The following is a 288,358-nucleotide window of genomic DNA, read 5'->3' as shown; positions in this document are numbered from 1 at the left end:
GAACCTACTTGATCATTATTAATTCCTATATTTATTTTGTTGTTCATCAGTTCCAAGATCCAAGAATCACCTATGTTTAAAATTTCAAATTGTGTCCTTATTTCATAGATGTCTTGATTTTCATCCAAGGAGATTTTGGGTCAACACTCAAGGCTAGAGAAAGTTTGTGGGAGAGTCAAAACAGCATTCCTGTTCCTGACCCAGTGGTTTTCCTCCTCTGTTACATTTCCTCCAAGAATGACCTGAAAGTGGCGGCTAGAATTTTTGAATTAGTTTTATTCCAAAGGAAGTACCTCTAGTAATCTATTCAGCAAAGATAAATTGAGATACTCCTTTGTCTCATGTGTTCTACTTAGGACTCAAAAACAAAGAAAATTAGTTTTAACATCAAGGGCAAACAAAATATAGTTTTGACATCAAAAAATTCACAATCCACTAGAAGACATATGATATATATCATGTCATATATATCACATATATGATACATACGAATAGCTAGGAAAAATATAATAATGGCATAGATGGGTGTAAAATTGACCCAAGAAATAAAAAGATCCACTCTGCTTAAACAACTTAAGGAAAGTTTTAACAGAAGGAGACTCTTAAACCAGGTCTTGAACGCAGATTTTACCAAGAATTTGTAAAAGATGTAGACTTTCTATAAAAGACATTATAGATACCAGTAACTACTTATTGGCGTTTATTATTCCTGCAGTTGGGAAGTAGTTGTGGAGCAGACATGGAGCAGGCTCATGTCCCAGAGGCTTCACATATAGCAAGAAGTTAGGAGTTTATCATGTAGACATCAAGGAACCATTTTCTTCATTAAAACACTGAACCTGTAAAATTTTGTATTCTCTACCTCTGTAATAGTCTCTTTTCCATCATTAACAAGCTTGGAGATTAAAGATTAATATAAGCATGCTTCTGTGTCTATTCATGAAAATAAGATCAAAGATAAGTATATACAGATCCTGCTCCATATGAAAGAGTTTGTGTATGTAGTATAATTTTCCAAGCACTGCTTTGTAAACTCAACACATGCTACTCATCAGGGTTCCTCTGTAAATCTGACTCCTCTAAAAGATTGTGGTTTAGGGGGAAAAAAAACGACACACATGGTTTTATTTTTTTATATATTAAATGAAGCCAATATGTATAAATCAATTTGTTGCCTGGCTCATGATGAAACCAGTTTCTCAAAACTTTTAATCAAATTAATAATCATGAACAATGGTCATTTTATTTTTTCTTAAAGACTAAATTAACCTTTTAAGTTAAAAGTGTGTTGTGATTAGTGCCCAAGGCCAGCACTGTTTAGAACAATACATTTTTGTATATTATATTTCAGTTTGTCCGATGTTAAGTTTTTAAATAACCATTCTCTGTGGAAGTGCTTCTGAAAATTAACTTCTATTGAATGGTAATTGCAAATGATGAAATCCTGGATTGCAAATATAATTACGTTAAATACATAGAAATGCCACCTATGAATTTTTTTCAAGTTTTTGAATTGAACTATTACAAATATATTCTAGTCCTTTTTAAAGTAAGAGTAATTCTTATGTTATTTAAAAAATCTAGATAATGGACTATGTTTATATTTGTGAGAGATAACAGTGTTGGTTGGGTTTCACATGACTTGCTATATATGTGAGTTACTCAACACTATTTCAGTTTTTTTATCCATAAAATGATGAAAAAAATAGGGCCTCCCTCTCCAGTTGTTGTGAGTGTGAAATTAATTACTACATGAAAAGATCTTAGAATCCTGCCATAAAATAAATGTCAGTTACTATTATTAGTCACATCTGACAGTCAAATTCTTATTTGAAAGGGTGCAGTACATTTCTTACAAGTATTCCAAATATATTTATTACATTATTTGCAATTATGTTCATCATAATCTACTAACAAGTGCTAATCACTTATATCATCATTTAAATTTAGAACTAGTAACTTTACAGTGGAAAAGTATTATCTTCACAATTGGCATTAAAGCTGTCATATTATGAAAACTATAGTCTACCATGTCATTAAATGAAACATGTCTCTCTCTGGTAGTGCTCCCTCCCCCAGAAATATGAACATATTTCATATATGCTACTGATGGTCAACACGATGAGAAGAAAACTTCCAAAAACATTATTTTTTACAATGTATATTGCAGAAAATTTAATAACGACTATTCACCGTGGCCTAAGTTTAAGCAGTAATGAAAATTATTACCTTCTTTTTCTCCTCCTCCTTTTCCTCTTCTTCTTCTATTTCTCCTTCTTCTTCAAAAGCGTCATCATCATCTTCAACATGATTATCATCTTACCTTAATTCACTGTGAAGTTTGAATTTTCTAATTCCCTGAAACAATACAATAGCCTGAATTTTCTAAGTTTGTCCTTAATTTACTATTTTAGCATCTTTTCCAGCAATGCAGAGTTATTTATTTTACTTTTATGTAGCATGATAAGTAATGAAACTAAATTATTAATTTAGAATGAAACCCACATAGGTGTGGAACGATAAATTATGTAACCTTTGAGATAATTCTATGTCACAAAATTTTATGAGTATTTTATTTATGCAATAATGACTACAGGATCTCCTAGCACTGACTTGATCAGGGTAGACGCTCAAAATGTTGAAATTGCTATGATTGAGGGTTTTTTATTTGTTTGTTTAATATGTAGCCATTTTAATGGTTTGCAAGGTAATCACCATAGATGCGCACTGTGATTTATTTAAGAACACACAACTTTTATTAAAGCAAACAAAATGGCAACTACTTAAATATCCAACAACTTTAGACCCAATAAAAAACTTTAAAAGAAAATTTAAGAGATTCTATTTACAATCTAGAGATTGAAAAGAGCTTCCCAAACCAAGAAAAGAAATACAGATGTTATAAAAATGTTTTATGCAAAAATTTGTTAAGATTGATATACAAATACCAGTTTAGAAAAAATTGCAATGCAGATGACAGATAAGAACAAAATCACTCTGCATAAATAAATTTTGCAAAATGGTTATCAAAAGCTTAAGAACATGACATACACAGATGAAAATGATATGAGTAGACAATGCACGGAAGAGCAAATCCAAGTGGCTGGTGAATATATGAAAACATGCTCAGTCTTCATAGATGTTAGGAAAACATGAATCAAGTAAAAAAGATAACACCTAATGCTGAAGGGAACCAGAATGAAAGAGGTAATATGATACATTATTGCAGCAATTTTAGAAAATAATTCTGCAACATCTGCTAAAATAAAAAATGTACACACCATTCATTCCAATAATCCAATTCTGGGATTTGTTTCATCGGAATAAAAGTGCCCATAGGTAAGGATATACACTCAAAGAAGATCATCAGACTACAGTTTTATGGGCTATAAATTTAGAAATTAACACACACACACACACACACACACACACGCCCATTAGCAGTGGCATAGAGCATGGTGTGCTGGTAAGCTGGTTCTCTGAAAAACAAACAAACAAACAAACAAACAAAAAAAGCCCTGATTTGTTGCATTTGATGTTTTTTCATATTCCCACCATATCAACTTGGGTAGTTTATCTTATGGTTTCCTGAAGCATGAACAAGAAATGAACCTGGTCGGGTTGGTCTCACAAAATAAGATGAATTGAGCTTTCTTTGTATGTCTGGACTGGTTTTGGCTGCTTGAGGAATTTTAAAAGCTGGTCTCCGTTTGCTTTCTCTTTTAAAGGACTCTAACTGAACTTGCTTCTTTCCGTTCCCTGCCCAAGAATACAGCCTACTCCAAACCCTCAACAGGCTCACCTGTAGCTTGCTATAATTTGCATGTCCCAAATTGCAATTCCTCTGCTATTCCTGAATAAAGTCATCTTTTTGAGCTTGCCTCAGTTTACCTCTCTATTTAGATTGACATCAGCAATAAAGTTGCTAAAGAAAGACGATATTGTAATGCAAACTGAAGAGAACAAGCCCAGAGGAAGGAACATTTGGAGCTGTATCAGCACTATTTATTCTCTGAGCACTACTTGGCAATGGTTTATCAGTTCCTTTGAAAGTAGGAATTGGAAACTAGTATGAGAACTCACTTTATATGTTTTATCCTTGAACCTTAAGGAATTGTGTTTTTATTTTTATTTTTGTAGACTCAAAACAATTTGAATATTGGCAATTTCACACGGTTCATGTAATATTTAATAATATATATATGTGTATATAGTAAACAGTAATCTCATTAAATTTCCTTAAGTTAAAACATTCTAAAAACTCTACATTACAAAGCACAGATATGTGAGAAGAGTTAAAAATCAATAAGTAGGATGAATGGATAGATAGATAGATATAAAAACCCAGAGATTTTTGGTATATTGTGCTAAGCATTTAATAATCACTTTCAAATGTTCCTGCCACAACCAGAAAATAAATAAAACAGTTTCCATAGAAGTGTTACCTGGTTCTATGCTGCAGTTATCTTGCTCAAAGAAACCAAGATGTCAGAACACAGGTGGTATTTTTGTGAGTTTGCTTACAGGAAAGGTAGTGGGGGAGATGGCTCTTTAGATCCATGCTTTGATCAGTACACAAATGCACTTTGTTTATCTTTTGCTGTGGCAACACACTCAGCAAACTTCTGAAGATGACTATATCGTGCCATTGAAGAGGTAACATCTATTTTATCCTAAGTACTGATAGTTTTATAATGCTTCACGACTTGGCAGAAGCCTCCTTCCATTTGTTCAGGCTAATGCCTGTGTGCCTTCTCAGAGCTTCCCTTGAACTATCTTGAATGCTGTGGGACTTTGCCTCTTCCCTCCCACAGCCCCTTCCCTCCCTGCATCAGTGAATACCATTCTTTCACTTTCCTCTTACAGTTAAATGAGCAATATCAGGTTTTGTGCAAATGTATGCAGAGTTTTCCTGCAAAAAACAAACAAACAAACAAACAAAAAACCCACAACCAAACAAACAAAAAAACCTTCTCTGTTTCATTTATATTCCAAAGTCTTCCATTTAGCTTTTCTGTACACTAACATTGTTTCTTCTTACATGTGTTCCAGCTTCCTCTTCCCTCTTGCTTGTTGCTGAAAGGACAGTCACCAAAGGAATGGTATGGCCTCAGACTTCTCTGGATTCCAATGTCTCTTCATGCGATGAGTGGTGGGCAGCCGCACACAGCCCTATGTGTCAGTCTAAAGTGGTAGCCTGGGCAGACATGTTGCATCTGTATGCATTTCCTCTGTCCCTCCTGAGTATCTCACACCTGAAGGTGTTCCTGTGAAATCTTCCCCAGTCCTCTGCTTCACCATGAAGCCCTCTCGCAACAGGATTTGAGAGATGGAAACAATGAGATCAAGCAGTTAGAGCAGTTCAGAAAGGAAAGGCCTTTCTACTCCATAAAATGAAATGAGGAGGGTGCTTAACGAACTGGGAGTAGAGGAAACTGGTGCAGGGACTTTCATCCAGGCTGTTCCAACCTAGGACGGAGGAGTGGTTAGGATCTTTAGGTTCTGCTTCCTCTTGAGCAACTTGTTCCTAAGGAAATAGTGAGAGTTCCCTCGATAGTTTTTTTGACCTTCTCTTTCACTGTGATATTATTTAAATCCCTTATGATGTATCTAACTGTGCTGTTCAGTATGCCATCCAGTACTTTCGAATATTGCTGCTCCCTGTCTCTCTTCTTCGGGAGCTCATATGAGACACATACTTGCGCTTCTCATTCTGTCCTCTGCCTCTTTCATTTTTGTGCTTCCCATCTCCTTATATGTTTGCAATTTCATCTGAATCAACCTCAACTTTCTCTTCCAGTTCAGTAATTCTCATCAGCGGTTCTAACCCGTGCCTGAATCTGTTAACTGATAATAGTAATAATAATAACATTAATTTCAATAGTTTGGTTTAATTCTTGTTTTCTAGGTAACTTTTTAAAGTATTTCCATTATTACTTTGGGAGTGCTAGTCCTTCCTCTATTTCTTGGAAGAAATTAAATATATTTATTTTAAAGTCCCTTTCAGATTTCTCTCTTTGTCTTATCTGTGGACTCATGGGATCATGCTTCTTCATATGTTTTCTAATTGTTATCTGTGAGTTCATTTCAGAGAGAGTTATGTTCTATCAGATGTTTTTGTATGGGTCTTAAAGACCCCCCCCGTGGGATCCCTTCAAAGCTGCCTTTGCCAGAAGCTTACAGAGATTACCAGTAACGAGCAAGATTTGAAATTAGGTTAGGCTTTTCACCTGTATGCAATATAGGTTCTGGGTTACCATCTCTCTTGAATGACTTTTTGCACGCTTTGGGACAGAAACCGTTGGGCCAGGGGATAATTCTTCTGTCCTCATTTACAATTAGAAAAGCCCATTACCAATTCTTGACTTTCTCTATGCAGAAAGCCCCATTCTCATGTCATGGCATACCCTAGCCCAGGGATTAAAAGCCAAATCCCCAGGCTGCTGGAGGAACCACCTGCATCATGATTTCTGAGAAAAGGCAAATAGAACACATCTTCCTTTCTTTGCCGCTCCCCATTTCCGCAAAGATTCCACGACCTATCAGGAAGTCATGTGGAGGTTGCCCTGGCTTCAAGAACTAGTAATAACAAGGCAAGACCTCTGTCTTAGAGAAACTGAGACAGGTTATCAAAGCAGGATCTCAGAGATGAGAACTACAACACAGGGCCTCTGTTACTGGCTTTGGGGCACAGGATGGCCACTTGTTGAACTTCTGATCTTAAATGCCCTTCTCCCCACCACCCCACCTCTGAATATGGTTCAGATCTGGAGCAACCTCACCACTGAGTATAGGGTGAGAGCCTAGGATTGTGACATAAGATTAAATGAAGAGGCAGCGAGCCAAGAAGGACATTCATTACAGTGTTGACTGTCTTTGGATTAGTGCATAATTATATTCTTTCACTTAACGAATAAAAGGAAGTATCATGAGTACTTGTATCATGTTTTTCACATATTTCTGTGATAATATTTTATGAAATGCAACTTTACTATTTATCGTATTTTGAAAAGATCCAGACATAAAATTCCCGATTTTAGGAATGAGAGAATGAGACCAGGAACAATATCTTATGAATCTTATCTATCATTTAAAAATAAAAATAAGGTATTGCATTATTTTTGAGAGGGAAGTCTCAATTCCTAAGGATTATGGTACTAAGAGGATATCAGGAGTACCCTGCTTAAGGAGTGTTTTCTTTGGAATAATGAAAATATTTCAGAACTAGATAAGGGTGGTAGTTATACAACATTGTGAATGTACCAAATGACACTGAATTGTTCACTTTAAAATAGTTAATTGTATATTATGTGAATTTTACCTAAATAACGAAAAGTATACCAGGAAATATTTTTGATTTGTACATTTTTTGCTTCATGCCCTTATTTCCTGTTGTAGCCCAACTATATTCGATGTCAGTGGTTATATGCTCAACAAAACAATATGAAAATGGAAAATATTGCCATCATATTGAACTCAACATCTGCCAATTTTCTTTTCCCAAGAGATTTTCATTAGGATTTTTGTCAGTATTAATAGCTGTATCAATCTTCTCTAGTCCTAGTTTTCATATTGACCTTTCATGTCACTGTTCTTTCCAGAGTTATTGGTAGAGTCATAGAATTTAAACACCTGGTTTCCCAACACAGACCATGGAACACAGAGGTAAAAGGGAAAGGGAGAGGCAATAAGTTTTGAGTGAAGGAGAAGAAGCAAAAGGATTTCACATGGCATTCCCAATTCAAAATAGGCAGGTACTTAAGCACATAGAGCATGTCTTCCAGATTGGGAGGAAAAGAGAGAGAAAGCTGTATGTGTCAGAACACTTTGGGATGTAAATACCAGGAAACCCATGCTATCCAGCTCATGAAACGAAGAAAGGCAGAGGGGAAGCTGTCCAGGAGTAAAATCAGAATCAGATTCAAACACCCTCTGGACTCTCTCTTGATACTTCCTGCCTTAGTGTTGACCTTGATTTTGTGTACTGCTGACATGAGAAGAAAAGATATTTCCCTACAAACTTTAGCTGGTAAGTGCTGGAAAAGAACTCTGATTGGTCTTCCCAGAATAGTCATTATTCCAGGGAAGTGAAACACTATGATTGGCCTAGCTCAGATCATGAGGTGCTGGGTCTGTGATTGACGCCTCCCACAAGGTTGTAATGCAGGAGAAGCAATTCTACAAGGGAAGATGGTACTGCTCAGGATATACTATAATACCTGCGTTTTCTGTAAAGTAAACAAGTGTTGCGGTCCTCTTCTGCATCAAGCACTTTATAACTGTGTCACACACTGCCTCAATACTTTGCATTCCTTATGTCAGTTAGTCCTCAAAACCTCGCAGGAGATAAGTGGTATTATTCCTGAATTATAGTCATTGAAACTCAAGTTCAGAGAGGTTGAGACTTGTCCAAATTTAGTACATGTAACAAGGATTGGAGGTGAATTTGAATTCATATGTTATTTCAAAGTTTCTATTTTTTGGCTGCATTGATGAACTGCGGAACAGGGAAGACTGGGAGAATAATAGCTTCTTTGCTAGTTCACATGCTAAAATTTCTCGTTGTTGTGCTTCCAAATAGCTACTTTTGAAAGGGACATGCTGGCTGCAACACTGACCATACACCCTTCTGAAGTTCAAGCAGCAGAAGTAGCAGATCTTGGAGGGCCTAGAACTCTGTGAGGTTCTACCTGTGTAATAAAAAAAAAAAAAAAACAGAATAAAATCTTCCTGCCACCCCCTCTCTGGAAATCAAAATCTAGAGCAACCTTCTCTCAATGAAACAGATCTGAAAAGAGGAAAATACAAGTTTCCCCTTGTGTAAGTGCCCGCTCTCGCCTGGCTCAACCAACAATAGGTTCTCAGGCTCTGCGGCTCCCATCTCTCCGATTGTCCCCCCCCTTTTCTAGTATGTGATAACCTGGTGGCCAAGAACACTAATTGGACACTTGAGCCACTTTCTTGGTGTCTGTGACACTTTATTTCACTTTCAGGGGAGGAAATAGATGTCTTTGAAATGGAAGAGGTTATGAGAAGTGGAGGCTGGAAACATCAAAAGCCAATTTCACCCATCTCATGATTTTGCCCAAGGCTACCCTGTTTAAACTATGACCTTTCGATGGTTATAATTTATTCCTACACCCCTCATACATTTATTTTGTATATGCATCATTCCAGGCCCAAATGCTGAGCCCATGGAGCTAAAGTCCCTACCCTCTTTCCAATATATAAGCAGACAAATAAACGTTATAGGTGAACGTTTTTGTAGATTTTCTTTCTTTCTGATTCGAATCTGCCTGAAGTATAAGAGGGAAATCACACCTAGGGGGTCAAATAATTACCTTCAAGGAATTCATCTATCAGATGAGGAGTGAAGAAATGAGCCAAAGAAGATTAATGAATAATACAAGACAATAGATGCTAATTAATAAATGGCCTGGAGTATCAATGGGTTAATTTCAAGAAGTAGAGATTCTTGTTTATTACTCATTATAGAATTGCAGTAGAGTTTGATCAGGTAAATAAAACAGTGCTTTTTTTAATAGCTTTAAGTTACAGATCCAAATTTTAAGAATTTTATTTACTACTTAAAAATATAAATAGCTATACTACCAAGAGTTGACAGTAGGAATACCAGTAATCTAGTCTCAAATGTAAAGCGTGGGCTAGATCTGACATTTACTATAGGACCATGCATTTCCTATTACATTTTTTTAATGAAAACTCTATCAATGTAAATATAATTAATAGTCACTGAATCAAATATTCTTTATAAAACAAGACTTATAGTGTAATAAACGATTAAGGTTTCTGTTAATGTCTTTCTCAATAATCTTTTTTGTTTTTCCATATCAGCTTCTGACCCTCATAATGTACAAACTATTATGAGCCATCTATTAATTGAAATCATCTTTCTAATTCACTTCACCCTGAAGTCATTTGTTGAATTAAATTTTACATGGGACCATTCAACAGCCATCTTATTTCCAGAGCATCTGCCATCAAAAACGCTTGAAGGTTTACTCATCTGCTAGCTTTGAGCACGTCAATGTAGGGAAAAAATCTAATAAGTTTCTATTTCACAGACTCTTTGTGAAGTAAAATGACATATATTTAAACTATCTGACTTCCTTTTTTTCCTTAAGTCAAAGTAGTAATGGTGAACATTTATTGAGGACTTGCTATATATTATCAACATCATCTCCTTTAATCCTTGTGATAACTCTGTGAGTTTGATGCTATTATCATCACCCTCATGTTATAGATGAGGAAATGCAGGTACAGAGAGGCTAAATAACTTGCTTAGAAGCACATAGCTCATAAATGGAAGAGCCAGGATTTAAACCCAAGCAGACTGACTCCAGACCCCCATCTTTCACTATTCTATGATAACACAGACTTGAAAATAAAGACAGATAGACTTTCTTTTTAAGAGTCGAACAGCATTTCTCTTCATCTACTACTTTATTCCTTGGATAACTGCCAACATAGGATAACAACTTTTGGATATCATACTGCTGTTCCTACTAATATCTTAGCAATTATTTAAAAACAAGGAAAATACATATTCATTTAGTATTAGATTTTCAGCTCCCCTACATTTCCTCTGACTTCTCTGGAATTCATTAAGATGAATTTTAGTGACAGGGGAGGCTGAGAGCTTCCTGTAGAGAACTGAAGGCGAGTAGGGAAGGAAGAAAAAGGTAGTACCATGATAGTGTGATTTTGGGGGACAGTTTTGTTTTTGTTTTGTTTTGTTTTGTTTTTGTTTTGTTTTGTTTTTAAGTTTGGAGAAGGGGAAAAGAGAGATAAAGGAGCACTTGCAAGATTTTAAAATAGAGAGAGGCAGAGAATTATAGGATGTTTGGTCTGTGACATATAAAAGAAATCCTGAAGTGTACTTCAACTCTATTGTGTTATATTTTGATCGAATTTGTTAGACATTCAACTTCCCTCTCTCTGTCTCTGTCTCCATCTCTGTCTCTCTGTGTGTCTCTATCTCTTTCTTCCTAACATCGGGCTAGTGCTGGTACTCCTTTGGAATGCCTCACTAAGCAGAACATCGACATCTTTATCTGTGCTACTCTTTCAAACTTCCTTAGTTAAATATAGAGCTCTACAGCAATATTTTGTGAGGGGGGAAAAAAATCTGTATTGCTTAAACAAGGAAGAAAAAAATTGTAAGACTTTATTCAAGTGTTTGAGTGACACCTTTAACTTACTTTCCCAACAAATACCCTGACGTGTCTTTCCTTCTTCACTAACTCCCTATTATCTCTGTTAAACTTCTAAAGAGCACATACTACCTCAGTCTTATTTGTAAAGTAACACTTCTTCTGTTTTTGGTTTTCACTTTAGTAGAACAGAAATGAAGAAGTAACTAATGAGAACAAAGCACTCTATAGACACAAAGATTATTATAAATGCTAGATAATATTAAGGTCTGGCCAAATAACCCGTTAGTCATAGTCTGTTGAATAATTTCCCTTTAGTTCCCTGCTCAAAATCCAATTTTTTTTTATTTTATTTTTTTAGGCCCCTCTCGTCTTTATTTCCAGCTATCCTTAACAATTTTATTTAACAATATAGAAACCCCTATAACAAGCTTCTTATTTTCCTCTATTTTCTCTCAAGCTATCAGGCCTCTCCTACAATCTGACTTCTTTACCTATCTCCAACTCTGTATCTGATTATTTAAATGATTCTTAGATTGCCCTTTTTTTTTTCACATTCTTCTTCCTCTAATGCCTTCGTTCAAAAAAACCCCCAAACTTATATTAATGCTAAAATGTGCTTTCTGTGCTCCCATACCCTAGGCACTGAGCACCTGTACGGAAAACTACCAAACCAAACAGACTGTGATTACCTCTAGTACACAGTTTTAAAACTCAGCTGGCTCCTCTACACCAATAGTTAATGTGTTTATTTGTCTTTGGCCAATTCCTGCTTCCATTTCCATTAATGATTATCCCAGATCCCAATCTCTCTTCTTAAGTTTTCTGATCAACTCCCTCCACCTTTCTCAGCAGAAGACTTTGTCTCCAATTGCACAGATACCATTGAAGACTTCAGATATGATCTCTCTACTTTCAGGTTCCAAATCTACAAAGCTGTCTATAAACAAAGCCAAGCTCATTTTCTTCTCCCCGGTATCTAAGAATTCAATGGCTTCTCACCTACTTTAAACCAGTAAGCCTGTGCCCTCCTGACTTCTCTGGAAACTTGTGCTGTTAGTTAAGGATTATCTTACCTTTTACCCTGTATTTTTAACCTCTGCCTCCAATGCTCTTATCTCTGAGCCTACAAATATACTCAGGTGTTCCCATTACAAACAAACTTCCTCTTCATGAAATATTTTCCTCTAAGAATCACCTAATCTTTCTCAGTCTCTCATCCAAACTTCTCAAAAGATTAGTTTATATTTCTGTCTATACTTTGTCAGCCATGCAATCATTCCTAATGCGTAGAAATAGGGATTCTTCCCTATAACGACCCTGTATGATCCCTCACTACGATACTAAAGATACTAATGACTTCCTTATCATGGTATCCAGAAGTAAATGTTATTTCTTACTGTTTTGGATTTTTCTGTTGCAACCAAAATCGATAATTGTCTGTCCATCTTTCTAGAAACAAATAGAAACACATATGTGGAAGGCTTCATTGATACTTTATTCTCCAGTTTAAATTTCCTAATATCGCATAGCAAATTCTATTCCGTCTCTTTATTGGACTTTTCCTTTTCTAATCACTTAAATCCTTCTAAAGACTGTGGTGTTGGGCCACCGGCTGTATTCTGTACTCTTTCTCTCAGAGATCTCAGTACACACTTATTATTTTAACTATCAGCTATATATAAATGATTCCTGAATTGATATTTCCAGTTAAAAGTCTCCTTTGAGTTTTCATGTTGTATATACCAATGTCTGCCAGATTCCACCACTTGAATGGCCTAAAGCCCTCACTAAATGTCTTAAAATGTCTCAATATCAGCCATTCTCTCCCTCTCTAAATCTATGTTAGGTGAAATGACTCTCAATATACCATGTTATGAAGCAAGCTGACAGCCTGTTCACCCAGGGAGGGGTGGGCTCCTAGCACTTGAAAGGACTGTTCTTGCATTGATAAGTGGGCCCATTATGTTGTTTACTGCTTTGGATTACACAGCTCTTAACAAGCATGTGCCATGTGGCTCCAAGCCACCTGTGTTAGCCCTTGGCAATAGCCACCTGTGTTAGCCCTTGGCTACAAGCCACCTGTGACAGGCCTTGGCTACAAGCCACCTGTGTTAGCACATGCCACTTGGCTATGTATAATAAGGCCCATCCCCTTTTGGGAGTGGAGATCCATATCTTGCTGTCGCCCAAGACACTGCTTCTCTCTGCAAGTACCCTTAATAAACTCTTAGTGTAATTATGGACTTGTTAGCCTTTCTTTGGTCTCTAGGCCCCAGGAAATTTTTACAACAACCTAATTCTCTAGGATCTTTCTACAAGTTAGTTTCTTCACCATCTACCTAGCAACCCACACTATATTTACTCTTAATTATGCCTGCACCTTTGTCTTTTCCCATTCAATAAATATCCTGCTGATCTTACCACCAAAATATTTCTCAAATATATCTAGTCCTCTTCTTTCCTACTATTACTGCATTATTTTTAAAATGAATTATTTTAGGAGCATCCCAACTGGCTCCAAGCCAAACCCTCAGATTCATTCTCCATAGGTCTATACGTGCTTGTAATCTTTATATATCTCTCCATTGCTTATAAAAGAAAGAACCAAGACCCCAAACATGACATAGAAGGTCCTCCACAACCTGGTTTTCTACCCATCTCTCTAGCCATCCATTGGCTTTTGATCTTCTATTTTACACGTTAGCAACATTAGTGGATTCCCTAGATACCATCTGTTTTAAGCTTCTCTATCTTTGCTGACTCTATTCCTGGTCTCAAATGACTCTCTCACCTTTATTGACCAATTCCTGCTCATCAATTAAGCAACAGCCTCTTGGAGGAGGGAGATTCCCCTCCTCTATTCCCCATCATCCTGAATCCAGGTTAAAGTCTCCTCACAAGTATTCAATGACTGTACTTACTTTGCTGTAGCTCATTCCTCGTTGGATGATGCTCTATTTGAGAACAAGGGCCATAACTTTCCACTACCTAGCATGATGCATAATAGTCCCTTAATAAATATTTGAACAAAAACGAACAAATGAGGAAATGTATTCTGCCACGAATAATGTTGATGTGCCACATTTAACTTAAAAAACTCCTCCATCAATATCTTACCCTAAGTCCAGCTACCTCCATGTATTTTTGAGAGAGCTGTCATCCTTTGACTTTCTCCTACTAATGACCATAAAGGTTAATTTTAATAAAATAGTGTTGAGCCTTTATGTTCTTTCCCCCCCAGGAAAGCTCCTTGTCACAACATCTGGAAATATAAAATGATGTTACAAAATTGTTAAAATTATTAAATTTTTATGATAAAAATTCATCAGAGTGATAAAATTATGTTTTGAGTGAAATAATGCATGATAAGATACACAGATAAACTAAAAGTTTATCATTAGCCTACTGTAGATTTTTTTCTCTACCCAGCTTCTTATCCAGGATACATTTTTATTTTTATTTTTAATTTTCTTAAGTTTCCTGCCTTACGATATGCTGGCATATAGACTTATAATGAGAATAAGGAGAAGAAAAGAATCAGGAACATTGAAAACTATTTATGAATAATCTCTCCAAGATTGTGTGTGTGAGTGTGTGTGTGTATCTATCATGTGCAATAGGAAAATACCCTGCTACTGAGTAGAAACTGGGAAGTTTATTTCAATGGCAAAACCATGGGTATCTCTTATCCTGTAAAACAAAGGCCCTTAGCCAAGAAAGGCCCCTTATATAATGATTGGTAGGGGCAGGACCTGAATTCAAAGACAAATTATGTACTTTGAGTGATGTCAAGTAAGAGATATCAAATCAACAAAACTCTATTACTTGAATTTAACAGCTGAAGTGAGGTCATCCAACCTTTCTATTCCAATTCCACAAATTGTAAGATTCTCTCTAGCAGCACCAGCAAAAGAGCACCATTCAATAACTACAGACTCATATTATTTTAAACAGTTAAAATACAGTATTATCTAAAGAAACAGAAATTAGCTTTTGCATTAACAAACTCCAAAATGAAACTCAGATTCTTTTTTAATTTTTGGCTTTAAAATAGAAAACCACCCATAAATTTATTAACATATGTCAAATATAATAAAATTTTAAAAAGTAAGGAGGGTGAGTTAAATTTTGTCAAAATTCAATCATTAAGCTCAAACTGTATTTGTCAGGATGAAATCAGTATCTACGGTTTTATAATATCACTTTCTGTAACCTGTACAGAAAGAAACGAAGTTTAAGAAATGAGTTTAAGATGACAAGCATATTAAGACTTAAGGATTATTTTATCAATCTAACCAGCTAACATTTAAAACATCCTGGATCCTTATTCCAGGAGTGGGGATCTTTACTACCTTGAACTTTCAGTGGCATTTGGAATCTCTTTCAGAAGGAAGTGGGGTAGTGACTTTTATGTTTTAATGTTTCCAAAGACTTTCATGACATTATATGATAAGACCTCAACAAATCCTTCCAACAACTAGCTTTCCAGCAGCTTGCCTCTGCTTTGTAACATTTAAGGACATGAAACTTAAGTCATTAGAGACCTTTCAATATTTATCAACCACTAATTTGCTTTCTGTATTTGTCTTTCCCAGTAAATGCCAACATCTTTAGGATGTATATTTTCCTTTTCTGTTCCACAGTGACTTTCTTCTGCTATCAAGAGGTACCAGTGAGCCTTTGGCTTTTATTATGAAAGAATTAGGTGGGCAGAGTTACTAGGAACCATCCTAAAGGCACACTCAAGGCAGATTACTGGATAGGGTTTCCTGATGGATTTCCAAAAGAATGTGAGCAAATAACAGTTTACCTGTGAGATGAATGTAACGTATTACTCTAAAATTTACCCTGAATTATGTTTTGAAGTTTGTACTTTTCTTCTGCATTTTTACCAATTAAGCTAAAAAAACAATTATGTCATTGAGTTACCTTACTATACTTAGGATAAAACAATATTAAAAGGATTAAAAAGATGATATTTTACATAAAACACAAAGAGTTATACTCTCCTGATAATTATTTTATAAACTGGAGCAAATTACAATGAACTAAATTTAGTTTAAAAAAAATACAAGAACCATACTCTCGTGATAATTATTTTAAATTGGAGCAAATTACAATGAATTGGTTTTAGTAGCTTTTAATATGTCAAATTATAGAATCAAAGTCTCTTTTTTAAAAAATTAAAGTTTATTGGGAAGACAGTTGTTAGTAAAGTTACATAGGTTTCAGGTGTACAATTCTGTATTACTTCATCTATATATCACATTGTGTGTTCACCACCCAGAGTCAGTTCTCCTTCCATCACCATATATTTGATCCCTTTTACCCTCATCTACCACCCCCCTCCCCGCTTACCCTCTGGTAACCATTAAACTGTTCCTTTGTTGTTTTCAGTTGTATATACCACGTAGACCAAAGTGTCTTTACTGAATTGTTTTGTAGAACTGAAACCTCTCTGGAAAAGATTGTGATACCTTTACATTGGGCAAAGGAAAATCAGTGTTTTTCAGCAAACACTCCTGACCTTATAAGGCTTCGGGAAGTGTGTAGAGGTAAGCTCTTTCCTGAAGTGTCATCATCTCTGAGGATATAAAAAGGGATCCAGTTGCCAAGAGACGTAATTCTCATGATTGGGCCTGCTGTCTGGAAAATAAGTCATGCTCCATTTAATAATTCCAGTGTTTCTTCCGCTTCCTGTAAATGAAGGGAGCAGAAGTGAGGAATACATTCATTCACAAAAAAGGGAATAGAAATATGTATCCCGTGGGAAGGAGCCATTTATAGAACTATCTAAAAATATGTACTTGGGCAGGACAGATGATATTTTGCAATATTATTGCAATGACCACTAGGTTTGTACACTGACTTTGCACATTTGTTCATTCCTGAAGCAGGAGTCGTTTTGAAGAATTAAGAAAATGAGTTTGCCAAAGAGATACTTTGTTATATAGCTAATTTCTTTATATCTAGTTCAGATCAGCTTCCCTAAGCAGAACTTACGGATATCTGTGAAATTTAAAAAGTAATAGTATACTTAGGATTTCTTACCAATGACATTGTCCTCATAATATAGTCTCACAAATTATAGTCTTTTTAATTTCATATGTAATTTTATGGTATTAAATAGATCATAAAAATAACTGGGCAATGGGAAACAGACATTGTAAGAGAAATTAGGTCATAAAGCTCATCAGGCACAGTAGACTAGAAAACTGATCATTCTTGGACTCTGCTGATTTGAGACATGAATTGGTTTTCATCACAGCTAAAAGGGGCCATTTGAGAATAGGTGCACAACAGGTGCACAATATACTCTGGTTCCAGAACACAGATTATAGACAGGCGTCTTGGTTTCCAGGCATCACTACATCCCTACTTCTCATCACACAGTGTGATGTGGGACAAGATTTTAACATCTTTAAACTTCAGGTTCAAAACGAGGAGTGAGGACTGAATAATTTCTAAGGCTTTTTCTGACTGTAAATTCGGATTCCTTGTTGTATTATCTTTAGTTCTCTCTCAATTGTGAAAGAAGACCATGTTTTGCTTGTGTTTCTATATTCATTCAAGTCCGTATTTCGAGTGAAAATGAACCACAGTTTGAAATTCATCATTAGACTTTCTGACTCACATAGATTTTAACCATGATGCAAACAGGACATGCATCATGCCCTGTCCTTCAGAGAAAAGTGGCATCTAGCCAGCCTAAGGATTGAAATGGGAAGGACTGAGGTTCCACTCTTCCTGACGTGATGGCCACGGTGTGCATGGGATGCTGCCCTCTCTTAGGAGGGTAAATCAGGTCATCCTACAGCTTTACCACCTCATTTCTTTACTTCCTCAAGACCATCACACTACATATACATCTACATATGGTTTGCTTTACTGAAGGATTGGTGTCATTTAAGATGATAACTAAATAAAAGAGAAAAACTAAAGATTTATGGCCAGTAGTATATTCTCAGTTTCCAAAATGAAAATACAAGAGGTGACTTCTTCTCCAAGGAGACTATTCAGAGGCAACTCCCCCCTGCGTCCTAGCGTACCCACCCCCACTTCCCACACACATCTAACATAATTAGCAATCTCTTCTAGTGCTTCCTTTTCCAAAACTTCTCTTGGCTAATCTTCACCTCTCCCCCCTCCCACCCAGGAAACTTTAGCACTACTTAATCCCTGGATATAGCCATCAACAGTGCATTTTTCCATATCTGAGTTATACAGTCTGGATTCTTGAATGGGGAAGTAGTTTGACCATATAATAAAGAGGCAGGGACCAACTAATTGTCTGAAGGACTCTTCCTTATGATGGAGGAGAAAAACAAATGATCCCATCTATAAGTCCTTATGCATGTCCTAAATCAGAAAAGCGAGGGGAAGATCATGTTCAGATCAAGAGATATTATCATGCCTTTTTCCACTGTCCTGGTCATTTGGAGGTGTCTGGTCTATGTGGAGGAAGGAGATGCTACATGAAAGGTGGTCAGGAAAGATCTCATTAAAATCCAGCTTTAGCAGTAAAATGCAGGAGCCCATCGAACCATCCCATAAGCAAGATCCAAGTCTTGATTGCAATGTCAACCACAGGAGAGGTTCCAGACTGCTGGAATGTCTAAGGGGTTTCCGGTGGTCTGGTGGTGAGGAGAAAGGGGTGTGCCTCAATTTCACAAGCTTTGATTTCTGTTTTTCGAATAGGTTTCTTAGGAATAGAATCTAACTACCCTATTTCCATGGAATATCTCCTACCAGTTCATCAAAGTAACCCCTAGTTATACTCTGGTTCCAATATTTAGTGGCTCTGCCATATGAAGCACCAAAAGAGTGCTTTACTACATATAAATATGTGCATTTATGAAGTTTATTAAGTGGTGTTTGGTTTTGAGAGTAGTACCCTCACCCCACAAAAATTCTGTACCAACTAAGAAATGAACAGAAGAGCCAGTTATAGATGAAAATGTATTGCTGAGTTATATCTGATTAAGCCGGATTGGAAAACCTCTCTTGATCTTGAAGCCAAAATGGGTTTCTTCACATCTCTGGGCATTGGAACTTACGTTTGGAGCGAGGTGGGTCTGCAAAGTAGCACACATTCTATTAGCTGCCCCATATCGAGCTGCACGCAGAGAGCTCAAGAGGAAAACTCACACAGGCTCAGCACACTTGAACCCACTGACATTGAGCATGAGCAGAAAGAGATGTAGATCAATGTAAGTCAGACTCTCACCATTGCACCCATCATATAAATCATTCCTTCTTCCAAGGAAAGGAACAAGTGAGAGGTCAGAGAAACGTAAATGTTTCATTGTAATGTTCTTGAAAGAGTGGGAGTTCCTTACTTATGAAAAAAGTAGAACATAGGGAGAGAAAGTGGATGGTTTCACTTACAATGTTAATGAAACTGAAAACTTTTAGCAGATTACCTGAGTTAATACTATGAACTGAATGTAATTTTTTCAAATTAATGATTATGAAATCTGGGCCCTATCTAATAATTTGAATAGTGCTGCTATTTATTTATTTCTTTAGTGCGTGTTGTAGATTCATTCCTTTATTTACTCAACATGGGTAGAGTGCTTACTTTGTGTCAGATACTAGAGATACAATAGTGCCTTTGAAGAAAATACGATATTTTTGAGGAGATAAACAAGTGAGGAAACAGCTTCAACATACAGTGGAAGGTGTTACAGCAGAAGAGTGATGGGGAAAGCTTCACAGAGGTGGTGATAGAAACAGACATTTAAAAGGCGAGTAGGAGTAAACTAAGTGAGGGTCAAGTAAGGGGAAAGCATTCTAGAAAGAGAGAGAGCAACATGACTCAAAGTGGGAGAAAGCTATGTTACTTCAGGGAGCTTTGGGTAATGAATGTGTTTTGCCTGAAATTAAGGGACAGGGAAAAGGTGATTTCTTCATTTACCTCAACTACCATTATACCACTTCCTTCCTAGGACATCACTTCATACGTTTAAGCAAATGACTTATTGGGCCCTTTTTACCCTTCAAGGTTAAGACAACAAAAATGGAGCCATGTTACTCATTAATGGTTTTTCCCTATTTTCACAAAAAGAGAAGCATTGTAGCAAGGAGGGGGTTTATTTCTTGGCAGTGCTTTCCTTAATATCTATCTGTGGGAGGAAAATAAATTGGAAAATATTTATGTTTTGTTTAGAGAGTAAACCCAATTTTTCATATATATATACACGTATATATATACGTATATATATTTAAATTATTTACTGTTGTGTCTATTCCTGGGGGTATTTGCAGAAGTTCTTTCTTAGGACTCTTGTTTGCCCAACTATGCTTTAAATTCCATGAACTCATAAAATAAATTGTCTTGTTTGGAATAGCAGAGGTCATAAGTGTACTATGCCTGAGAATTTAGAACACATATGAAAAAACAGGACAAAATGTGATCATGGAAAATTAGACATGGAGCAGCTGATTAAGAGCCTTTAATTCTTCATAAAGAAGTCATTTGAAGGAAGCAACATGCTCATATCTGTGTCTTAAAAATTTTTGTGAGAAATGGACTTTAATTGGAAAGACTTAAGACCTGAAGGGAAACTAGTTGTTAAACTGCTGCAGTATTCATGGGAATAACCTATGATTGGAACTTGAGGATGAGGTTAAAAGAAGAGAAGAAAGGGGTGGAACTAAAAGATGTTTAAAAGGACAGTTTGACAGGATGAGGTGGGGAGGTGGGGTCATCAAGGGTAGAGAGCGTCCTTTGCTGCCATCAGAAATAGCAGGAAAAGAAGTCGATTGGGCGGTGAGTGGGGAAAAATATTGAATTAAGTTTTGAATATTTTTAGCGTGAGACTTCTATGGGAATCAGATCACAATTCTTTCGGAATATTTTCAAAGCTAGTAAAAGGTCCTATAGGAATCGATAAGATTTTTCAAAAACTGACAAATTTACCTCAGAAGTAGAACTGCTATGTAAAGTGTATTTGGTGTGAAACACTCTTTTGATTCTGTTTCCAAGGAGTGTGATTATAAATCCCTTATGTATGTGGTTTTCTACAACGTTACTATAATGTAACTTACTTCTTAACCCAACATGAGGCAACGTGGCGTAGAATACAGACACATAAAAATGGGTATGCTTAGGCAATCAAAAATAAGATTTAAAAAGTATAAAATCAGAAAATAAAGGCAAAAATTCTTAGCAGAAAGATAGATTATTCAGTCAAATCTCCTCTATTTCCCTCTCATCTGCCAACTCAGGGCCAGGACATATTTTTATTCTGTCAAAGTCTCAGGTAATGTTTCCAGTGACACACTGTTTCTTGACCCTTCAACATATCTGCCACAATGAGATAAAATGTCCTTAACTAAGATCCATCTACTTTTGACAGACTCTAAGAAGACTTTAAATAATACAAGAGAAATGTATTCTTAAATATGTAAATCCAGAAAATGGCTCTTCTCTTAAGATTTTATGAATAGCCTACTTTTGTGGGCTATCATCAAGAATTATCTGAGAATTACTCAGAATACTAAATTGAAATTATCTATGTGACTAATGATGAGGTCTGAAAATGCTATATTTTTCTTCAGGGGCTTGAAAATAAGCAAATGAATGTGCTCTACATCTCTCTTGATTCACGTAGTCAAGGTCATCAATTGCTATAGAGAAGCTATTCGCATCCTGTAAATACTGCATTTCCGAAAGGAATAAAATTCTGTCTTACAGTTTTTTTCAGATTAGGCAATGAATGATATTCCCAGGAGAACTCTGTTTTCACAACACAAGTGAGGGATAAATTGAAGTTTATCTAAATGCCCAGTAGTCTAAGAAATGGAAAATAAATAGAGGATGGCTATACAATATAAAATTCTGGCAAGGTTTGAAATTCCTAAGTAATAATTTTTAAGACTATAGAAACTTATGTCCTGAAGGAAAAAACAGAATTTACTATATTTTCTCCTAAGACTGCATTATGGTCTCCTATAGATTCAATTCCTATAAATGTGTAATGTGTTGGAAATGAGCAAATAACATAGTCCTATTTTTTAGGTTCAATGTCAAATAATTATTTAGACATCTCATAACAATTATATGTGAAAGGGGTAAATTTTAGATTATAATCTATACCAGTCCATAAGGCATGTGGAGTGATATTTATTTAACTTCTTTTTAATAAAAATAACACTACATTTATATAGTAAAAAAAAAAAAAATCCAACAGATGAAAGGCAATTAAATAAGAATTAAGTGTTCCTCCTACCCCAGCCACCCAGTACTCATCTTGTTCAGCCTCCCCAAACTTCCTCTCTCCCACCCACCCATAGGGATCTAATGTTACAAGTTTCATGGGGGATTGTTTGTTTTGTATATCCTACCTGAAAAATCCTCTAGATATACAAGTATGTGTTATTTATCTATAGATCTATCTATCTGCTTTTAAACACACAAATGAACAATTTAATTTTATTTTCAGTTAATATATCTTGAATGTTGCTTCATATTAATAAATGAAAAACTATTTTTTTTTCTTTTTTGTAGTATATGCTTGGTGTTCCATTGTATGAATGAGCCATAATTTTAGAAATAGCGTTTTCTAAACCTTATATAGGTTTGGTTAGAAACTGGCCATTGAAGGCTCAAAAGTAGAAAATCCACTTGTTGTTCAGGTCAGTCTCAATGCCATTTTGCTTCTCTCTGAATAATTTTATAAGTAAAGGAAGAGCCCTCCTTCCCCCAAAACGTAGGGATCTTACGTGGAGAGTTAGTTTTCATCTTAAGAATACAGATTCTCAAAACACTTAGATCCTTGATATGTTTAATTGAAAGTGAGTGTAATTACAGATAGTTATTTCCTCCCTCTTTGCATTTAAACTGACCCTTCAAAATGTTTTATACTGAACACATATTAATTGGAAAATTCATTTTTATAAACTTAATAATACAATGAAGAACTTTAAGAGGATTGCAAGGTCAGGGAAAATTCTTAGTCAGAGGAAAGTTGGGCATCTGACTGCTCTCAGGAGTCACAGATACCATCTGCAGGCTCTGCCTGTTGCTTAACAGTTTGGGATTCTTGAGTCAGGAAGTGAATTCCTGAGATAAGTCGTCTGTGGGAATTTCATGTGTCCTTCTCAGATTCTTTTTTGACAACCATCAGCAGAAATCATTTACCATAATGGAAATTAAGGAGGGGATTGATCTCAAAAGTTTACTCAGTTCCTAAGCTTGTATGTCATGAATTCGCTAACTCAGCTCCTACTATCAGAGTTCACCAACCAGTGTAAACAGCAGAGTCGAGAATACTGCTCTTCCCCAGCCCCCTTCTCAGAAGCTGCTTCCCAATGATTCCAACTCCTACAGAACAGTTTGGAGTAGAACCCAGCCCGCTCCTCTAATAAAACTGAGAAGATTTGTGAGACTGTATGTTCCTCTAACAATACCTTTTTACTTGTTTCCTTCTTTGCTATCAGCGAGTTAATCACCTAACAGCATTTTACTGAAAATATTACAAAAACTTAATAGTGTCAAATTCTATTTTGAAAGATTACAGAGGGAGAACAAAGAGCTTACTGCGTCTGCAAGCACATTTTATTTTGGGAGGAAAGAAGGTCCCTAACCATCACGGATTCAGTATAGCTAGGGCCTGAAATATGTTCCCTTCCCAATAATACCGCCTTCCATATACTCCATGTTGATCCAGGCTATTAGACAGGATTCCGTCAGGGTTTCCTCCCCTAAAATTTTACTGTATGTTTATTCTTTTAGACTCCAATGCCTTTCTACCTGGCAATGAAGTCTGCTGAATTCAAAACCCAAGTCTGTGTCCCTCCCCCAAATCTGGATCCTGTCTCCATACTTCCAGTCCACAGCTCTCCTACGTATAGAAAGTTGTCTTAATGCCCAGCACTTCATTCAGAATTCTCTGGTGTATTATTCCATTCACTAGGCTAAACCTTAGCCTGATATCAATGAACAGATTATGTTCATGGGAGTTTGCTATGCCCAATAGGCACTATGCATTGGACAGCCTCTGCATGGAATAGTTTTCTGAGGCAGTATCTGTAGCTAAATGAGTTTGCCTGTTTCTTCTCTGTCTTAATCTTTGACTGAAGCTTGGTTATTCCGTTCTTAACATCTTGCATTATCCCAGTTGAGGAATGTTTCATTCCTGAATCTACATGATTACTAAATATATATATTTGAGGAAAATCTTCATAACAACTAAATCTTCTTTTATGGCCAGTAGTCATATCTAGGCCTGGCAGTATTCCAGTTCATAAAGACATGTTCTCAAGAAAACCCATTCTTGACCCTCTAAGACAGGACTGACTGCCTTTACTATTTTTGCCATAGTAACTTCTATTTTTGCCCATCTTCACTTATCACATTACATTGTAATTGACTGTGAAAAATTGTGTCCTATTCACCATTATTATTAGCCCAGTGTCTCAAGCATTGCCTGGCATATAAAAGTGCTCCATAAATACTCACCAAATGAGTAAAGGAATGAAAGTTGGAGCTAAAGGAGAAAGAACAATCGTAGAGAAGGATATGTGAAAAGAGAGGAATAGAGATGTGGCATAACCACCACAGATTATTTCTCCAAAAGTATGTTTGTGTTAGAAGTTAGTCTGACACATAACCATGAGTAAACCTGCCCATATACAATGAGTGGTGATGTAGTGAGATGGATTCTGAACCAGAGAATAGGGTAACTTTTTAGGGAAAATGTGTTATAAAGAACAATTGGAGAAGTAATATAAATGCACTTTATCACAGATTGTTTAAAAGGCATTGACATGCAGGATCGCAAAATGACATTTAAAGAATGTATAATCCTATGTGCCTTATCTGTGTATTTCCTTTTGAAGTATGAACTTTAATGAAAAATGTATTATGTAATATAAACTGGAAAACAATGATCAAAAATTTGTTAATGATTCAAATACCACTACTTCAACAGAAAAAATGTGTGAAGTGAAATAAACACATAAAAAATATTAACAGATTTGGTTATAAAAAATATTTGGTGAAAGAATTAAGGGTAACATTTTTAATACCATTGAGTATTTTCCAAAATTTAATTTAATAAGCATATATTGCCTTAATCATTTACAAGTTTCTGTTTTTTTCTTGCAAAGATCAATTTAGTAAACAAAAGAATGTGGTTCCCATAGCAACTGGACAGGTTGTAAATTTCATTCCTTGAGTAAACATAACTGAATCATTGATTCTTTTCAACACAATAGGGCAGTGAAATTCTTTATTAAAAGAATTGTTAATGCCAAAGTGAAACATATCATTATACCCTTATAATGATATGAGCACTAATTATTATTACAAAAATAAATTTAATGCTTTAAGATACCTGCAGGCAGAGAGCTGCATTTTTTTCACTTCTCCATAACTAGTGTCTCCAAGGTTTGGTACCCAAACATATTGAATTAGAGTCTTCATCTATCCTTTTCCATCTATGAATGCACAATCTTGCATGCAGAGACATAAATGTATAATACAGACATACTGCTAGCATCATATACAAGTACAGAACTCATTTTGAAAAAAAAGAGAAAGTATATAAATAAGATTTAGCCAAGCAAATAAACTTTAGAAGCTCCATACCCATACTCAGAGTAGGGGTCAGATGGAAGACCAAACACAGTATCTGTGAATATTTTTTAATAGATAGATAGATAGATAGATAGATAGATAGATAGATAGATAGATAGATAGATAATTAGATAGATAAGACATATCCCTGCCTTTGAGAATCTAAATATATCTTAAAATATATAAGAATGAATATTTCTCTACTTTTATTAAAAGTAGTAAGGTCACTGAGAATTGTGGTAATACCACAACTTTTACATTGTGTCCATTTTACTTTTTAGAATTGAGTTATAGAAACTTTGAAAATTCTAATTATTTATATAAAAGAAATAGCTATTGGCTCTGGTCATAATATCATAACTAAAATCACAGAGAATATTATTTCAGGAAATTGTGAACTGAAAGATGCCCTGACTTTTATTAACAGAATTTTGCTCACCATCAAAATTATGAGAACATCAATTACTAGAACGTTCTTCCTTTTAATTAATTTTTAAATTGTAAATTTCTGCTATGACCATTCATTTGCAAAAAAAAAAAAAAAAAAAAAAAAAATCTTAAACTATACAAGCTCCTGCAATGCATCTCTGGCTTCAATAATTAAATTTCAAACCCACAAAAATTAATTGGGATTTACAAGGGAACATCATAGAAGTTAATGTTTTTAAAATGTATAGAAGAAATAATGTAAGTAGTGCTTCATTTCTGGTTTATACATTGAGATTTCTTTCTTTCTTGAAAATATGCAAAATGCTATTAAGTAGCTCCAGGCAAAGTGTCAGGAAAAACCACTGTAATTATCTTTGATTTATGTTTGATTATACTTAAACAGTAGAAAAATGTGTTTTCAGCAATTAACAGCCAGTCTTCAGGTTTAATTCTTTATAGATGCTCTCAAAAATGTTTCTTTACAATTAATACTTAAAATTCTTTACTAGCTTGGGTGAGAACTTAATCCTACAGCTATGAGAAAATTTCAAACTTGGTAATTTTTGTCAACTTCGATTCTCCCTGGTTTCTACTGAATATTCATTCTGTGCATTGCTCTACCTAAAAATAGACTAAAATGTGTACTTATTAGTTGTCATTAGTTTTCCTACATGTATTTACATGGATAACAATAGAAAGATCATAATACCATTGATTAAGTGTTTTCAATATGTCAAGCCCTGTGTTAAGAACATCCCATTATCTCATTTAATCCTCAAAGCAGCTCTCTGAGTAAGTACCATCATTACATCCATTTTCCACATAAAGAAACCAAGACAGAGAGAAAAACAACTTGTCCATCCTCATAGCTTCCAAGAGTCAGAATCAGGATTTAAACACAAGCAGAAACCAATCAAGTTCACATCTAATGAATCTAATTTAAGAATAAAATTCACATGAGGTCAGGAGAGGTGAGTGATGAGAAATGGTTTGAAATTATCTCCATCCTGTTGATACATGAACTATATTATGAAAGTTTTGCTTAATCTTAAACTGGAGTTGTTTTATTTTTAATGACCGAAAGGAAATGATTATGACAGTGACAAGGGTGCTTGGTTTTTGGATCATGAAGACAAGTCCAATAACACTCTCTCCAATGATTTCAGATTTTAGTTAAAGTTTACACTAAGGTGCCTGGATTCTAAGAAAAATCTGGGAAGTATCTGTGTTAGAAACTGTTCAGTAGGTATGAATGTGTGTTTATATAGATTAATACCTTTTCCTAATCGGGTGACTTTGGGAGGACTCTCTGGTTTCTGGAGCAGGGGAGAAGGAAGTAGCATAGGAAGGATCTGTAGCAATGCTACAAGCTTAAGAGAAATTGTGTTATTTGCTGATTCTCAGAAGTCCAGATATAATCCTACCAGAGTCCAAGACTAGTTCTAAGACATAAATAACATCTTTATTTGCCCTCAAGTCTTCTAATGTTTGCAAGAACAGTAAGGGCACAAGGGGCTGCTTCAGAGTCCTCCCTCTTAGGTAGGCAGCTTACGCTGGTACTGAGGTAGCTTGTCTACCAATAACTTTTGTCACAGACCTTACCCTAGGAAACTATTTAATTTTGTAAGGTTTTGGGTTGTTTTCCCATGTTACTGAAAAAGTGCAGAACAAAAAGCTTCTTGCGTTGGGTTTTTTTGTCCAGACCAGGAACTGTGACATTAAACTCAGCCCCCTTTTGACTTAACTGCCTCATCTCTGACTCCTATTCCTCTAAACTGGGATTTACCGATCTGTCAATGTCACAACATGACCAGTGAAATACAGAACAGATTGACTGCAGAAAGATTTGAGACTGAGTTTACATTTACTAGATGTAAAGAAATAAAAGGGGAGACTATGAAGGATGCATGGTAAAATATTTTTCCCAACATGATTTAAGATGTGTAATTTTTTTTAAGTTTAAGCAATTAGAAAGGAAGTTAAAGTAAATATAAATGAAGTAACTAAGGATAATAGTCTCCTTAGAGCAAGAATTGAGGAAGAAAAAAGTTTGAAATTGTAGTTTATATTGAGTTAAAGGATTATCTAATGAGGAATAATTGAATCTATTTAAAATTGAGTTCATTTAATAATTAAGTTCATTTAAAATTTTTTCCTGAGTTTCTCTTTATATTGCTTAGGAGGTCAAGATAATAGAGGTCATTCATAGTTGCCCTGTGCAGTATGGAGGTCATTAGCCACATATGGCATTGAAATTTGAATTTTAATTAATTTTTAAAATTAATGAGCAATTTAAAATCAATGAAAAGATGCTCACAATTATTAATCATCAGGAAAATGCAAATCAAAACCATAATGAGACGTCACCTCACACTTGTTAGAATGACTTATCAAAAAAGACACGAAGTTAGTGTTGGCGAGGAGGTAGAGAGAAGGGAACCCTTGTGCGCTGTTGGTGGGAATATAATTGGTGCAGTTGCTATAGAAAACAATATGGAGTTTCCTCACAAAACTGAAAACAGATCTACCATTCCACCCAACAGTTCCATTTCTGGGTATTTATCGAAAGAAAACAACACTAACTTGAAAAGATGTATGCACCTCAATGTTCATTGCAGCATTACTTATAATAGCCAAAGTACGGAAACAACCTAAATGTCCATTGATAGACGAATGGATACAGAAATTGTGGGTTATATATGCAATGGAATATTATTCATCCATAAACAAATAATAATGAAATCTTGTCATTTGCAACAACATGGATGGACCAGGAGGGCATTATGCTAAGTGAAATAAGTCAGACAGAGAAAGACAAATACCATACGATCTCTCTTATTTGTGGAAACTCCAAACAAAATCTTATATCATAGATACAGAGAACAAATTGGTGGCTGCCAGAGGCAGAGCATAGGAGAAAGGGATGAAAGGGGTCAAGAAATATTAAATTAAGTAAAATTTAAAACATAGTTCCTCAGTACCATTAGCCACCTTACAAGTGTTCAATAGCCACCTTAGGCTACTTTATTGAACCGCCAAGAGAGACCATTTCTATCTTTGCTGAAAGCCCAATTGGACTGGTATAGTGAAAACAGCATGGACTCTAAATTTAAACAAACCTTAGTTAATATCTTCAGCTACAGTACTTACTTGCAAACTAATTTATCTGAGCCACAATTTTGATTTTTAATATATAGTTTTTTCCCCCACTTTTTTCCATTGTTGTTCATATTAAATATTGTGATTCGGTCAGGAAAGCGCAGTTTAGGAGAAACAGTATTGTGAGCGTTTGAAGAATGGGCTCTGGAATCAGAAAGACCAGGGGTTGAATCCAAGTTCTGCTGCCTAGCTTTGTGATTTGCACAAACTACTCGATTTTCTAAACATCTGCACCTATCTCATAGGGGTGTTGTAAGACTTGAAGAATTATCTGAGAAAAGACCAGTACATGGTACCCACTATATATATACATATATATTTTAAATGCAAGCTAATAGGTGCTAATTACCTATCGTACCCAAGGCAAATTTGTACGCTACAAAATAACTTTCATAAATTGCATAAACCAAAATTTAAAAAAACTACAAAATGCTGCTAAATACATAAGTGACAATAACAGTAATAATTGTCGCTGTTGTTGTTAAGGTGTGAGATATTCCATTAATTCAATTCAGCTGTTACTAAAACATGGTCTTTTTCTCAACATTTTACTGATCGCCAATGGATTAAATGATGTTCGTATTTTCTAAATGAGCTTCATCTAAGTGAAAAGAAATTAATAAAAAACTGTTAAATTAATGTTAAAATAAACTCAACTTAGTAAGATTTCTTTGCTGTAATTTCACTTTTAAATAAATACATTTTCTTCTCCCCATCTACTAAGGCACGTTAATAGATGATGGGCCGATTCCCTACCTACATTTCAATTTTGAAAGATGACATTCACTCTTCTGACATTCACTTTTATGACCACAGAGTTAAATTTTGAAATGGTGAAAAGAATGAATTATTTTATCTTTAGACACTTCCACACATGCTCATTAAGTTTACTCTACAGAAAGACTTTAAATGGCTTTAAATTCTATTTGGAAAAGCCTTAAAAAAAACCAGCAAGGATTTTCATGCATTGATTGATTTGTGGTTTTACCTTCATATGTGAGGGTTTTTTTAAAAGATGATATTTAAACCGTATACTATATATTTTCATATTTTAATCTATAAATATTTTATACTGTATGCACTTTATTAGTCATACTGAGGTATATGTTTGTATAACTATGGCTTGGAACTACAGACAGTCCGTGACTTAGGATGGTTGGATTAATTTTGACTTTATGATGGTGCGAAAGTTATGCATATTCAGTAGAAACTGGCTAGGCTCAGCCATGATTTTCAGTAGCTTAGGTGTATGAAATGCATTTACAACTTAATGATATTTTCAGCTTATGATGGAGTTATCAGGACATAACCCCATCGTAAGTCAAGGAGAATTTTTAAATAAAAGACCTTAAACATAAAAAAAAAAATAGTGACTATATGCTTAGTAAAAAATCTTAATACTTAGACCTGGTTTATGTAGAAGTAATACTTAAAATGAAAGATAAAATCTGCTTTAAAATACAGAAGAGTCTTACTAGAAAATATGTGCAAATCATTTGGTAAAGTATATGTATAATTATCAAATATACTATTTAAAAAGCTTAGGTTTAGTGTTTTTGCAGGAAAGAAGATCAGATTGTGCTGTTAGCAATCAAAACCATGATTTCCAGATTGACTACTATGGAAATAAATACAATCAATACTATGATAAATTGTCCTGGCTTAAAGAGTCAACAACACCTGTGTTTAACCTCCCCAAAGAAAGAATTGAGTTGAAAGAAACTATTGCCGTAAAAGCCAACTTAAAGTTTTCCAGGACTACTATTTTTTGCACTTACAGTATCTAATATTAATTTAGATAAACTTTATATCTTTCTCCAGTCTTTAAACAGTTCATAAATTGCATGTCATCTTCGAGTACAGAAAAGCACAAATCTTTAACAAGTGTTTGTGCTCGTTGTTCCTAGATCATAATTTTAAAATCCTGCTCTTATCATTTTGTCATTTTTTAAAAGAGCTATTCTTAAACAGCAAAGCAGGAAGATTTTGTAAAATCTTATTTTGGGTTGCCTTCTCAAAAAAGATATGACAAAACTCTGAAAGAAAAAAAAATACATATGAAAATATTACCCTTCATAGACTGAAGCTGCATAGAAAAATGAAAGAGAAAGGAATGAAGGAATTCATTAAATATATCGATTGCAGCGCATTTGGGTCCAAAGTCCCAGTGTTAATCACTGTAGTCTCTACAATGATAATTATTTAAAAAGTCCCTGAATGTAAGAAGGTAATCTAGAAAAGGAAAGTAGAATTTGTGTTTGAAGTACAAGGAGCTATCTGGGAGAAAGTATTACAGATAAAGTTCCAGAAGTTATAGACACACCCCATGTACTGGGTACTCAAAATACTTCAGTTTGGTTGGAACATAAGAGCTGAAAAAGAGGATGTTTAGAGTTACTTGCATGCTGGATACTGTATTGAATAGATAGTTGGGAATCCTAAAATCATTTTTATCATAGTCGCCACATGAACAGTGTTGGAAGACTAGAAGACAGATTGAGGCAAGAAGAGATTAGATGTGGAATCCAATTGGGTGATTTTGCTGTAGCCCAGACACAGGATGTGTGGAGCTGACCCAGGAAAGCAGTAATGGCATTTAGAAGGTTTATGCAAAGTGTGCTCTGGAGGTAGAGTCAGTGATACATGGCAAACAGTTAGATATAGATAGCAAGCAAGAAAGAGAAGCCAAAGAAGTCTGAAAATTTGGGCCTGGGGTATAGGAGATCATGGTTACACAAACAATTAGAGAGATCAGAAGGGTAAGCATTTGGGGGTGAATAGATGTGTTGAAATGATGAGTTTAATTTTTATTCACACTTTTAACAAATATTTATTGATATCCTATTATGTGTCAGAAACCAAGTTATGTGCTGGGCACAAACAGATTATAGTCTATTGAGGAAGACAGCTGGGCTGTTTGATAATATAAACATATATAAACTTAAAAGTGTAGCAAATGTGAAGGGGAGAGGCCAAGTTACACTTGAGGTGTGTAACTACAATTAAAGGTGTGATTTGGGGGCTTCTAGAGAAGTACTTCTCCCACTACAATGACTCTGAATATGAAACCTGAAGGGTACATGGTGGGAACCAAATAGAAGAGGAGGGCAGCAAAGAGCCTTCCAAATCTGTGTGTGTGTGTGTGTGTGTGTGTGTGTGTGTGTGTGTGTGTGTGAAAAACAACTGCCACCACTGCTACAGCACCTGTGGAGAGAAGGAGAATGGCATGCGTGAGAAATAGAAAGATGGCCATGTCACTAAAGTAGAGACAGTGAGAGAAGGAGAGTCCTGATTTTGGACAAGAGGGAAGAGAAAGAGCTGAACCATGCAGATCCTTGTAGATTATGTTAAAGCGTCTTTTAGCCTAACAGCAACAGGATGACATTGAAAATGTTTAAGCCCAAAAGTGCCGTAATCACCATATAAGATAGTAACACAGGCTAGTGTGGCGATAGCTAGATGGGGAGAAGTGAACATGTTTAAGAAATATTTCAGAGGTAAAAATAATAGAATTTTATCATGAATTGGAAATTGTGCATTAGGGAGAAGGAAGGGTCAGGGTGACTTTTATATTTTTATACTCTCCAACGAGATAGATGAGATGGGGATCAATGGAAAAGGTCCACATAAGAGAAGGAAACTATGAGGTGAGTTTTGGACATAAGCAATTTAAGACACCAAGAGGATTTCCAAATAGATGTATCTGTAGCTATTAAAATTGCATAGATGTTCCTGAGGCAGGTAAAAAATGGAGGTAAAGACTTGAAAGTCACTGGCAAGGAAGTGGTAGTTGAAGCCATTAGAGTAGATGAAATCCTAAAATGAAATGCAGAATGAGATGAGGGAAACCAAAGACAGAACTTTAATAAATATCCACATGAGGAAACAGAAGGAAGACATCCCTGGGAAGGTAGCAGGGAAGGAATAATCATAGAGTTAGGAGTCAAATCTGAATAATGAAATACCGTAGAGTTTCATGAATATGCAATTACCCACATTGTTCATATATAATCCCTGTCATTTATTTAATTATATAAACGGCATCAAAATGCGCAAACATTGCCTTTGGTTGTTTTCTGGATACCCTTTCCCCACGACTGAGACACACACACACACACACACACACACACACACACACACACACAATCTTTTAGGTAAGTATGAGTAAATGGTTACGAAAGTTACTTTTTATATTCCTCAATAACCGGTTTGAATTTAGACCAACAGATTCTTGCTATATTCTATTGAGATCTGAAAAAAAAAATATCAGAAGTAAGTGAAAAATTATCTCTAGCACTAAATATCAAGAAACTACAGGTATTGTTTGTCAGAGCTTAACTTGTTGAGATGTGGCATGGGGCCAGTTTAACTTAACAATGGACGGTATCAGCCTGTAACAACAAAGTCACCGGCTTACATGAAAACTGTAAAAGGATACTTGCCGTATTGTTTTGCCCTTGGAATGCTCCTTCCTTCCTTTCCTGTTTTGTTGCTGTCATAGGATGTCAGCTCAAATTTACTGTCATTGTTGTCATTTGGCCAGTGAATATCATGAAATGTGGTAGGCGCTTCACTTTGTGTGATTCCACAAGCAGGCCGTCTGAAGTCTGACTCCTCTAAGGAGGTTATCAGATGGGCTGAATGTTCGTGGAATACAAATGTGACAGTGAGGTTTGTCTTATTTTTCCCCAAGTGAAATGTACAGAATTTCAGAACTGCATCTCATACAAAAGTTACGGTTTTTCAGAAATACAATCTGCCTTCTCACAAGTTTTCAAAACTGGCCTACAGATGTAGGTAGCATCCTGAAATTCCATAAGCAATTTTCTAAAAACAAAGGCCTATTTTCATGGGAAATAAGCCTAAGGCAGGGTTTCTTAACCTCAGCACTATTGCATTTTGGACTAGACCATTCTTTGTTGTGGGGTTTGTCCTGTGCGTTGTAAGATATTGAGCAACATCCATGGCTTCTATCGTCTAAATGTCAGTGGTACCCTTTCCCCCAAGTTGTAATAATCAAAAATATCTCCAGACATTGCGAGAGGTCCCCTGGTGGGCAAAATCTCCCCAGGCTGAGAGCCATTGACCTAAGAGAAGGGCCTCAGCGTAAAGTAAAAACGAATAGAATTTGTAAAATTTGTAAAATGTGCGTCTGTGGAAACATAATTGAAATTTCCCTTTGTGTTTTTGTCATGTGGGGTAAGTGTACCTAAAAAATAAATAGAAATTTTAAATAGTAAAATCATCTATTTATAGTAATAATATCCTAATCTTTCTTGTATTCATGAAAAATTAGGTAAACACTCTGAGGTGATTGTTTCTGTAGTGTTTTGAATTTTATACACCAGTTTCATTCATTCATTCATTCATTCAATAAGTGTTTAACAAGCTCCCTCTATGCTCCAGTCATTAGGTGTTAGGAAAAAAAGTAATGAGTGAGATAAGCAAGGTTGCTGCTGTTCTTATACACTTTAATTCAAATGAGGAAAAAGGCAGTGTACACATAAGGTGTTGTGAAGCAGAGAATCAAAACAGTTTGATGTAATTAAGCACTCATTGGCAAACTATGTTTGCCTGTTTTTGCAAATAAAGTTTTATTAAAACACAGCCACACTCATTTATTTACAAATTTTCTATGGCTGATTTCGTGCTGCAACATCAGTCAATTAGTTGTAACAGAGAACATATGGCCAGCAAAGTCTAAAATATTGCTATCTGGGCTTTACAGAAAAAAATTTGCAGATGCCTGTAATAGAGTGAGATTGGGTGGCCATATTTTACTACATAATTGGAAAACAACTGTGATACTAAGATTTATGATAAATACATGTCTGGTCTTGGCCCCCTCCTGGCACATAACTCCTAAAACTCTTTGAATTGCCTAAGAGATAATAGCAATAAAGGTGTCTTTGGTTATTCATAACAGGCATTTTCCACACCATATTTATTAACCACACCATTTATTAACCACACCATATTTATGTTAATGAGAAGACTTTTGGAAAGCCCCTAAGGATGGGAGGCTGATTGCTGGGGTACCAAACAAAAAATTAGAGGGTTTGAACTTTCAGCCCTACCCCCGGCCCCTCTTACTTCCAAGATGGGGTGTATTAGTGAGTGGCTTAATCACCAATGGCCAATGATTTAATCAACCATGTCTATATTTTTTGAAACCTCCATTAAAAACCCCAAAAGGATGGAGTTCAGAGAGCGCCAAGTTGGTGAACAAATTCGGTACACTCAAAACTTCACAGCGACAGAAGCGCCTGTGCTTGGGGTCCTTTCAGACTTTGCTCTATGTATCTCTTCATCTGACCATTTGTATCCTTTAATACTTTTTTGTAATGATAAATAGGTAAATCTAGACAATAAACTATTTTCCTAAGTTCTGTGAGCTGCTCTAGCAATTGAATCAGACTAGAGGAGGGGGTTGTGGGAACTTCTGATTTCTAACCAGTCAGTCAGAAGCACAAGTAGCAACCTAGACATGTGATCGGTGTCTGAAGTGGGGGTGGGGTGCGGTAGGCTTCTGGGACTGAGCCTCTAGCCTGTGGGCTCTGATGCTAACTCCAGGTATATAGTGTCAGAACTGAATGGAATTGTAGGACACCCAGTTGGTGTCCATCATTTGGAGAATTTTTTGATGTGAGAGAAAAACTCCCACATACTTGGAGTACAGAAGTATTAAGTGAGTAGTAGAGAAATAACAGGAGAGTTTTTCCTAGACAACAACATTCTGCAGAGATAAAATTTAAACTGATAGCTGACTAGAAGGAATCAGTCCTGAAAAGATGAAGAGGAAGAGTCGTCAAAAAGAGAGGCTAGAAAACTCCTAAAGCAAGAGTGAGCAGTGTGGGTGAGGGATACGAATGATCAAAGATGAAATCTGAAAGCTAATGAGGGCCAGACCATGTAGGGCCTTGTAGGCAATACTGGAGATGAGGGCTTTTACTCGAAGCGAGATAGAAGCTAAGTGAAATATGAGAGTTTTGTGTGATACGAGCTAAATTACGTTTTAACAGGATACTCTGACTGTTCTGCTGAGAATAGGATATAGGAAGGCAAGGGAGGTCAATTAGGATGCTCCCAGTCAAACAAACAGACAATGGTTTCTTGGGCTGAGCTGTTAATAGTAGAGATAGAGGATAAATTGGGGATAAATTTTGAAAATAGAATTTATATGACTTGCCAATAATGTGGATTTGAAGAATGAAGGGAAAAAAAGTATTAAGAATAATGTGTAGATTTTTGTCTTAAGTATTTGCATGAGTTACAATGCTGTTTACGAATCTGTGGCTCACAAGGGAGGAAATGGGCTTGGGAGTATATGATATCAAAATTTCTGTTTTGAGTCTATTAAACATTCACATGGAAATATCAAATAGGTATTTGGATCTATGAGTCTGATGTAAACAGGGAGAGGTCAAAGTTGGAGAATAGGTATGTAGAGCGGATATGTAGATCATATTTAAGGCCACGAGAGTGAGTGAGTTCATTTAAAGAGATGCAGATGGTGGTGAACAGGAGGTGGATACAGGGTAGATCCCTAGTCAGTCCCACATTTAGAGATCACTACAGGAGGAGGATGCAACAGAAGACATGGGTATCTGGTATAGTAGAAATAGAACTAGGATATTTGTTGTTTTCGAATTGTCATACGGAAAACAGAATACTCCATTATTTTGTGAGACCAACCATTGATGTTTCCACTTTAGAAAAAACTGAAGATTAGTGAGACTGGCTGACTAGTTAGGAGACAGTAACCAGTAGAGTGAGGACTAAACACAGATCTTATTCATCTTATATAGAGAGCTCTTTAACCACAAGGTATCTGAGGGTACAGTTGGTTTGTGTCTAGTTAGCATCTAGCCCTCCCCACTCCACTCTCACTCTGTGTGCCTGGAATGAGGCCCCCTATTCAGCCCTTCAATTTCCTGGCTACCATAACTGTGTGACTGTTTGGAGGATAGATTAATGATGTAAGCCAAGCTAATCAGAGCCTTCCCTGGGAGTTTCCTCAAATGATTGGGAAAGAGAGACTCTTTCCACAAGATAATAATCGGTGAGAATGAGGAAATGTTAGAACTACCAGGGGAGAACTTGCTATCACATGGGGGACAGCTGGTTTACAAATAGGACCAACACAAAGGCAACACATGGATGTTTGAACCGTGGCAATCCAGGGGAGCCAGAGCGAAAGGCACCACTCCCAGCAGCTCTTTACTCATTATTCTACTTAAACCTGTTTGAGTTGGATTTTTACCACTGAAAAACAAAAACAAAAAATTTATTTTTTGCTTTTTTTACTTTGTATATCAGTATACCTTCATTTATACATTAAATAAAACTGAAATGCCAGTATTTAATGATAATAACATACCTTGATTTTAAACCAAGAAATCAGTTTAGCTATTTAATACATACAAATTTAAGGATTGTAAAAGCTTTTCTTCCCATTACTACTCAAAAATATTCAGTTATGTGAGAAAAATAGTTTCAACCAAATTGTTGGCCTCTTCAAAATGTCAACATTTTGAGAAAGGAATAATTTAGATTTTTGTTTGTTTGTCTGTTTTTTAACTTAAGACCACTTTTTCTTTTTCTCCTCCCCTTTATTTTCATAGTTTATGGATGGACAAATAAATTTTTCAAGGCACTGTTATGCTGATGGTTTCATTTGACCTTTTAACTAATCTTTAAAGTATACTATCATATTTACCTTCTTTCTTACTCTTGCTTCCCTTTGAGGTCTGATTTAATAAATTGATTCTCACTGTGTTTAGTGTAATGCTTTTTGTATCCCTAAATTGAAAATAAACTTTTAAACTTATGAAAAATATGTAAGTTAATGTTATTTGTCTATTGATATAATCAGTGTCACCATTATTACTATACCGTTGTTTTCTTGAAAATTCTGCTTCTGTAAACCTGTGTTGATATATTTTGAGTAACAGTAATCAGATATATGGCCCTCCATTGTGTGGGGAGTGGAATAGGATTTTCAATGATTCCTCATTTCACTGGGATCAGAATGAAAAATCTGCCTTCTGTATCCAACTACGAATATTGTGGTCATCATTTTGGTGCCTTTTTCCCCCTTCTGAAATTAGACAGTTTCATTTTTTAGTTACCAGAGAGAAAGTAATATACTATTTTCTAGGACTATCTTAAAGACAGAGGTAGTAAAATTTTAGCACCCTGTGGCGTCTTTATTTGTAAATGCCCTCCTTAGAGCCTATGAATATTCTGATTGTACATACCACAGTCACTGGGCTTCTAATCAGAAACTGGTCTTTACATCAGAAACTAAATGATTCTGGGTTTTGGTTATGAACAGGGTGGGTTCCACTGAAGTCCAAGAACAGCCAACCTCTACAGTTAACTTTAGTCACTGCAGAACTCATTCCCTCCACTATGTGTTTTTTGTTACATCAGAAGTTATTAATTCAAGTTCTATTTGCCCTTTTTATGGCCTAATCTGGTCCAGGTTTTTTTGTTGTTGTTTAACACATCAGGTTATTAATTAAATTTACACTGATATAAAACAATTTCCTTCACTATCAATACACCTTACGAATTTTTTCACTATTTGGACAAGCTAGCATTTATTAAATGCTTATATTCACACATTGTGCTTTAATGACTATGCTTAACTCTTTTTCTGTTTTCAATGTGGATTTTATGAGATAAGCGTTATTAAGGCCTCTTTGGAATGAATCCCACCCATTTCATTTCAAACTCCAAGTAAACGTTTTTGTGTCCACAGTGATAAGCTTCCTTCACTAGTTAAGTATTACATACTAGAAGCTGCTATATATGAAAAAACACAAACCTAAAGTATATAGAACAAAAATATTCTCCTCAAATCCTGTTTCAGCACATCTCTTTATTTGTGTTATACATGAAGTTATAGTAATTTTTGTTCTTCTCTTGAATTCCTTTTTAAAGTTTAACCTTTGATGACACATTGAGGAAAATATTGAAGCATTTCTAAATGGCTTACCCATTTCAGGTATTAGCTAAATGTTATCTGGTGTCTTTGTTACATAAATTTGAATTTAATCAATAAGAAAAATTATCTGAAGTGGATTTGAAGCCTCTGCCTTTGATCCTGGTAAGAGGTCCTTTACGGTCTACTTAAAAACTTTCTTGCATTTTGCCCTGCTGTAGGGTAAATGGGTCCTACCCATCCAGAGAGTTTGGGAGGGTGTGTATCTGTGTGTCCATGTTTTAACTGATGGATGGTGAGAAAGTTTATTTATGCAATCAATAAGATAGGCAAAAACATAGCTGAGTAGCATTTTGAATGAAATACACTTGAACTGAAACAAATAAATGAGCACATAGCCCACAACCAATGGTAAAATGACCAAGTCCAACTATATCTGTAATGAGATCATTTCTGATCATCACATTTTTTTAAGGCTTTATTTTTTAGAGAAATTTTAGGTTCACTGCAAAACTGAGAAAAAGGTACAAAGATTTCCCATATACCTCTGCCCCCACACGCATAGCCTCCTTGCTCCATGATCAACATCCTTCACCAGAGGGTACATTTGTTAGAACTGACGAAACTGCACTGACACCTCATAATCACCTAAAGTTTATGGTTTATCTTAGGTGATTATCATATTTTAAGAGATACAAACTGGAGTATGGCCAGAGAAGAAACACCAAAGAGGTGATAGAAACCAAATAACTTGAGGGTTAGTTTAAGAAATTAATTTATCCTAAAGTACAGAAGGTTCATGGGATACATGTTGTCATATTAATATACTGTGAAGAGCTTTCAACCAAAAGGAAGATTGCATTTTTCTTTATGGTCCCAAGTGGCAGAACTGAGGTCACTGAAGTAGCTCTGAATACACAGACTTTGGCTGTTTGTAAGGAAGAGCTGTTTTCACAATCAGAAGTGCTTAAGGAAGAATGGAATCTCCTCTTAGTATGTTTAACCAAAGGCTATTATCTCACTAAATAGGGTTGTATAGTTAGAATTGAAGCATTGGATAGTCTTAATCCAAAGGTTTCCTCTATCCTAAGATGTTTCCCCATCTATCAAACTGATGATCACCTAGCCAGATATTCTTAGATATTATTATATTGAAGAAGGCAGTGAACATCCATGAAAAAGACCTCTTTATCACCTAAAATGGCATCAAGCCCACGTGTATAAAAATGAACTCATTCTAACCTCAAGCCAAGTCTGTTCCCCTTCTTGACTTCTCTATTTTTATCAAATACAAATATGAGCAGATGTTATTTTTCACTTCTTTTTAAAATCATATTTGGTTAGAGTAAAAGTCATGATTCTTCTTCTTTAAAGTGTGTCTCGTGTCCATCCTTTTAATTTTTTTCTCACTGCTAGAGCTACCACATCATTCCAGATCCTAAACTGCTCAAACCAAACCATGTCAATAGCCTCCTAATAAGAGCTTTTGCTACTAATCGCTCCACTTCCATATTTTCTTATAGTCCACCACACGAATAATGTCTTTCAACTATTGTATTTTGCCTTTACCCTCTTCAGCAACCCTTGAAATTCCCTTTTAACTACAGAATTCTGTACAAATTCCCAATTATATAATTTGAAACTTCCCATAATTTAGTTTTTATTATCATTTGAATTTTATAATTTTCAGTATGAACTGTCTGGCATAGGTGTTGATACTTTTCCTTCCCTTGGACAAATAGACTTGATTATTTATTATGAGTCTTATGTGCACTCCCTTCTTCAACCTTTAACCTGCATCTCTGAACTTATATTTTCTTCCTTACACACCTTTGAAGGTCTATCTTACTTCCTCCCTCACCTCTTTTGCCCAAGTTAAACACCTACTTCTTTCTTACCTTTATAGTAGGCACTGTAATTATATGTTTATATCAAGTACTTGTTGAATAAACTAGTAGCAGCCAGTTTACAGTGTGTAAGAGAGAAATTCCAGATACGTAAAGTAGTCCTGTTCACTTTCTACCAATAATATTGCTTAACTGTGCTTTTGTCATCTCAATTCCACAGTAACATTTATTTCCTACATTAGACCCTGAAAAAACATGTGGCAATTCTATGTCAATATCCACAAGTAGAAGGAAAGGCTTCTATCTGATGCATTACAGCTAAAAGGCAGACGGTACGCCGATACGTCAGAATTTAGAAAAAAAAAATGGCTTGCTTGAAAGCTGGGTGGTAGCATCTCAGTTTATTTTTTGCTCTGCCAAGGAACAGCTAATTTCATGCAAGAGTTACCTTGCACCTAACCCAGGGCAAAGCCTCTCTGGCTATTCTTTACATACATTGATGCAGCAGTAGAATTGTTTAATGCTTTAAATACCAAGTAAGGAAGAATATGAGAAAAAGAAGAGACTTGTAGGGTATGAATCGGTTTTCTTTCTTTCTGCCTCTTCACCTTCCACCCTCCCTTCCTTTTTCCTTCCTTCCTTCCTTCCTTCCACAGACTTATTTGTAACTGAAGGGGGAAAAAGACTCAAGAGATTTAGCAACTGGGAAGGTGGTATTTTCCCCAAGAATTTTTTTAAAACTTTTTTTTTTTTGTTTCCTAATGCTTCTTTAGAAAATAGACTAACTTTAACAGGCAGTATCTCTCTCTCTCTCTCTCTCTCTCTCTCTCTCTCTCTCTCTCTCTCCCTCTCTCTCTCTCTCTCTCTCTCTCTCTCTCTCTCTCTCTCTGCTGTTCACATTCAACTCAAACAATTTCCTCATTTATCCTTTTATGTACATTAAAAAAAATCAATGTTCATAATTTTGATTGCCTTCTCAGCAATCTTCTGGTGACTTCTGAGAGTAAGATTGAAAATTGAAAAGAGGTCGTTTAGAGAGCAGGCATAGGGGGAAGAAGAGTAAGAAATCAATTGTATTCACCATCTCAGTCCCTTCCCAGAGAATGCCTTCCAAAATGACGCCTTATACTTTCAAATTCATGTTTCTTTATATTTAGATGCAACTGTAGCTGTGTAAGAAAGCCTTTGATCTATATTTCCTAGGTAAGTATTATTCATGTGATTATTCCTTTTCATTACTATAGAAAATACAAGCAGCACACATATCCTGACTGAAGTCTCTGCCTCTCGTCCTGGCTTGCTGGTCATGAAATTACATTTAAAAACTATGTCTGCTTTTTTATTAACACCAGAGATTAAATAGCAACATGAAGCCTTCTTGATCTTCCTTTTTAATATTGGAAATTGACACTTTCTTCTAGTCAACAGGCAAAACAAAAACAAGACATGACGAAGGGTGGGGGGGAAGAATGTATATAATTGGACCAAGTGACTTCCTGCTAGAGAGGTGTTTGATGTGGTGGTGGGGTGCAGATAACCAAAATCATCAACCCTCCCCCAAGCCTGACACTTCATAAAACACTACCCAATGAAGACATCTGTTATCCTGGAATAAATGTAACTATTTGGAAAAAGGTAACATATTGAGCTCATATACCTACCATGTGAGAAAATCTGTGACAATTTTTCAACCAGGCATGTACAATGTGGGTAAACTTAGTATTAAAGGGCAGACAGCTGAGTCCTAGAAACTTGAGAATGTTTAAGTAAAGCAGGCTGGGTCAGATGGCCCACATCATGTGTGTGTGCACATGCGCACAAAAAAATGTATAGGGGCAACACTGTGAAGTGAGAAAGGGGTGCTAAGTGGGGAAACTACTGAAAATGATCAGATGATATTCATCATACCCAGGTCCAGCAGTGATTGAAAACATTGGAAATCTAGTTCATAAATGGTACAGTCTGATAAAATGTCTATTGAGAGATATTGACAGTTGACAGAGACAAGAGTTTTGGTGATGGACTTAATAATGTTGATCTTTTAGATGATGCCTGGGGGAGCTGGGGCTTAATTAGTCCATTTTCTGATGCTTTGACATGCAGAACCCAGTTATTGGAAATTAATCCCACAAATGAATTTATAGCCTTTCCTCACAGATAGAGATTAACATGACATGTAGTAGTCCAGAAAGTCGTCCTTGGTGTGTCCTATGTTTCTGTATGTCACCTTATAAAGCCACTTTCTTTTCTAGATGATTACTGTTTCACTTAGTGTGAAAGGACACATTACCAAGTTAGTTAGTGGTTAGAATAAACAAATGGATAAAAAGCAAATAACCCTCTTGGGTTTTTTGACTTACTTTGTAATCTGGGGCAACCCATTCATTTACAAATAGTAAAATGAATTTAATAGGTTGTTTTTTAATGTTTCATTGTTTTGTGAAAAATATATTACCACAAACATTTTAAATCAATATTTTATTAATGTGAGAAAATATATTATTTCCTAGTTCACTCTGGTTACTAGAAAATTTGCTATAAATGAAACATAGTATTTAAATATATTTAACTACATAGACTATACATAAGGGTGTATCTAATGATATAAAATGCTATACATAACCATGTAAAATTTTATACAAGCACATGCACACATGTATGACCAAGTGGAATCATTTCTTTTGGGGTTGGATTATTATTACATGGCTTTCCTGGTAGGCTGAGGCATGTCAACACACCACATTAAAAAGATAACCCTCTTTTCGATGTACTATCTCTTCCTTCCTGACTCATCTTGAACTAGTCAATCATCTGAACTACTCTCTCATGAAAAGCCTTGATTTCTTTTATTTTTGTATTTCTGCAACACCTGCTCATAAAAACACAAACCTGTTTTCAAGCTACAGTCTTTCTTTCCCAGTACCTTGCTAGAGAAATTTACAAATTCTTCCAGCTTGGCATCAACCATCCAATTCAGGGTCTCCACAAATGCCACTGTGCCCCTGGAATAGATTCTCAGTCTTTCTCCTACTTGTCCTTTTCTCGTTTTTCAACTCCAAACTTTCACTACTCTCCTCAAGTTCCCTTCAGTTTGAGAACACAATTTTGCCTACTACTTCATTTAGTAGAGAGGGAGACTTATCAAGCATGATCTCTCTCAAGTTCTTATCACCTCTAGAAATGTATTTGTAATTAAAGTATACATTTTTTTATATATTATTTATGTATTTCCAAAATTATGTATTTCCATAAAAGTTTCCAATAAAAAATTTTATTTTCAGAGATCTCCTTTCTTTCTATTCTCATAGGATGAGATGCCCTTTAATCTTTTTTTAAAAATATATCTCTCAACACATACACTCACTCTTAAATTTCTCTCAACCCCTCCTTAAATGTTGCCCTCCCTAACTCCACCAGATTCTGCATTCATCTATAGATACTGTCTAAATTCTCTTTGCTGTCATTATACAGATTTCTTAAAAGACTAATTTCTACTTTTCAGTTCTTCACCCCACATTCTTTTCAATTGACATTGTTCCCACTAAGGTCACTAATGATCTCTCAATTGTTAACTCCAATGGATGCTTTGCAATTCTTTTGTGGGTTTTTTTTTGTTTGTTTTGTTGTTGTTGTTTTAATTGGACCCCTCTCCTGCATTTGAAATCGTAGTTTGCTCCATGGAAATACTGTACACCCTTGGTTTCCACTATACCACACTCAACTGGTTTCTTTTGTGATCTCTCTCTCTCTCTCTTCCTTCTGCTTTTCTCTGAATTTTGATCCTCAGCGTTCAACTCTCAACTCAATGCTCTTCTTTCCCTATATAATCTCCCTTTATGACTTTATAACTCTCAGGAATCATTCACCTGTCAATATTGTCAAAATTATTATCATAAATATCTAATCATCTAACTAAAATTTCCTTCTGTTTACTGAATATTCTTTACTTTTTTATTTTTAAAAATAAAATGAATTCTCCCCTTCCCCTAAATAGACTGTTGTTTGATATTCTCCATGCTAGCTGTTGAGGCTATCTTTGGCCATGTCATTTGTCATGCCGGGCGGCTTGCAGGGTCTCTGGTCCCACTCCCCACATAGGAACACAGGATATGGTGAGGCCAAAAAGGAACACCTGTGGTGCCATAGATAGGGGAGTCATATCACTGTAGTCTCGCTGGTGGCTAGGTTGGAGACACAGGAAGCAGGAGCCAGACAATCCACAACCCGCCGTCCACTTGTCGCTGCCAACCAACCTCACTTGCTAGCTGTAATCTGCCTCTCTGCAATCCGTAATCCACACTCCACCACGCCACACCACTACACCACCCTTTGCTAGCTTAGCCAGGGCAGTTATATTAGTGGCTAATGGCTAACCCGTAACAGCCGATGGCCAACTAGTCACAGCTGATGACCATCTACCACCTGAGCCAGCACCTTTCTATGTGAGGCCGAGAGCCTAGAAACTGCTCTCTGAGGCTCTGTCCCCACATCAGTAAAGCTAGAATATTGACTATGATTCTTGACTCCTCCATTTTCTGCACTTTTCATATTCCTGTAATTATCAGTGACTACTAAATTAACTAAACTGGTTCTCAGCCTCAGTTGCTAATTAGGATCACATGAAGAGCTTCAAAACAATCCTAGATCAATGAAAGCAGACTCTCTGGGAGTCCTAGAAATTTGTTATTCTAAGGGCAGAGAGGATTGGACACCAATATTTCTCCAATATGTCATGTGTGTTTTACCTCTAGTACCATGGCTCCATTTTCAGGTCCTCATCATTACTTACTGCATATGTCCTCACTGGCCACCTGCCTTCAGTCTTATCCTTCTCCAATGTATTATCAATCTGAGGTGTCCTCTGACTAGAATGACCCTTTCGGGATTAACTGTTGATCTTACTTATGTCTTGGCTTTGTAATCACTTTTTCCAAGCTGGGTTAGACACCTTTCCTCAGTTTCTCATAATGATCTCTGCTAAAGAAATTGCTGCTTTTACCACTTGAGTTTATCATGATGTCTTCTTATGACTGCTTTCTTTATGAAAACACTGACTGGCACTTAGTCATCTTTGTATCCCCTGGTGTCTAATCATAGCTGATAAAATAAAGTTGGATGCTGAGTAGATGCTGGGTCCTGAAACAATCAAGATATTTAAAACAGAAAGTAGTAGTTTTTGTGCGTGGAGACTGAGGAACTTGGAAAACAATAGAGAAGACTTTCTGTAGATTTAGAATATATCAGATCTCTACTGACATTATTAGACCTACTCCTGTAGGTAATTTGCTTCTGATTTATACATTTATTTTGAAACTTTGTGGCCTCTTCTGTAGAAAAATGAATATATAACTGGTCTATATTAATAATGCTCTGATTAACAGTTATATATCTCATATAATTACATATTTTTATGTTACCTATTAATCTCCTGTTAATTTGGGTTTATTATCTATATTTTTTGGGGTTCAATCACCCTGGATAAACTTGCGAATATCCAGATCTGCCAAACTGAGTGATGTGATCAGTACCAAGATCAGCCTGCAACCTTGAAATTCTGAATTCATACATTAATTGAAAAATAAAAAATTAAATGTTTTATTAATATGTGTACATCAAAATGCACTAGGACTATAGATAACTTTTATTGTGACAAATTATATCAAATTTTACATTTTTCACACAAACTCTTGAGGGGAAATAAAATTATCCATATTTTTCTGAACCAAGGCATGTTAGATGATCATGGAAATGTACTACGGAACATGAAGACTCCAATGGAGGTGTGAAGGAATACAGAACTGAGAGTAGTAGGTTTATTCAAATTTTGTTTTTATCTTTTTTTAACCCTTTGGTATAAATCCTTTTTTTACTACAAAGAACAATTGCCAAATAAATAATTATCTGGAAAATAATTATCTGGGAATCAATTAGGGAAAAAATCACAAAGAGTGATTTTGAAGATATTATTTTTTTCAGATATGTAACTGTTTAATCTGATATAAACTTCAGAATGGAATATATTAAGGCAATTGCTTACTTAATTTTAACCACTCTGCATTCTGTGATATTGCATTCTGTGATATATTTCCTTTTATAAAATGTATATACATTTCTCTCTCTCTCTCTCTCTCTCTATATATATATATATATGTATATATATCTCCATATTCCATAAAACTTGTAATTTAATGATATGTTTATACCATAGGCAGTGCCAATTTCTTTTTAAGTCATCTCTTTCAGTTGCAAAACTTACATAAAAGAAATGCCACATGCTATCACATGTATTTTACTTATTCTACATTTATCTAGATATGAATATGAGTAATGCACTTAGTTATAATATTCCCTTAAGCCACTGTTTTCCGACATGCTGAAATACCTTGTATACATAGTTTATATATTGTTTGGATTTGTTTAATAGTTGAATGCAATAAGTTTTTCCTATTTTCAGTCTTCCCTCAGTAAATGTAGTGATTGTTACTATGAGGAAAGGAGATCTGTATGGGTGGAGAAGATATGGAGAGACCAGCACTTTTGTAGATAAACACAATGTGAAAACAACGAACTACTCTTTCATTATTGGCATAGAAATAATGGCAAAGAAACAAAATTACTTCACGAACCACATTTTATCACCTTACTAGTTGCAAAGAACACGTTCTGCCTGTTTTAATCAAATGAAAATTTTAACCATCTGAATTTAGGACTGGAAAGTATGTTTATAAGAACTCAGGATCCTTGACAGTAATAATTACAGTACTAAAATGGTTATTTAGGTGGAAAGTGGTGAGAACCATTGAGAAACATTTTATCAGGTTCACTGGTTAGAAAAAGAATAGAAATAAATATATATATATGTGTATATATATATTTATATATACACATATATATATATAAACATATATATATATATATATATTTTTTTTTTTTTTTTTAAGGCACAAAATATCACAACATCTGAGAAGCCCATGGTGTAAAGTTTATTTAACACTACCAACTGTAGTGGAAAGAAAATTTCAAAGCATGACAATCCAGAGCAATTGTTAGTAGCATCTGTGGTAGGATTGAAGTTAAATAGAAAATAATAGAAGGCATTTGCTTAATCTATGATCTTGTTGAAAGAAAGGTCCCAGCACAATAGCTTTTTCCGTGTAAGACTAGCCAGATGTAGGCCTTTCTAAGGATATAGGAATGGAGCCACAAAAGAAGAGATTACAAATGCTGGGAGAGAATGGCGGATAAAATAAGGTTTGTTACAATCAAAAGCAAATGGAGACCAGCCTTGAAGGTCATCGCCTGAGTAGACAAAACCAGTTTAGTCATTAATTTAGCTTATAATTACCAATAACTGTGAAGACATTGCTTTCTCCCTATATAAGCTGCTTTGTGACGTATATTCTGAGCTTCATTCCATGTTTTGGTTTGAGTGCTCCCGGTTTGTAAACTGTCTTTTTGAAATGTGCACAATACATTTTTACCAATTAGTACTTCAGTGATTCATTGGCTTTACTTTGGCTATTTCTAAATCTTTGACAGGTTGTTTTTGAGACGGAGAGAAATCTATATAAAGGTGACTCAAACAAAGAATACAAAAGCTGTTTGCTCTTCAGTTATTTATCCAGAAACTTGTACAAAATAAAAGGGGGCAATGTATATATTAGCAATTCCCATCATGGTTTTTAACTGCCCTGCCATGATTAGTGGAGACTATTTGGACAGTATTGTCAACTATTTGCTTTCTCATCAGCTTGATATTTGATCTGCAATCCCTCGAGAACTAACTGTAAAAGGAAAAAAACTCAGAAATTTAGAAAGTTTTGGTTGGCAATCAGGCGTTAATACTAGTCTATTCTATGTGAGGTTTACACTTCATCTTAGAAGCTGGGTGACTGTTGCTTTTTTTTTTTGATAGTCAACAAGAAGCAGTGCCTTAGACCTGTTTGGCTGCTGTCCTGGGTAGAAGAGTTTGGCAGCCCTAGGGAGATGAAATTCTTCAGCCTGGGACACGCCCCAAGTAGAGAAGCAACACCCTCTCAGCCACTACTCTGTTGCTATGAAACAAAAGACTAGGAAGGTGAGCAAAGCAGGAAGTCCCGCCTTTTAAGCCCCAGTTAGCTTTGGCTCCAGCCCCAATGCTCACACCCACCCGCCCACTCCTTATTGGTCAGCTTCCTAGTGCCTTGCATCCTATCTTCCATTTCGTTTCCCTTTTCCACGTTCGTTCTAGGGTTTGTCCAGAACCCCCTATCCCTCGGAGACCCTTTCCATTTGGGACTGCTGCGAGCGGGCCTTCCTTAAGGGCCATTGTGTACGGTGGAAGACGTGGACCGGGTGGCAGTGCGAAGTGGACGGGCGTCTCCCGCCCATTGGCGCCACTCGCTGTCTGGCAGTGCATGGATGTGCCGGATTGGTCCAGCCTCGTGTGTCCCCGCCCCTGGCCCCGCCCCTCGCCTGGGTTCTCGCTGTGTGTAGCCTACAGGGGTGGGGTGTCCAGCGAGTGGTCTCCTCCTCCGGCTAGTGCTGCTGCGGCGTCCCGCGGCCTCCCCGAGAGTCGGGCGGGAGGGGAGAGCGGGTGTGGATTGGTCTTTACGGTAATTGTTGCGTCTCCCCGTCTCGGTGGCCTGCGCTCTGGGTTGCTCCTTCCTCGGGAACGTGGTTTTACGGCGATTACACGCTCCCTACCCTGACTACCCACGCACTCTGGGCTCGTGCGTGTAGAGTGAGATTCGCGCACACGCGTGTCTGTGGACAGATACGGCGCCGAGAGGCCAGGAGGGAAGGGGGCACCAGGGAGGCTCGACGTTTCTTTCCGGCCAGGGGGCCCCGGGGCAGCCAGGCGCGGGCAACGGAGGAAGAGGGGATAGCCCCGGCTTCCAGCTGCTGTCGCCGCCGCCGTCACAGTTTAAAGAGGGGTATTTAAAGACCGGAACCCAGGCCCGGCCCGGGGAGGAGGAAGAGTGGGTAAAGCCAGACGGGCGGTTGTGATTCTGTGATTGCAGACAACCCGGGGAGGTGCGTCCACTCGGGAGATGAATGCGGAGCGCCCTAGACGGATGGGGCTGCGGGCGCTGGAGATGCGAGGGGATACTTTGTCCTTTTCTGTTCACCTTCTCCTCCCCAGCTGAAGTCCGAAAGTGGCAGGGGAGGGGCCTGAGCTGGGAGGGGGGCCACAGACGTCCAGAAACAAAGCTTTGAACTGACTCCTCCGCCCCCCACCCCCTTTGGGTGGGATGAGAGGCGAGGAGCGAAAGAAGTGAACTCTCCTTTTTGTGCCCGCTCTTGTCAGTTTCTCTCTCACTCTCTTAAAATGTTTTTTTCGTTTGTTGGTTGATTTGCCTCTTCACTTGGGGGTAACTCCTCACCGCATTGGTTTAAAGAACTATGTTCTAGTGTCCATATTCATGTGGGTGTACTTGGTGGTTTTAGTGGGGGGAAATACAAGTCCTGAGCCTTTGTTGACAAGAGACATGCTTATGCTCCTGTAGAAAAATCTTTACGTTTATATAACTTGGTGAAATCGGAGTGAAAGTGTGGTTTTTGAGTGAGGCTCCCAAAAATGTTTCTGGGGGCTTCAGTTCTAGAATTTTGAATTGGGGTTAAGGCAGGGAGGGGGAGAACATTGTGGTCTTCTCTAGTTGGAAGAAGCCTATGTAAGTTGTTTGTTGTTGTTGTTGTTGTTGGTGTGAGTTGGGTAATAAGCCTTACCTACTTGAAATGTGAGAAGGATGCATCCTTAACTCTCAGTGTTCCAAAAGCAAATCTAAGGCCATTGCTACTAAACCTGTTGTGTGTAAAGATTGAGAGGGCAAATTCTCATGCTATTGAAGTTGAATCTGGATTTTGTTCTGATGGAGGAGAATGTAGGGGGTACAAGTTAACCAGTTAAGTTTTCTGTTGTGTAAATATTTTGATGACCTACTAACTTTTATAAAAATTTACCTCTCAAAGAACTAAGATTCCAGATGGCAAATTCTATGAATGGCAGAAACCCTGGTGGTCGAGGAGGAAACCCCCGAAAAGGACGGATTTTGGGTATTATTGATGCTATTCAAGATGTAGTTGGACCTCCAAAGCAAGCAGCGGCAGATCGCAGGACTGTGGAGAAAACTTGGAAACTCATGGACAAAGTGGTAAGTTCTGTCTGTGCCTGTATGTAGCCCTTTTCACCCTGGATATGGTTTCTCCACTTTCATTTATACTGCTAATTAATAATACTTACTCTTATGGCAACAATCTTCTGATTTGGATTGAACATTTTTCTTACATCCGCTTTGTGTGTTTTGAAAAGTTGGATTCAGAGCAAAGACTTTTTTTTAACCTTTTGTCCTACTCTTCAAGGTTCAAAGTTCCTCTATATGACTCAGATATGCAAAGATTTTACTGTTGGCTGGCTGCTCTTTGTTGGTGTATGGCCATAGAATAGTTTGGAAGTGTTTGTTCTATCTTATGTGAAGTTATGTTTTTGTTGGATAACAAAGGAGTGCAAACAAGTAATTTAAGAGGTCTCTGATGGACCACTCTTGACAACCACAATGTATGATGCTGAGAATATTTACAGGGGAAAAAAACAGATTAGTCCTTAAGTGAGGAAGTAGTATTTGAGAGTTTCCATTTTCGTCTTTGAGAATTCATCTTCATTAAGAAACTTTTTTTTTGCTGTTGTTAATGGTAGAGTCACAGTTTCTTTCATCTATTCCATTTTGAAACAGGAAACCTTTTTGATTGCATATTGTTTATTGTGAAAGGAAAATTTATGATGGAGTTGGTGGGGCTGAGAGTATCAGAAACCTCTGTGGTTTCTACATGTTGCTTTCAGATGAACTATAATTTCACAAGAAGAAATCAAGCTGGATGTCAGAACCAGAATTAATAGTTCTTGCTTTTGAAGCGGTAGTACTGTCCTCTATATATTGGTAAATGTTTTAGCACCTTATGGTTTTCTATAATAGACATTTGGGGCTAATTGTAAATTTATTTGATTCAAGTCTCTTGATATCTTTATAATTGTGGAAGTGGAGGTTTAAAAAAAAAATACTCCTTTGTAGGGATATGTTAAAACCCCCATGAAATCATATGGTAACAGTCATCTTTGGTTTGTAACTGTGTGCAAATATTTGCCACAAAAGCCCACTGTCAGAGGTATTTGCAAATACAGGAAGGTGATAAGATTTACTTTATTTTCATTTATCCTTATGGAAAGTACAGATGGATAGATGAATGATAGGCCTGTCATTCTGTGGTTGGTGGTGCTAAATGCAGAGCCAGAATAATTTTTGCCAGATAAGTATCCTTAGTTTTGGGCTTCATTGTGACCTATTTAAGCTTCTGCCAATTTATTCAAATTGTGATATTAAAGCTCCAGACAGAATGATGTCATAGTGTCAGAATTGCAACTTGCTGCTTGAGGTCAGTCAGGTTTTGATTTTAGCATTGGATATTTAAGAATGAGGAGTATGCATTTGGAAAAATTGCATATATTTGGCAGGCACAATACTAGCTGTCTTTGCTTTTCTAAAGAGTATGTAATTGAAGGTCACTCTCATTGCCTAAATCATTATTTGGGCGTAAGAGAAGGAATCCAAGGTTTTTCTCTAATTTATCTGTTATTGACTGGGCAAAAAAAGGGTCAGAGTCTACCAGAGAGCTTCTCCTCTTTCTTCACCCCTTTCTTTGAGTGGTCAGAATTTGTACATTTGTGAGTGAATGTTAGAACATGAAATGAAAAAGATTTATGTAAGGAAGTGGTGAACTATAGTTAATATAAAGTCGTTATTTTTGAAATATTAAAAAATGTGTGCATAATTTTGACCTATGACTGTTAACATAAGTTTTACCCATTTTTAATTATTTCTCCATTACTTATGGTAAAATAGGTGGTTATTTGACAGTTAAGCTTCAATAAACTATTGTTTATTTTATTAACCCTTTTGTGGGTTTGGGTTTAGCCTCTCCAATTGAGAAACTTGCTTACAAGGAAATCTACTATCTCGAGTCAGTACTTAGTGGAAAGCGGGTGTGGGTGTTGGCAAAGGTGCCGTGTATGGCTTTTCCCCATTTGTCTTCGTTATATGTCCATGATGAAAACTGTGTTTACTTATGAGTGAATTCGTGGGCTTTGTGGAGGGACATTACATAAATGTTGTAAAAGAATTCAGTATATTTATTGCTACTCAAGCACACAATAACAAAAAGGCATTGATTATTACTAATTGGAAATATATTTAATTGTGTAACGTCGAAGCATTCCCCACATGTGTTTATATTTTCTTCTTTGTCAGTGGTGAAGGAAGTGGTTCATAATATCAACATTGTCCTAGCGATTACATCAGGAACTTTATTATTAGTCCAAAAGTTAATCCCTTGACACATTACCTAACTGTTTTGTAAAATAACTGCAATAGCATGAGTTTAGCTTGTGAATAACAGAAAATCATAACTTTTAAGTGTAACCGGAAGTTATATAAAAGGCAGGGTTAAGTGTTTAGTTAGCATTTTTTTTTTTTTTTTTTTTTTTTTTTATGAAGCCTCTCCGGTCGTAGAAGTATAAATAAGAAAACAAGCTTTAAGTTCTTTCTGTCTCAACTACATATAAAGTAAAATAACTTATTTTACAGGGGATATGAAGCAGTCTTAGATTGTAGGGGACAGTCTAGTGTGTAGTTTCACCATTCCCGGGCCTCTAGAATTTAAAATGGTCAACTGAGATTTCAGTTCCAACTAATTGTTATGTTTTCAGAGAGCAGGCTTTCTATACAAGGTCGCTGAGAGTAGGAAGGAGAAATTGCTCAGTTGTGTTCCTTACCAGATGTAAATTGTTGTGTAACAAAGCTTTAGTTGCATAGGGTTAGCATAGTACATTCACTGAGAAAAAGAATAGTAGAAAAGGAATGTTCCAAAGCATCCCCTGTAGACATATTTTCTGGCCTTAGCTGCATGTGTCAGTGTAAGTCAGTAGGTGACCCCAGACTCTTCAAGTCAGTGGATGTCTGTTTGATATAGTGACAGAACTACTACTCATGAATACACATCTGGGTTCAAATACGCCCGAAATGTGGAGTCTGTTCTAAAGCTATTGCAGAGATGGGGTTTCTGAAACACATAATAAACATTTGTTGAGGCCCTACTATGTTCCTACTAAGTACTTGTTCCTGGGGATGCAAAGCTATTATAGATAAGGTAGAACTGTGCACTTGACCTGTTGAGGAATTCAGAAACCAGCACGGAGCCAGGCATATAAATGGACCATTGCCATGTCGCACGGAAAGGGCTGTAATACAGACTATACAAAGGGCAGTGGGGGCAAAGTGGAGAACAGCTGCCTTGCTTTTTTGGCCCCTGTTCAGACACTTGTCTGTCTGGATTCTGCCGGCCACTGCCTTCAGAACAGCATTATTGTACTCTTGTTGGAAATGCTGAGGTGAGGAGGGTGAGGAAATGATTGCTAATCAGTATGGTAGGAATGATGATTTATTCATGTGAGGTTCCTGAGCATGGTTTTCACGAGCGTCTTAGCCAGGTGATGGAAAGTGGAAGAAACAATTTTCTGTCTAATAGATACCAAATGTACTGAGCATATGTGGCTGTTCAGGAAATTAAAAAATAATTAATTGATGCCAAAGAGCAAAGCAAGTCGAGTACCTGTCTACATTTTTGTCTTGCTGTCCTTGTCGTTTATTTGAAATTGCATTACTGAAAGAGTTTTAAAAGCCTTTAAAAAGTGATGACAAACAGTCTTTTGCTGCCTTTTCCCCTCAGTACATTTAGTACATTTGTCAGGCTTGGAATATAATTCATTCTCTATCTTTATAATTTTACTGTGACCATAATATATTTTAAAGTTTGTCAACCAAAGTTGCTTGGATTATATGCAACTATTTAAAAGAAATAAAGAGTAAGTGTTCTTTTCTAAGTTGAATTCCTCATACTTCTGGGAAGAACATTGCATGTGGAGTAAAATTTAGGTTTTGGATGCCTATTGTTTGTATTTGTTGGGTTTGAGAATATCATCTTCCTTGGGCACTTGGAACAGGGAATATCATTTATTTGAATTACTCTTCACGTATTTCCTTTTCCTCAGTGAAGTTGTTATGTGTTAGCAGAATCATGGGTCCTGGTAGACTTGGATAGATGATAACACATTAAGTGTCTGGGCAATTTTGTTTAGTACTGAGTTAAGTTCTGAATTTGCGCTTAACTAAATGATGTGATCCCACAGTTTGCTAGTACTTATGACTTCTAGGAAAAGCTTTTGATAAAAGATTTAAAGGAATCCTCCCAAGAGTTACCTTGGTTTATCCTTAAAGGAATCCTCCCAAGGGTTACCTTGGTTTATCCTTATGATATAGGGCATACATTTAGCAGAAGTAATCAGTTAGTAATCTTTTAACTCGTATAAAATTTTAACCATTCAGATTTTGAATCAACATCTTAACTTTCTTTCAGAGTTGCTTTATATGCTGTCTATTGAGTTCATCATTCACTTATCATATTCCAACTATAGAGAGAGATTTATAAATAACCATAGCATCTTGTAGAAGATAGTAAGTGCTGTGATATGGTATAAGGGCTGTGACATGGTGTGAGGTGGAGGTGAATCTTGCTGAGGGTGAAAAGTTGGTGTAGAGTGCAACATGTGGGAGGTACTATCCAGCTATTAACTTGAATGTTTTAGGTTCCAGTGAGATGGAGGACATATCAGGCTGAAGGAATGATGAGGTAAAAAGGGAGATTGAGGAGTGAAAGAAGGTAAAGTTAGAGGAAGATGAAGAGGCTTTGACCACTGTGTTAAGGAATTTGGGCTTTATTTATTTTGTAGACGTAGAACCATTGAAATCTTTGAGCAGAATGGCAAAAAGTCAAGGCTATGGTGTGATAGATTATTCTATTGACTCTATAAAAGCGGGTTAAGAGAAAAGAAACTTAAAAGTGGGAATAATGATCAAGAGGAATTAAAATGGACTAGGCAAGAAATAATGAAGGGCTAAGCTAGGGAACTGAGAGTAGGTAGGCAAGCGTTGGTTCAAATGTGGGAGGCATTTTGAAGGTAAAATCTACAGGTCCTTGGTGACCCTTCAGAGACAAAGGATGAAAGAGAAAGTGAAGTGAAAGTGACTCTTGAGGTTTTCAGCCTAGTTAACTCTGAAGGCAGTGGTGCCCTTAATGATATAAGGAACACAGGAAGAAAAAGAGGAAGCTTGGGAGTTGGTGCATGATAAGTTTATTTTTGGCCATGTTGGGTTCAACATGCCAGAGAGAAATCCATTTTGAAGTCAGAAAATTGAATGTACACTTCAAGAGAGAAGTTGTAACTAGAGACATATGTTTGGTAGATATGCCCATAGAGGTAGCATTTCAAGCTATGGAACAGCAAGAGATTTGCAAGGCAGAGTGGAAGGTGAAAGTCAGAAAAAAAGTCATAGAGATTGGAAGTTTTGATTGTGTGTCATGTTGTATCTGCAGTTCGATGGCAGTGAAGGAAAAGGAATCCCTCAAAGAGGAGCGATAAGAGAGGTAGGAAAAGAATTGGAGCATTTTGATGTTTTTGGGTAGAGACAACTTCCATAAGGAGATAGTTTCACATTCTGAGAAAATTGAATTCAAGTGGAGAAAACACAGTAGGATGAAAATTTAAGAAGTCATTGAATTTCATGGGTAGAGACCACTGCTGATCTTTCAGAGTAGTTTCACTTACAGGATGGGTCTAGATTGAAAAGAGAGTGTGGATTATCTAAAGATTGTTCTAAAACTGCTGCAAGTAGTGAAGGAAGAAAGTTACGATAGGCAGCTTGAGGGTTTGAGCAGAGTGTAGCTTTGTGGTGGGTGCTATAGGAGAGGTTTGTAGATTGAGGGGAAGGGATGTTGGTAGGAAATGATTTAAGGTGTACGGGAAGTTGAAATAGTTGATAAAGTGGCATCCAAGGGTGGGAGGGAAAGGCTAAGAACAAGTAAAGAGTAAATCCTTGGTAGATAAGTAACTTCCCCTTAGACAAAAGGGAAAGAAGGAAATATACAGTGTTATTTTGAGGGAATTTGTAAATTTTACATTGGGTTGTCAGGAAGTGATACAAGGTAAAACATTTGTAATGCTTAACCCATGTTTTAAAATTGTATGTTATAGAATAAACAATATATATTTTAACTGGTCTTCTACCAATTAAAGTGGGTAAATAAATAAAACATTGTTCTGTTCTCATCCTGTACATCAAGGTCATTTTAGGAACTACGCTGTGACTTAAATGATGCAACGATGCTCTTTGTATCTAGTCTCTTGGGCATATATTTAAGTTTTTCATTTTTTAAGGGTTTTAAATTTTTTTTTATGTATTTGTAATTGCTGATGTTATTCCTAGTAATGAAAGAAGCGTTTTGAAAATATCTGACTAAGCTTATAGCTCTTTAACCTATTAATATTTCAATAATTGTTACACTCGTATTATCTTCCAATAGCCATACCAAAAATAATTATAAAATGTTCTGCCTGTTAAAAAATTCACATCAGTGAGTATGGATGGACTATATTCCACATCAGGAAGAAGGCCCTGGGCTTCTCAGCCTTGTTTGCTGCTTTCCTGCACAAAACATTACAGACTTTTGTAAAAAAGGTTTAGGGCACTATAAAGAACTTTAGGAGCTAAAAACAAAATGGTCAGTACCCTTAGTTCTAATTCTCATGATTTTGTCATGTTGTGGTAAAATATAAAATATGGAAGGAAAAGAAACAGGATAGAGTAGTGAGTGCTAACTATGTGTCAGGTCCTGTGCAGAGCACTTTACGTTTTCTCTTCTAAGAATTAGAACATCCTAAGGGGTTTCCAGAAGAAGAAACTGGCGCATAGTTTTAAAGCTAGTAAATGGCCTCATCGTAGATTTGATTGATTCTAATGTCTGTTCATAGTGGGAAGATTCAAGCACACTTCTCCAATGGAGTAAAAGGACTCTATCTCTTTCCATGAGAAGTAAATCAAAAGGATCTTTACCTTCTATATTTGATAGCATCAAATTCTTTCCCAAACTTTGTACTCATTTTTTTAGGCCGGTTTCTTCAATATATTATAGATATCCTGTTTGTAACATTATCTTACTTCTTCTGAGAGGTTCTTCTTTTGTTCCTTTCCTCTTGTTCCTCCTTCCCTTCATTAAATATACATTGCACATCTATATGCAAGATTCTACATTAAGTGATGGAGGTAGACCAGTGAGATTAGATAGGTTCTCCACCCTTAAGGAAGTTTCATTCTCATTTGGAAGAGAGATCCTGAACAAACGAATACACAATTGCCATTTTAATTACAGATAGTCAATTATTTAATGGTGCTTCTTATATCAGTCTTCTAAAGAAACTTTCATTGAAAACCATAAAGGAGTTGTTAGTTCCCTCCAAATCCTACTTTAATTGATACACTATACTCATAACCAATTTTATATGTTCACTTTGTTTTGTAGAAACTTTTGTGTTAATTTTATACTTTTTACATTTCATGCTGCGTATATTTTTGTACTTTTGTATACTAGTGATGATTTGCTAAATCAAAATGGAAAGAACCTAAAGAACTCATAGATGCTTTTTATCATGGTGATGTACTATTATGTAACTGCAATGAGGGATCTTTTACAACATTTACATGAGGAACATAGACAAGGGATTCTTTCAGGTTTTCTGTACCGTCTTTAAAAAAGTAGGATATTTCACTTTGCCCGTATATTACTTGGTTTAATATAACTGAATGCTCCATGAAGTGAGGTGTGTTTCATAATGCAAGTTGGCTATTATATAGACACAGTTCCTTACTGTTGAAGCTTCCATGGGCTTCAGTAGAATTTCTTCCTACGTTTTAGGTGCTGGTTTGAACTTTGTTTGCAAGAAATATATTAGGTGACCTAATACCTCTGTTACCTTTTGGCTGGAAATTTTAATTAGGGCACAGTCAGGAAACTCTTTAAAATGCAAGAGTGTTCCAAAAATAATTAATGGCTTTGAAAATTCTTGTAGCACTAGTAAATCCTGTTTATATGTGTGCCTTTGCTTTGATTTGATTGAAAATATATTTATGGTGAATACATATTCATGTATTTATCGAAATACATATATAGTATGTATGGATTAGGCATATTTTTATGTATGTCAAACAATGAAGACATATACAGAAAGACCTGCTTAAAAAATCTTTAAATACATTTAAACAAATACAGGCAGTTGTATACTGTTATGGCGAGAGTATCTGACTCTTAAGTCCAGACATCATGGTTCTGAGCAGTAAACTCAGGTAGGTTCCATTTCTTTGTTGTAGTATTGTCATGTCAGAAGGAGGGAATTGGTCTTGGTGATGTCCAAGGTCTTCTTTAGCTAGCTCTAAAATCCTTTTGAGTCAATGACTATAATGACATTTGTAGCCTAATTCCAATACTAACTGTTGTGTTTTAGTTCAAAAGCAAAGAGTAACATTGCTAATGAACCAATCCTTTCATGCACCAGTCGATTCTCAAGTGCAAATTTAGACTACTGTGACCTATAAGTGCCTTGATGAACTGACTCTAGCCTGTTTTAGATCTACTCACCCATGGGTTTTTTGGTCCCCGTTCCCTCCCACCCCCCACACACACCTCTTTGAATGACTGCCTTGCCTGCTCTCTTTCCACACCCTACTTTTCTTGTTCCTCTCAAGCCTTTGTACACCCCTTTGCCCGGAATATTCCTTTTATAAATTTAGGTGTGCCTTTGTTGACCCTCACATGTAGACCTGAGTGAACGGCGTCATCTCTCCTCTAGCCCTCCATACTCTCCTTTACAGTACTCACATTCTCCTGTAATGCTTTGCTAAGCCACTGGTGTTTTTCACTAGAAAACTTCGGGAGGACATGTCTGTGATTTATTTCTTCCTGTATTCCTTAGGGCCTGAAACAATGCCTGACACAAACGTTTGTAGAATTAAAAAATGGTTACTAAAGTTCATGTAAATTTGCAAATGGAATAAAATAAAAATGTAAATGAGTTTAGCCAGGGATCATTAATTACATGCTTGATTCTAATTAAATTGTGATGTAGCTAGAAAGATCAGCCTAAGATTCAGAAGATGCAGCCTCTTGTGTTGGATTAATGACTTTTTAATAGTTTCTTAATCTTTGTAGTTCTTAGTGTTTTTTTTTTTCAATCTGAAAATGAATGGATTGGACAGGATCTTTACTAAGATCCCTTAGAGCAAGAATTACATTGCTCCTGAGTTAATTATAGAGAGCTTGGTCTCTTCTGCCAGACTCCTTGAGGAAGGAAGTATGTTCCAGTCATCTATAATTTCCTGGCACAGAGCTCGGTACCTGGTATATCGTGGTTATTCAAACAATGTTACTGGATAAAGCAATACATTCCCGGATAGAATTACGATTTAAATAAAGAAAATGAGGAAACGATCAAGTAGAGAATAGAAAATTAAAAATGTGTGAACATATTAAAGAAGAGTGATTTGGAATGTCTGAAGAAAGTACTGAGGAGGAATTTTTTATTTATCAGTTAAATTAGTCACCAGTGGAAGAAATGAATTTGGAACTGCCTAGTGCCCCGCCACAAGTTAATAACTTATCAGTCTGTGACGTGTTGTACCACGTTTTATGTTGCTGAATTACACTGTGCCTGCTGCAGGATGTTGGTAGTGATATTTTTGAAATTTGTGCATGCTTATGACGCTATTTTTTAGTTTTAAGAATTGAAAAACTATATTGTATATTAACTAGGATTTGTTAAATCATTGACGTCTTTGTGACTTCATCTGTCTTTAGGGGAGAATGAGCTTTTTTGACTATATCAGAGTGACACCAAAATAGTGTAAACAAAGCTTCCTCAGCCCTTTTAACTATACTTTTGTAAAAATAAGTTATTTGCTGTCTGAACCTTTCTGTTTCTTTAGGAGATCAAAACAATGTTTTTATATTTAAACTATGCCTATACTTTCGGGTTATTGACTTGAATAATAGTATAGTTCCATCATGAAAATGCGAAAGTAATATAATCATACTATTTATGTATAATATATATATAAAGTATTCTGGAACCAGTCAACCAAGCCTTCTGTACATCCATTTGTTAGTTCTGTACTATATGCTACACAATTCTGTTTTAGGAACTGTATACAAAGAGGAGGAAGATATAAAATTGTCATCAGCTAGTATGAGAAATGATCGATAGCAAGATTTTTCTCCCCATAAAACCATGATATGGCTATTTCTTAAAGACAGCAAGTGAGCTAGCATGTTTAAGAGTATTTTTCATTTGTTGACTTTTTGTTTGTGCTTCTTGAATTATTATTGTTCAACCGCTTTCTATTTGGCCCAGGCACTTTTATGAGTACTCAGCAGTGTAGCCATGTTTTGTGGAACCTGAAAAATGGAGGGGTCCTTTTAATAACCAAGAATACACATATAAAAGTACACATACAAAATTGGGTATGAAAGTTAAATTTTTTAGAACAATAAAGTCACAACAAGTAATTTTTTAAAAAATTGATAAATTCATAAACATCAGAGAATCTTGACTCTGTACATTTCATACTTTGATTCTCTTCCATTGTACACATATACCTCCCATTCTGGGTATCACTGGACACATTCAAATGACCAGATTTGACCTGGACCTTCCTGCTGTCTGGGCTAGTCAGCACCATGGGCACTTGAACTGTTCCTGAAGCCATTCTTTCATCACAATTGCTGACAACAATTTAACTAGTTCCAGAAGTGACTGTGTACTTCACACATACTTTCCACTAAAACAAAACTAAATGTGTTTCCAACTCAAATTCCAATTAGCCAGATTCCAAAAATGCCCATGGCTAGTCCAATGCCACTCAACAGGAGGTTCAGTGTGATGGAAGGAGAGTCAGACTGGAAAAAGAGAAATCTTCACCAGTTGTGTTTAAAATAGCTTGCTCTAGACAATTTGAAAAAAAAAAGAAGATGAAGGCCTTAGAAGACAGCAAGTATCTCTGGGACCCTCACATTAATACGTCACTAACTTCTCACTAAATATGCCTGCATGAGTACATTTTGCCTTTGGTAAGATTGTGCACCTTACGTACTCGTATGGTTTTGTGCAATTACCTATGATTTCATTAAAAAAATTAATTGGTTGGTTCCTTATGGCCTGGTTTGAAGGGTAAGAAGGACTAAGTCACATGAATGTGTGGAAGTGAATATAGGAGTTGAATTACCACCTTGTCTTGCAAGCGGAAGGTCTTTTCAGGTCTGCAGGCAGCCATAAACCCTCCAGTGGTTGGGTGGCACCTGATGGAATGACAGAACTGTTATGTACCACATGTTCATAGGCCTGGGAGATAATAGTGGAGTGGAAAAGACTCATTCTGACCGAACACCCTTTTATTACTTAATAATTCAGTTATTAAAATTGCACCTCTTTGTTTTTTCTCCTCGGGGTTAAGAACAATATACCCAAACATTAACTAAAATCTATGAAAGCATTTTAGCTGGAAGTTCAATGTAGTAAAATAATCCATACATATGAGACATTGGGTTACCAGCAGAAGAGGCTCATTTCCTCATTTTTTATTTAAAAAAGAGACTGTTGATAGTATATAATAGTTGGCACCTTGAAGTTTTCTTAACTCATGAACAGTGGGACATTGTAGAAGGGAGAATGAAAACTTCAAGGGTTGAGTGTAAAGGTATGACAAAGAAAAAAGAAAACAAACAAAAACAAAACTGAATGGGAGGAGAAAATAGGATTCTAATTGTGAAAATAGGATTCTAATTGTATTAAGATAGATGCAAATATTTGTCAGTCCTGTGTTGATGTTAGTAATTTTAAGATCCAAATTTATATTAGGCAAAGTGAAGAAATAGTACTGTTTCTCTGTTTTTCTATGAAAGTATTGTCATTCATATTAAATGTTTTATTTTTGTCTTTGTTTTTAGGTCAGACTGTGCCAAAATCCCAAACTTCAGTTGAAAAATAGCCCACCATATATACTTGATATTTTACCTGATACATATCAGCATTTGAGACTTATATTGAGTAAATATGATGACAACCAGAAACTTGCCCAACTCAGTGAGAATGAATATTTTAAAATCTACATTGATAGTCTAATGAAAAAGTCAAAACGGGCAATAAGACTCTTTAAAGAAGGCAAGGAGAGGATGTATGAAGAGCAGTCACAGGACAGGTAAGAATATTGGAGACTTTATTTTTCTTAGGGTCATTTTGCTTTTTGCTTCATGGGCAGCATAAATGTCACCATGTGTTTGGGGGGAAATGTCATTTCATATGTGTATTCACTTTTCACATTATTTAAACCTTACAGTTTTACATAAATTTATGATAATATCGACCTCATGAGATCGTGTTCCTATTTTTTTAATAGACATTATGTTTTAGAGCAGTTTTGGATTTACAGAAAAATAACTCAGGAAGCACAGAGTTCCCATATTCAGTTATTTCTGTTATTAATATCTTGTATAGTGCAGTGCACTTGTTACAACTGATGAACCAATGTTGATACAGAATTATTAACTAAAGTTCATAGTTTATATTAGGGTTCACTCTGTTGCCCAGTTCCACGGGCTTTGACATTGTATAATGTCATGTATCTACTATTACAGTATCATATAAAATAGTTTCATTGCTCAAAAATGCCCTGTGCTCCTCTCTATGGTTTTGCCTTCTTCTGAAAGTCGTAGTTGAAATCATACCATATGTAACATTTTCAGACTGGCTTCCCTCAATAATATGCATTTAAGTTTCTCCCGTGTCTTTTCATAGTTTGATGGCGCATTTATTTTTATCACTGAATGATACTGAACTACATGGGTGTGCCATAGTTTGTTCAGCCATTCACCTATTGACGGACATCTTGGTTGCTTCCAGTTTTTGGCAATTATTGATAAAGCTGTTGTAAATATTCACATGCAAATGTTTGTGTGGGCATAAGCTTTTAGTAGCTTGTTGGAGTAAATACTTGGGAGCATGATTGCTTGATCTTTTGGTGAGCCTATGTTTAGCTTTGTAAGAAACCACCAAACTGTCTTCCAAAGTAGCTGTACTGTTGTACATTCCCACTGGCGATGAATGAGAGTTCCTGGTACTCCGTATCCATGAGCATTTGATATCGGAGACAGAGTCTTTAACACACAGTCTCAATTGGATGTGTGGGTATGATAGATGTGGGTGGGAGATCTAGCTTCGATTCCCGTACTTCATTAAGTAAGAAACTAGACGGGGTGGCAAAGACTGAAGTGACCTCAACTGACTGACTCCTTATTTTATAGCCAGAATTCTTGACTTAGAATCTTTTCATTAAAGTTTGTTGTTTGGCTATTCCAGTGTTAATTTTTATGATCTATCTTAAACCCAATAAAGAAAATAATAGCGTTTGTCATTTCTGAGATGTTTTAAATATATCTAGAATATTCACTGACAAGTGATAACCTATTTAGATTTCCAAACTGAAAAACAAATGCAGTATTAATTTAAATATATATCTTAACATAGTTAAGTTGACTTTCAGTTTAAGTCACTGAACCTGTCTGGATTTTAGTTTCCTTACATATAGGAGAACCTCTATGAAACCTCTAATACTTCTTTCAGATTGGGAAATATTAGCCTAATGAAATACAGGATTATATAAAACAAAATTCAGTTAATCTAGGTGTGTAGATTATGAAGTTGTAAATACCAGCCAGATAACTCAGAGTAAGTAAAACCATCAGATTCAAACATAGAAAAACCCTCTGCCAAATGTAAAATGGCATAAATATTTACTTATTTATAATTTGCTCTCTAAATTAGTGATGAACCCAAACATAATCATAGGAGTCTAACTACTTATGTAACTGTGGGCTCATCACTTAATATTCTTGGACCACAGTTTACACATCTTGTAGGTGGCGAATCTTCCAATTGCCTTTTACCTGTAAAACACTAAGACTCTCCAGGACTACTAAGGGGGGATTGCCACAAAGAGCTAGAAGTAAAGTAGAAACATATAGTGATTGTTTCTTTTTATAGACCTTTCAGGAATAGCCAGTGTTTCTGTTGTTTCTCCGAAAATAAGACCTAGCTGGACAATCAGCTCTACTGTGTCTTGAGCAAAAATTAATATAAGACCCGGTATAATATAATATAATAAAGTCTTATATAAGTCTTATATAATATAATATATTATATTATATAAGACTTATATAAGACCGGGTTTTGTATTAATTTTTGCTCCAAAAGATGCATTTGAGCTGAATGTCTGGCTAGGTCTCATTTTCGGGGAAACGGGGTATGGGAAGTCAGATGTTTATGTTTAAAACCATATTTTCACTTTGTAGTTCTTCCATCGATCTAATAAAACTAAGTTGTTTTAGAAATACCTTTATAATTCTTATTTAAGTTTAGTAGCCCTGAAATTCTTCCTGATCCAGCAAAGTAATCCATTATACTTTACATTTTAGGGTATCAGGGCAGTGAGAAGGTGTGTAACTTCTAGGTTTAGGAATTGGAGTTGGTACAATGTTTTAATTGGATGTAGTAATATATGATGTGGTAAACTTGTATCCCCCTTTTTCATCATTGGTAACTTCAAACATTTTCTAATTCATTAGATGTCTTATAACAACCATTTCATTTATAAATTTTGATATTTTGGGCTTTTCTGTGGGAGCATATCATGGGGGAATCTCTGTAAATTTTGGTTGTGTGTAGATTTCCATAGACGATGATAGATTTCATGATCACATTGAGCAACTCTAAATTCTGTGTTTTAAGTTGTCCAAGAAAATTTTGTCACTCTCCGAAATTCAACCCTAAGACAAAGTTTATTAGTTTCTCTGCTGGTATAGCATATTCCTAATTGGATTTTACTGTTATCTGTGTCCCATTTTCTGATACTGTTCTGTGACCAGCTGTGTTTATGCAAAACTGACATTTGATAAATATCTAATCATAATCATAATGTACCATTATTGGTACGCTGTAACAAGGACATAGATTTTTGGTTTATGTTTCTTTTGGTAGTAATAATTTTTTACACATTCACTTCCAGCTTCCCTTAAGATTCCAAATGCAAACTGAGGCTAAAGTGTGCTATTGTACGTGGAGCTCTTGGGCATTTTGTTCTGTAAAATAGAAAAGAAATTTCTTAGAATGTTCTTATGGTTGTTAGGCAGCAGAGTATTCTGTTTAGTAGAATGACTTATCTAACATGAAAGACAAACTAATTACTGGGAATATTATAAATTGAACAATCTTTTTTTATTCTGCAAATAATGTCACTAAGGACATTGGTATTCAGCTAAAAATGAAGGACAGTAGTAGTAAAAATAGTAATTTGGAGTTAATTGACTAAACCAGTGAGTAGCGCCTCTAGTGAGTTGGTGCTTTATTGAAGAACATTGTGCTGGATGAGTACTTGAATCAAAATGTTTATTTTAGTGCTCCTGGTATTCAAAAATAAACTTCTTTGTGGATTTGCTTTACATGTAAGGGCAAATAGGAAATCCATTTTGAACTAGCTGTGTTTTAATTGCTAACATAGAAGTAGCTTGAGTTTTTAAAGCAGTTTCACATAGTGATAACTATAAAAACATAGAAATATAAATATAGCAAGTGGCACGCAATGTATTTCTTGTGTAGAAGGCAAGAGGTAAAAATTATAGATGAATTTATTTACTATTGAAATAGATAATGAGGGCACATGATGCTAGCCTCTTGCTCTGAGAATGGGTAGAATGATTTCTGGTAGAGGCAGGCTGCATGCCTTCTTGACTTTTACAGTAAACCTCTTCCTTCTCTAGTATCACTTTTCCTAAGTTGTTTTTTTTTTTTTTTTCAATTTTTTCTTTTTTTTTCCTCTTACAAACAATTGAACCTCACACTGAGTTGGTGCTTCTCCAGCTGAGTGTCCAAACCATTCTGTGGTGGTATTTCTGGGAAGAGTAATTCAGTGATTTTTTTTGGCACACACACGGGTTTTGTGCGTATGTGTGGATTGGGGGTTGGGAATGTTGTAGAGAAGGTAGAATTTATAGTAGTTTCAGGCACAAAGAGGAGAAACTTTATATCATGTTGCTTAAAGTTTTAGTGGCAAAAACAAAGTGGGTGTGAGGGCAGTTATAGCTGACAAATGTTCACACCGAAGGAGGTGCCTTTCTTCAGTGGTTTGCTGGCAGTTTCATCCGTTAACCATTTTAATAGTAACATTTACTCTTTCATATAACACATTATGTATTAATCACCGGCTCTGCAAATCCTGGTGTTGGACAATGATTTTAAGAACACACTGAGGAGATGGCCTAATGATACTCGGATTTTCCGTATTTTAGAACTGCTTCAGTGAACCAGAGTGCTACAACCCATTTTTTTTCCCCTCCCACACTATGGTTTACAACCACTGAAACAAAACCAAAAGTCAACTGAGGTGGAAAATAGTTCTGCATTTGATAACCTACTGTGAAGAAAATAAAGGCTTTTAAAATATTTGTGCCAGAGAGTAATACATAAATGTTGTGTTATTATTAATGTCATTTCAAAGACCTGGACCATTTCTTATGCACGTGTGTTGTAGAAACAAATCATAGTTTGCATAGCTTGTATAATAATATTCATTCCAATTAAGTTTTTTTTTTTTTTGAAAAAAGGTATTTTGGCATTAAATTAGTTCTAGGAGATGCTAGCCTCTATTTAAAATCTTTCAGGAAAAAAATCTTTTTTTCTCCGTTGACCATTTGGCTGAAAAAAGAAAAATGTATATAACTTGTTACATTAATGAAGTGCCTTCCCCCCCACCCCCAAAGAACTACAAATCACTGTGCTTGCTGTTTGTACCTGCTGTAATTCATGAGATAAGTGTATCAAGAACATTTTGGAACTGATACATTAAAGATACATGGTTAAGTTAAAAAGTGAATCGAAGACATTAGCTACAACAATAACAATAAAAGCAACAACAAAACACAAAAGCTGCAGACAAACCCACTTTTTTTCTTTTTACCACTGTATGACAGCATTACTTTGGCCAAAGAATAATGTTGCATTAATGTAAATGTTTAAATTGGTATAAACACAGAGTGTTGATTACACGGTCATTGAAGTAGTTTTGAAATTCCTCATGGGTTTTCAGTTTAGCCACATAAAGAGGTTCGCCTGTTTGCACAATTTGGGCTTTCTGTAATGGTTTTAATTGTTACTGGACCTCACAGGTTAATGGCCTTGTTTATAATGTTACTTAATTCCACATTTTCTCATAGGCAGCTCTGTGCACTGTGAGAAGGAAATGAGGAAGAGTGCTGTTGAACTGAAGGCAGGAATCTCAGGGTCTGATCCCATTTCTGTTCCAAGTGTTTTTTGTAAGCTTGGTTGATTTCCTGACTCCGATCTATGTTTTTTCAGCCTTTAAATTATTTTCTGGATAGTCACAATATTTTTTGGCTCAGATATTTCAACATCATAGAAGATGTAGTTTGTTTCAGACTAAGGCTGCTGTTAATACATTAGTTTATTAAATTTTCAAATTCAGTAGTAGTTTATAGTAGAAATTTTGTATTTATTACGGTAATCATTTACAGGAGAATTAATCTTAGGGTTATGTCTTTTATAAATAATTTGTGCACTATTGAATGAATTCCATTTATTCTATGAAATATCTATTATTTAATGGTGCATGAGAGGAAATGCTTTATATTCATTTTAAGAATAATGTACATTTTAAAAAATTAACCCAGTCTATTTCTCTTTTTTATTTACAAATGGTGAAAATTGCAGTTCTTTTGCATTTCATGAGGACAAGAGACAAGTTACAAGTAGAAAAATATGATTTCTAAATAAATCAAAATAGGTTACTGATCTTTTTTGAATCTAAGTATTTTAATATAAACACGTACAGTTGCTTAATTTTTTTTCTATATTTGTGTGTATTCTAGGTATATATTTTCCTTTTCAGTGGAAGTCTAAAGGAATTAAAAGATTAATTTTTGATATTTTAAAATGATAATGTATAACTTGAGTTCAGAGGATAAATAGTAGTCAGTCCTTTTAAAGTAGAAGTATGTCAGCCATGTACGAAATGGAATTTTCTTTAGAAAACTTGAACATCTTCCTGAAATTGACTATAAATGAATAAAAAGTTTATGAAGTCTTGATAAGAATGCTTTCATTCATATTTCAAGCATCTGGGAGATGTGAAAGTACTTTTTTAAAGTTTGGAAATGAAGGGGCTTAGTTCTGTAACACTATGAAAATAGAGGCCACAAGAAAGTTATTTAGACAAATGTTTTCAAGTTAAACAAAGAGAGTCTGTTAGAGTGGGCAGGTGAGAACTTGCAGAATCTTTGACTGTTAAGGACTTTATGGCTAACTACGTCCATGCTGCCTTGCTAACCAGATACAGAATGATTTTCTTGTTGATTTTCATGCAAGTGAAAAGTGAATGGGGTTTTCCCCAGCAGTTTCCTTTTGGGGCATAGTGTCAAAATACAAAAGAGTACAAATTATTCACATATAACTTAAAACTAAAGCCACTGTTTTTAAATAAAATGTTCACATTTAACCTATTTGTTATTTATTTCACTTACTTTTCTTTCAGCCCTGTCTTCATACCATTCAGCCCCAAATTCTTTGTTTATTAGTTGTTAAAAGTTTTATTGCAATCTATTTAATTTCCTTCCAAGTCAAATAATATATTATAAACACATGATATTGGATTTTATTTTAAAATTGGAGAATTTTTTTTCTTGCAGTTTAGTTTATCAAATGTTTATAAATTCCTGAGAGTGATCACCACTGTATTATAAGACAGTAAGCCAACTCACACGACTCAAGTGAACTTGGCGTTATGGTTGAATACCTTTTATGTTTTCAGTCTTAAGGCAGCTTATTAAAATTGATGTTTTCCTTTCAGTAAATATCTGATGACATTCAAATTTGATAATTAAAATCCAGAAGCACTTAAGAAAGAATTCCTGTTTTTAGTTTCATAATAACAATACTCCCACAAAGAAGGTTGATGAATGATGTCTTTCAAGTGGCAGATTTGTTATTTAGTTAAAGAAAGCTCCTTTGGCAGTTTTTTACAAAACCAAATTAAAGTCTGTTTATAAAACAGACAGGCTGCAGTGATAATCCTATAGCCTGAGGAATGCTTGGAAATCTAGCCCTAGAAGCATCTTTTTCTTTTTAGCCATTTAACAAAGAAGTGGAGTTTCCAGGAATCCAAACAGATTAGCATCCTGCAGGAATTGGGTAGGTCATAAAAATGTATTCGCATCTGTTTTGAAATAATTGCTTCAGAAATACTGTTTTCTAAGCCCATTTTTAATATTAATCTTTGGTCTCTTTCAACTCATTGCTAGAGCATGTGTTCTTGTTTGAGTTTGCATTTATACACATATAGTTTGCAGGATACATGTAGGAGATCATTACAAAAGATTCACACTTATAGATTCAAATAATAAAGAGAGATTGAGGTTGCCTATCTTGTTTGGTTGAACCATTCAGGCACAGATTAAACTGAAAGATAATTTAGATTTATTATTGAACTGTGTTACTTTGAATATTTGATCATGTGAACATGTACTCACAGAATTGTGGCTGCATTAGTTTCCTAGGTCTGTTTTAACAAAGTATGTACCACAAACTGAGTGGCTTAAACAACAGTAAGTTGATTCTCTCACAGTTCTGGATTCTAGAAATCTGAAATCAAGGTGTCCGCATGGCTCTGCTTCCTCCAAACCTTTTGGGGCAGGATGCTTCCAAGACTCTTTTAGCTTCTGGTAGCCCCAGGCATTCCTTGGCTTGTGGAAGCATAACTTCAATCTCTGTCTTTCTCTGGTGTTCTCCTCTATGTGGGTGAGTCAAAATTTCTCCCTTCTTACAAGAAGAGCAGCCATATTGGATCAGGGCCTGGGCTAATGACCCTATCTTAACTTTCTTATATCTACTGAGACACTATTTCTAAATAAGTTCATATTCACAGGTAGGGTTGAGATTAGAATTTCAACATATCTTTTTAGGGATCACAATTCAACCTCTAACAGTGACAAATAAGGCAGTGTAAAATTTAAACTAAGGAGGAGAAGAAAATTGAAACTCCCTGGAGTATGTTTATGACAGTGTGAAAACTTTGTTAGATAATGCCAAACAAAATTGCTTAAAATTATTTTTTTGAATGACTTGTAGCTCAATATGTTTGTAGTTTTGTTTTCAGGTTTATAATAAAAAGCATGGTGAATTAATTTATTGATTAATTTTTAAGCATATATTGAAAAGCCTGGTGAATTTAACTTTCATCAATAATAAAACTTTTATATACATTGACATGAGAATTTATAATTACCTTGTTATAATGTAACATTCTTACTGATTTTAATTTATAAAATGCCACCTCTCTTTAGAAATTATTAATACTATAACTATGTATATTTAATTGAAAGTTGTATTAATAGACCTGATTATCCTTGATTAAGAATTCCTGTTTTATTCTTTTATTTTGTGATAAACTCTGGAAGTTTAAAATAGTAAATTATGACTTACATTATTAAATCTGTTTACAAAATTTTCTGTGTTGCAAATAAAAAAAGGAGGTGGGAGGTGTTTTCTGTGTTGGTGGCATGGAGAAGGGTACATTTCACATTCACTTTGAGTCTCTAATACTAAGATAAAAAGTATTATAAGTATGATTTTAAATTAAGATTTCAGTGAATCAATTCAAGGATTTTAGCTTAAACAAAAGTAAATAATTGTTTCTCAAAATGGAATGTTAATTGGGTTAAACCAGGGGTCAGCAAACTGTACAGAACTAGATAGTAAATTTTTTAGACTCTGTCAGATGGTCTCTGGCAACTACTCAACTTTGCTTTTATAGTAGGAAAGCAGGCATAGACAATATGTAAATGAATTGGAATGGCTGTGTTTTAATAAAACTTTATTTACAAAAACATGGTAGACTAAATTTGGCATCTGGGCCGTAGTTTGCCAACTCTTGGCTTAAAGTATTAATACGAATTTTGGATGGTAAAATTTTAAAAGTGTTTTATCAACATAGACTGAGTAAATAAGTTGCATCAATTAGGAATGTGTTTGGCTAAAAGTAACAATTCCCGACCCATAGTAGTTTACCTATATCGCTCAACATGCTGTCAAGACACCCACGTTTTTTCTGGCTTTGTAATCTTGCTTAGTATTAGGATTTGCCTTTATTCTAGTCACCTTGTGGTTGTGGAATTCCTGCTAGAGCACCATAGTTTTTAAGGCTACAAGACTTGAGGAAAGAAGGGCAGCACCACCTATGGCGGTCCTCTTTCTATCATTGATCAAAAGAATGTCCTGTATGTAACCTTTCCACTCGACTTGCTCTCTCTAGCACATTTCTCTTAGGTCTTCTTAGGCCTGAAAAAAATGTGACATCTAGAACGATAGTGAAAACTTTTCGTGTACATTTTTTTCTGTTCTTGATGCCTTTCGAGGAAAAAAAATATATATATATAAAAGAAGGAACAAATATACTAGGACAGTGTCATCTCAAACTCATTATCTTTTAAAAGAGAAAACAATTGTTTCCTTTCTTCTTGAGTATTACCTCATTCTCTTTAAAACATTTGAGTACTGTTAACTTCTGTTTAGAACCAAATAAATGAAAGCAAATAATGAGTTCGTGAGGAATATTGAAATTACCTTGTTTCCCCCCAAATAAGACCTAACTGGACATCACCTCTAATGCGTCTTTTGGAGCAAAAATCAATATAAGACTGGATATTATATTATATAAGACCCGGTCTTATAGTAAAGTGAGGTAATTTCAATCTTTCTCACGAACTTATAATAAAATAAGACCGGGTCTTATATTAATTTTTGCTCCAAAAGACGCATTAGAGCTGATTATCCGATTAGGTCTTATTTTGGGGGAAACACGGTATGTTTCATAAGAATTATATCATTATCTTTGTTATCAATGTCTATACCTCAGATGCGAGGTAAATATTCCAACTCCATTTTCTATCTAGAGAAGCTAAATTGAGTGGAGCTTACATGACTTGACAGGAATTGTATATATGTGTGGTGTATTTCTAAATGAGGTCTCATTACCAGTTGGCATGTGGGAGCTGCAGCTGTTGGCATCTGAAGGATATCAGTATTGTAAACCTTTTTTCAGCTTTGTTTCACAATTAGTACGTTTTATACTTGTGAAAATGAGGTGTTGTCTCATCTTTATTAAACCAGTGTTAATATTGTATGTCAAATGGTCAGTAAGTGCAACTTTTTTTTAAACAAGATAGCTAATATTCATTAAATTCAACACTGTTTATTTAAAGCTTCATCTCTGGAGCATGCCTTTTTGTGTGTGTGTGTCTCTGTGTATGTGTGTGGGGGGAAAATGTTGCCTGTGATTTTTTAAGCTTTTAATTTCTTTAGATGAACATTGTTGTTTTCTTTCTTTGAGGAAATAGGAAAGATTACGTAAGTATTTTTTTTCTGAAATATATTAACAAAAATAAAATGTTAGCTTATTTTGCATATGCTACAAACATTCAGTTTTTGTTCTAAAAGATTTTTATGGGACATATTGATTTTTCTATGATTGTAACAACATGTGGGAACTATCAAGTTTATTTTATTCCAGAAATTTCAGAAAACTTTAATTTGACCAAAGATCTCCATTTTGGTCAGCCAGATCTCTTTTGTCTGATTCAAATAAGTTTGCATAGATTCAGGTCCTAAGAAACAGCAAATTCTCCTTACCAATTTTTTTGTGAATGTTTTTTACTGTACAATTCTGATTTTAGTTTTGTTCTTCCCACAGTTGGATATGTAAAAATTGTGTTTTTGTAAAGCAACCAAAGTCTTGAAGTTGCTAGTTTATCACAATACTTTTTGTCCACTCTATTAATATTTGGTAAACTACAGCCTGTGGGCCAGACCCAGCCTGCGCTTCTTTCTGTAAATAAAATGTCAGTGGCACATGTACATTCTAACTACAGTGACAGAAGTGAGCTGTTGCCATAAGACTGTATGGTCGCAAAACTGAAAATATTTACTCTCTGGGCCTTTATTGACCACTTACTGACCACTGCACTATTGATATACTCTTCTACAGCAGACGTGGAAAGTTGGAATTTATAAACTCCAACATTGTCTTGATTTTTTTTTCTCCCCTATTTCTACCACTACTGTTTTATGAGTGACTGACCATTGTGATATTCTAAGGACAATAAAATGTTAATGGCAGGTAGTCAGTGATTGAGAACCAAAGCCCTGTTAGACCCCCATTTCCTATTTTATGTAAGTATTCTTATGTATATAATTTTAAAATGCAATAAACTTAAACTTTTTTGTAGGTTTTTTTTTGTGTGTGCTTTTTTGTTGTTGTTTTAACACAAGATAGGTCACTAGTATCTTTGGCAGTCGTGTATTCTAGTGGCTTCCCTACACAGTCCATGCACAGCTGATGCATTCTAATCCTCTGGAATGATTGAGTCCAGATCCCTGACTTCCTCTAATACCTCTGTCTTGACCAGTTGGGCTCTGAGTATCCACATTTGTTAAAAGTGCTCTAGGTATTTCTAATGACCTGCCTGCTCTTAGAATCCCCAAGTCAGATCTTTTTGTATATATACATTTATCAGGGATTATTGAGATGGGACAGATGGGATTAGAATCCTGGATCTGTTCAGAACTCTTTTCACTTTACTAAGCTTCCTTTATTATCATTGTGGGGATCCATTCCCAGTTGTAAGTTAAAGGATCCCCATAAAGATAAATTTCTGTAAGCCGGTTGGAGGAATGTTGTTGGCACAAGAAGGATTGAAATCCTTTTTATATTTTCAGATTGGCCTAATCACTACCTTAGATTTTAATTTTGCGCGTTAGCCTTTTATGCTGCCATTTTCCCTTCCTCTTCCTATGCTCCTTCTGTTTATGTAGATCCTTGCTGAGCTAAAGATCCTACTATGCCCCCGACCCCATCTTTTTTCAGCATTTTCTGATCACTCTTTCCAAAACGGCTGTTTTTCCTCTGAGCATAGCATTTATCAAGGCCTTTCATGTGGCACTTAACTATATACTGTCAACTATTGCTCTCTTTTTAAACTGGTGGAGAGATAGGTCATCTTAAATGTCTGTCTCATCATGACTTCTTTAAAGGCAAAAATCACTTTTTCTCCTTTGCAACTAACTCCCAAAGTGTCCAGAACAGTGCTCCATAGTTGGCAAACATTCATAAAATATATGATTATTTCTCTAGAGTTACTGTAGGATTATTCCAAAATCCTGATTTATGCATGGATTATGTTATTCTGGGGTCTGGAAACAGGAGACAGGAAAGTGTCCGGTGAAGTGTCCAAAGAGACTACCTTTTAAGAATTTGTGGATAAACTCTGAATATCAGCTTCTTCAGATTTGGCAATGAGTGCCATTGAGTTTAGGAGGAAAACATACCTATACGCGTAGTAGCACCATTATTTATTATAGAGTAATTATACTTTAAAGTAGTTCTTAATTCTGCGTGTATACAAAATGTCCTTAACCGTAGTGACACGTTTGGATAAAGCTGGTGAGGTTACTGCGCTGTGGAAGCACTTCTTTAATGGAATGTCCTTGTAATTACCCTCAGCATCTGTAAAACAACCCCCTGAATAACTTAGAGCTTCACCATTCTGCCTGCTCCCACAAACTACACGTGGCCATGAGCATGTTTCACGGCTTTCCTACTGACTTAGTTCTCCTTCTGAGCTCTTAACGAGTGTTCTCACTTCCTCTTCTTCTTATTTTAACATTTCTTCAAAGACTGTTTTTGTTTCTGTGCTATGTTGTATTGATGACTCTGAATACACAGGACTTTTCAGCAACTGGGGAATCCTCCAAAACTGTATGCTTTCGACATGAATAGTGCAGTTTCATTTGGCATATATTATTGACAGAAGTGCTTCATCCTTTTTATAGCTTGCTGTGCAGCAGATGGTCGTTATATCATTTGCAACTCTTCAGGGAGTGCATAAATACAGGGGCACAAATAAAAAATGGCTTATTGCAATTCTCTTGTGTTCTTACTGATGGGGGTTCCCTGATACAGATGAGGATTTTCAAACTTGCAAATTAGTTTCCAGATTTTAACTAAGATGTTTTTGTATTTATGTATTTACTCAACTGCCATCTCTTTTTCTTAAAAGAAAGTTGGACCGTTGGATCTGGTATTCTTGCCATATATGCTGCTTTATTTATTTATTTATTTATGTATTTATTTATTTATTTATGTATTTATTTATGTATTTATTTTGGCAGGCGCATACCAGCTCTAAGGGACATCAGACATTCAGAATATGTAGACAGGGCTTTTAAAGAAAGGAATTGCTGTTCTCTTGTATCAACCATGCAGACTTAGAAACAGACTTGAAAGGAAAACAGAGGCCTGCGTGTTCTCACTGTGTATTCTTGTTGCGCCCCCTCACGTAGCTGTAAGGGTTTGTCAGCAGTTTGCTTTGACTCGCTACACCAAGGTGGGGTGGGTTTCTGCGTTTGTGTAAGTTAACCGGTGTGGGATGTCGGTCATCTCAGCTCTACCATTTTGATTGGCCACCCTCTTCCCAGGCTATACTGTAGATCTCAAACTTGCCCTAAAATATTCGCCAAATCATTTTGCTCTTCCTAGAACCCTGGAGTCAAAACCTGATCCTTAAGACGTATACTCTTTTGTTTCACGTTGCCTCTGTGGTGTGTGCGTGGTATTTGTACCAACTAATTTGGGAACCTCCTTCAGTTGTTTTTAATTTATCTTGATAGTTCTTATTACATAATAAAATTTAGTTTTATTTAATATGACAAGTTTGGGGACACTCCCAAGTCCACATTTTATTTCTTGGGAGGTGGTTTTAGACACAGATAACCACCATTGTTTTGATTAGGGATGAGGAAGTCCTCAGTAGCATATGAAAGAGAAGAATGGGTTCCTGGGCTTGGTTGAATGGGTCTTCAGAAACCATTAACAAAGAGAAGGTGGCCTAGGCAGATCTGTCTTGGTCCATTTGCTGTTTCCTAAGAGAAATGGCATTCCAGGGAGTTGTACAATGTGGTGTTCCTTGTACATCTTTGGCATGACTTTAAGGTTGGGAAGTTAAGCTTTACAGGTGAGACACAAAAGGCAAACAGTGTTTTCCTTTAGTCACCCAAGGTAACCAGTACGTTTGAAGATCCTCTGTGTCTTATGTTCCTGATAACTTTCCATTATATAACAGCTCTTTATTTACTTTCTCTACTGTATGTGTGGCATCGTTCCAGCAGCAAGTTCAATTCTTCTTTGCATGCATTTATTGTAAACTGTCATTTAGGTGGGATTAAAATAACTAGAATTCTTTTAGCATTTTTCAGTACTTGAGATTTAAGAGAGAGGCAGATGGCAAGTAAACAAGGTGAGAGAAGGACTTTATTTGCTGTATTACAATTTCAAACTACTGTAAAGTATTTTAATTAGATGTTATTTTAGGAAGTTTCCAATTCGCTGCAGGTCATTGAAGCTTGGACAGAAGCAGAATGTACACCAAGTATTTTAATATGTCAACAATCTGCTGCATGTGGTTGAAAGTTCATTTGGAACTAGTAGGTTATATTTTTAAGAGTGTAAAAAATTTTCTGAGTCCCCGTGTGCCTTAGAGTAAAACTAATTTTCTAATTAATTTTAAATACTATTTTAAATTTTTAGTGGGAATCAAGTTGATTCGTTTTAAACACTTGAGAATTTCTTTTGTATCTTATCTCTTCTTTTGGTAAGCTCATGTCCATTTTTCTCCATGGTCATTACGTTTAATTTCCCACAGCTCTACTGGAGATTTTCTTCACTGTGAGATAATAGTTGTTACATAATTCAAAACTCAGTTCTTCAGTTTTCACAAAGAACTTTTGTGAACTATGACTTCAAAGTTATTTTTTCCAGATTGAAGGTAGTATTTGAGGCTATTCATTGTATAAGACAATAAATTCACATATGAAGCCTTCTCATGTTATTCTTCATAGAATTATGCATTTCTTTTCATCTGTGCAAATAATATAAAGACCTTAGAAAAACATTTGCTTCTCACCATTAAAATAAAAATAAAGAGCCTCGAAAAAGGTCTGGTACTGGTAGTTCATGGACGTTAACAAGTGATACGCTAAAGGCAGACTCCTTCAGTTGCAAAATATTACATACTTTGTACAACTCACCAGCTCAGGGGGCAGCATGCATTCACAGTTTAATTGGTGCATAAGAAAAGCTTCCAGTGAAATGTCCAGTAGATGATTTTTTGCCCCTTAAGATTACAGCATTTCTGAAGAATATAGAGTCTCTCGTGATGTGGTAGTAGTAAAGTTAAAGTTGAAGGCGACTTTCTTTTACTGGTATAAACTTTAGAGCAGATAACATTAGAATTTTGAAAGACCCACACACGTTATGTGTTTTGTTTTGTTTTTTTTTTAACACGAATGAGTCCTTTTTTGTTTCCTTTTCATTTTGGGTTTGTAATCAACTTATGTAGTGAATTTTGTGTTAAAATTTGTTTTAAATATAACATGATAACATTATTATGTAGCTCACTCCCTCCTCCATTTAGATATATTCATCTTATGGTTTCCCTTCAATTGGTAGAGATACTACTATATTTGTGTTTCCTTCAGCTCTTTTGTTAGTTTAAGTAGCACTTAGCATTGTTTTATTGGACCAATACCAACTACTGTGTATAGCTATGCACAAAATAGTTGCTTGGATTCTGAGTGAAAGCCCTAGAAATTTACCATCAGGAAGTCTGCTGTACTCTTGTGTGATGGAGTTTCAAGAACTGTTTCTCCAGATGAAGTCAATACCGTAGAAGAAGTGCCGAGTTCTGACAGTCTTATTAGGCTAGATTTTCCCTGTGTCATGTGTTGTTATATCACCAGAGTTTAACCCAGTCCTTAAATATTGTGTTTTCAAATTTTTGAGCTCATTTTAATGTACAACGGGGACATTTTGATAAAAGTTTTTAAGGATGTGGAGTTAAAGAGATCTTTTGCAGTAAGAAAAAAAATTACCAGCAAAACAGAAAGGCTATTTAGTGGATAATTTGAGACGGCCACTTTATTCTGGACCTACCAATCTTAAGATCTAGGAAAATAGTAACTTTCATTTTTTTTTTTTTAAAGAAACATTAAAGGTTTTACTTAATTATGAAGTTCTAAATCCTTTGGGATACTTTTTTAAAGTGATTGTTTAACTGTTTCAGAGGTTACTGTTACATAAAACTTAGAATTTTCATTTTAAAATTTATACTCCTTTAAGATGTTTAAAAAAGCCTGATCTCTAATTAATTCACTATCGATGACAGTGGATTTAAAAGGAAACATCATATTTTTTAAATTTCCATGAATAAAATTATTTGAATTCTAAGGAAAATGTCTAGGAATCTGAGACTTAACTTTTTTTCAAATCAGGATTAAACACACACATTTATACTTAAAATACCCCTGGACACTGAAAACAAATCTTTACACCATTTCTTATTCAGAAAATGAAACTGATTACAGCCAGAAAGAGAATATCCTACCAAGTAAGTGTCTGTATGCCAAATTGGGTTGTAAAAAAGTAAAAATCATTCATTTTGATCTCACATTAAAAGTCTTTAATTTTGTCTTTAGTTTTCACTGGTCATGGGAATCAATAAGCCTGTTTGTCCCAGAGAAAGAATCTTGGTCTGCTTTCACTGTTCGGCTTGAAGCAAAATCCTGGCATGCTCTTTAGAACCAGCCTGCCGAAATGAGTTGTAGTTTTTATTTGCTGACCTCAAAATCTATTCTCGTTATATGAGACCATATGGTTGAAATGAATGGAAATTATGATGGCAATAACCTTGAGAAAAAACAAAAAGCACTATTCATATGAATGGTTTATCATATTTCTCCATTATCTGCCTGTCTAGCCCCATCTCAAGCCAGTTTCCCTCAGGTCTTTTTGCTTCAGCCACTTAAGCCATTTTTCAGTTCTTCAGGCTTTCAGGACCTCCACATACCCACAGCTTCATCTGCCTAAAAATATTTTCAGCTATCTAACTCTTGCTCATCCTTCAGATCATAACTTAAATGTCAGTTCCTCAGCGAGGCCTTCCTTGACTGATCACTCTAAATTATTCTGCACATTATTTTCTCTCATGGTACTTCATTCTCCTTTTCCAAACCTGTCATAATTTATATGAGTCTGTCTTTTCTTCACCACTCTCTCCCTAGTGCCTACTCCAGTTCCTACACATAGTAGGTATTGAATAACTATGTATTAAAAGAAGAGGGATGAATACACACTAATCTCAAGACACATGCTATTTAAGGAGCATCTTAAAACTTGGCAGGCATGGTTAAACCTCTGTGGACAGGGGCTATTGTTTTGTTCAGTTTTGTTTTCTTTCTGGGGATTGAAGGGAAAATTTAATAGTTATTAGGGCAGAGAAATTTAATTAAATTGGGCTTGTTAATCTTGTGTGATATTTCTTTTAATCAGTTGAAGATTATTTTCATGTGCCATTTTAGAAAGGATGAAAAAGACCTTGCAGCCACATGCATCACTCTTTTGCTTGATGATCCATAATTAGAACCGTTGTCTGGAATGTGTTTTAGCATAGAACAACATAGCATAGAAACATCACAATTACAAGGGAAATCACTTTCCAAACATTTAATTATTGGGTGTACTTTACTGCTTAAAGTTAGCATATTTAAGAGTTTTACTGGGAAGTACTAAATTGGAACCCAATGCATCCATATTATAGTTCTTCTTAATGCCAATTACAGTACAATTTCAAAGTCCCTATAATAAAGTGCTGTTGAGTATTTTCTTGGTGGTCACTTTTAAGTTAAGGAGCGTAATATTTTGAATATATTATCTACGGGTCTTTGATACACATCTGTCTTCATGAAACAGGTGAACAGCATTCAGGCATTACTTTATTCTGTCTCGAAAGAATTGCCATCCTTAATAATTGTATCATGTCAGATTATTTTTATAACATTTTTTAATGGTTCCTTATTTGCAGTTGTATCAACCCGAAACTGCTTTGACTACCTTGTTAGCTTTACCCTACTTTTCTGAACCATGTTCTCTACCTCCTTCCATTAGTCAGTATCCCATACTACATTATTCCTTCCTTATAGCTTTGTTTATTTGGTTCCCTTTATTTGAAATAATTAAAAAAAAAATATCAGGCTACTCTCTTGCATACTCTTGAATAACATTTAAAGTTTAGCCTCACTTGTCTAATTTCATTTCCCGGATTGAGCCAAGATCTTTTCCACCTTGTTGTCTCTTCGAATTGCTTCCCCTTCCTGAAAAGCTCTTTCCAGGACACTTCACATTTTTAGGGCAAGAAAAAAGATCTGAGTGTCCCTATTGGCTCCTTTAATGAGTCTTCTTTGACCACTCTATCTGAAATAGGTGTTCCAATTAGTATTGTCAATGTTTGTTAAGATTTCTTCCTTTTCCCACTTATGTCACCTGTCTTTCAGGGTATAGTTGAAGTTCTTATTCTTGATGCATGTTTTGAACAGTTGAGGGCTGTCACTTGAATTTTTTTTTAGCTTCTACTCTTTGTCAAAACACTGTAGTTGGTAGTGTAGAAACAGAGTTCTGTTTTGGTTCTTCGAATGTCCTATATCTAGTTGAGGGACACGCAGGGTCCTCAGGATTCACAGAGAGGGGGCACCTGAGCCCACTTGGGGATCAGGGAAGACTTCCAGTGGAAATAATATATGAGCTGATACTCGAGGGTTGAGTAGCAGTAACATAGGCAGGGCCAAAGGTGTCATGTAAGACATTTTAAAGGAGTAGAACGTACGCACCTACATCGTGAAAGTGTATTGTGTTGGGGTCCTGTGGTTTTGGGTATCTCAGCAGAATGGGAATGTGGGGATTTGGGTTTCCTTTTTATACTTTCTTTTTCTCTTATGCTCTCTGACTGTTCGACTATGAGCATGATTATGTTTCTGATGGGGGGAGGTGTAAGTATAGATCGGAAAAAAATAACCAGAAAGGAAGTTACTCTGGATAGCATACCACAGCATTTCATATTTAAATGACAGAAGTTTTGTATTTTGGGTATTTCATGTGTTAGTTGTTTATTTTGCAGTTTGGTGCTACTGATTTGTATTGGCAGTGCTTCCCTGCTTTTAGTTTTATACTAGTGCCCGTGCCATATGCACAGTGGGCACTCAGTACCTGAAAGAATCGACCAACTTTTTAGAACAGAGTTTGATTTTTAAGTTTGGGCATTTTTCTTCATTGTACCCTAACTGAAGTTACTTCACTTTAGGCTCATTAGATAAGCATTGGATTTCATGCAGGTGTGTGCCTTACTTTGATACCCTAAAATGGCTTTATCTCTGAAAAATATGTGATCAGATATTTTCCTCTCTTATAACTTAAAGATTAAAATTTAATCTTAGACTGCAGGTTTGTTCAAATAAACTTTTAGGGACAGAGATTTTTTTTTTAAAAGAAAAAAAAATGTAGGTCTCCTCTGTTTCCTATCTCTCACAACAAAATCTGATTGATCTTTCTTGTTATATGACGCTTCATAAGGTTGATCCTATATCAATGTTGCCAACACTTCCCCTAACAGAAGAAAAACATTCAGATCCTTGTATTGCTGACTTGGGAAAGTACTACATACAGAGGAAAAGGCTTTGATAGGACATGTTGCTTCCTCTAGGAAATGAAGTACAAGGATTTAAGTGTCTGTCACATAAACAAGGGACAACCTTATTAGGCAATTTTGGAACACCAATTCAATGACTTTTTTAGTACTGTTTTCCCGTCGTGACTTGAGGATTTATAAGGTGATTTTACCACAGACAGTCATGCAAGTTGTTTTGATGTTGACTGCAGTGCATTATGGAGGAGGAGTAGAAAGAATAGAGTATGACTCTACATTATAACTCTCTTATTTGTGTCTTAACGTCTAATGAAGTAGAATTCCCAAGTAAATGTTTAGTGAAAATGGAGTCAGTCAGGTCAAATATACTGGATCGTTAGTTGGGATTCTTGGGTTTACAGGTGTGCTGACTAATTATATAAAGTACTTGAGTTAAAACAGTGTTTAAGATAGCACTTTGAATACTGTTATTAGGGCTGTATTAAATTAAATTTTCAGCAATAATAAGTGATTTGCACTTCTCGTAGTGGCTTTCAATAGCAGGAGTTTCTCCTTCAGAGGGATAATCATTTAGAAATGATTATCAGAAAATGTTTCCAAAATTGTGATAATGTATTTTTAAAAACTTTTTTTGCAGTATGCTAGACTCAGTGATAGGAAAGTTTAAATTAAAGTGAATGCTAATTAACTTGAGAGGTTTTTCTTTTTAGAATTTAGGTTCGTCCTAAAGATAATTGGGAGAATTGTGAAGTGACACGGGGCTAGGAATTAACTGATATCAGATCTTATTCTAATAGAAGTGGAGAAGAAAAAAAAATTTATTTTAAGAGAGGTTCTTCCATATCATAAAGACAGCTGCAGTTTTGTGTGTAGGAGCTGATATTGTACCGTCACTGTGAGAAAACAACTGTATAGATAAACAGTATTCATTACATTTATTTTAAGTATTTATTTTGTCACAAACAACAAAACCAGATTGGAAAAGTAACCTGTATTTCCTGAAGTAGGCATATTTCATGACTTTTATAAAAATGGTATTTTAAAGTATTTTGTTACACTAGAGGATATTATAGTGTCTCCTTAGCACTATACTCCTTACTACATAGGGTGATAGAAGATTAAAAAAAAAAGATTGTTACTTAAATTATTTTTTATTTTTAGTAAGATTGTAACTTAAAAAGAATTGTAGCAAGTTGTATATGTAAAATTTTCTGGTCTAGAAATGTGGCCTAGAAGTTCCCTAGAAGCTTGTGTTCCATTGTGGTTGAGATGTTTTCTCACCTTTTTGAACTACCTCCTTACTGCTGATGTAGGTGGTATCTTGAAATGTGCCTGGAGAAAGTTGTGTAAAACTTCCTATGACCTTTTCCGGACTGAGGGCTGAGGTACCTTAGACCCACTGATTATTTTAAAAATCAAGTAGGTTGTATTCAGATAAGTCTATTGATTAGAATATTTCAATTTATATTTTATATATAATCATCTCTCTCTTGTAAGTTTATCACTCAAAGATAGGTAGAGTATTTTGCTCCAGGGTCAAAAGTAATATTATTTAAACTTAGAGATGTGTATTTATTTATTTTCTATACTATGCTGTAAAAAAGTTTGAGGCTGAAATGGGAAAAAAAATATTTACTTTGGTATTTTTAAAAATGTTCAGTGTTTCATATACCTTTAATGTTTGTTGGCATCTAAATATTTTCTCCTTTAAGGAAAGATGATCTAATTTGGCTTTATTCACTAAATGAAACTTCATTTAACATGTAATGAAAATAATTTTGTAGTTTCCATTGTCATCTGTATTAGAGGTTGCTAAATGCCCTCAAAATTCATTTTGCACCTTTCTTATCCTAATATAGTCCCCTAGTTTTATCTACCCAGAGTAAAGACTATTTCCTGGGCTTACATGGAGCTGATGTGGCCCTGTGAGTAAGTTCTGACTAATTGAATGTGACTAGAAGTGAGGTGTACAGCTTCTAGATAACGTCCTTAAGGGGAGGCCACGTGTCCTCCTTTCCCCTTTCCTGCTCCCTGCTGGCGAGTGTGTGAGGATGGTTATGAGTCATCTTGGGCCACATATGGAGAAGAGTGATGGCACAGGAACGGTGGAACTTCAAGGGAGAAGCAGCCTTGTTCATTGACCATCTCATAGACTACAGCTGCTTTTCCTATTTATTTTAGGAAATAAACATCAGTGTGAACCACTCTTTCTATGTCTCTGTCACGCACACCCACAACTGCATACAGTATTCTGAAGGTATTCACCAATTCTGCATTTTTTTGAGATTTAAGTTTGAAATTTGTTTAATAGTAATAAGACATGGCCATGTAAATAAAGCTTTATTAACTATTCCATGCTTTGCTAAAAGCAAGCATTGAATTCATGCTAATGAGGCTCCTTAGTATTATACTGTGATTTATATAACATGGTTATTATCTGTGTTAAACCATTTGTGACTATCCCTAAGTCTGTTGGATTTTATGACCCATCAACGGTTAAACAGGATATTATCTGTTAATAGGCCAGATTTCCTTTGTTTGCAGTCCTTGTGTCTGCCTTACTGTACTTTCCTTATTTTATCTTGTCCCTCAGGTCCTTCTCTTCCCTTTCTATCTTTGGCTAGTGTCTGGGGAAGGAAGCGCTGGTGCTGCTCTCCTGGCCAGGACCTTAACAGAGACCAGGTGCCTGGCATTATTCCTGAACACACACACTGGTGAAATCCAGTTACTTGCTTGGGAAGTTAGTGGGCTTATGTTCCGACGGGTGGAAAAACGCTCTGTACTTTGCAACCTTTTAGACTAAGTAATACCACTTACAAGAAATTGTGAATGTTATAGGAACCAAATTTTGCGTGGGAGATAGGAAAAAAAGAGTTTCAAAATGATGACTGAGAAATTTTCAGAAAGCATTGTTTGGTTTGTCATTTTCAGTCCAAAAGGCAACTTACATCATTGCCCTGGGGATGGGATATAGCTTCACTGAATGAGAAGGTTTGCTACCCAGGTTATTTAGTTACGTTTCACTCGATTGAAATACTCTGCCCTGGCAAAATCATTGTAAATTATGTGTGAAGCTCTAGGTAGGGAAGTTGAAAGAAGGGCTGTATTATGTTACAAGAACAATGCATGTCCTTCTAGGGGTGTCCTTTCCAAGCTCCCTATTTGTGGCTGTGCCAAATTTCATCACATTATGTATGCACACATATGACCGCATTCAAACACCACACCTCTTGCATGTTGAAGAAAACTAGGGAATGGCCATATGTAATCGTCCTTGCCTGTGATTCATTCACATTTTAAAATTCATTTTATATCTGAATAGAAAAGTGGAGGGAACATTTCCTTCCCAATTAATACAGAAAACCTTCCAGTAACCACAGTCTATATCCTCATCTGTGCAGCAATATTGGAAATCTCTTGTTTCACTGGAGCCACTTAATTTACCATTGCTTTTCGATTTGCTTTTTTATCCAGTGCTCAGACTATTTTATGAAAAAAATTTAGTGGACTGCGTTAATAAATGTTAACAAAACTCCTTTGTCCCTAATACCATGGGTAGCATTTAATGCCCTCCAATGAATATTAGCTCAATGGATGAATGAAAGAAACACAGCAGTGAGCAAAATTAATCACAGGATCCCTTTTAAGAACATAGTAAAAGATAAAGAAAACTGCCATGATTGTATGCTAGGTAAATTCTTGACATTTTCTTCTGTATTTTGACAAATTAATACGTAAGAGCAAATCATCACAAGTTCAAATAAATGGTTTTGTTACTTTACCTAGAAAATCATTTTGAATTTTAAATGAGTCAAGTGAATCATCATTTTTATTATTTTGTAATTTTGGTCAACCATCACTGCAAAACATTTTGTGTATGTGTGTTTCTCAAGGTACAGTTTTTTGGTTATCTGAATTCCAGCTCAGGGCTAATGAATGACGAGAGTGTTTCCTTTGGCTGAGACTTAGGACTGACTACTTTCTGCTAGAGTGACAGGCAAGAACTCCTGCGTTTTTATCGACTGCTTATTGAATTACAACATATGCCTAAGTAGGAGGCTAGAAGTCAAGAAAGAGCCACCTGAATTGTCGAAGCCTTTATCTTTAATATTATTTGAGATAATGATGAAAGATGATAGAAAGGGTGAATGAAGTTGGGGACAAAATAATAAAGACTTAGGAATATAGATGTGATCTTACAGAAGCTGTGGAAACCATTGTAGCTTCTTCAGCAGTAAAGTGACCATTAAAATGCATGTGAAAGTTGACTCTAATATAGTCTATGTGGGAGTGTGAAAGGCTGGAGAACAGGGTAGGAAGTAGGAAATTTGTTGGATTCATACACTGAAGCTATGGAATTCTCAGGTTAGTGTGTCTTGTTTAATATTTTATCTCTTTTTAATGTAGATCATGTTTTATACTGCAGGGTTACATTTTGTACCACATGGTTTTATTACTTCTTTGTGAATGACTTAATACATAAAGAGAACATTTTATGTATGTAGTATATGTGAGTTCATTTTTCTGGTCAAGGAGATAATGTATTTCTTTTGAAGTACCTACTATCTTGTTGTCCTAATTGAGTTGTACAATGAACTTGAGTATCCATAAACACAATTGAGGACGTGTCACACTGGAGTCATTTAGAAGCCCAAAGTGCTTGGCTTTAAATTTCATAAGCATTTAAATTTGTTGTTTTGGTGCTTAATTAAAGCAATCTTCTCAAGAATTTAAATCTCATTAAATTGATTTTATCTAATTTCCATGACTTTATGTTATCAAAATACTCTCAAAGATGCCATTCAGGTTTGAAATGAAACATGAGTGGAAAGATTCAGGTTCCTTTGATGATGTGGTGGTGCATTATTTATTATCCTGGGAAGTCAATGTGTAACATCGGCCTAGGATGGTGACATAATGCCTTCTTACATTATTAGCTTCACACCTTTTCATCAGGAACAGTCAGTCAGAAGCAGATAAGAATGCCAACTAATGGCAAGTCACTTTGCACCTTTAAGACAATTGAATGAGGAGTTGTTTTTAATCTGAAAACTGAGACGAGATACATGGCAGTGAGATCTGTTATTAATGCACTCTCAAATTTTTATTCGTTTATTTCTTCATTGATTCCTTCCACATGATTTGTTGAGCACACACTTGTCCTGGCTCTGATTTAGTCACACAGGGTAATTGTGAACTATTGAGCCTGATTCCTCTTCTGTATAGATTAGAGAGTAGACCGAAAATATCAGGAAAACTAAACCATGCCTACATTTTGTTCTGAATGTTTTTTCCTTCTCCTCTTCTTCTTTTTCCCCTTTCCATCCTAGCTCCTCCTTTCTGTCCCATCTCAGGGCTTAAGGAGGTGAGGAGATAGGACTTTGGACTGTTTTCCCACCATGGGGTTGAATCTTGGCACAGACATTAGCTGCAAAGCTGTGAAGGGCGACGTTGACTAGATTGATCCCTTCATCCCACTGTTATCTGTTGAGGGCTCTCGGTGCCTGCTGTATTCCAGGCGCGAGGCATTCAGTGGTGAACAAACTCCATGTGCTCCAGTCCTGGAGTGTGTACAGGACTTAGTGTCGCCAGTGCGTTCTGTGACTTGAAGCTAAACAACGTATAATGAAACCAATTTTTACCACAGGTTAATTGACATAAACAAGACTTAAGTTCCCATGGCATCTCATCAATGTTATCGAACGCAATGGCGTTGAATGAAAGGACGTTATTCTAGGACCTGCTGTACATTGTAGTGGGGGAGGCAGACCATGAAATCAACATATACAAAATGCTATAATTTCAGTTGGTGAGAAGTTCTGTGACGAGGAGTAATCTAGTGTAAGAGGACAGAAAAAGAAGATGCTTCATAGTAATGTTCTTAGGTATTATTCTGATGGCACTCCAGTATTATGTGCATGGTTCTGTCATTCCCTGACACATTCTCCAGGAGCGGAGATAGTTCTTCTTCCTGGAGGTCTAAGTCTGAAACGGAGAAGGTAGAAGAACTTGCCCTCTCCGTGGCTGGTATGAAGTGGAGGGATGTAGGACACTGCCCTCCCTGCTCTCAGTGCGCTTTTTACCTCATCAGATACCAGGCTGAGTTGTCAGCTTCCTCCTCCATTTCCACCACCCGAAATTCCACAGTTGGTATCAAACTCCTCTTTTCAATTGTTGCTACCTTATGCCAGCTGTGACTAGGAATGGGCTAGGTGATGGGCACCAGGGAAGAATACAAAGAAAGAAGAAAGGGGCCCCGAGAAGGGAGGGCGGAATTCACTGAAGACAGCCTTTGCTTACTTCACAGGTTCCCTGAGCCAAGGCTGTGTTTGTGGTGTTCAGCCCTTAAGGTGACAGAAACATGTGGCGTTTGGTTTAGGCTCTATGTATGTGTTTGTTAACTAAAGTAACCTTGCTTGGACAGAGGAAAACCAGTCTGTAGTCCATTTTACATGCGTAAGCAGGTTGGTGTTTGACATTTGAGTCTCCGGCTGTGGTAACAGTCACCACAATAGTATGCTTTACAAAGCCCCTTATGCATAAAATTACCCTTTAAAGAAAGAAGACTGCTCTCTCACATTCATCCCTGAGGAGTGAGCAGGGCTGCAGAGGGAGTTCTGATGGATTTGGCAACCTGTAGATCTGGAGTTTTGAGAATTCTGAGGCTCCAGGAAGAAAATACCAGTAGGCTTAAATTTAAGATTCCCAATTAACTGCCTACTCCTCAAGAGGATGGATGATGGGCAAAAAAGGGTTATGAAAGAAGGGGAGTTTAGAGAACCCCTTGAATTCAACAGGTAATGTAGGAATGGTGACAGTGTGGGGAGAAATGGGGAGAGAGAAGCTTATTTGAATTTTTTTAAAGAAGTAAAGGAAGCATAGTGGGGGAGAGCAAAAGTCAGCTATTTAGAATTAGTAGTAGGGCTAGAGTTTGGGGCCGGGGGGCATTGAGGAAGGAGAGTAATGGAGAAATGATAAACATGGAAATTCAAGGGAAAATCTATAGGGTGCTTTTTACGCTGGGCAGGGGAGTATTTCTCGGTGCAGAGTTTAGGGGACCTTGGCAAGTTAGAGCTCAGCAGAAAAGAAGATTAGTTGCAACGTGAAACAAAGAGGGTAATTGTGACCAAGATAGAAAAGCGTCCTCCTTTTCAAAGGTCAAGATTGCTGAGGTGCAGGCCTTGGTCCATGTTCTGCAGGCAGCAGGAAGCGGAATCCGGTAGGAAAGGCGGTAGCCTGTTTATCAAACCATGCAGGTGATTGAATGCAGGGGAACTTGGATTAGATTGATTGATTTGGAAGTAGGATCTAAGCTAACCAAGTAACACGCAACCTATGTGTTTCTTAAAATGACTACTCTGAACTCAAGATTTTCTTGTAATGTCAGAATAGTTTGCGGATCTGACCATGTCTATGCTGATGTGCTGTGGCATGGATGGTCTGGTGCAGCCAGCAAAATGCAAAACTGAGTGTTTAAGTTTGGAGGCGAGCGGGGGTCCTTCTCCCCCTTTCCCCTTAATGGCGTGGATGGAAGGTCTCCAAGAGAAGCAGAGATGAGAGCAGGCCAGGCAGCCTTCTGTTCTGTGTGGTTTTCTTTGTCAGTGACACATATTGTAGCCAGAAACAGCTGTTTCAGTGAAGTTCAAACTTGCCATCTATTTTCAGTAGAGGCAGGAAGAATGTCAGAGGTGATGTTTAAATTTTAGGGCCTTTTATAAGGGCCTGAGATAAAGCTGTTTAGACCTTCTGTCTTCTGTCATTTTACTTATCAATCTCAAGTACAGCCTTTTAATTTCAACCCACTTAACTCCTGGGGATGAATAGGGCATTGAACGGATTCTATAAACAAGTATGTTTCTGAGCCATAAACAGGAACACAAGTGGCACATAGATAGCATGTCAACAAGACAGGGAATGTGCTGAGAGGGACACGGCTGGAGAGCTTTCTCTGCCCCAATCTGGGGAAGCAACTCTCTTGTTGTGTTTGATTTAAGGAGCAGTGCAGTTGTAAATCACAAAATGCTGATGTACCTAACCGCCATTATTCAGTTCTCTAGGCAGTGCTACTGAGTGATACGTGAATAATATATGTTGATTAATCACGTTGCTTTTTATAGAAACCACAGATGAAAAAGACAAAAAAGCAAGCTGGATAGAATTGTTTGGGTACTAAGAATAGCAGAGGAGACACTGAAGAAAATTTTAAGTCCTATCACATGGGAGATTTATTTTCCCATCCCATTTATTTTCCCATCTGAAAGGGTCCTACTGTTCTCCCCTTCACTCTATTTTAGATTTAATTGGTTTGTTTACTTTGGCTCTGAGTGTGCCTGAAGAGATACTAACCTCCCAGCACATGTAACTGACTGAGAGCATTATTTCGGTTCACTCTGAAGGAGGAGATCCCATTCACCTCCCTTCAGATCCCAAAATAGAGAGTAGCAGTTTGTTCCAGAATTAACCAGCTGTGGAAAGATTTAAAATCTTTGCCTGTTAGCATGCTCATCCTAAGAATGGAACCCGGGCTGTTGGAGGTTGGAGTTGTTCAAGAATTCGCTGGCCTGAGAAGTGTGAAGGCGTTGAATTTCTTCCACATCTGTCAGCTGTTCTTGAGCAGCTTTTTCCTGTCCTGTGCCTCTCGCATTTAGAGAGATGTAACACGTTATCCCATTCAAAAGCGTAATGTGTTATGAAATAAGTTAAACATCGTCACTATATGTGTGTGCGTATGCGCATGACTGTGTATATTCATGTATAAGTGCATATGAATAAATGTCATTATAAATGAAAATTGGAATCTATAGTAGCAAATGACAGAATCAAAGAAATTCTACATCTATACAATGGAACATTTTTGTTTGTAAAAATAGTGATTTGTATCTGCATGTCCTGGTATGAAACAAGTTTCAAGATTTTACACTAAAAGAAAAGAAATACAAGATGTAGACATGTGTTTGGTATGGTAACATGATGTCAACAGGGACATACACAAACACACACGTTCACATCGATGCTTGTTTATATTTGGATAATGAGGTGAGAAAGGATGGAGTTGTGACCTTGAAAATGAGAAGCTCTGTTTCTTCCTCTGAAATAGGAGGGAAGAAGAAGATGGGCAAAGATGTACAGAGATATTGAAGTGATGAAAAAAGTAAGGGAAGTTAGTGAGCACAAATCCTCCATGTTTTTTAAAATGCACACTTTAGTACCTGAGAATCTTGAGAAAGCAGGGTCACTGGTTGGATGATTGCACACGTTCAGGGAGAAGAGTACAAATGCATATTTGGCACCAGCATACTGAAGTACCCCTGACCTTTGTAATCAGGTCCTTTTTCTACCTACATTGCATAATTTCTCTTCCCGTCCTCTCTCCCTCCCTCCTTCCCTCCCTCCCCCCTTCACCCTCGCCCTCACGCTCTCCTTCCCCCTCTCTTTTTTTCTTTCCTTCCCAGTAACATTTATATGAATGTGTACTTTTATTGTGAAATTTTAACATCTTGCCTATAGACTTGTTTCTGTGATAGTGTACTACCTATTGGTAGAACTAGAAAGGACTAGTTATATCGTTTGCTCAGGCACTTGACTTTTAGAAGGTGAATGTGTAAACCTTTGAACTGTTTGTCATTGAAATCTTGATGGTTCTTTTAGGCAGACTTTTACCATTTGAGTAGTAGGTTATGTGTCTAATCTTTTAGGGCCTAGGATTGTTGAATAATATTAGCCAAGCACCTAAATAAATTATTTTAGGTGTTTGGGTGTGAGAGACAGAAGGAGTACCTACAACACTTTTCTGAATCCTATAAAATTAGGTAAATAAAAACAATGGAATATTTAATTCTTACTTGACATTTGTATAAAAATTTAAGTGTTGGAGATCATAGCATCATATGGTACCTCACAACTATCACTTCATATCTTACCTTTAAGAATATAGGTTAAATATTTTCTTTAAACCAGATCTGATGAAACGTCATTAAAATTATTGAATTAGTTTTTAAAAAATTAAAATTTGACTTTCCCTAGTAAAGAACAAAATGCAGTGGGGAGAGTAGCAAAGAGGGAAAACAAATTTTCTAGAACTTTTTAAGCCAAATGAATTTTTAGGTATTCTGTTGATTTCCTTGCAGTGGGACAAAGTCCAGTTTATCTGTATGCATTTTTGTGGTTTTATGGTATAAAAAATTTAAAAATTATCCTAAAGAATTTCTTTCTGTACTTGTTGAGGTTTTACATTGTTAATTTTGTGTGTATGTGAAATTCATACAACTTAACTATGGTGATGGGTTTAAAACAAAGTAGTTGCAATCTCTAAGCTGGAATGGGTTATTTTCCTTAGTCACTATAAGAACAAAAAAAAAGGGATTGGGGTGGGGGAAGAGAACTAACTGTTAATTGATGAGCATGAACTTTTGTATGTGGCAGTTTTTTCTCTAGAACCAAATTAAATGTACCCCCTCCAGCCCCCCAATCTTTCTTCTACTACTTTGAACTCATTCTGCTACCTTCTTTTTCCCAAATACTAATATAGTTAGGATAAGTGGACTTCATATATAAAGATAACATTTTCATTTTAGGAATTTTTTTTCTATGCAATAGGAAAATAGTGTATCAACAGAATTTTGGAATTGTTTGATGTTTTATATGCAAAGGGAGGAAAACTGAAAGGAAGTGTAGCGCCCTTCAGAGAATTTTGCTAGATAGCAGTTAGTGCAAGGTTCTGATGTTACTGTGTTTCTAGAAATGAGAGTTGAAACTTTTCAGGAGCAAGAAAGCCAAAGACACAAGAAACACGACAACAAAGAACCTATACTTATTATTTTTGACCAGAAGTTGAGTTGTAGAACAATTCAGTTGAGTGTAGAAACTAAGTTATATTACCTCCTCTTACCTCATTATATACTTTGACAGAATCTTTTCATTTGACTTTCAGAGAAACTTCATGCTCCAACTTAAATATTTATATTTATACTTTTCAAATGGTTTTCACAATGGTTGACTATATTTAGCTGATATATGAGTCTAGACTTACTCAAGTTATATATAACATTTTGCCAAGTGTGTTTGAAGCATAATGGAGTTATTGTCTGCATGTAAGTAGAAGAATTTCTGTTTTGCAGATTGACAGGTGCAGTTGTGAAGTTAAGTCGGACAGAATTGAGTTGAAACACTTTTTTTCAGTTTCCTTTTGCTCACCGATGTAACCAGTTTCTCTGAGGATTTTTTTGAAATTATTTTCAAAATAATTTGAAGTCAGTAGTACAGGCAAGTCCTCACTTTTCTAAGTCTAAATCTCTAGATTTTAGTTTTTCTATACTCTATACTTTATAAACTACTAAAGGTCTTGAAGTGATGGAGTAGTTTAAAATAGCTGTATACTCTATTGTTTGTAATTGTTTAATAAAACTAACCTTCATGATTACCCATTTTTCTAAATTTCTATAAGTTTTTCATAATTTATTGGTTGAAGAATTCTTACAGTTTCTGTTATGTTTAGAATTATTTAAATAGTATTTGAATTAAATTCAGTGGTGATGCACAGTCGCATTTATGGTGTATTATCAAAAGTAATCGAAAGCATACATGATTTTTTTTCTTTTAACTTAATTTTGAGATTTAGTTTGTTGCCTTAAAAATGTCAGTGCTGTTTCTCAACATTTTTATTGATGTGAAAAAACTGTGTAGTTATTATGCTTTGTTTTTAAATTGCTCTCTTTCAATACGGAATGTTATTAACGTGAACCCCATTTCATTACCTTTTTAATGTCATTCCAGTTTCTGTGACTGCACTGTAAATACCTGGAGATTTTATGTCTCAGGCCTTCCTAGTATCAGTACAAGAATATAATCTCAGTCCATGTTGATTGTTGATGACGATGAACCATTAAAATTAATGGCTTATTTACTAAATTGAATTATTATGGAATAAATAAAAGGTTTTTGTGTTTAAGTCTAGAGCTAATTTTTACAAGATTATGCCCATAAATACATTTGGTTATTACCAGTGTATTAGTTTCCATTCTTTGGAATAGGTATTGTCAAGTTTTTTTCAGGACAAGATTTCACTAATTCTGAGGAAGTGTGTGGTATTTTTTAAAAAGCCACCTTAGTAGTATTGTGACATTTAAATGAAAGCACATGGACTTCTGGAAACCAGAATACTTAAACAAGAGATAATATAATTAAGCCTTTTGAAATAATAATTGTTTATTTTCACAAGTGTATTTTCATTCCTGGAAACAAGTTTTGGCATAATGATTTAATATGATAAATTGATAAGCATAAAACTTAATGCAAACTGGATTTTATTGGTTGTTTTAATGTACCTTCCTTTATGTATATATGTATATAGTACATTGGACATTTAAAATGCTTATTAAATACCAGCTGCTTTTTCACATCAATCTGAAAACTTACATAAGTCACTTTTCTGCCTGCTTTTATTGCCGAACTAGTGGTGTACACAACTCTTTAATTTTTCCTAAACAGTACATTCTGTTATTTCCTGGATTCGGGCTTCAGCATATTCCAGTTTTCAGAATTTGCTCTAAGATTTCCTTTGACTTTATTGTTTAACTCAGTGGCTTGGCTTCTGCTGCTCCTCCCACTGGTTTTTGAAATATTCACTTCTCTGGTTTTCAGTAACATTATCTGCCTCCATTCGTTTCTTACCTCTAAACTATTCCATCTGCATTCCTCTTGTTGGGTTCTCTTCCTCCTAAATGCCAGGAATTCCCCAAGGTTTAGTCTTTGACCCAAGTCTAATCTTTCCTTGGTGATTTCATTTAACTGTCAATTATCGTTGTCAAGTTTGTGGTTCTCTTGTGTTTAATTCTTTCTGTTCAACTGAACGCTCGTTCCATATTGTCTATGAACGTGTATGCTTGGAACTCATAACATTATCTCCCTGTTATTCCCCAACATCCTTGCTTCTATTAGTGTCAGCAAGTTTCAAGTCATTTATGACTATTCATCCTTTTCATCTGGTTCCCCTCTTCATTGAGTCCATGAGTCCAGAGTTCTACTGAATCGCCTCTCCCTTAAAAATAATCTTTGCTGCTGCTGCTTGTTCCCTGTTCTTGCAGCTGTGTTATTTTAGCCTTTCCTCACTCGTGGCTAGATTACTGTTAATGGAGGGCCTCCCAGTATCTCGTTCCTCTGTTGTGCTAAAGCTTGAGAAGTCCCCTTTAACACTTTAAACCCCATTGTGGGCATGTGCCTTTGTTGCAAAAGATTAAAAGTCTTTGTAATCTGGTTTCCTTTATATAGCCTGTCTCATCTGTCACTACTGTAGACTTGTCTCCATCTCTTTTCCATTCCTTCCTAATCCTAGAAACCTGTCAAGCTAATTCTTGTCTCTATGCCTTTGGTCACAATTTCCTTTTCCATCTATCTGAAATCTCTTCGGTTTACCCACCCAGGTCCTCTCCCAGCTCTTCCACGAGTCTTGGCGTTGCTGATTTCTCTACTTCCTGAACTTGTTTTAGCTCTTAAGAGCTTGGTACCAATGTATGCCAAAATATACTTTGTTTTACATTGGTTGAAATTGTGGTAGACTTGTCCTCTGTTAAAATTTAGATTCCTTGGCAGAGATCATTTATTTTTTGGTATTCACTTCGATATTTGCTGGACTAATCAACCTGATAGTGGTTGACTTGATTAAGGAGATGATAATTCAACTTTCAACTTTGTTTCTTAAAAGTATTTAGCTTGACATTGGATGAACACATAAAGTAGAATTCAGTTTATGCACCATCTACTCCTGTGGGTATTTCTAAAAGATACTTTTTGTTTCTCTCACTCTTTTTCTTATTTTGTAGACTACTTTGTGGCGTTCTCTTATTTCTTTAAAAAAAAATGTACTTTTCAGCATAGGGATTAATGAATAGTATTTGTAAGAGTTCCATTAATACACCTGTAACTTACATATACCCAAGAGAATTAACAGAGCAAATTTAAGAAAGAGAAGCTTAAGTGCTAAATATGAATATTGTTCAAACCTGCTTAGTAGTTGTTTAAATGACATTGACTAACATGTTCGTTTCAAGTGGCTTTGGGGCAGTCAGTGTGCTCTTATTAATTATAGTTAAGTGGAAAAGAAGAGTAAATCAGATAACACCACACAATCTTTGTATGTTTCAGTGGAACTGGTAAAAGTTATTATGGACATTCCATTGTAATAGGAAGCCATTACCAGCCTTTCTTGTGTTTTTTTTTTTGCTTATCCTTTGACTCTCTCGTTTTACTACTACACTCAGAGCCTTGAACAAAGGTATTTTTTACCATACATTCAACAAACACATAGGTATCTGTAGATGTATAAGGCATTCTCCCTAGATTTAAAGCTGTCTGCCCTAAAGGAATTCTCAAATTAGGGAAATAATGTAGGTATACAAAAGACATTAGGATTTTACAGAAGAGGATTGCTGGGATATGCTTTGAACGAAGTATAAAAAAGAACCCCTGAAGATGGATTTCGTATGCGAGGCTGGACTAATCATGGAGTTTTGTGGAGAACATTTGATTCCATCTTCCTGAATAGATGTGGGGTGGGGGGTGTCAGTGGGCAGACGGTGGGAGATGGAGAAACCGTACTGGGCAAGGTACAGAACAGCAGATACAAGGTATGTGCTGCTGGTGGGGGAAGCGTAGAAAATACAGGTCTGGAGATGGGTGATGCCAGATTTTGAATCTTAGACTAAGGAATATGTCTCATATTCATTAGGATACGAGGAATAATTGAAGAGCAGTGACATGACCGGAGGGATGTTTATGAAGATTTGACATCACTGTGCAGGAAAAATTGGAGTTTGATGAAATTAGTAATGAGGACACTTCTATCGAGACTGTTGTTATAGTATAAGTGAAAAGTAATTGAAGCCTAAATTTACGATAGTGGTAGTGAGCATGGCATAGAAGGAATGAACACGAGAGTGATTTCAGAAAAATCAGCAAAACTTGGTGCTGCATCCCTTTATGATTCCATGAGTACATTTAGTCATTCCTTAAGCATATACTATACTTTTATATTATTTTCAAATGTGGTCAGTGGTGGAAGGACTTTACTTATTAAAAGATTTTTAATGTAGCATCAAAGTCGCTTTACTCTTATGACAAATAAGTTAGATCAGATTTGTTACAGAATTTAAATAAAATATACTATTTTGCATAAAGCAAAACAAAAATGAAAGCAACAGTTACTTAGCCTCAGTGATGCTTGTTAATTGATTTAGGTATTTTGATAAATCCTCATATCTGAGTTCTATCATCAAATTACAGTTTTCTTATTATTGATGCCATTGATGAGGAGTAGAAAAGCAGATTTCCTGGGAGGGAAAACAAACAGCCACAATTTTCTAAGAGGAGTTGAGTGATACCAGGCTTGGAGTTCTTGTTATTAAAGTTTTTTGTTTTTGTTTTTGGTGTTTTGTTTTTGTTTGTTTGTTTTTTAGGTATAGGTCTAACAATTATGTCCTAGTATTGGTTCTGTATGCATAGCTGCTTACTTATGCCTTAGATGTGAGTCTTTCTCCACAAAATTATATATTCTCTGATATTTCTGTGATAAATTATAAATGCAATATTGGTTTGGATCTTTGGGGGCATAACCTGATAAATCTTAGAAGACAAATGTGTGATTGTATTTTGGACTCATATGTTCATAGTAAAAAATACTAACGTTGAAGAGGAAGAGAAATGATGGCTTTTCGTAACTTTACTAAAAAAACCCTCTGTGTAAAAATAATGTAAGTATAATAAAGTGATTAAGGAGCATCCACTTTGTATTTAGTAATAACAGAATAATTCTGTCAATAGCTATTGTCTGCAAAGTGGCTTTTCTTTTGTTCTCATATCTGTCATCACTAATTTTTAAAAATATTTTCCTCCATAGAACAAGCCAACAGAGATAAGCTCCAAGACACCTATGTTGGAGATGTTGTTTAATCTACTGAATTTGACTTCTTCCTGTTTTATGTTTGTATTTGTCATTTAGAAAGAATGTGTTATTATAATAGTGAAGTATTCTCTAGAGTTTTTTCTTAATCATTTTATCGCTGTTCTTCCTTCCAGAGAAAATGACCTACCATTGTTTCCTTCTGTGTTTGCTGAGTTAGCTGAATTTTACCCATTTGAAAATATTTTTTAAGAACAATTCGAACAAATGAAGGAACAAACACTCATAGACACAGACAATAGTTTAGGGGTTACTAGAGGGTAAGGGAGGAGGGGGGTGGGAGATGAGGGTAAACGGGGTCTAATATAGGGTAATGGAAAACTGCCTGGGTGGTGAACACACAATGCGAGATATAGATGATGTAATACAGAATTGTACACCTGAAATCTATGTAACTTTACTAACAATTGTCACCCCAATAAACTTGAAAAAAAATTTTTTTTTGGTAGGTCAGTTTTAATAGTATTTGAAATATTTTTGAATCCATGTGCTATTTCATGCTTTATCCTGTAAAATGCAATTTGCCATTTAATTGGGCTTATTGATTTTATTTATATTTTATAGGTGAGAAAATTGGTAGACTCAGTTTAAGTAACCTGCCTAAGATGACTAAGTTGAAATAAGAAATTAAGATTCTGAAATTAAGATATTTTATTTTATTTAAAGCAATCATCAAGGAGGAGCTTAGCAGTTACCCTACATAAAACTTTTATAGTAGTAGAAACAAAAAAGAATAAAAATCTCACATCTTTGGTAGGTCTTAAATCTTAAACATAACCTACAAGGTCCTCTCCAGTCCATCTCTTACTGCCCCTCTTGCTTCATCTCACACCAGATTTCTTGTGTTTCTTTGCTGCATCCACATTGACCCTTTTTTCCCCAGTCCCTTGGAATTGCTCTATTCCCTTTACCACAGAGCTTTAGCCCATGCTCATTTTTCCTGGACATGTCATTTCTTCCTTTCAATATCACTAACTCCAATTTATTCCCTAAGTTTCCTTCCTCAGGAAAGTTGTTCCTGACTTCACTGGGTAAAATTTCTTTGAATAGCCCACTGCACAGTTGCAATATTACTTTCATTTGCATTATTTGATTCCTGCCTTTGTCACACTGACCTGTAAATTCTCTGATGACTGTGATAGGTCTGGGTCTGTTTTTATTCACTGTCGTATCCCTCAGTAACCAGCATAGACATTGAGATGTATGGATGCTTAGTAAACATTTGTTGGGTGAGTGGATAGGTTTATAAAACTATCTTTGTAGTAAACTATATTTGTAATCAGCCTGTCTGTCATCTTTGTCAGTTTCTGCATTTTTATCTATTGTCTTTTTTTTCACTCTGTGTGCCAATAGCAGCAAAGCAGTAATGTGGATATTACCGGTAGGCTTAAGGCATTGGAAGGTAAGTTAAAACAACAAACAAATTTTAGAAGGGGGAATGTAAGACAGGGAGGGAAACCAAGTAGGAAAAAAGGAAGTGATTTTCACAAGGTTACTGAATTTCGGAGCCGGATGGAATATTGGAATTTATATAGGCAAATCTTTTTTTTTTTTTTTCCAACTTTTTATTTTGAAACGTCACCCAGTCTCCCTCAAAGTTAACATCTTCCAGAACTGGAGCACAACATCAATAGCAGGAAGTTTATGTGGCATGATCCACAGAGCTCATTCAGATTTCTCCAGTTATATGCATGCATTCGTTTGAATGAGTGAGAGAGAAAGAGGCCAATCATTTTTAACGTGAGAAGATAGAAGTTTCTAGACTTGCTTCACTGACTAGCTCAAGGTCACCAATCCATGAGACAAAATAATTGCTTCTTAAACTCCATGTTGCTGTCTGTCCACCAGCCATGAGTTCTACCATAGAATTCTACAAGTATCAGGATTGTTCATTATTAGCATTATTGCTAGAATTTGATTAATCTTCTTATATTGAAAGATATTAAGTATGCCTCTTAGCCAGCTATGTTCATACTCACGACATTTAGTTTTATCAACTTGGATCTATGTCAAAAATTGGAATTAAAGCCCTACTTTTGTTTTTGCCCATCGGGAGCCCTCTGATATTCAGGGAAGGCCTAATTAAGGTTTCCTGAAACTACTGTTTAATCACTTGGATTAGAATTTAAAAAATGTTTTTAATCACATACATGCCTGCTAATGCTTTTCTTCTGGTAACTAATTGCTTTGATAATAAAAAGTAGTATTAAAGTGGAGACTTAATGGATTTTAAACATGTGATTTCTGAACTGTATATGTATAGTATATAGTATATACTTAATGTATTAAGCAGTGTTTTAAACTTACACCTATGACGTACTTAAGGTTTAAAATTATCAGTGGGCAACCACAGTATTTTCTGGAAGTAGCAGGCCTTTATTCTTAAATATAAAGACATAAATATAAGAGTTTGATTTGGTGTTGGAATTGAACAAAAGTCTAATTATTCTTCTTGCGTTGAAAGCAATTCTACTGAAAATCCTTTCTACATTTTCTGATTGTAGAAAAATGACTTATAAATATGGATTACTTTCTCAAACTATGGAATATCTTTGATTGGGATGGTTAAGTTTTCTAGCATTTGACATGACCAAATCTTCCTCTAAATTTTAGTTTGGAGGTTTAGAACTAAAATTTTACCAGAATTGGTATTTCTCTCCAAAATTCAAGTTATACCAGTTGAGTAGCTTCTAATTTGTTTTTGTAATTTCAGGAGGATAAACTAATTAGTGGACTATGGAATAAGCTTGCCTTTTTAAATACGTGATTCTTATGAATTTAAAATAAAAATATACTGCTTTAAATGAATCTGATTCATGAAAGAAAATTCTGGGTATTTTAATTGAATGCTTTAATTTTTCATAAGAAAAACTTTTTTAAGGTTTTGAGCCAAGAAATTTTATTTTAATAATAAAATAGTGAATGGTGTAATGAATGTAATTATAATGTAAACTGTATCATTAATTTCATTGATTAAAAATGAGGAAAAAACATTTCCCAATAGAAAATTTCTTTGTTTTGGCACTATTTCCAGGCAATCATCGATTTTAAATGGGCAGATATCCATAACAAAACCAGTTTCACTTAATTTGTAGAGCTCCTAGCAAGGATGAAAGCCTATTTCTGGGCGTATGTTTTCTGTACTTGGTGAAGCATTAGCTTATATTTCTTCTTGAAATCAGTGGAGAATTTTAAAGTTTCTTTTTTCTTCTAATGTCTATAAACAAGTTTCTTTAGGAGTTGCTATTTTTGCTATCCTAGCTTATACTTAGCTATTAGGGAGTGCTGGTTCCATGTTTCTAAATATCTCATCTTCATTTTTTCACTGAATCTCTACATTTCAGATCATGATAATGGAACATTAAGACCATGTGTATAGTTTGCTATTGCTTTGTTGTTTTGCTACATACCTTTAAACAGTGTGTGACCTTTGCTCCATCTGAACACTCATCTGTTTGAGAAAGCAGTTAATCAACCAGGATTTGCAAAGGAAAACAATAAGAACAGTGTTTGGCAGTTTGCTGGGTCTGTCTGAGATTTGTACACATTCCTATCTCCCAGTCCTTGGTTTTATGACTCTAATAACCATAAACAAGAGTGAGCATAAAGCAGACCTTTTATTAAATACATTGGAATTAAAAAAAAAAAAAAACAACGGTGGTGAGGTTATTATTTTCTTGTTATCGACTGCACATTTTTAGGAAAGTTTTAGGTTCACAGCAAAATGGAGAGAATCGTACAGAGATTTCCCATGTATCCTCCCCTGTTATCAACATCTCCCACCATAGTGGCACATTTGTTATCGTTGATGAACCTACATCAACACACCATAATCACCCAAAGTCCATAGTTTACATCCTGGGTTACTCTTGTGTTGTACATTCTGTGGGTTTGGCCAAATGTATGACATGTATCTATCACCATAGTATCATACAGGGTGTTTCACAACCCTAAAAATCCTCTACCCCTCAACCCCCAGAAACGCTGATCTTTTTCCTGTCTCCATAGTTTTACCTTAGATTATTCTTTTGCTTTTTGTTCTTCACAGATTGTATGTATGCTTAACAATAAGAAAAAGCCTGAAGTAGCTGTTGGTAGGCTTACGAGTGGCTCTGTGACAGAAGCATCATATTGAGCTGGTTGTATGGTCTCCTGCTAACCTTCTGTCAGTTTTTAGGCTTCCACATAGAAGTCAAATGATTATTGCCACAATTTTCAAGTAATGATATTCCATCCATGTCATTCACTATATTAATAATCTCCTACGATTAAATTCAAATGTTGGATATATTGATTCCTGAGCAATTTGTACACAGGATATGTGTTGCTTATATACTTAAAAAACAAAACAAAAAAAATACTTCTGACTTTTTTGTATTAAAAGAGTATACTGAAACCAAATTAATTTTTAAACAATTTGTTTCGCTTATATATTTGTTTGTTTTTATCGGACTCTTCATTTATTCCTTTATCTAAGTATCTATACATTCATAGGGGTTTTTCTTAATTTACTTTCTGTGCTTCTGGTGTTTGGATATAATTTAGTCTTGGATTTGTCCTAAAATGATCTTTTAAATTTCCACATGAACGCATTGCATTACTAGTTATTAGTTTCAGTAAAGGGAATAAAAGCAGCCTAATCAACAACAACAAATAACTTAATTTTTGGAAATATTGGCAGTAAATGATATCTACTAATGCTCTTCTCATCTTTAAAGTGCTCTAATCTGAATATATGTTACGATTGGTGGCTCAAAGAGTGAGAAATAGTTATAGGTCCTGTTATTTATGTCAACTAAGAACAGTTATGACACATTTACTATGTACAGAGTATGTGGGGCAAAACAAACGAAATAGAAATTTATGATTCTTGCCTTCAGGAAACCTAAAAAGAGTATAGTTAGATAAATACAGTACAATGACTTAGAAAGTCTGTGATACAGCATGAAACTGATGTAAAGTTTATATTATGAAAACACAGAGTGTGCGCTAAAGGGATCTCTGGTGAATGAATGATTACTTAACAGCTTACCACTAAACCAGACTGCAAAACAAGTTCACCTACGTAGGGATCCTTAGAGAAACAAATCGTATTAAAGCATATGGGACAGTGATTGGGCATGACGTAAGGTCGAGGAAGGGAGAACAAGATTAATAATTTAGCTTTGTCTTTTATAGTTTTAATGTTAAGCTAAGGATGTTAAAATAAAATTTATTTTTTAGGGTTTTTAAGTTTTTAACAAAAAGCATTTTAGATAAAAAATCGAATAATTTTTGTAGAAGGATGGAAAATTGATTTTTTTTTTAGTTGTTATATGCAAAATCCTTTTCCTATCGATTTTAGAAGGTTCAATAGAACAAAAATGTTAGTACTGAAACCTAAATAGCTAAGCTGGCGAAACAGACAAAGGACCAACAATATCTTTTGGGGGAAATTCTATAAACATAGATTCCTTCTTTGTGGCTTGATTTCTGATTTTATTATATAAAGCAGTGACATATTTATTATATACAAAGTGAGAGTATAATGAGTGAGTGCTGATTAAGGTATCAAGATCCAATTCTTGTCCTGCTTGTGTTTCCAACTAGTTGTATGATGTCATGCAAACTTTCTGGGCCTTTTAACTTTATCTTTAAATTTATGGAGTTGCATTACGTGATCTCTAGTCCTTTCCAGCTCTATATTGATATATTAGATTCTACCTCAAAAGCAGTAATTCTTTTTCAAATAATCTTTGCACTAACAGCATAATCTTGAGAAGGATTTCAGTTGATTTTTTTATTTTTAAAGCAAAGAAGATTTTGTTTTGGTTGTTAAATTTTTATTATGCTACGTGTGTGTACAGACAATGAAGTTTTGTTTTCCCTTAATTGTATGTGTTTCTCTGAACATTGTGATGTTATTTCACAAATAAAACTATGTATTGAACTATTAAAAATGCTTACAGGACACATTCCAAATTCTCAGAATTTGTTCCAAGATTATGTGGCTAGTTAGTATAATAACTGAATTGCTGACAATGAAAGATATCTCTTCCTACCATGATCTTTTTGATGAGAAGTAGAATCTTTAGGGAAAGTGATTAATCCTCCTGTAAAATTTTATCTGGTAAAATTTACTTCAGTGAAATTTGGATGTATCGGTAGAAATTTACTTAAAAAGTTAGTTCCCCTTTGTATAAAGGTATTCTATCAGATATATGTGTGACGAGCTGTTCTAACTACTGATTGATGTTAATATTTAGTTCGGTAGTTTTGTTAATGAAAACTTAACTCATTGCCATAGTTAGACAGTGAATAAGCCTAAATGAATCTTGATTTGTGTCTCTGAATAGCTCAGTAACAGTAGCTTAGTAAATCATACGGCTCCAGTTTTAGATTTGTAATAAAAATGAACTCCTTAATATTTCTTTTCTTAATTTTTGGAAGTAACAGTGAATGTTTTACACAAACCCATGGTCAGAATTGGTCTCTTTTAAGTTTCTTTAATTCTGGTAGATTAAGATTTCATTTCTAAATATTTCTATATTATTGATCTAAGTTTTAACAGTTTTCAGATTTTTTTTTTCACTGAATCTTTTTTGGAAATTTCTACCCATTAATTTTTAACTTAAAAATAAAAATAACCTGGTGTAACACGTGCTGTTTCCTGTGGCATATCTATTTTCTTTGAGTTTCTTTTCAGCCAGCTATTTGCAAAGCTTACTGTGAGGGTTTAAGGCTCATCATATCTTTGTGACCTTTAAAAAGAGTATCCGCTTGCTGATAACAGATAGGGATCTCCTATTTACTGTCTCTGCCTTTTTTGAGCAGTTCTAATCAGTCAGTTTATTGGACCACATAAATAAAATAACAAGTTATACTTTTGTTTGGATGTGGAGTTTAGTGAATATTTGAGAATACAGGCAGCTTCCCTTGGAGGACCTTGTTCATTGTCCTGAAATTTCGCTTGTGAGGTAAAGATTGGTTATGTTTGTTGAGATCTTTCCAGGCACAAGGCATCTGTGTACCTGAGGGTATGTAGTTAATTTATTTATCATTAACTCAACCCATGCTATATATACTATGTAGTAAGGCCACATTAAAGTAAGAACTAAAAATCTCTGAATTACTGAGTTTTTAAAACCAGAATGAATTTCATTCACATTGGTTCTTCACTTAGCAAACATTTATCCTATTCAGTCCCTGCTATGTGCAGGTCACGAAAGTTTCCCCGAAAATAAGACCTAGCCAGACCATCAGCTCTAATGCGTCTTTTGGAACAAAAATTAACATAAGACCCGGTATTATATATATATTATATTATACCCAGTCTCATGTTATATAAGACCTGGTATTAAGTTATATTATACCCGGTCTTATAGTAAAATAAGACCGGTCTTATATTAATTTTTGCTCCAAAAGATGCATTAGAGCTGATGGTCTGGCTAGCTCTTATTTTCGGGGAAACAAGGTAAGAAGTCTGGATTGATCAGAGTGCTGTGAGGTAGGCTCCTTTTTACTGAGCTTTGAGAATCCTTAGGAGGCGGTTCACTCATGAAAATAAACTGAATGATACTTCGAAAGGCGCTGTATTTAATAGCATGTAGCATTATGGTGGGGAATTGGAGACATACAAACTGCCATACACAGGTAATTCAGGAGGAGGCTTGAAAAGTTAAACCTCAGGCCTCATAAATTCAGTCCCTCTCCTCTAATACTGAGACTAAAGAAATAAATAGAGGTTCCGTAATTATTCTACAAAATGTGCATTCTAAATCTTTTGGGTAATTATCACAACTAAAAATTACACATTACAGTAATCATAGCTAGCAAATTACCTGGAATTGCTTTCTCTGTGAATATCAGTAACCAAAATTTGTACATAAAATGATTATGCATGAATGCTATTTATAATGGAATGCTTGTTAGCCCTAGCTGGTGTGAAGACTTCGCTGATTTTTCTAATTTAATTTTCATCAACACTACAGGTTTAAATGTTACCTGCCTCAGTGTCTAAGCCAAAGAGTAGTCTTATTTAGCTAGAGCATTTAAATTAAACTGGTGAACTCCAACAATACGTTGAAATATCTACATATACTTATAAATGCCAAGAAAATATTAACTTCTTCATTCACACGTTAATCCCCTTTCTCATTTCATTAACATTTTTTCCATTATTAAATGAAAAATTTCAGTGTCTCCTAAATGTTTTAGGAAGCAGTTCATTTTATAGTAGAGTCCACTGATCCTATAAAATGTTTGAGCTGCTTTGAAAATAGTAGTTGCATCCTGAAGTGTAGATAGAAGGCGTATCTAGATGGAACCAACTAAACTTATCTTCCTCCTCCCTTCTTCTGACTTGCTCTTCCCAAACGTGGGGACGAGTGAATAATTTTTATGGATAGACTTGTTTAGGATTGGAACATTATTTTCATCTTTTGGTCCTGGCTGTGAGTCCCTTGAAGGCTGAGTGGGGCCTGCATTGGTAGCGAGCGTTTGTGTCTGTGACTTAGATTTGGTATTTGGCACCTATGCATTACAGAACTTGCACTTAGCTTTTAGTTGGCAACTCTGGAGAGCACTGGTTCCTAATCTCTTTTGGCTCAGACACCTTTAAGAATCTAGTCGAGATCTATGGAGTCTTTTTTACAGATGTACATAAGTAAGCACAGGAACAATTTTGCATAAGGCCAAGGAGGAATCAGTGAGACTGAGAAGTAAACTGGGAGCTGCTCCAGCTGGAGGGGACTGGGAGTGAGAAGGGCCAGGGGTGCCTGAAACAGCACCACCTGTTCAGGTAACTACAAATCCTGTGTGTGAAGGTTCCAGTAAGGAATGAGGCTAGAGGCAGGGCCAAGGAATGATGAAGGGCAGGAAGCCGACATCCAGTAGGATGTGGGTCTGTGTGGGGGTGTGAGTTTTTCCTTGAGGTGTTGTAGGTTTATGTCACATTACTGACGAGCTTACAGGGTTATCTGGAAAGTTATTAGCATGATTCAGCTTCCTATATTTGGCAAGTTGGATACCCTCTATCATCCCTGGTTCAAATACATTTCCCTTTACATATTTGAAGAAAGTGGTTTCTGTTCCCTCTTACCATCCACGCAACCTCCTCATCCTCCCCGACACATCCCTGGGGTCGCTCGGGACTCCGTCCCAGGTTGCAGCTCCAAGTGTCCTGCTCACAGAGCTGGAGTCCTCAGCTTGTCACCATTTCCGAAGCCTGGTTTTGAGGAAATCCTATCATTCTTAATTCTTACTCTTAGGACTTTTGTCAAACTTGTTAGCAGTAGGTTAGCTTAGAGTTGTGTCTCGCCCATGCCGAAACAACAGTAGCAGCAGCAGCAGCAGCAGCAGCAGCAACAACAACAACAACAGATTGCAAAGGTGCCTTCAAGATAGGCAATAGGCAAGGCCAAGCCTGTTTGGGAAGTCCCCTAACTGTTCACTGCCCCACAGGGAGTGAAGAAGAAAAGAGACCATTTCATGTAAATGGATTCAGTGATGTGGTTAAGCACAACGGAGTTCTTTATAAAATGAAAATTTTAATTGTTCAGACTCATCTTAAGGCTTAATGCTTACTTAGAGGCTGAATGACTAATTGGACTAGCCATTTGTTAAGACGATTACTCATGTTAACCTTGAGTTCATTGTCTTTTATGTAGCTAAACATATTTTAAATCGTGTATAATACATTGAGATATTAAAAATATAATTTCTCATTAAAAAGTACTTTCTTTCCTCACTTTTATAAGCACTGCATTTAACAGTGATTATGTATCATTTTAGCCTCCTATACCTGGGTATTGCAAACTGTTGAACTTACATGTTAAACCATTTGTGTGTTAATAATGACTGCTGCTTTTTATGTTATTTTTCTGAGTGCTTTAAGGATTATTTTTATTAATAGGCTGATATTTCAGATCCAGAGATAGAGTAAATCCTCTCTAAATTTTGGCTTTCAACTTTCTCAAGTTATGAGCGATTAAAATTTTTTTTCCATGAAAATTCATTAGTCAAACATTCAAGAAATGTGTTTTAAAACTCTTCCCAGGGAAAAACAAAATTTTTAACCCGCCAAGGTAGCATTTCTCTCTCTCTCCTTTCTCTTCAAGTGGTTGAATAAGCCAAATGGGTCAACATTCTTTTTTAATAAAGCATGCATTTGACTGTCTTTCACAATTTATTTTTATGTTTACTTACTAAATATGATTTGTGCAGTTTGTTAAAATCCAAATGTCTTTACACATTTTTTTTTCCTATGCCAATATACTATAGTTGCACTTTCCCAATAGTCAGATAATACCAGGGATTTATTCTAGAATTATCAGTAGGTGTCTTTGGAATATTGCTTGGCTCACAGTGTTGGATTAGGGTTAGTGATTTTAATGTATGTTTTGTTGTCCTAGAATTGGTATGTAATTCCAGGTTTTGTCAACAAACCTGTAACCAGATAAGAGCTTGCCTTTGAAAGAATTCTAAAGTTACTTTTTCTGTAGATTAAGCATGTCCATCTTGACAGTGATTCCCAATCACAGCAATTCATCAGAATCATCTGGTGATCTTTGAAAGCAACAGCAGTGCCCCCAGACCCTCGGAGGCGCTGACTGACTTGGGCTGGGGTGGCCGCACAGGGATAGGCTCTACAGGCTCCTCCCACCTTGGGAGCAACGGGGCGTTACAAGGCACCTCATCCTCTTCTCAGTGCTTTTCAGTATTCGCTGCATGTTGGGATCACTTGGGGAGCTACAGCAATTCTGATATATGGGTCCTACCCTTGGAAGTTTGGATTTCATTGTTCTAGGATATTGCCTGTGCATTGGGATTTTATAAAATAGCCGGGTGAATGTACACAAAGGCAAAGTTGAGAACCACTGGTCAACAACTTCTTTTTTTCAGAGGAGGAGTCTGAAGCCCAAACCAAAGAGATTAAGTGACTTGTCCAAGATCCACAGAACAGAACCAGAAATCAGATTTTTGGACTTGTAGTCAAATGTTTTTCCCAGAACATCACATATTTTTATGAAAGTGTAGGTTTTGGCATGTCAGAAGAACCCACAAATTATGTTCCTTAGCTGCGTAGTCCAGAAAATGACAAATATTTTCTCAACTTTAACACTGGAAATGTGAACGTTATCCAAGGTTTAATCATTACCTCAGTTATGACATAAGAGAGATTAGGAGCTAGGAGTTAGACACTTTCATTTTAGAACTTGCACACATTATCTGGAAGCAAATTAGGCAAAGAAGATACCTCAACTAAAATGCGTTAGTCCAGATTAACTCCATGTTACTGTTTCTGTAGCATTAGTTATAAATGCTTGTGTTTATAAATGGGTCATTCTCTAGGAGAAGGTTGCACAGGCCTATATGGGGAGTTCTAACTACAACCTACATTACAAAGTGTACTTTACAAATAACATTAATAGGAAAGGTAGACATTAGAGCAGTGGTTTAGAAATACAATTTTTAGAATATCAGCAAAGGGGAAATACTGCAAAAATATTATAGGCTAATGATATAGTTATATATTTACGGAACAAATGTGTATTTGGTACTCTTAGGGCAGAGGGAGGATGTCGTTATCCTTCAGCCCACATCTAATTACCTCCCTAAACACACACAGAAGCCTTTCTCTAGATCCACCTCTAGCCCCCTTATATAACACCTGTACCTTCCTTTACTTACTTCACTTGTGTTTCTGTAGTTTGTAGCTTAGCATCTCCATGGGCATAGGGTGTGTTTAAGAAATATTTGTTGAATGAATGAAGTAGACTGCAAACTCTTAGGGTGGTGGTTTACAAAATGTGATCTGCAGACCAGTAGAATCATCAGCAGTAACAACTCCTGGGAAACGTGTCGGAAAAGCAAATTCTTAGTCTCCACCCCAGTTACTGAATGAGAAACTCGGGAGGTAGAGTTCAGTCATCTGTGTTTTAATAGCCTCCAGATATTCTGCTGCTCACTTCACAGGTGAGGATGACCACACCTTTTTGTATTCTCTGAAGGAACCTAGAATAAAGAATAAGATGGTAGCATTTATAGATCAATCATGGATGCCAGGTACTATGCTGAGTGCTTTACAGAAATTACAGCAGTGTTAGCACTTAGTATCCCTATCAGTTTGCTTTTGCTGCGGCGTGAACCTAGTGGCTTAAGAGAAGAATAATTTCATCTCATGAATCTGTGGGTTGGCTGGGTTGTTCCTGTGGTCTGGGCTGCTCAGCTGTGGCTGAACGGCCTAGAATGGCCTTACTCTGTGTGTCTGGAGCCTCAGCTGGATGGCTGGAGTTCTCTCCATATGTCTTTCATCCTCAAGGAGGATAGTCTGGGCACATTCACATGGTTGCATAATGGTTTCCAGCAGCAAGGAAAGGGACGCACCAATGCACAGGAGATGTATAAGCCTCTGCTTCTGTTGCATTTACTGATGACTCATTGGCCTAAGCAAGTCACATGACCCAGCCTTGATGAAAGGGGTGGGGCCAAAGATTCCACCTCTTGATGGACACAGCAGTCCTACTGCAAAGGTACATGCATACAGAGATGGGAGGAATTTGTAGCTGCTTTGTAATTTATTCAGTAAATATTTGTTGATAGATTACAACTTGTTTATTCTTCATAGAATATTAATGGCCTAAAGGTGCAAGACAGATATCCTTTGAAAACGAAAAGGACATTTAAAGAAAATCACCTTTGTGATTATTTAACATCTTGTTCTTTTTATAATGGAATATTGTTTTATTCCTGCCTTCTATAGATGTTAAGGTCTTTAGGTACATTTTTTGTCTGTGTGTGGATCCGTAACAAAAATGGGTACAATAATAGGTTCAAGTTTTGAGATATTTCAATGCAGCGTATCTTTTATTTTCTTTAAAAAATATGATTATATAGATGTTTATTTTGGAGTCGTGGTGGGTTCTTCCTTGGAATAGGTTTATCAGTCATAACAATAGCCTTAAGACTGTATACACCCAATTCAAGTTGGGTGTGTGTGTGTGTGTGTGTGTGTGTGTGTGTGTGTGAGAGTGTGTGTGATGATTGGCATAGACACCGATTCAAGGTATGTAGTAAAATACCAGTTGCTAGGAGAATATTCTTTTATGCTGTGTTCACCTCACACCTCAAAACTGAATCTTTAAAATGTGTTTTATTCTTTCTGGATTACAGGGTGAATACATACTCATTATAGAAAATTTGGAAATATGTAGGTATATACAAAACAATAAAATTTAAAAAATCACATGTATATAATCTTACCACCCAGAGATAACAGCACAAATGGTGTTTCTGAATCAAATATTAAAATGCCTTTTTTTCTTATATGTAAGTATTTTAATTTTGTATGGGAGTAGTCTATTTATGAGGTACTAAAACTTCATGATGCAGCCATTGCCTAATCTATTTAACAAATGTGTGCTAATTATGCCTGTTTTATGTAGTTAATAAAAATGTAGACTGCCGTAAGGTAGCTTTTCCATGCTTAAATGTCCTGTTTCACAACTTCTATATTAAATGCTCTGTTTTTTCCTACTCTTTATTTTGTTAATTTGTTTATTCTGTTAATTCCCTCTTGGTGTTTTTCCTTTTTTCTTCATTTTCTCAGTTGAAGGGACTTTTCTTTCTTATTATCATGTATTCTTTTCTCCCATTGTTATTCTTTCCTACATTTCCATCTTTATTACTCCGGTTATTTTTATACTTTTCATTTTTCCATCAAGACATGTTGTTTATTCGATTTTGAGAGATTAGCAACAAATTGTCCCCCTGGAGATCTCATTTTATCTTTTACCATTTCTTCTTTTAAAAGTATTGATACTTCTTCAGAAAGGAAGTGGGTCCTTCCTTAATGTTTAACCCTACCACTATTTGTGCTCTTTTAAGGAGTCTAACTTTATCAACGTTTGGCTTTCTTTCTTTGTGATGCCCTGCCATCCCCAAACAAAACAAAACAAAAATTTAACTGCCTGTCTAAATTCCTGATCGCCTCTCTCACACACATATATTCACTAACATGAAATTTTGACTTCTAGGCTACAACTTTTTATTTGAAACCTTGTATGTTTGCATAAACTCTTGTCACTCAAAATAAGCAATTAGGGTGAAGAAAAGGGGTAGTTCTTGAGTTTTAAAAGAGGAAGTTTCTTTTTCAATCTGTAACATCTGGTTCTGACCACAGGGGAAAAAAATGACTTAAATCCCTATTCATCTTGCTCTTGCCCCAAAACAGTTCGATTTCTGATAACATTTTTATTTTATTGTAGCCTGTAGGGTCAGATGTTATGGTTAATGACTTGTAACAGATCTGAAGGTTGTGCCTAACCCTTCCTTTTCTCTGAGTACTTACAATGTAACATGCAACATTTCAAACCATTGGATAGGGTTAAATTTAATCATTGGTTAATGAAACTTGGAAGGAAAGAAATTATTGTTGAATCCCCTATGTTTCTGTCTTGTTTTAGAGACAAAAAAAAAAACCCAGACACATTAAATTCATCTACTGATGATGTTTTATTTTTATATTTTATTTTAACTTTGGAATAGGTAGTAAATTCACATGGGCAGAATTCAAAAGGTACTATGGAATGGATATCTATTTATTTTTAAAACTCCACCTTTTTAAACTAGCGTTTTACATCTCTATTCAATATAACAAGTTCAAAGTATCATTTTTGAAAAAGAAATATTTTAAAAAATTATTTTCTGGGATTTCTCTGTATGTTAGCTTATCGCTTACAAAAACTAAATGTGTAGCTGCTTCTGGTAATGGGTGTCACCTTAAAATTTGGAATGACCAAAATCAGGTGATCTGGATCTGCTCTTCAGCTGGCACTTGAGATGCAGCTGAGTAATTAGCCCTCATCTTGCTTTTATCATTGTAAGGAAAATAACCAGTGGGAACTGCCTTACTCCACCTTAAATAGGTTAATGAAAAGGATAGTGCTTCCATTTTCCATTATTGTTCTTTCTGCTTCAATGTGTGGAATTAGGGAATGCCTGAGGGAGAGGAATTCATACCCAAGAAAATCAAATAATCTTGATATCTGAATCTAAAAATTGCAACCTTAAATTAGGCCTAATTTTACCTACATTGACTTGCATATTTACATCAGACATTTGAAAGTATTCTGGATTTTTTTGAAATCCTGAGTTTGTTATGTGAAGTTGGTTTTACAATGGAAGGAAGATGAATTTAAAAAAAACCCACATAGTATGATATACACAATGACAGGTTGAAAAAATGACGAGCAGCTTTCCTTCTGATATTAGCCTCAATTCCTGGACTTTGGCAATTTCACGTTCATTCACATAGAATTTGGCAATTTCAGGGTGTTAAAAGATAACCTGAGGCATATTAAAATTTTTAAGATTTTATTTGAGCAAAAATCAGTTCAAATCTGACAGCATTCAACCTAGAGGAAAGGAGAGAGCTCTGAGCTGTACAAAAGGCAAGACTTACCCGCAGAAGGGTGTGCAAACGAGGAAGTTATACTAGGCAAAAAAAGTGGGTTGGTTTTTGCAAGGTTACTTCCCTCTAAGGGGATGACAGGGGTCTATTAGCTATTAGGCAGATTTCCAACTAGTGCTGATCAAGTGATTCTTGACTGACTGGTTTAAGATTCCAGACCCATGTCTGGGCGAGCTGAAACCAGTTCAGTCTGCGGATGTGAGGCTTAGCATAAGCAACTCCATTTTGAATGTGATATTTTGTTTTTGTCTTTTTTTTTTTTTAAATTGGGGAACAGTGTGTTTCTCCAGGGCCCGTCAGCTCCAAGTCGTTGTCCTTCAATCTGGTTGTGGAGGGCGCAGCTCAGCTCCAAGTCCAGTCACTATTTTCAATCTTAGTTGCTGGGGTGGGAGGGGAACACAGCCCACCATCCCATGTGGGAATTGAACTGGCAACCTTGTTGTTGAGAGCTCACACTCTAACCAACTGAGCCATCTGGCTGCCCTGCTGATGTCTTTTTTTTTTTTTTTTTTTTTTTTTAATTGGAGAAGGGGAACAGGACTTTATTGGGGAACATTTCCAGGACGTTTTTTCCAAGTCAAGTTGTCCCTTCAATCTTAGATGTGGAGGGTGACATTCAGCTTCAAGTTGTTGTCCCTTCAGTCTCAGTTGTGGAGGGCGCAGCTCAGCTCCAGGTCCAGTTGCCATTGCTAGTTGCAGGAGGCACAGCCCACCATCCCTTGTGGCATTCGAGGAGTTGAACCGGCAACCTTGTGGTTGAGAGCCCACTGGCCCATGTGGGAATCGAACTGGCAGCCTTTGGAGTCAGAAGCATGGAGCTCTAACTGCCTGAGCCACCGGGCCGGCCCAATGTCTTATTTTTAACAGGGGATAAACTTGGACTGAAAAGTAGCCAGTGGGGAGGTCAGTCTCTCAAAGTCATAAGCTTGGTTTCAAGGACTGAATGTGCAGAAAAGAGCATAAGTCTTCTTCCTCCTTCTTTACCTAGAGAACCAGAGAAGGGGATAGGCATGGATATTCTATGTATATAGGAAAAAAAAATATATATATATATAATATATATAATAAATATATGTATTTTCTATATATTTTTATTTATTTTTTTATTGGGGAATATTGGGGAACAGTGTGTTTTTCCAGGGCCCATCAGCCCCGAGTCAAGTCGTTGTTTTCAATCTAGTTGTGGAGGGCTCAGCTCACGGGCCCATATGGGAATCGAACCAGCGACCTTGGTGTTAAGAGCCACTGCACTCCAATCACGGAGCCAACGGGCTGCCCTATTCTCTATATTTATACACACACACACACACACACACAGACACACATATACTAGTAGTATATATATACATATAGTGACACACACATACACATGCACACGTATATATATTACACACTGAAAAATCGCCACATATTTATTATTATCTATATCCGTTAATAGGTAATACATCCATATATTTAAATAAGTAAGTGTTACTTAAGAACTGAAATCATGTACACTTTGAGCCTGGTTTCTTTTGCTCAGTTGTGATTGTCCGTATCATCCTATTTGCTGCATGTTGTTGCAGTTTGTTCATTTTCATTAATGTTTATTATTTGATTTTGTGAATATTTCACAATTCATTCTGTTACTGATGGACATTTGACTAGTTTTGAATAATGGTACTGTGAAGGGTCTAGAACATGTCTTTGGTGTATGCATGCATGCATTTCTGATGGATATATATACCTAAGAGTGAAATTGCTGTGTCATAGGGTATGCATGTATTCTGTTTTAGTAGAATTTGTGTATATGTTTTTAACATTTTAATATGTTTTCATAATATTGTTAATTTTTTGGTCATTTAAAAATGAGTTATGGCTGATTAATTGGTTAGCCTAGCTCACAAGAAAATGTTGCCTATTTATATTAGGACAGTATGTGTCTGTATTTGGTCTGTGACATTGGGCCTGTCACAACCTTTTCGAGTTTGTGTTTCCTCTTCTATAAATAAGAAGGTCCAAATAGTTACATGATTTCCAAGATGCCTTCATCTCTATTTATGTGATGAATTTGAAATGTCGTAAAAGAATGTTAGTGTGCTTTTGTGGAATGTGCTAACTCAGGGAGAACAAAGCTACCTGATAAGGTGAATGATGATCATATCATTTTCACAATAATAAATAATATTGGGATATGCAGAAATCTTTCTGGACTTTTTAGTAAGCAGGCATGACTTTTAGTAAGAGGCTAATTCACATAAGACTCATGTTACAATAATGAATTTTTCTTTCTTTACATGGTAACAGTTGTCAAGGAATTTAACAGAGAATATTTGAAATTACAGCACTAAATTTTACTATCCAAATCATTTGATAACCTGGAATTTTATGTCCAAAGCAATCTTTGTATTTTGTGTTAAACTTTCCATTGAATTAAATGGATTAAATGGGAAATGTTGTGTTCAGTCTTATTTTTAATATTGGCTGACGATATTTTAAAAGTCATTCTTTTCCCTCCTGGCCTTTTTTCCATATATAATCTGCATTCACACGTCAGTTTCAGAGTTGGAAAAAATGAGCTAATATTTCATAGGTGAATAATAACTAATTATTAGAAAGCCATATTTAATTCATTTTTGTGAGAACCTTCTTTGACACTTCCAAGTTCATTTCTTTTTCAAAGCTTGTAGTGTGTCCCTAGATCAAATTCTTCAGCTGTGATTAGAGGATATTGGAGTTACTGCAGGGTAAAACTGCTATGCTCCCTGTGATTTTTCTGAACTTTCCTTCCGACCTGTCCATGGCTGGGAACTGGAAGTTATAGCAGGCATTGTAGCGAGTCCTTCATGAAGTAAAATTTATTCAATTTAATATAGTACCTTTTTTCCCCCTGAAATTTTATGTCCTTCTCGTTCTTGTGGTGTGAAAACATTTCTTAATGTCAAATAGATGATTGGTTTTGTGTTAATGCCCTTTTGCAATTCTATGTTAGTTTTCCCTGTTTTTGTTGTTCCCCATTTCAAGGTCTTTTAAATAAAAGCATTTGGAAACCAGTGGTTTATAGAACACCTACCTCCATCAGTCCTTTTATATAGCAAAGCTTGCTTCTCTGCATCAGTTTTTCAGAGCCTCTTAGTTTTACCCTTGATTTATGACTCTGAGCTGCCTCTTGTGTTGGGCATGCCTGTATGCATTGCCAAGAGCCTCTCTTCCTGCCTTTCACTTTCCTTCTCTCAGGTGCCAGAATGGAGCAGCATTGCCCTTAGGGTTCTGCAGTTGCCCCTTTCAAGTTTCCACTCTCTCTGGCCCAGCTCCAGCTTGTGGTGGTGGTATGTTCTCACTCCAGCACAAGCTGCACCAAGATCTTTCTCTTTGATTAGATAGAGTTTCTTGTGATAAAATTAGTTGGGCCTCATTGACATTTTTCAAGGATATTTATGCTGGTGGGTAAGCAGGGAGGCCCTGATAGTTCTTTGATTATTAAGTTACAGAGAGAGATACAGCAGTGGGAAAAATCAGTTTTAGGTGGAAAAAGTACCTTTGCAGCATTTGGAGAAGATATTTTTTTTATATCTCAGCAGGCAGGTCTTACTCTCCCCCAGTCCCATCCCTCTGCTGTTCTTAAGGATAGAACCAAATGTAGTAGAAGGATGGCTTGCATTTAGGAATCTGAAAGGATATTGATGAGTGAGGGAGATTATTGAAGGGAAACTAACGTGCTCCTTGCTCAAATTAGACATGGGTGAGCCGCACTTAACTGGGGATGTGTGTGGTCGTCTTCTATTTCCTGTAGTACCAGGAACCAGCCCTCGCTCTGACCTCTGGCAATGCATTAACCAACCAGCAGAAATTAGCTCTTCTCCAGGAGAGAGATGTAGGGCTGAACTGGGGTGTGGTGATGAGGTGATTTTCAGTCTAATGTTGATACTTTACCAATATGGAAAGTACAGACTGTCCCAGGACTGGGCCATCAAGGACTACTTGTTAGTTCTGTAGGGTTGTTAAGCAAGACGGTTGACAAATGGAAGCCCCGTCACTAGTTGCCTTTGAGGTCTGTCCTGAAAGAGAAGTTAAATTGTTCTAAAACAGTGATGTTTCAACCCCGTGTGATGTTAGCTGACTCCCAGCACATTGGTGAGGTCATGAGAGGGACGGAAAGATGGGTGGTTTCGGACAACAGAGTGGAATCTTCCACAAATCTTTAACTAGGTGCTTAGATCTTGGGGCTGCTTTACACGCAGTTTTACCTAGAGGCAGAACAGTGTAAAGTAAAAGATCTTTTGAGGTTCCTGCTAAACCAGTGGTTTTCAGCTGTTTAAACATGCATATGAATCACCTAAATCTGTTAGTCTGCATTAAAGTGCAGATTATGATTCAGTAGTTCTGGGGTAGGGCCTGGGATTTTGCATTTTTAACAACCATGAAGTGATGTTTATGCTGCTGGTTCATGGATCGAATTTTCGGTTTAATTATTAAACATTTATTGTTGTTCTTGCCCTAGATCTTGAATGCCAAATTGAAATCTAAGGCCCACAAAATAAATATTGTCACTCACTCTCATTCATGTTTAGTCTTTCTTTCTTTACACTTGACTATGAAAATACTATTGACAATGAAAAAGATATACTTAACTATTCTGTGTTTCGTGTGTGTGTGTGTGTGTGTGTGTGTGTACTATGGGAAGAACAATAATAAATAATAGATATCAATAGAGTCCAAATTAAATCCACCAATCAACATACTGGAAATTCTTTCTGATCAGAAAACAAATGCTAGGGTACGCACTGCTATTTGCAGACATATCATGCAGTACCATATTCATATGTGCGTTACACCGAACAGATGTCTGAGAAACAGATTTTTGTGGCAGATTTTGACACAGGAAATACATCAGGCTCCATAAAATTTAATGGAAAAATGTATTGCTTAACTACGGTCCATTTTTAAAGAGCAGATTACAGTGCACTCAGTGGAATCAAACGGGTTTTATTCTTGAGAGCTTTGGCACTCTCCTATCCAGGGAATTATGTACAAGAATGTCACTTGGGGGCATGGTGTTTGATTGGTTATTGATAATGTGGTGTTTGGGGTTGACCATATTGTCTATTCTATTTTAGACCGTGGAAAAATGGTATATTTCTTTACTACACTAAATATTTATCTGGTGAATCATTTCTGGAAGTGAGGGAATTACTGTGGTATTTTGAAATGGAAACTCATCTTTTCAGATGTGCATCACAATGTGATCTCTGTGTCTGTTTCAAATGGTAATACACCAGGGGCTGAGAGTCTGCCAAAGTACAACATCTGCTTCTAAGACATAGGCTTCTGGTGCATTTCTCTCTGTGTGCTATTATTTTCTCAATTTGTTAAATCTAGATTATAGTCCATCAAGGGTATAGGGAAGGAACCCTCAAAATTCAATTATTATCTTACAACAGAGAAAACTTCAACAAAAGCTTTTAAATTTGGATGAAGCTCTAAGAATTCCTGGTTATTAAATTATACCTTGTGATACATTTGATTGAAATTGGTTTTCTTTTTCAAACTGCCCCTACATGCAGTCCTCCCTGGGGGGATCAGGTTTGGCCACGTCGGCCTCTGCATCCTTGAGCTGCCGGGTAAGGTGGTGAGCCTGTGCTGGGGACATGGGCAGGCCTGCTGCACACGGAGGCAGTTTCATATCTACCGTGTGGTCTTGCTGCCCTATCTGTCTCTTCCCTGAGTACAAATCACTTCTGACCCTGCAGTCTGCCATATTTCCAGACTGATCTACAGCTACATGTCTTTGTCAAACAGGCTTGCTGCTTTTGCTCTGGCATGTTCTTCTGCCTTTCCACTGCCTCGCTGAACTTTATTTAGGAGTCCCAGAGTTGAGCACTTTTTTTTAGCTCCTGCATTCCTGAAGCACATTGAATGTACCTTAGTTATACAGTTACACTGTGTTATAATTGTGTTTTTATATGTAATTACCCACTTAGATTATAAATCCCAAAGGGCAGGGATGTAACTGGTTTGCATCTTACTGTCCCCATTACTTACCGTAGTGGCAGATCATAGCAGAGCCTCAGAAGATATTTGTTGAGTGAATAAATTTTATTTAAAGTCACTGGCATTCTATATATGTAGATCACTATTTCTGTGCATATAAAATCATTCTGAAAAACAGGGAGAACTGACATTTGTGCAAGCAAGTTAGAGTTTTAGACAGTGAGCTGCATCATGCGGTAAGGTATGTCAGGAAATGAAAAGATTAATGTAATTGCTTTTATAGCCTGATCTTTGTGGATTATTTGTAGCTTTTCTTTTTCTCATATTTAATTCCTTTACTTGATTAAGCAGGAAATAAAATTTATATGTTATTACACGATCCTTCTCCCCTTATTCTGGTGTTCACCTGAATATTAAAAATGGCTTTTAAAAAAAAGTTTGGATTTTCTTATTACTATTAAGTTTTAAATGGTACATATCTCCAGCAGAGGCATAAAGATTGATTCTTTGCTTATTGTATAAATTAAATCCTACAAGTATAGGTATAGCAATACAGCTATTGAACAACCATTTCACTTAAAAGAATTTACATGGGTAGACAGGTACAATGATCTCTTCAGCAATATTTTAAAATGTCTTCTCAAAATTATTATGATGGTTTAGGTGCAGCTGGGCGCTAGAAGAATTATGCTAAAAAATCAGTATGTATACTTCAGCGTTGATAAGTATGGGATTATTAATAGTGTTTGGCTTTTAAACAGAGACTGGGTGAATAGAACTAGACAAGCCAACATCCAGAATGATTTCTTATCTAGATATGTGTCAACTGTAGTTATGTTAAATTGTCTTCAGAAAACATGTGGTCTAAATGGCGGCTCAATTAAAAGACTTCCACTAAGTCTATACACATTACAGGTTTTTGCTTATATTTTACATACGATGTTAAGGGGATTCTCTCCCTTTGAGCATTTAAGACTTGTAGAAATTAAGTCTGTTGTCAGCAGCAATCAGTGATTAGCCTAATGGTATTTTCGCAGCTCAGTTAGTTGTGTGGTTATCTAAGTAAATATGTTCGGGGAATTCATTGTAGTAGTAGGCTGCTTTATAATTAGTGCAGTCCAGATTTCTTGTTAAAACCTCTCTTGGTTGAGAGCAGATTCTACTTTATGTGTTGTTGGCTGGGGTACTGAGCTGGAGAGTCTAGTGGCCTCACTCAACATCTGCTGCTGTCTTGCAGTTGGGGAATCACTAGAGGCTTTCTTGCATGACTGCTTGGGCTTCCTCACAGCATGGCGACTAAATTCCAAGGGTGTTTTCTAAGATGTAAAAGCAGAAACTGCAGATCGCATCAGGCCTAGCCTCAGAATTGACACCATGTCATTTCTACCACATCCTATTGATCAAAGCAAGGCACAGCCTGGCCCAGATAAAAGGGGAGAGGAAATAGACTCCACTCCATGATGGGAAGAGCTGCACACATTTTGGGGCCATCTGTCATCCTCCACGTATCCTCTGAGATAAGTACTGTTGTAATACATACTTTAGAGAGGAGGAAACTAAAGTTTAGGTTAATTTAGTATCCAAGATTATCCAGTTCCTAAGTGGCTTAAGCTCCAGTTTGACTCTGGAGCTGGGGCTTTTTACTATAGTAATATGTTGCCTTCAGGGTATATGTAGGCAGATTAGATGTATTTGTCTTTCTACTTTAAAGCCAGTATCTGATGGGTGGTTTTATTGATGTGGGTTATTCCCACAGACTGAAATAGTTAAGGGATTTGTTTCATATTATTGATTAGCCATCATGTGGTAAACATAACAGTCTCCCTAAATTTGGATATTTCTAAACTCTTGATTGAGATGAAAGTTAAAAATTCTTCAACCTGATAGTATCCTATGCCTACTACACATATTAGCACATTTCCTTACCAAGAACAAATAAATAAAACCTACTTTCTAAACCTTAAGTTTCCCAACGGGGATACTCTCTTCTAGTAGTCTGCATTTTTCATATGGTTTTAATATTCTAGTGTTTACTATCCATTAACATTAAACACAGAGCTTTTAAATTGCCTTTTATTATGATTTTTAAAAATTTCTGCTGCTTTGTGGTTTTCTTTGTTTTGAGAGCTGATGTTATTCAAGGATTTTTCTTTGTTGGAAAAAGAAAAATAAATGTAAGAGATGCCTATTATGGTAAAGAGCACAATAAAAATCAAAGCTTCCAAATATGCTAATGAGTTTTTATACTTACTATAATTTCAGTTTTCTATGTTAGCTTTTTGTACCCTGACTTCAGGATTTCTGCAGTCTCAGACTGAGGCATATTGAGGAATGTCTGGAAATTGAAGATGCTACATAGCATGTTATACTTACATGTTAGTTGCAGATTGTGAAATGGATTCACAATTTTTTGCCTAAAGCATGTGGACTTTTAGTGCCAGACCCATCTAATCACCTCATACTGGCCGGAGTAAAAGTTATGATAGCGCCGTAGAGTGTTATGGGACCTCAGAACATAGGTACACAATCAAGTCGTGTTATAGAAGACAAACTTCTGATAAGAGAAACTTTCAGTTCATGCTCACATCAGGGAGTAATCAGACAGGTAGAGTTGGGTCTAGAACTCTGTGCTACCAGTGCCATGTTCTCTTCCACTATATACCCGTGTTTCTTTCATGAGGCTTTTTGTTGGAAATGTAGAAACCACTCATCTAGAAAGGCCCTATAACCACCACTCAGCTGCAGAATAAGTTACATCCAGTTAAACTTTTGCCAGTTTAAGAAAATCTTAGATCTATTTTTAAAAAATATGTTTATTGTTGTTGCTGTATTCAGAGAGTTTAAGAATTTTGTAGTGTTCCTGGGAAAATTTTACTGCTAACAACTGGTAAATTATTACAGCCATGTTTTTCTATGATTGCTTTACCTTTCTGTTTTTCATTGTGAAAGGAAAAAAGTCTCAATATAATCTTACTGCTTAAAAACAAACAAACAACCCCCTCTCCCCCCGCAAAACAGCATTTCTCTATGGGGCCATAGACATCTAAATTACTCCTTTCTCTTGAACCATTATCATACATATATGTCATATACCTGGTAACCTGAAGAAAAATGTGGGTAATTGAATCCTCTGCTCATGTGTGACTATAAATTTCTTTTATGCTGTTGTATGACAAAGGATATATGTGATGTGCTGATTTATCTATATAACTATCAGGGACGTTCTTGCTCCTAAAAATAATTCAACTTGAGTTGCATTTTTTAGGAGACTATTATAAAGATAGGAGATAAAGTCGCCCATTAGAATTAGACTCTTCATTTTATTTAAGTAGTTCCTGGACTGTTTAATCTTCGTATTCCCTGCTTTATTTTATTCTAAAAATGTGAAATTATAATTGAGTCCTTCTTTTACGGAAGGATTTGGAAGAATACTCGTGTGCCACTGGTGAATGTACAATGGAGGAAGGGCTAATCCTTTGGAGAAAATTGGGAATTAATAGTTAAGTAAATGGTGTGGGGTGACTGCTCCAGAGATGCCTTCTCAACTTAGCCCAAGCAGCCTGCCTGAATATCGGGGGGGGGCTGTCAGAGGATGTGGGGGCGCGGTGTCTGGAAATCTATTCACTGTTCCACAGACGCACCAGAAGTTTGCCTGAGAAAATCAATACAATGGCTTTTCAATGACATTTTTGTTTCTTGTTGAAAATAAGAAAATTTCAAGAAAAAAATGAAGAGATAAATTATAAACCATCCAGAGGTTATTGTTTGTTTTTTTGTATATAGCCAATATTTGTTTCTATTTATCTAGAATGTGATATTTAGCTTTTTAATAGAAGTGATGCTGTACTGGCATACTATTCGTTATCCTGCTTGTCTCACTTCACACTTTTATTACATGGTGTGTGTGTGTGTGTACACATACGCATAGAACACTATGATGTCGTATCCATACCAGATTATACCCAAAATAAATGAGAATGTCTTGGCAAAATTGCATTTGTTTTTATTTTTATATTTGCCCTACCATATGAATAAAGATGATTTTTACCCCAGCGGGAGATGTGGAATAAATCTCATGATTTTAGTTTTCTTCTGTCAGTAACATAAACATGAGCCCCCGAGTGATGAGCTATCTTTCTTCCTTCTGTGGCTCATTTGTCTTTTACTTGCTCCAGTCCAAGAGAGCAGGATTGAAGTTGGAAAAAGGTATCAATAAGAAAAATTTCTAGAGCTAAAAGGAGGAAGTAACTGTCAGGGAACAGATAGTGTGATGGGAAACTATGTTATGCTTCCTCAGGAAATATGACAAATGTGTTCAGTTTATTAGAGTTTCTGGAAACTGCTCATGGGGAATGTAGCATTAATTTCCTTTCGCCTGCTGATATTATATTTTGCCATTCACAAGTAAAATTTTTTGGGGAAAAAAGGGAAAGAAAAGAAAGATCTTAGAACTCACAGGACAGAGACTTTTCCCTCCTCTAATTTAGAGTCAAACCTTGTATTTTCAATTGTCTATTCAAAGGGTTTTTGTTAAAATTCCTCATCGAGGTTTAGAAAGTTGATGCCTTACTGCATACGTAGTTTCTATAAACTGTTTTTTTTTTCTTTTTGTTTAAACTTCAGCAGAGATATTTTTTTAATTAGTTTCAGGTGCACAAAACAATAGTTAGACATTTATCTTTTATATCCCTCACACAGTGACAACCCCCCTTCCCCCATCCAGACATCGCACAGAGCCATTACATTTCCACTCTCTCTATTCCTAATGCTGTACTCTGCTTCTTGTAACGATATACATATATATATATATGTACATATATATGTATATATATGTAAAATTGTGGTTGACATTCATTATTGTTCCCCTTCAGCTTCAGGTGTACAGTGCAGTGGTCAGGCATCTACATCTTCCCTGAGGTGGTCTCCCTAATGAGACAAGATACTGTTCCTATCTATTTGTTCATTAGCACTGATTTGTTGTCAGGAAATCCTTTCCTATTTATAGTTCTCTAAATATTTTCATGGTCCTTGACATTAAAATTTGTTGGATATCTGTTATGATTAAGAAGCCGTTACAGGTAAAGTTAGACTTTTTTTCTCCAATAAAGACTTTTGCTCTGATAGAAATGCAGTGCAATATGTATATAAAATAACCATGATACTCTTCAGAGAAACCGTTGTGCTGTGGCAGGTAATGTGAAATGGCAGAAGTGGTGTGACATTTGAGAGCCTGATAGATCACCTTGGGGAAGGGGTATGGAAATGATGCCACGGGAGTACTTTGACATAAAACTGGTGCAGGTGAAAGTCAAACAGGCTGAGGTATAGAACTATGGATCAGAGAGGAGGAAGAGATGGATTAACCTGAGAGGTGGATCAGGAAATGCAGACCATTCAGATAGCTTGAGGGAAGCACCAAGAACTGGTGTGAGAAGTAGTGGAAAGGAATCTTGGTCCCATGGGTAGAAATCCTTGAAGAAAATATCATCTTGGGAGAATTTTAAACTGTATTATTTGAGTAAAAACCTAACAAAAGCCATCCTAGAAGTGTCAAATACGATAAAAATTAAAATAGTGGATTAGGAATGGAACAACTAAAAGATAATTAAGGATTTTCCATTAGAAGCAATGAATACTCACTAATTGACATAATTCAGATTCTTATTTTAGTATATATATATACATATATACATATATATTTTTTTATGGTGGCCTTGTGGAAATTGCAAAGAAAAAAAGTGAATCTAGATTTAAAAATAATGTTTCAAGGTCAAGTTTGTTTTTGTTGTTGATGACACTCTTCTTTCAAATCACTCAAGGTCATAAGAATATAGTTTAAACTTCGAATGTTTCTATTTCTTTGGAAAAGAACCTAACAATATCAAACAAAATAAAGTTCTATCTTCTGGTTGCTTCTATGTGAATCACATACGAATGATTACTTTCCCCTTAGTTCACAGAACTTTCATTGTATTTTATCTTAAATAAAAAGGACTGTAGGAGTAGATTCTTTTTCTTTTCTCTTTCAAGTTATAGGCTGGTCTATATTTTTAAGCTTTATCTTTACAAAAGGATACTTGTTACAGATTAGGTTTAATCAAAGGGCATCTAACACCAAAGACAAAAGAGTTTTCTTTATTGAAGTAGATATTGTTAAGCTTTTAAACCAGATGAAAGTACGAGTGATCATATCATACTGTAGTAGGGTTCTCATAATAAATTTCCCATGTAAAACTGTTTGTTGAAATCATCAAAGCGATGTTGTTAATCCTACTTTGGCATTGACATAAAGTTAAAATAAGTGGCATTTAAAAAAAATATTTGGGAAGTTTATTGCATATATTGAGATAAGGTTTATTACAGTCCTTTTCTTCATGCAAACTGCTGTCGTAATCATGAGATTCTAAAATCCGCACGAACGGCTTCATTCAACCTTGGAGTTATCTAATTTGTAGCCTCGTTCACCTTCACTCTACCTACCCAGTGCAGGGCTCTGGTCAGAACTGCGTCACCCCAGACATCATAAACTCCTCTGTCTCTCACTGATTACTCACTTTTTTCTGGGTCTATCTCAGCTTTATCCTCACTACATTTTTCTATACCTTTGGAGATCTTCAAGTCCTTTAAATTCATTCAGCATAGGGTTATGTCATCTTCATCTTTGTACCATCATTGCCTAATCCAAGCCTAGTATATAACAGACAATCAAGATTTGCGGAATAAATGACTGCATGGATGAATCCAATACTTGTCCATTGTGCATTGTGGAATTTCGAAAGCTCACCACGGCAATTGATGATCTAAAGTTGATGGCGAGTTTACCTTATTAAGATGGCTGTCCGTTTAATGGGCTGTGGAAGAAAGACTACTGTGATAGACATACTTTTAAACAGAAGTGGTAGGTAGAATTAATAAGTAATTTGTTGAGTGTTTTTAAAATTAGATATGTGAGGCTCTTACCTACAGGTCTTAATTACTTCTCATAACAACTCAGTGAGACAGGCCTTTTTATTTAAACCTTTTAGAGATGAGGAAACCGATTCAGAGAGAGAAGGTAAGTAACTTCTTCCAGACTACTAGCAGAGGGAGGATATGACCATCAACCTTCAGGGCCAAACTCTTTAACGTAGGATAGTTGAGAAATTAAGTGGAATATCTTTTGAATGTCTCCTGGGAACGTGTCAAAGTGTACTTACGTTTGAACACGATAGGCATATTTCCTGTTTGAGGTGTGTTTAAGTAAGGCATTTGTAAATTGTGCATTTAAAAAAGCAAATACTATATTTAACCTGAGGGCAGTATCCTTATTTTGAGGGATAGCCTCTTGCTCTTAATAGACCTTTGTAGGCAGCATGTTCGAGAGTATACTACACAGAGATCAAAGAGATGTCCAGGGTTCATCTTTCCCAGCCACAATTTTGGGCTTCACCTCCCTAGCCATGTTAGTAGTGGCTTATGTATTCTTTAAGATAAGAAAAAGACCTTCCTTGGTTACGTATTTTACTGTAGTTTTTGGACTGACCTCATTTGCTAAATTCCTTTCTAAACAAACAGTTCAATTTCTATGAGGTAGCATGGAGCGGCTTGAAAAATTGTCCTACTTTCTGTGTCGCAGGTCAGATCATTTCTATGTGCAATTCTGACTTCTTTTATGACCTGGGGTAGACTGCGTCTTTGTTGTTATTTGGACTTTCATGACGTTTATGTCGTACTCCCCTTAGACAAATTGAAAACTTGAAAGCATTTGGGCAGGGTAATGGGTAAGATCCAGTTTTATGTAAGGTTCTCATGATCCATTTTAATAATAGTCTATTCCCGAGAGGGAGAAATGAAAGACAAGGCTTTCACCAGCCTAGTCCCCTCAGATTCTTAGGAACTGAAATATTCCCAAGGTCAAAAACAGTGTGAAGTAACTCTATAAACCTGTCTTGGTGGGCACTGCATCAGAAATACAGTGAACGGAAATTGCTCTTTAACTGGACGTAAGTTTCATTTTAAGTGCCATTGTTTATATTCTTTATGTTCTGCGTTTCTTTTTATATTGAATTTGTTTCACCTTGTAAAGATTAAGAATATGTTCTAGCTTTTAAATGTGAGAATTGAATTATTAATAGTTTTTGAATTAAAAAAAAAAATGGTTTCCCATTTCTTCTCCCAAATCAGTACATTCTCACAGACTTTGGACCTCACTGATGTAAAGTGTCATTTAAAGTTTTTCACTAACTCAGTATTTAAAGCTTTTTATTTTCCTTGATTTACGACACAGTTGTTTGTTTTTTTGAATGGAGAAAATGCAAAAAAACTACATGCAGTCTAATTAGATTACATTCTTCGTGTGCCCCACACATTTAGTGGAGGCTACTAATCATGTCTTGATTTTTATTCTTCAAATCTAATTCATTACCTCAAGATGGCTATATTGTTGCATTGCTGCCATCGTATTGTGTCGTCATAATCTGTCTTTTTGTCCCGTGCTCCGTGATACACTTATTAAGAGTAGGATTGTGTCATTCTGCATCAAACCTTGTGTACGTCTAGTCCTCTTATGATGTTGTCTGTAGCCACCTTAAGCTACAAAGACTGATTCATGAACAGTGAAGCTCCATCGTTTCAGTAGTCACGTTAATTCACTCTGGTTGAACCTCGCATTCTGTTGCAGTAATGTAACTTGACTTTTGGAGAAAGTGGATCATACCATTTTAAAGAAATACAGTGTTAGGTGATTGAATCCAGGATAAATGAGACAGGTTGCTTCGTAGGTGATATTCTTGATATTGCGGATGCATTACTCATACTTGATGGTTTTCATGTAGTTCGCTTTCCTTCTCTTCCTCCCCCCCTCTCTGTTTTTGCTCCTCTTTCCCTCCCTTCCTATTCTTCAAGTCTCCTCTAATATTAACATCTTTATTGGTTTACCCAGTAGTGAAATCCAGAAGTGACTTAATGATTACCCGGTGTATCAAAATACTTTTATTCCATAATGGTTTGTTATAACCCAAAATCTCACACGGAATAAATTTTTAAAAAGGGCTTAGCTTGTGATGGTTAATGGGAAATCTGTGTCAGTCGTTAGTCAAAATAAAGTACCTGTTATACTAAAAGAATATTGGAAAATTCCTTGTAAAATTAATTAAATGTATAAGATTATTGAGTTTTTTCTTTGTAGACAAAATTTTATTATTTTCCTTGTTTTGGGGGAGGTGAGTTTCAGTGATGGAAACATAGTCCTAATTAGTAAGCATGAAATCCTTCTTAAGCAGTCATCATTACTGGTCTTAGGATGAGAAGCAATCAAGTGCACTTAGGGAAAATTGGCAAAGTGTGGAAAAATTTCTTAATAGGAAACAATGTAGCAGCTACAAAGATGTATGGCTCTTGCCTTTCTTCTTACTATGTCTAGATGGCTAGAGATGACCGTATTCTTGGAATTTACCTTCAAAATTGGAGGTTAATTTTTTTTTAAATGGATATCTAAGGGTGCAGAGTAGGGTGGGGAATTAAAGAAAGCACATAATGTATAGCAAAATATAGTAAACAAACAAACAAAGAAACCCACTCAATCGTGTAAAAGGCAAAACTTACTTGTTGTGATAATAAATTTAAATGACAGCGGATAACAGAATTAGCTGTCAAATCTTTTCCTATCTTGTTGTGGATTGCAAGCACTGTAAATTAATCTTTTAAATAATGGATTTCCAAATGATCACTTCCGTATGTATGGTGTATGTGTATATTTAAAAATTAAATATAAAATAAACATATAGTCTATTATATGTGAAAAATAAGGTAACACAAAACTCTTGCATTGACATATTTTTAACAATTTGAGTCTGAGTTTTTTTAAAGACTGAAGGCAAAAAAATATATGTATTTCCTTTGCCTTAGGTGTGCAAAAAATCAAATAACTTTCAGGAACTAGAGAATTGAATTATATACACATTTTATAATTAAACAGTGATTAGTTATATAGATATTAGTGATTACTAGAATTTCTGGACGGTAAATTATAAAGATAAAATGTTACTATTTTTGTTTTAAACTTTAGTGTCTGCATAGCCTGTGGATCAAATATCCAAAATGGGTAATCATTGGCATAGTGTTTCAGACTTTAGATCTAACAAGTAAAAAATGAAAAACATTTGGATATGATTAAAGAACAAAGAAGCAAGGGGAAGGAGAGCAACCATTTCAGAAAATATGGAACAACTGGTTCACCCTAATTATAGCCATCTTGATTTTTCTTTTTTCTTCTGTATGTATCAATTGAAAGTTTGGTGGAAAATTAACCCTTTTGCCTAATTATAGAAATAAATTTGTTGCAGATTTTCTAAAGTGACTTTATGCTTTGCCATAAACTCAAATTTCAAAAGTCAGTTGCAGTTTGTGTTGGCCACAATTCTTTGCTTTGATAGAGTTCAGCAGTTTACTTTTCATTTCCTAAGACTGAATTTCTTACATCTACCATCATCTAAATGAGGATGTGTTGACATAAATGAGAAGATCAAAGATTCAACTAATTAAAGACGTTTTACATTTTAATTAGGCTGAGTTGTGCGGAAGTGTGGCTGAGTCTAAGCAAATGAGGGAACATTATGCAAAATGATAATGATTTTGCAGATTGTTTATTATTGCCAGTCAAGCACTAACGTCAGGCCTATGTTCTGACCCCTCTTTTTCATAAATCTTCTCATAGAAAATAAAGGTTATGGAAATTGGGAAGTATTTGGTTTTGCAATAGAGATGAGTTATTGAGATGTAGATTACTTTATACTTTATTGCTTTCTCTTCATTCCTACTTTTTCCACTTTTTATCACAAGTACCTTCATTTATTCTGTATTCATCTTATATAGACAGGTACATGTTTCTTTTGTAAATGTTTTTAGAAAAAGTGAAACCCATTGACTTTAATGATAGGTACATATTATATGATCTCTTTGGTACCTAACATGCTTTTTTGCTTGTTACTTGAGAGTCATTAAACACAGGGACATGAGTAAAAATGAAGTAAAGAACCATAACTTGCAGTGTCAAAGTCCTATTGAAACATTGTAGGACTTTAAATATATTGCAGGTTTGAAGGCTTTCTCTGTTAATTTTCCTCTCTACTTACTTTTATTCCTAAACTAATTGCAGCCCTACCTCCATCCCTCAGACCCCTCAACACACACAGAAAAGCAGCTGAAGTTTCGAAATGGAAAGACTGTGTATAGACATATTGAGTGATGATGATTTCTGAGGAGACAGGAATATAATGAAGCAAGGTCAGTTCAAAACTGAAAAGTTCTTTACTATTTAGCACTCTTTCAGTTTTGGGCTGATTAACATAATTAACATTGTAAACGTATGAAATTAACATTGTAGGAAGGGGTGCAGATGATAACTGTTATTCTGAAATATGAATCATGTCAGAATCCTCAGCACTTCACATGGAAATTAGAATAGAGGCAACATCTACATTTCCCTCCATTGCAAACCATTTTTTCAACTGTGATAGCTTTTTATTTCTAAAACAGAGAGATTTGATTATGTCCTTAGTCTATTTAATCCATTTTGGCTCCCCATTACTTATAGCAGGAGCTGTTACCTAGGGGAACACATTAGAATTGCTCAAGGAGCTTCTAAAATATGCACATATCTGGACCCCATCACCAGAAACTCTGATTTTTTGGTAGGAGTGGAAAATGTGTTTGACAAAAACTTTGTTCATTGTTTCAGATGCCTCTTTATGTCATGTTCCAACCAAACTTTTTCCTCCTTTCTTATGCCATTTCCTCTAGTCACCTTCTGCTCTTCTCTAACCATACTAAGCCAAGATATTATACAAAGAGTTTTATTCCGTACTTCCATACTTCTGTACATCGTATTCCTACTCTCCATAATACCTTCTCTTCCCTCCCTTTAATTCACTCTATTCTAAGGCTTTCATTTGTCAAACAATTACTTATTTTCCTAGTTTCTCCTCTAATGACAAATCTTCCCTTACTCCCCCATGTTGAAAGAATCACTCTGTTTTGTGTTTAGCATTTATATTTGATTATAATTTTTTTAGGTGCCCATCTCTCCTGTTAAACTCATGTACATTATCTTGTTCATGTTTATATTAAATGACTGTATAAATTAATAATAAGTGAAAATCCTGTTAGGAATTTCAATGTACAACTTATTGTGAACACTGTCTTTAGGGGCTTTATTAAATTAAGGTTCATGATCAACATCAAAACCTAGGTTGATATTGTACATAATTTTACTTTTCGTAATACATGGTTCCATTAAAACATATGCATATATATATTTAATTTTTTCCTTCATTTTTCCCCCCTCTTGTGTCTACAGGCGAAATCTCACAAAACTATCCCTTATCTTCAGTCACATGCTGGCAGAAATCAAAGCAATATTTCCCAATGGGCAATTTCAGGGAGATAACTTTCGTATCACAAAAGCAGATGCTGCTGAATTCTGGAGAAAGTTTTTTGGAGACAAGTAAGTAAAAATCATTTTATAGTTTTGATCCCTCTTTGAAGAATGACCCTAGTCCTGTCTCCAGTTCCTTATGGTATAGATATTACTTAGTATTTTCAGAATGTACTTGAGTGTTTTTGGTTGTTTTGATTGCTAGTTTTTCTGGTTAGGCACCAAAAGTATACGTCAATAACTGAATAGTTTTGTGTTATTGGAAAGTAAATATCAATTATACAGCATCTATTTATTTCATGAACATTCATTGAGTTAAATAGTTTGCTCTAAGAAGCAGACATATGTAAGAGTTTCTACACATGAGAAACTCATAACTTTTTATAATTTAATAAACAACACACAAGACACATACAAAGTAAGAGGCATAAATGGATAGATACTTTAAAGATGGCATAAATAAATTGCTCTGACAATTCAGAGAGAGGAACAGTTGCTTCAGAGTTTTAGGAATCAGGGACTGCTTCCTGAGGGAGGTGGTATTTAAGCTTGGTTGAGATCTGAAATTAAGGTGGGAGGAGGCTTTAGCACCCTGTTTCAGGCTTTCTTTGTATCATTGTACAGAGAGTATACCTGTGTAAACAAGATACAGAAATGAAGATATTGTCATCACAAAGTTGCATTATATCACAAAATAGCTAAGTAAAGATGTCGTCCTTTGGGACTTCCTGTGCAGACACAAAGTCAGATGAGTTTAGTAAATAATAGGAATTGAATGTCTGAAGCCAGCATAACTGAAATAAAACATGCAAAACTATTTTTATTATTATTATTAGTTTCAGGTGTACAAAACAATGTAATAGACATTTACACCCCTCACAAAGTGATAACCCCCCACCCCCAATCTACTGCCCCTTTGACATCGTATGTAGCTGTTACAGTTCCACTGACTCCATGCAAAACTTTAAAAAAATTTAGTAAGATGATCAGAAGATGATCAAGAACTGAGCATCTGGAGGCAAAATGGTTCTTCAGTAACCTTTTAATAGTTCCCTTTGATGAGAGAGCACCTCAGCATGTCCTTGAATGTAGGTAGGCAGAACCCCAGCTGAGTATTAAGTGATTGCTTAAACATAGATTATTGTTTTCAATCTGGAGTTGAAAGTCTACACTTACACATTAACTGGTGAAATGAGACAAAATACTGGTATACATTTCTGGTGGTCTTAGTCCTCTGATACTGGTGAATTAACTGTAACATTGTGTTTCCTTTTCTTTTTCTAGAAAGTGCTATGTTTATAGCTACCACAAGATTATACTTACATAGAGCAATGCACATTGTATTACATACATAATGTTTTGGCTTTGAAAATGTTCAAGTATTTTTCCTACTTCTTAGCACAATATATTCTGAATTATTTTTAGGCACTAAAGGAGGAAATGCCATTATTGCCATCAACCGGGACATTCTGTTCCAGAAATCTAGCTATTTGTAATGCTCTAATATCCAGTCGCAAATGAGGAATTTAAAAAAGGGTTCATCCTCATCTGAATTAGAATAATAGCCAAAAGTGTACTAATGAAATATCTGTGAATAGTGGAAAGCAGAAAGGCATTGCTGAGTTCTGGGAGAAAGAACTGAGAGAATTTCTTGAAGTCACAGCTCATATATTAACATTGTGAGCCTAATGCAAACAGTCGGCCACCTTTAAGATAAACTGTATCTTAAAATTTTAAGAAAATCTGTGGGACAAATTGTGGTATTTCTTTTTGAAAACTGAAAATTCTAGTGAGTTATGAAATGGTTTGCTTGTGAGGAGGTCAGTAAAAAATGGAAAGAGTGCTCATACATTTTTCAAGAGAAGAGCTTATTTTGCTGGCACCTCAAGCCACAGAGAATTATGCATTTGAAACATATTTATTTTCCTTTATTTATAGCCATAGACATCAAGGGGCTGAAATTTCTGTTCAACTGCTACATGAGTTAAATCACTAATAAATCAAATGGTATTCTTGAAGTATCAATTACGTCCTCTCCCCACCTTCCAAATCCTTGTACTTATGTGTCCTGTCTTCACGTACTTGAGAAAGCTACTTAATTTTTCTTTAACGTTTTCACTTTTGGGATGAGAGCCAAATTTAAAGCTCCTTCTTGAACTCAGACATATTTCTATAGTCATCAAAACTAATGATTCTTTTAATAGATCACTGGAGAAACCATCATTATATTCTCCATGGGTTTTCACTTTATAGTTCCATGATATTTTATTGAATGAGTGAACAAATGAATGAATGACATAGCCTTTCAAAAGGTTGAATTATTTTGTGTTCCTTATGCTCTAATATGCTTTGTATTTTCATATAACTTAGTTCTTATATGGAAACATTCCTGTCATATATTTTGCTACACATTGAGGGCATGTGAAAATGCTTTTATTTGACCTAACCAATGCCTTTGAACTTAAAGCAGTATTTTTTCCCCAAAAACAGAACCATTGAGAGGTTAGTACTAAAAATAGCCAAACATATCATGATTTTTTATAAAGCAGCTTTTAGCTTAAGGAGTATTATTGTGACTTTTTTTTTCCCCAAAAGGAATTGTCTGCAAGAATGGAATGTTAAGATTGAATTAAAATTGGGAAAAAACTATTTTTCAAAGGACTTTGGAAAACTAAAGACAATTTTAGGATTCAGGCCTTATAAAAACAGGCAGCAGACAATAATCTTTAGGCATCATATGTCTAATGATGAATTTCTGTGCTTCTCAACTGTTTTGAAGTCACGGCAGGGACCGTCTCTCTTTTTAGGACCCAAGACTAGCTGTTAAGATGCTCTAACACATCATGTGTCATGGTAAACTGGTTGGGAAGTTCTGTATTTGTTAAATTTTTTGCAAATTAATTGAATGGTTTAATGGTTGAGTCCTGCTTTTGCTTTTTTAGTTTGATGACCAAGAGATAGTAGAATTATGTAGGAAAAGAGAAATGTCATTATTGAATAAATGTGTCTTAAGTAAATTCTGCAAAATGAGACCAATATCAGACTGAATTTTCACACTCTGTTAATAGTTTATAATCTAGAAACTGTAAAGCATGAGGCTCAAAAAATATATTATTTAGCTGTTAAAAAAATAAAGACCCATTAATGTGTTAGACTGTGGATGACAGTCATTTTTCTAAGCAGGTCAGGTCATAGTCACTGGGCTACTTGTGCTAAGTACTTCTTGACATTGGGGAGATTTAGACATGCATTTGCAACCAAATTATAATTCAGCAGGAACCTTGAATTCTAACTCCTGAATCATTTTATGTTTCCTTTGTTTACTTCAAGTTCTGTTCTTCAAGTTCAAATTCTTCCCTGGCTTTCTAACTGGTCCCTCTATCTTCAGTAACAACCTCTATCCAGTTGTTTTCCTTAGTGAGACCAGTGAGCTCTCTAAAAAGTAGAACTGATCATAATCATTCTCTTTTTTTTTTTGGCCTAAAGTGCTTCTATGAATCCTTATTGATTCTCAGTTAAAGTGTAAAATCCCATTAACATGACATGATTTAGGGACTGTTTCTTTCCAGCTTCATCTCTTCGTACTCACTTCATCCTCAGAGAAACAAACTACTCAGCACTCCATACTTATTTCCTAATGTGCTTTTTTTCCTCCCCCCCACATCTTACCTAGTATGTTTGATTCTCTATGTTGCACCCACTACATGGGAAACCAGTTTCCCTTGCCCTCCCTACCCAGTGTTGCCACTTTGGAAGCTCTCTTTGAGTACCTGAATCTCAGGCGGACACCCGTACTCTGTGCTTCCAGATAGATACCTGTGCCGATGGCTGTCATTACTAGACTACAGTGAACCGATGACATATTCACGTTTCCCAACAGATTAGGAGGATTCCTTGAAGGCAGGGACCCGTGCCTTACTGATTGTTATTTCTCAGAGCCTGGCACATTTCCTGGTATGTGTAGACACTAATAAATGTTAACAGACCATCTGAATAATTGAATGGATGGGTGGATAGATGGGTGATGTCTATTCTCTGCTCAAATTTTTCAGTGCCTTTATTATCTACATTTTAAAAAAATCTACAGTTCTCCCTGGAATACCTGTCTTCTCTTTTTCTTTTCTACCATCCCAGAATTTTGACACCCTTCTTCAAATCTAGTTCAGAAATCCCCCTTTCTGCGTTGTTCTCAATAATGTATGCCCTGACACACATTCAACTTTTACCCCAAGCTTTGTGTTCTTGTTGTATTTTAGATATATTATTGAATGTATGTTTATTATGTGGGTCTTTCCAGCTCGACTATGACTTGACTTTTTATCCAAAAATTAGTGAAAACAGATACATTTATTTGAGTTATGTCAAACTCTGGCCAATGCTTTCAAATAAGCTAACTCCATTTTCAAAATAATCTTTAATCATTCTTTGAATGGTTATTGAATGAGTCCTTTGGGTACTGTAGACATAACAGAGATGTAGTAATTGCTGGTTGAGTTCATGACATATTTTCCCAGCATTTAACTTTTCTCTGCTTTTACTTATGCCCTGTGTTTTAGTCAAGTGGATTGTTTGGCTCTTTCCTGACACATTAACAGTTACAAGTTTCTGTGTCCTTGCTCATGTTGCTCCTTCCTTGAAGATGTTTATAATTTCTGGCATCAAAGTTATTACTAATCTTTCAGTGCTCATCTCTCTTCTGATTCTGTTCCTATTGTTATTACTCGATCTCTTCTTACCTGTAAGCTCTTGCTTATCCTCAGACATTTACTATTTTGATTGTTTCATTAAGATTACTTGCCTCGTTATCTTATTTCCCATTAGGCTATCGGCTCCATGAAATCAGGCCTATTGATTCCTCTTTCTATTTCCTGAAGTAAGCTCAGCACAATGTCTCATATTTAGACTTTCGAGAACTGTTGTTCAATTAATTCAAATGAATTGAGGACTAGAGAAATGTGTGTGAGCATGTGCATGTGTGAGAGAGAGAGAGAGACACACACAACTTACTTGCTTGATTGGGGAAGCAGCATGCTTAGGGGTCGTCTGTGTTCAGGTTCTGACTGCAACATTTACTAGTTTGGTGACTTTAGGCGAGCTACTTGGTCTCTCCATGCATCAGTTTCTTCATCTATAAAATGGGGATGATAATAATAACAATACCTACTATCTGGGGTTGCTGTGAAGGTTCAAAGAGTTGAAATGTGCCTACAAGGCACACAGAACAGTGTCTGGCACATAATAAGCACTTTATGTTGTGGAATAATGAAACAACTTAAACCTTTAATCTTGCTCAAAACCCCATGAGTATATTTATTAATTCTACAAATAATGTAATTAATATTCACCTTGGTATGATGAAGAGTCTGTAGTCCCTAGAAATCTAAAAGCAAAAGCCTAAATAAATAAATAACTAGTTTTCTAAAATTGTGTGTATCCCTAAATAAAAGTAGGGTAGAATATAAGAAACTGCCCTGCTTACCATGGAAAAACATGATCTATTTAGGGCTCGGTTCATTACCTCTACCTTTGATTTCCTGGGGAAGTGGTATGGACCTTCTTTGGTTTCCTGTATTTTCCTTTCACTTTTAATAAGAAACAAAGGACAATGGTTGTTTTTTTTTTTTAACCTTTCCAGTGAGTGAGATACATGTTTTTCTATCATATTAACTAGATCAGTTTTCTCTCTAGTCAAAGAAAGGGCAATTTAGTCACATTTAATTAAAGGAGGGGTTGCATAATACAAATTAAAGACTCTTACCAGGAAACTGCAGCAGGAGCTCTAGAGAGAAAGAAAGAGAAAAAGAACTGAAATGGGTCTCAAGGAGTGCTATTTAGTGTTCCTATTATTTAGTCAACTCCTATTATTTCCTGTTTTTAAAAAAATCAAAGTATCTTTATATCAATGAGGAAAATAAAATTAGAAGTCTGTTTTGTTCAACTCATTGCAACAAGATCCTAAATACAAAAAGCAAATAAAATGCCACATTATAATTTTCTACCTTGAAGCAATATGTATTCAATTTGAGGAAGACAGTATATTGAAAAATTAATATTTAAAGTCAGTTCAGTCCCATTAGGAAAGTGCCTAAGGAATGTCACAGATAGTAACTTAATTATTTACTAGAGCGATCAGAGGATCGCTCCGCTCAGTGGAGGAGCTGGTTTGGTGTCTGGGTTGCACATGTTAGTAAAGGAGTGTGGCAGTCTGTTCAGCAGCGGGCAGTGCTGTGGTTGGGACTGACTTGTTACCGCCTCTGCTCTAGAGAAAGGTACAGAGTAACTTACAAGTTACATAAATGCCATTCTTTTTTCCCCATCTTTTTTTTCTTTTTCCTTCTTCTCTCTTCATTGTGAATCGCTCGATAAGTGACATTTACCTCAGTGAAATCACCATCGTTTAGGTTCTGGTTCTCATCCTTGAAATCTGATTTCGTTAGAACCAAGAGTATGTTTAGAGAATGAACACAATTTAGCTGAGCTCACAAACTGATCTGTAACCCAGAACAATGGTTTTTGTTGTTGTTGTTTTTCCCCCCCTTGGGCAAGTGAGGATGCTTGGTTCACTGTAGATAAATTATGTGTGGAGCCATATCATATCCAGAACATTCCTTGGTGAACATGGAATCCAAATAAAGGGTTGTAATTTATGATCCGTTATAGGAACCCCCTGCCTCAAGGACCAAAGTAATTGAAATTGTTATACTGTCTCGGCTGATGCCCTGAAAGCTCTATATCCATTTCTGCACCTTTGGACTTTCTTTTCCATCTGCAAAGTTGCATTTTTAAAGCTCTGTTCTTTAGAGCCCTGAGAACAGTGGGGACCGACTGATGGGTTGACATAGAGAGGTGGTCATATTTGCATTTAGGTGGGACGCTCTTGGGGAGGTGTGGGTAATGAATTTGAGCAGTGGTTTCTAAACCCATTTCATTGTAGTCCTTATTACTAAGTACTTTTTGAGCATATTATCTGTCTCTTAATCAATCTACCTATCTATCTATCTATCTATCTATCTATCTATCTATCTATCTCTATCATCTATCTATCTATCTGTCTATCTATCTATTGAACAAATAACAAAAAACTTTTCACAGCTGAAAGCTTTTTTTGTTTGTTTGTTTAAAAGAAAAGGTTTATTGAGCCACATGCTAACCGAAAAAGGATGACCAGGTCCTGGGGAATGCAGTCTACACCACCAGCAGCAGGGCTAGGGAGAAAAGACAGACATGTCCACTACCCCTAAAGTTGATGGGTGCTTTTATACATTATGTTTTGAGGGGGGAAAAAAAGTTATTTTGAAAAAATTTACATTGGTTAAAGATAGGAGGGACAGAAACGTGGTACAGGGCCAGTTCTATGATAGAGGTACATAGCTTGTAAGAAAGAAATATTTCCTACTTTTGATTGGTTACAGCCTACAGTCCTGAAAATTCATGCATATGCAGGGTGCTATGGGGTCTGGTGATCCCTACAAGATGCTGATTCAAAGCTCCACTATTCAGGAATGTGAGCAGTCTTTTGTTAGTTGGCCCACAGCTATTAATTTGTTAATTATTCTTTTTCTTTTCTCTCTTCAGCCTGATGTAGTTTAACGTAGGACATCTCAGAACTTTTGTCACTGTCTATCGTCTGCATGCATATATGTGTGTGTGTGTGTGTGTGTGTGTGTGTGTGTGTGTGTGTGTGTATACATATATATACATATCTACTACTATACAAATAGTGTGTATTATTTGTGCATAATACAAATAAAGGGCACATAATATACATTTTAAAAATGATATAAAAATGCAAGTAGAATTTCAGTATTTTCTTCTCATCACGAGAAGGTTCATCTTGTGCGCCACTTGGAATCTGTGACTAGGATTGTCCCCCCTCCGCACTAACACACTTTAGAAACTGATGAAAGAGAAGTAGGAGAGAGAGAGAGAGGAGGCTGTTGTAGAAAACTAGGTAGCGATTATAATAATAATAATAATACACTTAAAATAATACAGGAAATGAAATGTAATCAATATACAAATTATATATAAATAAAAAAATATATGAATTTAAGAATGATAGGAACGTACAATTAACCATGCTTGATTATTAAGATTTCTGAGGCTAAAGAAGGGAGTCAAATATGATGCCTCAGTCTCTGATTTGAACAACTGGGTACCATTCACTGAGATAAGAAAAAGAAGAAGAGATTTGGAACCACATAAATTCAATTCGCCATATGTTCAGTGGTGTGCACGTAGACAAATCCATGTGATGATATCTATTAGTAGCTTAGATATACAACTTTGAGACTGTGCCAAAAATGTAGAATAGGGATAAGGGTTTAGGATTGACAGTACGTTTAGGAGAGTTTGCAGATTGACAGCCTGTAGAATGTTTTCTTTGGCCTCATGCAATGTTTAAATAAAAAAATTAGTTGGTAATTTAAAAAAATTATTTATTTTACCAAAAAATAATTGTATTGAATTTCATTGAAAAATTGGGAGTGATGGCAACACTAGATCTGACTTCGGACAGGGCAACACTTGGCTAGACCTGGGTGCCAGCTGCCCAGTTTAGATGTGCTCTCCTCCAATATATTGTAGTTCTTACCTGGACCTCTTTGCTCATTTACATTATGTACCTGATCCCCAGATATTTCACTTTCATAGTCTCTGAAAGCTACTGAAGCCATGGACTAACTGATGTAGACCATGAAGAATGTGCAGGGAGAATGAGAACAGATCCTTAAGGAATTCTGGTGAATGAAGTGTGCACAGAGGAAATTGAAGGAAGTGGAGGAGTCACCAGAAAAGTAATGAGAAAACCTGGGGACTGTGATATTATACATGCTAAAGGAAGATAGGGTTTAAACAGCTAGGGAGATGAACCAGATAATACTGCTTCAAGGTCAACTACCGTGTTTCCCCGAAAATACAACCTAGCGGGACCATCAGCTCTAATGCGTCTTTTGGAGCAAAAATTAATATAAGACCTGGTCTTATTTTACTATAATATAAGACCGGGTCTGTAACATCATATCACATCACATCACATCGCATCATAACATAACATATACCAGGTCTTCTATTAATTTTTGCTCCAAAAGATGCATTAGAGCTGATGGTCCGGCTAGGTCTTATTTTTGGGGAAACACGGTAGATAAAGACTTAAAAGTTTTCATTAGATATCGTAGCAACAAAGCATTTATAATCTATTTTCTCTCTTTAAAATTCTGCAAGTCTCCTTTGCAATGGACATTGGGTTCTTCTGCTCTTGGATTATTATCAATAGTGTTGCTATGACCTTTTTTGTACATTAAAAAAACAAACAAACTCATGTGTCTATTTCTGTTGGAAAGTTTTAATAGGCTCCACGTGTTACACTGAGTGGATGTGTTGGGGTTTTGGTGTGCACTGAGTAGGTATGTTGGGGTTTTGGTGTGCACTGAGTAGGTATGTTGGGTTTTTGGTGTGCACTGAGTAGGTATGTTGGGGTTTTGGTGTGCACTGAGTAGGTATGTTGGGGTTTTGGTGTGCACTGAGTAGGTATGTTGGGTTTTGGTGTGCACTGAGTAGGTATGTTGGGTTTTGGTGTGCACTGAGTAGGTATGTTGGGGTTTTGGTGTGCACTGAGTAGGTATGTTGGGTTTTGGTGTGCACTGAGTAGGTATGTTGGGTTTTTGGTGTGCACTGAGTAGGTATGTTGGGGTTTTGGTGTGCACTGAATAGGTATGTTGGGTTTTGGTGTGCACTGAGTAGGTATGTTGGGTTTTTGGTGTGCACTGAGTAGGTATGTTGGGTTTTGGTGTGCACTGAGTAGGTATGTTGGGGTTTTGGTGTGCACTGAGTAGGTATGTTGGGTTTTTGGTGTGCACTGAGTAGCTTGAGTGCGTTGGATTTTGCCCTGTGCTGAGTAGGTAGATTAATGTGTCTGCGCCTCTCCACCAAGACTTGGGGATTACGGCCAACCACCCTAATGGATAGAGTCGTAAAGTGTCTTTCCTATTCTGAAGTTTCTAAGCTCCGGAATGATAAGATAGCATTGTAACCTTGTCCTCCAAGTCTAACCTGTTCTTGTATCCCGACTTTGGCTACTAATTTTACTTTACTGTTTAAAGAAGTAATTAGTTCATTTTTTAATTTGTTTGCTCTGCCAAATGAGGAAAATATATTGACATTTGCGGAGACCATTAGTATTTCCTGAATAATTCTGAGTACTAAGCCAATCACTCAAACTTCCAAACTTTCATGTTTCTAAAGTATCATTTAAAAAGCTCTCCTGTGCAGGGCCCTATTTTTTAAAAAGCAGACTTTACATTTCTTCATGTTTTAGTTCTTGTCAGCTACTCAGTTTGATTTAATTCATAAAAGTACTTTGTTTCTTCTCCTTGCTCCATTGTATGTCTGTCTAATGAACAGTTTACCTGTTCATTCTACTCATGATGGACATTGGTTTCTTCCTGCATTGGATTATTATCAATAGTGTTGCTATGACCTTTTTGTACATTAAAAAAACAAACAAACTCATGTGTCTATTTCTGTTGGATGTATGTCTAGGTGTGTAATTACTTTCTCCTAGTTGATGCATAGTTTTAGCTTTAGTAGCTGTTAGTGACCACCAAAGAGGTTTCCAAAGCCCTTTACCAATTTAGTCACCTATGAGCAGTGCCGAAAGTTTCCTGTTGCTCCATAATCCTCCCCAACACTTCATGATATCATTCTTTTCTCCTCTGGTAAGCCATCTGGTGGGGTAGAGTGGCATCTTAGTGTGTTTTTAATTAACATTTCCCTCATGACCATGAAGTTGAGCAAATCTTTGTGTGTTAGTGAACATTTTGATTTTTTTTTGTATGTGTGTGGAAATTATTTGCCCCATTTTTAGAGCAATCATTATTACTATTCAGGTGTGTTTATATTATTATAGATAGGAATCTTTGTTGATTATGTGTATGTAATTAGCTCCTCCCAATATGTGGCTTTGTTTTTCACTTTATCATATGTTTCAAGAATACAAATTTTTAATTCATCTTGTCCTTTATCCTTTGAGCATTGTGGGTCCTGTTTAAATTTTTTGCATGCTCCAAAGTAACGTAGACATTCTCTTAATGTTTCTTATAAAAAAAACTTCGTTTTATCTTTCATATTTAAGTCCAATATTCATGTAAATTGATTTTTATATGGTATTAGGTAAGGGTAAAGATTCAGTTTATTACCTTTATTCCTATTTATTTGAAACTTTCAGAAAGTATTGTAAAAGTCAAGTATTTTTAAGTCTTGCTTTCTAATATATTGCTTATACGTAGAAATATAAATGGTATTTGTATATAGGTTTTGTATTCAGCAACCATGTTGAAGTCGTTTATTCTCCAAATTCTTTTGTATTTCCAACATATAACATCATGTCATAGGCAAATACTATTCTTAATTTTAATCTATTCTTTCTGTGATTCTGTAATATCGTTTAAAATGGTTTTAGTATATCCTTTATTCCTTTAAGTCATCAGAGCATACTAGAAATACAGAAAAAAAATCACTTGTAATCCTACCATTATCCAGTTGTCATCAGTTAAAATTTGTGTTGATCTCTCCAGACATTCTAGATAGTTTGTAGCATTGGATCATAAAAGGCATACAGTTTTAAAATGCTATTCCCATTTAATAATATGCGATAAACACTTTTCCATGTCAATAATATTTTTTTCTGCATAATTAATTGCTGTAAATTATTCTGATCTGTGGATGTAGTATGTTCTGTTATTACTATTGAACATATTTGTTTTTAATATTTTGCTATTATGAACAACACTTTGGAGAGATTAATGGATGAATCTTTGCACTTCTCTCTCCTCTCTCTCATATATATATATATACACACACACACACACACACACACACACACATTGCCGAAAAATGTATACACATTTTAGAAAGGAAAAAAACTATTAATTGTAATGTTCAATGTATACCGATAACAAAAGATGACTATAAGTCACAATTTGACTTCTGCAATTACAGGAGGTGCTCAAAGTGGTTACCATCAGCGTCCAGACACTTCTGATTATGGCAAACTACTGCTTGAGCATAGATAACATCTCTTAAAATGTGTATACATTTTTATGGCAACCCTGGTGTGTGTGTATACACACACACACACACACACACACACACACACACACATACATACATATACATACTGGTGGTGCCAAAAAAATGTATGCACATGATTTGTATTCATCTTTAGTTTTCAGTATATATTGAGTATTACAATGTTAATGCGTTTTTTTCTTTCTTAAAATGTGTGTATGTATGTATATATACACACATAATCAGATATATGTGTATATATACATATACATACGTATTTGTGTGTGTGTGTGTGTGTGTGTGTGTGTATTTTTTTGACATAATTTCTTTAGGGGAAATCCCTAGAAGTAGGCTTTCTGGGTTAAAATGTATAGGCTTTTGAAACTTGCTGCCAAATTGCCTTCTAGTAATGCTGTGTAACTTCTCACTCACACCAGAAGTATACTAGAGTTCTAGTTTCCAAACACCCTGGCCTTTGTTGACATTCACACATTTAGTATATGGATTTTTTTTTGTATGAGTTAAAAATAAAACCTACAGCTTCTTTTGAACTTGTGGTTCCATAAAAGTGTTTTGCCTTTCTTTCGGTATCAATCTCCTAACTTTTTATCTTCCATTCCTTATACTTTTTTCTTAGAACTGCAGGATTTTCACTTTAAAATATGTAATATCCTCCACTTTTCCAGAGGAGACAAGCCTGAAAGGTTGAATGATTTTTCAGTTGCTGTCCTGCTGACGTGTTTGCAATTTTGTTTCCCTGTATCAGTTTGATCTTATTTTTTCTGTAAAAACACCCTATTTTTAAGATTTTAAAAGATAATTACTTTGTTTTTTTGGTAGACAGACAAGGGCCCATTATAATAATAACAGAATTATATTATAGTCTTTTGTTTACCAAATTCCTGTCTCTCCTGACATTATATGAACCTACTATCACTTTTTATTAAGTCATCGAAAGATTTCTGTATAGTAGGCGAATGGTAGCACAAATTTCTAGGCTGCTTCTCTATGAAACACTCCCATCAAACAGTCCCTTGACTTCCCTAGATACAGTTTAATTTAAAAACACAAATTTTAGTTGCATGCTTTGTTTGTCTTGGGCAAAGAGGAATAAGATACAATTTCTGTTGTGGATCTCTATCCTATGGGATTCCCATGGTACATGCATCTATTTCTGTGATACCCGTAGCACATGGCACAACATAATATTCAAGTCTTTCCACTTTTTAGACTGTGACTATTTATTTATGTTTCTGTTATGAACCTAGCACAATGCCTAGCATATATAAAGTCTTGAACAAAGTACTTCACCTGTTTTAAGCCTCAGTTTCCCCATCTGTATGGTAAAGATGAGTATATTATATGTCTCATAGTTTTACTGTGACAGACTCAGATTGTGTATGTAAAGTACTTAACTTGGTGATTGGCAGATCATAAGCCATCCATAAATGGCAGTTCTTATTCCCATTGGATGTCTAAAGATCCCAAAATCATATTATTATTAAAGTACCTGGCATTGGTCTTGTATTCCATTTTTTGTGGATTGACAGTTACTTGTGCGTTTCAGTGTATTTTAAAGTTAATTCAACCTGTAAGTAAAGTGATTTATAATTATAATTGGCTAAAGGACAGATTAAAATGTTTCTAATTGCTGAGAGCTTGAAGTTTAGGTGTCCTCTTTAGTTCTCTTCCTCTTCTTTCTCTTCCTCTTTCCTTTCCCCAGGTCTCTGCCAGCACACTGACATTTCTACATATTTGTAAGACAATTTACCATTAATATTTCCTCTCACTTTTTTTATCTCTAGGGGAAGAGGTGGTAGAAACCACCACTGTCTTGTTGCTACAGTTTAATTTAAAGATGTGAAAATTCATCCCCAGCCCCACCCCCAACATACACACCTCAGGAAAGAATGTGGTAGCAACTTAAAATCCTCTTCAGAAAGTTGAGGTCCTTAGTTTAACAGTTCTGAAATAATCTTTTTAAAGATATCATTGTATTCCTTTTCTTTTTTCACTCGTGACCCCCCGCCCCCTCATCTTCTCCCCTTGGTGGGTGTTTGGCTCACCTGATCAAAGGAAGCGTATCTGTTGTAGGAACTCTTGTATATAGTAAGTTAACCAAATATTGCCCGTTCTTCTTAATTCCTGGTACTATTCTAAATTAATGTTCCAGCGAATGCTTGTTTGGACCTTCGGTTTATCACAAATGAACTATGAGAAAATCTTATTAATACAAGTACTTGTGGAAATACAGCTCACTCCTTTGCTCATTGTTGTCCCAAAGTGTTCTGTTAGACTACAGTCTTTTTTAAAATAATTTGCTCTGGGAAATCATTAGATATTTGAAAAAAATTATCTCTATGAACCTTAAATATTGGGATGAGGATAATTTTTTTTGTAGTAGTAGATATTAAAGGTGTCTATTTGATCAATTTATTTACTTTTTATGCTTTGTACACAAGACAACTTGTTTATACAAAACATAAAATATGCCGTTCTTAAATCAGTAGTTCTTCAATTTTTTTTTAACGTTGAATATTATGGTTTTGTGTCCCTTATGTGTGTTGAATATTTGGAACTTTGGAAAAGGAAAATGTGTTTCTTAAGCACTGTTTCCACGGTAACTGTCATGAAGCTGGATATAATGCATATTTACACTTCACCGTAAATCAATAGCCTTCTAATATTATCAAAAGTTCTTGTTCTTTTAAAACAGCAGCATTTTGGTAATATTAATCGGAGCCTGACGTGAGTTTCTTCTAAATCGTGTCTGATGTGGTGTCTCTCTTCAGTTCCCTGTGGTTTCCTGTTTTTTTCATACATAGCGAAGAGCCTTTTGATGTATTCAGCCTCGTGTTTTTTTTTTTCTTTTAATGGTATATCAAACCTAAACTTTCTTATAACTACAGTATAGTATTGTAAACCCAGCTCACCATTTATTTATTCATGTTGCTACAGACCTCCTCTTTAGAATTTCTTTAGCACTTCCTTAAATATTCTGCCTTTATATTCTTTAGCATTACAGATCTCATTTCTACCCTGAAAGTGTGTGTCCTTCAAGGACAGAGATAATGTTTTGTATTTCCATAGTTACATTTCTCCGTAGTGCCGTGCCTTAGCAGTTAATAGATCCAATCAATCAGTGACTCTCAAAGTGGGTTCCCCAGACCAGAAGCATCAGCATCTCTGGGGAACTTGGTAGAACTGGAAGTTCTCAGGCCCCACCCCAGTCACCCTGAATCAGAATAGCTTGAGCTGAGGATCAGCAATTTCCGTGCTAACAGTCCCTTCAGTGAGTCTGATGCATGCTCACATCTGACAACCAAAGCAGTAGGTCATTATTGAATGGATGTGCAAGTTGTACATTTATGGTGATGCTTCACTGGGAGGGTTGATACAGGATGGGCCAATTTATTCTGCCTGAGTTTCATTTCTCAAGAGATACTGGTAAAGAAAACCCTAAGATTTAAATATATGCAATCTTGTAAGAGGGTGTGTGTAGCTCTTATGCTGTCTTATTGTGAAAACCACAGCTTAAAAAAATGTAAAATATGAATTTTAAATGTCCTTTTTACCCGTTCAGGAGTAGGCATTTAACATTCCAAAAGGAGGAAAATTAAGGAATGAATAATGAGTAATTCTTATTTTCGTGGTGGGGACTAGGTGGGTGAATGCTGGGAACTGGTCAAGTAGGGTATGGGTCAGGAGACTTATCCCTGAATACCATTCTGTGCTATTCTAAATTTTTGAACCATGTAAATGCATTACCTAATAAAAATTTTCATACAGGATATTTAATATAAATAATGAATAAGTGTTTAATAAATAAAATTCCATGGGATAGACAGTGTGTGTGGTTGGTTAAAGTATAAAAAACTTTCCTTTGCATTAATATGAAAGGTTAGATAACATGTGCTTTTCATCTCTGCAGAAAACATTGAAGTGGTGGCCTAATGTCTTGATGACTTTCCACCTGACCTTTCTCAAAATGGTGGATGAATGGTGCAATGAACAAAGAATTCTTACTATTATATGAACCCATCATCTTTGTAATTATTTTAAGAAAATAGAGGGGGAGAATTTAACTTGATTTAAAGTTAAATAATCTTATGTACACAAGAGGTCAGACATACAGGACTTTGACCTGATACGTTCTTTCAGATGTACTTTTTAGAAATATCTTGATAGCCAAGGGCTGTTTGAGAGAAAAATTGATTTAGATATTTGTCACATTCTTAGCAAATGGAAAATAATCCAGTTAGCAAAACCCATTACATGTATTAGCAAAACTCATTACATGTGTTCTGAATTAGGAACAATATTCTCAACTATTTGTCTTTTAGTACAAATGCAATTATATTAATGTTATGACTTGAATTGTGCTGTTTCAATGGAAGGTATGTCTTAAATGACACTTGATTCAATTACTCATTATTTTTTTTCTTGCACAGAACTATTGTACCATGGAAAGTATTCAGACAGTGCCTTCATGAAGTCCATCAGATTAGCTCTGGCCTGGAAGCAATGGCTCTAAAATCAACAATTGATTTAACTTGTATGACTATATATCAGTTTTTGAATTGATATTTTTACCAGGCTATTTCAGGTAAGTTTCCATTCACTTACTCCTTTCTTCAGTCCTGGCCTTTCCTCCCTTGTGTGTGTGTGTAGTGCACATGTGTATTTGTGTGTACGTGTGTATTGTCTTTCACACACATACATATGCATACTCACAAACAATATATTGGAAATAGTCTCATTTTGGGTAGTCTATAATTTTAAAATAAGTCATTGGTGTAAGTTTTTGGTCAGTGCTGTAAGTTTAGAGTTTGTTTGGACTATCAGGTGCTGTGAGCTTAACGATTGCTTATTATATTAGCTTTGAGAAGATTCATGCAAAGGAGCTTTGTTTTAAATTCCTTATTTCGTTTCTCACTTCACTTGTTAGTCTTTTTGGCCAGTAACTGATCTAATGCAACTTTCACAGCTGGACATTTGCTGAGGTTTTATCCCAACTTCTCTCCTTTGCCTCCCATGTTCATTAGGTGAGAAGGGAAATAGTAAACTTGGAAATAGATAGCAAATTTATAGGTGATTACTCTGGTGTGTGCTGTTTTATCACTTGCTTTGCTCATTCCACTATATATATAACATCTTTCCATGTCAGAAAATATTTTTCATTAATATAATTTTCCATTTTCAGATGCTACATAGTCTATCAAAATAGATTGTCATTAATTTAACAAATCTCTCTTTTGGAAAATTAAGATTTTTTTTTTCCCCCTGTTTTCTCCCTAATATTATGACTTGAGATTAACCTTCTTGTCCTGTTTATTATTATTTTTTTTATCAATCCTTTATAATTGTCTTTACATAGCTATTTTTAAAAATCAATCCTTTATAATTTTCTTTACGCAGGTATCATTATATGATGACAGCTGGATGCTATCATTTTATTCTTTTGTGTGTCTTGATGAAGTTCCTTAACATAAAGACTTGCAATTTGTGTTTGAATTTGGCTCTGCCAGTAAATTGTATACCATCTATGGGTTACAATTCAAGTAGTCACAAATGAAAGAGTTCCACCTAAAATCTTTATGATTCCTGATAATACAAATTATATAGCAAGCGAGTTGAATCGATCAAAACCCAGGCTGGCTTATGTTCTGATGAAGTTCGTCGTCGTCTTCTTACTATTTTAGTCTGTAGTAGATTTATCCTGTTTGAAACATGCTTTCAACATAGAGTATAATGTTTTTCACATTTCCCATGTTATAAACATTTTGCTTCTGTAATTATGATGCTGCCTAGCACTAGCCTGTAGGATTGGATGACTGACATATGTAAGAAAACAAGATTGCATAGGATTAACTTTTAATTTATGAAAGAACCTGTTAATAGAAAGCAAGTTAACTCTTGTCAGCAATACTTTAGAATACATTTTACTTTATTACAACTTTGCAGTCCTAATTCTGCCTGGTGTATAGGATAAGAAATTAGATAAATGACTGTAAATAATGTACTTTTACTTATTTTCAATTTACAGCAGTTTCATGATTATTCCATTGGTATATATAGGTTGTCTGTCAGCTTAGTTTTTTTTTTCAATGATCTTAAGATAAATTTTAGGAAAAGGTTGTGTTACCTGATAGTGATCATTTTATAATGGATCCTCTCCTTTCATTAAAGGTTTCTGATAATTTTCCAAATACTTTATTTAACATGATACAAAGACATTCTAAGTAGGAGGAACTTGTTTCCTCCCCTTGTGAAGGAAGAGAGCAAGGGTTATTTTCATACATTAAACCTAAGTGTTCATTCTAGGAATAGTGTGTTTTTTGTGGGGAGGCTGGATGACTTTTGTGTGGATGTCAAATGTTAGCACATCTCCGAGTTCTGTTGTTAGTAAAGGTATGAGGACAACTTCGTGTCGGTTAAACGCTTATCCAAGCTGCTGACTTCATATTTGCATATATTTTCTAGAACTGTTTTACTTTGAAAGAACCCACAAATTCGTAATACTCTAAGTTATGTATATCTTATTTATACTAGTGGGGTGGGCAAGGAATAGAATCTTATAAACAGAGCTACTGTGAAAAGTTTTAGGTTACAAAATCAAATCTTACCTGTGGACCAAAGGATGCCTAATCTCTTCTAAAACATGCAATCATAGTAGCTAAAGAACTTAGCCCCTATATGTTTCTGAGATCCTCATTCTTTGGTTTCATTATTCAAATGCTTAGATCATACATGTACCTTAAAATAACATTAAATTGGTTCCGTGAGTAGAAAAAGATATATTAACTTTTACTGATCTTTTTTACACAACTTTAAAAATTGAGTGACAGTTTTCTTAGTTATATTCTATATGAAAATGTAAGTTAACTGCATGAACTAATATTCTTTCTGTAGCTATGATACTGGTGGTTAACTGGCAGTGAATTCTTCTAGCTCTAAATTGTTGGAAATAAGAGTATTTAGCAGAGTGGGATCTGAAAATGGACAGGGTCCATGCTCAGTATTGGGGTCTGACATGGAGAAGTACTATAAGGGTTTGAAGAAGGAGTCACTGGAGGCTGAGAGATGAAGTTAATGCTTAGGAAATGAAAGAAGCAAGAAAGCTGGATACTAGTTACCCTTTTCTCCACTCTTCCCTCATCCTGTTATTCTGTCAAAACTTGAACAAATGCCAGCAGTCATTGGAAAGAACTTGCTGTGACTACCTTCCTTATTCCCTCCTCTTTCTTCTTCTGCCTTTAACTTTCTCTTTTTCCTCTGCATGTCGTTCTGAGATGCTGGGATTGGCAGGTACTGAAGTCCTGGAATGGAAATGCAGGGATTTAGTTTATTCTTCCCTCTCCCTGGGGGCTGTGCTCCCCTTCTCCCTCAATTTTTTGCCTCTACTAGAGAACAGCGAGTTGTGAGAAATAGAGCAATAAATTTGAGCAGTGGCAGGATTAGGAATGAGTGATTTGGGGAAAAAACTGTGGAATATATGGCATCAATAGAATAGGGAGAAAAAGAAGTGGAGAGAAGTCCCCCATCGTGGCAAAGAATAAAAATATCTAGGCAGGCCAGCCAACGCCCCTCTCCCAGCATAAGTTGTAAGTTACTAAATGGCTATTCTTGAAAATAATAGAATTTGGAGAGAATGGAGTGACTAGTCTCCTTAATTCACTTCATTAATTTCTCACTTAATTAGTTATTTTAAAATTTCCAAATAATTTTGTGTTGATATGTGTGAAAAGATTTCCTTTAATCTCTAAAAACAAATTGCAAAATAATTCTTAATCTCCAGAGCACTTTGTTTTGCCTTCTTTAAGCCATTAGCTGGTGTTTCTGACTGTGGGTCAGAACACAGTACACAGACTCTTTCTATTACATAAATATTTTTGCAGTTAGGAGCTGGCCCTCTGGATTATGTACTGAGAAGTGGTTGCTAAACACTGCAGCTGTTGGCTCAAAACTCCAATTTCATTTTTGTTTTTTTTTTTCACTTGTATTTTGATCTGTGCATTGGCTCTCTATAAACTTCAGCATTTTTAAAAACAACTCTTCCATTAATTTGTGTGGACTTTAATGTGACCCAAATATTTTATATTGTTTCCATCCTTGTCCTTTGTAGATAGGGAAGCCGAACAAAACAAAACAAAACTCAGTGCCTATGATAGCAGTTTTTTTGTCATTTTTTTAAAAACATGTGCTGCTATCCTTCCAAGTATTGTTTATGCAATTTTTAGTTATGCCTTAAGAAGAAAACTAAAAATGTGTTTTGTTGAAATAGACATAGAGCCTCTGAAGAGCTCATTTTTGCACAATTAGATATTCCAGTGTGATCGGGAAAATGCCCTAAAGATTTTTCTTATGTCAGGAAAGATTAAAAACCTCTTCATTACTAAATCATTCTTTCTTTTGCTTAACAATAATGAGAAACGATTCTCAAAACAAACAAAACCAGAAGCCCTCTACCAATAATCACTTGAAGGATAACTATTTTAACAACTTGCACTTGGCAACAGAAACTACCCTGTTTTCTCTTTTATGTAGAAAATTTGATTTAATAATCTGGAACATCAGATAGAGTATTGCCAGTTCTTAGGGGGAAAAATGTAGTTTCAGCCTTAAAAAATATGGTAGAGATGATTCATTCACACCCTCAAGCAAAGTTGTCATTGACTGCCTTTTTTCTCTGGCATGGTAAACTAACTGGAGGGACAACTAATCACATTAAAGAGAAAATGATACAAACTGTGTGTGTTGTGTGTGTGTGTATGTGTGTGTCTGGGAAAAATTTTTACGTAACTCAGCCCTAAGCCGTAAACCTTTTTTCATTTTGTAATTGCGTAAGGATAAACCAAATGTGAATATAATGGATATTACCATGGAAAGAACACTAGGCTGGGAGTCAAGGCTGTTTAGACAAGTCACTCATTACAGCAAGCCATTCAACAACAATGGTGACCATGTTTCTGACACGGCGTCAGTGTTGATATTCCTTTTGGTGAGCAAGGCAGGCATGTCCCTTGCTCTCGGAAGCGGACATTTGGAGAGAGGAATCATATAGGTATTTGGAAAAAGAATTCTGGTCGAGGGATTGGCAAAGGCTCTCCGGGGGTGAGAGTGCAGTGTGTTCAGTTCAACAGAAAAGAGGCCAGGGCACATGGAGAAGAGGCAGAAAGTGAGAGAGTCCCAGCAGATGGGGTCAGAAAGGGCACTGGGGTCAACCCTGTGAGGGTCCTTCTAGCCATGCATAAGGACTTTTGCTTTTACCCAAAGTTAGAGGGTTTTTGAACAGAAGAGTGATGTGGTTTATGTTCCAAAGTGATCACAAGTACTCTACTGGGAATGGAATTTTTAGATAAGAGAGATTATGTGGTTTTCCTTTTTACTCTCTATATTCTATTCCTAACAAATCTGTTTTCTGACTAATTGTATTTCTCCAAAAAGAGAATGTTTTTGCATGTTTGCTGTTAGACAATAAAAGGTGGTCTAAGCCACATAAGCTCATATTCACATTAAAAATATGCAAGAGAATTTCTGTAAGTGTATTAAATTGTAAGTTGGTATGCAACTGATAGTTGATATTATCTAGGTAATATCTTTAATTTATTTTATTTTTAGCCTTGGGGCTCTATTTTGCGGAATTGGAATTTCTTAGCTGTAACACATCCAGGTTACATGGCATTTCTTACATATGATGAAGTTAAAGCACGGCTGCAAAAATACAGCACCAAACCTGGAAGGTAAGACTTTGTAGGAATAATATTATATGATATAGGTAAAGATGAAAAGTCCGTTATGGTTCATTCCTAAGGAAATCAGTACCACCTATGGGCTGGAGTGAGGGAAACGTTAATAGGCCAAAATGATGGTTCATAAGTGAATCCTTTAAAATGATACAGTGTGCTCATCCTAAAACTTAGTATTTATAAAGTGGAAGAAGATGTGGTACTAAGAAGTTTGATGAATTTAGAGGTTCATTAAGCCTCAAAGTTCTGATTTTCAAATTGGAGTAGAGTTATTAGCATATTGACTGTTTTTATGACATTTGCATTTGTATATAAAATTGTGTGTATATTTGAGTATCAGTTTCATGTTCATTATTTCAAGACATTCAATTTGGCTCTGTGATAAACACGTAAGTACCTATAAATACATATAAACACATATAAGTACATGTAAGTATACATATACAGTAAACACATATAAGCACACAAACATACAGAAGGTACCAAAAAAATGTATACACATTTTAAGAAAGAAAAAAAAAACTATTAAAATGATGCTGATGGTAACCACTTTGAGCATCTCTTGTAATTGCAGAAGTCAAACATGACTTGTATTCTTCTTTTGTTATCAGTATGTATTATTATAATTTTAATACAATTTTTTTCTTAAAGTGTGTATACGGTTTTTTTTTTGGCACCGTCTGTATATAAGCCCATTGTAATAATCCAAACCAATTTTCATGTCTATGAGAACTTCTTCCATAATACTTTATGCTTCTTTACAGCCTAAGAATTTGTTTTGTTTTCCAGATGATAGAGGTTGACTCACAGAGGTTAGCTGGTTTGCTCAGCCCTTTTGGTTTTGCCCAAGAAATCACACCTTATTATTTGGCAAATCTGAGATCAGAAACGGTCTCTTCCTTGGTTCATGCGTTTTCTCCACATCCCACCTAGAAATGCAGTAGGCACATTCTAGCCATTTGTGCTGTGAAGTTGCATACTGGGTACATCAGTAATGACAGCGGACACCTATCATTCCAGTGTCAGGAGACCCCATTCCAGTGTCCATGAGTGTACTGGTTTTCATATAGGGGCCGTTTCATGTTAGGAAGAAATTTGTTTTATTTTTTTAAGTCTACATTTGTTTTCTAATATTATTTTTATTTGATTTGTAGCACAAATGTTATTTGTCCTTTAACAAAGTCTTTTCAAGTACAAGCCCATATTGTTGATTCCTTTCTTGGCCATAATGAAAATTTCCACCTTTTTTATATTTAGCAATTTATGTGGTCTGTGAAAGAAGATCATTGGTGCAGAGAACAGTTTAGCTCATGTTAAGATGAAGAAGAGTTGGGTCTCATTGTGACCGTAATAGCAGGTCAGATGTTGTGCATGTTGACAGTGGCTTAGACGAGTCTTTTCATCTCATTCAAGCTCTCAAACCAGGTTTTTCTATAATTTTTACTGTCCAGATTGGTGTCAAAGTGTCTTTTTATTCCTGGAGTATGGTTTGAAAGATGTTATATGATTGGAATTATGCAGTCTTACAAATTTCACACAGAAATTATTTGGGAAATTATCTTGTTCAGTTCTATAAATATAAAATGGAAACTGAGTCTCTTTTATGTTCTCTTGTTCAAGATCCAGAAATTAGTTAATGACAGTGTTGGAAGCAAATGACAGGTCTCATCACTATGGGATGGTTCTCTTAATAAAAAGATAGTGCCCTCTGAAAAAATGTCTTCCTTTTCTTCCTAACTTGCCCTGTAACAGTTTATTCTACTAAGTTTTAGGTAGGTAAAGATGAAATGTTTAGTCTATGGTAAATTATAATACGTAAAGTGTGATGGAGTATCAAAAATGTGTTTAGGAAAACTCTCTTAGTGAACAAATCAAATGATTTTGATAAATATTTGCTTTACAGAATATCTGTTTTAAGTGGCCCTTTCTTTGGAATGTGTTTCATCTCTTTGGCTTCATGGTGAAGAAAGTTGTTGGGCCTTTTCCAAGAACATTTGTGTTTCTCAGGTTGTGTTTTATTTGGGATCCAACTGGCAGCCATAAGTCTGCATGGAATTTTTTTGTCTGACTAAGCATGTCACTAATAGGTTGATATTCTGTCTTCAGGTTCCCTAGGAAAATGTTTTTAAACTTTATTAAGTTCTTTCCAGAGGTTTACCAGTACAAGGTTCTTAATATTCAAAATCACACTTCTTCCTTTCTTTAAAAAACCCAGTTTTATCAAAAACAAAATCACATTGCGATACTAAATATACAAGTTAATTAAATCCAATGACTATGTAACCAGTACACATTGCTAAACTGTCCTGTAAAGTTACTTTTGCAGTTCTTGGTTCATCAATAACTAAGGTATATTAAGAAATACTTATTTTTGCCACATACATATAGCAGCCAGGTTACTTAAATATAGCCAACAGATTAAATTGACCTCCTCCTTTTGATCTGTGTAAAGGATTATAAAATCCAGATATGGATATTGTGATGGCAATACCGAGTTCAATACACTTAGAGAAATGATCTAAAATGAAATCAGTAAATAAGTAGCTAAATTAATGATAATGACAAATTTAAAGCCAAGTCAGTGTCTCCTGTCATTAGGGATTGATTTTAAGGGACTTGTTATTACTTTGATTCATATTTTTGAACTATTATGACTTCTTATTGAAAGACAGTGAGCTTGACAGGGTTAGGTGGCAGCCACAAACTTACCTAGTTTGCCCTCTCATTAATAAAGGTCACCTCTTTTGAGCTCTTATTTAAAGATGGATAGCTGGAATGTTTGAAAGAAAGAGTATTATTTTAAAACAAGTTAACAACTAAAACTGCATAATTTTTAAATTTTAAAATAATGTATTGAATTCCGTATTAGAAACTGGCTCAATTTCTGTCTGCAGTGGACAAATTAAATTTTTATATATTGATATTTACTTTCCAAAAATGATTTCTGTGCTAGCTGTTTTATACCACCAGCACTTTTATACAGAGTACCCCCTAATGATGGTGGCAAAAAATCACTTGATGGTTTACAACTTCAGTTATTTTCTCATGTAACTGGAGATATACTCGTATTTTTAAATGAAATGATCATTGCTTCTTTTACACATCAATAAATGGAGAAGTACAACAATGTTAAACTAAGTTAGAAGACAGAAGTTTACATCAGGAATTCTAAATGATTCTTTCGCTTAAAAAGCTTAAGAAATGGGGGTGGCTAGTTAGCTCAATTTGTTAGAGCGTGATGCTCGTTAACACCAGGGTTGCTGGTTCAATCCCCACATAGGCCAATGTGAGCTGCAGCCTCCACAACTAGATTGAAACAACTACTTGACTTGGAGCTGATGGGTCCTGGAAAAACAAATGAAAGTTAAAGTTTAAAATAAATGAAAGTTAAAAAAAGTATATGTGGCCTATACTATTAAACAAAAAAAGCTTAAGAAATGGTGTATTATTTATATACATTTTGAATGTGGTTAAACATAATTTTCTCATGTTTTACAGTTACATTTTCCGGTTAAGCTGCACTAGGTTGGGACAGTGGGCCATCGGCTATGTGACGGGGGATGGAAATATCTTACAGACCATACCTCACAACAAGCCCTTGTTTCAAGCCCTGATTGACGGCAGCAGAGAAGGATTGTGAGTATGAAAAATGGGAAGCAGGGCGCTCAGAGTCACAAATGTGAAAAATACAGACCTCTGTGAGGTGGAGAAAATGGGTAGTGAGGCTGATGATGTGGTGGTTTGTTTTTTTATTTCAAAACTAAGAAGTGGAGTCGCCCTAGTTTTGATTGTGCATCTCTTTAAAATAGTCATTTTAAGGTAAACTAATCATTTGAATGTAACTGTATGTTACAGCAAATGAAGTCCAACATCAAATGATGAGTTTATACCTTTAATAGGAAAAGAAGTTAGAATTTAAAAGTTGTTTTGAAATAGATGTAAAACTGTGTGTGTGTGTGTGTGTGTGTGTGTGTGTGTGTGTGCAGAGATAATTCTTTAAAAATAATTGACTCCTATTGTCTCATGTAACCCTTAAATTGCTTTTACTTTTTATTTTGACTAGGTGTACAAGATTTTCTTTCTCTTTTATCCTGTTCTCACTCCTTCTCTTTCTTTTTTCTTTCTACCTCCATTTTAAAATTCACTTTAATAATAAATCCATATTCCTGAACTATATGTTAATAGTTAAATTCAGTTTATCTGAAGCTATTCTTTTTTAAAATTTAAAAATAAAGAATTTTCCTGTTTCTTAGATTATTGATGACTTCCCCCGCAAACGCACAAAGTTCAGACAATCTGATAGGTCCCTTCATAGCAAACATATCTCTCATTCATTTTAATCATGTGCTGTTCTTTTTCCTTTTGTTGTATTTTCAGTGTCACTTCATCACGCTGACTTTTATTGCCCTTTGCTTTGCTGAGTAACTTGCTGCAGCATGGATTATAATAGTTTCCTAGCAGGAGAAAGTCGATCAGAGTCAGTGGAGAGCAAATGATTTAAGTTTTACCTTTTCAAAAGTAATTGCAAAAAAATAAAATATATAAAAAATATGGGATGGGATCTATCTGAAGAAAAATAATGAATTTTTTAAAGTTGTGAGCTTTCTAAAAATAGTTCCATACGTGGGGATGAGGGAGAAGTCCAGGGGATTAGAAAGCAGAGTTGGTAACCACCAGATTGCCATGGGGATACGAAAGACCTTTTGGTGAATATAATCAATAATGTTGTAAAGATTTTATAGGGTATCTGATGGACACTTGTTTTATTAGGGAGACCACTTCATGGAGAGTGTAGGTGCCTGACAACTGCACTCTACACCTGAAGCTGTAGCTGAATAATAATGAATGTTAACTATAATTTTATATGTGTGTGTGTGTGTGTGTGTGTATATATATATATATATATATATATATATAGTCACAGGATGTGGAGTACAGCATAAGGAATAGAGTCAGTGGAAATGTAACAGCTATGTACAATGTCAGAGAGGTAGTAAATTGGGGGAGGGGGTTATCATTTTGTGAGGGGTATACATGTCTAACTATTAGATTGTTTTGTACACCTGAAACTAATTTAAAAAAAAAAAGTAATTGTATGGCAAACTGTGGTACCAGGTGTGTGCTTCTCTTTTTCTTCTCTTAATTATAAATTTGTTCTGTTATTTATACTTTCCCTCTGATTGCAGTAGAGATTCATAAGTGTAGCTTTTGATTCACTATGATTGCAGGATTTTTGTTTTTAAGAAAACGTGCTTTAATGTTTTAATTTGTAAATAGAGGTTATGAGTGGGCAAATTTGTAAATGGAGTAATTAGATAGCTTATTTATATTGTTATATTGCCTTCCATCTGTTTTTCCAAAAGTCAATCCAAAGTAACAAATTGTGATTTGTAATCAGTACTCTAGCCTCTGAACTTTTACACAAATTAACTGCTGCTATTTACTGTCTCTCTCTCTCTCTCTCTCTCTCTCTCTCTCTCTCTCTCTCTCTCTCTCTTCCTCTCTCTCTCTCTCTCTCTATCTCTATCTCTCTGAGGGGTTTGGTGAGTTGAATTTGTGCTTCAGGGATAGATTACATTAAAATAGATCAGATTGAAATTTTAATCTGATTTTAAAATAGATGAAACTTTTCAATTAGATTAAAATAGGTATTGCTTAGTTGTGTTTTTTTTGTTGTTGTTGTTTAAGATCAGTAACAACCTGGGAAGGAATGTCATCTAATCCAGCTATTATTAGGATCAGGTGTTCTTTCCTGATAGTTAATCCAATATTGTATGACATAGGTGATAAGAAAAGTTTACTTTGATAACCACCTAAGATTCTTTATTCCTTCTCTGGCATTGAAAAGGCTTATCAGTAGCACCCTGAGTTACCTAGGACAATAATCATTGAATTGCCCCTTATATGTTAAATAGAGCCTTTTAAATTTTCCTCCACCTTATTGTCATATTTGTAATCTTTCATTTCTACATGTTTTTGAAGTGTGGTGAACAAAATGTTACATAATAATTTAAAAAATTGTCCATTTTAAGTTATAAAAAGAAAGTTACTTATCAGCTTTTGCTTACCACTTGTTTAATATTTGTAGAATTTTATCCCATGAGGACATTCTGAATTTGTATTATATTCAGATGTAGTCAACTCCTTTTCCTAAATCTTAATAAAAAATTATTTTACTGATCTGTTACTACTATATGAGAATTGTCTCTTTTAAGTTCATTTTTTCTGGTTTTCCTGGGTAAATTTTAGCACTTACTAAAATGTTTATAGATTCTTTATTTGAGGATAAATATTTTTTGTTACTTCACAGGATAGTTTTAATATAGTTTTTCCCTTTAAAATATTCACCACTGTTGTAAGGTATTCTTAATTTTTTGTTCAAGCCACCTAGAACAAAGATATTGAACAAAACCATAACTTAATGAATTGATGAAATCCGATGGTAATACGTAATACCATTTTAAAAAATCTAAAATAGGCTTACCAATACAGTAAACTTCATTTTTAATGACTTTCTGAGTGAATAAAAACTGTTATAGCACAGCAAGATGTCATTATTATAACTTTTAGTCTTATTTCAATTCTCTCTAATAATGGCCTTACGTTTATAAACCATCTCTGTTTGTAGCTTGATATGAAGGGAATTAAACATGGAATTGTTAACATTTTCTAATTTCTTTAAACATTTTGTATATACATAAGTTTGTAGTATGTGTTGGATGAGTGGAAGGTGAGATGCAAAGAAAGAGTATGGAAACTGGAGAAACAGGAACACCATAGAAGTGTTTGAATAACTTTTGTGGGGAAATTGTGGGCTTTAATTCCCTTTTTTCTTTCCTTGTGGTATTAAGCATGGAGTAAAATGATGCATTTAACATTAACTGCCTCAGATAAGAGACGTAATAATTGCAAAAATATGTATATTCAGCATATTTTGGAATAATACATGAGGGACCAGTAAAATAAATTATGAACTTGCTTAGTGGCTGTAATGTTATGGAAACAGTAATAGACTAGACTCTTGATATAAGTTACATAAAAAGGAGATATCAGAATGGGTGTTTGAATATAGGAGAATCTGATTAAATAATCTTCATTACAATTAACACTTGTATATTTATAATAATTAAGTTTGTGTTTATAATCCAGCTACCTTTATCCTGATGGGAGGAGTTATAATCCTGATTTAACTGGATTATGTGAACCTACACCCCATGATCATATAAAAGTTACACAGGTAAGAACAATTTGTGCAAACTTATTTATAATTAATTAGTATCTATAATGTCTTTGAAATAAATAAGATTCTCTACTTATACTAGAGCCAAAATTATGTATAACTAATGGAAAAGATACTTAAGGAATTCTAAAAATGTTTGAAAGAAAAATACATTACTTTCTCTATTTTTTGGATTCAAATTTCTGTTGTTAATATTCTTGCTTCCAATATAATACTGGCACTTATGTGGGAATATAGATAAATCCATAGGTAATAAGTAGATAAATGCGAGAAAGCCATAGGTTTAGAAAACTCCATAGCAGATTAGAATAATTATGAGCCTTTCCTTTTAGAGTTGAATGAATAATTGAAGCCTAATGAAGATAATAACTATGTTCTTATAAAACCATTTTTGACAGTCTCATAGATTATAAAGGGAATGTAACTTAGTAAAGTGTTTCTTGAGGGTGATGTTCCTTAATTATCAAAATCTAAATGAAAACATCTTTTGACTCTAGAAAATGTGTGTGTGTGTGTGTGTCTGTATAAAATCATTCGCACATACAAAGATCTGTACACCAGGTGTTCACTTTAGCATTTTTCATAAAAATGAAAAATTACAAAAATACCAAATATTCAATCATAGGTTAAAAAAACCTGTTACACTCATACTGTATTATACTGTAAAGTCATTAATAGGCAGATGGTAGCTTTACATATTCACATGGGAATTTGTTATGTAAAATTGTTCCATGCATGTGAAGCTCAATTAAGTAACATTTCATTTTGTAAAGTTAAATTATGTAAGTTCAATTTCTGTAAATAAACATGAAATTAACACATATGAACAAATGAATATAGTTTAAAAAAATAAAAATTAAAAAACATGAAAATGATAACAGCATTTAACTGAGGAAGTAAAAAGGTTCAGGAAATCATGGAGAGGATGAAAAGATCATTTTACATATAATGTAGTTTTAAATTATAAACATATTTTTGTGCTTTGTACAATAATAAGAATCTAATAAAAAACAGAAATTACAGGTTTTGGGGAAGACAATAAAAATTAGTTTTATTTTTAATTCTTCAGATTTGAGCCCCAGTGGTCTTGGTGGTGTTATGTGAAACACACTTGTTAACATGTGTACAGTTTATGGGCAGTTCTTAAAATTCAATATATGATTTCCATTTTTTAAATTATGTAGTGATTCTGTATTTTATAATATATGTAAAAGGACACTCATGAGAGAAATTTCTTTATAAAGCTGTTGTTTAAAAATACCTATTCAGGAATAGTGTCATCCCCTGAAATGACTCAAATATTTGACTAACTTACCCCTTAGGTTGCATTGAATTCTGCATCTAAGGTTTTAGCTTATTGTAATTTTTTACATAATTGCAAATTAGTTCTATGGATGAGATGACCAACACAAATACTTACCTATTATTTTAGGGACTTCAGTGATTTATAATTTATTTTGCATTACTTTACATTTATTTCCTTTCCATCTTGATCCAATCTCTCTTGTCTTTTTCCTTAATATCTTTAAAAATTATTTATGTAGTCATACATACATATACCATGGTAGACATAATTTACTCATATATATAAATGTGTGTGTGCGTGTGTGTGTGTGTGTGTGTGTTTTCTCAACCATGATTGTAAGATCTTTTAAATGGTTAGGAACTAAATATTGTCATTATTTATCCTAACCAGTGCCATGTACATAGACACTTATTAGAACATTGCCTTACCTAAACAAATTTTATTTCCATAATTCATTTTCTTTGTATCTCTATTAAATAACACTTTTAAAATTTTCTTTACATTCACCATATATTTGTATCTTCTTTGTGACAGATCTTTTCAGTATTTGAACACTGAGAACTTTACTATGCTGTAAGGTTCTAAACTAGTAAATCAAGAGAATAGAGTTTTGATAAAACAATTTTTGATCGCTGAAGTGATCAAGATTGGGAAAAGAGTATGCAATTTAGAGATTTACTATAGAATTTGAGGAAAATTTGTAAACTTATTGAGCCTCAAATATATTTTTTTTAATTCAATATATTTTATTATGCTTTGGAGATTATATGATATAATGCATATGGGCCATAGTACCTAGCTTTCAGGAAGGGGTTGGCAAATGTGCTGCTTTTCTTCCATTCTGAAATTTCTAAAGATATTTATTAGATATTAGATATTATTAGATATTTAATAAATATCTTTAGAAATTTCATACACACACATTTACAGCCAGAATTTTATACACACACACACACACACACACACACACACACACACACACTGCAATTGGACAGTAAAATTAGATGAGTATGTGGCATTTATAAAGAAAAGTAAGTTATTTAATGCCTCTTAAAACCATACGTTTTTGTCTTTTGAATCACTGTGACTACTGAAGCAAGTCCCTTTCTAAAAGAAAAGCACAAAACAGTAATTCCAAGTATTAAAAAAGCTTATACAATCACTGATTAAAGGTCAAATCTTTTAAAAAATGATTATGTAGACCAAATTGTGGTTGTCTAATTAAAACATGTCTTAAATGGTAACCAAATCCTGATAGGATCAAGTTTGAGGAATTTGTTGTAAGTTATTATATTGGAGAAAATTCAATATTAACAGTTCATGATAAAAATATATTAATATTGCCTCTGTTTTTCAAATTCCAGGAACAATATGAATTATATTGTGAAATGGGTTCCACTTTTCAGCTCTGTAAAATTTGTGCTGAGAACGACAAAGATGTCAAGATTGAGCCCTGTGGGCATTTGATGTGCACCTCTTGCCTTACAGCATGGCAGGTATGCTCAAGGTTTAATTAGCAACATGGATGTCTTCCTTACATTCCCTAGCAGTATTTCTCTTTTCAGTTTTCTTCATCTTAATGATTCAGGAAGTAATACTGATCAGTGCATTGTTTGCATGGTTGTTAAAAAAACCCCACAAAACACTCATGTGTTTGAGTTTCTTTTATTTATATAGTTTGATTTTTTTGCTATTTTATATTTTCATTCTTTTGCATGTAAAATGTTTGTATTAGTCATAAGTAGTTCTTCTTCTATAACACTACTGATTTCAGAAAGTCACTTATCCATATTACGAACGAACCATATTTACACAATTTATTTTAGATCAGATTCTGTTTATTTTGAAGCAAAGTGAACCCTAATAGATAAATCTTATGTTGATGTTTCAACCACCCCTCTTTTCCTGAGGAGGTGTGGCTCCTGTCTCACATATGTCTACGGTTGCTCTGTAAGGCTAAAATAGGAGAATCAGACAGGAAAAGCCTCCCAAATACTTGTAGTTTCCACAGAAACAGGCATTACATTTTTCAATTTACAGAAGTAGAATTTAAGATAAACTGCCTTCCCCTCTGTAGACAGATGTTCAATAAATATAAATTGATTCGATGTTTTTAAATAAGACCTAGAGAATAACTGATTTCCCCAAGGGCATCCCTTCTATTTCTTTACATGTAATAAAGGTTGGGATTTTAAAGTGGATCTTTGGACAGATTTCCAGTTTTGAGGTATTTGGAGGATTCCCAGAATATTTTGATCAAGCCAATTTTTTTTAACTACTGTTAAAGTCAATATTGAAGTGAATATTGTTGATGGTGTTTAGAAAGCCAATAAATTTTCTAGCCTTTTAAAAAAAATTGCAGTTGGGTATATAATCAACAATCCTACCCTGTTCCTGAGTCCCTGATCTTCTCTCCAACCCAGAACCTGTGCTTTCCTGGAAGGATGGCCTTAGAGGGTCAGGGAGGGGGAGTGCAGCCTCAGAGGAGGGCTGGTGTCTGCTTAGCTCATTACTTGGTAATAAAATGTAATGATTTTCACAATCTTATAAAAAGGGCCTCCTTTTTCCTTTGGGGACATTTAAAAAGTGAAGAAAAAGAGGAATAATTAAGAAATGAGTTACAACTGATTTACATTTTCAAAGCCATTTCTGATCTCCCAACATCTTCGTTACCTCAGTAAAACTTGTTCACCTTTACCCTGCTCTCTTTCAATATGCGTTTGGTTTATATTTTACTTTAGGTTTTCTTTGATGTCCTTGCTGTAACTTCTGTTTATCCCTTCTTGATGTTGGTGAATTTTGTGCAGTACAGGGAGGAGCTAGAGGAAGGGGTCTGCTCAGTGTGGCATCAGCAAACTCATTCTCGACTGCTAGGCACTTGATTGCTATTAACAGTAATCGTTTTTCTGACTTAGCAATGTCTTTTGATAGATAACTTTCAATAAATTCAGTTATGCTGGTAGAAGGCAAAACTGTCTGGTGGCAAGTAGAAATGTGTCAGTAGAAAGTGTTAGATGTTACTGACCGTGCAGGGCTGACGGGGATAGGACGACTTTAGGACTGCTTTACTCCATAACCATTCAGTATTTCAGGGGAAGTATTAAACTGACAAAGAGGCCAATTGTGTTTGTCACCTCTTGGATGGACTTATGCCCTGAGTGTGGCAGTATGGTTCTCACAGGTACAAAGAAACTAATAGTTTTGTGTTTCTTCCTCAAGAAAACCAGAATTTCAGGCTGGTACAAACTCCCAGTGCTCTCTGCATGGCCTGTGTATTTCAGCATCTCCTCTTAGAGGCCCTGGTCGGAGTGCACACAGACATGCATATTGCAGGACTTGACATCTTTAACTTGATTCTTACCTTACATTTGGAAGTTAAGTGGGTTTAAAGTCAGAAGCTCCTATTAGTTTGGCAGAAGCCTTTGATTACTAAAGATTATTATATAAAATGTTACACAAAATAGCTGTTTACCTGTAGCCTAGGGTGAGTAAAAGAGTATGACAGAATATAAAACAAACAAAGATTTTATTTTACGATCTGTATACTCCTTGAAAGGAATAATATCTTTTAAAATTTTAGGGCTAGTGCTATATATTTTATTTAGTAAGTTTGTGAACTATTTGCAGTTAGTATTTTATGTGCAGTAGACACGGAATACTTCCTGGTTGTCATGGCTATTAATCCTTTGCCTTTTACATCACCACAACTTTTCTCTATGTTACTGAGCATTCCCCAAATGATACTAGCAGTTCCTCGTGCTAGTAGTTAAACGTCAGTTCCTTGATTCAGTTCATGATTTTTTCATGTTGGTCTAATGGCCATAATGGTCTGATGGACATATAAATGAAGATATGTCCAATCATATTTATAAATTGTTAATATTTGCTATTTCTCTGTTTTAATCAGAAGTACTTCTCAGTTTTACTTTTAGAAATTGAGGAAGTGAGTAAATTGCCAAGCACTGAAAACCGTCTTTGACTAAAATTTTAGGAGAACCTATATAAGAAAGTAGTAATAAAGTAGTAGTTTACTAAGTAAAGTGGTAACAAAAAAATAACAAATTCGAAAGTACTCAGAAAGTTGAAATAATAATCAAAATAAATCACACTCTTGTTACTAGTCAATGATGTTACTCTGATCATAGAATTTTGCTTATAGGTTAATGGAAAGTATGCAAAGGCATTATTTAAGCATTATTTTTAAATTCTTCCCACACAATTAATAAACATTAATTTATTATAAATCCCTCATGATTAATAAATATTTTTGATACATTTTACATTTTGATATATATTCCTGTAAGCTCTTACCTCACTGTATTTATATTACAAATGTTTGCATATTTGCCTTTCTCCTCTTGAATCTGGATTGCTTTATCTGTTTTAGAATTCTTCTCCCCAAGCATGCTGTCTACCTGTACATTGGTAGTTACTTAGTAAATATTTATGACTGTATGCTATAGATAATGTAAAGGAATGAGAAGAGGAAGATTAAGATTATAATTAGAAAAAGACTTCGATATTATAGATCAATTGTGAAAAGCATTTGTGATGTCTTAGTTGTGTCCATTTCTCTTCTGAGAAGTATCTGTGATCTTTTCACAGGACTTTTATCATGCTCAAGATTTGAGAATAAATCCTAAGAATTTTAAACCTCAGATCCATTTGTTCCATTCAGAAACTGCTGGGTGATTCCCTTCAACTTTTCACATTTTGATTTTTTTCTACTTATTTTTGAGCCAGGTTATTTTATTTTTATTGCTTGCACTAATACCAGCACTAACCTAGAGGCAGTAAGACTGAGTTTCTGTTTGTTGCTTTTTCACACCAGGAAACATGCATGGTGATCCCTGGTTCAAGTTTTGTCTACCCTGAAGAAATTTGGTCTTAGGCCAAGGTTTGAGAATTACAAAGTGATATACTGTAGTCTCTGTATCTCTGTGAGATTTTAGTGGTTAAAGGAAGCTTCAACTTTTGAACCTTTCCATTTTTTTTGTATAACCTGAATATCTCTACATTTACATATGGATTGCACACAGTGGTGCTTCCTGCCAGCCAACTGATCTGGTTTGGCAGCTTTCATATTGTATGAACAGCAGTTGACAGACATTAGATATGCTGAAAACCTTATATCGTAGCCCCAGTGAACTGCTCACTGGACTTGACCTAATTAATGGTGAATATGAGAACAAAAAGAACAAAATTATTGAACATTTCCATAATTTTACAACTCACAGATGTAATGGGTAATGTACACTATTAAGTCTTTGGATATGACTGCAGGTTATAGTATATGTTTCTTTCAAATTTCTCCCTATTCAAATTGGTACAGGGCTAGAGTCCATATTTTCTGATTTTAAAGCCCATAGTTTTGTTTTATAAGCTTGTTTGTTTTTTCTATAGGAAGAAGTTATCAAACTTAATTATGCACAGGAATAATTTATTTTGCTTCCCCTAAGTGGTTTGACAGAAACAGACATAGATTTTTTTTTAATTTTATATGTGCCAGTTTATTTAATCATCACAATAATCCTATGAGGTGAGTTCTTTTATTATATTTATTTTTAAAATAGTGAAACTGAGATACACAGAGGTTTGTCAACAGATTTAGTGGCCAAATGCCTATTATTCTTTATTGATAGAGAAAGTACATTGTTCAAAGGCAGTGACAGGTGTCAATTTTATCTGGAATAGCAACAGGTTTGAGTCATAAAAATAGTCAGGAATTAGTAAAGGTAATATTTTCCTGTCTATTTGTTAAAGTCAATATTTATGTCTAAATGTTATATTTATTTTTATATTTTCATATAATTAATATAATTTCCTTGGGAATATTTTCTTATCCAGAACTTCTTTTCTTGCATTCTTTCTCCTTTCTCTCTCTCTCACTTCCCTCTCTCCCACCCTCCCTCTCTCCTCCAAGTACACAAACGCACACTAGCATTTTTAATGTTTTTATGACTTTGTGCACTAGAAGTGAAGAGATGAGAACAGACATAGATTGTTTCATTTGTCATTCTCCAAGATCTCAAATCCGTTTATTCATTCATTCATTCCTTCATTCCTTAAGTTATTCAACAGTCTTTAAGTCGCTTATGTATCCCAGGTTCTGTACTAATCTCTGATCTAAGAAGCACCTACCCTCAAGAAGTTAAAACTAAATCATAGTTTTATAAAGTATTCATAATTACTTGAACATCCTGTTATCCTTCAAATTTAATTATGGATTCGAGACATTTTTTGTTACTTTGGTTGGGCATGCTGAAATGGGAAGGATTTTAAAGGCTGCATGTCTGCCAAGAAGCTCTGATAAATCAGTCCGAGTCCAATATGAAGTATTACACCCTGACCATAAAACATTATGCCAGTGTGAACTTTTAGCAAGCAATTCTTCACCAACTTTTCCTTCCGTTTGATGCCCTACTTTGGTTTAATTGAAATTCATTGGAGACTTAAATTTTGTGTAATTAACAGAAACCCTAAGAAATGTACTGTACCAGTGTCAGTTGTTATAAGGCTGCAAATGGTTACTCTTTAATTGCTGTCATAATGGCCCATTAGTCATGCTTCCAAAGAGGTGTTAGATAATTTTTTCTTCTTCTGAAACATCTCTGTTATTTAATAAATTGAATAAGCAAGCCAGAGTTGTCACAGAATACTAAATAAGTTGGATCATCATCTCTCTAGAGGCATTCTTTGAAGCAGTATCACTCTGGGTGTGGCATTTCTGTTTTACCCTTGGCAATAAAATTTGGAGTGTTTTCTTTCGCGTCCACACTATTCCATGGATATTAACAAAACATTTTTCTTCTTCATGCTGAATTCCTCCATTTCTTCCTTTTTGTAGTAGCATATTGCATTGCAGGGTTATCACATAAGGTGTAAAGGAAGGAATTGTTTTCATTCTATGGGTTTTGTTTTGTGTTTCCTGGGATCTAGAAAATGGCTTCTGAGCTCATGAATAGCACACACTCTAAACCATGTTCCTCAAATGTTGCTTTCAAAATAAAAATGGATACATATAAATCAGTTGGATTGGCAGCCTTCTTTTGAATTACTGCCAAAGACTTTAATTCGATTAAAAGTAAAAAATGTGTAGTTCTTTAAGAGAGGGGAGAAGCCAACACAATCACCATCGCAGGTCCATGGCACTGAGAAATAATCCTCTACTGTATCTGTCTTCAAAAGCAACCGACCTTCAAATTTCTGGCCTCAAGAAAAAATTTGGAACCTTAGTACTACAAATAAGAAAATAATATTTGCCTTTAAGAATGTTATAAATTGATATTTTTGTCTTTGATTACACATTGTCTTTTTGTACAAATGTGCTAAAATGTTGTAGCTCCTCTTTCACTTTGGGAGTCATGTAGGGGCTACCAGAGTCATCCAAAAATATTATAGTGATGAACTGCAGTTCATGATCCTACAGATGACAGGAATGAAAAGGAGGAAACAGATAAGAAACAATAAAATCTGGTAGACCCAGTGCTGGACTCTGAGTCTAGTGACAGCATTCAGCAGACGCTCACTGTATGGTGATGTGCCTGCACAATGGCCGATATCGGCACTTGGGAAACATTTGCAGTTGGCTCTGACAAGGGCCTGTAATAGGTGCTTTAAAAGTTGGCGCCATTACATCAAACATCTTCAGAATGCAAGCTCTCATAAACTTCATGCATTAAAGTTATAACTTGGATTCTAGCAACAAATGTTTAAAAAGAAAAGCTCTTAGTATGTAAAAAAAATATATCTGAACGAGGATTATACTTACTAGGATAAGTTTTTGCATCTTCCTGTTAAAAGATGAAACTTTTCAATTAGAGCAAACAGAATATTCATTGATTATGTAGCTTCTTTAATTTGAATCTTGCAACTTGAACAAAATACTTAATTTTTTCCCCATTTTTGAATGATGGGTAGTAGGCCTCTATTTTTAAACTTTATTTTGATTTAACCTAGGTTATGAATCTGAGATTGAGGAATGACTACATTCTGATATAATAGTGTAGTATAGTGATAGTGTGGTGATGAAAAGATTAAGTTCTTAAAACAGACCTCCTGGATGTAATTTCTTCCTCAGTACCACTTAGCTGTGTGACCTCCATCAAATTATTTAAACTATCAATTTTTCTCATTGGAAAATTGTGGATGATAATTTTACCTACCTCATAGGTTTAAATGAGTTAATATATGGATGTTGCTTACAACGGTGCCTGGAATTTTAGTTGTAATTGTTCCTAATAAAGTAAATGATTGTAGTGGGAAAACAACTCATATTTCTGGTTATTTTCAACTTATATACAATAATAATTCTGCAGGTTTTTATTGTAATAATTTCATGGAAAACTTATGGATATATGATTTTTTTTCGTATGCTATGTTTCCTCAATTATCTTATTTCTTTGTTCTTGCGTCTTTTTATAGTAATTATACCAATTGGAATTTGCATAGCACTTTGGAAATCTTTGTATTAATTTCTCTCCCTTTGTCTTTAAGGTGTCCCTTTAAATGTACATTCTCTAATTATACCCTACAAATAAGATGAAATGGCTTAGCCAGTGTCACATAGCTGTAATTCATTGGTGAATGTGGGATCCCAATCCAAGTGTCTTGATTCAGAATGTCTGTGCTCCTTTTCTGATTCACTGTTTTCATGGGCCTTCCAAAGTAACACTAGAAGTTCTAAGTCTAGATTCACCAATGTCTTCTCCCTTGCCCATCATAAAAGAGCACCACAACCAAAGATCTCTTCCACTGGGGGTAATTAGTCTAAGATTACTACTATCCTCATTCATTCTTTCATTTATTCTTTTAACAAGAAGTTACTGAGTTTCTGTGGGGAATATTAATGTCTGAAAATGACCCAGTTTACTCTCAGTATATGTATATATGTATGTATCCAGTTATTTATATTTGTTTCTTTATTTAATGTTAATTTCAAATCTGCATGAACTATAGCAAGGTAATGTAAATTAGAAGTTACAGGATGGAAAGAAGTTAGATATGGAAAACACACACACACAGTAAAAATATAAAATGCACTCCTAGATGAGACTCATGAAGTTCTATGCATTCTCTCAAACCTCCATGTATATTGTATATATGGGAAGGCATGAAGTGATTGATGTTAAAGTATAAAGAAATTATACTACATATAACATTTATCTTTAAAAAAATAAAAGAAATAATATCTGAACAATATTTAAACAGAAAGAAATGCAAGGTAAATTGTATATACGATGATGGTATAATGATACTGGTAATATTAGGATTTTTACATAGGGTGTTACTGAGGAATGATGCATTTTTTGGAAATTAAACTTTTTTTCTATTTTTCTATCGATGTTGATTTGTTCTCAGGTTACCTAAAGTTCTTTTCAATATCATTAACTTATAATATTAATGGTTGGCATATGAGTGTGAATTATTTTATTATGAGCATATCACATAGTTAAGTTTCAGATGAGTGTGGTACTCACTGATAACTTCTGTATCCTTTATTTTGAGAATATTTCTCATTTGAGGAAGTGAAATCTACTTAGTCAGTTAGAATGGTGGACTCCCAAGTGCTTCCTCTTAACATTCTCAGAATGTTAATATGTTGGAGACTAGAAAAGGAGTTATTTCTTGATCTTTCTTCTTCATTAAAATATATTCCTTGATCTTGCATTAAGTGTATGTTGACAGAAACATTATTTTAATTATTGAGGCACAATGCTAGTGAGTTATATGCCTATTGAAGACATTCTTCATGTGTATTCAGTCAACCATCTGACAGAAACTAGGACAGAGTACAAAAGTGGCATTTGAGAATTTATGGTTAAGTTTAATTTGCATATGACAGTAGTCAGTTTACAGAGAAAGAGTGATGGGTGAAGTCCTATCAGTGTAAATACCATTAGGGAGACACGTTCGGCATGATCTGTTTGCAAATCAAAAAGGATGTCCATTGCAGCTGTTTTTTTTTTTTTTTTTTTGATCTAGTGAGTAATATAAACTCTCAACAAAGATAAAGCTGAACAGAAAATATAATTTGTGATATACCCTCATAAACCAGCGATTCTAACACACATCAGTAATTTGTATTAGCATTATACTTTCAGATAGGAGAGATGGAGTAAAACCTAAATTGGGTTTTAGATGAACTCTTCCCAGTCTCTTTGTTGTAGACTCAAGATGCTATTACCTTTTACCGCCTTCCCTTTCTAAACTTAATCTTTTCAGTTACCCTTTAGAAATATTAGGAAATAGATAACATACACCGTAAGTCACCCTCTACCAAAACAACATGCAAATTGACCATGAAGGTTCTAAGAGAAGCCTTTGTAGCCAAATAGTGGTTTGCATATTCTAGACGATGCACTCAAAAATAATATGACTTTTAATGTTTTAGACTGAGTGGACTCATTTTTAGTTATGATAATTGTATTGTAGTTATGTCTTAAAAGATTTTCTATTTTTAGATACACATACTTAAACAGTTACAAATGAATTTATGTAATGTGTAGGCTGTGCTTTAAAATAATCCGGGGTGGAGTGAGCAAGTGAAAATATAGATTAAAACAGCATTGGCTGTGACTTGATAATTGTTGAAGATGGGTGATAGGTACATATGGATTCATCACACTTTCTCTCTGCTTTTTTGTATGTTTAAAATTTTCTGTAATTTCTTTTTTAATGTATGAATGAACGAAGTGTTGACTCAGACCCAGACTACTGCTTTCCGTCCTTCATACATTAAAGATACAGGGAACATCAGGTCTTTCACATCTTGCTCTTATATTAGAATCTTTTTGAAATTATCTTATGCAGATCTGTAAGAAAATTCCACTGAATGTACACAATGTGGATTCCTTTTGACTTTTATAATAAGGGGATTTTACTTGGATGATAGCATATATTGAATATACACTTAAATTTAATGATACTATTATCAAAAGATAGGAGAAAGGTTTAGCTTTGCTTAAATATTTATTCCTGCATTAGGAAATGTATCAATGTAAGATAGAAGAATTAAGTCTCAGTTTTATCATCTGTAAAATGATGGGGCAAATAATATTTAAGTTGCCTTGAAGCCCACCAGACCTGAGCATGTGTGGCAGTGAACATCAAATGATTCTGAATTAGCATGTCTATTTTTTTTACCGCTTTAGTTCAACTATTTTACCATTCCAAGTCCCTTTCTCAAATTATGTAATAGATAATAAGGGAATGTTGCAATTTGTTTTCATTAACCAATCCAAAGAGTGTGTGTTTATCATTTTCTTTGGCAGTGTCTGTGGCAATGTAGATGTTCAATTTGTTAATCTGAGTGACACTTGAGAAAGAATAAACTGCCTACTGTAGGATCTGCCAGAGTGAACGGTTGCTCAGTAATTTGGCCCCTGAGAGGAAAGAGTATTATTCTACCACTGATCAGAGGATCGCTGTAGGGCAGCTTTAGAGCACCAGTTTCATGTCATACCAAGTGGATAGGGCCGTCTTTTGAGTTAAGTACTGAAGGGTTTCTTTAAAGATGTCAGCTTTGTGTGCATCCCTTGTCTCATCTCTAAAACAGTGCTAATTCATTCCATTTCTGCCTTAAAACAATTTTATGATTTTTACTATTTTTTAAATGACACATTCCTGAAGTCGGTATAATGCAGAAACAAAAATATGGTGGTGAACATCTTACGCTATCTCTTTCTAGAAGACAGCATTATCTGTAGGGCAAGGAAAGAGTCTTGTCCTGTTTCTCTGCCAGTTGTGAGTTCTTAGTGCAGTTATATTTGAGAAATTGAATTGAGAGACTTTGACTAATAACCAATAAATGAATTTCTGACTTTAAAGTATTTGCGCAAATCTTTTTGCAGTATCTAGTTTGAAAGCAAGACGAGAGGCGAAGCTTACTATCTCACATAGTATTATATTCCACATGAGATGTGTCAGGATTTCAGGCTCTCAGGACAGATGATGGTTTCTGAATATAGACTTACTTTACTTTTTTCCCTACTGATTACTTATAAATCAGGACTTTAAAGACCTCAGCAATTAAAATGGCAATATTTAGCTATAGTAATATGCACAAGAACTTTTCCAGAATTGATTTTGAAATGGATTGTTCCACTTGATACTATTACTTATTTATGATGAATTTTTGTCAAAAAGTCCTCTATAAAATGTTTAGCACTGGTGCCTTTTGGTAAAGAGGGACGTGATTCAGTTTCTAGTTTTCTGCAGGACTCTGAAGTTTTGATAACATTAAAATTGTAAGTGAACATTAAGTAAAATAATGTTAGGCTCCTTTTCTTTGTCAAATCAAACTTTTTAAAAGAAACGTTTCTACAAAAATTTGAAGTTTGTAATCCTGAATGTCTGCCATAATTTTGTGGGCTCCCTGTTCTACTCTACTACCTCTTCAGGACAGATCTTTCACCACCCCCACTGCCTAGACTAAAACCTCATTTTTTCAGCTTTTGATAATTGTAGAACATTAGCTCCTCTTGATACTACTGTATTTGAACAAATACCAATCAGCACCTTTTTTGTGTTTGTTCAGGAGTCAGACGGCCAGGGCTGCCCCTTCTGCCGCTGCGAAATAAAAGGAACGGAGCCCATAATTGTAGACCCCTTTGATCCGAGAGATGAAGGCTCCAGGTGCTGTAGCATCATTGACCCGTTTGGAATGCCGATGCTGGACTTGGATGACGATGATGACCGAGAGGAGTCCTTGATGATGAATCGGTTGGCAAATGTCCGAAAGGTAAAACTAGAAACATGGGTTTGATTAGGGTGGTGTGTGGGCATGAAAAAGAAATGGTGCTGTCACAAATGGGGTATGACTGAGTGTGTTTGGGTTTGGAAAAGAATGATTCAGGCATCCATCAAAAGAAAGGTGAAGATATAACTAATGTTGACAGGATGATGAAATTATAGACTGAGAAGGAACTAGACTTTGAAGCACTCTTGCTGGTTTTAAACTTTAAAATGAGAGATGGAGAGAGCTTTTGTGTAGAATTAAATACCATGTAAGCAATAGCAGATCTGTGAAGCAAAATTTAAGAAAGTAAATTATTAAAATTAGAAATACGAACTGATTAAAAATGGTGTTTATTGGAGTCTTAAAGAAGAGCCTGATAGTTATTTTCATACCAAGAAAGCCAGCCTTCTGTTTGTGTACTAAGAGGTCACATAAGATTTACCTTTGTGAATTTACCGTAATCTGGGGTTTGCTTATCAATTTTGCGGAGTCAGAAAATTGACTTTGTCAGTTCACTGAGAATGGATGCAGCAGCCTAATTGCAGTTTAGGTAAGCTCACAAGAGACTAGTCAGCGAACCAGAATGCCAACTGAGTAAGTTATAGACCAGAAATATACTGGCCAGGAGATCTGGACTCTCAGATATCAGGCTATTTTCTGAACAGAAAGATACAGGAAATTCAGATTATACCGAGAAGTTTTTGCTGTCGATATCAGAGATATGACAATATCAGAGATATGAAAGGGTCTGCAACTACCGTGAGAAGGTGGTCCCTCTCGTCCCAAACCACGGCAGACATGGCTCATTTATCATGGCACTCATCCCTGCTGTCGGCCAAGTTCAGACTTGGCCTACACAGCCCTATAGAACCTCCACTGCAATCCAGTACAGTTTGGCAGGTAGCATGAAACCTATTTGCATCTGGGTAGAGGGATGATAATGTGTAATGGCATCTGATTGTATTTTCCATATGCATCTATCTCTGTGGCAGAGAAACACTTGGTGCAGAGAACATATGAAGCATATCTTTAGGTTACTCTTTCTTTAGGGGTATGTCACAGTTTACCTCTTGGCCTCCTGCGTTTATGTTCCAGTGTTCCATGCTCACCGAAGACATACTCCTAGGAGTTTTTACGTACAGATTTTTGCATATGGAGATATGTTAAAATCACTAACATGGCTACTCAAATTTTGCTTTGGTCTGGGGTGGTTTGTGTTCTTCACCTCATTGGTTTTTCACAAATATTATAATTTAATTCAGAGAAACTCCTCTTGATTCCACCCTTTATCCTGACAACATTTAGTTTTTAGTTTTGAAGTGTGTGATCCCTTTGACCCAAGAGATGTAACAAAGGAAGTAGTTATCATTCAGTAACCCTAAAGGATGAAGAAGAAAAAAACATCTCAGGTTGAAACAGGGAATTGAGACTTGATTTTAAGGTCAACTCTTTATCAATACACCCTTATCAATATCTTTTATATGAACAAAACTTTTTTACATCTTTTATTTTATCAACAACTTGGAGAGGTTAGTATTATTCTTCTCATTTTCAGGTAAGAAGATGAGGCTCAGACTAGTCATGTGACGTGGTTACTCTAGTACATTGTAAGAGTCAGGATTCAAAATTATGTCTCTTGGACAATAATACAATGATATACCCAACACCCCATATGTAGCTGTCTCATATGCAGAGTAATGAAATGGTTTCTACTAAGTCAGATTATGGCTTGTAGAATCCATTCTAGAATGTAGAATCCATCCTAGAATATTTATCATATACTGTTATTAATTTTAATTAATATTGGTAATAAAACAGTAAGACTTACGGTTTCATTGACCTGACACTGCTATACATTTTTAAATCCTTGATCTCATTTATTCATCACACCAACCCAATGGTGAAGCTACTGTTAACCTGTTTTAGAAAAGGAGGAACCTGAGGAATAAAGAGGTGAAATAGCTTGCCTAAGATCTTAAAAATACTCTGTAACAGAATTGGTGCTTTATTGCAGGGCTTCCTAACTTCAAAGTTCTAGTTGTGAGCCATCATGCAATATGCCTCTTTTTCCTTCTTTGGAACATGTAACACACAGTGTACTTAATAGAGACAGCTTAACTACCTGCCCTCTGAAGGTTTTTTCAAGTTCTATAATTGACAAGCATACTTTGGAGATATTGCGGGTTCGCTTCCAGCCCACTGCAATAAGGTGAATATCTCCATAGCGCCACACAAATTTTTTGGTTTCGCATTGCATATAAAAGTTATGCTTACACTGTACTGTAATCTATTAACTATGCGATAGTATTATATCTAAAAAAGGTATGTACATACCTTAATGTGAAAATAGTCTATTGCTAACAAGTGCTAACACCATCATCTAGCCTTGGGGGAGTCATAATCTTTTTGCTGGTTGAGGGTCTTGCCTCAGTGTTGATGGCTGCTGATTGATCACAGTAATGGTTGCTGAAGGTTGGTGTACCTGTGGCAATTTCTTAAAAAAGACAACAGCGAAGTTGGTGGCATCAATTGATTCTTCCTTTCACAAATGATTTCTCTGTAGTAGGTGATGCTGTTTGACAGCATTACCCACAGTAGAAACTTCTTTCAAAACTGGAGTTAATCCTCCAGAACCCTGCCACTGCTTTGTCAGCTAACTTTATGTAATAGTATTCTAAATCTTTTGTTGTCATTTCAAGAATCTTTACAGCATCTTCACCAGGAGTAGATTCTATCTCAAGAAACAACCTTTGCTCATTCATAAGAAGCACCTCCTCATTGGTCCAAGTTTTATCATGCGATTCCAACAGTTCAGTTACATCTTTAGACTCCACTTCTAATTCTAATTCTAGTTCTCTTGCTATTTCCACCAAATCTACAGTTACTTCCTCCACTGAAGTTTTGAATCCTTCAAAGTCATCCAAGAGGGTTGGAGTCTTCTTCCAAACTCCTGTTAATGTTGATAATCTGACCTCTTATGAATCACAGATGTTCTTAATGGCATCTAGAATAGTGAATGCTTTCCAGAAGGTTTTCAATTTACGTTGCCAAGATGCATCAGAACAGTCACTATCTATGGCAGCTACGGCCTTATGAAATGTGTTTCTCCAATAATAAGACTCGAAAGTGGAAATTACTCCTTGGTCCATGGACTGCAGAATAGATGGTGTATTAGCAGGCATGAAAACACCATTAATCTCGTACATCTCCATCGGAGCTCTTCGGTGACCAGGTGCATTGTCAAAAAGCAGTAATATTTTAAAAGGCGTCTGTTTTTATGAGCAGGTAGTTCTCAACAATAGGATTAAAATATTCAGGCAACCATGTTGTAAACAGGTGTGCTGTCATCCAGGCTTTGTTGTTCTATTCAGAGAGCACAGGTATAATAAATTTAGCATAATCATTAAGGGCCTTAGGATTTTCATAATGTGAAATGAGCATCGGCCTCAACTTAGAGTCACCAGCTATATTAGTTCCTAACAAGAAAGTCAGCCTATCCATTGAAGCTTGGAAGCCAGGCCTTGACTTACCTTCTGTAGTTACAAAAGTCCTAGATGGCATCTTCTTCCAACATAAGGCTGTTTTGTCTACATTGAAAATTTGTTGTTTAGTGTAACCACCTTCATTACCTTAGCTGGGTCTTCTGGATAACTTGCTGCAGCTTCTACGTCAGCAGTTGCTGCTTCACCCACACTTTTGTGTTATGGAGACAGCTTCTTTCTTTGAATCCCATGAACCAACCTCTACTAGCTTCAAACTTTTCTTCTGCAGTTTCCTCACCTCTTAGCACCTTTCTATGCATTAGACTTCTTGAAGCAATGTTGTGAATGGTTTGATCTTCTACGCAGACAGGTAAAACTGGCTTCATATCAGCCATAGGCTGTTTCTTTTTCTTATCATGTATGTGTTCACTGGATAGCACTTTAAATTTCCTTCAAGATTTTTGCTTTGCTTTTGCAACTTTGCTTATTCTTTGGAGCAAGAGGCCTAGCTTTTGGCTTACCTCAGCTTTCGGCATGCCTTCCTCACTAATCCTAATCGTTTCTAACCTTTAATTTAAAGTGAGATGTATGACTCTTCGTTTTCACTTGAATACTTACAGGCCATTGTAGGGTTGTTAATTACCCTAATTTCAATATTGTATCTTAGGGAATAGGGAGGCCCAAGGAGAGGGAGAGAGATGGGGGAACGACCAGTTGGTGGATCAGTCAGAATAAATATAACTTCTGTCTTGTATGAGCATGATTCGTGGTGCCTTAAAACAATTACAATAGTAACATTAGAGATCACAGATCACAATAATGAATAAAATAATAATAATAAAAAGTTTGAAATACTGCAACACTTGCCAGAATGTGGCACAGAGACACAAAGTGAGCAAGTAGTATTAGAAAAATGACGCCGATACAGTTGCTCGATACAGTTTCCACAAACCTTCAATTTGTAAAAAATACAGTATCTGCAAAACGCAATGAAAGATCTGCGTGTACATCCTGAGTAATTACTAACACCCAATGAAATTTTAACCAAAAGATAAAAATAATTTAAACTGTGACCTGTTGGTATTATCATGGAAATATTTATGCCTTACACCTACCTAATGGGTCACCAAATCCCAAGCAAATTCAGTTAGGCTCTACTAATTGATATATAAAAATATGACTGTTAAATCTGTTTTTCAGTATACTAGCCATATGTGACTATTTAAATGTAAATTTAAAGAGATTAAAATTTAATAGCATTAGAAAATTTCCTTCCTCAGACACATTTGACATATTTTAAATGTGCAGTATCCACTTGTGTCATGACTACCTTATTGAGCTGTACAGGTATAGAACATTTTCTATATGTATTGAAGTATCTGATAAAAATAGATAGAAATATCTATTATCTAATAGATGATACTATTGAACAGCTTTATTAGATCATTCCTGCTGGCTCTTACTGGAACAATCTAGGTCTCAGTGCAAAAGACCTTCATTTTTATTTAATAACTTAATGGTCTTAGCTTTGTCAGAATATTTGACTATGATCTAGCACTGGAATCAGCAAACTATGGCCTGTTTTTGTTTGTTTGTTTGTGTTCTTGTGAGAATAACCATTTTACAGTTTAAATGATTATATATTTAAATGATTATAAGTACCTACATAGTTTCTGTAATTTTGCATCTTGGCTTCTAAAGTCTAAAATATTTACTCTCTGCCCTTAAGAAGCAGATTTCAGCCCCCAGGTCTAGGGCACCATAAGCATTTAAAAAATGTTAATTGGATGTATGGATAGGGGATGATAAAAAAGTATTTGAGAAGCACACAAGAGCTCAAGTAGTTCAAGTAACCTGGATGGTAATGTTTTCTAGCTAGGAAAAAGGCATTTCAATTTTCTTTACCAAATGGATTTTCTTCTTTAATGGATTCATATCAGGAGAGGGGAGTCACGCCTTCAGAGTAATTCTTTCAGAACTTTGTATACTTCACTGCTTGGGGGGCAGCGGTATTTGCCCTGTATTAGTTTGGGAAAAGTTGCAGTCTTGGCTGGTTTTCCACTGGATTAAGTTGAAGCTTGAGCCAACTTGTTTCAGTAGTGGCACTGACAAGTGAAAGGAATCACTGGTAACGTAAAATGAGCAGAATGCTCCAAGATGACACAAGTGGTTTTCCCTGATATTTTCAGCACTCTCAAGACCATGTAAGTTTTGTTCCCCCGGGCACCCGGGTGACCTTCCTGTCAAGGAAGGTGAGAGATTTTTGCATTAATCTTTTCTTTAGTTTATGTGAAAAAGAGCGTGGTATTCTCAGACATCATTGTCCCAGAAGTCCCACTTCAGTGGCTTGTTAGGCAGTCACCAGTATCATTTAATGAAGCTTTTGCTACAGTGTTATTTCCATATGTTCCTGTGGCAGTTAGATACTGGATAAATGTAAAGATCTTGTAATTATTTGTTTTTAAGTTGAATAGTATTTCAATTACATGTCTACGTGCACTGATCTGCCTCTAGTCAATTAAACAGATGGTGAGTTTTATAATATTTCATAAATCGCTACCACTTAGCTTTCAGTGAAGCATAAATTTTAGTGTAGATATATAACCATCAATTCTTTCTGAATAACTGGAAAAAATATTGCTATGATACTATGTTCCCATATAGCTTTATATGTGCTTCAATTTCAGGAGTTAAACTAAATGCTAATGTTTTGAGGACTGTCTTTTCTATTAGATTATTAACTCTTCAGGGCAGGGCCAATGTATTATTTATATTTGTGTTCCCTGGTACCTAAACACAGTCAGTGACTATTTACTAAGTGAAATAATACATGTATGTGCATGCGTACAAGAGTTTTTGAGGGCAGTGACCTGATTTTATACATCTTTTTATCTTTTTTCCAACCTGAAGACTGAATAAATATGCACAATAAATCAAATTATAGGTTTTATCCGGTTCTGTCTTACAACTGAGATTATAAACAAATAAATATCACAGGCATTTTGACATATTAACTCTCCTACCTGAATTTTCTTCTTCCATGTTTTTTTCTAACTCATTCTTTTGCCTTATGCATTTAATCATTCATTTTAAAACCATTTCATTTTCTCAACTTCAAGAGTGATTATCAGTCATTTTCCAGCAGAATGATTCAATTTTTTTCAATCTGCCATTTCAAGTATTCATCTTACCTTTCTCCTCTTTTATAAACAATTCGATGACTATGTCGTGGAATTGTTTCTGCCTGTCTTAAGCATATTGCATTCTTTAAATTAGCAATGTTTCTGTATCATAGAGGACTGACCTATTTGTATATTCCTGTTACCATGGTGACATCCTGCAGCGGGAGTTAATAAATAGCATACTAAACATATAGATTATATTTTTTAAGTTAAGTATATTTAATAATGCTAATCTTTCAGAAACAAATAGAACCTATAAATCTATAAGTGTATTGGTCACCTTTCTTGATATGGGCTATTTTATGATTTTAAACAGCAGATATTTTAGATTTTGCTTAAAATTGTACCATTGCCCATGTCTTGATCTGTCAGAATTTCTAGGATAATTGACTCTGCTGTGAGCCCCCAGAAGAATTCCAGGGTGTGATTGGTAAGATCACATCCTTCTATCTGACTTCATTCAGTCAGATCAGAGCTTAGAAAAGGTATCTGTTGCTAGTCAGTATTTTGTTTCATTTTACCAAAGATGTAAAGGGGAGCCTTAAGAAGTCCTTAGCAATTATGTTGATAGAATATATTATTCACCAAATACATAAAAGTACACACAAATAAAAATTTGAATACAAAATAAAAGTGTTCACAGACTAACCTAGTGAATGATTCCTTTGGTTTTAATCATTATGTTTTCTTAAAACAGTATTTAAAATCTTAATGAATTGCTATATCAGAACAAAAACAGGTGTGACCATAGGTCAAGGGAATTATTCTTTTTTTATCTTTTATTATACATTCTCCTAATGTTGCCATCATCAATTAAAATACATATTGCTGAGTGACGTCAAAAGCATGTGGTGTGAGAGTTCCCCCTGATCACTCCCCTTGAAGTTACAACAAGTTGAATGGCTATAATTCAAAAAAGAATTCTCTACTCAACACATAAACACATGTGAAAGATCCAGCTGTATATATGAAACTTTCTTTTGCATAAACTTAATGGTAAGCAATCCAAAAAAAAAAAATCATAACTGAGACACATAACATGAAAAAGGAGGAAAAAAGGGGGAAAAAAATCATAGAATTCCACCAAACTGAAATAACAGAAAGACAAGGGCAAAGAAACAATGGAGACACCGTGCTATCAGAAAACAAAAGATAAAATGGCTATAGGAAATCCACATATGTCAATAATCACCTTAAATATAAAGAGACTAAACTCATAAATAAAAAGCACAAAGCAGCAGGTTGGGTCAAAAAATAACACAACCATATGCTGACTTCAAGAGACACATCTCAGCTGCAAGAACAAATATAGTTTTAAAGTGAACGGGTGGAAAATGATACTCTAAGCAATGCCATCCAGAGAAAATCAGGTATAATCGTACTTATATCTGATGAAATAGATTTCAAGATAAAAAAGGAAACAGGAGACAAAGATGGACATTTCATAATGATAAAGGGTACATTACATCAAAAAGACATAACACTGTCAACATACACGCTCCCAATCAGGGAGAACCAAAATACAGAGGGTGCCAAAAAAATGTATACACATTTTAAGAAAGGAAAACTGTATTAAAATTGTAATAATCAATATATACCAACAACAAAAGATGAATACAAGTCACGTTTGACTTCAGCAATTATAAGAGGTGCTCAGAGTGGTTACCGTCGGTGTCCAGACACTTCTGATTATGGCAAACTACTGCTTGAACAATGTTGACAAAAGTGTCCACTTGTATACATTTTTTTGGCATCCCCAGTATACAAAGCAACTACTAATAGATAGATCTAATGGAAGAAACTGACAAAAACACAGTTGTAGTAGAGGACCTAAATAAGCCATTGAAGATGTGGATAGATCATCCAAACAGAAAATTGATAAGGAAATATCAGCCTTAAATGACACATTAGACCAAATGGACAACAATCGACATTTACAGAGCCTTTTATCCCAGAATACCAGGTTATACATTATTGTCTAGTACACATGGAGCCTTCTCAAGGATAGACCATATGTTGGGACACAAAACTAGCCTCAACAAATTTAAGAAGACTGAAATCATACCAAGCATTTTCTCCAACCACAGTGCTTTGAAATTGGAAAATAACTGCAAAAAGAAAGCAAGAAAAAAACACAAATATGTGGAGATTAAACAACATACTACTAAAGGATGACTAGGTCAAAAAATAAATAAAAGAAGAGACCAAAAGTTACATAAAAAACAAATGTAAATGACAATACAGCCTATGAAACTTTTGGAATACAGCAAAAGCAGTACTAAGAGGGAAGCTTATTTCATTACAGGCCTATCTCAGAAAACAAGAAAAATCCCCAATACACAACCTAACGTGACATATTAGGGAACTAGAAAAGAACAAATGAAGACAAATGTCAAGAGAGGGAAGGAAATAATAAAATATTAAGAGCAGAGTTAAATAGAGAAAAAAAGACAGTAAAAAAAGAAAATAATGCAACAAAGAGCTGGTTCTTTCAAAAGATAAATAAAATTGACAAACCCCTGCATAGACTCACTAAGAAATAAGAAAAGACTCAAATAAATAAAATTACAAATGAAAGAGGAGAAGTTACCACAGATAACACAGATATCCAAAGGATCATACAAGAATACTGTGAAAGACTATATGCCCCCAAATTCAATATCTTAGAAGAAATAGATAAGTCCTTAGAAATGTATAACCTTCCTAGACTGAATCATGAAGAACTGGAAAAATCTAAATAGACTGATCAAAAGTAAAGAAATTGAAACAATCAACAGAAACCTCCCAAAAGCACAAGTTCAGGATTAGATGGCCTCACTAGTGAATTCTACCAAACATTCAAAGATTTAATACCTGTCTTTCTCAAACTCTTCCAAAAAATTGAAGAAGAAGCAATACTTCCTAACTAATTTAAAGTGACCACCATTACCCTCATACCAGAACCTGGTAAGGATATCAGAAAAAGGAAACTATAGACCAATATCTCTGAGAAATACAGATGCAAAAATCCTAAACAAAATACTTGCACATTGAATACAACAATACATTAAAAATCAAGTGAGGTTCATTCCAGGGATGCAAGGATGGTTCAACATGTGCAAATCAAACAATGTGATGCACCACAGAAACAAAGGATAAAAAAATCAGATGATTATATCAGTAGATGCAGAAAAGACATTTGAGAAGATACAGCATCCATTTATGGTTAAAACACTTAGTAAAATGGGTGTACAAGGAAGGAAAGTACCTCAACATAATAAAGGCCACATATGACAAACACTCAGCTAATATCATACTTAAGGGTGAAAAACTGAAAGCTTTTCCTCTAAGATCATGTACAAGACAAGGATGCCCTCTCTCACCTCAGCTTTTCAATGTAGTATTGGAAGTCCTGGCCAGAGCAATCAGGCAAGAGAAAGAAATAAAAGCCTTCCAAACTGGCAATGAAGAAGTCAAATTGTCACTTTTTGCAGATGATATGATTCTTTATGTAGAAAACACTAGACTTCGCCAAAAAACTATTACAAAAAACAAACAAATACAGTAAAGTTGCAGAATACAAAATCAACGTACAAAAATCTATTGTCTTACTATATATTAACAATGCAATTTCATAAATGGAAATGAGAAAAACAATTCCTTTTGCAATATCAACAAAAAGAATAAAATACCTAGGAATAAACTTAACGGTTGCAAAGGACCTTTATGCTGAAAACTACAAGACACTATTAAAAGACGGTGAAGAAGACAACAAAGAAATGTAAAGACATTCCATATTCATGGATTGGAAGAATCAACAGAGTTAAAATGGCCATATCACCCAAAGCAGTATACTAATTTAATGCAATCCCCATCAAAATCCCAATGGCAGTTTTTCAAGAAATAAAACTAAAAAATCTTCAAATTTGTACGGAATTAGATCCCTGGATACCCAGAGCAATCCTGAGAATAAAGAACAAGTCTGGAGGTATCATACTCCCTGACTTCAATTTATACCATAAAGCAACAATAATCAAAACAGCAGAGTATTGGCAGAAAAGAGACACAGATACCAATGGAATAGAATTGCGAACCCAGAAATAAACCCACATAAATATGGACAGATAATTTGTGACAAAGGAGCCAAAAACATGCAATGGAGAAAAGAAAGTCTTTTCAATAAATTGTGCTGGGAAAATTGGAAAGCCATATGCAAAAGAATGAAACTAAACTGCTATATGTCTCCATTTACCAGAGTTAACTAAAAACAGATCAAAGACCTAAACATAGGACCTGAAACATAAATTGCATACTGGAAAGCATAGGTACTGAACTTACGGACCTTGGGCTTAGAGAAGGTTTTATGAATTGACCTCAAAGGCAAGGGAAGTAAAAGCAAAAATAAATGAATGGGACTGTATCAAAATAAAAAGTTTCTGCACAGCAAAAGAAACCATCAACAAAATAAAGAGGCAACCAACCAAATGGGAGAAGACATTTGCAAATAACACCTCTGATAAGTGGCTAATATCTAACCACAGGGTTCGAGCCTGTGCTGGAGCAGTGAGGACAGGAATTACAACAAAATAAAATACAGGAATAACAGTAGACATTCACAATGCAGAACATGTGTCTCTACTGTTGGTAGTTCCGCCTCCTGAGGATGTTCAGAAGTATGTGGGGACATTATTTGGTTTTCACAATGACACATGGCAGAAACCACTGGCATTTAGTGGGCAGGGCTAGAGAAGCAAATCACCCTGCACCCCATGGTACCGTGCAACCCAAGAAGAATTATTCTCACCACATGCCAGTAGTCCTCACGTCTCCCACTGGGCAACCCAGCTAGTTACAGATGACAGTAAGCAATCCAGAGTTACAGGCAGGTATATGTTTGCCCCTTAATTGCGCTCCGTTTATGTTCTAGTTTTCGCTGTTTAGTTCTGTGTCTTTCGTTGGTTGTTTCACCCCCTGTGCCTCAGTGACCTTGTCTGTGAAGCCCTACCTCTGAAGATTGAGATTAAATGATTAATATATGTAAAGCCGTTGGAACAGTGCTGGTACATGGTAAATGTTAAGTATTAGTTGTTATATGTACATTACCTAATGTTTTATATGTACATTACATAAGACTCGTGAAATATTGCTATACTTCTAAGAATTAAATATCAGGATATTTGAGATGTCTGTGGATGATACCGTTACCTATCATCGTTTAAGAAGAATGAGACACCAAAACTATGTTGGTTTCACAAGGTTGTATTTTTTTAATGTAACGTGTACATAGTTAAGATTTCATTGCATGGCCACATTAAAATAACAGCCATCTTTTATGTTTAAGTCAGAGAAAATGCAAAGTTCATTTCAGCTGAAGTTCTGTTTTAAGGACTAAATAATTTAGATGATCTTACAGTAGTCTTATTTTCTACATACGTAAATTGAAATGCTGAAGTATTCTCTAAAGTAAGGTGAACAACTGTAGTAACTGAATAATAATTGCATTCAAACCAGCTGTACTTGGTATTTTGGAGCAGTGGGGGTTTCACATGAGAGCATTTTTCAGTGACTAAAGTTTTTCCTTTAATTCCCACAATGTTCTTGTTTCTCAGCCATTTTTATGGAAATATTTCTGAATTATGTGTCACCCTTCCCTGACTTTTCAAAATTGGTTATGTAGCTGAGTGAGCCAAAGGGTATAAGAATACACTGCCATCAACATGACATACATTTTGCTATAAGATTTAAAGGGAGGTGGCACAAAGAGAGGGGAAACCACAAATTTAAATTAAAATCACCTATATTTTATGTGATCAGGATGCAAAATTTATAGAAATGTTTAAAATACGAAACTTCAAAGAAATTTCAGTGTTAGGGAGGCTGGTGAGAAACCAGGAGATTATGCCCTACTCATAAAAGGTACTTCGAGGAGATGTAATATAGCTCTGTGTAGTTAACAGTGTTTAACATTTTAATGGAGCTGTGCCCTTGGGGTTATTCTGCTTGTGAGGCCATTTGCACTTTTTTAAAGTAAACCCTGTTGGCAATTTTATTGACCATATTCCTGTCAAACCTCAAAGAGAAGTCAGCTCTTAATCTAGTCAGTATTTCTCCAGGTATGTTTCTGACCATCTTCCTGTTCTTCATTGCTTCTAAATTGTAGTATCTGAAAATTTCCAGAAGGTACTAGTGGAACATAAATAATAATAATTTAAAATAATGAACCTCGCTTTACGCACAAATATCCATGTTGTTATAGTAAAGGAACAAGGTTCCCTTCTTGCAGGGAGAAATACAGCAGAAATTTTCCCCTTATTTAGAGGACTTTTGTTGGTGGTTGTTTTTTTGGTGGTGTTTTTGTATTCTAAGACTTTCAGAGTAGTTTTAAAGCTTTTAGAACAATAAAATTGAGAGACACATACGCGTGCAGAGATTTCTCACGAACCCCCCCCCCGCCCCCATCCTTGCATAGCCTGCCTGTTATCAGCATCCCCACCAGAGTGGTGCATTTTTTATCATTGATGAGCATACGTTGACAAGTCATAACCATCCCAAGTCCATAGTTTACATTAGGGTTCACTTTTGGTGGTGTACATTCTCTGGGTTTGGACAAATGTATAGTGACATGTATATTAGTATATCGCAGCGTATTTTCACTGCTCTAAAAGTCCTCTGTGTTCTGCCTGTTCATCTTTTCCTTTCCCAATCTCTAGCAACCATTGATCTTTTACTGTCTTCCTAGTTTTGCCTTTTCCAGAATGTCCTATAGTTGGAATCATACAATAGAAACCTCAGGTTAGCCTGTTTCACTTAGTAATACGCATTTAAGATTCCTCCATATCGTTTCATGGCTTGACATGGCTCATTTTTTCCTAGTACTGAGTAATATTCTGTTGTTTGGATATACCACATTTTATTTATCCCCTCACCTGCTGGAAGACTTCTTGGCTGCTGCCAAGTTTTGGCAATTAAGAATAAAGCAGTTATAAACATGTGTGTGCAGGTTTTTGTGTGGCCAAAAGTTTTCAACTGCTTTGGGTAAATACCAGGGGTATGAATACTGTATTGTATGGTAAGAATATGTTTAGTTTGTAAGAAACCATCAAATTGTGTTCCAAAGGATCTACCAGTTTGCATTTCCACCAGCAATGAGGAAGCGTTCCTGAGGCTCCACATTCTCGTCAGTGTCTGGTGGTGTCAGTGTTCTGGATTTGGGCCATTCAGAAAGGTGTACAGGGGTATCTCGTTTCTGTTTTAATTTACATTTCCCTGGATAGATGTGCAGCATCTTTCCGTATGCTTATTTGCCATCTATCTGACTTTGGTACGATTTCTGTTAAAGGTTTTGGCCCACTTTTAAATCCGATTGTTAGTTTTCTTATTGTTGAGTTTTAAGAGTTCTTCGTATATATTGGATAACAGTCCTTTATCAGATGTGCCTTTTCCAAATATTTTCCTCTAATCTGGGGCTTGTCCTTTTATTCTCTTGATAGTTTCTTTCACAGAGCAGACATTTTTAATTTTAATATTGTCCAGATTATTAATTATTTCTCTCATGGATCATGCCCTTGATGTTGTATTTAAAAAGTAGTCACCAAACCCAAGGTCATCTATATTTCTCCTATGTTATCTTCTAGGAATTTGATAATTTTGTATTTTACATTTAGAGATGTAATCCATTTTGAGATAAGAGTGAGAAGGGTGTAAAGTCTGTTGTCTAAATTCCTTTTTTTGCATGTGGATGTCCAGTTATTTCAGTACCATTTTTTGAAAAGACCATCTCCATTGTACCGTGTTTCCCCAAAAATAAGCTCCGGCTGGACCATCAGCTCTAATGCGTCTTTTGGAACAAAAATTAATATAAGACGTGGTTTTATTTTAATATAAGACTGGGTATAATATAATATAATACAATAATATAATGTAATACCGGGTCTTATATTAATTTTCGTTCCAAAAGATGCATTAGAGCTGGTGGTCCAGCTAGGTCTTATTTTCAGGGAAACACAGTATTACCTTTGCTCCTTTGTAAAAGATCAGTTGACAGTTTTTATGCTGGTCTATTTCTTGGCTCTTTATTTTGTTGCATTGATGTATTTGGCTGTTCTTTGCCAGTAACACACAGACTGATTACTGTAGTTTTATAGTAGGTTTGAAGTCAGGTAGTGTCAGTCCCCCAACTTTGTTCTTCAATATCATATTGACTGTTCTGGGTCTTTTGTCTTTTTATAAACTTTAAAATCGCTTTGAGGATATCTACAAAATAACTTGCTGGGATTTTGATAGGGATTGCATGTAATCTATAGATCAAGTTGGGAGAACTTTTCTTTTCCTACAGATTAAAGCTTTTGGAAGTATGACTGTGTATAAGCAGGAAATGATTGTATTGCTCTGATACCACATTCCTCACAAGCTCTTGTTTGTCATCTGAAAGGGAACAATGGTACACGTACTACAAAATACATAACATAAATCATTTATACTTATAAATTGCGTGTGTATGTGTGTAAATGTTTCTGTAATGGATACTTTCTGAATAATATTCTATATAGGGTATTTCAAAGATTTTAGATTTTGTTCATAAATTAATATAAGAAAAGAACAAAGACAATAGTAGCAAGGAAAATACGCTTAGAATGTTATGTTGTGTGTGGTAAGAGTTTTATCAGTGCCCTTCATTAATTTTCATGCATTTAGAGAAAAATGTTGACCCTCTAAGAGCCCTTCTCATCGTCCTTATAATGCGTGTATCTGTCTTGTTCAGATATGAAAATTCATTAAGTAAAACTCTTGTGAGAAATATTATAAAATTGCCTTTGATTATCTATGGGATTGTCAGAACTTTCGTTTTATTAGTAATTGGAGAGGCTCTGTTCTCTCTTGTCCTGTTTTTAATAATAGCCTGACTGGGTTTGAAGTTTCTTATCAAATGTTTTGCCATTTCCATAATAATGGGTTTTATTAAAGCTTTTATGAAATTACTCTTTAAAAGGTGTGGGTAAAATGAAGAGTGACTAAAATAGAATGAGTCCCTAATTATTATTGGTAATTGCTGAGCGTGTTGAGACAGACGTTTGAGTACTTTACTTTTTGGGCCTTTTCTCTCAGGATCTGCTGTTAAAATTGCAAATTTGGATTTCTCTATTCGTTATGGTAGTCATTAGAATTCTATTCTAAATGCTAAAGAATTCTGTAAATTTTGTCAGAGAAATAAAGAATAGCACTTATCATTTCAGGAAGCAAAGGGCAGAGAAAAATTGGTGACTATGTAGACATAAAAGAATCAAATGGTGGTCTTTAAATTTCTAGAGCACCAATTTGTTAAAGGCGTACTCATCAGCTACTAGTATTAAAGAACTTAAGAGAAATTGTTAGACAGATACGCTGGTGTAATGATAATACAGGCAGGAATCAAGGTGCCCATCTTTTGTATTTTGAGAAGAGTGGAAATGAAAAATAACAATGTATTATTCTAAAGTTCAGAAAGCAAGTGTAATACTAGAAAAAAGTGAGTATTATCTAAAATCAAGATAAAGGAATAGAATTATACAAATCAGCTATCCTCTGACTTGAAAGGATGGCCCATTCTACCCAATCCTTGTAGTTACCTCTTTTTAAATTATTTTTTTTATATTGTGTAGTAAATTCTGTACAATTCATTCTTTGTCCACATCCTGCTTCCTATACTTGACTAGTTAATTTTAGCATAGCTTTCCACTTTTTATCCTAACTTAGCAGAGTGGACCGATAAAGACGAAGGAGTAACAAAGAATGGAATTCACTTAAGACAGTGACAGAAAGGACATGATCCTTTTAAGAACCCCTTGATGAATGCCTTTTTATTATACTAATTAAATTTTATTTATTCATTAGGAGATTAAAACCAGAAAAGCAGCAGTAAAATCTCTACCATAAAATAATTAAAAGAAAAATTAAACTGGGGGAAAAAGTGTTTGTAACAATTGTAACATGTAGAGGTTCACTATCCTAATATATAAATCAGTGACGGGTGCACATAGAATATGATAGATAATGGGACAAAGAACATAAGCCAGTAACAAGAGAAGAAATACATATGGCGAACAAATACTGTAATTTTTTTCTAATTATTTGTTAAGGAAATTCAAGTGTAAACATCAGTGTGGGCCATTAAAATGTCAATCAAGTATCAAAGTAAACAAAAATTGAAAACTAAATATACTCTGTGCTTTTGAGGTTTGTGCAGTGGTAACCACCACACATGAGTGATAGAAGAATAAATTGGTTTTACCATCTGGATATCCAAAGGATTTTGTGAATATTCTTCAACTTTTACCTAGTTATGAGTTTATTACTCTATGCTCAAAACATTCTAGAATTCTGTCCTTAAAAATTAAAATGTATAAGGTCGAAACTTCTTTATGTTACCACTTTGTAATGGAGAAAACTTTAGAACGACACAAGGGTTCATAGCATGGCAATAGTTATGTAAATATTAGTATATCCATATCACTCACCCTTTAGAGTTACATTTATGAAGAATGTTTAGATTCATTTGATATAATATTAACCAGTGAAGAGTAGATTAAAAATTGTTTGTTTGATAAGGAATCATCACCAATGGCTGTGTGTAGGTGTTTTCAAAACATCTTTATATTATCCTGTAATTACAAAATTGTATGAAATGAAATTATGTTCTTAATAATGAGTTGAAAAAATTGAAATGAAAACACAATTGAAAAGATTGGAGAGTAGATCCCAAACCACTAAAACTCATTTATTATGGTAAACAGTTTGCTAACATGCATACCTCTAAATTCATGAACCTACTCTTACACTACTTTCCTCTTATCATTTGTTATTTTTGTATTTGAGACACTCTGTAGAGCAATATGGAAAAATAGAAATATTAATTTCAATTCTAGATTGTTGTGCTAATGGTTAGTGTTAATAACAGCAAATAATCCAAGCGGCATTTCTATTTGACTTTTGAACACATTGTTAAGAATTTAGTCTACAGATACCTGTTTAGAAATTTGATTTTGTTACTATTGCTTTGTGTAGGCCTGATAGTGAGAAGAATTGTGGAGGACAAAAAATAAATAAATAAGAAGGGTGGGAATATTTTGTTTAAAGATATCGCTAATAGAGTTATCTTCTGGTAGTGAAGATGAGCAAGCTTTGACTGGAGATGTAATAGATTGCATCTGTCACTTCTATATCAAAATAGTCAATATTTCTAGCTATATCATCTGAATAAAAATTAAATGTTTTATATCAGCTTTTATTTTATCATACTTCATTTAATTTTATTAACCCATAAAGTCTCCATGAAATGGATTAACCTTATTCTATAATCTACAGGAAACAATAGCAACAGGTGGTGATTTGTGTAAGACTTCATGGCATTTTAAAGTTCTAGCTGAAATTTAAATATTAAATAGGAAATATGTGCATGTAAAATTAGATTATAAATTTAATTATATGGTTATTTTTTAAATTCTCATTTTTTAAATAATCAATTGACATTAGAACTTTGTCAGCCACACTTGAAATTCACATATTCCAATCAAGTGTATCCCTATCAACAAAATATCTGTTACTAGTTGAGATTTAAATTAATGCTTTCCTACTTTTCTATTCAAGATATTTTGTGTATATATCTTAAATCTGAATATTAATACAGAACAGAAATGGTAGTAATTCTGAGGCATACTGGACACATCAGTAAGAGGCGATTAAGTTACCATAGTTTACAGTCTTAGAATTTAAACCTGAGGATTGTTCCAGATTTGTTGTTTATTGTTGTTTTTCCCTAGTAACTCCCTTTATCACCCATCAGAAGTAGAGAAAGATAAATGGCATAAGTGATCCTGGGATAAGGATTAGATCTGTGGAAGAAGAAGGCAGAGAGAAGGGCTGAGGGAGATGTTTATGGAATATATGTAGGGAATAATAAAATCAGTAGATTAACGATGACTGGCCACATCACTTTTGTCACATCTCTGCTTTAGGGACATTTGTCGCACCTGATGACTACCTGTAACAGGAAAATTGTGATACTATAGAAATTAAAGTTCTTTAAAAAACCATTAGGAACAAATATATGGTGATGGAAGGAGAACTGACTGGGTGGTGAACACACAATGGGATTTATAGATGATGTAATACAGAATTGTACACCTGAAAACTATGTAACTTTATTAACAATTGTCACCCCAATAAATTTTAATTAAAAAAACACATTAAATATCCAAATATTATATAGAGACAGAGGTGTAGTTTAAAGAGGAAATAATTTAGATCTGTATTAAATCAATCTATTTTGCTTCTCTTTATTTTCAGAAGAGAAAAACATGGCAAACTGTCTATTCTTTTCTGTAAGTCGAGCTGATAAATTTTGATGTCGTTAATTTTTAATGTCTCATCCAAAAATTTAATTATGAGCTGGGATGTACAGTATTGTGTTAGGCTTCTTTTCTTCTTAGACTTTCAAATAAGAAAGAGAAAAATGGTAATTATTCAAATAAATTAAAAGTGACCTTTTATGTGACCATCTACTAAAACCATCTACTTATAATGTTTACAGATGTTCATAGTTAGCATTGACTTTTACCAGCAATAAAAGTTAATGCAAAGTTTCAGTACTCTAATTGCAGAATTATTCATAGAGATAGCAAAGGGTTCAACCAAGAGTAATGCATCACTATTGAAAGGGCATTGTTATCTACTCTTACATGGGGATTTTACTATAATTTAGGAGAACTCAGGAAAATGAGTAAGTTATGGTAAATTTAGTCCATACAATCAATAAAGATAAAACAATTTTTGTTCCTTCATATACAAATATATCCTCCGTAAAATCCTTCTACCTGAGCCAACTTGCTGATACTGTCATGCTTCAAAATGAATAGGTCTTCAAATGTATAGTCTGTAATCACCTTGAGAATGCAGTATGAATTGTGCTAAGCAAGGTCTGCTTCCAGTTACATTCACAAAGCTGTTAGTGTGCTTGTCTGGAAGTATCTAGAAGTTTAAGGTGATATTGCTGCACCACACACTTTGGTTTGGATGTCTGTCTTGAGGATTTTCATCATACCCTTTCCATATCTAACAACTCACCAATTTCAAATAAAATCCATCCCATTACTTAATTATACTAGGAATTTGGTAACTGTGCTTAAATAATAGCAATGAAATTGGAAGTCAAATTCGGATGTTGGTGATGGTGGGCTGTTGGCTCTGTCAGAATTCTCTTTCCTATTTCAGGCAGTGAGGAAAGCAGGAAGACAGTAGTGGAAGAAAAGTGCTTGGAGAAACATAGGTCTTGTTGAGCAAGCGGTCTTTATAGTGTGTGCTCCTAGCACTGAAAAATTTCTCTGTAAGTCACAAAGTTAATGAAGTGCTGTGTAGTCTCTATACATATACAAAAATTTTGTCTGGGGTAGGAATTGTGTGGATAGATAGCTTTGCTTCTTGAGTCTTTTTTGTGAAGGATAATAACCAGGTCAACCATTTTTATTAGGTATGTTTTGCTAGTTCTCAAAGAATGTAATTTATCCTAATGGGAATTGTAGAGAATTAGATATCCAGTGACATCTCCTGATTTGAAACGTTGTGATGCTGTGGTACACATAGCTTTACGTCAGGAATTCTTCCTGTTCAGTCTATGACCATTTTCGGATCGGTTTAACTCCATAAGGTTCAAATTCATGACCGTGTGAGGCCTCATCACTTTTGGGGTCAAATTATTATTTTGTTAAGAATCACTGGCTCCATTAAAATCACTTTATGATATAGAGTTTCTACTTTTTCCTTCTTCAATTTAGTAACAATTGAAAAAATTTTGCCTTATAGGTAAGAGATAGAAAAAAGAATCATGACATTACTAAAGAGAAAAGGTCCTTAAATTTGTCTTAAAATTATGTCTAAATGTATTGTCCTATTTTAAATTTATTTGGCTTCAATTGAGAGAGACAAAGTCTTGAGAGTTTAGTAATATGACATTATTCAGTCATATCTGAAGTATGGTCTAGAAGCTTCTGTTGAGCCATTCAACTTTATTTAATAAACCCTTTACATGGGGAAGCTTAACGCTGCACTCCTAAGTGTGGGCTGTGCACGATGACTTCCTTGCAGAGAATACAGTAGGGAAAGGGGGAGAAATGATGGTAACTTTACAGTGAAGAAAACTTGACAGTTAATATCTCAGCCAGGTAACCAAGGTCAGTATCAACAGTGATGAATCATATTGATGGTATGGACTCTTGATATGATGTGGACGTCACCTCTGTGGTCTTCCTTCCGAAAACCAACAACCCCAGTCTAATTATGAGAAAAACATCAGAAAAACCCCAACTATAGTGAATTAGAAAAAAAATGTCTTACACAATGTAACTAAGTGTGGATGTGGAAACAAATCTATTATCCCATCTCAGATAAACACAGAATGACTAAATCTTTCTCACTGTTGCTAGAGTTCAATTAAATTGTCAATTGTTGACATGGACTACTCTTATAAAAAAGGTGAGTAATGTTAGGGGAGAAATAGCTTAACAACAAGCTTAAAACTCTTTATAAATACTAATATTAGGAAACATGAATATCACAGCATGCTAGATTAATGCAGTGGGGGTAAAAATGAAGCCTAGATCTCCAAAGAGCTAGTAACAGTCTTGAAAAAAGAAACTGCCTGATACTTCAGAACAGAGCATTGTTTATCCCAGTTAGGCTACTGGGTTAATTAGTGTGGCTTTTATACTAAGTAGCGATCAGGTTATCTCACATTTAAAAAAAACAAAAACTTCCAGAAATCTTCTAGAGTAGAAAGAATTATACACATAGAAATCGAAGTACTTGTTACTGGCTTTTTGATGTTATCTACCAGACAAGATCGAAAACCTGTAATAGTATAGAAATACATTAGTTTTTAGCGGAAGTACAGACTCTTTTAGATTTAGTTAATTGTTTTTAAAGAAAAAACATTTAACTTGAGAATTTATGTGAAGGCTTGGAAAAAATATTTGGGATCAAACCATTTATTTTAAATACACAATTTTTTTTTTATCACTGTCTGATTTAATTGGTTTGTAGGAAACTAGACTATATACTGGATGCATATTTTATATGAAACAAAATAGTTTCTAAGTTCTAGAATGTACTATAAATCAAAGACTGAAGAAGATTCCACACTACAGATAACCAAGAGCAATGTGCATTATTGCACTGTGTATTTCTGGTTTCCATATAAAATGTAGACGGGTTTCTAGAAGAATGTCTATATTTGATGATTTTTAAACTGCGGTTTTGCTATTGTTGTTTCCTAGGCCCTTTCTGCAATATGTAGGAGAAACTTATCCATTTATTCTTTACATAATACTGCCCTTAAAGGACAATGTGAGCTCTTGGCATCTATTAATCAATGTTTACTGAGTGAGTTTCTTTCTTTCTTTTTTTCAGTTAAAGTTTATTGGGTTGACAATTGTTAGTAAAGTTACATAGATTTCAGGTGTACAATTCTGTATTACATCATCTATATATCACATTGTGTATTCACCACCCAGTCAGTTCTCTTTCCATCACCATATTTTGGATCCCCTTTACCTTCATCTACCACTCTCTTCCCCGCTTACCCTCTGTCCTTCGATAGATGATTAGATAAAGAAGATGTGGTATATATGCACAAAGGAACGCTATTCCACCATAAGAGAAGATGAAATAGTACCATTTGCGACAACATGGATGGATCTTGAGATTGTTATGCTGAGCGAAGTAAGTCAGACAGAAAAAGTCAAGAACCATGTGATTTCACTCATATGTGGGATATAAAACTGAAAGCAACAAAAGAACAGGACAAATGAAGAAACAAAAACTCATAAACACAGACAATAGCTTAGTGGTTACCAGAGGGTGAGTTTATTTCAATAGATATTCAATGGCAGATACCTTTTCCAAACCAATGTCTTCCTTAACAGCTGAAAGGCATACACTTTACACCTCCAATAAACAGCATCTTTATCTGTTTCTGTTCTAGTGCACTGACAGGCAGAACTCACCTGTCACATCACCAGGGTCTTCTCCCCTTGCACAGAGAAGAAAGCCACAGCCAGACCCTCTCCAGATCCCACATCTAAGCCTGCCACCTGTGCCTCCTCGCCTGGATCTAATTCAGAAAGGCATAGTTCGGTCTCCCTGTGGCAGCCCAACGGGCTCACCAAAGGTAAACAGATTTTATTAGAAATACCACGTAGTAATTTTATATGACAATTATAGATCACTCAGGTTCTTTTACATTTATTCTCTTATTTCTTGTGCTCTTAATTGTTTCTGAACAGCTTTGATAGGTTTCTCACTTCGTTGATGGTGAGCCTACTATCATATTCCTTGCTGTATTACTACAAATGTTACATAATTATTGAGAGAGAGCTCATGTCTGTAACAGCCCACTGATTTGCTAAAATAAATAGCAGAGTAGGTACAGTTATTCTGTAAAATGGATTTAAAAGGTCATTATATGTATTAAAATATTCTATCAAATGATATTTTACAGTTGTTTTCATAGTGTCATGACAAGAAAAATGTGATGGAAGTTTATTTGCATAAAGGCTTAAGGTGTGATAAATCATCACCCACATTTCAAGGTGACTCAGAAGGGAGAAGTAGATGTACTTTTTATACCTGAAGCAATTAATTACAAAGAACTACAATATTTGCAGAGTAATTACATTACTGTTTAATATTAAAGACATAATTTTAACTGTAAACCCAAGCCCACAGTTTTAGTTCTGTGCAGATTTTTTTCCCAAAATTGGATAAGGGCATATTTTGCTTTATTAAATACAAGATTTGAAAAATTAATTCCATTTGATAATATGCTTTACACACTAGTATTAGTTGGAAGCACAATAGTTTAGTAGTATTTGATTTTTCTATATTACAATTTACTTGGTTTTAAGATCATATTAAGAATTTTGGGATGTTATTTAGGCAGAATTATGTAAACACACATCTCATTCCTTTTCTAATATTTTCTAACAAAAGCACAAATCATTCATCAGATTAACCAAGTATATAAAAATAAAAACTGTGCAAGTCACATAGATTTAATTCAGGAGCATACACTATCTTCATATCTACATGTAAGAATCAAACTGATTTTTTTTTTTTCATTTTAAGGATTCACAAAATTCAAGTAAGGTCTGTAAATAATGCTGCTCTATTAGTTGTGATTTTTCACTATTCTGGTAGTAATTGATAAAACAAAGAACCAGAGCAAATATGCCCCTTATCAGTTGCTTCATATTGCAGCAGCGAATGCAAAAGTAGCAAAACCAGCACTCAATCTTCCAGAGATAATACAAATCAAATTGCTCTTTAAAAAGTAGAACAACTTTGATTGGTTTCTTCTATCTCTCTTAAATCATAGAAACATGCAAATAAATTAATTAATGAGTCACTATTATTTTCATATAAACCAGTCAAAATCATCACATAATATTGGTATTCTGCTACTGTTTCCTATATTGTCCTTATAATTCTAACATTTGAATTTATGTATTCTTTTCTACAAACAACTCCTAGTGAAATATTCCATTAACTTTTTAAAATTTAATTAACTGGCGATAAAAAGGAACTTATGAAAAGATGGCATAGGAATCTAATAAAGCTCCATTATTGCTTAGAAAACAAAAGCAGTAATGTACTAGTCTGGAAGTCATTTCAGTGGGTGATAATAACTTTTGAATTGTTTTGTTTTTTTTTTTTTTTCCCTCTTATGTCTCCTTAGTCTTCTCCTTGCATGGTGAGAAAACAAGATAAACCACTTCCGGCACCACCTCCTCCCTTAAGAGATCCTCCTCCCCCTCCACCTGAGAGACCTCCCCCAATCCCACCTGACAATAGACTGAGTCGTCACTTCCATCACGTGGAGAGTGTGCCTTCCAGAGACCAGCCAATGCCTCTGGAAGGCTGGTGCCCACGGGATATATTTGGGACTAATCAGTCGGTAGGATGTCGACTCTTAGGAGATGGCTCTCCAAAGCCTGGAATCACAGCAAGTTCAAATGTCAACGGAAGGCACAGTAGAATTGGCTCTGAACCAGTGCTTATGCGGAAACACATACGTCGTGATTTGCCTTTAGAAGGATCCAAGGTAAGAAATATGCAAAGCAGAAGCTAAACAATCTGCTTAAAGTCCTCGGATAGGAGGTGGTATAAAAGGTTGGGCAGTGTTTTTTCTGCCTACTGTGGTACTTCCCTGTAGGTCTTTAATTATTTCGAAGTTGTAAATAATCAGAAGCTCATTAAAACTTGAATTTAAAACAAGGAAAAAAATGGTTCTAAGTAATGATATACTTTTAATGTGAAGACACTAGACAATTTGTCAGAGATTTATTTCACCTTCCCTCATTTCATATGCCAAAATTTTTTCCTATTAATAAATGGTGGGAGAATCAGCTTTTTGTTTGTTTGTTTGTTTTTGGTTTTGTTTTTTAATAACTCTCCTAGTTCTATCTAATTTGAAAAAAAGTTCTTTAATTGTAGCATATCAGTATTGGGATTGCTGTCTAGGACAGTATACCTTATGCAACCAGGTAAAATAAACTTCTCACATATGTAAAAACACCACGTCCAGTTCACTTCTTGCGAAGCAAGCTATTTCTCCATAAAACTGAAAGAGACTGTAACACATGCTGAGTTCTTGAAGGATGTCACCACTATCATTTATATGTCCAGGAAATAATTTAAGCTTACAGGACCAAAGAGGCAGCAACAGAAATCATTGAGTTTAAAACTGTTAGTAAGCCCTTGGCAAAATGGCTTATACCATGTTTCCCCGAAAATAAGACCTAGCCAGACCATCAGTTCTAATGTGTCTTTTGGAACAAAAATTAATATAAGACCTGATTATTATGTAATATTATATTATGTTATACCCGGTATTATATTGTATTATATTATGTTGCATTATATTATATTATATCCGGTCTTATATAACATCCAGTCTTATGTTAACGTAAGACTGGGTCTTATATTAATTTTTGCTCCAAAAGACGTGTTAGAGCTGATGGTCCCGCTAGGTCTTATTTTCGGGAAAAGACGGTTCTGGTATTTGTGTCTGTGATACTTTTGGCTCTATGATCAGATAAGTGCCATCTTCCCTCAGTTAAAGGAGGCTTGCCTCTTTTGAAGACTTTAATATTAAGATGCTCCCATCTCTATTGCTCTTAAATTGATATTTTAAGGAAGTAACTTCTTCCTTCAAAATAATGGATTGCAGTTGGTGAATTCACCCCATAATACATTCAAGAAACAAAGAAGTTTGAAATGTGAAATGTTTTCAACTGCTGGGTATGTATGTGTGTGAAAGTAAAGTGATGATGAAAACTTTGTGTAATGATATTTCACCTCCATGCTGTTCTGGGGTAGCCAGCATAGGAAAAGTCACAACTGTCTAGCATGGCATTCAGCACAAAAGGCAAGAGTGGTGGTGGTTTGCCATTGCTCTCTGCCAGTGACTGTCCTTGGTACTGTCAGTCTCTCATCTGTTGTAAATATGAACATCTCTAAAGGTTTCCTCCAAGGTCATCTAAATAAATGCAAATGGAAGAGAAAGCACTTATAAAAACATCTCTGTGAAGCTTTCTGAAAATGGAGAGCTTATCCTCAAAAGGATGTTTCCACGACCTGATTGGAGGAACCTGCCAATCTTTTTTTTTTTCCCTTTAGTATCTGTTACTTTTCATTCCTACATGACCACACACAAGAGAGTGTTGGAGTGATCTCTAACATGGATTGACTAATTATATCTTAGCAGCGTGTTGCAATTTATTTCCTGAATTGACTTCAGAAATACTTAAAATGTAACAATTACCTCAGCCAATTCATTGAAAACCTCTGGTTTCAAGCTTCTTTTAGATACTATGTCAACATGGGTTTAGCACTGATACAACCTGCTCTTCTAAACCCTAGAATGCTGCCTGTTAATTTTTGTATGGAAGGCTACAGTTTCAAAACTTGAGGTTATAATTTCTTAGGTTATAGGCATGATATTTTTATTATAGGTATGAAATATTAATATTGACTTCAGTTATAAAGATTGCTTTAAATGGTTTCCATGTGAATTTCTATGTTCTAATCATTGATACATACCAGTATCCCAGAGAACATGGAGACAATTGTAAAATTTCTCTCTTACTCAAAGCTGGATTTTACTCTTACTTAGTTCTATCTAAATAATCCTCCTTAAAATTCTTTAAGGTCTAATCTAATATGCTGTGTATATTAATATTGCAGTGATATTCTCAAAGTGAATTTCAAGTGTCAACTAGATTTAGCATTTCAAACAAAATTAGACTTCTAAGATTTCAAATTTCAATCTAGTTTGACATCTAAGGTGGATTTTAAGGAAGGATTTATATATAATTAATGTATTAAATGCTGTAAAACTATAAAACAAACCACATTTCCTCCTCTTGTATTATCTATATGAAGTAAGAATGGTTCCACTTCAGTAAACCACAGGGTATGTCACAATTTACATAAAGTAGAAAAAGCCTAAGTCCTGTTTTTATTTCACTGTTGGGAGACTTAAGAGGCTGGCTTCAGCTGACAACTGACAGAGACTGAGTCCATCTAGGATCCTGTAGTTCTTTTTCTGTGATCCTGGGTTGGAGTTGGCTTCTCACCTTACTTCATTGTACTTCCTCAATCCAAGTGGATTTAACCACATATTTTTAACCACTTTCAATATGCAAGACTCCCGGTGTTCAGGATAATCAGAATCCCAATGTTCTCTCCCCTTTCAAATTTAATGATATACATTCGTAGAATAGAACCATTGAGGTTCTTCAGGCAAAAGTAAAATAAAGCAAACGTGATAACCTGCATTTTAACAGAACTAAAAATCTTACCAACACATATCAGCTAGGCTCTGGAAGCAGACCTCAATTTTACTTCCAGCTCTAGAATTGACTGGTTCTGTGGATGCCAGCAACTTACTACATCTTTGCCCCAACTCCTTACTTTATGGAATGGGATAATAATAGTACCTGCTCTCTAAGAGAATACTCTCCAAGTATCTAAATCCCCTACCCCTCCATTCTGGTTTCGTTTTGGAATAAAACCAGAAATAACAGTTAGACACGGAGTTTCAGAATAAATTGTAATAGTTGACATTTTCATTCAAAATAGTTGCCCTTTTTTTCCTCGTAAACCAAACTCATCTCTTTTTCTCCTTCCTCTCTTCTCTTAGTTAGCATAGTTCCTAGTGAATATTTGGTAAGCACTCAATAACTTGCCTGCTACTTTTATAATACTAAATCTGATGATAGAGGTGAAAGAGTGTTTGCATGCTGGGGTTGGGGGTGGGCAAGGATGGGGCAAGAGGACACCCACCATACAGGAGTACAGATGGTTTTATGTATGTTTTCCAACACTGGCCTTTAGCCAAAGGTAGAATGTAATTTTGTTGTTTAAAATAGGATTTTTGTTTTCTCTTTAGAAGAGTAATAGTTTCTATAGGTAGGTGACATACAATAAGAATGACAAAGGATAGGGGATGAAAAAGAAAGGGAAATTATTTGGATTCAGAAAAGACTCATTTTTAATGAAACTGGTAGAAGTTACAGTGTAGTCTCACCTTCCGGTGTGCAGTTTAAAAAAATCGTCATGAAACTCAAGGGTCTGGGGCCTTAAATATTTGGAGGTTGATGTGTTTTCTTCCCAGGTAACCCGTCAGTCTCTCCAAATGGAAACGAATACATTTTTCGTGTCAAATATAACAACTGTCATTTAAACTTGTTTTCATTAAAAGTAATACTTCAAATTCAGTATTTTTAAAGATAAGAAAACTTGGATAAATACTAAGAGTTTAAATTAGAATTAAATGTACATATGGAATACCATAAGGAAAATTCCTAGAGCTCAACCCTGTACGTGGAGTGCCAACTCCCTCCCCGTCATCAGGTGTCGGCTCTCCGTGTGCCAGTCCCCGTCATCCATCAGAACTATTCGCCCTTTTTATTTGCATCTTCAGTAGATAAATGGCAGGGGAAGCAAGAATAAATTAAATTCTAATTACTCCATTTGCTAGTTGTAGAGAGCTCTGAGGAAAAAAGCCCTCTAATTCATTGTTAAAATGAAGTGTAAGAATTTTCTGTGACTTGCATTTACTTCCTCGTCTCTTCCTCTCCTTAGCATAATCAAATAGCTAATGTTATACTTTACGTACAACATGCATCTGCCAGCTAAGAGTTATTAAGATTATTTATCTTGTTTTATTTTCTTGGTAGGAGGTTTCTTTCCTATAGCACTGTTTTCATTCTGTGAAATTCTCAGGTTCTAGCCACATTATAAACCTGTTCCTTAAGTATTTTGTTGGCTAGATTTTTTTCTTATTGGTGATTGGTTTTAATTATCTGAGATGAAAATATTGCACTAAAATTTTCTAAAATGCCGTTGGAAACTTGAAATTTATATCCTTATTTCTAGATACTAACATTGTATCCCACTACCTTTATTCATTCTTCTTGAAAGATTAAAAATACTGCTGTTTCTTCTGTGATAAAAAGTACCTCTGACTTGTCATGTGACTTCATGTGACATTGCTCTAAAATGACCTGTGGACAGTAATCTGATAAAGATGTTGCTAGATGAATACATCGAATGATTCCACTTTTTGAGATTGTGGCTTTTGCTCTTCTGGTGGTGAGACTCTGGTTTACATGAACGACCTTAACTTATCTACACATCTCAAGGGCTGTCTTTTAGAAAATAAGTCCTCTGTATACACTGGTTTCATTTCTAATTGGATGTTGTGGAAGAACAAATTATAGCAACATTTTTGAGGTCGTGTATATGTGTGATTACATGTATGGGATGGGGGAAATGAAGTGTGTTAGGGGTTTTGTATAAATAAAAAGGTTTTTTTTAATTGTGCCAAGATTATCACAGAAGTATTCCTCCCCCCCACCCCCGTGTCTCAGAGGTCTCAAATGCTTTACCCTTAATTTTTAGATAATATCGAAATCATAAGAAAATATTTCAAACTTCAAGATTAGGATTAAAGGTTATCTCGAGGCATGTAAAAAAATATTAATCTAGGATAACCTAGAATTTATAATAAATTATGTTATAACTCAGATTATACTTCTTCCATAAGTCTAAACTTCCCCTAATGTATTGTTATTCCTTTAACCTATTTTAGCTATATGAGCACTTAGGAGGCTCAGGACACTGTGGAGAATACCAAATGAAGAAAGCACAGTGAAGGTGACACAGGTATACCGTTAACTAAGAGATAAGACACAGTGGTAGCATCCAGAAAGTAAACTGTGGAATCCCCAAGAAGCAGAAAAAAACATTCTAATTGAGATGCAGGGTAAAAGAAAAGAATAAAGAAAGCTTCGTGTAAGATGGTCACTGACTGTAGACATTAGAAGGTTGGTAGGTGTTGGTTTTTTTGTTGATTTTTAGCCATGACAGGAAGGGGTAGTGTGGAGGTGGGAAAACATGCATAGTGTACGAAGTCAATTTTGTACAGAATATAAGCCATATAGAAGGAATAAGCAGGATAGATAAAACTATGGCAGTGTACAGTGAAACCAATAATGGAGTGTCATATTCTACACAGTTATCTTTGATTTGTTAGGCAAGAAAGAGCTTTTAAAAATTTTTTGGCACAGGAATGATAAGATCAGAATTCTTAAGTTGATAGCATGTTCAGTGGAAATGTGGTAGATTTGGGGCAGTGAGCTAGGAAGGCAGAAGGGAAAGATGTTTCCTTAGTTGTGAGCTAAAGAAGGCATGATTTTATTTAGTTCGATTTCAGTGTGACCTTCAGTCGATACACACTTGGGCAGCTACAGTTTTCTCCTACTTGCAGACAAGCTCTTCAGGATTCCAGAGAAAATAAAATGTTTATTTTTAGCTCAAAAAATTGGGAATTATGACGCTCCCTCAGGTAGAGGCAGCTAAAATGATTTTAAGCTAAACGGAATGGGCGCAGATGGGAACATGGAATTCAGGATGAAATTATGTTAAATCTTGCCATCCAACCACTATTAGGTGATATAAATGAGCACTTTAAGTGACCAGAAATATGAACATTGCCTAGTTCTTGCATATTTAGGTCCTTTATTGTTTTCACACATGTGAAATCTTAGTCTATTAATTAGGAAAAATGATGAAGAATTACTTGCTTGCTATTATGCATATTGTTCACCCCCAGTCCATATTTTAGAACAGTATATAAGATCAGCCATTAAACAAATTGCATATTTGCTGAGAGAATTTTAGTAAACTGATGAGTTTCTTCCAGCTGTACCCAGGGAAAGTCATTTCATTGGTTAAAAGCTCCATTAATAAATAAGGTCATCTAAGCAGTCAGTTTTCATGTCAGCCCTACTGTGTGGAAAGCACTGAAGGAATGTTCAATAAAATGAGGAAATCAGATTCCTTGTGCCGAAAGAGACTCAGTGTGGCATGACTGCTCTTCCACAGAACATAACTACACAGAACATAAGCAAAGTATCAGTACATCCCAAGCACCAAATGAATGTTTCAGGAAAGACACACTGGCTTTTTAGAGGCAGGAGAAATCGTAAAGGTTCTATGTGTTAATAGCGTGTCTAAAGCAGAGAAAATGCTGTTTGCATTTGAGAGCATATTAATAATTAGGACAAGTCACTTAACTTTCTTGGGGTTATTGCTCTCCTAAAGGATAAATAAACTGCATCATTAACTGTGCTCCATGGTTTTAATGATGATAGACTCCGTTGCCTGTGTGACTTGCTGAGATTTAATGGTGGTACACAAAAACGCTCTTATTAATATCTTTATTCTTTCATTTACCTAATGTGCAAGGTGAAAGCATTTTTATTATTAATATTTGAATATATTGATATTCCCTTTTCATATAAGTTCACAATGTTCTGAGTATAAAATTATGGTTGGCTTATTACATGAGAGCCAGTATAACAGAAAGTGTGATTTCCTTATCTCCCTTTTATAACTGCTGAAATTTTATTAGGTGTCAACAGGATAATAGATACTTTCTCCTAATAAAACAAATGATTGCATATAAAATCCATATTACATTTTCTAGAGTGAATTTTAAACATACTCGTATCTGTTACTGAAACTTCAAGGAGATTTGATTGCGAAAAAATCTTACATTGTACCCATTCTGGCAACATTCACAGGACTCCAGTTAAGAGTGACTTTAAATACTCATTATCACAATGAGCATTTGTGGTTTGATATATGTATCTATCTGTTGTTTGAAAGGAATTTTTTTATGTTAAAGCTTTCTATTGAACTTAGCAATGATGTATCTACTTAGAAATTTTCTCGCTAGCAAGTTCAAAAAACTGTGCCTTATTCTGTTATTTGGTTCATAGTCAGAAGCCTGTGATAAAATAATTTCATTTAAAGATATAGCTTGTCATAGTGTAACTATGGTATGTTGAATCTAATAAGGAAAAATATGAAAAAGAAATTTGAACTACAGTACAGGAATTAGTTTTTAGAGTGAAACTTCAGTGCTGTAAAATTTAATTTCTGTAGCTTTGAGATGCAAGTACTGATATACTTCAAGTGTATCTTTTAAACATGTTCATTTTCTTATTTTAAGGTGAAAGAAAAGGATATGGCCTTTTCAATTTTGCATTCTAAAGCTTCATTTTAGCACCATTTTAGAAAGGACCATTTTAGAACTATGAAGGGGGAAAAACAAGAACTTGGTACTATTCAAATTACATTACATCCTTTTTGCCCCCACATCAGTCTGCGCCTTTTAAATATTAATTAGTGAGCGTTTGGGAAAGAGGCTAATGATAAAACTCTAAAGATTACTGAAAGATCTTAAAGTATATTTAATCTTTTCTTGTGACTATGTCTTTGCAAAGTTATTCTCTCTTTTTTGTAAGTTGATTTAATTTTAAGTTGTTGGATTAATAAAGAGCAGTTGTTCAGACAGTTGCTACAACATACAGTGTTTCCCCAAAAATAAGGCCTACCCCGAAAATAAGCCCCAGTTAAGATCATCAGCCAGACGGACGCATTTAGTGTATTATGACGATGTTCCAGAAGAAGATGACATGACTGTAATTGAATAAATGCAGATTGTTGTACATGAAAAAAATAAGACATCCCCTGAAAATAAGCCCTAATGGAGCAAAAATTAATATAGACCCGGTCTTATTTTTGGGGAAACATGGTAACTGAGCATCCTGGAAATCAGAATGTACGAAATCTGAGTAATTATACTCTGGCTCTCTATGGTACCTTATGAGCAAGGTGACAATTTTGTGTTGTTTACACACTGAAAACTATGTATAAGATGATTATCTGCACTTTGTATAAGAAAACCAGGACATGTCTCTAGTTACCAGTAGTGCTGAAGCTTGAAAGAATAAAGACATTTCTGACTATGCTCATGTACTGTTTTATTGAGAAGTTTTATAATGTTGTGTTAACCCCAAAGAGACATAATTTAGAACACTTCTATTTAGTAGGAACTGAGATAAGAATCCCACTAGTGCAGCCTTTTTCTTTACTGAATCCTTACAGAGAACTCTTAACTTTTCAGTTAAAACTTATCATGTTTGGAGAGTTTTAGTATTTACTTGCCCACCTATCTATATCTGATTTATAGAAATTTAGCATTCCCTCTCAGTAAGTTTAAGAATCATGTTGTATTGTATTTCTTTCATATACCTGGCTACTACTTTTGGTGGTTGCGAATAATGAGTATGATACTACTGATTCTTAAGTAAATCAAACGATATTTAATGGAGGGGAGGTGGTAGATGAGGGTAAAGGGGATCAAATATATGGTGATGGAAGGAGAACTGACTCTGGGTGGTGAACACACAATGGGATTTATAGATGATGTATTACAGAATTGTACACGTGAAACCTTTGTAACTTGTCACCCCAATATACTTTAATTAAAAAAAAAACTGATATTAAATATTATTTTCAAAATTTATAGGTGCTTTAAAAGCTGCTGTTGTGTGAAGATCCTCCAGAAATCAAATTGGAAACTAACCCTTTGACTGCTTTTCAGGTCTTTTCCAACGGTCACCTGGGAAGCGAAGAATATGATGTTCCTCCTCGGCTTTCTCCTCCTCCTCCAGCTACCACCCTTCTTCCGAGTATCAAGTGAGTTTTGTTGAATTTGAAGACCATTTGTCCGTGCATAAAGATATCATAAATAGTAGTTTTGAGGTTCTCAGCACAGAAAAGTCCAGGGTGAATAGAAATGCATCAATAAAAATGATCCAGCCAGGCTTATAAAGTAAAGTCCCAGAAATCAAGATCCTTCCTGATTCTTGACCAGGTTAAACTCTGAGACGACACATAGAGCAACAGGGAGATAAAGCTTAGTCTTCCCTGTATCCGGGAAGAGGTTAGAGTAGCACATGGCAAACAAGCTCTCCCTTCCCAGTTTAGCTCTCTTCGTTGAAGATGTCACATTTTTCCCAACTACCCAGTTTGACATCAGAAGATAATCTTTGGTTCCTCCACTTTTCTCATTTGTCAAATCCATTTAGCCACAAAGTCCTGTTGATTGTTCTTTTGGCGTTTTTCATATTCAGCTAATCTTGCTCATTGCCCTAGCTTCACCTTGTAGCTGGACAACTGAGCAAGCCTTACACCTGATCCTCTGATATGATCTCAGAATTAACATCAGTGGGAAAATGAGTGAACCTGGAAACACAGGAGGCACCAGGGACAGGCACATGGATCTACCCAAGTCAGGGCAGGCTAATACAAAGTGTCCTGTCTTTTATATTTTGTCCCTCTTTAATTTATGTTTTCCTACTCTTTAGATTAAATCAAGCTGCCTTCCTTCCCTCCAGCATATTTTGTTCACGCAGCTGATTTAATTTAAATTCTGCTTTCCCCAGATTACTTTCCTATTCAAAACCCAGCATGGTTCTTTCTTTCTAAATTATCCTACGCTCTTCTGCTTCCGTGTTTCCCTGAAAATAAGACCTAGCTGGACCATCAGCTCTAATGCGTCTTTTGGAGCAAAAATTAACATAAGACCTGGTATAATATAATATAATATGTAACTAATATAATATATAAATAATATAATATCAGGTCTTATATTAATTTTTACTCCAAAAGACGCATTAGAGCTGATGGTCCAGCTAGGTCTTAGTTTCGGGGAAACATGGCAGCAATAAGATCCACCGAATTTTACCCAACTGAAATATTGTTCAGTAATTCCCAATGCTTGCCTTCTCATCTTGTCTTGCTTTTTTTCTCGCTTTGGGAGTTCTTCCGTCCCATGAAGAACCTTTTCAGAATCTTTATTCTAACAATCCTTGACTCCAGCTCCGTTTCCTTATGAGAACTTCTGTGACTTTCAGTCATAATGCTGGTAGTTAGATTGATTTTCATTCCTCTACCTAGAGTTTCATGTCTACACATTTAATTAAACTCTGCTCTGCTATTTTCTAATTTAAAAGTGCCTTTCCACCTTAAAAAGACTATAAGGTTTTAAGGGCAGAAATCTATTCTTGTATTCTCTGAGTTTCCCACATAACACCTTACTGCTTTTGCTGTATAGTGAGTACTGAAAATACCTGATTGCTTGGTTGATTGACTTTATTATCTGCTGAGATCCTCATTTCTAATTGAAAGTCTTGGAGCGTCTTCACTCTATCCTCTGCTGGTCACTGAACTCTTACTGTTCATATGAATGCAAAAGAAGGATAAGCTAGATACCAGCTCCCAAGAATTTACAAGCTACTTTAAAATGAAGTTAACATACATGAAATCACTAGAGAACATCATGCACTACATTGTGCAATTCTAATTTGTTAGTTTTTATATAACCTTGGAGAAGAGGCTGTTACAGACTTTGCAAGTCAAGGATGTTTTATAGAGAGGATGGAAATTTCTTGAGTCATGGAGGGTAGCACAAATGGAAAAGGGGGAATGCCTGAGAAAAAGCAAGAGTGTGAAACTTGACATCATTCAGGGGATAGTAGGAAACAAAACTAATTGGACTGTTCTCCAGTGGCAACATTTCTTGGAACTGCCACATACGTAGCAGACATAGAAGTTGGAAACAAATACGCGTATTTTATGTAGTAGGCTCTAAGTCAGTAAGGACACATGATATTCTAGCATCAATGAACTCTGGATGTATGTATACACAATAAAACATCTAAGTTCAATTACCTTTGATAACTTAGAAAATATCAGAAAATGAAATTTGCTAATTAGAGATAAAATTTTCACATTCTGTTTATTAAATTTATATTGGGAAGTGGGATAAGAGACAGAAGTTGCAGTTTGCTTCATTTGTGTTTAATATTAAGTACCTGTTTCTTTAAAAATAGAGTAAGAATAACAAATACATAATGAAATGTATTTTATTGACATTTTTCTAAAACTTCAGTTTGTATGTGCATGTGGATATACTTTCTCCTTATTTAGCCTTGAGTTTTCCCTCAGACACAATGCAGTTGCTTTACTTAATGATGCAAATGTTTTAGCAATGCATGCTTAACAGCAGTTTAGGTTTCTATTTTGCATGCTGCAAATTAACCATCGTTAATATTAATAATACAAGTGCTGGCTTTTAATGGCACATTTACTGCTGTAGTTTATGTTTTATTCTGACTATATAGGTAGCAGTTGTTCATTGTAGAAAGTATGGAAAGTATATGAAAGAAAGAAAAAATTAAATACATAAATACAGGTATCTACATATCCCAAATGTTAGTGCTCAGAGTTCCGATATTTTTGTTTTGTTCTTTTAAGACTTTTTTTTACATCATTTAGATTATATTGTAGAGATAATTTCATGCCTTCCTTTGTCACTTAATACTTGAATAAGCATTTTTCTTAATCCTTTATATGCTGCATTTATTATAAACCTAGCATGCAATTCTGAAGTGAACGTTAAAACCAGACTTGGTCCCAGACCTGACTCCAACGTTAAGTATTTGTCTTTGAACAAGGTAATCTCTCTGGGCTTCACTTTCTCCATCTGCTAAATGAAGGGATCCATTTATTTAAATCATCTCCAAAATCCTTTTGAGCTTCAACTTTTTAGGTTCTATGCAATATGTTCTTTTAAGGGTCTTCATCTGTAGTGTTAATTAAATATGAAATATTTGGCAACTTCAGTGTTCATTTGTAGTTGGTTGGTTGTGTCCCATTGCTGGGGCTAGTATGTGTTGGATCACTGCCCTGGTTTTTTATTTGTCTTTTATGTTTTGTCAACTATGGCCTCATTAGAGTACAATGAGTATAGATCCTTAGCGCTGGAGGGGCATAGAACAGAGGTCTTGGCAAAATATAACTCACTGAAATAGGGTTGTTGGATGTTCAAGTACCTATTTCCATGTTAGACTCTTATGTTTCAAAATCAGGCCAAAGCAAAATCACAGGTTACTACCTAACAGACTTTCGCAGTTCTCACAAGTGTTGAAAGCCCCAATGTTGAATTCAGTAATTTCAAAGCTAGCATTTACCCTTAAATCTACACCGTATTCTTGTAACTGTTTACCAAAGTATAATTGTTACATTATTTGTGTTTTGTGATTCCCATTTACTTGATTCATATAAGAGGCTACTCTGTGATAGTGCTTACTTTCTTATAAAACTGTATGTTTACAATTATGTGACTCTTACTGTGTAACTTATCTTGAGACCTAGAAGAATATAGAATTTATCTTTTAAAACATATTGTAAAAGCTGAAACTGTATTAGTGTGTATAGATTTACTTATTTTTTTCTAACCTGGTTTTTTGAAATGGTTTCTATTTAATTAACATCATTGACATTTAGCTATAAATATAAATTTTTAAATAAAAAGTTGAAATATGGGTAATTATTATTTTGATGAAGAGAATGAAAAAAATCCTATGTGGATTATTTTTACTTTGTAGTGTAAAATTTTACTAAAATATATTTAACCTTGATATAATTTGATTTTTCAAAATTAAATGAAACCTGAAACAGTTAAAATATTTATTTTACTTGACACAAGATATTGGCAAATAAGCAAAAGAGTTATTGCAAATAATAATGGAATAATTACTTCCAGGTAAGAAAATGTTCTGGAATGCTGAGGAATGCCCTTTTTCTAGAAGAGTATTTTTCTTGTGCCTTGTCTTTTAGAAATGGATCTTTTTTACTTTTGACATATTAAGCTTTCAAATACACATGAACCAGTTTTACGTGGCTCATATTTTTATAAAAAGGCTTTTTTGTTGTTGGAGGTGGTAGTGTTGAGTATTATGATACATTTTCTAAACAGAGGTTGCTAATACTTTAGTTCAATGAACAGGGAATCAATTTTACCTAACTATTCTATTTTCATTCAGTTGTGTGTACTGACTGGAGATTCAGTGTGAACAAGATAAAATCCTATCCTCGTTAGAATTTGTGCTTTAGTGAGGGAGAACAGAAAGGAAAACAATATTGCACATTGTTAGGTAGTGATAAAGCAGGGAAGGGGATAAATAGAGATAGAGAGGTTTATACTTTAAATAAGATCATCAGGAAAGGTAATATTTGAACAGAAACCTGAAAAGAAGTAAGGGAGCAAGCAAGCCATGAGGGTGTTTGGGTAAAGAGTATGAACAGAACTCAAGGGCAAAACAGTGAGGCAACAAGTCCTTTGGTATATTTGAAGAACAGCCAAAAGGGCAGTGTGGCTGGAATTGAATAAGGTATGCAGGAGCTAAATCATATGCTGCCTTTAAGGCCATGATAACTTTGGTTTTGTTAGTTTTAAGAAGCCATTGAAAGGTTTTGATCAGCGTTATGACATGATGCTAGTTTGTGTTTTTAAAGATTTTCGCTGGCTGCTATGTGGAGAACTGTCTTTCAGAAAGCAGACGTGGAAGTGAGGAGACCAGTGGAAAGTATAGTCATGTGATGTGGTAGACCAGTAATAGATGGTCAGACTGACTGGCGTGATGGCGATAGAGTTACGTGGCCAGCATTGAGTTGCATTTTGATCCAGCAGTACCTGTTAATAAACTGGATGTCTGTGAGGTATGATAGTCAGGGATGAATGACACTTACACAGGTTTGGGCTAAAGAAACTGGGCGAATGGTTGCTGCCATCTACCAAAGTGAGGGAGATCAGAGAAGGAACATGTGTGGGAAGGGACCAAAGGTGGTAAAATGAAGACTTAATGATCTGTTGAGTTTGGGATCCCTGTTGCACACGTCCACACAGGAATGTTGAAAGGATAGTTGGTCGTCCCATCCAAACTTTACACTTTATGTTGTTCAGGTAAGTATTGTAAATATTTCAGTTGTTACCAGGTTTCCCTGAAAATAAGACCGGCTCTTATACCGTATTTCCCCGAAAGTAAGACCTGGTCTTATATTTTTGCTCCAAAGCAAAATATGCATTAGGGCATATTTTCAGGGGATGTCTTATTTTTTTCTGTACAACAATCTACATTTATTCAAATACAGTCATGTCATCTTCTGGAACATCATCATAATGTACTAAATGCGTCTGAGATCTTAACTGGGGCTTATTTTCGGGGTTTGTCTTATTTTCGGGGAAATACTGTATGTGCCATTGAGTCAACTTCAACTCCTGGCAACCATATGAATGAGTGAACATTCTCATTGTAGGGTTTCAAAGTAACACAGATGAAGAAAAATAGAGAGTAAGACAAGAAAATGCAGCAGTGGTGTACCATTGCCTCCTGCTGCATAGTGAGTCCAACCCACATGTGCTCAGGTCCATGGTGTCGTACATCACCAAACACCTGCGAAAGGTAAACTCCTCGCAGGGAAGTATTTCAGTAGGTATTACATAAAGCTGCTAAATTCATTTCTACATTGCCTGTGCCCAAATGTAGTAGCTTGATTACATTCTTAGACATAGGAATGTAATTCAGTGAGATTTTTAACAATATAGAAACTCATATATTTAAAGCATTCCCTTGGGTATATATACCTGGGTAAAAGTATACCATTAACCCCTGTTGATATTGTAGAAAACATATTTAGAACATTTCTATGGAGTAAAATTTTAGTAAACAATATCTAGTGTGGTTATTATCATAATTTCCTTTTATATACCTAATTGCTGGGGGGAATAAACTAGAAATGTGGATTTGTGAATGCAGCCTCAGCTACTGCCACCTTCCAGTGAGTTATTAAGGGGTCCACACCTCCAAACAACATCTGCGTCTGTGAGAGTGTGCATGCCTGTGAGTGTGGTTGTCTTTAAATAGTGGCCAAAGTGGTCCAGAGATGAGTAATGTAAAACTATAAAGCTAGACCAGTTTGACTAAAATGATGACCAAGTTCATGGAAGAGAGGAAAGTTTGTTTTATTTTGCTTTGTTTTTAACTAGAAAGTAAATGACACAGAAGGAAAAGAAAAAAGTACTAAGCCGTGGGAGTTATTAAAACAAATATCACATTGTGTAATTTTTAACAACTTAAGAGGAATGTGCTTGATGAACATTTTTCATCTTGTGTATGGTGCATACTAGGCTACGTTTCTTTTGCTTCATGTCAAAAGAGCAGGAAAACATGTTCTGTTATTGTTCACCTGAAGATTTGTACACAGTGTGTACTGTAGTTTTACATTAATGCAGTTTGTATTTAATAATAAGAAATTAGTATCACTGATTTAAATATCTGGTAGAAAACTTTTTTAATGGAAGATAAATCTGTAATTAAGAATTGCTCTGTTTTTTTTTTAACTCTAGTGAATGAACGTTGTTGCTTTTCTTTATTACTCTTTGAACCAACTTTCATTCTAATACCTTAAAATCAATTTAAGAGTTGCCAAGATGATGCACTATTTTTGTTTGTTTTGCCTTTGGTGGATGAAAAGTGCACTATTATCAAAGATGGCAGTCCCCATAAATAATAATTAATATATAGGGGATATGTGGAATGAGTCCTTCTTTTCAATTTGTTCCTTATTATTGTTGTGGCATTCTTCTTTCATTAATGTATCATATAGAAATGTATGTGCATTTGGTTTGGACCCACTGATATGATTCAATATTTGAAGCTCAGACTTAATTTATAAATCGATGAGATGATGCAGAAAAAAATCCAAATCTCCTGCAAAGCAGCTGGACTATCCTAATGTAGGTTTTCTAGTGTTTTGTGGTGAATCTCTAGAACCTACTTCTTGACACATTGATAAAAAGTACTGAGGGCTGCAAGTATATCATTTTATTAACAGGCCTCAACAAAAAGAGCAACAGTGTTTGAAAAGGGTAAAAAAATAAATATTATGAGCATCATTTTTCCTCCTTTTTTTATTTTAGTATTATAATTTCTAAATTCAGATAGAATTGTAATCCTCTTTTATCTGAAAATGACATTTGGAGGATGGCTGTAATCAGGGTAAGGGAATGCTACTAATTCCACTAACCTTTCCTTTTCTCTGACTAAAAGCTACGTTGGGAACTGATATTAACATTAATCCCCATAGTCTGACAAATCTGTTACTTGTAATTTACCATAGAACTGATTTATGATGACAAATAATTAGGTAGCCTTAGACAGAAACGTGAGCCACTGGATTCTATTTGAAGATAGGCTCTATACTCGTATTATATTCTTTATACTGTCTCTGTTTTGTCCCTCAGAGACACAATCCATTCATCCCTGAACATATTGATCCATTGATAGAAAATGTGTAGGGTTAGAAAGAGATTTTATTTTCATATTAATGAGTGGCATCTTCGTGTATTCCACCATGTTCAAGCATTGCTTATGTTTCTGTTAACATTTCTCCATAGGCTCAAATGGAATTAGATAAGTGATTCTTCAGGCCACTGAAAATATATGAAGCATATTTGTTTGAGAAAAGTGCTTATGTGTAATATCTTAAATGAGTTAAAATAAATTTTTAATTTTAAATTGAAAGTTCCAGTTGTAAAATTAAAGCATAATTTATATACAGCAAAATTCACCGTGTTTAGTTACAGTTTTGTGAGTTTTCACAACTGCATAGTCATGTAATCACTACCACAATCAAGATATAGAGCAATTCATCACTCCAAGAAGTCCCCCTGTACCTTGTATCAGTTTCTCCCCTCACCCCACACCCCGCAAATTACCAGTCTGATATATGTCCATATAGTTTTGCTTTTTCCAGAAAGTCATATAAATAGAATCATACAGTATGTAGCCTTTTGATTCTGGCTTCTTTCTACTTAGCATAATGCATTGAGATTCATCCATGTTGTCTAGTGTATCAATAGTTTGTTCCTTTTATTGTTCAGAGTAAGTATTCCATTGTAAAACACACCATGATTTGTTTAGAGGAACTTTTGGGTGTTTCCATTTTTTGGAGATTGCAAATAATGATACTTTAAATATCTTTCATATTCAACATGTATTGGAAAATTAGATTCTCAGTAAAAGTATGTTTCCTCAACATTTACCTTCTTGATTGCTAAATAAAGCAGAGTCCCTGAAAGTGTTAAAAATAATATTGGTCATGAAAAAGGTAATTTAAAAATGTAACTTAAAATTTGTTTCTCCAATTTCACAAGTCAATGAAACTGCTTATAAATAAAGCTTATATTAAAGCTTATATTAAATTTAATAATATACCACACTACCTTGTCTTGATATCATGAAAAAACCCTCAAAAGTAATATGTATATTATAAAACTTACTCTGATATATTGGGGAAATGACTTATATGTGGCACATGTGCGCAATCATACCAAATACAGCTTTATTTCGTATTACCACTTCCTCCAGGCAGTGATTTTCTGAGATAGGTATTTTCCCTATTAGGATTTGGGTAGTTACAAGAAATATGGACTAATGTGCATGGCAGGCCCTGAAGATTTGATTTTAATAAAAGATATTTTTAAAAAAATTACCTTCAGATATTATTAAATAATGAGTCTTAAATCTAGAAAACAAGCAAAATAACAACATATTTAAAATGCTTTTCTAGATTATGAAAGGACCCTAAAAAGGATTGTTCTGTTTCCCTTAACAGCATGGTCATGTATTGCTCTAATCAGCAGTCATTCTTGTTCAGTAAAAGCTTGTGAGTACCCTGACACTTAACCATGCCAGGCCTTTGTTGACTCAAAGTCCACCCTTAAGCATTTTGCAGTTCAAGACAGAAATAGACAGACAAAGACGAATATATAGAAAACACAATGTCAGTGAATGAACATACACTAAATACAGGTAGTAGAAAAGATCAGAGTTCAAAGAAAATTACCGTTTTGTGGAGCAATGTCACAGGCGGTTTATATAAAGTTAATAAAGATGGATGTTTCTACTTTGCTTTTTATCTGGAAAAGCTGATGGACTAATCGAGGTATCAAGAATTACTCAAATGAAGGAAAGAAAAGTACTTGGTAGGGTGATGTTTGCAGTATGCTATTTAGGTAAAGCCAATGGGATATGCAGAAAGTCACCCCTCTGATTATATGCCTACCGCTGGGAATGTAGAATGCTCTAGAGGAATGTACCTGTGAGCCTTCATTTCAGCGTGTAAAACTCACTAATGAAGAACAACATCAGGTCCTGTATTCTTGGTTTGTTTCAAATGTGCACATGCAGAAAATGGATGTATTTACTCCCTGAAGGCTCAAGTGACTAACACAGTGAGTTTAACAAGAGGTGCATGTGGTGAGGGTGGCGGTACATCGTTCAGTGTGTGTGCTCCTTGTGCCCGACCAGTGTATTAACTCAGTAGTGATGGCCACAGTGCAGAATGCACCATGAATGAATGCTGATAATAGAAAGAGGATGGAGTAATGGGTGTAAGTGGTAGGATGGTTACTTGGCAGCTTTAACATAGAACACTTGCTCTATTTTAGTCCTCTGGTATCCCCCAAATCTCCCATAAGCTAAATCAATGACTGAAAAATTTCCCACGTCCCAAAGTTGGTTATTTTCTCCACTTCCTAAAGTAAGCGTATATGATAGCTAATGAAAATTCTTAAAAAAAAAAAAAGAAAAAAAAAGAAAATTCTTAAACTATTTTTTTACCATATATTTACTTGCAAGTAAAATTGAACTCCTTCTTGAATGAATTTGTAAAGAGAAAAGAAAATCTGACATTTTGTAATTCTTTACAAGAATTGAGATTTCTCTTCTGGTGTTTTGTACGCATCTTTTTTATCTTATATGTACCTTCCTCTGCTATTTTTTTAAGTTGACTTTATTTTTTAGAGCAGTTTTAGATTCAGAGAAAAATTGAGAAGGTACAGAGATTTCCTGTATACCCCCTACCCCGGCTTGTGCCTAGTCTTCCCTGCTTTGCTTTTCATTTCCTTCAAAAATACTCCATCTGTTGATTTGCAGCAAAGTGAAAGAGTAGGGGGAAATTACCCAGATGAAATTCTTCATCACTGAAGAGAAAATACAGAAATCAGCCACAACAGATGTGATTTCAGAAATGGTCTGTTCTTGTTTCATAATGCAGTGCTTCTTTAAAAACTCTTAAATCTTTGGAAGTAATCTGCGATAGGCAAATAGGAGAACATTCCTGAATATTTGATTGATAGGTCTTTTTCTTATATACAGTATATCTTTGAATTGCATAGGAAGAAAATTTCATTATGAATGCAAGAGTGTGTTAGGGCATGGAAAGGATGTATATTTTTCTCCTTTCATTTGCTTAGAATCCATTCTGATCCTTGAGTTAGCTAAATTGATTTTCATGTTTATAAGAGCTTATGGAAGGTAGTGTTTGAAATTCCCTGCTCCGTTGCCTATCAAATCACCATTTTGCAGTCCTTATTCTCACCAGCTGGCCTTCACTTGGAATGTACACCTTCCAAGGTTATACCATAAAAGGTGTAACCCTGAGGTTATTAATAAGGTTATTAGCTTGTGTTCTGGGCGCTGACAGTGGACTTTCTGTCACTGTGTCACTGTGCATTCATCTCACCAAAAACTGTCATTTGAATTTCAAGGTCCTTCAAACAAACAATTCAAAAATTGGTATTGAAATAGTCTCCAAAGACAGGTAAAAATACACTTTTGAAAAATCTTCGAAGAAATTTTTCTTTGATCTCTGAATTTCCTGGAGACTCAGTTATATTGTTGAAATTTGAAAACCTTCAGGTTTGTCAAAATGTCTTCTTGTAATGGGCAAAAAGAAAGCTCTTAAAATTGTTTTCATTCTAACTAGTGAGAAGAAATGAAAATGAGAAAGTTGTTTCAGGCTTGATAGCTGATATACCAAAGGCCTCTTGCTCCCTCTACAGAAGGTGCTTCAAAATTGCAGTCGAAAAGATTTTTTTTATTTTCATTTTTTAATTTTAATGAAACAGATTTATCATTGATGTTCATGATGATTAAGAAAAAGTTTTAGATACATCTGTATCTCAAATGTCTTGCAAACTGGTTGGTTGTCCTAAAGTTGGTCAGGGTAGATTTGTATGTTTCTACTTTGGTATTTTTCTCTTGCATCAGCAAGGATTAAACTCCAGTAGCAATAACTGTGAAAAACAGTAGTTTTTGGTTTGTTTTTTTGTGTTTTTTATTTCTTTTTTTTTTTTTGCTTGTTCAGCTTTGTTTTATTTTATTTATTTTCAGAGATGAGTAAAATGCTTGAATATTTCTTTTGATATTAAGTGATTGCTTCACTTATTTTCATTCTTTTTTATTTAGCCAGAGAATTTAAGCCATAGAAGAATGTATTGTAACTCAACAACTTTTAGTTATTTTATTATCGACTTCTAATTATCCTGGTCATTTTTAGTTTTTGGTTGTTTCCAAACAACCAAGGGATTGTGGAAGGGATAGAAATTGGAATTGTAACTTCACAGAAGAAAGAATTGTTTCATTTAATTAAACTGGATTTTTTTTCAGCTATAGATGATATGTATAAGAGACAGAAAGTTTGAGCTTTCTATAAAAACTTCATTAATACATAAAACTAACAACATTATATTTATCATATTACTTTACCCATTTAAATTGAAATGCAAGGTTAATATTTTAGTAGCTTTGGTTTGAGTAATTTTATGCATTTTCTCTAACAACTCTAAGACCATTTTATTTGACAGGTTACTAGTTTTTCTTATTGTGGCATTTAAAATTATAAGTATGAAAATTCTTTTATTCCATCAATAGAGTCGTAACAAAAGATTGAAAATCCTTTTCATTTGTATTTAGTATTAGAACAGCCCTTCTGATGTTACCCTGAAATTGAAAAATGAACACAAGTGACAAAGTAGCTTCTTTGATTTGAATATGTCACATCAGACTTCCTGTTCTAAATTATTATGCTTAAACTAGACTGGATTTTTTTTTTCCCCTCTGGTAGGTGTACTGGTCCATTAGCAAATTCTCTTTCAGAGGAAACAAGAGACCCTGTAGATGAAGATGACGATGAATACAAGATTCCTTCATCTCATCCTGTTTCCTTGAATTCACAACCATCTCATTGTCATAATGTAAAGCCTCCTCTTAGGTAAGAACGTGGGCAGCTTTTTAATCACCTCACATCTGCATAAGCATTATCATTTGTGGTGTTTGTTTTTAAGCAATTAAATCATCTAGTTTTTAAAAAATTCTTGATTTCTTTTTCAAAGCCTCCTCCTCCTAGATACTGTTTCCTGCATTACTTTCAGAGAAAACGAAAAGATGCAGATTGTTCATGAGTCAGGGAGTTACTTGACTAAATTAGTTGACTAATAAGTCTAATGGGACATTTTGTTACCCTTCTTTCCCCCAAAACAAATTATGCTCTGATAAAACTTTGCTGTAGGTTATGTATAGTGGTGATTAAGTCATGAATTTTCAATAAACTATTTCCAATCCATTTTATCACTTCTTAGTATATATCTCATGAAGAAAAATTCGTAATTAGAAGCTAAGATATTATGCCAACTTTCCTTAGAATTTTTCTTCATTATGTAAAGATTAATATAATTTACATTCATTTCCCTACTTGATGTGCTACCTATTTATATTCAGATCTTGAAGAAATTAAAAAAAAAAAGCTAAAATTGTTTCCCTTAACTGTTTTTTTTCCAAATCACTTTTTTTTCAAGTTGACATTCAGTATTATTTTATGTTAGTTTCAGGTGTACAGCATAATGATTAGACATTTATATAATTTACAAAGTGATTTCCCCGATTACTCTAGTACTCATCTGACAATCATATGAAACTATAGTAATCAGAACAGCATGGAACCATAGAAACAGACAGATAGATCAGTGGAACGAGAATAGAGAGCCCAGAAAATAAATCTCTTAACTGTTTTTTTGTTTGTTTGTTTGTTTTGTTTTTTAATCAGTTACTCTCTGTTTTACTTCTGCTTGGATCAAATAAGAATGTGAGGAATAGTGTTTTCTTTTTTTTCTTGTCAGTTGTTTATTCTCACTATAATGGAGAAATCCTTGAGCTTTGAAGTGGCAGCCCCATTGAGGTATTTAAGAGTTATAAACAATGGATGGTGTGTATTGAAATATTGGTTTGTGTTTAGTTAGAAGGGTGATTTTGATTTATATAATTGAATTAGTAAACCGTAATCGAATATTTTTGTTTATATTTTTATCACACTGACATATATGAGGTAATCAATAAGTGAAATCTCAGTTTTGAAACTCCAAACTCCAGTGTTCTTTGTATAATGACATCCCTGGAGCCATGCTGGGAACACAGAATACAGCCCACCCAGCCTTTTGCCTTCCAGTATCTCTTGATTGACTGAGAGATAGGAGAGCTGTTGAATACTTCAGTCATCTGTGTCATCTTTACTTGGTGTGCCATTTTCTTTTGAGGTCAAGTTAGTCAGTGGAAAGCAGTTTAGGCATAGAGTGTTCCCTTCTTTTCAGATGAAAAACATAAAAAATGTTTCATTGCCTTTCTTCGAGTATCGTACTAAGGTAGAAAATGCAATACTTGGAAAAGGGAAGCACATCTATATTTTAACCAGAGATCTGTCTTAATGAGTGATCCTGCTTAGAAGTGTCAACACTCCCCAGAGTTATTAACCAGGATTATTAACACTCTGCAGTCCAGGGCTTCATATGTCAAAGCAAGAATCAAAGTATTTTGCTAATTGCTGACCTTTAAGACATTTGTTGCTAAAATAGTATCATTGAGAAGGCAAAGGAATAACTGAGAGGCAATTTGTTGTAACAGAAGAACCAAATGTCTAGTACCCTGATTAGAGAAAGAAGTTATCTTTTTACATCAAATATAAATTGTTACAATTTTCAGTTCCTTTGGCTCTTAACAAATGTGTAGTAATTTTTAAAAACAAATAAGATGAGCTTTTTTGGTCTCTGTGGGATTTCATTATTTTTCATTGCTGAAAAAGTGAGGGTTATAATTTTAATACTTTAAATTTTGTCACATAATAATTGAATTCGCTATTTGGTGGCAAGCCTTCCAAATCCTGAAAATAAATTTCAATTATGACCACTATTACCACCTTTGTACTATTACAGAGAAGTAATAAATGTTAATAATCCCTAAACTTAATTTGAATGAAATTTTTATCTAATTTGTTTTTTAAAGCTGACAAATTAAGTGTCTTCTTACGTCCTGTACAAAGCACTCTTTAAACTTAAAAACAGTTCTTTTGCTCTGTTTCTTTCCCCCCTTTGGAATATGAGGAGAAGTAAGTTGTCAATATTTAGAAAAAGTTAAATAGTAGATGAATAATTCAATTCAGTCTCAGTAAAAATTCATCATTATTATGAAAATTCAATACATGGTAACTATTTTTAAATGAACCGTCTCTGGCCCCTTGGAGAAATGTGGTCACCAGAGAGAATGGAAATGAATTTCAGATGAAGCACTCTTGCGATAACTATTCAAATATCCACTATCTCCTCCATTATGTATGTACTTCTACTTCTCCCCAAGAATTCAGAGTAAATTAGAGAAAAGTAAAACATAAACTCTGCTTTCTATAGCTTTGTGAGCAGAATAACTTGGTAAGCAGAGTTCATTGTTACACAGCTCTCTTCTGAAGACAGAATATGCTCTGTAGCTTCTCTTCCAACTGATATCTTCCCATGACCCAGTTTTATCCATTGTGTTCGTAGTATGATTTCACAACAAAAATACTTTAGTAAGTATTATCCTTTATAGACACCTAGATTAAATTACTTGTTGTGTACCCAAGGCCTTTGGTAAAGTCATTTCTATACAGTTGTCAGAAGTGCCAGAGTTTGGTTCATGGCAGCTGTGAAATTATACTAGATTCTAGGTTTTTCAATATGCCTATCACAATTTTAATGGAATTGCTGAATCTTTAATAACTCTCCATCTTTGATAGGTTCTAGTGCATTATAAGGAAAGCTTAAATTACAGAAATAAAAATCTGTTAAACACCATCAACAAATAATGACTTCATTAGGATTGTTACTTATTTTTTGCCTTACTACATTTTGTTCTTCAAAAACTTGGCAAAGTATGATTGAACTCTTCCAAAACGGCATGTTAATTTTACAGGTGTGTTTAGGGTATCAACAATGTTTGTAACCCTTGTAAATCTTGTTTTCACTCAAAAAAGAGAAAGAGAGACTATTTGTCTTCAATGGGATATTTACTTGGTGCTTTGTAAAAGTATTGAGTAAGAGTATCTAGATAATATTAATTGTACTTTTTCCAGAAAAGAAAATTATATTTTCAAACTTTATTGTATGAGCTGGCTTGCTAATTCCCATCACTACCCCCCTACCCCCACCCCAAATGACTTAAATGGAAAGTATCCTTATGATTTTTGTCCTCTGATCTCTGTTTTAGGTCTTGTGATAATGGTCATTGTATACTGAATGGAACACATGGTACATCTTCAGAGGTGAAGAAATCAAACATTCCTGAGTTGGGCATATACATAAAGGGTAAGTATGAAACATATTCTCTTCGTATTCTACATTTCAATGGTCAGAATTTAAAGGCATAATTCCATGCCATTGTTGTACTGAAAATACATTAAGATTTTGTGTTATCCTCTAGGAGATGTTTTTGAGTCAGCCTGTGATCCAGTGCCATTACCACCTGCCAGGCCTCCAACTCGGGACAATCCAAAGCATGGTTCTTCACTCAACAGGACGCCCTCTGATTATGATCTTCTCATCCCTCCATTAGGTTGAAACCTTTAAAAATTTTTCAAATAAGCCACCCCACCTCTTCTTTCAATTAATATCTGAATTACCAGAAACCAGAGTTCAGGGTAATGCAGACTCACTAGATTATGGATTTATCTGAATTAGAATGGATTCTACAGGTGATGGTGGCTCTCAAGTTCCTATGACCATTATTCCGTTTAGATGTTTTAAGCAATGGTGTAAATAGCTGGCCATCGGTGAGGATTTTATCATGTTATCACTGCATGGGCTAAATGCAATCTACAAAAAAACCTATGAGAGCATTGTTCATTTCCCAGGCACTTATGTTCTGGTAGATTTGAAGTGTTCATCTGCGATTTTCTTTAAGTACAATTCTTAATGAATGTGTACTTTTTCTTTCAGCATAAAATGATCCAGTTCCACTTAGCTAGTTACATTATGGAAAATTATATGGTTTGTTGTAGACAGCTGAGAATAAATTCTATCTTATATTCATTGAAGCTACAACATGTCCAAAGAATGTCAGTTTCTTTGTTTCAAATTTACTATGAAAAAGTTCACTAGTGTGTGTATGTGTGCGTGTGTGCACGTGAAAGTACACATAAGTGTGTATGTATGTGAAAGTTGGCTGGTGCTGGCGTCTGTGTTTATTTCCTTGATTCCAGGTAGGAAGCTTCTCACCCAGTTTTTAGAGGAAGACAGAACCTCCACACACCGTAAGGTTTCACAATAACAGCTCACCGTAAATAAAATATAAGCTTATCTGAATTATTAGGCTACCAGAAATGTAAAATGAACCTTTCGATTTTTTCCACAAACACCATCAACTAATTTTTCCAATTATACTGTTGCAGTGTCTTTTGCTCTCCTGTTCTTTCTGTAGTTCAGTGTTTCATTTTCACCTACATGAATTATAAGAGCCTCCTAACTTCCTTCTTTACCTAGTGTTTTTCTCCCTTCTACTTCTTCCTACTATACATTGGTTTTTGACCTGTTGCCCAAGTCTTCATGATCTAGTCAGTATTGTCCAGTAGAACTTTATGTGGTGATGTAAGGGATCTGTGTTTTCGCATGTGTGAATGTGGAACTGAATTTTAGTTAAATTTAAACAAAATGGCTCTATGTGGTTAGTGACTACCATGTTGGACAATGCAAATAAAGGTTCCAACCTTTCTTTTTCAACTCCACCTTCCTAGTGTACATCTCATGCTTTATGTATACTGTTCACTCTGCCTAGAAGACACTATCCTTGCATTTGATGAATAAATACTTTTGAGACCCTGATATCCCAGACCTTCATGTTCTTGGTAACACCTTGCTAAATGCCAAACTCTACATTTCTCATCCCTCTTACAATGAATATCTCTCACTCTGTGGGGCCCATGGGACTTTTACCTTGAATCATTTGTGAACTTTTCTTAGATCTCCTGTAGAATCTAAGCTCCTTAGGTCAGGGCCTTATGATTTTGATCTCACATTACCCATGTGCCTAGCATGGTACCCAAAAGCGATTTGAATGAATAAGATAATGTAGCAGATAGTTGAAAGTTGGAATGATGACAGAGCTCCCTCTCCTATACCTTCAAATATTTTAAGTTAAAAAAGTATTTATGATCATTTAGAGAAAATATTTTCAATATATTTTGCAAGGCAAGCTGGATGAGTGGTAAAACCATTTTCTTTTAAGTATACTTTTATGTTTAAGTCAGTAAATTTAAATACATGTGAATTTTTATTACTGGAATATGTGTTTGTTTATGCACTGTTTCATTCACAAAGTATTTGAGATTACAAAAGTACATACACTGGAACTTTATTTTTTTAAAGAATCAATATAAGGGAAAATATGGGTAGAGTAGTAAGATGTGGCAGAGGAAAAATAGACATAAACGCATGCTACAATATTATATGTTCTAGTTACTGATGCTGGGAAATACCTAAATGTAAGTAACTAGCTTTGGGACCACAAAAGGTGGTTCTATATTTAACTGTTCCTCTTTAGAGATATCTTATAATTAGAAAAATATCATATTCTTCTACTGTAGGTACATTTTCTATATATTCTGACAATGAAATATATGGAGGATTAGCTTCAATGAATTAAAATCCAGCAGAGTAAATTTTGAAAGATAATCTATTCTGTGACATTACATTTTTTGTGCATAGTATGATTTTCTAATTACAGGCTGTGAACTCATTGTTACACAGAGAATTCTGTTCTGATGGGGTTACTTACAACAATTTTTAGTTCAAACTTTCAGTGTTTTCATATTATAAAGGTTACAGGTGAGTAGTATGCTGTTTAATAACCTGCAATGCTACTTTTTAATAGACCTAGGAGATAAAAAAAGTTTGCAAACATGTGTGTTTCTGTGTCTGTGTTGCTGCTCTCCAAACACTCCCAAAAAATAATTAGTTCCCATTGTCCAAGTCAGTGGATGGCTGGATAAACACTGCAGGTGAACTTCTTTATAAGCAGCAAGAGAAAATCAGTTCTTACTTGGGCCTGATACTGTGTTTCGATTAATGTTTATACTGACCTTTCTTTAAATGCAGGTGAAGATGCTTTTGATGCCCTCCCCCCATCCCTCCCACCTCCCCCGCCTCCTGCAAGGCATAGTCTCATCGAACATTCAAAACCTCCTGGCTCCGGTGGCTCCGGTAGCCGACCATCCTCAGGACAGGACCTTTTTCTTCTTCCTTCAGGTAGGAGAGAAAAGCCAAGGAAGACTTCACTAAAAGCAAAAATTATTTCTAAGACCATGCTGTCAAATAAGCATTGGTTATTCATTGGTTTCTGTCTCCTTAGCATAAAATAGCTGTTGGGTTGGTTTGTTTGTCAATGGGATGGTTTAATGCCAAAAGGATAATAAAAATGGCAAAAGCAATAATAAGGAATCAGAATTTAGAAATGGTGCTGTAGAGACCATCCAGTCCAAATAACACCTTATGTTGCAAAGGCATCCATTAGAACCAGAAATGTTCTAATTATTGGGCTGACAGTGACGGGAACAAAATTTAGAGATCTGTCTCCCCCGATGCTAGTACAGTAATTTTTTTTCTAATAAATTTTAAAAATTTTACTACATATGTCTAGGCTTATAGTTTTGTTCAGAAATGTGATAAATTACAGTGTTACAACGTTGATAGGGAAGTTTTTCTGAAATATCTGTATTTTAATACTGTTTTGTTACTGTTTTATTTTTCTCTATGTATCTACTTAAATTATTGGTCTTCAAGGAAAAATTAATACATAACCTTTATTTTTAACTCGTGAGGAGTAAAAATAAAAATAAACAGTTAATGAACCATCCATCCACTCCATTAGTCAGAATTATCAAGAAACAAATACTCAGTTATATATTAATTGTTGTTGCAAGCTGTTCTATCAGTGATACTGTGATCTGTGCTTTGAAAGTTTGCCTCTGCTTTGGATTGGTTAAACATACGGTAAATTTTCTTTCTTAACAGTTGCTTTGCATTTTTGTATGTGATAAATCACACCAAAAAAAAGCCTTTAAAAAGTGCAGTTTATCTTTGGCACCTATATGCCTCAGGGAAAACTTCAGAGTTTTAACCTTTATCATTCACCTTTATTGTTCATTTTTCTGTTTTTTTCCCCACTTGGTTTGATAATTTAGAAAGTTTGAGGCAATTTCTGGGTAAGACACAAAATATTACAGACATATACCTTGGAATATATATAGCTTCACTTTCTAAAAGTAGTGCATTTTCAAGACATAATTTTGAGTTTAATTTTTCATCAGTAATTATTGATTGAATTATCCCCGGTGTCACCCACTCTGTTAGATGCCTCCTGGCCCTCATAGCGCCCACGAAGGCTACCATCAAAGGGCAAGGGTCATAACCCCTCTCATTCGAGCAAAAAACATGGATAGATATTAGGCTCTTATTTATACAGCTACATATGAACACTAACGTTTTACTATCTTTTTCACTTACACTTTTTCAAATCTTTGTTTGATACATGGACTTTAATTCAGATTTAATAAAAAAATTGAATCGCTCTAAATCTTAGTTAATGTAACCTTTCCCAGGGCTAACTTCTGGATAGCTTTCGGCCAGATTCCTGCAATGTATCTATCACCTTTTATATATGTGATTTAAGCCCCAGCAAATGAGTGTTTAATGTAGGGCCACCTTTTTAAATTAAGTCAAGCTGTCCAGGAGTTGAAAGAAAACATTTTATACAAATACACACTTTTACCTGTTTTTATCAAAAGAATTGTAATTTTATCGTTCATTATGCTTTATGTACAAATCTTCATTAAAATGCTCTCAAAATTACTAAAAAAAAGGTATTACTTCAAAATGAAAATAACCCCCTTTTATTACCAAGTTTCCCTGACAATAAGACCTAGCTGGACCATCCGCTCTAATGCGTCTTTTGGAGCAAAAATTAATATAAGACCTGGTCTTATTTTAATGTAAGACCGGGTATAACATAATATAATATATAATATAATGTAATGTAATATAATATAATATAAACACCAAGTGTAATATAATATAATACCAGGTCTTATATAATATAATATAATACCCGGTCTTATATTAAATTTTCCAAAAGACGCATTAAAGCTAATGGTCCGGCTAGGTCTTATTTTCGGGAAAATATGGTAGATAGAACAAAGTTGTATAAATTATTTTATTTCGTATATAGGTTTGATCGTTTTGATTTTGCTTGGCTGCCAGGGCACACAGCAGCAGTTACCCTTCACCTATGGCGCCAGGCTACCGTGGGACCGAGCATTGATTATCATCAGCACCTACTCACACTCTCTCAACCTCCTTTTAGACGTGGAATTATTCCAATAATGTTGATTTCCCTTGATAATAAATACTTCTAAGAAAATACTTCTTTTTTTCCTTTTCGAGCCTTTCATATCATTAACATGACAAATTTTAGTCTGTTGTCATATCCTCTGTGAAATCCATTGAGAAAACTATTTTTATTCAATTTTAAACCACATATATTAACTCTCCTCCTTTTCAAAAGAAATATTTTGATTCTTCTTACATAATATCATAGAATATGAATGTTTCATTCAGCTCATAAATAAACATTGACTGTCATTTTGCAAAGTATTTAATACATTACACTGTCTAAAATACAATAGAAGACTCACAGCAGTGGTTCTTCACCTTAAGAATTGAACTTCGTGAAAAAATACTCTATAAATGTTAAACGAATGTTTAACTCAATAATTGTAGAACATACAAGGGGAAAAAGGTGATTTTCAAATTTAAGGAGACTGCATGAGCATTTTAGAGGTATTGTTTTCACTTGTTCACTGTGTAAAATTTTAGTCCAGTGTAATGGTAAAGCTTTTCTGGCATTCTTGAGACTCGGTTTCGTTGAGGAAATCGTTATCCCCAATTAAAGACAAAGGTTGGGTTTTCTCATGACGTATTAAATACCTAATCAGACCTACCTCTTTATTCCAGTATTCCATGACCTACACACTTGTGTCAGGTCCACCTTTCCAGCCTTAAGGCCCAATGACTGTAGTAGTCTCTTCAAATGGCAGAGTCCTGTGTTTCTGCCACGGAGCCTCAGGACTTCCACAGGATCAAAGGGGGAAAGGCCGCCACGGCTCTGAGGGTGGCCTTTATCTGGTTTCTAAGTTAGGCCTGCACATGAGACTTCTCTTGGCAAAATAGTAATGCCCACTGCTGTGCATGAGCCATCTTGTCTGGACAGGCCAGTCATATCCTAACAAAACCTGAAGAGTCCTCAAAGAAAGCTTTACAGTTTCCTGTCTCTAAATGGGGCTACTGCGAGCATTTATGTGCTTTTATCTGAATTACAAAAAGGCACTTTTGTGCTGGTGGGTTTAAACAGGCACCCCTCCCTGCACCGTGTGCCGGAGCCCGTGCTCCAGGAACCGAGCCAAGGCTGTATTTATATCTGCTCATTCCCATAGCTGCATGTCTTGGTGCACTGCACAAAATCCCCAGTGTCTTCGGCAGCCCTTACTTTCACTATTTTTCTTACCTGGATTCTCTTTTGAAGTCCTTATCCAATCTTAAAGTCGCAATTAAACTCTAAAAGCTAGCAAAATTGACTTTATTAGAGATTAATGAAAATTTTCCATTTGGATCCGGAAATGCAACTGCCTAAGTAAAATACTAAGACAATTTGGATTGTTAGCAACAGTACTGAAAAGGGTTTAGGGGACTTTGTTGACTGTGGCCTTTATAAAGCACTGTCATGATGTGGCTACCACGGGGCGTATGCTGTTTGAAGGTTGCGCTCACAGAGTTCAGATCAGAGCAGGAGTGAGGTGCAGTCTTCCCCGGGGCTTAGGTGTTGAAGGATTGATGGGCCAGAGCAGTGGTTTCAAACTGTGGTCTTCAGACCAGCAGCATCAGTATCACCTGGGGATTTGTTTAAAATGCACATTTGTAGGCTCCGCCCAGGGCTTCCCAGATCAGAAGCTCTGGGAGAAGAACGCAGCAATCTGTGTTTTCATAGGCCTTCTGGTGATCCTGACACATGGCCAATTTTAAGAGTCACTTGAGTGGGATATTCCTAGAGGTGTGCAGCCAGGGTAGTAAAAGGAATTCAAACCATACCATGTAAACGACAGTAGATTGAAGAAACTAAGGATGTTTAACCAAGAGAAGGGAAGACCCTGGATAGATATTAGAGTTGTCTTTTATTGCAGTAGTTGTGAAAAAAGGATTCGATTTCTTCCATGTCTCCTCAGGAGGTAGAAGACCAGTGAGAATTATTAAGAATGAAAATTTCATGCATCATGAGAAGCAGCTTCCTAAATTATTAATAATTCTTGTATCTCAGAGGGGTAGAGAGTTCTCCAACACTGGAGGATTTAATCAGTGGACAGATTGCTACATAGTGGGCGTTTTATGAATGTGACTTAAAGAGTGAGGGCCGCTGAGAGGGAGGAATTTTGTTTCACCTAAATAGCTCTTCAAGCCATATCTAGCAATTAGGTCCTGCACTGATATTCTTTTAAATTTGGGGGGATAACTAATAAATTTTTCCAGATGGTGTTGGGACAGCCTGAGGAAATTATATTTGCATGTTTTTCTATACTGGAGTAAAAATTTGTAAGTGTTTAAGATTGTGGAAAAAAGTTTTTAAAATGTCCACAATGCCTCCTTCCAGAAATAACCATTTGATAGGTTTTCACAGCATAATTTTGATTGATGCATATTTTCCCACTTGTTTTGTATTTATAAATTTTTTCAGTTACAGTTGACATGCAATATTATATTAGTTTCAGGTGTACAACATAGTGATTAGACATTTATTTATCTTATGAAGTGATCTCCCGATAAATCTAGTACACATCTGACATCATTACAATAATATTGTAAGAATACAGTATTATTGACTATATTCCCTATGTTGTACTTTACATCCCCAGGACTATTTTTATAACTGGCAAGTTGTACTTCTGAATCCCTTTGCTTTTTTCAAAGAGACCACCATCCCCCAATCCACCTAAAAACCATCAATTGTTCACTGTATCTTTGAATCTGTTTCTGTTTTGGTTTTTTGTTTGTTTGTTAGATTCCACATATAAGTGAAATCATATGGTATTTGTCTTTTTCAGTCTGACTTATTCACTTAGCATACACTCTAGGTCCATCCATGTTGTTGCAAATGGTTAAGATCTATTCTTTTCTTGGGCTGAGTAATATTCCATTGCATATATGTACTACCTCTTCTTTATCCAGTCATGTACTGATGGACACTTAGTTTGCTTCCATATCTTGGCTATTGTAAATAACACTTCAGTGAAGACAGGGATGCGTATATCTTTTTGAATTAGTGTTTTGAATTTCTTAGGATAATACCGAAAAGTGGAATTACTGGGTAATAAGTAGTTCTATTTTTAATTTTTTGAGGAACCTCCATACTGTTTTCATAATGACTACCAATTTGCAATCCCACCAACAGTGCATGAGAGTTCCTTTTTCTCCACATCCTCACCGACACTTGTCATTTGTCGATTTATTGATGATGGCTGTTCTGACAGGTGTGAGGTGGTATATCACTATAGTTTTAATTGTCATTTCCCTTATGGTTTGTGATGTTAAGTATCTTTTCATATGTCTATTGGACATGTATAGGTCTTCTTGGGAGAAATGTATATTTAATTCCTTGCTCATTTTTTAATCAGATTGTTTGGGGGTTTTTGTGCTAAATTATATGAGTTCTTTATATATTTTGGTTATTAACCCCTTATCAGATTTATCACTGGCGAATATCTTCTTCCATTCAGTAGGTTCTCTATTCATTTCTTTGATGGTTTTCTTCACTGTGCAAAAACTTTTTAGTTTGATGTAGTCCCATTGGTTTATTCATTTATTTTTTTTGTTTCTCCTGCCCGAGGAGACATATCCAAAAAATATTACTAAGAGTCATGTCACAGAGTTTACTACTTATGTTTTCTTCTAAGAGTTTTGTGACTTCAAGTCTTACATTTAAGGCTTTAATCCAGCTTAAGTTTATTCTTGTATATGGTGTAAGAAAATGGTCTAGTTTCAGTTTTTATATGTATCTTTCCAGTTTTCCCAATACATTTATTGAAGAAACTGTATTTACCCTTTTGTATATTCTTGCCTCCTTTGTTATAGATTAACCATAAAGACATGGGCTTATCACTAGGTTCTTTATTTTGTTCCATTGTTCTGTGTGTCTGTTTTTTTGCCAGTGCCATGCTCTTTTGATTACTATAGCCTTCTAGTATAGTTTGATATCAGGTAGCAAGATACCTCCAATTTTGTTCTTCTTTTTCAAAATTGCTCTGGCTATACAGGGTCTTTTGTGGTTCCATATGAATTTTACAATTATTTGTTCTAGTTCTGTGAAGAATTCCATTGGTATTTTGATAGTGATGGCATTGACTCTGTAGATTTCTTTGGTTAGTGTGGACAGTTGAATGATATTAATTCCTCCCATCGATGAATGCATGGTATATGCTGCCATTTATTTGTATCTTCAGTTTCTTTCCTCAGTTCCTTATAATTTTCTGAGAACAGGTCTTTTTCCTCCTTGGTTAAATTCATTCCTAGATATTTTATTCTTTTTTTTTTGCATTTGTAAATTGGATTGTTTTCTTAATTTCTCTGATCGTTCATTATTGATGTATAAAAACGCTACAGATTTCTGAATATTAATTTTATGCTGCTATGTTACTGAGTTCACTTATCAGTTTTAATACATTTTTGATGGAGTTTTAGGGTTCTCTATATAGAGTATCATGTCATATGCCATTAATGACAGTTTTACTTCTTCTTTTGCATGCCTTTTATTTCCTTTTCTTGTATGGCTCCTGTGGCTAGGACTACCAATACTATGTTGAATAAAACTGATGAAAGTAGACATTCTTGTCTTCTTCCTGATCTTAAGGAAAATTCTTTTAGCTTTTCACCCTTAAGTATGATGTCAGCTATGGGTTTATCATATATAGCCTTTATTCTGTTGAGGTATGTTCCCTCTATCCCCACTTTGCTGAGAGTTTCTGTCATGAAAGCATGTTGAAGTTTGTCAATGCTTTTTCTGCATCTATTGATATGATCTTACAAATTTTATCCTTCATTATTTTAATATACTGTATCACATGAATTGATTTGTGGATATTAAACCACCTTGCATTCCTGAAATAAATCCTGTATGATCATGGTGTATATTCTATTAATGTATTGCTGAATTTGGTTTGCTAATATTTTGTTTAGGATTTTTCATCTATGTTCATCAGGGACATTGCCTGTAATTTTTGTTTCATTTTGTTTTTTTAGTGTCTTTGTCTGATTTTGGTATCAGAATAATAACTCTGGCCTTGTAAAATGAGGCCATTTTTTAGAGTAGTTTGAGAAGAATAGGTATTAATTTTTCATTGAATGTTTGGTGAAATTAATCTGTGAAGCCATTGGGTCCAGGGATTTTGTTTATTGGGAGATTTTTTATTACTAATTCAATTTTGTTAGTAGCTATTGGCCTGTTCAGATTTTCTGTTTCTTCCTGATTCAGCCTTGGAAAATTGTGGTGTCTAGGAATTCATCCATTTCTTCCAGGTTGTCCAATTTCTTGGCGTACAATTGTTCACAGTATTTTCTTACAGTCCTTTGTATCTCTGGTGTCGGATGTCACTTCTCCCCATTCATTTCTGATTGTGTTTATTTGGACTCTTTTTTCTTGATGAGTCTGGCTTAGGTTTAATAAATTGCGTTACTCTTTTCAAAGAACCAGCTCTTGGTTTCATTGATCTCTTTTATTTATTTATTTATTTTATTTTTTTAGATTCTTTCATTTATTTCTACTCTGATTTTTATTATTTCCGTCCTTCTACTCACTTTGGGTTTTGTTTGGTCTTTTTATCTAGTTCCTTGAGGTGTAAGGTTTAGATTGTTTGGGAGTTTTGTTTCTTGAGATAGGCCTGTATTGCTATGAATTTCTCTCCTAGAACTGCTTTGGGTATGTCCCATCCATTTTGGGTTATAGTGTTTTCATTTTCATTTGTCTCCAGATATCTGCTGATTTCTTCCTTGATCCCATTGTTAATCCATTCATTGTTTAGTAGCATGTTCTTCATCCTTCACATGTTTGTGTGTTTTTCACTATTCTTTTTGTAATTGATTTCTAATTTCATACCATTGTGATTGGAGAAGATGCTTGATAGAATTTCAGTCTTTTTAAATTTATTGAGATTTGTTTTGTGGTCAATCAAATATGTGGTCTATCCTGGAAAAGAGTCTGTATGCACTTGAAAAGAATGTATAGTCTGCTTCTTTGGGGTGAAATGTCCTAAAATTATCAATTAAGTCCTATGGTCTAATATGTCATTTAAGGCCACTCTTTCCTTGTTGATTTTCTGTCTGGATGATCTATCAGTTGACATCAAGGGGGTGTTAAAGTCCCCTATTATTACTCAGTTACTATGGATCCCTCCCTTATGTCCATTAATGTTTGTTTTATATATTTAGGTACTCTGACGTTTTGTTACATCCTCCTGTTGGATTGATTCCTTTTTCATTATGAAATGCCCTACTTTGTCTCTTGTTACAACCATTGTTTTAAAGTCTATAGTTTGATATAAGTATTGCCACCCCATATGGTTTTTTGTTTCCATTTTCATGAAATATCTTTTTCCATCCCTTTACTTTCAGTCTGTGTGTGTCTTTCAATCTGAAGTAGGTTCTTGTAGGCAGCATATGTAAGGGTCTTGTTATTTTATCCATTCAGCTGTGTATTTTCCTTGGAGCATATAGTGCATTTACATTAAATTTATTGATAGTTATATAGTTATTGCTATTTTTAAAATTGTTTTCTGATTGTTTTTGTAGTTCTTCTCTGTTCATTTCTTATTCTCTTGCCCTCTTCTCTTTTATGTTATGACTTTCTATATAGTGTATTTGGACTCCTTTCTCTTTATTTCTTGTGTATCATTTGTAGATTTTTGGTCTGTGGTTACCACGTGCTTCAGATATGCAAAGCTATGGTTATAGCTGTTTGTTTTAAGTTGATGGTCGCTTAAGTTTGAACATAGTATAAAATCACTACCATTTTTACTCACCTCTCTCCATGTTTATGTTTTATTATTTTTTACTGTTTTGTGCACATGCATGTGTGTGTCACTTAATTTGTTGTAATTACACATGATCTTCCTACTTTTTCCCTTTAACCTTTGTACTAGCTGTATAGTTGGTTGATCCACTGCTTTCATTGAGAATTTGTCAGTGAGAATTTTTTTCTTTCGTATATTTTCTTATTTATATTTTTGCACTTTTCCCTATCCACTTATGAAGTCCCTGTAACATTTCTCGTAATACTCTTTTAGTGGTGATGAACTCCTTTAGCCATTTCTTGTCTGGGAACCTCTTTATTGCTCCTTCAATCCTAAATGATAGTCTTGCTGGGTAAAGCAGTCTTGGTTGTTCATCTTTGCCATTCATCACTTTGAATATTTCATACCAATGTTTCTTTTGACAAATCAGCTGACAGTCTTATGGGAGCTCATTGTTCATAAATAACCGCTTTTCTCTTGCTACTTTTAAGATTCTCTATTTGTCTTTAACGTATGGCATTTTAATTACGATGTATCTTGTTGTGAACCTCTTGTTTGGGACTCTGTGCTTCCTGGATTTGTATGTTTATTTCTCTCACTAGATTAAGGAAGTTTGTGTTATTATTTCTTCAAATAGGTTTTAAATCCATTGCTCTCTTTCTTCTTCTGGTTATTTCTTCAAATAGGTTTTAAATCCCTTGCTCTCTTTCTTCTTCTGGTACCCGCATGATGCAAATGTTGTTGTGCTTGATGTTGTCCCAGAGGTCCCTTAAACTATCCTCATTTTGTAAAGCTTTTTTTCCTTTTGCTGTTCCAAACTACCAAACTACCTTGTTTTCGGCAATTCAGTCCTCTGCTTCGTCTAATCTGCTATTGATTCCCTTAAATGTATTCCTGATTTCAATTTTTGTATTCTTCATTTCTGACTCGTTCTTTGTTTTCTGTCTCCAACTTTACGTTTCATATTTCTTTGTTGAAGTCCTCCCTTAGTTCATCTGTTCTTCACCCAAGCTCACTGAACAACCATATAACCAGTGTTTTGATGTCTCCATTGCATTTAGTGCTTTTCTGTAGTTTTTGTTCTGTTCTTTCATTTGGGACATGTTTGTCTCCTTATTTTGGCTGACTCTGTGTTTTTTCTATGTATTAGGTAAATCTGCTATGTCTCCATGTCTTTGCAGAGTGGTCTTATGTAGTCGATGTTCTGTGGGACCCAGTGGTGCAGTCTCCCTGGTAACCTGAGCTGGGTGCTGCAGGTGTGTCCCTTCTGTGGGTTGTGTGTGCTTTACTGTTGCAGTTAAGCCTTGATTGCTATTGGCATGTCATTGGGTGGGTTTGATGCTTACACTGACTGACTGATGACTGGCCGTGACTATAGAGGTCACTGTTGTGCAGGGGGCTGACCCCATGGAGCAGGAATCATTTTAGTGGAACTCTAGTGCCAGCTGAGTCCGCCCTTCGGGTGAATCGTTTGTGAATGACTGGTTCTGTGGTGCTCTGGTGTGGTCTGAAACCCGCCACCAGGTGTGTTGGTTCTGGAGCCTCCTGGGAGGGGATCCAGTGAAGGTCAAGATTAGATACTGATTTTGCCAGGCTTGGTGCCATTTGGTAGGAGTTCAAAATGATATGTGGTAGGTTGCCACTGGTACTGGGCTTGGAGGTGCTTGGAAGAGGCTATTCGATGAACCAAGGCTGGATGCTACTAGTCTCAGGCTTGGGCCCCTTTTGTGGGCACCATAATGTAAGTTTAGGCAAGTTGCCACTTGTGCCATGTTTGTGGCCACTTCATTAAGGCTGCATTGCAAGCAGGACTGGCCACTTCTTATACCAGGCTCTGGCTACCTGGTGGAGTTACAATGCAAGTTGAGACTAGTCATTGCTTGTGCTGGGCTTGGAGTAGTTTAGCAACAGGTACAGGGCACACCAAGGCTACGCTCTGCTTGTTTGGGGTTTGTGGACCTTTAGGAAATTCTGCAGCTCAAGCCTAGGCAGGCATCTTGTGTGGAGGAGGCACCATTCCAAAGTTTTGCCAGGTATACAAGTTGGATGGGGAAAGGCCTCAGGGAATCACCAGGGTTGGATGAACAGTGATAGCCAGGTTAATGGAGGGTAGATTTAGCTCCCACCTGCACAAGGCCGGCTGGGAGAGCGCTCAGTAAAGGAACAGTGGTACCTGCCAGCACTACCGTCCCTGAAGAGAGCTGTCTCGACCCCTGCCCATGCAGCCCTCACGCTGAAGCCAGTTAATGTAGTTCCTCCCACATGTCCTGGTGCTTTGCAAGCTGCTGCCTGTGCACTGGAGCTCAGAACTAGTGAGTCGGTGCTGTGGCTCTTGAAGATGTGCAGCACCTAGTTCTCCTCTCACTGGCTTTCACAGCTAGATGTTATTGGGACTCCTCTTCCCAGCTGGAGCCTTGGTTTGAGGAGCCGAGCATGGGGTTGGGACCCCTTGCACTTCAGGGAGGGACCTCTATAGCTGAGATATCCCTCCTGAATCTTAACCACCACACCTGATGCATGTGGGATCTGCCCATCCACATCTCCCTGCTCCTACCAGTCTCGACGTGGCTGCTTCTGCATATCCTCAGTTATAGGACTTCTGCTCAGCTAGTCTTCAGGAGCTTCTATAATTTAGTTGTGAATTTGATGTGGTCTTGGGAGGAGGAGAGCACAGTGTTTACCTAGCTCTGCCATCTTGACCAGAAGTCTTTCCCACTTCTTTTATAGTTAGCAAACCTTCTCCTTCCTGTCTTAGTTTTTATAATCTCTAAAATAAGTTTTAAGTATTCAATTTAGCATTACATACTGTAAAATTACGCTCAGTAATACTTTGCTTTTTAGAATAGATTAATCCCATCATGTTTATTTATTCATTTCTCATTTATTACTATATAAATGGTACATTGGCTGTGGTATTTTCAATTTGTATATTTTAATCCTAAGTGTGGATATAAAATTTTATTGTAATTAGTTTTTGAATAATTTATTTTTAAAAACGTTATTGCTTTTCAAATTTTCCTTATCAGGAGACAGTTGGTAATTATTGTACTCTAGGTGGTAATTGCATTGTATATCTTTTCCCATTGAAGCATGAATGTTTCTAACTTTACAACTGGCTATAAAAGCCCAGTTTACCCAATACCTGACCAGTAGAAAACTTGGCATGAAGCAAGACAGGGCATGGTAGTGATTCATAATTGAACTATGAATATTTTTGTTGTTTATAGTAATATTTTTAGTTAACCTAGTGATTTTTTTAACTGAAATAGTTTAGTGGAACAATACCATACCACTGTATATTTTGTAGTTTATATATGATTCTGTATCTAGAATCTCATGTGCAATGTATCTAGAATCTCATGTGCAATGTATCTAGAATCTCATGTGTAGCTTTAAATAAATTGATAATTAGAAATAGCATATCTGACAAACCTATAAATTGCCCCTAAGGAAATAAGAAAAAGTATATGTACTGTAAAAGATAATCTTTCCTCCAACCGATTGTATCAGTGATGTTTTAGAATGCACAAGAACTGAAAGTATATTTTACTGAATATTTAAATCTAAATCCTTGGGAAATGTCTAACTTTATGCAGAAATCACCCTATTTCGTTCCTTTGGTTACTCTTCCAAATCAAAACTTAACATTTGTTGCATACTATTTATCTTCACATTCCTTCTTAATGTTTCAGCAAAATTAAACAGGCTAAACCATTGACTCTTCAAATACAGACAGCTCAAAATCTAAGACTCATTTTAATGTTGAAATGAATGGAAGCAAATTAAATAGCCTTGCTTAGATCAAAAAGTCTCCAGCAAATCTGGGGATCATTATTGTACGTAAGTGAGTGACGGGGGATATGACTTCAATTCTTGCCTTACATTATCTCGTCAAAAATTAGTATAAATCAGCATGAATTTCCTTCTTAAATAATGAAACTTACATGTTTTTAATGACAAACTCGAATAGAAGTTACCACAATGAAATATAATCAGCTCTTTTTTAATATTTATAATTTTAGCATTATGATAGCAATTCAAATTTTACGGATTTGTCAGTGAAATTCATATGTTTGATTTTGAATTTATGGAAAATCTGAATATGTATGTGTTCACTTTTCATAGTTAAAAGTAAATATTTATGAAGTACCAGCTAAATGGCAGGCAGTGTTCTTAGTATGGTTGTTTGTGTTAGAAGATAAAATTCAAGCAGGATGAATAAGACAAGGTCTCTGCCCTCAAATGAACCTCTAGTAGTACCTTTCGAGATCTTGGCAGACATAAAAGAAAGTAATATGAGAGAGGAAAACAGAGGAGCCTGAGATGGAAGTCGTGGCTAAATAAATTATCAGTGAACCAAAGATTACATAGGTAATATTCATCTACTCAAAAAAGGAATCCGTTCTATAGATTGAAACCCGTGTACTACTAATTTTAAACCAGTTTAGTTTATGGTCCTAACAATTTAGTACATAGCATCAACAAAATCTTTTTCTGCCTTTAGTTACAGTTAATAAATATCATTAGAAGTAGTGAAATTAAATAATTTGTCTACAATTTATGTTTTCAGATTGCCCCTCTGACTGCCGAGGTACTAAAAAATAAAATCACATTTTACTCTGTGTTCAAACCTTAATAATAGCACAGTTTTTAACAATTTAATTTACTATTCAGTGAGCCAATTAACAACAGTGATTTTTAACATACAATGCCCATGTAGTATCATTTTTTAAAAGCACCTATGTACAGGAGATTTCAGATAACATGAATTCATTTCATCTTCACAAATCCCAAATGTAAGGCCATTTTATATATTATGTCTGCCTACTACTCAGAGACATTAATTGATTTGAAATACTCTTAATAGACAAAATTCAAGCACCTGCTTTTTTTACTTTTATAACATTTTGTATTCATTGTTCAGGAAAGATTGGGATAGAAAATAAAAATTAGCAGCAGTTTTACCAACAATTTTATAATTAAAGCCCGACACACCTAAGACTAAAAGGACAACAACTTGAAGCTGAACGGCACCCTCCACAACTAAGATTGAAAGGACAACAACTTGACTTGGAAAACAGGCCTGGAAGTACACACTGTTCCCCAATAAAGTCCTGTTCCCCATCCCCAATAAAAAATCTTTAAAAAATATATATATATATAAAACTACGTAGTAGTCTGTATTAGGAAGTAGTCTAGGAATAAATGAGGAGCATATTTGAGCAAGTGATAAATAGAAAATATTCAGGCAGATCAAAAAATGGTTAATATCAGTCTTGAAATTAGTTTTCTAATTTATTTTCAAAAACTGTGATCTTTATAGAGAATTTCTAGAATTTGTTCTTCAGCTAACTGGCAGAGACAATCATTCTAATTTGAAAATTACCATTATTTTTAAGATCCCTTTTTTGATCCAGCAAGTGGTCAAGTTCCTTTGCCTCCTGCAAGGAGATTACCAGGTGAAAATGTCAAATCCAATAGAACATCACAAGACTATGATCAGCTTCCTTCATCTTCAGGTGAGTAGGCTAATAATAGTAATAATAATACCTTACGTTTGTATAGTGCTTTTTGGAGTACCTTTCTATTCATTTAATGAGCACTGCCAGACTAAAAGTATTTTTATCACATTGCAAATGCTTATAAAGCTTGTATTTTGAGAGTGCCTACAAAATTGTCTCATAGAAAAGAAAAAAAATCAAGCATTAATATTATCTTCGATCAGTCAGTAAAGTATGTTTTCTGATTCAAAATCTATTCATTCTCTAACTTGTGTTTTGCCTTACCAATTATAAGAAAGGGGAGAAATCTCTTTAGAATATTAGCACCAAACTATTAATTTGCATAGCTATAATTTTACGGCTCCACTGTCAGCTGATAAGTCGAAAGAACACAAATCGTACTATAACCATTAAATGAAATAATGCTGCTCTGCTTCTTCAGCAGGCCTTACCTGACCACCATATCTAAACTAGCATCCCCATCACCTTACACAGTTACGTTCCTTCCCCTTCTTGGGCTTTAGTTTTCTGTACAGCCTGCACTGCTGCCTGAAAATTCATTCACTTGTTTGCTTGATTGTCTATCTCTTCTGCTAGAGTATTAATGCTTTGAAGGTAAGACTGTTGTTTGGTTCGCTGCTGTATCCCCATGTGTCTAGGAAAATGCCTAGACACTATGCCTAGAAAAATGCCTAAACATGTTTCTTGGATGAGTAGAAGGAAAGAAGAGTTACTGATGTGTGTGTTACGCTGAACATAGACATCTTTTGAGCAATAGGAACAGTATTTCATCTCATAATTGTAAACATCAGAAGTTTTTCCTATGCAGATTATTTTTACCATTTCAAGATTTTTGTTTTTTATTTTTAGACTCAAAGCTCAGTTCGCAGAAGAGTTGTTAATAGTGATACCCCTATGTCTTGTAACTTCTGAATCAAAATAATGAGCTGTTTTCAGAATTCTCAACACAGTAGTTCTTAGATACTTGATGACATGCATGGGAGATGCTGAAATCCCTCTATAGTTTTATAAGTTTTAACATTTTCTCAGGAAAGCATAGAAAATTTTATTGGCCTTTTCAAATTTTGGTCCATGCCATCTTACCAGTTTACTTCTAGTCATTCCAGGATTTCCTTGGGTAGCCATTGAAATACTGTAGTTCAAGTCAAAAGGATAGAATTCCAGGTTGATAAAAAAATGTGAAAGTCAAGATGGAGAGACAATATCTGACAGTCTCTTTGTAAATGAAGGAAGCAAATCCCTTAAGAAAATAATGTTAAAATACAACTTTAAGGAGAGTACCATGACTGATTTAAAATAATATTCAGTACCAAAAACTCTGGATTAAAAGAAACATATACTCATATACTAGTGAAAATTATGGGAAACAAGTTATGGGAAGAGTTGTGGCCAAAATGCTCTATTTTCACAGCTTCTTTACAGTTCGCTTCGTAATATGTGGATGCTGTAGAGCCCAGAGGAACATCATTCACATATGATTTCAAGTGGTAGGAATTCCGATTTAGCATTACACTGGAAATTTTAAGGACAAACCTTGAGTCACAGACCTTGTTGAAATATTCCCAAATAGGCATTTACCAGAAACCTGAACTGGCTTTTACTTGAGTGATAAAATAGTCCCGATTATTACTTGGAGACCTTTAACTAACTGTAACATCAAATATTTATTTCAACCTACTCCCTGAACTATCTTTACAAACACAGTCAAACCACAGAAAATAAGATACTTTTTCCAACAAGATATTTGCTCACATGCATGAAGCTCCCAGGGCTCCCAAGCTGCCCACTCGTTTATTTCACACCAGCAGAGGGACTGGGTTTGCCTTCTGGATTAGGTCTTTCCATCAAAAACTTGAGAGCAGATGCTATGTGCCTTTAGGATTCTGATAGCCCTATTTTGCAGTAATGTGTTTTTATTGGTTGGTGCAAAAGTAATTGCAGTTTAACAGGTTAAAAATTGCAAAAACCACAATTAATTTTGCACCAACCTAATATTAAGGCGTTTTTAAGATGGCCCTTGAGGATTCTGATAAAATTACTGAACATTATAAATTCAATTTCTCTTGGTTTTATTATGATCTAAATGACTGATAGAGACTTATTTATCAACTTTCTATGAAAAGACTTTCTAAATAATTTAAAAATATAATTTGATTTAAATATACTTTCCTTATCCTCTTATCTAAGAAGGATGTGTACATGTATATGTATCTACATATACAAAGACCCTTCCAAATGTTTAATCCTCTCCCCAAAAAAGTTTTTTAGATGTGATAATTGATATTTAATGATATGAATATATCATAATGATAATCAGAAATAGGTGGATTTACATATATCTGTATATGGGGCATTTTTTGCTGGTAATCTGCTTATTTCTTCACATGAATATACTGTTCACATGGTGTTCATGTCTATTACTACCTAATTTTGGGTTTTTACAAATTTTACAGTTAGGTTTTCTCTTTCTTGTTGTAAGATATAATGTACTACAGTTTGAATACTATTCTTTAGAAACCCAGGGAATCCAGCTTCTAGTCGAATAACAGTCATAATGATGATGTGTACGTGTGTGTGCTCATGCTGGTGAAGTGCACCCTTAGTGCTTGAGACTTTTCATATGCATAGTATTTAGAGGGGCAGTTCAAGGTAACACTTGAGAATAATGCTAAACTTTCAGCTAGAATTTTAGCACATAACTTGTATTAACTGTGCTTGTAATTGATAAAAGATCTTATTGCCAAATACACTGACAAAATAAGGGAGGCCTCAGTATAAAAGCAATTAATTCCAGTACTGCTTTTTCTTTACTAGTTTAAAGGAAAAGTAATTGAGTATTGAATGAACTTTATATTAATACCACATATTCTATAGTTATCTCCATTGAGATCTCAATTGGAAATCATAGATTCACTTCACACAAAGGTTGGAATTGGGTGCTGTATTCCTGACATGATGTTTTAAGATTTTGTGTTTCAACAAAGGAAATTACCCTGTTATAGTTTTCAAGTTCAATTACCTGAAATGTTTTTTCTTGCCACAGTATATGTGAGGATTTATGTATTTATTTGTAATTTAGTGAAAAGTATGTATTGAAACATGTCCTTCTAAAATTAGATAGTGTATCCATAGTGGCAACAATTCAAGTTTATGACACAAATGAGTTTCAAATCAATTGATCCAACTTAGAATAACAAAGTCATAACGATAATGTGTTTGAGATTTCTTTTCATCAGTTAAATTTGTTTTTTTTAATTCTCAGACATAGTTGAGAAAATCAGTATTCTAAGACTCTTGATGTCCATCCCAAGTGTTATCACTTAAATACTAAATAAGTTTAGAGATTATGTAGAAAATAATCATTTTTAAAATTGGTTAAGCACATACTGTGGGCCAAATGCTATGCTAAGTATTTTAAATATATATATTATCTCTATATATATAAGTTTTACATAACAATTTATATAAAGTGTAACTAGCAAGTGCAGATAAATCAAAAAAGGCCCACAACAAGATACATCATAATGAAAATGCCAAAGATTAAAGACAAAGACAGAATGTTAAAAGTAGCAAGAGAAAAGCAATTAGTCTTATGGGAGCTCCTCATATATAACTGTCAGCTGATTTTTCAGCAAAGTTTGCAGGACAGAAGGGAGTGACACAAAATATTCAAAGTATAAAACAGCAAAGGCCTATAACAAAGATTACTCTACCCAGCAAGGCTGTCATTTATTATAGAACCAAAGGAGAGATAAATAGTTTCCCAGACAAGTAAAAGCTAAAAAGGTTCATCACCATTAAACCATTATTACAAGAAATGTTAAAGGGACTTCTTTAAGTAGAAGAGATCAGAAATAGGAATAAGAACATATAGGAAAGGAAAAAATTTCTCACTGACAAATTCTCACCTAATGAAAGCAGTGGATTAACCAACTATAAAGCTAGTGCAAAAGTTAAATGACAAAAGTAGGAAGATCGTGTCGAATTACAACAATAAATTAAGTGATACAAACACACATACACAAAAAAGTAAAAAATAATAAAACAGACATGGAGAGGGTTTGTAAAAATGGTAGCGATTTTAGACTCTCTTCAAACTTAAGCAACCATCAACTTAAACTGCTAGAACCGTAGCTTCACATACGAAGCATGTGCTAACCACCAACCAAAAATCTACAAGAAATACACAAGAAATACAGATAAAGGAATCCAAACACATTATAGAAAGTCATCAACATAAAAAAAAAAAGAAGAAAAGAACAGAAAAGAACTACAAAAACAATCAGAAAACAATAAAATAGCAATAACTGTCAATAAATTTAATGTGAATAGACTAAATGCTCCACTCCAAAGACACAGGGTGGCTGAATGGATAAAAATAACAGGATCCGTACATAAGAGTATGCTGCCTATAAGGGAGCCACTTCAAATGAAAAAACACACACAGATTGAAAGAGATGGAAAAAGATATTTCATTCGAATGGAAATGAAAAACAAGCTGGAATGTCAATACTTGTATCAGACAAAATAGACTTGAAAACAATGGCTATAGCAAGAGACAAAGTAGGGCATTTCATAGTGATAAGGGAATCAATCCAATAAGAGGATGTAACCCAACATAGGAATAGAATACCTGAATATATAAAGCAAATATTGATGGCCATAAGGGAGAGAGCCACAGTAAAAGAGTAATAGGGACTTTAACACCTCTTCGACATCAATGGACAAATCATGCAGACAAAAAATCAACAAGGAGAAAGTGTCCTTAAATGACACATTAGAACAGAGGACTTAATTGATCATTTTAGGACATTTTACCCCAAAGAAGCAGAATATACATTTTTTTTTTCAAGTGCACACAGACCCTTTTCTAGGATAGACCACATGTTAGGTCACAAAACAAGTCTCAATAATTTTAAGAAGACTGAAATCCCATCAAGCATCTTCTTTGATCACAATGGTATGAAAGTAAAATTCAGTTACAAAAAGAAAACTGAAAAATATACAAACTTGTGGAGGATAAATAATGTGCTACTAAGCAATGAATGGGTTAACAATGGGATCAAGGAAGAACTCAATAGATACCTGGAGACAAATGAAAATGAAAACACAACAACCCAAAATCGATGGAACACACCCAAAGCGGTTTTGGAGAGAAATTCATAGCAATACAGGCCTACCTCAAGAAAAAAATCCTAATCTAACCTTACACCTACCTAAAAGAACTAGAAAAAAAGACCAAACAAAGCCCAAAGTGAGCAGAAGGAAAGAAATATTAAAGATCAGAGTAGAAATAAATGAGTCTTTAAAAAAAAAAAAAAAAACAGTAAAGATGAATGAAACCAAGACTTGTTCTTTGAAAAGACTAATGAAATTGATACACCTTAGTCAGACTCATCAAGAAAAATAGAGAGAGGTTCCAAATAAATAAAATGAGAAATGAAAAGAAGTGACAACTGACACTACAGAAACACAAAGGATTATCAGAAAATACTGTGAACAGTTAATTATATGCCAACATATTGGACAACCTGGAAGAAATGGATAAATTCTAGAAACAGAATCTTCCAAGGCTGAATCAGGAAGAAACAGAAAATCTGAACAGACCAGTAACTCTTAACAGAATTGAATCAGTAATCAAAAAAATCCCAACAAAGCTGGACCCAATGGTTCACAGGTAGATTTTACCAAACATTCAATGAATAATAAATACCTATTCTTCTCAAACTATTCTAAAAAATTGAAGAGGGAAGGCTCCCAAACTCATTTATGAGGCCAGCCTTACCCTCATACCAAAACCAGACAAAGACACTGAACAAAAAGAAAAAAAAAAATTACAGGCCCATATACCAGATGAACATTAATGTAAAAATCCTCAACAAAATATTAGCAAACTGCATCCAACAGTACATTGAAATAATCATACACCATGATCAAGTGGGATTTATTCTTGGCATGCAAGGCTGATTTAATATCCACAAATCATGATACACCAAGTAATAAAAACGAAGGATAAAAATCAGATGATGATATCAATAGATACAGAAAAAGCATTTGACAAAATCCAACATACTTTCTTAACAAAAACTCTCAGCAAAGTGGGGATAGAGAGAACATACCTCAACATAATAAAGGCATATATACAAATCCACAGCTAACATGTATTCAACAGTGAAAAGATGAAAGCTTTTTCTCTTAAGATCAAGCACAAAACTAGGATGCCCACTGCCACCTTTATTCAACGTAGTATTGGAAGTCCTACTCCCAGCAATCTGACAAGAAATTGACATCCAAATTGGAGAAGAGGTAAAACTGTCATTTGCAAATGAAATGATACTCTATATAGAGAACCCTCAAGATTCCACCAAAACCTATTAGAAATAGTAAATAAGTTCAGTAAAGTATCAGAATACAAAATGAATATTCAGAAATCTGTTGCATTTTTATACACCAATAATTAACTATCAGAAAGAGAATTTAGGAAAACAATCCCATTTACAATTGCATCAAAAACAAGGTACCTAGGAATAAATTTAACCATGACCTGTACTCAGAAGACTGTAAGACACTGAAGAAAGAAATTGAAGATACAAATAAATGGAAGCATGTACTGTGCTAATGGATGGGAAGAATTAATATTGTTAAAATGTCCATACTACCTAAAGCAATTGACCAATTCAGTGCAATCTCTTTCAAAATACCAATGACATTTTTCACAGAACTAGAACAGATACTCCTCAAATTTATATGGAAGCACAAAAGACACAGACCCGGGGGAAAAAAAAGAACAAAGTTGGAGACATCATGCTATCTGATAGCAAACTCTGCAGTATAACAAAACAGCATGATACGGGCATAAAAATAAACACATAGGTCAATGGAACTGAAAAGAGAGCCCAGAAATAAACCCACACCTATATGGTCAATTAATCTGTGAGAAAGGAGACATGAATATACAATGGGGCAAAGACAGTCTCTTCAATAAATGGTGTTGGGGAAACCAAATAGATACATACAAAAGAATGAAACTGGATCAATTTCTACACCATATACTACAGTACACTCTTGTATATTTAATAGATGGATTTAAGACTTAAATATAAGACCTGAAACCATAAAACTCCTAGAAGAAAACATAGATAGTAAACTCTTTGACACTGCTCTTAGTAATTGTTTTTTTTTTAATAGTCTCCTCGGGCTAGGGAAACAAAAAAATAAACAAATAGGACTACATCAAACTAAAAGGTTTCTGCACAGTGAAGGAAACCATCAAAAAAATGAACAACCTACTGAATGGGAGAAGATACTCGCCAATGATCCATCTGATAAGGGGTTAATATCCAAAATATGTAAAGAATTCATACAAGTTAATACCGAAAGAACAAACAATCTGATTTTTAAAAAATGGGCAGAGGACGTGAATAGACATTTCTCCAAAGAGAACTACAGATGGCCACTAGACACATGAAAGGAAGCTCAACATCACTAATCGTCAGGGAAATGCCAATTAAAACCACAATGAGATATCACCTCACACCTGTAAGAATGGCTATCATCAATAAATTAACAAATAACAACTTTTGGTAAGGATGTGGAGAAAAGGGAACCCTTATGTACTGCTGGATTGTAAACTGCTGCAGCCACTATGGAAAATAGTATGGAGGTTCCTCAAAAACTTAAAAATGGAACTACCATATGACCCAACAATCCCACTTCTGAGTATTTGTCCGGAGAAATCCAAAACACTAATTTGAAAATATATGTGCACCCCTATATTCATTGCAGCATCATTTACAGTAGCCAAGATATGGAAACAACCTAAGTGTCCATCAGTATAGGAATTGATAAAGAAGATTTGGCACATATATACAATGAAATATTACTCGGCCAGAAAAAGAATAAAACCTTGCCATTTGTGACATGGATGGACCTAGACAGTATTACGTTAAGTGAAATAAGTCAGAGAAACACAAATACATATTATTTCACTTACACGTGGAATCTAAAAAACAAACAACAAACAAACAGCAGCAAACTCATAGATACAGGGAACAAATTGATGGTTTTCAGATAGGAGGTGGTTGGTGAGCTGTTATAACTATGTATATTGTCAGATGTGTATCATACTTGTCTGGTTGATCACTTTGTAAGTTACATAAATTTCTAATCACTATGTTGTACACCTGAAACTAATATAATATTGAATGTCAATTGTAATTGAAAAAATGTTTTTCTTAATTGTACATGCATTTAACAATGATTGCTAAACTGATTTTGGAGATGCCCAATGATAAAATCAAATAAAGACAGTAGGAAAGGAATAGTTCCAATGACAAAGTGATGGGAGAGGTTATTAGAATTGTGAAACTGTACTAGAGATCTCAAAACCTGGATTCTGATCATTTTTCACCTGACATTAGGAATCCACTCACTATGTGCTTTCTATACTCTTTATAGCAGCAAAATCAATCTGTTTCTCCGTCTTAGATCCTTGAGCTGCTCAGACCTGTAAGACTAGGAGAGGGAATCTAAGGCAAATTTTTTTTCTAAGTATGTAAGTAGTACATACACATTGTAGAATAAAAAGAATGGGGTGGGGGGGAAGCCACCTCTAACCCTGTCATCAATAAGGAGCATTATTGCCACTTTACAGTACCTCCTTCTGATGTTTTCTCTTCAGTGTGTCAATCCTGTCTCCATTCCATTTAACATAGTATGGGAACTACCTTACGTCATTAAATTTTTTAAATAAATGTAATTTTAAATGATGGTATAATCCATCATTTTTATGTATTCTCAAATACTATTTAATATTTTAAAAGTCTAACAGAAACCCTAACTTTATATACAAGAAAACTAACACATGAAATACCTTTGCTTTTGTCTAGAAATATAGAAACTTGGTGTTGTAGCTATTATAAATAAGACTTAATAAACATTAATAGAAATAGGAAAATGTATTCATCAGTATGATGACATTAGCTTATTAGACACATCTTTCAAAATAGGGACTAAAAAAATCAATAAATAAAACCCATCAAACGTTAGATAACGAAGGAAGTAATACCATGTTTCCCCAAATATAAGACCTAGCTGGACAATCAGCTCTAATACGTCTTTTGGAGCAAAAATTAATATAAGACCTGGTATATTATATTATATTATATTATGTATTATATTATATTATATTATATTATATTATACCAGGTCTTATAGTAAAATAAGACCGGGTCTTATATTAATTTTTGCTTCAAAAGACGCATTAGAGCTGATTATCCGGTTAGGTCTTATTTTCTGGGAAACACGGTAAGGACCTCTTGTGGTAAAATAGTTGGTAGCCAGTGCAGTGGAAGTGCCTTCCACTCCTGGAGATGCAGACAGACAGCAGTGTGTCTCACCTTTTTCTTTCTTTTTCTTTTTTTAAATCATAGTCCGCCTAAGGGCCTTTTTAGACCTTGTTTCCGCTATTCAATCCTGCCCCCCTGCAACAATGAAAGTTGAATGCCACACATATACTACATATCTCTGTGGCCCTTAAGAGAGCCACAAACCTGGTAACATTTAAGATCTTTTTTGTCCGTCATGGACCTGTGGGGATGATACTGCCCTCATTTAGAATGCATTGCATAAAGTAGTCACTCGAGGCATTATTGTAAGCATGCTTTCAGCAGGCTGATTCCCATGCCACCTATGACTTTATGTCTCTGCTCTTTAAAGTTCAGAAAATGAAAATTGCGTCCAGATTTACCCTTAAACCAGCACTTTTCAAATCTTTCTCCACACCAGAGTTAACAACACAGGGACTAAGGCTTTAACTAAAAGTGTACAATCACAGGTGTGAAATTGCTTCGAAGTCTGTGTAATCTCAAAAATGTATGCAAATTTTGCATCATATTCCTCAGTATGCCTGTGTTCATTTCAATATTAAAAAATATTAGCATTCTCACACCCTTGAGTAAAACTGGTGCTCCAGGAAAATGTGCTATTTATATTAACATGTACTTATTTTGGTGTCGTTGCCTTTGATCATAGGAGTTTAAAAATACTAGAATAAATACATGCCCTTCCAGTGTTTTTAAGGATGACATTTGGTCAGGTACAGAAATTCCCATAGAGCTGGTAAAATTCCGTAGTCATGCCGATGTATTCCAAAACGACAATATAATAACTTTGGGGGAACTATGAAATAGTTTTATGTTGTTTCATTGCTGCCTTCTAGTTCCCACGTTCTAAAGTGAATAAGGAAGTGGTGTCTCCTACTTTTAGACACGGAGAAAGAACTAATAGGGACAGTGAAGGCTGCCTCATGAACTTTGGGAAGACATGTTTACAAAGAGGGTTTGGTTTTAAGCTATTTGCTATAATGATCAGCATGCAAATGTTTTTGTTTTTCTTTAAAATGGCTTCATTATTCAGCTTTTAACATCTTGCTTGTTAATATCTTGCTTAAACACTTTCTATAGAATTGGCACTAACAACAAATTCCATGTTTTTTCCTCTTCCAGACTTCTCAGACATACCTCTTCATTTACAGTAATTGCTGTTTTGAGCATAGTAGTTATCACTATGAATTCATTGTCCTTTCTTTTTAATGGTCTCAGCACACACACTGAGCATACCATGAATTAATTTGCATACTTCCTGAGACAGGATGAATACCTCTAAAAATGGAAATAAAAAAGGAGATTTGGAGAGTGAGAATACTAAAAGTAAATTGCTTATCTCACAGTCCCTGAAAATCTTAGTAGCCAAACTGAGATGCATCTGACCAAAACAATCTAACAAAAAAGTTAACATATTCCAAATTAAATATTCAGTGATATGTAAGAAATTTATATATAATTGGTGGCAAAAGTTACAACACAGATTCCATTTTACTTCCATTTGCAAGCTCTAATACATGATACAGTTCAACTTCTGAGCACTTGCAAGATTCTGTAGAGATCTTAGCATCATTTTGGTGGAAATAGATTTTGAATTAGGGCAATGAGGACTAAAATTAAATGAGCTAAGATCTATGAATTCTGGATTTAAAGGAGGAATCTATCAAAAAAATAAATCTTTGCTTCAAGAAGGTTTTGGGTTTTTTTTTTTGCTTCAAGGTTTTTTTAAATATCTAAAAATGTCTTCAAAATCTGTCATGATTCCTTCTAGAGGTTGTTTAAATCATTTTCTCTAGTTGGTATTTCAGATATATTTTGAATGCAAAAAAAAATACCAGTTCCAGAATGAGAGAGATGCCTTCACTACTCTAAGTAGAATTTTGATTTGATCATAATGTGTGTGTATATATGCATGTTTTTTTTCCCTGCTAACTTAGGTTATGTGTACTATTTATTTTTTTCCAAGCAAAGAACAGCTTTCTCTTAAATAAAATTAGTCATCTAAATTCCACTGCATTTGGCGAGTATTAATTATAGTAGCCTCACAGGTAGGTATGTTTTTTGGGGTTTTTAATAGGTGCCATCTTTTTTAGTGTCATCTACCAAGATCAAAGATACATGTGTTTATTAATAATCTAAAAGCTCTAAATCCTGAGACTTCATGACGGTTATATTTGATGTGTGTGTGGCTTCCAGAGTATGCTCCCATGTCAGTAGTGTGTATACATAGCCGTGCTTTTCACACATGCTTCACGTTTATGTGCCCTTCTCAGTATTTTGGACAGAAACAAAATAACATTAGCAAAATTCAGAAAATTTCCAGCAGATCACAAGGAATGTAAGACTTATATTTAGGTCTAGATACTTTTCTTACGGAAATCAGAACAGATGAGATTTCAGTGTATTAATTCTGTGGGAATTGATTAAGGAAAGGCTTGCTAGAATTTCTGATAGTTTTTTGGAAATGATTAGAAGCAAAGTATAAATTATTGTCCATCTCCGTATGACACAATGGAAATACTTAATAGAAAAATAAATGGAACTTCAAAACCTGGTAAAAAAAGGAAATTTAACAGACCATAATAATTTGAGATGTTCAGTTACAAATACAAGAAGAAATACAGACTTAACAAGAACCAGGAATTAATGTGTTCTTGTGTATGAGCATAATTTAATAAGCTTTATCTACCACAGTATTTTTTTTCCAAACTGGGCATTATCCTATAAGAAATAAAAAAATAAATAAAAGTAAGACTATTATCCAATTTGGTGTAAAAAAGCATTTTCATCCTGGATGCTTTTATTTTATGCATAGTATATTCATACTGCCTAGAATTGTGACTAGAATGATGTTTTTTTACCAGTTGGCATTTCATAAAAAAATTTCATACTTAGAAAAACATGAAATAATGCATCCGACAATTTTTCATGATTTAGATTTGATTATTATTGGAAATACCCATTTACAGTATCTCCTGAAACCAATGGGAGATTTGGCAAGGCAGCAGAGACTGGGAGGGACAGGAGTCAGGAGGCATTTGGATTCTGGCCTCACCTTCCTCATTTATTAATACTTATCTGTGTCCTTGGATTTATCATTTGGCATTTGTCTGTGGTCTTGAGAAAAATATTAAGTAAATGTTGATGTCTACATAGTCTTAAATCCATACGTAATTTCATGGCATAAATTTGATCATTTTATTTTTATGTCAGAAGCCTAGATTTTTAAAAAGATTAAAGCACCAAATCAGACATAAGGAAATCCATGATAAAAATGCCCTCTCAAGTTACTAGCCCGTGACCTGGTGATGTGTATGGGGTGATGGCCTGTAATGAATTTTCTTTTCTCGTAATAAGATATCCTCCATTCATGGGCACTAGTGTCATTTGGTTTAACTCTGAGACACTATTATCCTGAGGGGACTGATCTGGAACCCATCTGGCCCCTGCTCTTGTTTCTGCCGGCTTTGCTTTTTCTCAAGCAAAACTTCCTGTGTTGGAATCTGGATAAAGTAATTTGAGCAAAGCACTTCTTGTTCAGCCCAGCGACTAAGAGTAGACTCGAAGCATCTACTCTTTTCTTTTCTCCCCCAACCTTGGGATCAGTGAGGCATCACTTTACAGCATTATTAACTTGAAAAATCAGAAAGGCAGAGACACTATAAAGCATCATTCTCAGCAGTTCTGCGGTGACATGGGTGGGTTGGAGGTCCTGGTGCGGGTGTACTGCCAGGAGTATCTATGAGTTTGTAACAGAGTTTCTTCCCAAGAAAGTTCCTCCACCTGGTAAGTAAGTCTGAGCTGTAGTGCCATGGTAAAAACCTTTCGTTTTCAGACAGGTTTTATTGTTTTCTTCTGTATCTCATTCCATATGTCTCAAAGAGTAATATGTGGAATTGGGGATACATTTGTGTTAATTTCTCAAATTTCCAACACATTCTATCTCAGTTTTCTAATGTTTAAAATGAGGACAATATAACCAACCCTACAATAGTATATAAAAATGTAAAAAGGGTTTATTTGTAGAGATTTTCAAAAAAGAGGTTTTCATATAAAATGAGGTCATACTAGTTATTATGTCTATTTTTATCTCATTATGTAAATGATACGTCTCTTTAAAATCTAAACAGATGGTTCACAAGCACCAGCCAGACCTCCTAAACCACGACCCCGCAGGACTGCACCAGAAATCCACCACAGAAAACCCCATGGGCCTGAGGCGGCACTGGAAAACGTTGATGCAAAAATTGCAAAACTAATGGGAGAGGGTTATGCCTTTGAAGAGGTGAAGAGAGCCTTAGAGATAGCCCAGAATAATGTCGAAGTGGCCCGGAGCATCCTCCGAGAATTTGCCTTCCCGCCTCCAGTCTCCCCACGTCTAAACCTATAGCAGCCAGGAGCATAGACACCCAGGTGTAGAGCTATCGGTGAATATTCCAGGACTATGGAAAGGAGAGAAGTGCGGTGGAATTCAACAAAGAGGGTGTCTCCTCCTCACGTGGCATCTTGACAGAAAGAGGCTTGGAAAGGCTGCTTCTCAGAAGACAGCTGCTTGCTCAGGATGTCAGCGACTGCGGCTTCCTTACTTTTGCTAGCCATACGTTTAAATCAGGGTCGAACTGACAAAAATAATTTAAAGACGTTTACTTCCCTTGAACTTTGAATCTGTGAAATGCTTTTCCTTGTTTACAAGTTGACAAAGTTGCAGTTTGTTTTGAGTTTTGTTTTTGGTTTTTTGGGTGGTTTTTCTGTTTGTTTGTTTGTTGTTGTTGTTTTTTTGATACCTGTACTGTGTTCTTGACGGACCCTTTGTAGAGTGGTCAGGTCTGCTGTAACATTTCCCACCAACTCCCTTGCTGTCCACATCAACAGCTGAATCACATTCATTTCATTTTGATCTCGCCCATCACACCCCCACCCTGCCACCCAGGTCCAATTCCATTTCTCCCATTTACAAGATGCTTTAAGGATTCTGATTTTCAACGTATCAAACTAATGCAAAAAAAAAAAAAATGTGTGGCCTTCACTACTGAGTCTTTTTTGGAAACCATTTGCTTTTGAGAGATGGGGAAAATCTGAATGTATAAAGCATTTTTTTTGCCAGTGAACTGCCTTTTGTAAGGGGTTTTCATATAATATAAAAGAGCTTCCCTTTTTAGTGTAAGTTTGGGGATCTTTAATCTTCCATATTCTCATCTTTGTCATCCCAGGGGTGTCACGACTGTAAAAACCTAAAATATTAGAAAGCAACTACTGCAGATGTGGGAGAAATACACTTGCACATGATAATGCCTTTTAAAGTTATATAATGAGGTCCCGTGTGCCTGCATTACTTTTAAGGATAGTGAATAAGAGGGCCGTCTCCCTGAAGTATATTAATAATTTTCAAATAAAATTATGGTCAGACCTCTTCCAAAGTAGAATAGAGTTCATTTCCTATTTGAGTGGTTACTCGGGTCCCTAACAGGTTTAGGAACCAGTTCATATTGCAGCAGAAACATTAAATCTTTGATGCACTGTTAAGTGCTAACGCTACTGTGGCAATGTTTGTTTTGCAAAATTCTTAATTTTCTCTCTGCCATCAAATTACAGTTCCTATTTAATTTTTAGATTCTCTCATTGCTTCACATAGCTCCATCTAGTCAGGTGAAAGAAATTTATATAGTTTTGCCTTTTTTGCAAAATGGAGGTTGGTTCTTCAGAAACCGTGTTAATACTTTTAATAAATCTACAAATATTTATTGAGCATCTATGATGTGCTCGGCGCTGTTTTTAAAGCACAAACTGTCGCAAGCTGATTTCAATATAATGTTTTGTAATTCTTTATCTGCACTTTCAATGGTAAAAGTCTCTGATGAACAAAACCTGGAAGGTTTTCACCAAAGCTTCAGAATTTTCAGGCAGTTTTTGCTTTTCTAGTGAGAAGTTAGTGGAGGAATGAGACAAAACCAGGTCTGTATAAAATGTCTGCACCCACAGAAGGTGTTCTGAACATGGACTTGTGCAGGGTTGTGCATGTTTCTGCCACTCCTTCCTTCACACACAGTGTGATATAAAAAGACACATCTGATAGTGAGCCTCTCTTCAGGACTTCAAAGGACATGACCAAACATCCATCAGATACCACGAAATGTAATGCTGTTCAAGACTTGTGTAGTTGCCACGTTGACCTGGGAGGGGAACCGATGCATTCCTTTGCAAAGCGACACATGCCCTTGACAGTTTTGCTATAATGATACGAGGTACTTGAAGAGTCAGGCCTTGGATAGTTTGTGCTTGTGTTTTAATTTCTTCAGGTGATTCTGAGCTGATTAATGTCCCTGGAAGGGAATTTTTAATTTGCCTTAGATGTTCTCCCTGTGAGTTAGAGATATGAGTGCAGTTTTGTTTTGTTTTGTTTTTTCACACATTTTAAAATTATATTGGCTAATTCTCCATTGCTTTATGAACTCCATGTTATATCATCATGGTTTTTCACTTGTTTTATCAGTTTCTGATGTCACGTTGGAATAGCACTGTATATTTTGGCTTTTTTATGACTTGCTGATCACAGGTACAGTCTAAAAGCCAAAAGTTGCCACTTTATTGTGATAACATTGTTATGATAGACTTAATAGATTAGGGAATGATGTAAAATACAAATGTTACAAAACAGTACACTCTTATTCAATTTTCAAATAATGTGTGAAGATTCTCCAGTGAGAATTAGAAGGACGATGATACAATAAATTTAGACCTGAAAAATATTTTTAAATCTATTTTGCAAAGAACACCTACTAGCCTCCACCAAAATCTCTCTGCATCTTGTACTCAATGGCAACCATTAGTTTATCATTAAAAACAATGAATCAAACACTTGTACAGAATGAAACGGAAAGAGGGAAAGTCTCTATCAAACACTGTCATGAAAAACCCATTGCTACCCATTACCTATGACTTACCAAACTCAAAGAAAAAAATTTAAGGAGATAATTAAAAATATTTTTACTTATAACAGTGACTGCCCGTTAATGGTTGGAAATGATCCAGACTTGGTTTCACTGTGATCCAAAAAGTTAGACATTCCTCTTGTTTCTCAAGACTGGGTAATAGGATTATTTTTTAAGCCAGTATGCTATATAATCCCTAATAATTAAAACAAATCATGACTAACATTAACCTCCCCCACCCCGCAACATGTCCTGGGAGTAGAAGTACTTATGCTCAATGACAGTCAAGCAAGTGAATCTCCATAAACTTTCTCCCCCTTGATGTTGTCTGCAAGATCCCAGCCAAATTTTCTGGAATTGAATCAGATTAGTGCTTATGGTTAACTTGAACTCTTTCCACAAAGATGACCCTATCCATTTCCTTTGCCCACATTGCAAATAATCTTAATAATAGAGCCCTAATTGCAACTTCCAACGGCCCATTTGCTAACATTTCACACAAAAGAATACTTGCAAAGATTTCATAATGTGAATTTTTTCTTTTTCAGTTCCAGAAGCATTTCCTACAGTTTGGACATTATTTTTCCTCTCAGATTTTCAACTTGAAGCTTTAATTTGCACTGAACTATCTAACCTGGTTAAAATTTTGATTATTTCTCTTAAGCTGATTTGGAAGCAAATTGCAGTATGTTTTCAACAATACAGGTACTGCCTATTAACCTGGAATTTTAGTGCTTCTAGCAAAAGTTTCCAGAAAAAGACAGCAATAGAGTGAAGGGTTTTCTTCCCCATTACTATTTTATTTTTTTAAATGCCTTTTTAAAACTTGTCTGATGTGGCAAAATAGTTATGTGTTCAATTAATTTATATTTTATTCATCCTTTTTCAATTCTGGTTATTATGTAAATTCAAGTACTTTATCTGTTCTTTTAAGGTATTTTATAAAATGAATTAACTAAATGCAGAGTTGGTATTTTATTTTTCAAATGAACACAACATTTCTTTCAGAGCATTTCTATGTTGTAATTTTTCTTCTTCATGTTAAGCAAAAGACATTTAAGAGCTAAGTGGACCAAATAATGCAAAGTACCCACCCCAGATGATTTATCAAATACCAAAACCATATCATTTGAAGATAACTTGTATAGTCAAGCTACTCCCATGTGTTAGAATTGAAAGTCTAAGTTATATTAAGGTACCAAGTAGGAAATACCATATCTGGGAAAGGCTGAATGATGACATACCATAAAATTGATAACTCCTAATCAGCAGTAACATCTGTTCTCTAAAATTGATTTTTCTAATCATTTGTTACTGGCCAGTATGGAGTGGGAAGAGAACAATGGAGATAAAAACAATGTGAAGAACTACTTGTATATCAAGAACCATAACAGAATGTTGTGAAAGCGATTGGTACATGCAAAATCCCATGCTTAGTAAAATTATACCCTTAAAGCACTTACAGTTAAATGGGAGATACACATTAGTAATTCCAATACAATAAATGCTGTACATAATTTATCACACTGGAATGGTATTATGTGCTTACGGTATGTGTTTAAGAACTAACTTTTATTGGGCCCTTGATAACGCTGTTTCCCCGAAAATAAGACCTAGCCGGAAAATCAGCTCTAATGCGTCTTTTGGAGCAAAAAGTAATATAAGACCTGGTATTTTATATTACATTATTATATTATTGTATTTTATATTATATTTATAACCGGTCTTATAATAAGACCAGGTCTTCTATTACTTTTTGCTCCAAAAGATGCATTAGAGCTGATCGTCCAGCTAGGTCTTATTCTCGGGGAAACACGGTGTATTCAAGGAACTTAGTATTAAAGCATTTAATCCTTTCAACAACCATCATGCCTCTTCTAGGACTATTGAAGGAAAGTAGGGTTGATGCATTCCTTCTGGAAAGTTTGACAAATGATAGGCTGAATAGAGCCTTATTTTGTCAGCCTAAAAAAAGAGCAAGGATTTTTTTTTTGTTAAGAAAGAACTTGGGGAGGTAAAGCTTTTCAATCAGGAACAGCGCGCACGATAACACACTGTTATTTAGGCAAAGGCAAGAAGTGGTGGGGCTGGAGGAACACAGAAGAGACTAGAGAGGGTCTGTCAGTGCCTAAAGGGGAACTAAACGGGTTACTAAAAGGAAAACAAATCATTTCATTTCAAATGGACTTCAATGGTTCCCTTAGCTTAAAAAAGTAGAATTCAAAGTCAGATGGCTATCCCTAGAGGGTCCTCATCTGGGAAGATGCTGTGAGCTGCGCAGATCCAATTTGTTTCTCTGGGAAAAACCCCTACCTGGCAAGCTCCGTTTTGTCCAGCCCTCAAGTTGACTCACTCACCCACAGTCTCTTCAGCAGAGACCCTCTTCTCTTTGTCACTCAACAGTGTCGAGTCCAGTCTCATCCCCAACTCTCCGTTCACTGCAGACCCTCCTTCTCCCCCACTAAAATATTCAAAACTCTTTTGTTAGTTTGTTTATGAAGTAAATATGGGGCCATGAAATAAAACATCTGGCAGCAACTTACCTAGAATATCAGTGACTGCGCTGAAATTATTCTCAAAAGGAACTACACGTTTCCCTGAAGAAATGTTCCAACGTAAAATGCAAATTATCTTTGCAGAAAATTAAACTTAACCACAAGTACCGAGGCCCTAGGCTATTCAGACATGAATCAAAAACAGTGGTACCAAGGCGCTTATTTGTATAAATGTTTAATCAGGAGCAATGTGCAATGTTATTTATCTGGAATTTCTTGCAAAATAAGGGAGAATAGATGGTTGAAAGCAAGACTAATGTATCTCTATTGGGCTTTTTAATCAGTGCTAACATAATTAAACATTTATATAGCACTTGGGGTTTGAGAAAGTTTTATATTTCCTTTTCAAAGTTATATTTCTCAAAACTCTTTTGAATAGGTACATTACAGTTGGCATCTTCTTTTTGCACATAAAGAGAATTTATCAGCCAGAGAACAAAATTAACTTTCCCTGGGTCACTCAAGAATTCACAAGAGCTAGAATTATCATCCATCAATTAGTTTCATGCTGAATGTTAGATATAAAAAATAGGCCTAAAAACAATCAGGCAAGATCTATGCAATCCTTTTGTGGGCAAGAAACGGAATTGAAAACGAACAAGTGACTTTCACCTATTACTGTTATTGCATATTGCAGCAAGTGTGGGCCAGAAAGATAAATATGTTTAGTTACTGACTGGTAGTTTTTTATTAAGAATAGTTTAATTGGCCAACACTATCCTGCAAAGTAAACAGAATCATGTAGTTGAACCTGAACCACACACAGCAAATTCTACGATGTGATTAGCAAATTGAAAATGTCCAGGAGTTAATGAGTCTGTATTCTGAAGCGGCTTAGCACTACAGGTCATTCCAGCTAGCTATTTTCAATGTGTCTAAATACCTATTTTGTTATTAGTTTACTGTGTATATTAAAAAGCAGAAAAGAAAAAAAAATTACAGGGTGCCATTTCTCAGCAAAAGAAAAGCAGATAATTGCTTGATTCAGTGAAAAGGCAACAAATAGGGAAGGAGAACAAATAAATATTCTCACAGGTTAAATTAAAAAAGAATACATCTGTTTCATTTGTGAAGCTCTGATGTGTAACACAGAAGCACTTTTGGCCACAATGCTATTAATTTCTAAGAGGCTATAAACTTGTCATGTTTAAGGACACCGCAAATTCAGCTTGAATATACTTTGCTTTTCACGTTAATGGCATGTAAGGACACTTCTGCCTCTCATCATCACTTCAGCGCCTTGAGAAGACAAGCGTTCTTGTTCTTCTCTCAGAGGACCACTACCACTTCAGTACGTGACTTGTCAAATCTTTTGTGGTATTAATCCCTTCAATTAAACTCACAGTGTGTAGAAGATGGGAACAAGAGCTCTGCTTCACTTTAAAGATCACACACCATCATCCCACCTGGAAAATTCAAAACTTTTCAAACCCTCCACATTAATTAAAATCTGTTCAGCTATAAATAAGGAGATTCAAGCTTCAGTTTCTTTAAAAAAAAAAATCAGGGATGTGAACTAACAGTACAGAGAAAATGCTAAATCACAGCAGAGGTTTGAGCAGTGCTCATGCTCTATTTAATTTTGTGTTCTTCAGCTACATTGAACTCTGGGATCCTCACATTTTACTTCATGCCCCAATTTCTTCACCTAGAAATAAGAATATATGACACAGATTGTGTGAAAATCCACAGATGAGTTTAAAAGACTTTAAATGGCTTCAGTGATGTTTTCTACATTTTTAAAAGAATATATTCACAAATTCTTTACATTTCTTTTACAATCAGGAACCAGAACTCTCTTTCATTGACTGTTTACAGATTATTTTTTCCCAATTGCCCTAACATACTGCTTCCACATGTAATTGCATCTCATCCAAATTCTAAGAAGGACATTCTAGAAAGTTGGTCAGCCCAGTGAAAAAAGCCCCCAGAAAGAGTTCTGGCATCTAACATTGTTCACCCATAACTTCAGAAGTCAGTCTACAATCTCATTCTACTCTTAACTTTCTTGGCATAGCAAGACACAGGAGAAATACGCTCAATGAGATCAGATAGGTGACTGCCATTTTTATTTTTGAACTACATAAGCAAGTCATGTCATTTCTCTATGCCCATTTCCTCATCTACAACATATCAAGTTTAGAATAACGTTTTTCTATAGATTCTTTCAAATCCCAATCTATATAGTGGGGACGATGTAACCAAGATGGCGACATAAGAGACTCGTGAATTTTCCTCCTCCTGCAGATGCACTGAATATACAGCTACACATGGATCAATTTTCTCTGACAGAAATCCAGAAACCAGTTACTCCTACATCAGGCAATTGAGGAAATACCCACATCGAAACAGATAGGAAAGACTAAGATGCACTCTTGCCATAAATCCCAAAGCACAATTCAATCTGGAGGGAACCCCCAACACCTAGCTTCTCCCTAAGGAGGGAAGGGGTCGGAAAAAGGGTCCAATTTTTCAGTTATAAGATGACTATGGTCTGAAGATCTAATGTATAACAATGTAACTATAATTGATAATACTGTATCATATAACTGACATTTGCTAACAGAGTAATACTTAAGTGTTCTCACAAAAAAGTAAATAATGTGAGGTATGATGTGTTAAATAACTCAGCTGTGGAAACCCTTTCACAATGTCTATGTACATCATATCATCACATTACACACTTTAAGTGTATTACATTTTTCAATTATATCCCCAATAAAGCTGAAAAAATAAATTAGGCATGGAAAAATAAATTGATATGGGAAAATATTCCATATACACTCCTTAATCTCTTGATAATCACTGTGAAGACAATCAAACCTTAGGTTTCTTTGAGGTTAAAATTTGTATTTCCTTTTCATTAGAGGACGCGCAGAGTTAGCTTAATGACACATGAGTCATATACACCTAATTCTGCTTGTTGCTTCCCCCATGAAGAATAATCTAGAAGCAATATGTGTAAAGCTTTTCAGACAAGGGTGTACTTTCAGCTGAACTTCAGCAATGCCCGGATTTGGAAGCCAACACAATTTCAGGCAGCACTGCAGGGAGACTTCTGCACCAGCTTTCGGCTGACTACACTGCTGTCTTTGGTGTATTATTAGGGAGATTAACTTTAAGCACTTAGTGGTTTAGTTCTGAGCAAGACGAGTGACATTTTGTTTCCATTAGGGTAGTGGGTTTGCAATAAATCCCTAAGTGTTAAATTCTGGGAACGTAGAGATAAGCAGCTGCTGAGAGCTTTGCATTCTCTCCTGTTACCTGAAGATGCCCACAGCACATCCTGCAAAACCTCCCCACTTGAAGAAATCTTTAAAACCCATGTGCTAAATGTGAACTTATTTGGGGCATTACAGATGAGCTATTTTCATAGATGAATAGACCTGGAAGGGCCCTCAAGAGCTCATCCTGTTCAGCTTCCCAATCTCATTGCTTGTTATCTTAATAGATACCCACACCAGGTGCAATCCAGACCCAGTCTTTGCTAGATTTCTGACTAAGAGCTGTTTGCTATTCTTTGTCATTTCATAACATTCCTTCCAACTCTAAAGGGGAGTTCACAGCATGCACAATATTTTGCTTAGTTATGTAAATTGAAAGCAAAGATATATTCTTGACATTGCAAGACTATTCAACATTCTGGTCGTGTACACATTTTATTTTTTTTTTTTTTTTTTTTTTGAGTATCAAATATTTTTTTTTTTTTTTTTTTTATTTTTTTAATTTATTGGGGTGACAATTGTTAGTAGAATTACATAGATTTCAGTTGTGCAATTCTGAATCACATCATCCATAAATCACACTGTGTGTTCACCACCCAGAGACAGCTCCCCTTCCATCACCGTACATTTGATCCCCCTCACCCTCATCCCCCACCCCCCAACCCCCTTACGCTCTGGTAACCACCAAATTACGTTCCCCAGATTAATTTTCAAACCCCGTGGCCATCCTGTGGTCACCGACTGCCCTCCAATCCCCTCACCCTCCCCCCCACCCCCCACTCCCCCCGCCCATCGTGTACACATTTTTAACATCTATTTAGACACAATTAAGTTTCCCTTAGGTTTGTATACACTGGCTACCTATAATTCAAATATTATCAGTGAACATTGTTCAAACTTTAGCTCAAGCTATGAGTACCACATGGTGCCAGTTACAATCCCATGCTTCATTTTTGCAAATGCAATTTTACTGCTGAGGAACACAAAGGAAATTGCTTCACTCAAAATTATCCACCTTAAGTACTCAATGTCCAATGGAATGGAATGTGTGCATTAACCCCCAAAATTCCGCACTAAAGATTTTTACTGACAGACTAGTTTCCTTATCTATGAGGAAAAGAAATGGTAGTACAGCCTCTCATTTATTTAAAAGAACTTGGGAAAAATTAAATAAGCAATATCTTGAAAAGTTCTGAAAAGATTATTCAAAACCAATTAATAATATATTGAAAGATACATTGTTTTGACCACTGCAAATGAGTGTGCGAGTGTATGGTTAGTAATTCTGTCTTTGAAGTGAGAAAGGGGGCTCTTCTGAGAGACAGTCACATCCTCATTTGAGCCCCACAACCCCATCCCGCCCCGAAATTAATCAGCATGCAGCAAATCTGCTCTTTAGTCAGTGGTAAAATTGTGGCCTGCTGTGCCTGTCAGCCTGACACAGCAATTACAGTGCAAGAAGAAGACATTATTATCAATCTCAAGATGCTGTTCCAGTGATAGCCCCCCAAAAAGGGAGTAAATCAGAGGAAATGGAAGAAAAACGACAGGGAGACAACTATACAGAGAGGAACAGAGCAAGGGAATGCAAGAAACAGATAAAACAAGGCTCTAGAGGAGAATAAAGATATTAAAAGGACAGAAAATATGGGACCAAAAATTCACTGCTGACTCATTTTATTTTCAACAGGCACATTTAGCAGTTTGAGCATATGTGATGAGCATGAATAAATAAAACCTAACAGAACTTGGCAAGTGGGATGTGAGCCTGCAATTTATTTTCCACCATTCGAGATTTAAGATGAGAGTAGAACTAGTTTTAAGGAAAAAGTGGTAAGTAGGGCAAGGTCATTTGGGAGGATCTGTCAGTCCTGTCCATTTGCTTCAACACATATTCATTGAGTGTCCCTTCAGGGACCCACATTACATAAAATAACAGAAATTAGACCCATTCCTTACCTCAAGGAGTTCAGGGTCTGGGGAGATGATGGGAAACATTCAAAAGTAGTTAGAATGCATCAAGTATCTACTTGCAAGTGTGACAGCCTCGTCACTGCTGCTGACACTTAATTCAGCAGATAATACTCTCAGGGTACATATCCTCACCCCAACTCTCATGGCCGAAGGTCCTTTTATCTCTATTCTTTTTACAATGCCCCACGCTCTGGAATTTTTCTTTTTCTCAGTGACCGTATCAAGGAACATTCCTGGTAATTTCTGCAGAACCATTGCTGCCTGCTAGCTGACTATGGAAAAGAAACTGTGTATTATAATTTAGGAATATAATCTAGAAATTAAACATAGAATCTGAGAATTAAACATATGGATTTTGGACTCAGGCAGCATATAGTCAAATGACTGGACTGCGTCTTACTACCTTCATCATTTTTTACTTGTTCCTCATCCTAAGTATTATCTATAAAATAAGGGTTAATAATTGTATTGACTTCATAATACTGTTGAAAGGATTAAATGAGAATAGAGTGAACCCTTAAAATATTAGCTATTATTTTCTGTTTTGGGGGTTGTATAGCTTTCCAGGGCTGTCATAACAAAATATCACAGACCAAGTGGCTTAAACAACAGAAACTAATTTTCTCACAGTCCTAGAGGCTGAAATTAACAAGATCAAGGTGCCATTGGGTTTGGTTTCTCCTAAGGCCTGCCTCGGCTTATGGCCACCCTGGTGCCATAAGTGCAAAACTAAAAATGGCTTTTCTGTACACACATGGGCCTGCTGTTTCTCTGTGACCAGGTTTCCTCTTCTAAAAAGGACATCAGTCAGATTGGACTAAAGCCTACACATATAATCTCACATAACTTTAGTTACCTCCTTAAAAGCCCTGTCTCCAAATACAGTCACACTCTGAGGTAACAGAGGTTAATTATGACTTCAACATATGAATTTTGAGAAGGACACAATTCAGTCCCTAACACGAGGCCCAACATGCTTACAGTAAATTTACACACACACACACACACACACACACACACACACACACAATCAGTGTGACTATCTCCTAGAAGATGTAGAAATTTTTCCATCACCCCAAAAGCTCTCTCATATGCCATCCCAATCATTACCATTTCCTCTTCCAAAAATAACCACCATTTTGATGTCTGTCATAATAGACAAATTTTGCCTGTCCTTGAACTTCATATAAATGAAACCATACAGTGTATATTCTTTTGTGTCTGGTTTCTTTTAGTCAACACTATATCTATACAATCCATCTGTGTGGTTCCATGTTGCAGTAGTTTGCTCTTTTTAATTACTATGTTTGAATATACCATAATTTGTTTGTTTACTCACCCAATGAAGGGCATTTGGATTGTTTTCTGTTTTTGGGGGTACTATTAATAAAGCTGCTGTGCATACTCTTATACATTCCCTTGGTGAACATATGCATTCATTTCTTTTGATGGAATTAGTAATTGAGAGGTATATTTCTTATTATACAAATGAAAATTTCTTTAATTCCAGTATAGTTAGAAAACATGCTAAATTATTTCAATCCTTTGAAATTTGTTGATAGTTGCTTTGATGTCCATGTATGATCTATTTTTATAAATATTCCACATGAACTGATAAAGAATGTCTATTTTGCAATTGTATAGTACAATGTTCTATAGATGTAATTGGTGCCAATTAAGTTAGGTTGACTACTCATGTTTTTTTTTAATATCTTATATGCATTTACTCATTTTCTGATTATTAAAGCCTCTAGCTAATTATTTTTTTTTTATTTTTCTCTTTTGTTTTACTATCTTTATTTATATATTTTGAAACTGTGGATTTAGGTGCATGTAAATTTGTGGATTTTAGGTGCATGAACTTTTACATATTCCTATGAATTGACTTTTATCATTATAAAATGTCCCTCACTATCTCTGGTAATATTTTCCTTTAAAACTATTTTTCTTACATTAATAAATTCACACCTATGTTATGTTCGTTAATATGTTCATGATACATTTATTCAGTACTTTTACTTTTGATCTTTCTCCACATATTTAAAGTATATTTCCTATACATATGCATAATTGTCTTATTAGCATGATCATCTTTGTCTTTTAATTGGAATATTTAGTGCAGATGAATTTCAATTAATTACTCATATACTTGGAGTTAAGTCTACTCTCTTGTTATTTGTTTTCATGACTGTTTCTTGTTTTCTTGCCTTCCTTTGTATAAACCAAGCTTTTAAAAATTATTCATTTTTTCCCATTATCAGTTTTTAAATAATACAGTCTTTCATTTTTTGGGGGGTAGTTACAAATATTATATTTTTCTGTTTTAAAACTGAATTTCTCTTTGACTTGTTTTTATAAATTCCAAGTATCTTCTGAAACTACAAATACAGTCCTCTATGTTCTTGAACATGTTAACTCTATTCACTTTAACAGTCTTTTCTGAAAACATAAATAGCTAAATCACCTATGTGTCTATTCCTACTACCTGCTGTTTTTCTTGGTATCCAGTCTTTTTTTTTTTTTTTTTTTTTTTGATTTACCTTATAATTCTCACTGGAAGCCATATACTGGATGAGAAATTGTAGAAGCTGTTAATATTTTCTTTCTACAAAAGGATGACAATGTTTTTTAATGGTATTCAGAATTCAGGTCGATCACTTATTCTTTTGAATAGAAGGTTTAATCTTTGATAGGTCTGGCCAGCTGGCTTTTGATCTTAGTTCTAGGATATTATCTTTCAGGGTGTCAAGGGAATGCCTAAGTGTTTTACAGGGACCCTCCGAACTGACAGGATTTCAACATCCATTTGCAAGTCTCCCACTTAGTACAGCAATCTCTACTCAGCTCTTCAACCTCCAGCTGCTGCTAACCTCTTGGTTTTGTGAAATCTTTGTGCAGTTTAGGAGTCAATAACTTTAGAAGAAATTACACATGGATTTTTATCCTCCTTTCTTTATGGCTTTGTTCTTTCTGAAATTTTACCTCTTTAATGTCTGTATCCTCAGGCCAGGTATAATGAATGATTTTTGTTTGTGCTCTATTCCCCTGCCTCGCTCCTTTCCAGTATCGTCACACACACACACATACACACACATACACACACACACACACACGGACACGTACACACACAGACATGCACACACACATGCCAGTTCTTGTATGTTTTTTTATTGACCGGTGGGTTAATCCAATAGCAGTTACTCTCTCATGAACAGAACAGGTACTTACTTATGGGCTACTGTTTTTAAAATATTAATGTGGTTGCCCCCAGATTAAATTTGTAGTTAAACTGTCAGTAGACTTTATTGCCTTGATCAAACAGTGTTAATAAGTGTGGGTTTCTAGTACGGCACTCCTCAGGGAAATTAGTGGTGCTGATGGGAATATTATAGATAGTTATGACTATAAGAATAGTGTCCAGGTGAGACATACATGAAATGGTCTCTTGATAATCATGTATTTAGGGCTTTGAGAAATTGTACAGTGAGAAAAAGGATGAATAAATGAACTGGGAAGACCGCAGCGAGTTAGTAATTATATGGAAAATGCATGTCAAATAAAGACCATGGAGTCAAATAAACATTTCTGAAGTGCCTGGGCATTTAGAGCTAGTAGAACAGAAGGCTATTTATTTGGGGGTATTTTCCCTCAAGAAGTTACTAGTATTTCTGAGGAAAAACACAAACGGCAGATGGTTACTAGACTTATCATGGTCATCACTTCATAAAGTATATAAATGTTGAATCATTATGTTGTACATGTGAAACTAATATAACATAGTGCTGATACGCTAACTATATGTTTATAAAAGAAAAAAGTACTTACAGGTCAAAGACATAAATAAAAAATATTAAATGGAAATTGCAGATAAAAATTTAAGCACTATATAGCAGTTTAGAATAGCAATAAGATTTCTGAAAGAAGTACAAAGTAGAACTCAGTATATATATATATATGGATATATATATCCATATATATATATATACTCAGTATATATGTATATATACATACATATATACATACATATATATATATATATATATATATATATATATATATAGAGAGAGAGAGAGAGAGAGAGAGAGAGAGAGAGAGCTTAAACCTATCTCCATTTACAATAAGCCGAAGTGAAAAAAAAACAAAAACAAAAACAACCAAGCAGGATATTTAGCTCCAATTATCAACAGGATAAAATTTTTTAATTTTTGCACTTTCTAAAAAATAAGTGTTGCCAACTTACACTTTAGCCCTGCACTTGAGGGTGGCAAGTCAGTTTTAGTGTATGTGCTGCCGAAGTGAGCACCAGGTGCAGGTCAGAACAAACAAATTTGCAGCCCTAAATAGACTGTTATGGTTCAAATGAGAGTGTTCTGTATTTTCTATCTTTCTTTTTCTATTATTAAATTCTAGGGCTAAGTTGGATGCAGGTTAGCAACATTTTAGACTTGGTGGAGCACAAGATTTTTGAGGCTCTCAGGGTTTCAAGACATGTTGTTTGAAGTAGAATTTAGACTTAATTCCATTTATACATGTTTGCCCCCCAGATTTACTGAATCACAATCTTATATTATTTTCACCAAGCTTTAAAAATGTTTCTGGCACAAAGCCAAGTTTACGAACCACTGTTTTAAACTAGGAATTACATTTTATCACTCCTTAATTTGCACAGTGGCATTCAAAAATTGAACATAAAACACCCCTGTGTGTTCAACTTCAGACAGATATTTTATTAATCAAAAGGAAGTGAATATATTCCTCCCAACATGAAATTAAATAGTTCTAAAGATGAAGGAGATAGGAAATCTTTCCTGACCATTGTTACTCTCCTATTTAATTGTGATTCATATCAGAAGTAATGGTCATTTTTGATGCTTAGAAAATAATATAGAATTTCTGGTCAGGAAATATGATTATCTGTGGAACTGAAATATGTCTTCCTAAAAGTAAATAGAGATGATGAACACAATAAAAAAAAAGTTTGATTTCATAACAGAGCTTGTAAGAAAGGGAAGAAAATCTCAAGGTGCAAGACACAAATAGTGAACTGAAAACCAGGGTAACAAACAAGTGAACTTATATTGTTGCTGCCCAAGGGGCTGTTATTGTTCTGAGTTATGGAGGGGCTTGTTTTATAAAGCTCGCACAAGAAGAGTCGATAGGACTGTGGGTCCATGTAAAGTAGGAGATAAAACTGAGACTCCTACATAAAAGTATTATAGGACCTCAAAGGCTAAAAAGTCAGCAAAAGGCAGATTATGGAAAAGTGTACACATACACACAGAGCAGTGAAAGGGAAGCTTACCTGTCTCGACCTAGACTCTAGATAGAAAACAAGTATCCCTTGAAAATGTGAAGAACTGAGTTTTGAAAATCCTGCATATTTAGATCTTGAAATAATAATACCTTTGAAATGATAGAGTATAATCTGAAAAATAGCACAAAATAAATATAGAGAATACTTGTTAAGAAAAAAACCCCAAAAAATATAAGGGTGAAAAAGGAACAATAACATTTTAACATTTTTGAATAAGGACTAATTAGAACATCTAGAAACAGAATAACTGGAAGATGAATCTGGCATGTTATAGTGATATTCTTAGGGTCCATGGAAGAGAGCTTAAAAGCAAATGCCGTAGAAAGATAGATCCCATGCAAATGGAATAGTAGACTGATAGAAAACTTTTTACTTCTGCTGTCAGCAATGGAGACAGCAAGATTTAACCTCCTGACTTCAATAACCAGAAAACTAAGCCTGCATATGTGAAAACAACTGTTTTCAGACACAGGACCAAAGGCAGTTTTTGACCAGGGACAGACAGCAGTGGAAACTAAACAGTCTGTGGCAGTCTTATGGAGTTGAGAAGTTGGACATCAGTGTTACAGGAGACCAACACCGATGAAAGTTGTGGGTAGAGTTCCAGAAAAGGAGAGAGTGATGCAGAAAAGTGCCCCAGACACCTGCCTTGGCTTCTCCTTGAGTCTTTGCTAAGGACTGTGCCACACATGCATAGAGTCAAACTCCACCAACCAGAATGAGGAATGATCAGGAAGTTGCAAGGAGAGCAAGTCCCAGAGCTTACACTGGGTAGGGGTTTATTTGAGTTCCAACCAGAGTGGAAAGTCCTCTGCGGTCATCAGGTCACTCAATGGAGATCTAGCTGCATAATGTCTTAGCAGTGGGGCGGAATTATCCCTAAAGTGTAGGCTTCTTAGACCCACTTTAAGAAAGCTTAAAGGCAAGCTCAAAAGCACCAAATTGATCTATAAATAACTAATGTAAACAGTAAACAGTTTTACAAGTTAGTAAAAGTAAACAGTCTTAAAAGTTAGACAACAAAATCCACAACTTCAACAGTGATCATCATAATATCCAGCTCCCTCTCCATTTTACCAAACATGCCAACAAGCAAGAAAATGTAACTCATAACCAGGAGAAAACTCAATGTAAACAGATGCAGAGATGCTCGAGCAAGCATACAAGTATATCACAATTGCTGTCATAACTTTGTATATATTATTTTTGTATTTAAAGGGAAATATGAACATTAGACAATTGTAAGATATTAAAAAATACAAGACAAATGGAATTTCTGAAGATGAGCAACACAATATCTGAAGTAAAAATTTTACTGGATTGGCTTAACAGCAACTTAAACATAGTATTTAAAGATATATCAAAAACATACATCTAAAGGACACACAGGAAGACTTCAAAAGGAGCATCAGTGACCTGTGATCTAATTCCGAATGTTCTAACATGTATATAATTGGAGACCCATGAGGAGAGGAGAGAGAGGCATAGAAAAATATGTGAAGGTATATTGTTTGAAAATTTTGAAATTTGGTGGAAATTATAGACACTGATGGAAGCTCAACAAATCCTAAATAAGATAAACTCTAAGAAAACCACCAAGTCACACAATTTTCAATTCTGAAAAACAAATACTTAAAAGAAATCTTACAAGCAGCTCCCTCCCCCTCCAAAAAGAAATATTGCATAGAGAGAAATAACATTTGTAAAGTGGTAAAAGAAATAAACTCTCGATCTAGAATCTACATACCTAAAACAAACAAACAAATGAAAACAAAACAAAACAAAACAAAAACCTGAAAAGAATGTTCTTTCAGACAAACAAAAGCTGAGATCATGCCATTTAAGCCAAAAATGACTAAAAAAACATAAACTTCCACAATATCCAGAGAGTAGAAGGAATTCTCGGTTTCCAGTTCCAGACCATTTCATTTGATGCCCCAAAACTAAGGTGACCTTTTCTGATATCTGGACTATACATATTTTAATTTCAGTTCAGTGGGGGGTAATCTAAGCTATTCAATAAATGGCTTTGGACAGCCAAGAATTTGTAAAATGTAAATGTAAATTGTTATTTCATACAACAATAAATTTGAGCAGGAGTAGAGACTTAAATATGAAAGATGGAACCATAAATATGCTAGAATACAATGTGGGAAAATACATTACCTTGTTGTGGGGAAGACCTTTTGAAACAGGACATTAAAGTCAGAAAACATAAAGGTTATATATATGTATGTGATAGAAGGACAAATACATAACTCCACTCTTTTCTCTTCCCACTTTCAGAACTATTGGAGGAATAAGGCTCATGAGATAGATATCAAAAGATCAGATTTATTTCTGATAGAGTTGGCTGGGGAACATGACTTCATTCCCCAGCCAGTTTGCTCTCCACCATGTGAGACACTAATGTGAAAAGTGTCTCTGGTGGAAACTTGGTGCAAGAGGAATGAAGTTTTCCTCAACGGATAAAATTCATAAACCCAATTACATAGAATAACATAAACAATCACAGACTGGGAAGTATATATTCAATGTATATCACCAGGGACATACTCCCAAGTTTCCACAACATATATACTCTAATTTAATTGGATTCAGATTATAAATCTTGAATCTGGGGCAAGAAAGTGGCTGAACTTCTCTGGAGGCTCCAAGCGTGACTCCTTGAGAAAGAGGGTAGCCTACACTGTCTTCCCAGCTGCTCTTCCATCTCCTCATTCCGAAATTGTTTTCTCAGATCACTAGTAGCTGCCCTGAGTTGTCCAGGGAGAAAAAGAGGGCAGCAGACACACAGATATTTTTGTTACTGACTCTACCACTTTTTACATTCAGTATGGATAATTATCTTTAAAATCTGCAAAAATGCATTCTAAAATACCATCCATCTTTGGTTGGCAGGATAATGTTATATTCTTAATTTTTCCCCAGATCTATTTCCAGCAACAGAGGTCAAGGGAGACTCTGAGATCCCATTAGCTCTGAATCTCATGGAGTCATATTAAATCACTGACTTCCCTTATTGTTGCAGTCTTTTACCAACTCCTGGGTCATTCCCCTTCATTTCTCAATATGTGAAGTCCTGGATGAATAAAAGTCTTTCTCACACTATTCCTGTTGTAAATCTTAGTGATTTTAATATAGAAGTTGATGATCCTTCCAACACAGTGGCCTCCTAGCACTTTGACCTTCTCTACTCCAATTATCTTGTCTTTTATCCTACCTCAGCCACTCACTCCTAAGGTCACACCTTAGACTTAGTCGTTGCTAATAATTAGCTCTCTCCACAATCTCCATTTCGTGCAGCAAGTTCTCTGACCATTATGTCCATCTAGTGTCTTGACTCCTGATCCCTTAACCTTACCAGTACCTCCAATCTATTGATCCTACCGCCTTGGCATTCTTCCTACACCCTGGTGTCCTCTTTCCCCTCCTGTCACAGCTTAAATTCTCGGCCAACCATTACAACCTTTTCAGTGCACACACTTTCATTCTTTTACCCCTCTTGTCATCATATTGTCTTGGCCATACTAAAGCTCGATTAAATTAAATTTAAATTCTGGTTAAATCAAATTTTCTTCCTACTGCATGCTTGCAGCTATGCAGCTGAACATGGCAAAAGGAAAATACAAACATGCTGACTGGTCTCACTTTAAAATCCTGACCCCAAACCTCAAGAGGGTGCTTCATGCTGGCCGAAATCCTGCAACTTTACCCTGCCCATTTGTTCTCACCGTGGTCTAGATGGTTATTTTACACACCGCTTTCTCTCCTCAAACATCCAAACCCTCTGCCCTCCTTTCACTCTCAGCTGATGATTTTGTTTCCATTTCACTGATAAAAATGTGAAAAGTGAAGAAATCAGTAAAAACTCCCTACGATTCCCGCTACTATGTCTACCTATGAGCATCTATATTTTAGACTTAGCTTCCCCACCTGACAACACTGAAGAGCAACCTTTGCTCCTCTGTAAAGTCAATACCTCTATAGGTACGCTAGATTTCAGCCTCTTTCTAGGCCTTTCTCTAACAATGGTGGAATGCAGGGCATGAGCACAAAATAAAGCCCACTCTCTCTCTCTATGTGTGTGTGTGTGTGTGTGTGTGTGTGTGTGTGTGTGTGTGTATATATATACATGAATTCATATATAGTAAAACATTTTATTGACATATATATCATACATTGTATAGTTTGTGTATATCTAAAATGGTGGTGACAATGACACCAACATGAATAAGTAATTTTAGGTATATAATAATGTTCAAAAATAAAAATAATTTCTCTAATCAATAAGCAAATGATGAAAACGAAAACATACTGAACACCTGCTAGGCCCTGAGCACTGGGCCTTCAGGTCTTACATCATCTCATTTACCACAAAAAGTAATGCATAAAAGGACACTGAGACTTTGAGAAGTTAGAGAGCTTACCCACGATCACACAGCTAGTAAATGGTCAAACTGGGTTTTGCCCCCAAGGACAGTCTGACTCCAAAGCCCGTGCTCTGTTCACTGTGCTATGAGAAACACCATTATTCCCAGACGGCTGGTCCTAATGTAATTTCCTAGACATTCTCATTTTGAGACCATGCTTTGTAATACACAGCTCCATGGCATTGAATCAGGAGCTGACATGTTGTTGGTTAGGCTGGGGTCTCTGTCCCTTCTGAGTGTGGCATAGCTGTCTTTTCCTAAAGAGCTGCCGGATGGGCCCCCGAGGCAGCAGTATTTCAGGTGTGCTGATTCCAGATGTGTGTTTTCTAATCAGGTTATAAAGTGCTCCGAGATTCCTCCAGATAAAATGCATCCTATAAATGTAATTTGTAGTTTCATTTGCCCTATAGTTTGGAACTGCCTAGTGATTTAATTCTCAGTGCACTGTATTTTTAAAAGTGTATTGAAAGAGCATCTTTTATCTAGAGGCAAACTTTCTAAACTGTGCTTGCAGAAGTTTTCAAAACAAAGGGGAAATTTTCACAAATAACCACTTCTTATCTTTGTACTTATTTGTGCTTGATATTTATACTCTCCTGCTAGCCCTGTCCTTCAAATTGTTGGGCAGTAAAACAACCTTTCAGCAAGGTACTTTAAGGTTAGATATTTAGAGGAGTGTGTGTTTGCCTTCATCAAAATTCCTGCCTCTGTAATTTAAAAACACTTATGGTTTATCTGCAGCAGCAGGAGTAGCAAACATATTTTAAGTGTATTTATTTTCTGAAAGCACGGAAAGTTAAATAAATGTGGTCTCTTTTCCTTAAGGGGCCATAACTTAACATGCAAGGCAAAATAGTAGAAAAACCTCACTTCTCATATGAGAAGCAGGAGATCTGGTCTGTATCTACTACTGTAATTGTGTGTGGTTCTATAGCCCTGAGAAAAGCACCTGAGCATTCTGAGAAACCATCAATGTGGTGATACGAAGCAGGTGTAAGTACAGTTTCTTCATCTGTTAAATAAGAGAGTTGGACATTCCATGATTCTGTAAAGCTTATAAATTGATATCAAGATATATAGACAATCAGGTAACTTTTTGGTGCATTTGGGTGGATATTATTATACAGGCCACAAACTGAAATATCCATATTTTTCATGTGTGTGGAGATAGAATTTTAGGGTAGAAGAGTACTTTATAAAACATTTAGGTCAACCCCTCATCTAATACTTAAATATTTCCCCCTCTATTCCCATCTGGAGGAGATCCAGCCTCAGTTTAACTTGGCTTCTATTTTAGGTCAACCCTTACTGTAGCTGGGTTAACAGTTTTTCTACAATTGGAAAGTTTCTTAATTATTGTTGTCTTTGTTAAGGGACATGGCACAAGAAACTGTTTAGTTCACAGAGTTGCTTGAATTTAGTATGTAAAACTAATTTTTTTCCCAAAAACTGTGCTGAATTTTTCTTAGAATCTTTAAATTGTGATGAAATTATGAAATCGACAATCAAAAAGTTATTGTCATCCACTGTTCCAGTTCTTCGTTACTTTTGGCTCTTTGCACTAAATGTTTTTGAAATTAATTTTCAGGTTTTTTTAACCTCCTTTGAATAAATTCATAGCTCTCTATGCATCATAGCAATTTAAAGGTGGGCAAAGAGGACTTTAGAGACTATACTTATATACTGCATTTTTGAACCAATGAATGATCTCAGTTGTAAATATGAAATCGGCAAGTTGATTTAGAAATGGGGACATAAAGTCATTGAAGTGGACAATTTCATCTTCTTAAGCTCAGTGTCTCACTAGTAAGTATCTGAATCTTTCCTCTATTGAAGAATTACCCCCAAATACTTCTCATTTATCATCATAATAATAAACCCAGTATGATTCATCTGTCCATTCTTTGGGGTTTTATTGTGTTCTTAGATGTAAGTAGTATGAAGATATTTGTCATAAATAAAAAAAGAAATATTACTTTATTGAAACTCAGGATAGATTTCTTTGCATTCAGTATTTGGTTGCACAATATCTGAAGGAGTGACACTTATAAAGAAGATTTAAAAGGTACACATTATCTATTTAGCAAAGCAAATGAAAAGTATACCTGTATTTGAATATAGCTCACAAGACATCAAGAAATATAATTTAGTTATTATAATATCATTCAGAACCATCTGTGGTCAGTTCATGGGCATATAGGTGAATCAAGGAATTGATAGATTACCTTTAAGAAAGAACCAAACTGCTCTGGGCACAGTACTTTTCAAAGAGCCCAACATCATTTTATTTGTATTTGGAGAATATGCACAACTTTACTTTTTCATTTATTAATTTAACAAATATTTATTTTAAAATTCCCAAATATTTATTTCAAAATGGCAGTGTGGGTGCCATCACTAGATACTGAAAATACAATAATAAGCAAAAGCATACAGGTTTCAAACTTTCACGGCTCTTTCCTGGAAAAACACGATATGAATAGTTATGCTAATATCTATAACAAACTGATACAAGTTCTGAGAAGGAAACATAGTTCTAAATTAAGGATAATCAGGTATGTATGTACTCAGTAGCTTTCCCAATTAGCCAGCTTGGGAATCCCAGACTGACACATCACTTTATTCGTCCTCAGACAGAAGTCACAGGGATTAGATCAAGGGCCTTAAATCAAGCACCACTGCCAAGCCTTCTAATGCTCGCTCTTCACTTCAGAACTCTACTGAGCTTCCGAGCTATGAGGTAGTAGCCACAGCTTCAGAACTACACTGAGCAGGTATATAACATGCCTCAGTCTGCCTCCAGGGCGAGCTGACACTGAACACTTCCTCTACTCTGCTAGGAAGCCAGAGGCCCAGGGAAGTGCTGGAACCCCTCTGGAAGGTCTCAGGAGCTGATTACGCACAACTCTTCCCATGTTCAATAGCATCAGGTGGGTACCTTGACTTCAGCCATGATGTCAAAAGGCTAATTTACACTCTGAAAACAATAAACACTACAAATCAGGGTTTCCCCAACAGTCTACTGGCCTCGTACTTCCTGGGCATAGATAGAATTGGGATCATTATCAGCATAAGGGCTAGCCACCTGTAATCTATAATCTATAATAGAAACTGGAGGATTTTAACAACACAAGATTCCACATATGACTTAAGGCTACAGGATTGGGTTTTAGCAAAAACAACTTCACAAGGCGGGTCCTCCACTCCATAAATTTCTGCCTTTTCTTTCTTTCTTTCTTTTTTTTTTTTTTTTTTGAGAACACAAGTTCTACTCTCTCAGCAAATTTCAATTATGCAATACAATATTATCAACTGTAATCACCATGCTATACATTAGATCCTCAGAATCTCATCTCATAACTTAAAGTTTGTATCCTTTTATCAACATCTCGCTATTTCTTCCATGACCCCACACCAGTCCCCAGCAACCACAATTCTACTCTTTGTTTCTCTGTGTGACTTTTTTGGATTCTAACATGTAAGCGCTACCATTCAGTACTGGTCTTTCTCTGTCTGGCTGATTTATTTTTAATTTTTATTACATTTATTATGGTGACATTGGTTAGTAAAATTATATAGGTTCCCAGGGTACCTATATACATCATCTAGATATTGTTCTATAATATATCATCTAGATATTGCACTGAGTCTTCACCATCCAGAGTCAGGTCTCCTTCCATCATCATATATTTGACCTCCTTCCCCTCTGGTAATACTAAGCTGTTGTCTGTGTCTATGAGTTTTTGTTTTGTCTCGTTCGTTTGTTGCTTTCAGTTTTATATCCCACATATCAGTGAAGTCATATGGTTCTCGATTTTTCTGTCTGACTTATTTCACTTAGCATGATAATCTCAAGATCCATCCATATTGTTTCAAACGTCAGTGTTTCATCTTTTCTTATGGCCAAGTAATATTTCACTGTATATATGTATCACAGCTTCTTTATCCAATCATCTACCGAAGGACACATTTGTTGTTTCCATGTCTTGGCCACTGTGAATAATGCTGCAACGAACATAGGGGTACATATATCTTTATGGATAAATGTTTTCAGATTTTGGGGGTAGATACCCAGAAGAGGGATTGCTGGGTCATATGGTAATTCTATTCTTAATTTTTAAAGGAACTTCAATACTGTTTTCCATAGTGGCTGTACCAATTTACATACCCACCAGCACTCCATGAGGGTTCCTTTTTCTCCACAACCTCTCCAATACTTGTTATCCCTTGTCTTGTTTATAATAGCCATTCTGAGACATGTGAGGTAATATCTCATTGTGGTTTTGATTTGCATTTCCCTAATAGCTAGTGAAGTTGAGCATTTTTTTCATATATCTGTTGGCCATTTGTACGTCTTCTTTGGAAAAATGTTTAAACAGGTCCTTTGCCTATTTTTAAATCGGATTATTTGTTTTCTTGCTACTGACAAGAATGAGTTGTCAGTAGCAAAAAATGAGTTCCTTGTATATTTTAGATATTAACCCTTATCAGTAATGTAGTTTGCAAATATTTTCTCCAAGTTGGTAGGTAGGTAGCCTTTTCACATTGTTGATGGTTTCCTTCACTGTGCAAAAGCTTTTTATATTGATTTTACTTTTGTTGCCTTTGCTTTTAGTGTCAAATCCAAAAAAGTCACTGTCAAGACAAGTGACAAGTATTTTACCACCATTGTTTTCCTTTAGGAGTTTTACAGTTACAGGTCTTATGTTCAAGTTTTTTATCCATTCTGAATTGGTTTTTGTGTATGGTATAAGATACAGGTCCAATTTCATTCTTTTTCATTTGGATATCCAGTTTTGTCAAGATCATCTATTGAAGAGGCTACCTTTTCCCCATTGTATTTTCTTGGTGACTTTGGTCAATAATTAATTGACTATACACGCATGGGTTTATATATGGGCTCCCTGTTCTGTTCCACTGATCTGTGCATGTTTTTATACTAATACTATACTGTTTCCATTACTATACCTTTGTGTTAGGTTGGTGCAAAAGTAATTGCATTTTAAAAGGTTAAAAATAATTGCAAAAACCGCAATTACTTTTGTACCAACCTAATAACATAGTTTGAAATCAGGAAGAGTCAGTCATGCCTCCAGCTTTGTTCTTTCTCAAGATTGCTTTGACTGTTTAGGGTCTTTTTGGTTCCATTCAAATTTTACAAATGTTTTTTCTACTTCTGTGAAAAATTCCATTGGAACTTTGATAGGCATTGAGTGTGTAGCTCACTTCGGGTAGCATGGACATTTAAGCAATATTAATTCTTTCAACCCATAAACACAGAATATCTTTTCTGTCTTCTTCATTTTACTTTCATCAATGTTTTATAGTTGTTTAAATTTATTCCTAAATATATTTTTTTTATTTTTATGCTACTATAAATGGGATTGTTTCCTTAATTTGCTTTTCTGATATTAATTATTGGTGCATAGAAACACAACTGATATTTTCTATACAAAAATCTATGAATTTTGTATCCTGCAACTTTACTGAATTTGTTTATTAGCTCTAAAAGTTTTTTTTGTTTGTTTGTTTTATTTTTTTTGTGTGTGTGTGGAGTCTTTTGTGTTTTTCTATATATAATGTCATCCGCAGAGACAATTTTACATCTTCTTTTCTAATTTGGATGCCTTTTATTTCTTTTTCTTGCCTAAATGCTCTGGCTAGGACTTCCACTACTATGTTGAAGAAACATGGCAAGAGTGGATAATTTTTGTTTTGTCCCTGATCTTAAAGAAAAAAATTTCAGTTTTTCACCTTTGAGTGTAATGTTAGCTGTGGGATTATCACATATGGTCTTTATTATGTTAAGGTAACTTCCATCTATATCCAATTTATTAGGAGTTTTTGTCATGAAAGAATGTTGCATGTTGTCAGATGCCTTTTCTGAATCTACTAAGATGATCATATGGTTCTTATCCTTCATTTGGCTGATGTGGGGCATCACCTTTATTTGCATATGTTGAACCATACTTGCATCACAGTGATAAATCTTATTTGATGATGGTGTATGATTCTTTTAATGTACTGTTTAATTTCGTTTGCTAATATTTTGTTGAGATTTTAAAATTTATGTTCATCAAGGATATCGGCCTGTGATTTTCTTTCCTTGTAGTGTCTTTGTCTGGCTTTGGTATAATGGTAATTATGAACTTATGAGTTAGGAAGTGTTCTCTCCTTTTCTGTTTTTCTGGAAGAGTTTCAGAAAGATTGGTATTAATTCTTCTTGAAATGTTTTGTAGAATTCATCAGTGAAGCGATCCTGTCCTGGACTTTTGTTTGTTGGGAGTTTTTTTTATTACTAATTCAATCTCCTTACTAGTAATTGATCTGTTCAGATTTTCTATTTCTTTATGATTCAGTTTTGGTAGCTGATATGTTTCTAGGAATTTATCAATTTCTTCTAGATCACCTAATTTGTTGGCATATAATTATTCATAGTAGTTTCTTATGATCGTTAGTATTTCTTGTTATCAGTTACAACTCCTCTTTCATTTCTGATATTTGTCTTTCCTTTTTTTCTTAGTTTGTCTAGCTAAATTTTTTATCAATTTTATCTTCTCAAAACACAGTTTTTAGTTTTATTGATTTCTTCTACTATTTTTTCAGTCTACGTATTTATTTCTACTGATCTTTGTTATTTCCTTCCTGCTACTAACTTTGGGCTTAGCTTGTTCTTTTTCTAGTTTCTTGATGTTTACAGTAAGGTTGTTTATTTATGATCTTTTTTTAATATATTGACATGTATTACTAAGAACTGTTTTTGCTGCATCCCATAAGTTTGGCATGTTGTGTGTCCATTTTCATTAATTTCAAGATATTTTAGATTTCCCTTTTGATTTTTTCTTTGACCAATCAGTTGTTCAAAGAGCACATCGTTTCATCTCCATATATTTGTGAATTTTCCAGTTTTCCTCTTGTGATTAACATCTAGTTTTATACCATTGTGGTAGGGGAAGATGCTTGATATAATTTCAGTCTTCTAAAATTTTTAAGACTTGTTTTGTGGCCTAACATATAATCTGAAGATCTCTGGTCCTTTCTTTTACATGATCTAGTCTGCTGTTGAAACCTTCTATTCAAATTTTCAGTTCACTTATTGTATTCTTTGGTTTTATGATTTCTATTTGCTATCTTACATTTTTTCCTTGCTGAAATTCTCACTTTGTTCATGCATTGAACTCCTTACCTTGCGAACATCCTTATGATTGCTATTTTGAATTCTCTGTTGGATAAATCACTTATCTGTTTCATTGAGGTTGGTTTCTAGAGATTTATCTTATTCTTTTGCTTGGACATATTCCCTTGTTTATTTATTTTCCTTATTCTCTGTATATGTTTCTGCACATCTCTCTAACTTGTCAGACTGGCCTCATGTATATGAACCTTGTCAGTCACCCCTGCCCAAGCTCTCAGTTGCCTCTCAAACCTATGTAATTTTCCAAGCAGTTGTCTTGTTATTAATGGCTCCCAGAAGTTGAGGATGAGCCAAGACCTGTCAGTTTCCCAAAGGCACGGGAAATGCTTATGCCTGTTCAGGCTCCAGGATGACTACTAATTGCTTTCCCATTCAGTTCCCAAATGCAGGATAATGGGAAGCTCAACTTATAGGCAGCAGCTGGGAAAGTCAGGACGTTAGATATGCAGTCTAGACCCTCTTAGGGAGAAACTGGGAACTGGGTGTTTTTGTCTATTCACTCTGTGTTGAGCCAAAAGGATTACTCTCTGGAATTGCTTATGCACCCAAATAGAACTGCCTCTTTGTTTTGTGTGGCCCCTGGGGACTCATGAATGCCAAGCCCTTATCAGCTCCTGGCACTAGGTGATTTGGGAACTAATAACAGTTGGATGCCAGCCATAAAAGTTGGTGCACAAGGTATGTTAACAAGCTCCTTCCAGGAAGAAATTGGACACTTGGTTTTATTGTTGGAACAAGCTGGGAGTAAACAGTGAGGGATGTGCCCACCAGCTCTATTAAGCTCCTGGGAGGATCACACTCAGCACATGATATGATTAGAAGTCAGAATCTCAGACAGCAGCTGGGAAAGTATGCCAATTTCTTCCAGGGAGAAACTGGGAGATGGCTGTTTATTTGCCTGCTCCTTCTATGTTTAACTCTAGAGGGTAAGGGAGGAGAGCTGCATGAAGTGTTTGTTTACCCACTTGAAAACTAATTTTTAAAAATGTAATATGGTTCTGTAGGACTGTGAAGGCCAAGCTCTGTTAGCTATCACAACTAGGTGACTTGAAGGCCTGTCCTTCAGGTCGCTGCCTCAAAAGTTGGAACACCAGATGTGTGGACAGGGAAAAAGTGGAATCTTGGTTTTATTGCTGGAGTGATTCAGGAGGGGAAGGCATGGAAGTGCACATTGGCTCTTTCAGGCTCCTGGGAGGATCAGTCAGCATCCAGATGTCGTCTGATTAGAAGCCGATCCCTAAGGTAGCATCTGATAAAGTATGCAGCAAATCCCTTCCAGGAAAAGACTGAGAGATGGGTGTTTTTGCCTGCTCCCTCTGCACTGAGCCTGGCAGGTGGGGGAGCGGGGGTGGGTAACCACAGCCAGTGTTCAGGGGCTCGTTAACAACTGCTCATTTGTTTGCTATGGTCCTGTTGGCCTCCACTGGTTTCCAGAGCCAGGTAATTTGGGGGTCCATCTCTTGGATGGCAGCCTTAAAAGTTGGGGCTTTAGATGTGTGGTCCAAATCCATTGCTCCTCAAGGAGAATCTGGGAGTTGGGGGTTCTCTTCTGATTTTATGGGGTTTTTTGCAAGCGTGTGTCCCAGCCTTTCTGGCCTATTTTGAGGTGTGTTTTTCTCAGTTGCTTGAAGTGTAGAAGTCACTTAGCTAGATTCTAGATTTATCTCTTAATGTAATTACTGTGTCTAGCTGTATATTTGGTGTGTCTGTGAGAGGAGGGAAAGTCAGGAGCCTTTTCTGTTGCCATCTTGGTGACATTCATATTTCCATTTCTGATAACCATTGAGAAAGGGCTTGCTCAACCTCCAATTCATCATCCTAATAGCAATATTGGAAAGGTGAAAACTCTATTTTCTAGACCACCTTATAACTTAGATTCTTTAGAATTAGATTCTACCTGTTAGATGGACTGGTTTAAGATCTGGAAGGCGTAAGAGAAGCAGTGTTTAAATGTCTATGCTCTTTCTTCCCCTGTGTTATGAGACAGTTTCCATGACAGCTTTTTACTTCCACTTTTATGAAGCCTGAATCAGAGCCCCAGGGGGGTTCTTGAACTCATAACTCTAGTATTGGCCTTCAGTGAAATAATGCTCTTGTGAGTTAGTCGTGGATATATCTGGAAATCATTCCTATAGACCAAACCTAGAAGATTTTCCTTAAACCCTTCAAATGATGTTCCAACCACTAACTTTCCATCTTAAACTTTATCTTCTGAATATAAGTCTTTTCTGTTTCCCACACTAATAAAATATTTGAAGCAAGAAGTTAGCACTTAAGGATGAACATGTGCGATTGTCTTACCTGGTTGGGATTAAAGGCAGTCATGATGGTGTAATACTATTAGAAAATAGAATACACAAAATAGATTACAGGAAATGACAAAAATGTTACTTAAATTATCATCCAATATCACCTGAAATAAAGGCTAGGCTTTGCTAGAACAATAGGTTTCTAAAATGGGCCTGGATATAGACCAAGAGAAATACAGAGACTGTATATTGGACTGGCAGCTTGTAATTATACAACATATAAACAAAGAAGAAGGGGGGAGAGGAGGAGTGGAAGGAGGAGGAGAATAGGAAGGAAGGAAGGAAGGAAATGAAAGGAGAGAAGGGGGGGAGATAGAACAAAGGAGCATTAACAAAAATGATGAGATCATTAAACCTTTAGCTGGATGTGTTGTCCAGGACCAGGAGCCTTGTGATTGCCCTGAAACGATCTCGTACCAGGACTATATAGCTAAACTCAAAGGCACAATCTGATCATGTGGGCTACCAAATTAAAATGTAGATGGAGGTACAGTGTTATCAAGTCTCATGTATTTTAGGGCAACTTTCAGGTAAACAATATAGGTTTTTGACAATTGGAATGCATATATTTAGGTAGCTTCAAAGGAATCTGAGTTTGCTGGTCCTTCAAACTTACTAATCCTCCCATGTGGGCAGAAGTAGCCCATCATCCCTGTCTTATAAAGCTAATTCTATGTAGTTTGCAGATCCTGTAAGTCCTCACATGTAGTTACCTAGTAAGCAAAAAGCAACTCTCCTCATGACACTGCCCCAAACGCATTGCTTCTTGATTTAGAACAGAGTCAGACCCCACACGCCCAGGGGCCACAGACAAAATCCAAGGTGGGATAGGATAGCTTTACAGCAATAATTTGCAAGATTTTGCTAATTTATTTGACATCAAACTGAAAAATATGTGTGGAAAGGGATTCCTATTTCTTAAGAGGAAAGAAGGACGAAATTTTGGTTAGATCAAATTTATCAACATGTATACATTTTCCAGACATATGTAATTCAATGTGCCAGCACAAATGTCTGGGGATGTTTCCCACTCAAAATTGGCTTATCTGGATGTAAACATTCCAGAAAATCCTTAGTATATTATAGAAAGACTTAGGAAGATAGGAAGGATGGAGATTTATTACATGTAGCTTACTCATCCAAACTGTAAATATGTTTGCAGGAGGACTCAGAGAGCACTTTTCACAGAAGCACTGAGAAATGCGTATGTGAGAAAAGCATCAGATTATTATAAAGCTCTATAGAGTTTGTCCTTATAGGCCAGCATTGAAATGAGAAATCCCGCCATTTGAATGGTGTGACTCATTTCACTGAATGATGGATCCTGGAAAAAGAACTGTGATGGTTAATTTTATGTGTCAGGTTCACTAAGATACAGTGCTCAGTTATTCAATTAAACATTAATCTTATGTTGCTATAAAAGTATTTAGTAAATGAAGTTAACATCTATAATCAGTTGACTTTAAGTGAAGGAGATTGTCCTTCATTAATGCATAAGTCTCACTCAATCAACTGAAAGCTTTAAGAGCATAACTTGGAGGAGAATGATGTCATCTAGATGACAACATAGGTAGTTCCTGACTTTGCTCACCCTCACAAAATGAACTAACAACTGTTGAAGAACAAGGCACCACTGAGAGAACATTAGAACACAGGAGTGAACTGGAAGGGACCTCCTGCATTACAGGGACCAAAACACACTGAATTAGAGAAGCAGCCACATGTTGTCTACATCGCTCCTCCCCCAGGCTAGCACAGCACCACACACAGGTCTCCCCTGAGCCGCTGGTTCCTCCAGTGGTAAAAAATACCCCTGGGGTGACAATGGGGGCAACCAGCTCCCTCTGCACTGTGGGTCACTTTGTGGGAACCCCATGGGGATTGCATGGGAATCTGCTGGGTTCAACCACTGGGAATCTGATTGTGATGGAGAAGAGGGAATGGTCTTACAGCAACCTGGACATGGATCTTGGCAGACCAAGTATTAACCTGCATAGCCCAAGTAATAATCCCAACCAATGGCCTTGCCCATCTGCAGAACCAAGACAGGGATTCTGATCAGGAAACTCAGTTGGGGTACAGATCTGCCTTACTGAGATCTTCAAATGAGGAGCTTTGCTGGCCTTTGAACTTGGTTTGCCCATACCCAGGCAAGGAGTTGAGTCATAGCCCCACTTGCTGTGGAGAGTGTCTCCCAGCCATGTCTGACTAGGCGGGCTGGTGACAACTTGTGAAAATGGTGTAGCCCAGCAACACTCATGCCAAGAGGCTGACAGGTAGAGCTGGTCACCCCCGGAGCAACGCCAGTACCAGGTGTGGAGAGCTCCCCTGCTACACATAGGCAGGGGAATTACTTACAGCCAAGGCTGAGCGTGATGCTCAGCCTCTGCCACCAGAGAGCCTGTTAGGGAAATTGAGAGTTGCCGGGAGTGACCCCCTCCCCTTCCCACAGTCAAGGGAGCATAACCCTGCTTGCTGGGGCTCCTCTCCACATCTGAGCAGAAAGACTGGCCAGAAAACCTGGAAGTTGTGTGGCCCAGTGACACTCAAGACAAGAGAAGAGAAGGTAGAGCTGCCCTCACCCCCAACCCCTGAGCTTGACCAATTGCCTTGCCTCCAAAATAGACCATAATAGCT

At 35.3% G+C, this 288,358-nt stretch overlaps 1 protein-coding gene across 1 annotated transcript; it reads left to right on the top strand.

The window, feature by feature from the left end:
• The first annotated feature begins 49,610 nt into the window (after positions 1–49,610).
• CBLB (Cbl proto-oncogene B) lies at positions 49,611–260,193 on the top strand. The gene is given in 21 exon segments (XM_033131542.1): positions 49,611–49,739; positions 51,097–51,278; positions 63,064–63,314; positions 132,469–132,615; positions 149,064–149,167; positions 149,170–149,190; positions 149,193–149,218; positions 154,234–154,355; positions 157,860–157,997; positions 161,511–161,598; positions 164,272–164,403; positions 175,446–175,649; positions 198,299–198,484; positions 200,051–200,416; positions 209,336–209,430; positions 221,551–221,697; positions 224,994–225,091; positions 225,207–225,338; positions 227,876–228,025; positions 242,283–242,402; positions 255,919–260,193. Coding segments are annotated over 20 exon segments (2,955 nt in total). The 5' UTR covers positions 49,611–49,739; positions 51,097–51,110; the 3' UTR covers positions 256,179–260,193.
• Positions 260,194–288,358: the final 28,165 nt, after the last annotated feature.

This window comes from Rhinolophus ferrumequinum, chromosome 2, assembly GCF_004115265.2.
Source record: "Rhinolophus ferrumequinum isolate MPI-CBG mRhiFer1 chromosome 2, mRhiFer1_v1.p, whole genome shotgun sequence".
Taxonomy (NCBI): Eukaryota; Metazoa; Chordata; class Mammalia; order Chiroptera; family Rhinolophidae; genus Rhinolophus; species Rhinolophus ferrumequinum.
The sequence above is the reverse complement of the archived record's forward strand: the minus strand, read 5'-3'. Positions and strand labels throughout refer to the sequence as shown.